We start from the raw sequence: 288,358 nt of genomic DNA on the forward strand, positions 1-288,358 counted from the left end.
CGGTGTCACCACAGACCAGGCCTGAAACCACCCCCTGGTGTCCCGACGGTCGCAGCAGACACGGGGACCGACAGTGCCACCCGTACTACCCCGAGTCGGCGCCACCACCGCCGAGTCACAACTTCCCCGCCAAAGAGGAAGGGGAGATCGTCTGTACCTACTGCGACGGCGGACACTGGCTGGCACAGTGCGCCGAATATAAGACACTGAACCCCGTCCAAGTTGACCAGTGGCGTGAGGCGGCCCAGGCGGGCGCCGCTTACCGCGCAGCACTGTGCGGGGCCCACCAGCGAAGATTAACCAAACAAGGCAACCGGCCAACAGGAGTGCTCCACATAGACCCCAAGCATAGCGGGACCCCCCCGAGTGCTCATCAAAGTGGTCAGAGTGCTCCTGAGCTACGAGGACAAGGTCCTGGACACTTACGCCGTCCTAGACGATGGGTCTGAAAAGACTCTCCTCCTCGCATCCGCCGCAGCCCGGCTGGGTCTGCGGGGTGCCAAAGGAACAATGACAATCCGTACCATAAGAAGAGACCAGAAGACCATAAAGGGTGAAAATGTCTCCTTCAAGATAGCAGCGGTGGACCAGCCCGAGAAGCAGTATAGCATCACCAATGTCTTCACCAGCCACGACATAGGCCTGTCACAGTACACCTACCCCATCCCACAGCTGATGGCGAAGTACGTGCATCTACGTCAACTACCTATACCGCTCATCGACGGCGCCTCACCGACCCTGCTCATAGGCTCCGACCACGCGGACCTCATTCTCCCAATTGAGGCGGCCCACATCGGACCCAAAGGATGCCCAGTCGCGGTTCAGACCCGACTGGGGTGGACGCTCAAGGGCCCCCTCTACGGACTTGACAGTCAACCCACGTCTACACGCTGCCTGCACACAAAGGTGAGCGACACAGGCCACTCTCTCGTACAGCCCGTTGAGAGGCTATTGACATTAGACGAGAGGCCTGTGAGAGAACCGTGGGCCCAAGAAGAGGGAGTTCCGAACTCCACCCCCCTCAGCTGCGCTCCAAGCGACGTAGCTGACCTCGAACCCAGCACCCCAGGCGACTCCTTGATGGGCCGGCCGGAACCGGCCCCTCCTCAGACGGGGTACAGACCAAACAAGAGGAACAGACGGAGGATGTGGAGACACAGCCAAGCACAGCCCAGTATACCCAGGAGGGCCGACCTGCCTCACCGCCACACCCGACCCGTGGCGAGGCTGATAGAGTTGCCAAGGCTCCCTGACTCCCTTGATGATGATCATGACCCACTGACTTTGTGAATTGCCCTACTCCCCACCACAGACATTGAGTAGTTGACAAGACGGTTAATCTGTCTTTGCTTTATCTAATTAGGTGCGGACTAATTAGGAGGCGGCTGTTACAAAGGGTCAGATTAAACCGAATATATATATTTACTGCTTGAGATCCCTTGTATAATATTTGTATATCGTTTGATATCCCTTGTATATTCTTTGTATATATACACGGAATATCCCTTTACCTGGGTACAAACCAGACCATAATATTCGTTCTCCTATTGGACAGCGACCCCTAGGCGCCAACGGCCATACCCCCAATGGCAAGTTCAAAGACACCGCCAAGGCATGTCTCAACATGTCCAGGTTTGCGCAGTAATACGAGACAGAACTGAGGTTGGCACTAGATTATTCACCTTACGTATAAATACGTCGCAGGTGGATACAGCAGTAGTCTTATCCCAAAGTTAAAGCCTTCACCACGAGTCAACGACCAAGTGAAGTGAGCAACTTTGCGTCTAAATAGAGCACTTATAACATGTGCGAATAAGATAGTAAAAGTGTCAGAGTTTAGTGAAATAACGTCAAGTTCGACCTAGTTAAATGTGAAGTATAGTGCACCGGAGAATCTACACCGGCGAATGCAGAGCCTTTTCCGGCTGGATTATATTGCTTTGGTACTGTGGCTGCTGGAGCAGAGAACCGTCTACCCCACTGCTGTGTGGGATCTACCCTGTGAGGAGCACCATCGAGCCCGCCTCTAGGACCACAGAGGCTGGCTAGCTTTCATCCATGCTGTCGTGCATACTGGAGTATAGCTGTTGCTTTGTCTACGGACCAAGGGAGTATTGCACTGGCTCCTGTATCTGGAGCCTCGTTATTCCGCGTTGATCCAGACTTTGCTCCCGAACATTCCTCTACCCTGCCGGCTTACAACCGGAGGGAACCCCCTAGTGTCTCCAGCTGACTACGAGTGTGCCTTATGTAATTCTTATGCTACAGGTGGCGTCAGTTATACCCATCTTACTATTCTCATGGACTTACGCTCTTGACCTACTTTAAGTGTTCTTCGCCTTACAAGCGCAATCATAATTCTTAATCTGTAACCTACCGTTGCTGCTCTAATAATAAATACCTCTAACTAGAACTTTCTTTGTCATTGCCGTGTTCTTGTGTGGGTGTTCACCAGATATACCATGTACTGTATGGCCAGTAATTAAAGTACATAACTAAGTAGTGGTTTAATGATACCATACTCTCAATACAGTCAGGGAATTGTACCCCTCAGTTACAGTACCCATATGCCTCTGCAACCAATCACAAAAGCACAACTACTTTTCCGGGTCATTCTCATTTGTTTTTGTGGCATTTGCCACCATCTTCATTGTAGGTATGAATAAAAGGTTCAAAACATGAAAACTATGGTCTTTAAAAACAAACAAGTCAGGTAATCATGAGTATAATTTCAAATGCTGAGGCATATGGGTACTGTAGTGGTTACCATGGAAACAAGTAAAGATTAAATTGCATTAGGTACACAGTCTTGTACCAATTACTTTTTTCTAATTTTTGTCAAATGTAAAAACTTAGATCTCATTTTGCTCAACTCTGCTTCTGTCAAATGTCAGACCAATTGAATAAGTGGAACGATATAAAGCCGCTACCGTGAGAAACTCCTACATTTACATTTAGTCATTTAGCTGACGCTTTTATCCAAAGCGACTTACATGTTCTGTACGACAAGCCATCAGGAAGGGCACAACTCTATCAGCTGAGCAACAATGTTCATCAAAGTGTTGAGTGCTACAGTGTAGGTTAGTTTATTAGGACAAGTGCATGACAGTACGGTTAGTTAGGGTTAGATTTTTTTTTTTTTCTTTTTTTTTTAGATAATGGTTGAAGAAGTGTGTCTTTAGTCGACGGCGAAAGATTGGACGTGTTTCGGCTGTCCTAACTGGGGTGGGTAGTTCATTCCACCATTGTGGGGCAAGGACTGAGAATAGGCGACTTCTCTTTGATGACCCTCCCGGAGCTTGGATAGGAGTAGGTCTGAGGCGGCCAGAAGATGCAGAGCGTAAGGGTCTTGAGGGTGTGTAGTTAGAGACCATTGACCGGAGGTAGGCGGGAGCGGTTCCCTTTGCCGCACGGTATGCTAGGTCGAGGGCCTTGAAGCGGATTCGTGCAGCAATGGGGAGCCAGTGCAGGTCCCTAAGAAGTGGGGTGACATGGGCCGACTTCGGTAGGTTTGAGATCAGGCAGGCCGCTGCGTTCTGAATGAGTTGAAGAGGCTTGGTGGCAGTGGCCGGGAGGCCAGCGAGCAGTGCGTTGCAGTAGTCGAGGCGGGAGATGACTGTTGATTGGACGAGGAGTTGGGTGGCTTCTTTTGTCAGGAAGGGGCGGATCCTTCTGACGTTGCTCAGGAGGAATCGGCAGGTTCTGGTTGTCGCTGCGATGTGAGCAGAGAAGTTCAACTGGTCGTCGAGGACAACACCAAGGTTCTTGGCGGTCGGGGACGCGGTCACAGCTGCATTCTCGACTGTGATGGAAAGGTCGGCCAGGGGGGAGGATTTGGCCGGCAGGTGGACCAATTCTGTTTTGCTTAGGTTCAGTTTGAGGTGGTTGGTCGTCATCCAGGCGGAGATGTCGGACAGACAGGCCGAGATCCGCTCAGAGACGTGGATATCTGAGGGAGGGAAGGAGAGGAAGAGTTGAGTATCATCGGCATAACAATGGTAGGAGAAGCCATGAGACGTGATAATGTTACCCAGTGATTTAGTCTAGAGGGAGAAGAGAAGGGGTCCTAAAACCGAGCCCTGGGGGACACCCGTCTGCAGGGGGCGGGTGGCCGACAGGGTCCCTCTCCATGACACTTGGTAGGAGCAGTCATTGAGGTATGATGACAGCCATGTCAGCGCAGAGCCAGCCACTCCCATTCCTGCGAGGGCCGCGAGGAGGATCTGGTGGTTGACTGTGTCGAAGGCTGCAGATAGATCTAGGAGAATCAGGACAGAGGAGAGGCCTTTCGCTTTTGCTAAGTGAAGTGTCTCTGTGACCGCAATGAGGGCTGTCTCTGTGGAGTGACCAGTCCTATGGTAAAAGACCATAAACATGTGTCTTAAAATGATCACATGACTCTCCAGGTCTATTGCATCTGATCAAATTCTTGTGAAAAATACATTAAATATTAACAATGAATGTTACGGATGTCAGGAATGTTTTTGTTACTTACTTCACTGTCATGAGACAGTTGATTTGTCCCTTGCACACTTATTTTCACTATTTGCAGTGTGTTTTGGCGATCTTGTTCCACTTTTGCACATTTTGGAAATCATTCTGGCGAAGTGTTTGCTTTGCTTAAAATATCCAAGTTTGTCACACAACGTCGCAACCAGACTCCTTGACCTTTGAGAAGTTGTGGCAAGCCTCTTATGCATGGCAATATACTGTATGGGGTTTCAGTTGTAGAATGCATTCTTCCAGAGACGGTTTGAATGGGGGAAATCCTTAACACTAAAGATGGCTCCAACCATGAAAATCTTATGTTCAGTAAAATTATAATTCACTACATCTTAAGGGGATGTCTTGAGCATGCAAAAAAGCTGGGAATCATGCAGTAAGTGGTTGCCATGGTAAATAAGGACTCTGGGGCAGGCATAGTCTAAGTGGAAATCTTTTTTTTTTCTATCACAAAATGTTCTTTTGATCAGATGAACCATTCTGTACTGTCAGTAATGTACCAATCACTCCAAATATTAAATAAAAACTATATGTATGACACGAGGAGCTTTCCTGAAGTCTCCTTTCAGTAAATTACATGATTGTGTAACATGTGTCCACAGTAAGCATGCTCAAATGCCATGCTTGTCAGATGTCAATCAATGAGAAAAGCACAACTTTTAGAATGTCTATGATATAAATGTAATGACATCTTATAACTCTATACATATTGACTATAAAAAGCTCCCTCTGGCAATTGATGATTATAGATTCATGCCAATAGACCAAAAAAAAATTAAGTAATTTAAGTTCAAAAAGTTTTTTTTAATAAATAAAAACATCAGATCAAGAAAAGGTAGCTTTGTGGGTAGTTTTCTGCACAACAGTGTACAGAAAATAATACATCGACCTTACATTGGCAATTCTGTATTTTTCTTTGTACAATGAAAACAAATTATCTAGTCGAAAATAACAAATACTGATATCTCCAAGACATAATTGGGCTTCTAGCATCAACGTACTTATGATCATGGAGATGTTTACGGTGCTAACGTGAGGATTAGGAGCTGAGGGACTCCTGGCACAGATCATTCACAAGATACACAGTAGGTACGTGTCTTAGCCACTCCACCAGGGAGCTTTCTCCAAACCAAGGTTCAGGCAGAGTTGACAAGCATCATAGAATAAAAACAAGTTGAACACATTTGATTTTTAGAAGATTGATTTTATTGAAATAAAGATCTGCAGACTGGAAATGCCAGTTGGTGAAACATTGACATGACATTTATCAATAAAATGGCGAAAAACGAAATTCCTAAATCAATTAGCAGTAATGTTCCTTCAATGTGTTTAAATAACAGCACGTTTCTAGATTCTGTCAATGATTAAATATTAATCATGCCTGGTCATTGAACTGCAGTCTTATTAGAACCATAAATACAAAAAGGAATGAATTTCAAGTGTATTTGGTCTTTGTGGTTGGAGCAACAGTTTCTTTTTTTCCCCTCAAAGTCAAATGGAATGAGATAATGGTTACTTATCTTTCTCAGTAACATCAGTAGAATAACTGTTTAGGACATTCTGTACACAAGAAATTCTTCCATCAAACATAATATGGAAACTGATAGCATTAACATAAATCTTTCAAGTGGTTAAGCAACTTTAATAATCCAACATGTTGACAACCAGAACCATATGATCCTATTGTATTAGATTACGTTGTGCGATTCCAGTCACAACTGACAAATATTGCAGTCCACCTGTTTGCCGTTCACACTCTGATCAATAGATGAAATAAAAATCTTGGAACAATGAATAGTTTAGCCATTAAAGTGTGCCAGTGCCATTCATCTTGAAGTATACAGGTTGCATAACAGAGAAACAATGAAAGTTGTGAAAATGCATCAGAATTAAACAAGGTTAAATAAATGGCATGGTGAACAAATGCTTCCATCCCATTAAATGTTTGTATTCAGAAATCATTCATTCTCAAAAACTACAGGGCAGCAGGTCAGTCATCTTTAATAGCAATATGTGCATATGATGAGCTGTTAGTCTACAATAAAGCAAAAAATAAACTGTCATTATTTATATATTACATACACCAATATTGATCTCTTTATTCAGGTATTTTTAACACATGCAAACACATGAACTACGGGTATTTTAATCTTGTGAACGCTAGTGTAGAAAATCAGGGAAGATTAGAACTAGAGCTGAACAATTAATCAAAATCGCAATATGGCCTACTGCAATACCCAAATGAATATGGTTTAGTCAGTCTAGTGCGATATCCAAATCAATATGGCCTACTGCAATACCCAAATCAATATGACATACTGCAATATCCAAATCAATATGGTCTAGTGTAATATCCAATTCAATATGACCTACTGCAATACCCAAATCAATATAGTCTAGTGCAATATCCAAATCAATATGACCTACTGCAATACCCAAATCAATATTGTCTAGTGCAATATCCAAATCAATATGGCCTACTGCAATATCCAAATCAATATGACCTACTGCAATATCCAATTCAATATGGCCTAGTGAAATATCCAAATCAATATGGCCTACTGCAATATCCAAATCAATATGGCTTAGTGAAATATCAAAATCAATATGGCCTAGTGCAATATCCAAATCAATATGCCTATAGTGCAATATGAAAATCAGCAGGTGCAATATTTTAAAAGGCAAAATGTGTCAAAATACCATTCTAAATTACATATTGTGGTGCTGCTGAGATGACCCAGTATACAAACCATAATCTACAGATCCCCGTAAAAATAACACCATGGTGAAAATGAGACTAATGAAGCAAAAATTATCATTCCCTCTTATTATATTATATAGCAATTGCAATACGAGGCAAAATAATTGCAATTAGATATTTTTTCCAAATTTCTCAGGCCTAGGTAGAACACACCTCACCTTTAATGACAAAATAATGTATCAATACATTCAAATGGAACATACACGACTTGATTGATAAAAAGATTGATGCATGAATCAATCAATCATTGCTGATCAACAGAGCTGGTAACCAATTTAATTAAAGTTGGGAAGCATTATTTTGAGGAGTGAAGATGAAAGACCTTTTGTAATCTCAATGTATTGAAAGTCATAATTCAGTAGCTTTTAAGGATAGAATGATGCCTTAAGATTGACCTATATCTACCCCTGCCCTCTTTTCTTGATTGTCCAATCACAACTGAGGAAAGTTGTGATTAGAGGATCGAGAAAAGAGGGCAGGTTTGAGGTGGGCCAATTATTACAAAATTCGGTTATCTTTCTCTACACAAACATCTCACTCTACGTTTACCTTCTGCCAGCTGGATACAATTGGGTGTGTGACATACTACACTGTCATTCAAAAATAAATCTTACTTTGATTGTGGAAATTGAAATTGAGCATAGAAGAAACTTCATCATATGCATGAAAATCTAGTTAAAGACACTATTCAACAATCATCAAGACAAAGGCATAGTGAGAAAACATGAATACCGGACGAGAAAACAATGCACTGAGGGCATAGTTTGCAGATATAGTTTTGTGAAAAGTCTCTGTCCCACTCCCCCAGGTGTGGCGAGCTATACAGAGAGGGAGAAGGGGCAGGAGAGCTTCATCCATCCCTTCCCTTCCCTTCTCGTCCTCCGAACAAAAAGTGTGTGTTTAGCGCGAGGAGGTTTTGGTCAATATGTCAAGGCCTCCAGACAGAAAGAACGAGATGATGATGATGAGAACGACGACACCGGGACTCAAGAGGACTTGTGCTCTAGCAGATAGTAGCGATACACGATACCTACAACCACGGCAACAATGGCAGGTATCAACCAAGTCGTCCATGAGCTGTGGGAAAGAAGAAGGGGGGGGGGGGCAGAGAACACTTCAAAACAACAATAGGACAACGAGATGGTTAAAAGGAACATGCCAACATTATAACATTATGGGAAATGCGCTTACCGTCTTCTCCGGAGTCAGACAAGAAGATAAGATACCAATTTCCTCTCTGGGCTGTTCAGTAGAAAGCTATCTGGCTGCAAGCTAGCCTAGCTTAGCGCCAATGAATGTGGATACAAACCTGTCGGCCAAAAACACCCCTTCCAATCTAGGCTAGTGGTCCGTATATTAGGGGTGGGAATCGCCAGAGACCTCACGATACGATCGCGATACTTGCGTCACGATACGATAGTATCGCAATACTAAATATATCTCGATACGCTGAGTATTGTGAAAATGTTTTTTTTTTGGATCAAATTTAATTTATTACCTTTTTTCAACTGCAAAGTAAAACTTTGTCAACATGTTTTATCTAATAAAATAAAGTTCAGTCTGTTCATCTCACTTCAATCATTTTTATTGTGGACTACTGTACTATTACAGGTATTGAGATGAACAATGCAACTTCCTTATACAAATTTTTTATGAATAATTAAATATCGATACTTGGCATCCCTGTATCGATACAGTATCGCCACGCAAAGTATCGCGATACTACTATGTATCGATTTCCCCCCCCATCCCTACCGTATATGCTTCCATGCATTTGTGCTATGCTAGGCTAGCTTGTAGCCAGATAACTTTCTACTGAACGCACAGAGAGGGAATTGGTATCCATCTTCTTGTGTGACTCTGGAGAAGACGGTAAGCGCATTTCCAATAATGTTGGCGTGTGGCTGTGTTAATTTAAAAGCAATAAATTTAGACCCAATCCCAATTCCGCCCTTGGCACGACCACTTGGCCCTACCCCTCCATTTTGTGCATGGCCACACAGGGTAGGGTTTCTTTTGGGGATCAAGGGGTAGTGGTCATCTAGCCCTCCAAATGAAGTGTTTTCAGATGCAGACTCCAAACAGAGTGGTAGAAGGGAGGACATACAAGACTTGTGTATTTATGTAGCGATACGTATATTTTGTACATATATAGTGATACGTATATTTTGTACATATAGTGATACGTATACCTTTCCCTTTGAGGACAAAACGCAGAATCACATGTTGTTTTTTTTACCATCTCACTTCCCTCCAGATGCACACCGTTCCAGAAAGTATTACAACTATTTCTATTGCTCCAAATCAAGAAAGAAATGAATGGCTATAGGTATCTTTTGACTGCGAAAATTATGGTTGTTGTGAGAGTTTAACAATTAAAATGAAAGAGGGTGAGAGTACAACTCAAACTTCTTCAATAGTTTCTTAATGTTTCCTTTCAAGTTCATTGTGGTTGTGTAGAGTCAAAATGATGAAGATTGTGTTTATGTCCAAATATTTATGGCCGACTGTAGTTACAGAAATAACCAGCACTCACGGAACGGTCCTTTTAGGTACGTTTATTTAGTACGGGCAGAGATAACATGAGGAAGACTTATAGCTGAAATGCGTACATTGTCTCTGGTCGTACTAAATAAACATACCTAAAATTAAAAGGACAGTTCTGCGAGTGCTGGTTCTTTCTGTAACCAGTTCAATCAGAGACGTGGAAAGCGCTCAACTGGACGAACCGGACGGCAGTACAGCTCGTGGCCTGGGGTCGTAGAACGCCAGTCCCGGTGTCAAAGTGTAGGAGAGGCTCGCCCGGTTACGGAGAACCGGTGGCGTTTCGTAACTCACAGGTGTTGCACAGATATTGAGGAATAACGCAGAATCGTGTAACTTTTTTTTCTATCTCCCTTTTTTCCAGATGCACACCATTCCAAAAATATCAGTTCCACATTTCAGTAAAATAAATATGTGTAGACACAATCAACGCTGATATACGCAAAATACGCTGTGAATAAAAGTGTATGTGTTTGATGCATACAATAAATTATTAAATGTTCATTATTAAATGTTAAACTGCACATAAGCTGATAACAGTATGTTCAAAATATACGTATCACTAAGAAATTATTATTATTTAGTAGATTTCAGTAGTAACGAGGGGCGTCCCATTTCCGGGGTAAAGATTTCAACCCCTTCCACTTGTAGCTCCGTTCTGAAGGGCCACTACACAGTCGAGGGTACTCCAAAACTAGGGGTAGGGCCAAGGGAGAGGGAATTAGGATTGGCCCATATTTGAATAACTAGATAACTGAATAATTCTGTTAAGATTACAGACCTGTACTCCCCTCCAGTTGCGTTATCGTCATCCTGTGTGGGTAAATGGAAAATATACAGATTAGAAAACGGTTTGTCTGGTTGTCAGTAAACACGTGTGATGAGAAATAACCAACTGCAACCTAATTGGTTTGCCAAAAATTAAAGCTCACTCATATGATGGACATAAGATCATTGAACAACTTCCTGGCCAGGAGATTGCGGTTCTGGTGGCTTTAATTCAAGAGGGGGTCATCAAATAATGGGGCTTACCTTTGGCTTCTCCTTTTTCCTGTCATCCTATGAAGAGAATGAAATGAGTTACAGTGTCTTTTAATTTTTTATATAAATAACACATTTTTACCTTTATTTAGCCAGATAAAACATTAAGAACAGGTTAATGCACAATTAATCAAATAATTTTGATGACAACATATACAACAGAGATCATGAGACTTAAGGGGAATCATGATAGTACTCCCCTAAGGAAAGTAAAAGACATTTAAATTGTGAAAATCGGCCACGTTCCCATTTAATGGAGACGTGTGCAGTGAATATTGTCCCTGCTGGCCTGATCTTACCATGTGAAGCTCCCCGATGTAGAACTGCAGGAGCAACTCTCGAGCGTCCGTTGAGTGGCCCACATCCTCAAAGCTCTCCGTAGCGTCAGCTCCTGCCTGCTCCAGTAAGACCTCCTCGCCTCCTGGATGCTGGAAGCAACACCGTGAGAGAACATAGACACCTTTACTATATTTGCTCCCATTAGGACACATTATTAACGCTTTTAAAGGCATCTCCTACCACCTTTATGCGGATGATATCCAGCTGTATTGCTCTTTTAACCCTGATTGCCCTGATGATTTTAATTCTAATTTTATTGTTTTAAATGAGTGTCTGTCGGCCATTAAGGCCTGGTTAGCTAGCAACTTCCTCCAGCTAAATGAGGCCAAAACCGAGGTGCTCATCGTGGCATCTGATGGCGTTGCATCTAGGGTGGCTGGTTGCCTTGGGCCCCTAGAAACTAATGTGAGACCCAACCTCAGGAACCTTGGGGTAAACTTTGATCAGGCCATGCACCTCGGAGCTGCCGCGGTATTGATATTTTCCTTACCGCACAAATTTGCGTAATATTTCATAACCGTTGGAATGCATTTTATTTATTTATTTTTTAGTAGTCTACTCTTTATAGCATATAGCCTCTAGTCTAAATGTCTATCTTTAGAGGATGACTTTGCAGCATGAATATTGTTTGGGATTCGGCAAGCACGCATTCGTTATTGAAAGTGAAACACGGATTCGAAGTCTCCCCTCTGGTCGTGCCCGGTTCACTCGGTGTCGCGGGCAGGGGTGGTAGGCTGGTAGCGCCCGGTGGTTACCCCCCCTCGACCCCTTCTTCTTCTTCTTATTATTATAAAGTTACTACTTGATTAACAAAGGCATTCGTTTTGTGGCATTAACGTTATATAGTTACATGATGCGGTATTCAGTTAAACGCTGCGGTGGGCGTGACGTAACAGCGATACCGCGGTATTGCGGTAACTGCGGCAGCTCCTCGACACTCATATCAAGTCGGTGACCCGCACCTGTTTTTTCCATCTCAGGAATATTGCTAAGCTCAGGTCGATTGTTTCCATTTTGACCTAGAGTTGATCATCCATGCCTTCGTTTCTTCTCGTCTAGACCAGTGTTTCTCAACTGGTGGCCGTTTTGAGTGGGTCGCGGATGTGTGTAAAAAAAATAAAAAATATATATTTTTTTATATAATTTCTTTTTTGCACTACCTGTCTTTGTGAAAGTGGCTTCTCAGCTCTGGTCCAGCTGAAGACAAAGCAGAGGGACAGATTGGACATTGAGCATGACCTCAGAGTTGCTTCGTCTACCATCACCCCAGACTTTGAGACTCTTGTCAGGAGCAAACAACATCCCCAGTTATCCCATTAGTTCCCTGGGATGTTAAGCTAAGAAGTCTGCTAAGAAGGATATATTATTTATTATTATTATTATTATTATTATTATTATTATTATTATTATTATTATTATTATTATTATTATTATTATTATTATTATTATTTTATTTCATTGTGTTTTTAGCCATAGTTGTCTGCTAAGAAGCATGATTATTTATTATTATTATTTTATTTCATTGTGTTTTTAGCCCTAGTTGCACTTTTGTTGCAACCCCAGTTATCCCATTAGTTCCCCCAAACTTAGGTCTGTTATGTTAAGCTAAGAAATCTGCTAAGAAGCATATTATTTATTATTATTTTATTTCATTGGGTTTTTAGCCCTAGTTGCACTTTTGTTGCACTTGTTGTGTTTATTCATGTTTTTAACAGTGCATGAAAGATTGTGTATTACTGCAAAAAAAATAAAAAATGAAATAAATCATAGTGGTTAAACAATTTGGGTCGCGACTTAATGACTAAGGAAAATGTTGGGTCCCGAGGCTAGACCAGTTGAGAACCACTGGTCTAGACTACTGCAATTCGGTTCTCACCTGCCTCAATAAATCATCCATAGACCGCCTCCAGTTCATCCAAAATACTGCTGCAAGACTGCTAACCAGATCAAGCAGAAGGTGTCACATCACTCCAATCCTAGCCTCCTTGCACTGGCTTCCTATACATCTCAGAATTAATTTCAAGGTCTTGGTGCTCACTTTTAGAGCCTTGCATGGCCAGGCACCAGAATATTTAACCGACCTGCTGGAACCATATGTGCCCAGCAGGACCCTCAGGACAGCTGACCAGGATCTGTTGGTCATTCCGCGCACCAGGTTGATCACCAAAGGTGACAGAGCCTTTCAGCTAAAAACATTACTGTTTATACAGGCCTTTGGGTAATGTTTGAGCTTCTCCTCCAGGTATAAAATGTAATTTGTTTTGTTTTGTTTCTCTGTGATGCATTGTGTTTTGTTCTGTCTCTTATCTCTTGAATGGTTCTTGCTTTTTATTTTATTTAATTTCTGCTGTATGTAAAGCACTTTGTGAGTTGTCTCTGTGAAAAGTGCTATATAAATAAACTTCGGAATGTAAACCAATCCCGGTCACCCTCTTTATCTGGGCACGCCCAAACCCAACTTCGGTCACGCCCCATCTTGCGTGGCATTCTGGATCTTTCCTCACAGCCCCACCAGATTTTGACGTCGAAAGGTAGGTGATATGAAATCACTTATTTTAGAGTATATATATCAAATTTCATGAGTATTCATCTATATTTAGTCATCTAAAGACTACTAGATGTGAACGTTTGTACCACTGCAACGTTATAATTGTTCGAATGTGTTCGGGGCGACGCTGTTTCCCAAGTAAAAGTAGCATCCTGTTCCTTAAACATGAACTCCCACTCGCCCCAAGATGAAGTCGGATCGTTTGTTTATGTTGCTAGCATATATAGCCAGTGTTTTGTCCGACGAAATGTGTTGTACATTTGTAATCTTCTTAATAAGAGATCTAAGTTTGTCTGAAGTAGCGTGACCAGGTAGTGATGAACTGAGGTTGCGCGAAAATAATCGAAGGGAGAACAATAATTGTTGCGGGGAAAATAATGAACTGGTTTTCTCTCTCTCTCTCTCAATCGCTGTATAAAAAAACATCTGAAGCATAGACAGACAGAGTGACAAAGTCCAGAGACGGCACAGCAGACACGGTAGGTTTGTGTGTGCTTGTTTGTTTCTCTACAGGTGAATGGAGGTGTGTGTGTGTGAGGCTGCCATGCTGAACTGGGTGAAGGTAAGGTTGTGTGTGTGTGTTTGCATGTCTGGTAATATTTCGGCATAATCATTTTGGTTTCATGCTCATTCATATTCAAGTTCATTAACAATAGGCAAGATCTTCTTGATACCTTCCATTGTTCTTCATCTTTTCATCAGAATTTCACTCATATCCAACAAACCATAGCAATAAACTAAATTCATCATTGAGGTCAACAACCTCCTTATCCATATTCAAAAAACAATTCAAATCTAATTTAATTTCATCATAAATCACTCGCATACAGTAAGTTCCCTCCTAGCACTGTTTTTTTTAAATAATGTGCTAAATAAATCAAATCAAATAAACTCGTCAGTCGTACAATAATAATAAAGTTCATATTATTTTACTTTCTTGTTTAAAATATTTGTGTGCGTTTGCAGAGCATGCCTAATATCCGGCAAATGCGGAAGAGGGAGAGGAAGGTGCGTCTGTGGGCCCCGGAGGCCATGGATCAGGCCGTTGCAGAGGTCAGAGCAGGCAGGTGGAGTGCGAGGCGGGCAGCCACGTTCGAGGTCCCTAAGTCCAGCCTGATCCCGGACACCATTGACCGTGGGAGGGCAGCCTGCGCCAAGAGGGGGGCCATAGAAGACTACTTCAAGCTCCTCACCACCACCTTGGAGGAACATGGGCTGAGGGAGAAACCCCGTCATATTTACAACTGTGACGAGACAGGGTTTCAGATGGACTCCAACCGGAGGAAGGTCGTTGTGCCCCGTGGGACGAAGCACGCCTACAGGCAGGCCCAGGGAACCAGGGAACACATCACGGTCCTGGCCTGCCTCAAGAGTTCACCCGAAGATCTGGAAAGGTCAGGAGGAACACCACCAAGGCCCGCCTGCTCACCGCCCAGGAGATGACAGATGCCATCGACGAGACAGAGGACCGCGCCGCCCGCACCGAGGCAGGAGCTCTGGCCAGGGCAGACCGACAGCGGCAGCGGGCTGAAACATCAAGGACTCCCACAACCTCCTCCCGTACCCCGCGTGGCGGCTCTCTCCACAGCCGCAGAAGAGGAGTGTATGAATGAAAAAATTTATAAATATGTATGGTGTGCTGTAAATAGTTGATATTGTTCTAAGTTATGTTTATTATATTTTTTATATATTGTTTATAAAATGTTAAAAAGTGCTGGCTGTTGTGTTAAATGTCATATTTTTGTTGAAAACACATGTACTCTCAAATGTTAATGTGACAAGTGATTGTGATTAATATTTTGTTTGTTAGACAAATAAAATGGGGATGTTGTTTGCTCCTGAGATGAGATGGTAGACAAACGCTTTATACACTACCTTCCAGTTAACAGTAGATGGCAGCATTGATTTTAAAGGATGAAAACAGGTTCAAACAAAAGAACTCTATTTTCCAAGATCTTTTTTCACAGTTCACAGGTCAGCAGGTCAGTAAAAGGTGATGAAAATGCGATCTGAACACAGGAGCGTTAAACTATGAATGCGCCCTCACGTCACCTCAGTACAGTGACCGTGAATGGCCACCTAATTATCATAATTAAAGTGCATCATTAGCATTATGTTTGTTGTCTAAAGGGAACTAAAATGGTACAATTTAAGTTTTTAAATGATATCCGCATATATAGGACAAATAAAACAGCGTTATTTTGTAAAAAACTCCAATGAAAACGGCGCAAGGTACGTAATATTCGCTATTGTTATGCAAATGTGATCGAATCCTATAAAAAGGTGGACGCACTTGGGCACCATGACGTTACTTACTTACTTATCCTTAACACATTGAGTGCCTACGACGAGATTAGTCGTGCTAACCCTCCATGCGTTGAGTGCCAATGACGAGTTCTCGTCTTTTAATCGCTATTTCTTTTAATTGCGATATCCATTCATTTTTCATCCATCCAGCCTGACGTTATCATTGTGAATGGGTCTGAGCTCGATAAGGGCAAATACCGCCGCCCATCGTCTCCCGGATGGTAATGCACATCATTGGATTGGATTGGGTGGGCATGTGGCTCAGAAAAAAAGTCCGGTCCGGGGTTTTCCCTTCTCTGGCAAGCAGTAACGTGTTATCACATTCACTGGCGAGGCTCGGAGCAGCGTCGATTATGTGTTTTGGTGCTATAACGTTGGATCAATTAAATAAACGCGATCAATATTTGGAATGGCGATCAGGAATTGGATTAATCTTTTTGCAGAACATCTGATGTGAGGTAAGGACTCTATTTGACCAGTATTGGGTTAATCAGATGTTTATTTCTCATCCATCACAGCATGTCTGTGTATGTGTGTATGACGTTAGCGCTGACCAGGTCATGGATAATAAATTTTTCAGCCCGCTTCTCTAGTAGAGCCATATGAAATCCGTTTTATTATTTTCCAAATTCCATTTTATTTTTTCCCAAATTCAGTTTTTTCCGTTTTAATGTTTCAGAATTCTGTATTTTGCTTTTTATGCTCATTTTACCATCAGAAATAGTGTCTAATAAGTGGGAATGAATAAATGTCCACAATTGAATGATATAACAGTCCATTTAATGTTTTTAAGTGCTGCAACTCAGAAATACAGTTCAATTTTACACAATACTTTTCAAATAATATTGTGACAAAATAAAAATACACATTTCAAGTGTAAACAATAGATACAGCTACTACTGACATTATCACAATGACAATGTCGGTAGCCTAGCTATATCTATTATATTGTGATGAAATATAGTAATGCATAATTTAGGCACCTTTAGTTTAGTTTATTTCGTTTATAAAGGGCAGTGTATAATGACAATCGTTTGCATTAAACAAATGGATGAGTGCACCAGATTTAGCAAGAAGCTATCATTTCCATCTATAGTCCTATGTACTGTAACATTTCATAGCTATTTAAGTTTATTTAGATTATAAAAGGCAGTGTATAATGACAATCGTTTGCATTAAACAAATGGATGAGTGCACCAGATTTAGCAAGAAGCTATCATTTCCATCTATAGTCCTATGTACTGTAACGTTTCATAGCTATTTAAGTTTATTTAATTATAAAGGGCAGTGTATAATGACAATCGTTTGCATTAAACAAATGGATGGGTGCACTAGATTTAGCAAGAAGCTATCATGTCCTAACGTTATAGCTATTTAATCACAATAGTGTCGCAAGTGTTTTTGTGGCTCCAGTCCACGGAACGTTGACATAATTTGCAAAACACCTTATCGCCGGAGGCATAAAAGTCATTAGGATACTGCTCTGCTCTGAATTGAGGGCTTATTGGGGAATTTCTTAGCTTCTTGACGATGTTAACACCGAAGCAGCGAGACGCTTGGAGACTGCTGTGTTGTGTGTAACCCGCTCTAGCGTCCGCCTCCCCGGTCGTGTGTGCACCAAACGTTCCACCCAAAAACTGAATTTCAGTCCAGATTAGGCCAAATTCTGCAATATTCCACGGTTTGCAGTTGATTCCATTTTTATTGGTTAATTCCGCGATTCCGTCCGCAATTCCGTGAACGCGGATTTCATATGGCTCTATTCTCTAGTGTGCATAAGTACACATATACTATCGATAATCTAGCGTTTATTTGAAAACGATTCATAAATCAGCCGAAAAATGACAACGTGTTTTGTGTATTCCACTAAAGAGCTATTATCGCGGAATTACTAGAACTCTCCAAAACTATACTCTTATTCAAAACAGTATAAAACGTAAATGTACCCATGAAAAACAATCCGTTTCGTACATGTTGACTGCAAGCAAGTCATTGATAAGCGAGGGGTGTTTTAGACCAATAGCCATCATTTTAAGATATAGTTTAAGCCTTTGCAAATTTCCCCGACCTCCCATTGACTTCAGTGCTGGCGCTCTAGCCCATATATGGTCAAAGGGGCGTGGTGGCACTCAATGTGTTAATAACCTTTCTTAACCTTTCTTCCTGTATTGGATTATGGCGACCTTCTTTATATACACGCCCCTGCAAAATGTTTGCAATCTCTGGACTCTGTATCACAGTGCCCTGAGGTTCGTCACATGTTGCAAAGCCCTCACTCACCACTGTACCTTATTATGGTAGAGTTGAGTGGCCCTCATTGGCTGGCACACCTTTATATATAAAGCCATTTTAGGCCTACTCCCCTATGTTTTAAGAACCCAGAGTACTTACTCCTTACGTTCCAACGACCGTTAACTGCTACATATCCCCAAAGTTCGCACTGAATTCGGCAAGCACTCCTTCGCACTTTGCACCCGCTGCCTGGAATTGACTACAGAGCACTCTGGACCTGAAGGAGCTCATTTCTCTTAGAACATTTAAAAACTTGAGTAACTTGGAATCAGGCTCATATCATTATTGCTCCTGCTTTATATGAAAGGCCCATTATTTAACTCTATTGCTCTGACCAGATTGTATCTCGTCTATCTGTTGTTGATTTGATATTGTTTGATTGTGTAATTGTGCATAGTCTGTTTTTAACTGTCGAAATTAAATGTTTTAACACATTCAGCGCCAGGGATTAGTCTGGTCCTTGTGGCTAACGTGCCACGTTTCCATAACATATTTCCACTGTGAGTCACTATGTTTGGAGAGCTATATCTATATTCTATATTATAGCTATGGAGACAATACTATAGTCATTTGACAGTGACTTTGTTCCGTCGAACATGCAAAAAAGAGATATTATCCCTATAAGTTATAAGTTATCCCTATATAAGTATAGTTTAGGAGTGATCCGGGATAATTCCTGAAACGCTGAGTTATAGGATGCTACGTGTATTCTACTATAAGAGTTGGCGTTTCTTGCCTGGACACGGTACTATTTCCAAATCAAATGTATATAATAGGTATTATGTTTAATCATGAATGCATGAAAGGGGGGGGGGGTAATTTTTTTATGCTTTGATGGCCAGTAACGGCATTCGTGTTGAACACTACAGATGCTGATCAGCTGGATCGCTATCAAAACATTGTTGGATCAAGCTGAAATTGATGTCAGATAGTCCTTAACTTTGGCCGGGGGTATTCCAAAAAGAATATTCCAATTGTCTGATCACGATTTCCAGTATTGGTGTCCATCTGGTCCCGGACATAATTTGGCACAACTTATGGATAGAGTGTGCCAGATGCGTTTTGAAGTGGTCGGATGAAGCGACTTACTCAGCTCCGTCTAAATATAGCGCCCGGAGACATTAGAGTTAGGGATGCCCAGATCGATCGGCCAGCGATCGGTATCGGCCAATATTCAGTATAAATATGAGATCTGTGAATTCCGATGCTTTATTTTCGCCGATCGTGAAAACCGATCGAAAAACATGATCCAATTCTTAGCAGAGTTCTTACTCGCTGACTTCTCTCTCAAGCACACAGAGCTGCAGCGCACTGCCCCTCCCCCTCCTCCTGCCCCTCCCAGACCTGCGTCAACAGAGGCTCCGGCAATTCTCCACTTGCACAACCTGAAAGTAGGCACTTCCGGCTGACTTCTGGTTGCCAATGGTACTTCCTGTCCCATCCAAATACATTGGTTTTAGCTACTTTTCTCCCCTTATTTAAACAACTTTGTCGTCACAGAGAGGCAATGAAACGTTTGTATTATTATAGTATAGAATGTATTTAATAAGCAAACGTTTGTCAGCAGGGTTTTTGGGCTGTATTTCATGTAAAAACGTTTACCGTTAGTTTCCTTGCTCAGCCAGCATTAGCCTTCATTAGCTAACAGAAGCTAGTCGTTAAACAGGCCGGATTAGCTTTGAGCTAACTATCTTTCCCGACCCATGTATTCATTCCATTCTAAACATAACGTTAGTTTACAAAACATGACCTGTCTATATAACGTTGAGGAACAAATTATAAGTGTGTGGGTGTGTGTTTTGGTGAACATTGGACTGCAAACAGAAAATGCATCACAGTTACAGACAGTAGCTACTGTTAGCTGCCCTTCCGGATTAGCTTTGAGCTAACTATCTTTCCCGACCCATGTATTCATTCCATTCTAAACATAACGTTAGTTTACAAAACATGACCCGTCTATATAACGTTGAGGAACAAATTATAACGTGTGTGGGTGTGTGTTTTGGTGAACATTGGACTGCAAACAGAAAATTAGCACCAGCCGGGGACCGGGAGCGATGGCTAGCTAGTTAGCACCAGTCGGGGACCGGCGTTAGCTGCCGGGAGCGATGGCTAGCTAGTTAGCACCAGCCGGGGACTGGCGTCAGCTCCCGGGAGCGATGGCTAGCTAGTTAGCACCAGCCGGGGACCGGGAGCGATGGCTAGCTAGTTAGCACCAGTCGGGGACCGGCGTCAGCTGCCGGGAGCGATGGCTAGCTAGTTAGCACCAGTCGGGGACCGGCGTTAGCTGCCGGGAGCGATGGCTAGCTAGTTAGCACCAGCCGGGGACCAACCTTGTGTATGCTTGCATCGCAGTCACGAAAGGGGATAGCTGAGGGTAGGGCTGGGCGATATGACCAAAAACGTTATCGCGATAAAATTATAAAATTATTTTCATATAATTCGATATCGATAATTATCGTCGATATAATGTCCGTCAAGTTTAATTAACTTCTTATGCTGCTGCGAATGTCTCAAGTCGAGTTGATGTCGTCATCAGTCTGCGCACGTTAGCCGACAAGCGGAGTATCTCATGACAATAAATATGACACTAAAATACTCTCTTCCGCCACAATATATTGAAACGACGTCCACTGTATATCCCACACTACCATAAACGTGACCTCAGAATTCAAAACACACACATACTCGGCACGTAAATATATAAAACAGTGCCGTGCAAGCTAGTTATCCTAGCCAGCCTGTTGGTTCTAAGCGATGTATTCCATGACAATGTGCTAAATATGACACTAAAATACTCTCTTCCGCCACAATATATTGAAACAGCGTCCACTGTATATCCCACACTACCATAAACGTGGCCTCAGAATTCAAAACACACATACTCGGCACGTAAATATATAAAACGCCGCCGTGCAAGCTAATTAGCCTAGCAAGCCTTGTTGTTGAGTGAGTCCTACCTCCTTCCGGGTCTCGGCCATCTCCTTCACTGATTGGTTGTTAGCTGTTGTGCGTAAGCACGTCATCACGTAACGCTGGTTGTTGTGAGTGAGTGTGCTGAGCGAGGCTGAACGGAGCCAAGCTTGGAAAATCGATATATCGAAACTTTGCGACCACGTTTCATGTTTATTTCGAGGAAATAATTTATCGCGATAGTTATCGTTATCGTTTTATCGCCCAGCCCTAGCTGAGGGCATGCTGAATGTGATTTGACCAAAACATACACACAGACAGTGGAGCTGTTTGCAGATAGCGAGCATTTTGACTTGTTGCGTGGTGGCGATGTCTCGCAGATAATACAACAAGTATACAACTACAAGTATAATTATAAAATATATATATTTAATTTAAAAAATATATATATTTTTTTTTATAAAACAAAAAACGATCGGTATCGGTATCGGCCGATATGGCTCATAGACGATCGGTGATCGGTATCGGTGGCAAAAAACGTGATCGGGGCATGCCTAATTTGAGTGTAACACAGGGTTAGATATAAGGTTTCAAAGGGTGGGCGACACTGCCATCTGACAGGATGTGGCCGGTATTGCACTTTGGCGATATCAAAATCCCTTCCTATGGCAACACCGAGGTCAATGGATGAATAATGAATAAGAATAGCGGGGGGGAGGAGAAAAAAAAAAAGAAAAAAAAAAGAGATATCTCGGGTTTGGCGCCGAATGTGTTAAGCTGCTGTCTTGGCCACGCTTGTCCCTTAGTCTCTCTCTCTCAAAATCGATAATGAAAATGTAACTGGCCAGAAAATGCGAGAGGACAGATCTATGTTGCATGCAAGCACTGTTCCCTTTACTCATGCAGTGCTACTGCTAAGTGCCTCAGGCTCACATCAGTTTCCCCACTGTTTATAATCTAGCCACATCAACTACTGATGCAAATAGCATCTATTCGTTTTTACAGCCTATAACGGTCAAATGGAAAGAAACAGGCGCAAACATTATACACACACTCACTCACACATACACACACTCACTCACTCACATAAACACAGTGCAGCCAGTCTCAGCACCACTTGCTCTCTTCAAAACGTAAAACACTTCCTGTGAGAGGACAGCTGTTGTCGTTAGATTTCATAGACCTCTCAGAATGTATGTATTTCATGAAATAGCCTGGTCAAATACTGACACAAAGCTCTCTTCATGATGCCAGACCAAGGGAGTGTCCTTTGAGAGTAGAGTACCCTGTGCTAAAGTGGATTTGCCCCACACCAACTCAAAGCAAGGTTGTCAAAATCCAAACAGAGTGCATCTTTTCATCCTGCTATAGCCCTGCTATATAACAGTTTACTTCACACTGTTTATTTTCCTCATATTTTTATATCCAGATCTAATAATTTCATTGTCTATATTTATGTCTTTCTAGTTTCTACTATTACCCTGCCCATACCTGTACCTCCCCTCCCCTGTCTCCCATGCTGCCCGAATTCCTGGGAATATCATAAATATTGAGTCACCCTTCCTATTTAAATCCTCCATTATCGTCATATATCCTGTTATTATTTAATAGTTTCAGAGCAATACTGGTCTGTACTAGTCAGTAAGGTGTGCGCTGTATTGCGTGGTCTGTTTCACAATTCTGTTCAGTATTAAATGAGAGCAACGTCTCTCTTTGCAATGACCAATACAGGCCAACAGAATATGTCGAAATATAGATTTAAATGTTTGACTAGAGGCAAGGATACAAAATAAAATAAAAGAATAAAAAAAGATTAAAAAAAATATAGTCACAAAGATCTGATTTATCTTTTTTTTCATACTTCTACGAGTAGGAGTACAAATCTAGGATCACTCTTCAGGTGACATGAACATATACACCTCATTGTGATCAGATCTGGTCTCAGATCAGTACTCCCAACTTTGAGACGCTTCTTAAAAGGGATAGATCTGATTTTTGGAACCATAGTAGGGATGGGCTTGTTGCGTTGGAATACAGCTAGCTTAGTGTTATTTAAAAAGGTAAAAACAGCAGTTATATAGTCGTACTGGCGAATCGCGTCTTGCTCTTCGCCATCGAGATGTACCTCATCTCCAGTACCTACTGTACTTCATTAACGAAAAAACAAATTCACCCAGCATCTGACCAGGCCCCGCCCCAGTGCCGTACTATAAGGCAGCAGGCGTGGTCACCACTCGCCCTTCCTCTATTTCGTTTCCATCATGGCGGATGCTTGCACCCTGTGAACTAGCGTTATGAAAAGTATCGAGAAATTGCGCAATGTTGAGTATTCGCCGGAGATTTGCCAACCCCTGGAATCTTCGGCATGTTCTGACGGCGCTCGTATGGGTTCTGCGACTCTGCAGCTGGATGAATTTCGATGCATCTCCGCGTCGAGTCTGTACTGCCAGTACAGACTCGACGCAGAGATGCATCGAAATTCATTGCGGGCCATTCACATGGCGGGCCATACTTTTTTTCTTTTTGGAAAATCAATCGAGTGGGGTGTCTAAAATATGTGTTTTTTTGTGGGGAATTCAAATATGGGATTATTTTTCTAATCGGATAACTCCTACCTACATTGTTTTGGATTTCAAAATGGCCGATTTTACCATTTTTCACCCCTTGGCCATACATGGATGCCAACATGAATCTGAAGGAAATCCTAACATGCAAGGTGTCTAAATGATGTGTTTCTTAATGGGGAATTCAAATATGAGTTCATTTTTGGGATAGGATAACTCTAACCTACATCATTTTGGATTTCAAAATGGCCGATTTTACCATTTTTCACCCCTTGGCCATACATGGATGCCAACATGTATCTGAAGGAAATCCTAACATGCAAGGTGTCTAAATGATGTGTTTCTTAATGGGGAATTCAAATATGAGGTCATTTTTGGGATAGGATAAATATAACCTGCATAATTTTGGATTTCAAAATGGCTGATTTTACCATTTGAACCCATTGGTATTGTATTACAAAATTGCAAAGATAAAAAATATATGGGAAATCATTTATAATGACAAAGCCATCAAATTTATTAACAAGTGAACTGTATATAACTGGATACAACTCCAAAGATCAATAATAATAATACTAACAATAATAAATTGTATTTGTAATGCACACAAACACCCAAGTGCTAAATCTCGATCTCCTGACTTCTTGAACTTTGCCAGGTTCCAATATCTTGATTGGACTCATTCTTGGATGGCAAGATCTCCTACTGTACTGCTTTAGCCACCAACCTACAAACACAAACTTAAAGTCAACGTCAGCCATAAATAGGTGAGCTCTTTCCAGAACTACTCAGCAGAAACCTCTGTAACCATTTTAACAAACGTCTCAATGTATTGAGAAAATCCATGGGGCTCCATCAATCCTCTATCTTCTTAAATTTGATCAGGTTGCACAAGTCCTGCTTGGATTCATTCTTGGACATCAGCCTCCTGCTGGTCTCCTGAGCCCTGATCCCCCCATCCCTTTTTTCTTGTGAAAAGTACTTAGCAGAGGCCTCAGTCACCATTTTAACAACCCTCTCGATGCTTTGTGTGTGGCAAGGCCAGTCGAGAACCTCCATGGGGGTGTTGATTAAGTTCTTCACCTCGGAGGTGCTTAGGGAGCAGGTGAGAGGTGGCTCTGACAAATCTTCTGACCAGCTGATTAAGCCACCAATGCTGGAAGCGTCACTATTGATGTGAGGTGTTCTTCTGATCCTGACACAGGAGTCTCCCAGCTGAGTGTCTGGATCCCCCTCTCCCCTGATGGCCAGGATTCTCTCCACCCCCTCAATTCTCTCTTTTTGATCCTCAGAGCACAGCAGTGTTTGGAGGATGGCTTCACTGTGGGCATACCAAGCAGATCTTCTCACAGTTGGCATCACAACATCCAGCACCTCCTTCCTCTGAGACTTGAGGCAGTCCAGCTGAAACAGGATGTGCCTAGGCCCTTCGATCCAGGAGTGCTTGACCTTCATGTTGAACCAACATGGATAATACACAATTTGTTGTCTGACAGAGTAGCCCCATCAACTTCAACAATGAGACGGCGCAGTGGAAGTTCACCAGTGTGCAGGTTGCACACCAACCAGACCAGCTTTCTCCCCAGGTGCAGCTCCAGCTTCCGCATTACACCTGCCTTCACTCCAGTGTTGACATTGGTCGAGTCTCCTCCAATGGCCCACAAGGTCTTATCAGAACCTCTCTCTTTCAGCCAGGCAAACAGGACCTTAGCAATCTTCTCTGCATGGGACTCCTCTTTAGTTGCTTTCTCTGGTGTAAAGTGGAACAGATAGTTGCTGCCAGGCTCACTAGCAACACTATAGTGTTCTTCCTTGATCTTTGCAGGAAAAGATTAGTCACTGCCCTCAGCTTCCATCATCACATTGGTCATGTCAATCCGCCCATCAAAGAGGATACAGGAGATCCCCCCCTCCTCCCTGCACTTCTCCTCAAACTCTTCCCCCAGCTCTTGCATCAACTTTTCTTGTGCTCTCTTAACCTTGTTCTTATCAATCACTTTACTTGTGTCATCTTCTAAGATGAGTCCTGCATCAATCAGAGCTGCAGTTGCTATAGCTGCAGTTGGCCTTAGACCTATGCCATACCTTACACTAGCAAGGGCGATGTTTGGAATCTCATCATAATTTTTCCGTAGCTTTGCTGAAGCTGCAGGGTCAGTTTCAGGAATGAGCTCAACTTCAGGGACTGTAAGGAAGCTCTCAACATCCTTCCTGGCAACCTTGTCTGCTGCTGCAAAGCTTTCTTCTTTGCCCCTTCTCCTTTTCTCTGCCTTCTTTTCCATCCCCTGCCTTTCCAATGTTTTAAGAAGATAGAGGATTGATGGAGCCCCATGGATTTTCTCAATACATTGAGACGTTTGTTAAAATGGTTACAGAGGTTTCTGCTGAGTAGTTCTGGAAAGAGCTCACCTATTTATGGCTGAGGTTGACTTTAAGTTTGTGTTTGTAGGTTGGTGGCTAAAGCAGTACAGTAGGAGATCTTGCCATCCAAGAATGAGTCCAATCAAGATATTGGAACCTGGCAAAGTTCAAGAAGTCAGGAGATCTAGATTTAGCACTTAGGTGTTTGTGTGCATTACAAATACAATTTATTATTGTTAGTATTATTATTATTGATCTTTGGAGTTGTATCCAGTTATATACAGTTCACTTGTTAATAAATTTGATGGCTTTGTCATTATAAATGATTTCCCATATATTTTTTATCTTTGCAATTTTGTAATACAATACCAATGGGTTCAAATGGTAAAATCAGCCATTTTGAAATCCAAAATTATGCAGGTTATATTTTTATCCTATCCCAAAAATGACCTCATATTTGAATTCCCCATTAAGAAACACATCATTTAGACACCTTGCATGTTAGGATTTCCTTCAGATACATGTTGGCATCCATGTATGGCCAAGGGGTGAAAAATGGTAAAATCTGCCATTTTGAAATCCAAAACACATATTTTAGACACCCCACTCGATTGATTTTCCACAAAAAAAAAAGTATGGCCCGCCCAGTGTACTGGGGTCTCCTCGTCTTGTTGACAGCAGACAGAGGGACGGCATGTGAGGTGTAGCTATCGAGCTACCTCACACAAGGTAGGATCTGCGCCACTAGGCATTAGCGCTGGTGTTAGTAATGCTGCTTGTTGTTTGTTAGACAACCAAGTTGTGTATCGGCGCCAGGGGCAGGATGTCTGGGTAAACGTCCCTCTGAGTTGGACGTTTTCCAGGCTATCCTGGAGCGCGCTGCTAATACTAAATGCTATAATGCTGGGTCACTGTTCCCCGCTGTGGGATGTCACTAGGCATGACAATGCTGGCGTTGGTGATGTTGCTCGAGTTGTCCCGGGAGACAACCGAGTTGTGTATTGGCGCCAGGGGCAGGATGTCTGGGTAAACACTGTTGTTTTCCCCGTTACCCTGGAGCGCGCGGCTAATGCTATGCTATGTTGGGCTACTGTTTCTGTTTTGTCTCCCTGCTGCGGGATGTCTGTCTACAGTCTTCCCTCCTCTTAACCCAGGGGTCAGCAACCTTTACTATCAAAAGAGCCACTTTTCCCCCGTCCCACAAAATAAAATGCTCAGGGAGCCGCACAACCTATTTACTCTTAAAATGAAGATAAACACAGTGTATAACGTTTTATATATCCCCAAGCATACCCCACATTTAGCATAAAACGCCTAACAATTGCATACCCAAAGTAATTTGCGATTTATTATACTTTATACTTATAGCACACAGTTTGTTGCATTAATGGGATTATAAAGCAACAAAAAGAAACATTTTGACTTTTTATTGCTGTTTTTACCTGTTATAACAAAGGAAAACCTCAAACTCTTATGAAGAGGGGAAAAAATACTGGCTGTGTAGACATATTTTTAAATAAAACACAGAAGAGGAGACAAAACACTGGTGTCTGTAGACCGACTTTGAAATAAAACCCTGAACTATTCAGGTATATTTGAGTCCTTCCCTTATTTGTGGAACATTTATAAAATAAAAAGTAGTCCACTTTGAAAAAAGACTACCATGTGTAGACCTACTTTGAAATAAAACACAGAAAAGGTGAAAAAACACTGGCATCTGTAGACCTACTTTGAAATAAAACCCTGAACTATGCAGCTCTATTAGAGTCCTTCCCTTATTTGTGGAAAATCTATCAAATAAATTTCGCACCACATATCAGGCATACAGGTAAGCCTTAGTTTTGTTGACTAAATATCTTAGTTGATGAAATATTTTTTCATTTCAGTGTCACAGTATGAAATCGATCTAAAAAAAAAAAAAAAAAAAGTAAAAAAAAAAAAATTTAATAATTTTTTTTATTTTATTTTTTGGGGCCAGGGAGCCACAGCTGATTGGCTAAAGAGCCGCATGCGGCCTCGGAGCCGCAGGTTGCCGACCCCTGTCTTAACCATTCATGCTGACGGTCAATCGGTGTCTACTGTGGGAGTATTGCAGGGGGGCTTTGTTTACCTTTTCATGGGTAAATGGGATGAGGTCTAGGGCTGGTGTGCTGTTTGTGAATATTATGAATGAATGCGGGACTGGTTCTCTGGTCCGCATCCCTTTAACGTTGTGTGTATGGGCTAGCCCATTCTACAGTATATTGGTGGTGTTTAGTTCATTTATTCATTAACCCCTTCATGGTGCACACCACAGTGGAGGTTGCTGGTTGCAACCACCACTGGTGCTCCGTGTTAGCATCAGTCCTTTGCTTTTGACATGTTGAAACAGTGCCCCGCCCGGCCGACGCCATGAGGTGGGTCGGCCCGGCGAGTGGCTGGTGGGCTGTTAAAGCCTGTACCGCCACGGTATGGAATTGCCAGCGATTAGTAACTGTGTTAGAATTGCTGTTTTTTCTGTCAAAAATGGTGTCTGGTGGCGGGGCCTTGAGGGCCAGCCGACGTCGAAACATCGCGCGAGGTTGTTGACGTTATTAGCTTTGACCTAGCCGCAAGCTATAACCGCAGGGAGTTCACTCCTCAGGGCTCCCCTCTCCGCAGAGGATCTTGGTCTTCCGCTGGAGCGCGGGCGGTATTTGTCCTAGGCCCCACACCGCCTCACGCCGCGCAGCCAGAGGTGAGAGCACGGCCTCGTCAGCGGCTATGGCGAGGCCCTCGACAAGCGGCCATGTTTTCCCCCGCCAGAGGTATCCTGGGCGTTGAGTCGACAGGTGTCCACAAGGCCGACAGCCTTGGCGGCCGAGGGATCGGCCATGTTGGATGAGCTCGGCTTGGAATATACAAGCCGTCGCCGTCCTGCCGCGAGCAGCCCGCTCTCCGATCACTCCCTCCCCCAACACCAGCGGAAAAGGGGCTCCGATTTGTTTCCTTTGGCTGCGGGCCGCGAGCCTTCGTTGAAGCGCATGCGGCCCCACGTTTCGCTTCTCATGGGGACAGGGGCTGACACCCAGTTGATGGCTGAGCCTGGGTCTGTCCGTGAGAATGTTGTGCCGTCAAGCGGCTCCCACACCATAAGCTGCGTTTGGCTCGTCTTTGTTCACAAGAATCAAGAAACTGTTTACCAACTTTATTTGGCAAAATAAACACCCCAGATTACGTCTATCTCTACTTTACCTACCATATGACCGAGGAGGCCTGAAATGCCCAAATATCCAATGGTATTACTGGGCAGCACAATTGCGGACGATCATGTTTTACTTCTCATCGGAGAATCCCCCTGCTTGGATCCATTCAGAATCCTGCTCTGTTAAACCGAGCTTACCCTTGCACCTGTATTTGTATTCTGGAGACCGTAAATATCTGAAGAAAAATACAGACAACCCCATTATTTTAAACATGATAGATGTGTGGTTTGACTAGAGCTGCCGCGGTATTGATGTTTTCCTTACCGCACACATTTGCAAAATATTTCCTACCGCCGCGGTTATTACCGCACGCACACAAAAAATTACAAAAATAAAGTTTGAATGCATTTTTTTTTTTAGTAGTAGTCTACTCTTTATAGCATATAGCCTGCCTCTAGTCTAAATGTCTATCTTTAGAGGATGACTTTGTAGCATGAATATTGTTTGGGATTCGGCAAGCACGCATTAGTTATTGAAAGTGAAACACGGATTCGAAGTTTCCCCTCTGGTCGTGCGCAGTTCACTCGGTGTCGCGGGCAGGGGTGGTTACCCCTAACCCCCCCGACCCTTTCTTATTATTATTACTATAAAGTTACTACTTTATAATAAAGGCATTCGTTTTGTGGCATTAACATTATATAGTTATACGTTCAATAACATCAGCGTATTTACCGGACCATATCAAGGCAAGCAATACTCTATTCATATCTCAGTTCCTTTCTTTGCTCAGAGCGTGCTGAGTTGTCCCATTCTGCGGTCTGTTAATAAAGTTTTCAATCAGACAAGTGTATAGAACGAAGGGCTTTTATTATAACATTCGTTGCAGACAGTAAAATCATTATGTCTCGTTTAGTACTCCTGAAGAGCGATGGTAGTCCACTCCGGCGGAGAGTTAAAGCTAACGTTATTAGCCGTGTTGTGATGAGCTGACATTCAGGACGTAAAAAACGTGTGACGCGTCTCTCTTCTGACCAATCAGTGGTCTGCAATGTTTCACGTGACTTTTCTGGTACCCAATAGGGTCGCTTGGAACCTCGATAGAGAAGTAGGGTATATCTGCAGAGCCGCAAGCCCAACGAGAGGAAGGTAATTTATTATTATTATTATAAAAAACAGCGGTGACGCGGTATTCAGCCTACTCTGCGGTGGCCGTGATGTAACAGCGATACCGCGGTAATGCGGTAATCGCGGCAGCTCTAGGTTTGACACACTCAAATATTTGAATATAAATACGCCCCGATCCAGGTTCAGTCCTATTTGGGGCAATGCCAATTTTAAATCAGGGCAAAACGATAGTGGATTTAAAGTATGGGCTGAAAAGGGGTTAAGGAAAGTGCAAGACGTATACAGGGAGGAGGATGAAGTATTCATGTCCTTTGCGGAAATATCTACAAAATATGATATTCCGAAACATCACTTTTTTAAATATCTTCAGCTAAGGAGTTTTATATCATCTCAGAACCATTCATTGGATATACCGAACATTTCCATCTTAGAGGTAGCAGTCACTAGACACTGTTATGGTAAAGGTCTAATTTCAATGCTATACGACTTATTTGTATCTGGTTCAGATGAATCATCTGAATCAAAACTGAATCAATGGAACGAAGTAGGGGTGGACGGTATAAACGGTATACGGTATAAACGGTATGAATTTGCTCTACGGTATGGATTTTGCCTATACCGTGTAACCGGTAGTGCAGCTCTAAAATAGCAATGACGTCATGTAACCACTGCGCGACTATTTCACTCGCATTTGCCCCTAAAAATAGATAGAATTAGTCATAGATAATAGATATGTGCGAACTGGAAAAAGTTATTTAGGAGGCTTCGCGCAGTGGGCGTGCCAGCCCCTCCCGCACGCATGTAAACACGGATCTACTAGTAGTCTAGTGGGACGGGACGTCTCCCTGAGCTAACGTTAGCTTAGCTACCGTTACAAAATGACCCAGTCAACTATTCACTTTTAGTTTAATACATGATGAGGCATTGTCTAACCGAACGGTATCTAGTCGGCCAGCTACCGATAGCTCCTGACATCAACAAACGCTCCATCAAGTCTAGTAGAGTAGACGTGTATGATAGCTCCGTTAGCCGTTAGCTCACGTTAACGCAAGTTGGTTCACCGTTCAAAACGAAATGTCCCATTGAACTAAATAATTCACTGAGGCGTTGTATTAACGTTATATATCCGGCTAGCAGTAGCTACAGATAGCTCCTGATATCAATGTCTTATAACACTGATTCGATGCGTATTCGAGCTGAGGGCTTGATGAGCACAGTTAAGTAACGTTATGCCAATAGGGTCCAGGTGCAGCGCCGGAGAATCCTGGCCGTAGCTCTGCTCGAGGCTACTCGAGTATAGGTCCAGGTGCAGCTCCGGATAATCCTGGCCGTAGCTGGAGGCTACTAGAGTACACACAGACAGTGGAGCTTGTTGCGTGGTGGCGATGTCTCGCAGATAATACAAGTACAAGTCTAATTATATAATATATATATTTTATAAAAAAAAAATAAAAAAAATATATAAAATAATTTTTTTTTTTATCAAAAACGATGATACCGTGATATATACCGTTACCGTCTATGCTTCAAATTATACCGTGATATAAATTTTAGACCATACCGTCCACCCCTACGAAGACATAGAGGAGGAAATATCTTTAGAAGAATGGAGCGTGGCATGTAAAGAGGCACAGAGTCAGACAGTCAGTAGCAACCTAAAACGTATACAATATAAATGGCTGATGCGTACATATATAACTCCTGTTAAATTGCATACGTTTAATGATAATATTCCAGATACTTGTATTAAGTGTAGTGAGGAAAGGGGGACACTGTTCCACTGCATATGGGAATGTGTGAAAGTGAAAACCTTCTGGCAAGATGTTATTGATCTGATCGATCAAATTTTATCAAAGAAGTTGCCATTGAATCCCAAGCTTTTTATTCTTGGTTTATATCCTACCACCCCACATCTACAACGCAAAGAGTTTAGATTTATAGATATGTGCATATTACAAGCAAAACGTGTAATAGCTCTTAATTGGAAAAATGTTGATGGACCAAGAATTGGTATGTGGATTAAAGAAATGGCTTCAAATATGTCAATGGAAAAGATGGTGTATATTGTTAGACGTAAACAAAACATTTTTGATAATGCTTGGGGACCATTTGTGTACTTCTTAAAGCATAATACGAATGTTGGGAACTTGCTTCAACAAGAACAGGATTAGGGGGAGTACTGTGGGACAACTCTTATTATTGTGTAAAAACGACAAGAAACACCCTTTACTTAATGTGTAAAACATTTTGGTTGTATTATTATTTATTTAGGTTTATTTTTTATTATTTAAATCTGTATCCTTCCTATGTGAACCTGTTTTTGAAGTTAATTATTATTTTGTGTGGGGTGGGGTTAGGGGAGGGAGAACGAGGTGAAAATGTTTGCTGAATACTGCTCTGCTGATATACATGTTGTAATTTGCAAACTAAAACCCAATAAATATATTGTAAAAAAAAAAAAAAAATGCGTTTGGTTGAGCCTGGTGTTACGTCGGTCAACTACAAGTGTTGTCAGCAGGGGGGCTCGAAACCTTTTTGAGGCACACAGTACGGGCTTCCCCGACCTCGCCTTCGCCAGGCCGGGTATCATGTTGGTGCTAGGCATGGGCGGTATGACGGTATTAAGGTATACCGGGGTATTTAGAGATACTGACGGTATTGAAAATCAATACAGTCAAAATCACAGATCCATTTCAGTTTATATTACAGTGAAACGTTGTTTTAACAGTGGTTGGTTGTAGTGCACTGCACACACGCGCCAGCAGAGGGCGAGACCAGTCCTCGAGTCACTAGTGGAGCGAGGCAGCTGGTTCTCTATACACAGGAGGAGTACACAGGAGGAGATGGGGAAACCCCGCTTCACTGGAAATTAAACGAGTCGAGACACGCTTACCGTTGCTGCGGGCTAACTGGCTGTTCTGAGAGCCAACTGTTGTGTATGTGTATCACAACGGTGGTCACGCTTTACGGTAATGTTGCGACAGTGCTGTGAAAATACCGTAAAACGTTGTGGTAACGAGTGTGTGTTGTTGTGGACTGGTGGAACAAGCAAATAAACGGTAAAACGTTACGTCGCAGTCCGGTGTGTTTTTGAATACACAATACTAACGTTACTAGTACTAGGGTGTTGCGGGGCTCCTGGCTACCATTCTGAGAGTTAACGTTAGTATTACTAGGATGCTGCGGGCTTCTGGCTAGTGGCTCCATTCTGAGAGCTAATGATGGTAGCACTCGGATGCTGCGGGCTAACTGGCCATCTCTGCGACTTGTTTACTTGGTAACACGGGTTGCCACGGGTTGCCCCCAACCCCCCCCCCCCCCCGCTGATGAAAATGAAAGTCATACCGTTCAATACCGTACACCGCGGTATTATATAATCAAGGTATAACGGTATGAAAAAAGTGATACCGCCCAAGCCTAGTTGGTGCCTCCCACTAGAGCTGCCGCGGTATTGATGTTTTCCTTACCGCACACATTTGCAATATATTTCCTACCGCCGCGGTATTACCGCACACACACACAAAAAAAAAAAAGTTTGAATGCATTTTTTTTGTAGTCTACTCTTTATATAGCATATAGCCTGCCTCTAGTCTAAATGTCTATCTTTAGAGGATGACTTTGCAGCATGAATATTGTTTGGGATTCGGCATGCAGCATTCGTTATTAAAAGTGAAACACGGATTCGAAGTCTCCCCTCGGTGTCGCGCCCGCCGGTTACCCCCCCGACCCTTTCTTCTTCTTATTATTATAACGCTACTACTTATGATTACAAAGGCATTCGATTTGTGGCATTAACGTTAGTATAGTTACACGTTCGTATTTACCGGACCACATAGCAAGGCAAGCGTTACTTAATTAATATCTAAGTTCCTTTCTTTGCTCAGAGCGTGCCGAGTTGTACCCATTCTGCGGTCTGTTAATAAAGTTTTCAATCAGACAAGTGTATAGAACGAAGGGCTTTTATTATAACATTTCGTTGCAGTAAAATCATTATGCCTCGTTCCCTGAGGAGCGACGGCGTCGGTAATCCACTCCGGTCTCCGGTGGGAGCTAACGTACTATTAGCCGTGTTGTGATGGCTGAGATTCAGGAAGTAAACGCACTGCAAGATGCTCCAAGCATGTGACGCGTATCTCTTCTGACCAATCAGTGGTCTGCAGTGTTTCATGTGACTTTTCTGGTACCCAATAGGGTCGCTTGGAATCTCGACAGAGAAGTAGGGTATATCTGCAGAGCCGCAAGCCCAACGAGAGCGTAATAATAATAATAATATAATAAAAAACAGCGGTGATGCCGGTATTCAGCCCAACGCTGCGGTGGGCATGATGTAACAGCGATACCGCGGTAATACCGATACCGCGGCAGCTCTACCTCCCACTCCTGAAAGATTGGCAGTGGTCTCGCAGGCGCGCGTGATTTGGGTGGTAGTAATATCACTGCAGGGCTACGGTGTGTAGGAACCCATGGGGGCCTCACACCTTGCATGTCCAGCTGCAGAACAACTCCTCAGCATGTTCTGGAGGGGTGTTCAGTGGGGGAGCTTTTGTCACCTAGTCCTAGACTGATGTCAGCTTCCCCCGTATCAAACCGGCCCTTTCTGTCGGGGTCCCCCCTTGGGTGCGATTGCCTCGTGGGTAGTGTCAGGGTCAGATGTCCCGACACGGAACGCTCTGCTCGCGCGGGTCCAGGGTTGGCTACGCACAGCGGGTGGGACCGGGCCGCCTATCTACAGTTCCTAGCGGACCTGCGCCAAATGGCGGCGGGTGCGTTGGGAGTGTCATCACATATGGCTACAGCAGTACCATATGTCGAGGTGGATGGGAGAGAACGCTGAGGCGGGGACTTGTATTTACTAGGGGTGGGAATCACCAGTTTAATCACGATACGATACGATATCGATTCTTTGGACAACGATACGATATTATCCGATATCACACAGTCTGCCACGATACGATATGATACGATTCGATTCAGGTGCCTGCGATCGATATGAGACGATATTATGTGCCCATTTAATACAATCAGTAACATTTAAATCAACAAAAAAAAAGGCAATGGAAATATCATGAAATTTTTATTTTTGAGCTCTTCCAGACATTTAAATGAAAAACAATCTATTGTTTTTAATACAAATAGACCTCCTGTTCACTGTTTTTGGTTCATTTTTCTTTTTTTTCTCTCGATATTAATATCCTATTCACTGTCACAGAGCTGTATTTTGGCTGGAAAAGCATATTGGGAGTCCCAAGGTGCAGTACCGGCCAGATCCTGTTAGTGGGGCTATCCCCGAGAATGCACCCTCCCAGTCCCCACTTCTCTCTGCCTATGGCGCTGGGTTAGCTTGTTAGCTCACGCTAAAGTAACGTTATCTTCGATCTTTAACGCGACGTGGGCATAATGGAGTGACGAGGATTGCAAAGCAGGTTAGATGCATTGGACCCGTTGTGGAATAAAACAGCAGGGACATGTTTTGGGTCACAGAATAGGCACACTAGTGACGCTCTAGACCAGGGATCGGCAATAGGCGGCCCGCGGGCCGACATTGGCCCGCCAGCAATAATTTCTGGCCCGTCAGATTATTTTGAGAATATGATATTTATTTTACGCGCAGGAAATATTCACTCGGGACGCCAGGGTGTCTTTTATTGTGAAGCTGTATCTATCTACCGGTAGTCATCAATAGCACTATAGCCAATTGAAATGCTAGAAATGGTCACGTGGACTGGGAGAACCAATGGAATAGTCCCTAACGAACTTTCACTTCCGCGTTCGAGATGGAGCGAGTAACAAATGTGTTAAAAAACAAAACAAACATCTTTGGATAGGGAAATGCAACAGGGAAATATAACGCTTCTTTTAATAAACAGGAGCCATACTTAAAATACGGGTTTATTGCAACAGGTCGGTGATTCTTGCGTGCCGAGCCGACGTCCTCTCTGCATAATATGTGGCGACAACAACAACGAGGAAATGGTTGTTATTACAACTGTGTTAAAGTTGGCAGATAAAGTAGCTGCATTCAACGCCAATCTGGAATTGGAGGGCGGCGAGTGGATATGTGACATGTTTCAAACATTAGCAGGGATTTTGGAGGACTGAACAACAAACAAGGTATGGTGAGTCGTGTTTTCATGCATTCTGTCTTCTGATCTGTTCATCACCCGCCGCGGTGATCTGCAACAGCTGATCTGCTGTTCATGAATGAATGAATGAAAACTTTATTTAACAGATTGCAGAATGGGTACAATACAGTACGGCGCAATACACACAATTGTTAAGGGGATCTGCAACAGCTGAGAGCTGTTCATGAATGAATGGATGAGTGAGAACTTTGTTTGGCGGATTGCAGAGTGGGTGCAGTGCAGTGCGGCGCAGTGCACACGGTTGTTGGGGGGATGCAGACCAGAGAAAAACGTTTGTCTTTTTTCAATATCAGTATATTAAATTAGCCATTGTTTTTGATCCTGGCCCGCGAAGCAACGGCTTGGGGAAAATCTGGCCCGTGGGCAAATCTAATTGGCGACCCCTGCTCTAGACGCTACTGCTGTTGATGTTAACGGAGTTTGAGTTTCACAACACTGGGCGCGGGGCGATGACGTCGCCGTCGCCGGATTTTCAAAATAAGAGTATCGCAATATGAATCGATCTTTTTACGTGGCATCGATCCTATTTGATTATTGATAATAGATCGATATATCGATCTGGAACGATGTATTGTCCCACCCCTAGTATTTACACAACCCAACCCGTTTTCGGGTTTGGTACAGACCCTATTGTCAGGGTCACCAGCCGTGACAGCTCTGGTCAACGAGATCCAATCTCTGTGGACGAAGCAAGCCATCGTCGTGGCGTTTTCCTCCCGATGTTCTCTGGTGCCTGAGAAATCGGGAGGGGGGGGTTGTCAGACCCATGCTGGACCTGTCCCATGGGAAGGTTCAGCATTTTTTGGATCGTCTCCTACCTGTTGAACACTGTCAGGTGGGGGCCTCAACGGGTGGAGTGCTATGGGCATCCCTCTCAGAGCATGTTGTCGATACGCTCGGGAGGTTCCGTCCTAGGACGGTTACGGCGCTGTCCGTGATACGCCTGCTCGGTATGATGGCATCTGCTCATTCCGTGGTCCCTCTTGGCCTCCTCTTCACCCCAGGAGGAGGTTACGGAGGTGTTTTTTTCCAGTATGGAAATAGACCCGGTGAGAGGCAAGTGGAAGCGGCTAAGGTTCCCGTGTCAGTACTGGGGGACCTCACCCCCTGGGGAGGGCCTGGGGTCCTCACCAGGGGGGTCCCCATGGGCAGTAGGCTGTCACACGTCACGTTTTTCACCGACGCCTCCCTCGCTAGAGACGCGTCGGGCCAACGCAGTAGGGGGCAGCTGGCAAGCCATGCTGCCCGGTCTGCGCTACGTTCAATGTGTTGGTATTGAAGGCGGTCCTTCTGGTCCTCAAACGGTGTTTGATCAGGAAGGACAATACGACGTCAGCGTCGTATATCGACAGACAGGGAGGAGTACGCTCCCGCCGTCTGCACCGGGCGGCGGGCGGCTGGCTATGGGCGTTCTCCATCTGCACAGCCTGAGGGCTCTCCACATCCCCGGCAGGGTGAATATGGGTACAGGTGTGATGTCGCGGGGCGGTCCTCACCCTGACTGGTGGGGATTACGTCCGGACATAGTCAGGCAGGTCTGGGACCGATGCCGTGCCACCTGGGGTTCTTTCCCCCCATACATCTGTTAGGTCAGTTGTTGGGGCGGGTACGTTGAGGAGCGCAGGTCCTTGATCCTGATTGCGCCGGACCGGGGCTCAGCTGTGTGGTTCCCGGTCCTGATCCAGCTCTTGGTAGCCCCGTCGTGGCCTGTTCCTTGGTCATCGCGGGCCCTCTCTCAAGCGCGCTGGTCTCTGTGTTAGTTCCCTGTGCTGGGCCAGCCGCTGATGGTTTGGCTGGTGAGAGGGTGAGTCTGGAGAGGATGGATCCTTCTGTGGTTGGTACCATCCGGAACGCGCATGCTCCCTCCACTATCGCGGGTTACGCGGGTAGGTGACGTATTTTCCAAGAGTGGTGTAAGAGTGAGTTAGAGGCGAGCCTTCACCGGTCATGTCCGGTCCGGGCTTGGGGATTTACCTCAGCCGTACTCAGGGCCTCAGGGCTACCGATCAACTTTTTGTCTGTTGCGGTGGCTCTCGCGCTGGTAAGGCACTGTCGACACAGCACCTGTCCCATTGGTTGTGCGAGGGCATTGCCCTTTGCTACACGTTGGCTGGGCTGGCCCCCCTGGGGGTGTCAGGGCGCACTCCACTCGTGGGGTGGCGGCCTCTGCCACCCTGTTAGGAGGGGCCTCGGTGGAGGACATCTGTGCTGCGGCCTCATGGTCCTCCCCAGGTCCCTTCGTAAGGTTTTACCTCATGGACATGACCAGGGGTTGTCTCCCAGGCGGTTCTGAGGTCTGGAACCTCCCCTGCTTCCCACCTTTCGGTGGGTTAGCAGGGATGTGTGGGTGTGGACCACAAGGTGTTGTGTCACACGTGGTCCCGCCTGTGCTGTGCGTTTGGCGGTTTCTAGTTCCCTCTTTTTCGCACTTGGGTGGAGTTGACTGCCGCCCCCTCTTCACTAGGAAGGAGGGGTGACGGGACTCCCCTCCCCCCTGATGTGGGCTTTCGAGTCCTCAGGGGGTGCATTTGTCGGTCCTCGCGTCTGCTCTGTCCCCATATCTCGATGGCGAAGAGCAAGACGCGATTCGCCAGTACGACTATATAACGATAGGTTATGTATATAACCTAGTTATATGAGTACTGGCTGAGCGTCTTGCTCTTAGCGCGCCCTGAGGTCCCTTGGGAAACTTTAACTTTTTCCGAGGAAGGGCGAGTGGTGACCACGCCTGCTGCCTTATAGTACGGCACTGGGGCGGGGCCTGGTCAGATGCTGGGTGCATTTGTTTTTTCGTTAATGAAGTACAGTAGGTACTGGAGATGAGGTACATCTCGATGGCGAAGAGCAAGACGCTCAGCCAGTACTCATATAACTAGGTTATATACATAACCTATCGTTTGTGTTTGTGCATTTTAAGATTGTGGCAACCAGGGATGCAGTCGTAATATCAGAACTGCCTGGACGCCACGTGCATGCGCGCGCACGCAGGGACCGAAACTAGAGAGCGCCACCCGCCATTTGCGCTCAGTTTTTACGTTTGGCGCCTCCCACTGAGAGGTCTGACCGCCGTGTGGCGGGCAATCAAATAGTATCAAATAGTCATGTGAAAACCGAAAATCATGATCCAATTCTTTAGCGGAGTTCTCACTCGCTGTCTCAGCACAGACATGCAGCGCACCGCGCACTGCTGCTGCTGCTGCTGCTGCTCCTATACTCCACACCTGTTTCTGTATGCCTGCATGTAAACAGAGGCTATTGCCTCAGACAGCCACCGTGACATTAGTCTAGTCAGAGGGACCTCCGTGAGATAACGTTAGCTACCGTTACAAAATGACCCAGTCAACTATTCACTTAGTTTAATACATGAGGCATTGTGTAACGTTATCCAGCCGGCTAGCTACGGATAGCTCCCGACATCAACAAATGCAATAGTCCAGTGCATAATACCTCCGTTGGCTAGGTAGCTCACTAGTCACTACGAAATGTCTCGGTAAACTAAATAGTTCACTGAGGCGTTGTCCCAACGCCATCCAGCAGTAGCTACAGAAAGCTCCTGACATCAATGTCCTACAACAACAACATGCGTATTCGAGTCCCTGGCTTACATCGCTGCTGAGGGTCCAGCTGTAGCTCAGGAGAATCCTTTTGCATGCTGAATGTAGCGTTTAGGGTCCAGCTGCAGCGCCGGAGAATCCTTGCTACAGCTGGAGGCCACTCGAGTATACACACAGACAGTGGAGCTGTTTGCAGACAGAGAGGTGGCGATGTCTCGCAGATAACACAATCACAAGTATGATTATATAATATATATATTTTATTAAAAAAAAATTATATAAAATAAATTTTTTTATCAAAAAAAAGTTGGCAGGTAAAAAATATGCTTGGCGGGTAGATTCTTCCCATCTACCCGCCACTGGCCGGTGAGTCAAAAGTTAATTTCGCTCCCTGCGCGCACGCATGCGCATACATGTTCCCTCGCAGTCGCACAGAACAGATGATTATTATGCATAAATAGGAAACATGTTTGGATAGGAAATTACTAGTTTTAGTTTAGTTTTTGTAAATATTGTCTTGAAATAGAGAAGCTGAAAAAGGTAGCAGGATGTAGCCTTCAATATATAAAGAAATTATATTGTCAACAGATATGGTTGAAAAACAAACCATGTTTTAAATGTAATTGTAGATACAATATTGTAGTTACAATTTCTTTAATTGAATTAACTTAAACTAGACAAATTAACAATGTAACTTACGGTTTATAGAAGGACAGTTTCCTTCTGAAGCACAACTTAATGCCTCATCCTTCCAGTCGGGACCATTTGTCACATAGTGAGAGTTCAACAGATCATCTCTTTCTTTGTTATGTTAGTATCGGTATCCTATTATTATGCAAAGTCTAGGTGATAGATAAGTGCCGGGTAGTGTAGTTGAAGACACGACCTGCGCTATTGTTATAAGACGGTGGGTACTTACTACTGAGTGGAGCGCATTTTTGTGTGCGCGTGCACGTCCGTGCGCGACTGCGCGTACACATCTGTGCACGATTGCGCGCACTTTTGCTCGGCGAACTGCTAGGACGGCGTGGTACCGAGTGGTACCACCATCACATCACTGGTGGCAACAACATGTCCCTCACTTTGCATAGCATTCATACTCAAGACCAGGGGGCGAAATTAAAGCCCGCCGCCCGCCAGGGGCGCTCAGTTTTTACCTTTGGCGCTTGCCACTGGGGGGTCTGCCCGCCGTGTGGCGTGTAGACGTGTAGTTCATAACGATACTCTTATTTTGAAAATCTGTGCGGGTCTCATTTCCGCTCCAAGCGCAGCTCCAGTCATAATATCGATGGCTCCGGCAGTTAGCAGCATTCGGTTCGTATGATACTCTTATTTTGAAAGAAACCGTGGCAACGAGTCATATCTGCCCAGCCCTGCAGCGGGATACTATTGGCTTCTGCTCGTATCAACACAGAGGCAGTCTGCTCTAGTCTAGACCGGACCTCCATGAGCTACCGTTACTGTTTAAACAATGACCCAGTCAACTATTCACTTTTAGTTTAATACATGACAAGGCATTGTCTAACGGTATCTAGCTGGCTAGCTACTGATATCAACAAATGCTCCAGCAATAGTCGACTCGAGTGCATAATACCTCCGTTCCCTCGTTAGCTAGCTCACGTTAGCTAGCTCACGTTAGCTAGCCCACGTTAGCTAGCTCACATTAGCTAGCTCACGTTAGATCTATATGTCCCAGTAAACTAAATTGTCTTAACGTTACCTAGCGGGCTAGCAGTAGCTACAGATAGCTCCTGATATCAATGTCTTATAACATTGATTCAATGCATATTGTAGCTGAGGGCTTTATTAATGTGATTTGACCAAAGAACCCTAACATTATACCAATAGGGTCCAGCTGCAGCACCGGAGAATCCTTGCATGCTGAATGTAGAGTTTTAGTATAGGGTCCCGCTGCAGCACAGGAGAATCCTTTTTGGAGCTGGAGGCTACTAGAGTACACACAGACAGTGGAGCTGTTTGCAGATAGCGAGCATTTTGACTTATTGTGTGGTGGCGATGTCTCGCAGATAATACAACTACAAGTATGATTATATAATATATATATATTTTTTTTTTAATTATAAAATATATATATATTTTTTTTAAGCAAAAAAAATTTGGCAGGTAAGAAATATGCTTGGCGGGTAGATTCTCCCCATCTACCCGCCACTGGCCGGTGAGTCAAAAAGTTAATTTCGCTCCCTGCTCAAGACTATTAAGGACATGTGGAGAGACCTGCTGCAGACAGAGTGGAGGTAATGTAATTATTACAAATGGTAACTCACAGCATTATTATTGCTGCTGCCATGATCCTTTATGATCAGTGGTGCAGTCGTAATATGGGAACTTCCCAAACGCCACGTGCATGCGCACGCGCATACATGTTCCCTCGGTTGCACACAGAACAGATGATTATTATGCATAAATGTAATTGTAGTTACAATTTCTTTAATTGAATTAACTTAAACTAGAAAAGTAAATACAAACTAAATTAACAATGTAACTTAAGAGTTAGTTTACAGAAGGACAGTTTCCTTCAGAGACTGAAGCACAACTTAATGTCTCATCCTTCCAGTCGGGACCACAGATCAAGCAACCCCCCACCAATTGGTACAGGGCTTGTATTTTGGTTTGGCTCTTCTCGTTGTTATGCTATCGGTATCCTATTATTATGCAAAGTCTAGGTGATAACTAAGTGCCGGCCGGGTACTTGCCGCACGGCGCGACGAGTCCAGTGACAATTGTGAACGCATTTGTGTGTGCGCGCGTGCACATCCGCGCGCACTTCTGCCTCAGTGATCTACTACAACGGCGTGTAACCGTGTGTGTGCACGACTGCATCGCTGTTTATGATGTGTTCTAAAAATAGATTTCCCTAAACAAGTAGACGTTGAGCAAGCTGCAAGCCGACTGTGGCTCACTGGAATTCTACATTGTGCAAACAGTGCACAGACAGTGGCTCAGGTGGTAGAGCAGCCGTCTGGTAATCCGGAGGTACCCGATTAAATTACCACTCCTCTCTCGGGCAATGTGTCGAAGTGTCCTTGAGCAAGACACTTAACTAGGGATGCCCCGATCGATCGGCCACCGATCGTTATCGGCCGATAATCAGTATAAATATGCGATCGGTGATAATGCTTTATTTTCACCGATCGTCAAACCCGATCTCACTCGCTGTCGCTGAGTTCTGTCTCAGACACCGGTGGTGCGGCGTCTGCTCATTCCTCCAGCCCCTCCCGTACGCATGTAAACACGGGTCTAGTCTAGTGAGACACGGGAGGACGCCAGGACGGCGTCTCCTTGAGCTAACGTTAGCTTAGCTACCGTTACAAAATGACCCAGTCAACTATTCACTTTTAGTTTAATACATGATGAGGCATTGTCTAACCGAACGGTATCTAGCCGGCCAGCTACCGATAGCTCCTGACATCAACAAACGCTCCAGCAAGTATAGTAGGTATGTATGATACCTGTTAGCTGTTAGCTCACGTTAGCGCAAGTTAGTTCACTGTTAAAAACGAAATGTCCCATTGAACTAAATAATTCACTGAGGCGTTGTATTAACGTTATATATCCGGCTAGCAGTAGCTACAGATAGCTCCTGATATCAATGTCTTATAAGGCCTAACAAAATTAATAGTTGGTTTCAGGTTGGTTCACTTGGTTGTCAGTTTGGCCATGGGTAGGTAGGGAATTTATTTTATTTTATTTTTTTATTTTATTCTTTCCCACGGCGACTATGGATAGGGAATTTCTTTATTTAATTAAAATGTTCACAACAACATGGATGCATGTACTCTGCCAGCATGTTTAATATCCATAATACTAAATGTTTGACTAAGATTTCTATGAAACTGTATTCTTAAAAAAATATATATATATAATTTTTTTTTAAAAACTCATAAAATATATTGGGTCGCACCTAAATCGGCAGGGTCGGTCGGCAACCTGAAACCAACTATTAATTTTGTTAGGCCTAACACTGATTCGATGCGTATTCGAGCTGAGGGCTTGCTGAGCACAGTTAAGTAACGTTATACCAATAGGGTCCAGGTGCAGCGCCGGAGAATCCTGGCCGTAGCTCGAGGCTACTCGAGTATAGGTCCAGCTGCAGCTCCGGAGAATCCTGGCCGTAGCTGGAGGCTACTAGTACACACAGACAGTGGAGCTTGTTGCGTGGTGGCGATGTCTCGCAGATAATACAAGTACAAGTCTAATTATATAATATATATATTTTATAAAAAAAAAAAAAAAGATTATATAAAATAAATTTTAATTTCTTTTAATCAAAAACTATCGGTATCGGATCGGTATCGGCCGATATGGCTCACGACGATCGGTGATCGGTATCGGTGGCAAAAAACGTGATCGGGGCATCCCTACACTTAACCCCTAAAAATGCTCCCGATGAGCAGGTTGGCACCTTGCATGGTTGCCTCTGCCATCTGTGTGAGTGAATGGGTAAAAATGTGAGGAACAAATTGTAAAGCGAGTTGGATAAAAGCGCTATATAAATGCACAATTTACCATTTACAATGTAGATTACAGTGAGCCTTAGTCAGCTTGTACAGATAGGAGCTTAGTTGACCCCATTGACTTTGCATTGGTTTGTGGCCAAGTAACTATCTGGAGCTAGTATGAGGAACAGCTTCATCATCATAGGGTTAAAAAAATCTGAACCATTCCTTTAAAGACTTGTGTTAAGGTTTGTGTTACTGTATATTTTTACACTAAAATCTTCACATTTAAAGCAATTGAATATCTGCCCCAAATATCTGTTATCAGCCTCTTGATTTAAACTAATAATAGCTATCAGAGTCAGACCTGGAAAAAACCCATAATGACCAAGACCCATGAACCAAGAAGTGTTAATGTTCAAATGTAACATTTTGTTGAACAGCTTATTTGAATGTACCAGGTCTTGTTTGGCAAGCTGGATCCCTCAGCAGTTAAACTTGACACTACAGACTTTACTGGCTGAAAAAAATAAGGATTTTAAATATTTCCAGGAGATTTCCAAAACCCTTTGGGCATGTATGATTTAATTTCCCTAATCTTTTCAGAACTGGAAATAACCATTTTCAAATTCCATGACTATTCCAGGTTTTCCATGACCATATGAACCCTGTCAGTTAGATGAACTAGCTCCTAGCTCCCAGATTCACCTGTGGTCATCATGGCAGCCATACCACCACAATGGCAGCTACTGTATACCAACACACTGTATCATGGCAACTACTGTATTCCAATACATTTCATCATAGCAGCTACTGTATACCAATAATCTTACTGCTTTATTACACCCCCCCCCCCCCCCCCCCCTTGGTAGATAGAGGTCTAAACCTCAGGCGTTACCACAATGCACAGAATTTCCACTCAATTTCAATTTTCATTTCACAAATGATGGTACATTACTTATGATACAATTTCATTCAGTAGGCTAGCTAACAATAACACACATGAATGGATTGTCAACCAGCCATACTGGGAAAAGGGCCAAGACCAACAAAGGCCCCAAGAACCTGTGCATGTGTTGATTTAAGACTCAGTATAGAGTATTGCATGCATATTGTACAAAGTATACTTAGGTTAGATTATACATTTACATTTAGTCATTTAGCTGACGCTTTTATCCAAAGCGACTTACAAGTTATATATATATATATATATATATATATATATATATATATATATATTGCACATGGGATCAAATCGGATAGAATCTGTATATTATACCTGGGGGGTTGTACATGTATACGTGCATTGTGTTATTATCAAGTTATACGAGTCTCATGTCTCATCTGTCCAGCAGACCAGATGTTTATTTTCATATTTAATGTTGTTCTTCATTATCTACTATACTTTTTATTCTTATATTTGTATATTCTATTACCCTGTCTGTACCTCCTACCCTCATTTATCCCCATGTCATGATTTATCCAAGGAGATTAATAAAGATCAATTTTACCATATCTATCTTATCTTGATAGATCGCATCATCTCACTAGTACTAGTCTCAAATACACGTGCAAGCATGCTTTTAATTCAAAGTCGACCCAGCATAGTGTTCAAATTAGGGGTGATGTCCCGATTTTGTAATGTAACGTTGGATCAATCAGATTGGGCTGGAAATCTTGGTCACAACGAGGTAGATCAACACTGTGTGCCATTCAAACTCCTGCCAGCTATGACCTATTTTAACCCGAGCATGCTGCTGTTGCAAGACAACGTACGTTAACTAGGGTCTCGCAATTCAATGATTAACGCGATAATGCTCCTAGACTGGACCAATCAAAACCACGTTCGAATTAAAACGGAGGACTTATTGTAATTCTATTATCAACGATAGAAAACAAGATTTCAGCATTAACGATATAGAAGATGTTTGACGTTACATCGATCGTAACAGCTAGTTATGAACGTTATCGATGTATTTATGAGGTTAGCACACAACACTCAGGCGTGATCTCTCTAGTAGTACTAGCAGGGAAACAGGGGGGTCACTTACCTCTTCGAGGAAACCTGTGATGTCATATACTTTATCGTGGATGATACACCACGTTTCCTTACACGTATTGTGAGATCTGATCTCTTCGAGAGTGTAATATTTCTCGCAGCCTTCCGTTGTTTCCCCGTTTTCTTGAACGTTAGCGGTAGAAACATCATCTGTATTGATGGTGTTGTTGTCGTTGATTTCCTCGCCCATTCTGACACACGTCTCTTTCGAGCACCTAGCGTTAGCTAACGTTAGCTTGTTAGCCAACTGTTAATTAGACGTTAGACTCAAATATGGGTGTTTATTTACCGTTATTATCCCGTTTAAAAATAACTACCGTTAACGTTATGTGGTAGTGGTGGTCACATTAGCTCGTAATCCCGTGTTAACGTTGCCCCCTAGTACTTCCAGCGCAGTCCTTCGCGTTAAACTACTGTAGCTGGCTGTGTTAGCTAAACGCTGGATGTTAGCAAACATAGCTGTCAAAGCTACCCGGCATGATATCAGCAGACTTGTGGAACAGACCAATGACAGCAGTCATATCTCCCTGGCCTATGAAAAAGCATCAGCTATTTCAGATGGCCAATAGAACAGAGCACATTTGAGTGTGAACCAATTACAGTAGACCACTTGATGATCACGAGACCATGCAACATTTTCGCATGTTCTCCCCCACCCCCCTGTTTTTTATTTATTTATTTATTATTATTTAAAGGGACTGATAAAGGAAAGGTTCTCGGTCATCTTCATATTTTTCTGTGGTGTAACGAAGGTTATCATATATAACCCTAGTTACATGAGTTTTTGCGAGCGTTCTGCTCTATGGGTTGTTTGATTGATTGATTGATTGATTGATTGATTGATTGAAAATTGTATTAAGATTGCAGAATGGGTACAATACAGTACAGCTCAATACACACAATTGTTAAGGGGATGCAGGCCAGAGAAATACTTTTGTCTTGTTTACATCAGGGTCCCCCATTTTCAATTCATCATAACATATGACATACATGACATACAGATAGACAGTACTGCTACATCTATACATTTTGACATACCAGATTTACAAATACAGTCCTGTTTGTGATACAAAAATAGTCTAAAAAAGAGAGTATATACATTTGACGAAGAAACTGTACATTGGAGGAGGTTGGTAGGTAGGAGGTTGGTGGGTGGAGGGGGGGTTGGGTAGGCGGGGTGGGGTAACTCTACATTGGATTTTTGACTAAACTTACTTGGTCCCAAGAAGGGGGTCTTGTGTATTAGTCTCAAGGCGAGCACAGAAAGACTCAGAAGAAGCTTCTATCCCCAGGCCATCAGGCTGCTAAACGAACAATGAACACTACACAACAACAACCACCAAACGCACATAGCACACACACCCACACGCACACACTCACTTTAAACAAACACACTGTAGCACCCACTCCACACACTTTATAGCACACACCCACTTTAAACAAACACACTGTAGCACCCACTCCCCACACTTTATATTTATTGATGAAGGATTGCACTACAACTCGTACACCTTACTGTAAATTGTACCTAAATTGTACCTCATCCCATTTCTGCTTTGCACTATATAGTACTGTACATTAGTACACTGCATAGTATTGTATATTATATGGTAACTCAGAACATTGTACATATGTCTATACCGAACACTGTGACCTCATTTTCTTCTTCTAAATTACATGCTATACTATGTTATTTGATACTATCTTGTCTAGCACAGTCTCTGGAGCGTAACAGTAAGAAGCATTTTGTATGAAAGTATTCTGTACTTCTGTATGACAACTATTAAAGAAACTTGAAACTTGAAACTTGAAACTATTATTGGGTTAGGAGTGGACATTTACTGTACATTGCAGGGGGGTTGGGTTAGGACATTTACAGGGGCCAGTTTCGAATTGCAGTCTCTCGTAGGTGCTCTTTGAGAGTGGTTTTGAAAGTGGGTAGTGATTCACATTCCTTTACAGCTGTGGGTAGGGTGTTCCACATTGATGTGGCATAATTGCGAAACGTGTTTAGTACCTTGTTTGAGCCGAATCTGGGTTTAACATGATTTGTGGAGCTCCCTCTGGTGTTGTGGTCGTGGTATTCACTGACCTTTGGGAAGTATTTTGACATGTACATGGGTACCTTAGTCGTGTAGTGTATCTTGTAGACCAGGCCCATTGCAAGTTGCTGTACTCTGTCGTCTACTCTAAGCCATCCTAGGTTGTCAAAGTGGGCAGGGGTGAGGTGGGTTCTAGGAGTAAGGTCAAGCAGTAGTCTGACCAGTTTGTTTTGTGATGTTTGTAATTTTGTTTTTAGCGCCTTTGAGGTGCTTTGATACCATGAGGTGCAAGCATAGTCGTAGTACCCTTGAATGAGTGCTCCTGCCAGAGTCTTCAGGATATTGTTTACCAGAGAGGAGATCCGGTACAAGAATCTAGTTCGTTGGGCACACAACATAAAATTAGTTTATATGCGGACGACGTAATACTGTTCATGCAAAACCCCAACACCACATTGCCTCATCTGCTCGAGTTGATTGAGGACTTTGGAGATTTATCGGGATTTAAGATAAATTGGCCGAAGTCGGCTTTCCTTCCACTTAACGCCCCTGCAAAAAAAAATATAACCCTCCCAGTAGAGATACCTATGGTAAAACACTTTAGATGCTTGGGAGTGGAAATATTCCCCACCATAAGACAAACGGTGAAGCACAATTACATAAAAATCCAAAACAAAATCAAAGACGACCTTGATAGGTGGTCAAAACTTAAAAACTCAGTACAGGCACGGATATCAATAGTTAAGATGGACGTACTACCTAGAATCAACTTCTTCAGCTCAATGCTACCGTTACCCCCTCCAGAGGGTTACTGGAAAAAATTACACTCCTCCACATACAAATTTATTTGGAATAACAAACCACCACATATAAAAAGATCCACCGCACAGAGAAACAAAGCAGACGGTGGTATGGCATTTCCAGATTTTTTCCACTATTTTAAGGCGTACACTTTAAGACCATTGACAACATGGTTTGATCCCCAAGCATTAGTATCCTGGAGAAAATTAGAAGAAAATATAGTAGCCCCACATAGACTGAAGGACATAGCATACACTAAATTATCAATTAAGCAATGCGAACGGAAATTTGGCCCCATAATTACTCATGCGATCCAGATATGGCGTGAAACACAAAAAAAACATTCTAATCCACATAAATGGCATAATCATACTCCCTTATTCAATAACAATGCACTCTTGATTGGAAAACGACCTATAAGATTCCCTATATGGGAAAAGCAAGGCATACACTCATTAGGTGATGTTTTTAACAAACAGGGTTTCTGTAGCTATGAAGAAATACGCAAAAAACTTAATCTCACCGAGTCCACACATTTTTTTTTACACACAGTTATTGTTATGTTTGAAGTCTCACAGTGTTCCATTAAAGATACCAATTGAACACCACAGATACCCCAAATTCTTCTATGAAAGAGAGACATCGAGAGGTTTTGTTTCAGATTTTTATCATCAATTACTAACGTCCTCGTATGAAACCCTCCACCTAGACTCCGTCTGGAGGAGGGATATACCAGACCTGGAAAGCGATTTTGATTGGCAAGAAGCCTGGGCAAATGTTCGATTTACATCAAGGAACCCGGACCATCAACAAATAAATCTTAACTATATTCACAGGACATACTTGACTCCTATAAGACTGAAAAAAATGGGTCTTAAACAAGACTCCAAATGCTCCTTATGTACAAATGGGGACGAGGGGACATTTATGCACATGTACTGGGACTGCCCACCAGTTAAGATATTCTGGAAAGAGGTGACCCAGCAATTATCAAATCTCTTAACTCTGAATATACCTGTACACCCCTCTGTATTACTGCTGAATGATGTTTTTGAGTATGCAGTACATCCACAGCTAAAGAGATTGGTTTTATCGGGTATCACAGTGGCTAAAAAGCTGATAGCATCACGATGGTTCCAACCGGAAAAAATTTGCCGAAAGGTCTGGATTATTACATATCTCGATGTGATTTATCAAGAAATATCTACAGCAAGAATTTTGGGTCTCAATGAATCCAAAATGACAATGTGGTTAGAAGTGGTGGAGAAAATAAAAGCTAGCATATAATGGTAGTGTCTGGTTAGGAGCGAGGGATAATGGATGGATTATCCAATGGGGGGTCCGGGAGGGGGGGGGTACGAGCTAGAGCATATGTGTGTAGGGTATTAGATAGCAGGTATTGGGGGTATATCCTGTATAAGACATTTAACTATATGGTGATTTCATTGGATGTGCACTGTTAATAATGCTTGTATATCTTATCGTGTGTTGTCATGTTTGTTTATATGTTTGTTTAAAAAATAATAAAGGGGGGGGCAGGTGGCGCACGGAGATTACGTTCGTCACCAACACCGGGAGACACTAGGATTCGCCTGTTCGAATCCAGCTCCCGGCGTTGCTATCAGCTTGGCTGGCCTCTCACACTGATACAATTGGCTGTATCAGGGGGTGGGAAAGCTGAAGGGTGGGTCCTGGGTGTTGTGGACAGCGACCCCTACAGTTCGGTCGGGGCGCCTGCTCAGCGAGGGTTGGAACTGAGGAGAGATAGTGTGGCCTCCCACATGCTACACTCTCCCCGGTGAGAACCTGCGCGGCCAGGTTGGCCTGCCCCAGGCTGCACATGCGTTGGAGGAAAGCATGTGACAGTCTCCGGTCTCCCGGACCAACAGTAGGGGAAAGTACGCAACAACCAGGAAGGGTGGGATGGGAGAAAAATCGGGAAAAAAGGAGGGGAAGAAAGATAACAAAAAAAAAAAAAAAAAAAAAAAAAAAAGAATCTAGTTCGTTGGTTGACTTTTTTTTATTACATTGGATGCCATTTTGTCACAGGAAAGATTTGCCTCTAGGATGGAACCTAGGTATGTAATTTCATCTTTCTTTGTGACAATATTGTCACCCACTGTAACTGAGAAGCCGTCGGTCTTGCTGAGTTTGTTATTTGAACCGAAGAGAATGGACTCTGTTTTACCCAGTGATATTGATATATCACTGTTTTACCCAGTGATATAAAATGATAGTTTGTTATTAGCGAGCCAGGTGCAGATTTTGCCTAGTTCAGAGCTGAGGTTTTTTTTCTTTTTTTAAACTTTATTTTTTAGCGTTTATCGCTTTTCTGGTCAAGCATGACCGACAGTTGTAGGGTGAAACGGGAGAGAGAGCAGGGGGAGACATTCGGCAAATGACGGCGAGTCCGGGAATCGAACTCGGAGTCAACCAGATCCGTGACGCAGCACGGAGTCCCGCGACGCAGCGCGGTAACATGGTGTGCTACTGGAGCACCCTCTAAGGGTTTTTTTCAACCTGTAACTTGTTCTTGTCAGAGACCAGCAGGGCTGAGTCGTCCGCGAACAGGAACAAGTTGCAGTCACAAGCTGACGACATGTAATTTGCATAAATTAGGAACAGTAGCGGTCCTAGTATGCTTCCTTGTGGAACACCACAGCTCACTGGGAGGGGGGGGGGATAGGGCACCGTTTACCTCGACCATCTGTTCTCTTCCCTCCAGGTAGGATTGCATCCAGCTCTTTGTCACCTATTGTGACCTTGAAAGCTGAGGTTCCCTACAACCATCAGGACACCGGGGAGGGTCCGGACCCCCCCACCCTTCCTAGTGAGAGGGGGGGGGGCAGGACACAGACTGTGCGAAAAAAGGGGACAGCACCCAAAAAACGCACAAGGCCCACTGCGCATCCCGCTCGCTACCAGGGAATGTACGCAAAGCATAAGCCTGTGTTACCGCTCCCACACCTCGTGGCGTCGAGGTTGTTGAACCCCGACCCCGCAGGCGAAGCCGTAGCAGCGGGGTGCGGAGGAGGTCCCAGCCCCATGGACCACTCAAGGCAGGCCTGCCGCCGAGTCCAGGAGCCAGGACCTGACAAAGGGGACCTGGTGAGGTCAACGAGGCTGTGGCATCGAGACCTCCCCAGGCGTTTACTCATGACACCACCCTTTACACCGCCAGCGCATTGGAAAGCGCACAACAGGTGATGGCCCTTCTCCGCCTGTCACGCCATGAGGACCCCCTGAGGAAGAGGCTCTGAAAAACTCCCGGAGGAGGAGGCTCTCTCTCTGAGGAGGAGGCTCTGAAAACTCTCTGAGGAGGAGGCTCCGAAGCTCTCTGAGGAGGCTCTCCCCCATAATCCTGTGGGGTCAGCTGGCATACCGGGGAGACAAGCACTCCAAGAGAGGTTGATCCCTTAACCCAGGCCGACAGGTAACAAGAGCAAAGCTCGACCTGCGCTCGGAGGACTGTGAACTATACAGGAGCGCCTAGAGGGGCAGACTGTAAAAACAGTACCCCGACGGCCCACTTGCCGAGCGGGGGGGAGGGGAGGGTGTTCTATATGCCGTGCACAATGTCACAATCTCGTGGGGTCACAATCTTGCGGGGCTGACCCCGCCAGTAACCTTGCAGGGTCGGGGTTCAGAGAAAGAGTTTGACACAATTGGCAGACGTCATAATACATGCAGGGGCATACTCTCGTGGGATCGGGGCCGAACCCGGACTCTACTAGTGAGTAGACTCCGCTACCGGCATACCGTGGAGACAACCACCCCGAAACAGAAAGGTTGCTCCCTTAACCCATTGAATCCGGGAAACACATCTGCGTTTATATATACAGGCTATATAACGCATTAAGGTGTTTCAGGCCTAGAATGGGTTAACCCAGGCCGGTAACAAGAGCAAAGCTCGACCTACGCCTGGAGGGCCGGGAACTACACAGGAGCGCTTAGAGGGGCAGACTGCTAATAAACCTTGTCGGTTTCTCAGACCATGTACTAAGCTGGTTTAAAACATACATCAGAGGGAGGAAATTCTATGTTAAACTAGGAGACCACATGTCTGAGATATATGACATAACAACTATGGAGTTGCACAAGGGAGTTGCTTAGGTCCTTTACTCTTCTCCCTTTACATGTTACCGCTGGGTGATATCATCAGAGAACATAATGTAGGTTTCCATAGCTATGCGGATGATACACAATTGTACATATCTGCTGAACCAAATGATACAGCGATTAACTCCATTACAGACTGCTTACTGGCAATAAATAAATGGATGAGTAAGAACTTCCTGAAACTAAACGAGAACAAAACTGAAATTCTAATTATCGGCCCCAAAACAAAAAAAGAAATGTTAATAAAGAACCTGGGAGGACTAACCCCTTGGATCAAATCTGAGGTCACTAGTCTCGGGGTTATCATCATACCTGTCAACCATCTTGTTTTTCCCGGGAGTGTCCCGTATTTCAACCTTCCTTCCCGCCGTCATCCCGTTCCCGTATTTTTCCTGTTTAAAAAAAAAATATTTTTACAAAATGGCTGCAACTCCCCTCCGTGATGACAGGTGGCAGCAGTGTAGATTAGAACGTTAGCACAGGAAGTCAGACCGGAAGACGGTTGCGATCCGAAGAAGAAGAACAACATCGACCGGATAAAGGAGGGGTTTAGCGTGAAATGTATTACATTCTACGATGGACTTGAGAGAGGAATGTGCGGTTCCACCAGCAGCTAAGAAAGCCAAGAAGAGCTGCAAATATCTCGCCAAGTGGGAGGAGACGTTCCCGTACCTCACGAAAAGCAAATGTAACAGTAAAGTGCAATAGTAATATACAATACTAATCAGATGTATGTAGGCTACAGTACAGATCACTTTAAACAAAGTGTCACTTTAAAGGAAGGAGGTATTGTATAGTTTAGATACATTAATAGTTACAATTGTTGTAGTGTACATAGGAAGCAGTTTTTCAGGAACTTGGCATGTCTTTTTTTATCATGCATATCTTGTTACCTATTCTTTTTTTCTATGCCTATTTTTATTGTATTTTGCACAAAATGTCACTTTAAAGGAAGGAGGTATTGTATAGTTTAGATACATCCATTCTCTGCCGGAGCTTAAATCCATCCTTGTAGCCTCTCTGCCAGCACTATTTGTCTATGGAGATGTTCACCTTCTTTGCGGGCTATAACTTTTTAAATTGTATTGCTAAATTGACATTACTATGGCCCATTCAACATCAATTATCTATCGTTCAGGATGTAGGAACGTTTTACTTTTTCATTCACACATTCATACTAAAATACCGTATAAATATGTTTTTATCGTTTTCTGCTGTATTTCATAGAACGTGAGATATAGCCATAAATGCATATATTAGATGATCAAATGCAGTTTGATACCGATAAACGTTATATTAAAAATGTCAACTGTACATGATCCTAAACGTCATGACTGGTCATATGCTGGTGACCGGAGGGGGGGGGGGGGGTCGTTTATAATGCAATGACCGACGTTAAATTATTCATGTAGTATGGGTGATATATAGATCAGAGCAGTTTGTATGGATAATAATAATCAAAAACGCTGAAACTCACAGCAGCTTCCTCTTACCATTGGGTGATCACACTGGCGCAAACAGATCCCAGTTATGTGATGTTGATCTAGGTGATCCAGTTCTGGTTTGTATAATACTAATATACGTCCAATCATGTTGTTTATTGAGTTATGGCAACGGATCGATATGCACAGTGTCTGGATAGAGTCCCGCGAGCGATAGCGAGTGGCCGGACGGAATAGGGGACGGACTAAGCACTTCCGGCCACTTCCGGTTTTGGCAACTCGCCGATCGGCCACCAGGTGGCGGTATTGAAGCGTTGCAAAGTTGAGCGGAGTCCTACAACACCAGCAAAGACTCCGTGGGTGAAATGTGAATACCATGACGAAAATATGAAATATTGATCTCAAAGACGCCGTAACCCGTCATTGGCAGATTACGCATGCCGAGGAATGACATGTAAACACGTCATCGGCGGAGAAAGGGTTAAGAGTTACAATTGTATATTGTAGTGTACATAGGAACCAGTTTTTCAGGAACTTGGCATGTCTTTTTTTATCATGCATATCTTGTGTTGCCTATTCTTTTTTCTATGCCTATTTTTATTGTATTTTGCACAATCAATGCGGGCATGACCACCCGCATTTCACTGTATGTATGTGACAAATGAACTGATTATTCTTGAGTTGTAGTATTAATATGTACAGTGATGAAGGTATAAAGACACTATGGTAATACATTGATTGATTGCTAACTTTAACAGATTGCAGAATGGGTACAATACAGCAGGGGTTCCCAAACTTTTCAGACTGCGACCCAAAAAAAAGAAAAAAGAGAGAGCCGCGACCCCCACTATTATAGGAGGTAAAGAATTCTTTTTTTTTTTTCTTTTTTTTTTATAAATGGAAATGTATGGTTGAAACATGCACACGTTCAAACGCACACACACTAATAAGCATTGGAGGCTTTTAACCAGGGCCGGACTGGGGAAATCATTCAGGCCAGGAAATATAGTGCAAAATATAGCCCCAGTCAGGCCACTTTTTAAGCAGGGGGTCTGGGGGTCCCCCACCAGGACATTTCTTGTTACAAAGACTTCATTTCCTGCATTCTGGTGCAGGCATTCTTTTATTTGTACCCTTTAAATGCCAGTGTTTGTGATGGTATCACAAATTATTGTTAAAAAACAGGCTAGCATATGTATGATTAGCAACAACACTGATTTTGATGGATTTTCAGTTTCTTTGTAATGTCAGATTGAAAATAATACAATATTTTATTCAACTTCAGCCCTGATCATAACACCACATATTAATTTAATAATTCTAACCCTTTAAATGCCAGTGTGTGTGATGGCATATATTTGCAATATATCAAATGCAAAGTAGATTTTTCTGGGGGGGATTATTACAGGCTAGCATGTGTCAATGATTAGCAACAACAGTTTTTTGTAAGGGTCCCGCCTCCACCAATCACATGCGGCTCCTTTTGTGTGTGTGTGTGTGTGTGTGTGTGTGTGTGTGTGTGTGAGAGCAAGAGAGAGAGAGAGAGAGAGAGAGAGATAGTTCTCCAACTTGTGTGAGTTGCAGTGATCTCCTGGTTGTTCCCCACCTAGGTTATCTAACTATTGCGCTGCTGCAACTAGAAACACTGTCCTGGCCTGCTTCTAAGTTCAGTGGCCTGACTGCCAATTTTTTTTTTTTTTTTTTTTTTTAATCATCCCCCCCCCCCCCCCCCCCCCCGCGGCGGCTTGCGACCCTCCTGTGGGTCGCGACCCCAACTTTGGGAACCCCTGCAATACAGTATGGCGCAATACACAATTGTTAAGGGGATGCAGACCAGAGAAGGACTTCTTCCCCCATTTTCAATTCATCATTATGTATGAATTGTAAGATTTCAATAAATATGAACATGTTAATGCTATACTACTACATAAAGTGAATTTATACTGCATTTGTCTTACACTTCCATTCATTTAATGCAGGGATGTTCACAGCATTTCACTTTCAACCAGGTATCTGATTAATTTAATGTAGCAACTAGTAGTTCACCCAATCCTTGTTGGACTGATAAGTGGTTGCCTAGTGGAGATTTAGGATTCACTGACTGTGTACCCTTGAAAACTTTTAACAGATTGTACATACGAAATTTCCAGTTTTTTCAAATGCCAATGTTGACAGCTATGGTTATCATAGATTCAGAACTGAACTTCAATTCTCATATTAACAAAGTGACAAAAACATCGTTCTTCCATCTCAGAAATATAGCAAAAGTACGACCATTTATTAATCAAAACGATGCTGAGAAGCTAATTCATGCATTCATATCTAGCCGTTTAGACTGTAATGCACTTTTCACGGGTCTCCCTAAGAAAACCACAGAGAGGCTTCAGCTCATCCAAAACTCTGCAGCCCGACTGCTAACTAGAACCAAAAGGAGAGAGCACATTAGCCCAGTCTTAGCTGCTTTACACTGGCTTCCTGTAACATTTAGAATTGACTTTAAGGTGCTTCTCCTTACATACAAAGCTCTAAATGGACAGGGACCTAGCTACATCACCAACACTCTAATAAATTACAGGCCAGCAAGAACACTGCGATCATCAACTGCTGGACTACTAGAGGCTCCCAGAAACAGCCAAAAAAGGATCGTAATGCAGCCTTTATCAACTATGCCCCAAAACTATGGAATAAACTACCCCAAAACATCAGAGAAGCCAACTCACAATTGAGCTCTAAGACCATGTTGGAACGGGGCGAAATCTATCATGTAGATGAACAATCGAGCTTGAAGACAATTCTTGAGAGACTTGTTACTAACCACGCAGAGGAACTGTCGCGGTCTCAGGCCATTCTGGACATCACAACGGAAATTAGAGACGTGAAAATAAAGATGCCACCATACCGTGCTAATAGGGGGTATGATGATGTTGAGAGCATGCTGTTTGCTAAAAACAGCCTCTAGATCATGATATATTTGGGGGATAGTCAATGGGTCAATGGGTTCATTGGGAACGTGGGAATCAGCGACCTCCAGTGGTGGCCGAGCAGACCGCAGGCAGGTGGCGTGGCTGTGGGCGCTCCAGCTAACGACCGAGCCAGTAGGCCAATTTATCACTGGGTTGTGTAATTTCAACCAGGGCATGCCGAGTACAATATGGTTATGGGGAGAACTGGTGACGTGGAAGCGAATAACCTCGTTGTGATTTCCCGAGAGCAGCAGGTGGAGTGGCTTGGTGTGATGAGTTATCCGTGAGAGCAACCTCCCATTTAGGCCATGAGCATCGCGGGGAATAGGCAGCGCGTCGGTAGCAATGCGGAAGTGGGATACGACGCCGGCGCCCGAATCGACCAGTGCAGACAGGGCAAGTGACTGGCCGTTCCAACACAGGGTGGCACTGAATTGCATATTGGGACCAGAGCTGGGGACATAATTGAGGGTCGAACATGCACCCAGCATTACTGTCGAGTCCTGCCTTTTGGGCAAAGCGGACACGAATCGAGGAAGTGACCAAGCTGGCCGCAATAAATTCATGCCCCAGTCCTAAGCCTGTGGAGGCGTTTGTCGGGGTGAAGGTGGGACCGGTCCAGTTCCATTGGCTCAGGGGAGTAGTGCTTGGCACGAGTAGCGCGCCTGAAGAGCGAGATGACTTGGACAACGAGGAGCGGGTGCCGCTCGTCCTTTCACGGCGGCGTTCACGAAGACGCATGTCTAGTTCTCTGGCTAACTCAATTAGCTCGTCCAGGGAGTTCGGTTTCTCTTTGGACACCATTTCGTCTTTAAGGACGTCGCTGAGGCCTTGACGGAATGCCTCTTTTAACGGGATGACATTCCACCTGGAGCCCGCTGCTAGGATACGGAATTCAATGGAGTATTCGTTAACGCTGTGGTGGGCCTGGCGGATGTTGAACAAGCCAGCAGAGCTATCCGAGTCACAGGGAGGGTGGTCGAAGACTTTTTGCATGTCGGCGACGTATGCGGAAAATGAATTGCAGAGGGGAGACTGACTGAAATGAAGAGCTGTTGCCCATGCTAACGTAGGACCCTTGAGTAGACCCGACAGGTAAGCAATTTTAGATTTATCACTTTGGTAGGTGTATGGCTGTTGTCCGAATATACATTGAAAAATAAAAGCGCGACACTTTGAGACGTCTCCGTCGTAGCGCTCTGGTGCGGGGACCTGGGGCTCTCTGTACGGGGGTGCGACGGTTTGGGTTGACTGGGCTGCAATGTATTCGTCAAACCGGTTACATCGTTTGTCACGCTCAGCGCCGCTAATAGTCAGAGCGTGAAGTTGGGCAGTAGTCTCACCAAGTGAGCGTGTGTGTTGGTTTACCAATCCGGCGTTTCCGTTGATGATGTTCTTGAGCTGTGGAACCTCTCACTATGTGACAATGGTCCCGACTGGAAGGATCAAGGATGAGGCATTAAGTTGTGCTTCAGAAGGAAACTGTCCTTCTGTAAACTAAGTTACATTGTTAATTTAGTTTGTATTTACTTTTCTAGTTTAAGTTCATTCAATTAAAGAAATTGTAACTACAATTACATTTAAAACATTGTTTGTTTTCAACCATATCTGGTGACAATATAATTTCTTGATATATAAGGCTACATCCTGCTACCTTTTTCAGCTTCTCTATTTCAAGGCAATATTTACAAAAACTAAACTAAAACTAGTAATTTCCTATACAAACATGTTTCCTACTGTAACTGAGGGGTACAATTCCCTGACTGTATTAATAAGTATGGTATCAAGTCAAGTCAAGTCAAGAGTTTTAATTGTCACGGCATACAGGTATACAATGAAATGCGGGTGGTCTTGCCCGCAACGATGTGCAATACAGTGGTACATATAATAGAATCAAAAGAAGAAACAACATTGTGCAGTAACAGATAGCAGGTAACATGGAGTGACATCTCGGTATCTGTACATAGTTATTTACAGCGCATGTGTGACATGCTAGTTAGCTTTGGTAGTGCAATACACTGTTCCTGTTATTCTAATTTAAAGTGTCCTTTCCTTTGGCCATAAGTGTGCGTGTGTGCGACATGAGTGTGTGCCCGCTCATGTTAAAGTGTTAAGTGGCTGCTCGTGTGTGAGCGTGCACAGTGTGCGTGTCGTGTGTGTGTTCATGTGTGCTTGTGTGTGGACAGTTCAATGTTCTGAGCACTCAATGTACATTGTTCATGGCTCTGATGGCCTGGGGGAAGAAGCTGAGCCTAAGCCGCTCTGTCCTAGTAGCTGGGATTTGCAGGCGTCTGCCTGACCTCAGCAGCTGAAACAGGCTGTTATTGGGGTGGTGAGGGTCTTTCATTATCCTGCAGGCTCTGGATTTGCACCTCTTGTTGTATAGAACCTGCAGGGGGGGTAGTGCAATACCCGTGGTACGCTCGGCTGAGCGCACCACTTTCTGTAGGGCCTTCTTGTCCTGTGCCGTGCTGTTTCCATACCAGGCAGTGATGTTTCCGGTCAGGATGCTCTCTACAGCTCCTGAGTAGAAGGACTGGAGTATCTTCCCCGATACTCTGAACTTCCTTAACTGTCTCAGGTGGTAGAGACGCTGTTTCGCCTTCTTTACTACTGTGCCTATGTGTGTTGACCATGTCAGGTCCTCTGAGATGTGGACCCCCAGGTACTTGAAGCTGCTCACCCTGTCCACGGTAGCCCCGTTTATCATCAGTGGTGTGTGTGTCTCCTGCTGTCCTCTCCTATAATCCACGATCAGTTCCTTGGTTTTGCCAATGTTCAGGAGCAGGCTGTTGTCCTGGCACCAGCGTTCCAGTACCTCCACCTCCTCCCGGTAGGCCTTCTCGTCGTTGTCCGAGATCAGCCCCACCACCACCGTGTCATCTGCGAACTTCACTATGGAGTTGGAGCTGAACTTGGCCACACAGTCGTGTGTGTAGAGTGAGTACAGCAGGGGGCTCAGAACACAGCCCTGGGGGGACCCGATGCTCAGGGTGATGGTGTTGGAGGTCTGACCCCCCACCCTGACCGCCTGGGGTCTTTCGCTCAGAAAGTCCAGTACCCAGGCGCTCAGGGCGGAGCTCAGACCTAGCTCGATCAGCTTGTCCACCAGTCTGGTGGGGACTATGGTGTTGAACGCTGAGCTGTAGTCAATGAACAACAGCCTCACATAGCCCCCCTTCTGACGGTCAAGGTGCGAGAGGGTGCTGTGCAGTACCTGGGAGACCGCGTCGTCGGTGGACCTGTTTGTCCTGTATGCAAATTGCATAGGGTCCATATCACTGGGGAGGGAGGCACAAATGTGGTCCTTGACCAGCCTCTCGAAACATTTCATGACCACAGAGGTGAGTGCCACCGGTCTGTAGTCATTTGGACATGCTGGGGAGGGTTTCTTCGGCACAGGGATGATGGTAGACCTCTTGAAGCAGGCAGGGACCACTGACTCCGCCAGTGATTGATTAAATATGGCGGTGAACACAGGGGCCAGCTGGTTGGCACAGGTCTTGAGTATACGTCCTGTTATGCCATCTGGGCCAGCAGCCTTCCTGGTGTTCACCTGCATAAATGCTCTTCTCACACTGTGTTCCGACAACGAGAGAGCGTCCCCCCCCCCTCGCGGTTGCCCCCCCCCCCTCCACAACAGCCGGCGCGCCAGTGACGTCACTAGCCGGAGGGCCAGCAGCGCCACTGTCTACACCAAACCGAGCGTAGAAGGTGTTGAGCTTGTCCGCGAGGGAGGCGTCGTCGCTCCCCATTGACGGGGCGCTGACTTTATAGTCAGTTATTGACTTCAGTCCCTGCCATAATCCTCTTGTGTCGTTTTGTGCCATTTGTGTCTCCAGTTTGTCAGCATATGTCCTCTTAGCAAGTTTGACTGCTTTGCGTAGAGTATAGACTGAAGCCTTATACTCCTCCATGTTTCCTGACTCTCTACCCAGGTTGTAGGCGGTGGTACGAGAGTTCAGAGCTGCTCTAATAGTGCTATCCACCCACGGTTTCTGGTTTGGGAAAATCCGCACCGTTTTCCTGAGGACAATACCATCAGCTATTGTTGTTATGTAGCACACCACTATGTCTGCTAGTTCACTGACGTCACTGGCGCTTCCTATGAACATATCCCAATCCGTGTCTGCAAGCACGTCCTTGAGCGTGGCCTCTGATTCGTCGGTCCACTTCTTAGTCTCACGTGACACGACGGCGTCACGTGATCTCTGTTGATATGCCGGTATCATTAAACCACTACTGTCTTATGTACATTACTACTGGCCATACAGTACACAGGTATATGATATGAACACCTCCACAATGACACGGTTCCACACAAATCTGGGTTATAATAATATTTATTAGCAGCAATGATAGTATATAACAATACTTTACGTAGAGTCGCGCTTATAAGGCGAAAGAATGTGCGTGAGTAAATCAATAACGTAAGCCCATTATCATATTACGCAGGAGATAATGAATACCACCTGTATCTTAGGAATTATATCTATGGTACACTAGTAGGGCAGCGGGAGATACTAGTAGGGTCCCTCCGGTTGTAGGCCAGCAGGGGGAGGAAATGTTCGAATGCAAACTCTGGATCAACGGGGAATCAATAAGCTCCAGCTACGGGAGTCGGTACATTACTCCCTTGATCGGCAGACGAAAGCAGCAGCTGTAATCCAAGTATGCGTGCAGCATAGGTGAAAGCCGGCCAGCCTCTCCGAGAGACGGGCTCGAGTGATGTTCCTCACGGGTAAATCCCACACAGTAGTGGGTGTAGACGATTCTCCTCCGCTCCAACAGCCACAGGACCAAAAGCAATATAATAATCCAGCCGGGGAGGGCTCTGCATTCACCGGTGTAGATTCTCCGGTGCGCGGTACTTCACATTAACTAGGTCGAACTTGACGTTATTCCACTAAGCTCTGACACTTTTACTGTCCTATCAGCACGCGGTTATAAGTGCTCTATTTAGACGCACGGTTGCTCACTTCACTTGGTCGTTGACTCGTGATGAAGGCTTTTACGTTTGAGGGTAACACGTTTCTAGGTTAACTTGACTTTAGGCTAAGTGCTGCTGTATCCACCTGCGACGTATTTATACGTACAGTGAATAATCTAGTACCAGCCCCATTCCTGTCTCGTACTCTTGCGCAGAACCGGGCATGTCCAGGCAAGCCCCGGCAGCGACCCTGAACCAGACCCCGGGGGTATGGCAGCGGCGCCCAGCGGATCGCTTCCAATAGGAGAACGAATATCATGGTCTGCACTAGGCAAAAGGGATATTCCGTGTATATGTACAAAGAATACACAAGGGATATCAGACGATATACAAATATTATGCAATATATATCAAGTAGTAAATATATATATTCGGTTTAATCTGATCCTTCGTAACAGCCGCATCCTAATTAGTCCCACCTAATTAGATAAGCAGAGACAGATTAACCGCACTGTCCACTACTCAATGTCCGTTGTGAGGGTAGGGCAGTTCACAAAGTCGGGGGGTCATGGTCGTCATCGAGAGAGTCGGGGAGCCTTGGCAACACTATCAGCCTCGCCACGGGTCGGGTGTATGTCCGCCCCTGGCCGAGCACTTCTGCCGCTCTGACCTTTCCGTCGGCACCAGTGATCACTTTGCTTACGCGGCCGGCCGGCCACGCAGCTCGGGGTAGTGACTGGTCTATGATCATGACGACTGGACGGGATGAAGGGGGGCTTAGGAGGAAGCGGGCCTTGGACTGCTTTGATCTGTGCTTGGCTGCGCCTCCACCTCCTCCGTCTGTTTCTCTTGTTTGCTCTGTACCCCATCTGAGGAGGGGCCGGTTCCGGCCGCCCCATCAAGGAGTCGCTTGGGGTGCTATGTTCGAGGTCAGCTACGTCTGAAGCGCAGCTGAGGGGGGTGGAGTTCCGAACTCCCTCTTGTGCCCACGGTTCTCTCACAGGCCTCTCGCTTAATGTCAATAGCCTCTCAACGGGCTGTACGAGGGAGTGGCCGGTGTCGCTCACCTTTGTGTGTAGGCAGCGTGTAGACGTGGGTTGACTGTCAAGTCCGTAGAGGGGGCCCTGGAGCGTCCACCCCAGTCGGGTCTGAACCGCGACTGGGCATCCTTTGGGTCCGATGTGGGCCGCCTCAATTGGGAGAATGAGGTCCGCGTGGTCGGAGCCGATGAGCAGGGTCGGTGTGGCGCCGTCGATAAGCGGTATAGGTAGTTGACGTAGGTGCACATACTTCGCCATCAGCTGTGGGATGGGGTAGGTGTACTGTGATAGGCCTATGTCGTGGCTGGTGAAGACGTTGGTTATACTATACTGCTTCTCGGGCTGGTCCACCGCTGCTATCTTGAAGGAGACCTTCTCACCTTTTATGGTCTTCTGGTCCCTTCTGATGGTGCGTATTGTCATGGTACCTTTGGCACCCCGCAGGCCCAACTGGGCTGCTGCGGAAGCGAGGAGGAGAGTCTTTTCAGACCCATCGTCCAGGACGGCGTAAGTGTCCAGGACCTTGTCCTCGTAGCTCAGGAGCACTCTGACCACTTCGATGAGCACTCGGGGGGTCCCGCTATGCTGGTCAATGTGGAGCACTCCTGTTGGTCGGTTGCTTTGGGTCTTCTGGAGGGCCCCGCTACGTGCTGCGCGGAAAGCGGCGCCCGCCTGGGCCGCCTCACGCCACTGTTCAACTTGGGCGGGGTTCAGTGTCTTATATTCGGCGCACTGTGCCATCCAGTGTCCGCCGTCGCAGTAGGTATAGTAGGGGGCGGTCTGGTGGCTCTTCGGTACTGGTGCCACCGCCTCGGCATGGTACATTACCGTGACGGGCCCACTCTGTTGTCCTGGCTGACGCCTGTTGATGTCATGCAGGACCTCCAAGTGGGCGCCACCGCACCTGCTGCACTTCTTCTTCAAGCGGCACTCAGCTGCCATATGGCTGCGCGCGCAGCGGAAGCAGCGGCGGTGGTCCTTGATCCACTGACTCACCTCGTCCGTGGTCAGCTTCCCGAAAGTGTCGCATTGATACAGCCGATGTTCCCCTTCACAGTACTGGCATTCAATCTTCCACTCCTCTTTCGTCGAGGGGGTGTTGTGGTTCTTGTGCGGCGGTACTGATTCGGCTTGGTGCATAACGGTCACCGACCGGCGGTTATCATTTAATCCCCGAGGTCCTGGTCTTGGGCTTGGTCCACTCCATACGAACGTGTCCAGTCGTAAGCTGCTGACCTCCCTGGCGAGGAACTCAGACAGGTCTAGGAGGGATGCCTCTGGGCCGTTGGGGTCACGGTGGTCTCTCTGCCGCCGAAAACGCTCTTGTCGGGCGGGAGGGAGCTTCTCTAATATCCTCTCTACATTAGAGTTAGCGTACAGTTCGTATATCCCTTTTTCCTTTTGGGACCCCAGCATCCCTACCAGGGACTGTACCTTGATAGAGAGGTCATCCAATGCTCTGTTGTCTCTGGCTGGGGGGAGACGGTCAATGTCTCTTATCTCCTGTATCACGTAGTCCCATATGCGACACCCCCCCCATAACGTTGGTCGAGGGCTACTAGAGCCGCGGTGTATGGGGTAGTAGAGTTGGAATATGCCAGCGCTATATTGTGCGCTCTGGGCGCCTTCAGGTGCTTGAGTAGGATAGCATACTTGTACGTTTCATCCGGTACATCGGACATCATTGTCTCTAAGCACATTCGTAGCTCTGTGTACTGTGCTCTGTTCTCGTGTGTGAAGTCCGGGAACGTCGGTGTGCCAAGGTACGATGCCATGGATGGCTGGCACATCGGTGAGCGTTGGGGGAGAGGCCTCCTGGGCGAGTCTCCCCTTGCGTGTCGTCGTGGGCTGGTACTTGGTGGGTACCGAAGGTCGGGTACCCAGGTGCTGTTCCTCGGTGCTGACGGTGCGTCAAACTCACCCGTGAGTTGAGTCGGGGGTTTGTAGCGCAGTGCCTCGGGGCTGACGTCTGGGCTGTACTGGACCTCCTGGTCCAGAGTACGTTGCTGCTGGTCGGGCTGTACTGGGCCTCCTGGTCCAGAGTACGTTGCTGCTGGTCGGGGCTGTACTGGGCCTCCTGTTGGCGGGGTCCCGGGTCGCTTGGTCGGGTAGGGGAATGTGTCCTAGACCCGTGTCGTGACGATCTCCGGGAGCTCCGTGCGGAGAGAGGGGGTGTCGCCATGGCAATCAATTTGTCCATCATCTGCGCCTGCAGGCGGTCGCGCTCTGCCTTGCGCTGGGCATGGGCGGCGTCGCGCGCTGCTTCGCGCTGGGCATTGGCGGCGTCGCGCTGCGCATTGGCGGCGGCGTGCTGCGCCTCGGCGCGGCTTCTTTCAATGTTCTCTTCTGTCTGAAGGCGTCTGGTCTCCAGTCTTATGCGGTCGTCTTCACTCCTTTGTTGCGCCTGGAAGCGCTCTCGCTCGGTTGCAGAATGCTCGCGTTCACTGAGGGCTTGCGCTTGGAGTTGCGCGTGAAGGCAGCTCGTTCGCGCTCGGTGGAGGCTGCCAGGGTGGCGATGAGTGCCTGCGCCAGCATCTTGTCCGCTTCGCTGGGGGAAGACACCGGCGGAGGTGATCGGCTTCTGGCAGTGCTCGTTGGAGTTCTGCTCTCTGGGCGCGCCTCGAGGTCCGTCTCCTGGGCGCGCTTCTCTTCTAGTAGTGGGTCGGGTTCTGTCGCTGGAGCGCTTTCTTTATCCTGGAGCTCTCCGGGGGCTGTCCCGTTGGCGTTGGCGGGGGGTAAAGTCATGTCAGGTCCCTCCTCGTCCCCCCCGTGAGCTTGGTCAGTTACGTTAGAACCCACTAGGGTCTCTACTGGCGGGGTCGCCTGGTCGGTAGGGTTTGACATACTTTGACTATCCGCTTTATTTATTTTATCCGTATTTAACTTCTTTATAAAGCTAGGTATTAGACTGACAGCGTATGCCTCTAGATAGGGAGGTGGCTGACGTCTGCGCTCCGGGCGATCTAGCTTAGGAGAACCGTTTGTGGAGTGTTCATCATCGGCCATGTTAATATTAATATTATATTAATATTACGCTAATTACCCTCCGGCTCGAAGGACCAATTGTAACTGAGGGGTACAATTCCCTGACTGTATTAATAAGTATGGTATCATTAAACCACTACTGTCTTATGTACATTACTACTGGCCATACAGTACACAGGTATATGATATGAACACCTCCACAATGACACGGTTCCACACAAATCTGGGTTATAATAATATTTATTAGCAGCAATGATAGTATATAACAATACTTTACGTAGAGTCGCGCTTATAAGGCGAAAGAATGTGCGTGAGTAAATCAATAACGTAAGTCCATTATCATATTACGCAGGAGATAATGAATACCACCTGTATCTTAGGAATTATATCTATGGTACACTAGTAGGGCAGCGGGAGATACTAGTAGGGTCCCTCCGGTTGTAGGCCAGCAGGGGGAGGAAATGTTCGAATGCAAACTCTGGATCAACGGGGAATCAATAAGCTCCAGCTACGGGAGTCGGTACATTACTCCCTTGATCGGCAGACGAAAGCAGCAGCTGTAATCCAAGTATGCGTGCAGCATAGGTGAAAGCCGGCCAGCCTCTCCGAGAGACGGCCGGCTCGAGTGATGTTCCTCATGGGTAAATCCCACACAGTAGTGGGTGTAGACGATTCTCCTCCGCTCCAACAGCCACAGGACCAAAAGCAATATAATAATCCAGCCGGGGAGGGCTCTGCATTCACCGGTGTAGATTCTCCGGTGCGCGGTACTTCACATTAACTAGGTCGAACTTGACGTTATTCCACTAAGCTCTGACACTTTTACTGTCCTATCAGCACGCGGTTATAAGTGCTCTATTTAGACGCACGGTTGCTCACTTCACTTGGTCGTTGACTCGTGATGAAGGCTTTTACGTTTGAGGGTAACACGTTTCTAGGTTAACTTGACTTTAGGCTAAGTGCTGCTGTATCCACCTGCGACGTATTTATACGTACGGTGAATAATCTAGTACCAGCCCCATTCCTGTCTCGTACTCTTGCGCAGAACCGGGCATGTCCAGGCAAGCCCCGGCGGCGACCCTGAACCAGACCCCGGGGGTATGGCAGCGGCGCCCAGCGGATCGCTTCCAATAGGAGAACGAATATCATGGTCTGCACTAGGCAAAAGGGATATTCGTGTATATGTACAAAGAATACACAAGGGATATCAGACGATATACAAATATTATGCAATATATATCAAGTAGTAAATATATATATTCGGTTTAATCTGATCCTTCGTAACACCTACTATTTATTCTGCATAATAATAATCTGTTCTGTGCGCATGCGCGCGTGCATGCGCGCGCGCACATGGCGTCCGGGCAGTTCCCATATTACGACTGCACCACTGCCTAGGGTAGATAGGATAACACTGAGACGATCAGGAGAAGGATCTGCTGGGTTAATATCCGGACAGCGTGTATATTTTACCCAACAGAGTTTCACTTCCGCGTTCGGTTTGCGCCACTGACTGATTGGCCACTGACGTTTTTTTCAGCGCCAATCGCGTTACTAACAATCGCGCCAGCAGGCTGTTACCCTAACCCTAATCTTAACCAACTAACCCTAACCCTAACCTTAACCCTAACCTTAACCAACTAACCCTAACCCTAACCTTAACCCTAACCTTAACCAACTAACCCTGGGGTTCCGGTTCCGGGTCGAGAATGGGGTGAACGTCTCTGAGCCATGCTGCCGCTCCCAAACTTTTATTTTACTTTAAAAAGCCAATTTTTTTGGGCGGCTACGTGGCGCAGTGGGCAAGGCACTCGCAACGAATGCTGGAGACTAGGCTCGAACAGGATGCCTCCTGTTCGAGCCCCGCTCTCCACATTGCTTTCAATTTAGCTGGTCGTCCACAGTAATACACATTGGCCGTATTACGGGGAGGGAAACTGAAGGGTGGGGATCGGGCGTTGTGGACAGCGACTCCTACAGGTCGGTTGGTGCGCCTGCGCAGTAGAATCAAGAAGCGACGGGGGCGGGGCCCCTCCAAAGCCCAGACCCCCGACGCTGAAAGATCGAGCCGTGCAGGTGAAAAGATGCGACGGCTGTTACCTCGAGTATCGACACCGCTAAACTCCAAAAGAGATGGGTGGGACAGGTCTTCGCCACAAACTATTCTACATTCAGTAGGGGAGTGGCCATATTGATCAATAAAAATCTCCCCTTTAGACTCATAACTTCCTCTTTAGATAGCCACGGTCGCTATGTGATCATCAAAGGGGTTCTTAAGGGTAAAGAAATTACATTTATGAATGTATACTGTCCCCCAGGCTACTCCCCTGACTTTCTATCCAAAATATTTACTGAATTTAATGGCCTGGCCTCTGAGAATGCTTTTGTGGGCGGAGACTTTAACTTAACCTTATACCGTCTCTTGACAAACTCCCACCCAGTTTGGCTCCCCCCTCTAGGCAAGCAAAGACGCTCTCCTCCCTATGCAAAGTCATCGGATTCTCAGATGTCTGGAGAACCCTTTGCCCATCCGAACTGAAGTTCACCTTTTTTAGCGGCCCACACAAGAGCAACAGTAGAATAGACTATTTCTTCATCCCTTCCTCTAAGCTCTTTCTAGTATCGTCCTGCACAATCGGAAGTATTGTTTTATCGGATCACGCCCCTATATATCTGGTCTACTCCATGTCAGAAGAGAGGGCGCTGTCGAGGCGTTGGCGCCTCAACCCATACCTTCTCAAGGATGATGTATTTGTCTCCTATTTCGAATCGGAATTTAAAATGTTCTACTGAATTAAGGAGCAAGTTCTGATCTTTCGATACCTTAGGGAGGTGCAAGTCAGCGAAAAAAGAGAGATGTCAGAGAGAGCACCGTCGGGTCGTTCGGTCCTATAGAGTTGGGCATAGAAAGAGGCAAACTCTTTATTAATAGTTTTGGTGTCAAAGGACCTGACCTCGTTGGAGTCCGAGATTGAGGCTATTACTTGGGTGTCAGCCCTTTTTTTTGCCAAGTTAGTTAGGCACCTACCAGGCTTGTCACCGTGTTCGTACATTCTCTGTCTGGCATATTTAAGAGAGTATTCGGCGTCCTGGATCAAAAGAGTGTTTAACGCGGTTCTGGTGGCCGTAAGCTCTATAAGCACAGCCGGGGCTGGGTTTGAAACATGTTGATTCTCAAGGTCGGCTAGTTTGGATTCAAGAAGTTTGCATTGTTCATTTTTCTTGCGTTTCTTGGATGATACATAAGATATAATCAGTCCGCGAGAAAAGACCTTGGATGTTTCCCAGAGCAGAGACGGGATATCCGTAGAATGCGAGTTAACGCCCCAATTACGAAGGAAGAAGCTCTGGGCGCCCTTAAGGCTATGCCATCTGGTAAGGCTCCGGGCCCGGATGGTTTCGGATGTGAGTTCTATAAGGAATTCGTCATATTCTTTTGGATCCCCTGCTGGCAATGCTTAATCACTCCTCTGAGGTGGGGATATTACCCCAGTCCCTACGGGTAAGCTAATATTTGCCTTCTCCTTAAGAAGGGTAAATGCCCTGAAAAGTGCACCTCCTGAAACTTCCGGTACGAGAGGAAACGGGTAGCACGCGTGTGCTGGAGCTCCTGGTCGAATAAGTAAAAAAACGGATGAATAAAGAAAAGAACCCGAAAAGAAATAAAAAATGGAGATGCAATCAAGGAACAAGGAGGAAACAAGGAATGAGAAGAAGAGTGAAAATGAGGGATCTCTGAGAAGGGAGAATTTGAAGATACAAAATCCCCGTCACGAGGGAGAGAGGGACCAGGTGGAAGGAGGAGGTGGGCCGGCCGCGCTCGACAGGGAAATGCCAGGATGGGCGGTCTGCATGCAGGCCGAGATATTGGCATATATGAAAACAATGACGGACGCAATATTGGCGGATATGCAGACAATTACGGACACGATAAGGACCGATGTCGGGAGGCTGGGGGAGGAATTGAAGACGGAGCAGGAGGATATCGGGGGAGAAATGGATGCGGGACTCGAAGCGGTCAATGAAAAGATGGTGGAACAGGGTGAGAGCGTGGCGGTGTTGGACGGGAGAACGGCAGAGGCGGAGGAATGGGAAACGAAGATACATGAAGTACTGACAATTGCAATTCTACAACAAGAAAAAATGAAGGAAAAGCTGTCGGACATGAAAGGGAGACCGCGGAGAAATAATACCCGGTTATGGGGATTGGAGGACAGAGTGGAAAGGATTCATGAAGTGCTTTGAGAAGCTAGTAAAGGGCTACATCTGCTCCTCCCTCCCCATCAACATGGACCCCCTGCAATTTGCATACCGCCCCAACAGGTCCACAGAGGACGCCATAGCCCATGTGCTGCACACAGCAGCATCACACCTGGACAAGAGGCAGGGGAACTATGTGAGAATGCTATTCATCGACTACAGCTCGGCATTCAATACCATAGTCCCCTCCATACTCATAGCCAAGCTCAGGGACCTGGGCTTGAACTATGACCTCTGCCAGTGGGTCTTGGACTTCCTGACTGGCAGACCCCAGGTGGTGAGAGCAGGCAACTGCACCTCCTCATCCATCACCCTCAACATAGGGGCCCCCCAGGGCTGTGTTCTGAGTCCCCTCCTCTACTCCCTGTACACACACGACTGTGTGGCTCAGCGGAGTAGCAATACAATCATCAAATTTGCTGACGACACAGTGGTGGTGGGCCTGATCTCTGCCAACGACGAGAGGGCCTACCTGGAAGAGGTCAAGGTCCTGGCGGGATGGTGCCAGGAAAACAGCCTCTCCCTGAACGTCAGCAAAACAAAGGAGATGATTGTGGACTTCAGGAGGTCGGGGGTCAAGGACTACAGCCCTCTCAGCATCGACGGGGCACCGGTTGAGAGAGTCAACAGCTTTAAGTACCTCGGAGCCTACATATCCGAGGACTTGACATGGACCACACACATTGACAGTGTTGTGAAGAAGGCACGGCAACGCCTCTACTTCCTCAGGCGCCTAAGGAAGTTCCAAGTCAGTCAGAAGATCCTTAACAACTTCTACTCATGTACAATAGAGAGCATCTTGACCGGCAACATCACCTCCTGGTTTGGGAATAGCACTGCACAAGACCGAAGCAGACTACAAAGAGTGACACGTTCAGCCGAACGCACAATTGGAGGGGGGCTCCCCACCCTCCAGAACATTTACAACAAGCGTTGCAAGGGCAAGGCTAAGAGAATCATTAAAGACTCCAGTCACCCGAACAACTGCCTCTTTGAACTGCTGCGGTCAGGCAAGCGATACCGGAGTCTCAAGGCGAGCACAGAAAGACTCAGAAGAAGCTTCTATCCCCAGGCCATCAGGCTGCTAAACGAACAATGAATGAACACTACACAACAACAACCACCAAACGCACATAGCACACACATCCACACGCACACACTCACTTTAAACAAACACACTGTAGCACCCACTCCACACACTTTATAGCACACACCCACTTTAAACAAACACACTGTAGCACCCACTCCCCACACTTTATATTTATTGATGAAGGATTGCACTACAACTCGTACACCTTACTGTAAATTGTACCTAAATTGTACCTCATCCCATTTCTGCTTTGCACTAGATAGTACTGTACATTAGTACACTGCATAGTATTGTATATTATATGGTAACTCAGAACATTGTACATATGTCTATACCGAACACTGTGACCTCATTTTCTTCTTCTAAATTACATGCTATACTATGTTATTTGATACTATCTTGTCTAGCACAGTCTCTGGAGCGTAACAGTAAGAAGCATTTTGTATGAAAGTATTCTGTACTTCTGTATGACAACTATTAAAGAAACTTGAAACTTGAAACTTGAGTCTATGGCCCTGTATGTGGTGATGGAGATTCAGAGAGCCCACGGGGCGCCTGCGTCGAAGCAGCCCGCTGGCAGGCCCCCCGAGAGCGATTAATATTAACTTTTTGAGATTCGAGGTGAAGGAAATGATAAGGAGACGTGAAGGAAGAGACAAGGTGAGACACGGGGAGGCGAACGAGAGGAGTACATAAAGAATGGATTAACCACCCCAGCTATAGACAATAATGCCCAATGAAACACATACACGAACGTGCACTATAATCACTGCAGATGGAAATAATTAGGAGGGTAAATATACAACACATAGAATAATGGAGAACTATAAACACACAGAGATTTACACACATTGGACTGGGATGAAGGAGAGACAATGGAACATGGGACTCGAATCACGGGAGGACTGGAAGGTGGGGGTCTCGGAACAGGAGGAAAAGCAGACAGAGAACTTTGACCAGGAGCTCTAGCACAATAGACAACACGAATGTTGGACAATTATAGTGAGATAAAGGGGGGCCAAGACATCAGGCACCCCTCGCCACTAGGCAGAGCCCTCTCAACAAGAGAGCCAATACTCTGCACCTACCAGCAGGGGAGAGGGGGTGACATATGGATCCCCCGTACACCTTGGGAGCGATTTATGTAAAGTATATATGTTTTAAATGTGCACATGGACAAATATGAAGGACAAAAATTCAAAATGTTGGACATGAAGAGAGGCTTGAATAGCGTCCTGCGGGGGGTATCTTCGTCTCTGGGGGGGGGGCTTCTCCAGTAGGAGGGCTGATCCCCCTCCAAACCGCCAACTGGGGAAAGAGTGCGCTTATTGTATTGTTAGTTTTATTTTCATAAACGTGTGCGGTGATGTCGGTGACATGGGAGGTACAGTGGGTTTCCTGGGGTCCTCGGCCGTCGTGCCTGGGCGGTCAGGTGTCGGGGCCGGGGGGGCACCGGGCTTGGCGTCGGGGGGGGTCGGGGGGCCATTGAAGCGTGGTGCTTAGACCTTCTGCGGACCTGGGCTTGGGGCTCTAGTGGGCCGGGGGCCTGGCGGTCGGGCGGGGGTGGGTGGGGGCTCTGGGGGCTCGGCTCTGTGCATGGTGGACCAGGATATGGGGGTGTTCTATCTCTCGGGGAGGAGGGCGGGAGGGAGGGGTCTCTCACAGGGGGATCAGAGAGGCTGGGCTTTGCCCGGCGGGGCCCTGTGTGTTGGGGGGCCGATGGGCGTGGGGTGGGGCTCTCGGGGGCATGGGGAATAGCGGGCTTGGCTCGGTGGGGGGGAGTCCCCTATCCTTTCCTCTACTGGGCCTGGCCCAATTGATTCAAGGGACCCGTGTCGATGGGGGCCCGGCTACGGGCGCAGCGGCCTAAGATATGGGGGGCGCCAATGGGCTCAACTCAGGGGGGGGGGGAGTCGGGGGTGGGGGGTCAGCGTTTATGCGGTTTGACCCGGGAGAGTGGGATCCCGTGGGTTGTGGGTTGGTTGTGCGTGGGGTGGGGGGCTTGGTGGCATGGGAGGTAGCGGGCTTGGCTCGGTGGGGGGGAGTATTGCCCCTCACCCCTCTACTGGGTCGGGCCCAATCAGATTCAAGATGCCCGTGTCGCTGAGTGCTGGAACCCGCGTGGGACGGACCTGGGATGCGGGGGAGCCCGGTTTCTAGGGGGGGAGGGTGGGAGGGGGGGGGTTCCTCTTGCGGGGGTCTGGGAGGATGAGCGCAGCCGAGTTCAAGGGGCCCACATCATTGTACTGTTGTGTTATTGATGTTATTGTATATGTTGTGTTGTATGTCTATAAATGTTCAATAAAAATGTAAGTTAAAAAAAAAAAAAAAAGGGAACCTCCTATTCTCCACTTGCACAATCTCAAAGTAGCCATTTCCGGCTGACTTCCGGTTGCCAATGGCACTTCCTGTCCCATCCAAATACATTGGTTTTAGCTACTTTTCTCCCCTTATTTAAACAACTTTGTCGTCACAGAGAGGCAATGAAACATTTGTATTATTATAGTATAGAATGTATTTAATAAGCAAACGTTTGTCAGCAGGGTTTTTGGGCTGTATTTCATGTAAAAACGTTTACTGTTAGTTTCCTTGCTCAGCCAGCATTAGCTAACAGAAGCTAGTGGTTAAACAGGCCGGATTAGCTTTGAGCTAACTATCTTTCCCGACCCATGTATTCATTCCATTCTAAACATAACGTTAGTTTACAAAACATGACCTGTCTATATAACGTTGAGGAACAAATTATAAGTGTGTGGGTGTGTGTTTTGGTGAACATTGGACTGCAACAGAAAATGCATCACAGTTACAGACAGTAGCTACTGTTAGCTGCACTCAGGCTGGCTGCACTCAGGCGGCGCGATCAGCCTGTTGGACAGGGAATGAAGATCTCCAGCGAACACTTCATTGCCTCGGATTATGTTGTTGGGGGTGGAAGGTTTGTCCAGAAGACCACTAATCAGCTGAAGCCTGATGCGGTTCCCTCGGGCTCCAGTTAGTTAGCACCAGCCAGGTATCAACGTTAGCTCTCAGAACGATAGCCAGTTAGCCAGCACCAGCCAGGTATCAACGTTAGCTCCCGGAACGATAGCCAGTTAGCCAGCACCAGCCAGGTATCAACGTTAGCTCCCGGAACGATAGCCAGTTAGTTAGCACCAGCCAGGTATCAACGTTAGCTCTGGCTATCGTTCTGAGAGCTAACGTTGATACCTGGCTGGTGCTGGCTAACTGGCTATCGTTCCGGGAGCTAACGTTGATACCTGGCTGGTGCTAACTAACTGGCTATCGTTCCGGGAGCTAACGTTGATACCTGGCTGGTGGTAACTAACTGGCTATCGTTCCGGGAGCTAACGTTGATACCTGGCTGGTGCTGGCTAACTGGCTATCGTTCCGGGAGCTAACGTTGATACCTGGCTGGTGCTAACTAACTGGCTATCGTTCCGGGAGCTAACGTTGATACCTGGCTGGTGCTGGCTAACTGGCTATCGTTCCGGGAGCTAACGTTGATACCTGGCTGGTGCTGGCTAACTGGCTATCGTTCCGGGAGCTAACGTTGATACCTGGCTGGTGCTGGCTAACTGGCTATCGTTCTGAGAGCTAACGTTGATACCTGGCTGGTGCTAACTAACTGGAGCCTGCGCCGGTCTGTCTGTCGAAGACCGAGGGAACCGCATCAGGCTTCAGCTGATTAGTGGTCTTCTGGACAAACCTTCCACCCCCAACAACATAATCCGAGGCAATGAAGTGTTCGCTGGAGATCTTCATTCCCTGTCCAACAGGCTGATCGCGCCGCCTGAGTGCAGCCAGCCTGAGTGCAGCTAACAGTAGCTACTGTCTGTAACTGTGATGCATTTTCTGTTGCAGTCCAATGTTCACCAAAACACACACCCACACACTTATAATTTGTTCCTCAACGTTATATAGACAGGTCATGTTTTGTAAACTAACGTTATGTTTAGAATGGAATGAATACATGGGTCGGGAAAGATAGTTAGCTCAAAGCTAATCCGGCCTGTTTAACCACTAGCTTCTGTTAGCTAATGCTGGCTGAGCAAGGAAACTAACAGTAAACGTTTTTACATGAAATACAGCCCAAAAACCCTGCTGACAAACGTTTGCTTATTAAATACATTCTATACTATAATAATACAAACGTTTCATTGCCTCTCTGTGACGACAAAGTTGTTTAAATAAGGGGAGAAAAGTAGCTAAAACCAATGTATTTGGATGGGACAGGAAGTGCCATTGGCAACCGGAAGTCAGCCGGAAATGGCTACTTTGAGATTGTGCAAGTGGAGAATAGGCCTATAGCCCTACTTAATTCGGACCAAAAATTGCTCTCCAAGATCCTGTCCATGCGCCTAGAAAAAGTACTCCCTTTTATTATTAACGAAGATCAGACTGGTTTTATTAAGGGTAGGAACTCTACCGACAACATGAGACGGCTCCTTAATATCATCCAAATGACTCGTGAGACAGACCACCCCGCGGTGGTTCTGTCTCTCGACACGGAGAAGGCATTCGACCGTGTAGAATGGCCGTATTTGTTTCTAACCCTCGCTGAATTTGGCCTAGGAGACACTTTTATTGACTGGGTCAAGGTTCTTTACAACTCACGGATGTCGGCGGTCCTGACTAACGGGCTTAGGTCTAACAACACTCCTCTACAACGGGGGAACCCCCAAGGGGATCTTCTTAGCCCTTTACTATTTGACATGGCCATAGAACCACTCGCTCAGGCCATAAGGCAGTCAGCCGAGATCTCATTTCGCTGGTCGCCCTCCGGCTTTGTTTACCTAGGAGTATTTGTGACACCAACCTATGATACATTGTTTAAGGCCAACTTTCCCCCCCTTTTAGACACCATAAGGGCAGACTTAGTTAGATGGGCCCCTTTACCAATCTCCTGGCTGGGTAGGATAGCCCTCGTCAAAATGAACGTACTCCCCAGACTATTATACCCTCTCCAAATGATCCCAGTGCTGCTGACAAACAAGGTTATCAAGGTGCTAGAAGGCTGGCTAAGCTCATTCATTTGGAATGGGAAGAAACCGCATCTGAAAATGGCCAAATTACAGATGGATAGTGAAGATGGGGGTCTAGACCTACCTAATATTAGACATTACCAACTAGCAGCACACCTTAGGGTACTTGTCGGCTGGTTCAGATCAGACCCACTGTCAATCTGGCTGGACATTGAATCCTCGCAGTCTAAGTCCCCCCTATGGAACCTACTATTTATCAAGGACTTTAAGTCTGTTAGGAAAATATACTCCAACCCCATCACACTATGCTCCGTCAAGGCCTGGAAGACTGTCCGTAAGGTGGAGGGCCGAGCCAAGCTGACCTCTCCTCTTACCCCGATCGTAGGCAATCCTGACTTTAAGCCAGACTGTCATGTACGCAGGTCTGATAATAACAACTGGAGGGCGGCACATGAGCAAAAGCAGCCCCTCTCAGTAAATATGTTCAAAATCAAGGTCCCAGGTGTAGGTGAAAAAAGACACAACACAAGACGTTTTCCAAATCGTAAATTATATATTGAATGGAGGTAGGGGTTTAAACCTCCTCCATGGTGCACAGGGGAAAAGGTAGGGGAGGACAAACAAGACATACATATAAGGCAACTCAACCCAGATAGACAAACCTTGAGGCTACCGTACTATGTGGCCGTGTGAACATCAGAGAGCACACGGTTCCATACACAAGGTGCAGAAACAGGCTGGCACCATCATCAGTCCATCAGGTCTATGGACTAGGGCTAACTGCATATCCATATTATATGAACATACACACATATATCTATATCCACGCAGTGGCAAACAAAGGCAACCTCATACACTGAGGTCACTGGAAAATGACACACAACAGGAATCCCGACGTGTGTGTGCTGTCAGCTACTTGTGCACCCGCCCCTCCTGATGTGATTGCCATCAGCTGTCCTTCATTAGGCAATCAGCACCCTTCAGTATAGGGACGGGCAGCACCTGACAGGAAGAGAAGAAGAGATATCATTAGCTCTCATGTTCACACACACACACACACATACAAACGATACTAATCTAATGTTCACATGGTCTTCCAAATACAGTAATAATGATAATGACCAACCCACGTACGTCACACAGACCAAATTGGCGGCGGCTTCAAGACCTGGCATAAGCAGGGCATAACTGATCTTGGCCACCTGTTTGATGGCCAGACCCTAATGTCCTTTACACAGCTGCAGCAGCGGTATGGCCTATTGAAAGCGGAATTTTTTAGATTAGGCAGTTTGTCACCAATGACACCTCACTTTTAACTAATAGCTCCACCTCGCAGGTGGAGAAAGCCCTCTCCTTGCAGATCCCCAAAAAACAAATATCTATCTTCTATAGTACTCTAAACCTTAATTCATCTTTATCTTCCCTTGTTACTAAACAGTCCTGGGAAAAAGACCTGGACATAGAGATCACAGATGTAGACTGGCAGGATGGACCTACACAAAAAAAATCTCTGTTTGCAACCGCACCAAGGCTATTCAAGTTAGAATCTTGCACCGCATTCATATTACCCCTGCCCTTAAGTGTAAAATGGATCCCAATACATCCCCACGTTGCTTTAAATGCAAGATAGAGACTGGAAACCACGTCCACTGCTTTTGGACCTGTGTAAAGCTATTGGTTCGACATCGTAGAGGTACTATCTGACATATTTCACACCCCCATCGAGCTGGATCCCCTCTGCCTTTTACTAGGCCCCCCAGATATTCATATTGCCAATTTCAAACATAAGAGACTGTTCAATCTGCTGACATTTGCTGCTAGAAAGAACATCCTGTTGTTTTGGATCAAGGATGAGGTCCCATCAAAGAGGTCATGGCACAATATCATAATGGAATGCATTCCCTGTGAGTATATCACGTGCATGCTGCATTCCAAGTTGGACACTTTTTATGAAATATGGGACCCCTATCTGTCACATATTGGACCTGCGCTATCCACCACTGTACTCGCCGGTTTTCCTCATTACCCATAACCTCCCAATAGACCAATGCTGCCTTGTTTTGTCTGATTGTGCTGGCATTGTTGCCAAGGGAACCGTAACTGATGCGAAGGTGCTTACATATACACGTACACATGCACACGCTCACACCACACATATACGCATGCACACACATAGAACACACGTCACTCACACACATGCAACATGCAAGCGTAAATTACACAGGCATATCAAACATTCACACATAAAACACGCACATAGGTAAGGCACACGCACACATGGGTAGGTAGAACACACATATATATAGCACACAGATAATGCACACACATAAGAGCCACATTTATTTTTAATTTAATTTTTATTATTTTACTTTCTTGTTTGCCTGTCTTGTGCTGTTATTATTGTTGTCATCGTTGTTGTTATTGTTACTATTATTATTATTGTTAATGTTATTGTATTGTGATGTCTTGTTCTATGTTGGAAAATTGAAAATAAAAACATTTATAAAAAAAATAAATAAAAAAAAATAACCCTAACCCTAACCCTAACCTTAACCCTAACCTTAAAGGGGAACTATCTTATAAATGGCCTTTTTGAGTGTTTAGCATTGTTTCCTAGCTATGTGAACTTATATTAATATGATCTATGTCTCAAAATTCTCATATTGGCGCATTCTTCCAATTCTCCTCTCACAATATTCACCCTCACTGAACTGAGTCGTTTGAAAATGTGCCTATATGTGATGTCATATAGTCACTGCTGCATGTTAATGTGGCTCCTCAGGCACCTGCACCTGCACCCCAGTCCACATCAGCTCAAAACAGCTCGAGATCTTGAGGTAGAAAAATGCTGTTTTTGAGGACTTGATTAGAAATACAAAACAATGAATAAAAAAAATATATATATTACAGAGGTGTTCCATAGACTCACAGGAATTGTGTAAAAGTGCCCAAATAGTGAAATAAATAGTAAAATAGTTCCCCTTTAACCAACTTCGAAAGAGAGCGACATCGAAAGAGTCACCAAGCTTAACCAGTTTGTTAGGAGTAACGCGATTGGCGCTGAAAAAAACATCAGTGGCCAATCAGATTGCGCAAACCGAACGCGGAAGTGAAACTCCGTTGGGTAAAATATACAGGCATCCGGACCGTTGATGAGCTGACGACTCTCAGCTGGGCTGATAATTGCTAGGTCACAGCATGGGGAAGATGGTGTTGGAAGCTGACCATATAAGGACGTGGAAGCAGGTAGAGAGATGGAGGTTCTCGCCGTGATTGTGACACGCCTGCGCCGAGCAGGGAGGGAGGGGAGGAGCCCCTGTGGCGTCCGGTCCGCGTCTATTCGAATCCTAACGCATGTATGCTTCCGCGTTCGCGTTTTGCGCTCTGATTGGCCACTAACGTTTCTGGTCGCGCCAATCGTGTGACGGCAAGTTCTTTCGCCGGTTAAGCTTAGGCACTCTTTCGAAGTTGGTTAAGGTTAGAGTTTGTCTTAGAGCAGGGCGATAGAACGCCAGCGCTGATTCCAAACTCTAACCTTAACCAACTTCGAAAGAGTCGCCTAAGCTTAACCAGTGATAAACTAGGCGTTAGGTAGTTTGCTGCTGGTCGAGGCGGAAATGGGCGTGTCACGCGATTGGGAGCACATGTCACATGACCAATCAGTGGCCAATCAGATCGCACCAGAAACGGCAGTGGCCAATCAGATTCGCAAAACGCGAACGCGGAAGCATACATGCGTTAGGATTCGAATAGACGCGTCCGGTCCGCCCTGGCATTTCCCCCCCGGAAAAGCACAGGGCCCTTCGGGTTAACAGAATATATTGTACGGGCAATGCCCGCCTGGGCACCAGGTTGAACTGATCCGGCCCGGCGCAACCAGGATGAGTCCTGTGCCCTCCAACGCTGCTGCACCTTTTCAAATGAGAGGGGGAAAGGTACACGTTTAGATCAAAAACAACACAGGAGGCGCCACCGAGGCGGTCTGTATATGTAATCGCACAGCTCACGGTGGCCCACCCAACGGGCGTGAAGCCCACCTGCTGATGCTAGACCTGCCCCGCCATTTCCCCCCGGAAATGCACGTGAGCCCTCGAGCTGACAGATACATTTTCACGAGCAGCGCTCGCCTGGGGCTCGGCAGAGGTAAACTCCTTCCCGGCCGACCGCATAAACGCCGTTATGCCGTTCGGACAGACCAGGGCGCGCTAGTCCCTAAAAAGGCTGTTTCAAATAAACACTCAGGAACATGCCCGGGGCCAGGGCTGACATCGGTCCTATAGGACCAAGCGCTGATATCGAACAGCGTTTAGGCTGGTAAAACCTGAGAACGGTGTTTGGGCGAATTCTAATAAGAAAGAGCCCCCAACTCAACGTCTCCCCCCCTATTTGGGTAAACCGGGGGAAGTCCGGTCCTCGCAAGGACACTGACACAGGGTTTATATACAGAGCCTGGGAAAATAAAACATCCATCACAAATTCCGCTCTCACGAGAGGGGAAGACGCCAGGTTTATCCCGGAGAGACCTCTCATTTGACCACGCAGACCCCAACTCACTGACATATCTCTTGGGCCAATAAGAAAACGCGAAAGCATGTGATGTTTACAATGGCTGGTGGGTATGGGGAACCCCTCCCGCCTTCCCCCGCGACGAGCAGGATATGCAAATATTTGCCCTGACGTCAAGGGAGCTGATGGGGGGGCGGAATCCCACGTACGTGCGTCATGACGCTAATGTGTACCCGAGTGATGGGAGCTCTCGTTTTTGAGCCACGTCCTCATCACCCGCCGTCAGCATTTTACAAAGGACATAACATACCCAAAGGGGAGGGTTTATCCCCACCCCCCCCCCCCCCCCCCCAACCAAGCTCACGTAAAGTGAAAAAATGCATGAGGCGAAACAAGGAGTGGTGCTACTAGCCGTGCATAGATTTACAAAATGAAAGACATACAGTATGCAAGCACGTGCTTGCTTCATTGCTTTGAACAACCAAACACAACAGCTAACCACAAACCGTGGGATCTGGGACCACGTCTGTTTAAAAGACGCGTCCACCCGAGACCCCACGGCTCCGTTTCAAAAGCAAAAACTTGCCGCCCGCCATGTTTACTTTACCACGTAAAGCAAGAAAACATATACAAGGTGAAGAGGAGCAGAGCCCTCATGTGCTGATGTACATTGCTTTGAAAAAGCCAAACACAATAGCAAATCACCTATCGCGAATTCAGGGTCTACGTTTGTTCAAAAAACGCGTTCACATGAATCCGTGGCTCTTGTAGTATATTTTTGATTGGTTATTAGACATTATAGCATAATCATACTGGCTAGTCTGAAACCAGACAATAATGTGGATTTAGCCATCTGCCCCAAACGGCTGGAACCAAAGCGTACTCATCAAACAGGTTCCCCAGAGAGAGAGAGCCCCCACTTGGAGGCGAAAACCAGTTGATTAGGGTGTGACTGAATGACCTTTTGTTACTAGACACACACACACACACACACACACACACACACACACACACACACACACACACACTAGCAATCTGATCAAACACACCCCATGACCGATTGATGAATGACACACACACCCAGACACCCCCACTCAGCCAGAGACCAAACCAGTTTACCCAGGTAGTGATAAACGAATCACATCACAGCATTTAGATTCGGTTGAAACACATATAAGCCACACATATTGAACTGAGAGGAACACTCGACAGAACCAAGCTGTCGGTGTCATGGATGGACGTTTTGTTACTATGCTGTGGAAACTTATGTTTGTATGCTGAATTAAATCACTTTCTGCACCAACTGAGCCATTGCCTCTGAAAACCATCTCTAGTCTGAATTATTCTTGAAACCAGCGCCCACTCTCATCAAATGATACTTCACTCTCTTCACAAACAAGAAATACCGCCCGTCAAACCTTAACTGTACCAGAGAAGATAGAGGGCTCCCCATTGTTATTTCCTACGAGGCATACACCCGAAAATAGTACATAGTGAAAAGATCACACGTTTGTTCCAACAAAACTTGCCACTCACAGAGGGACTTTTTATTTTAAAACATAATATTTTGAGGGGGGGAATAGGGGGTTAGATGAAAGGCAGGAGAGAGAGGTAGAGGGGGAATACAGCCAAGGGTTAGCCCCTCGCCCGTCACCTCCCACCGCGCGTGGCCCGTCCTCGTTTGCCCCCTCGGGCAGGTGGCCCGGGGGGACACGTCGGGGGTGCAGCATGAGCTCGCAGGTCCCTACCTGTCCACCCGAGCGCAGGGTAGGAGGTACCAGGCCGAGGTACGGTGTCGGGTTCTCCCCCTCGGTTGCGGCGAGCCTTCTTGTTGGCGCTGGCGCCCTGGGAGGCACTGTAGGCCGCGCTGGCTGCAGCTCTGCGGCGCCGTGCGTTGGCGGTCCCCAACGTCGGGGGGACGGGTCGAGGAAAGTGGTGGCAGAGGACCGATCGCTGCTCCTCCATCTTCCTGCAGGCCGCCTTCACCTCCTCGATGGCAGAGCCGAAGAGGCCATCCTCGGAGAGGGGCCAGGAGGAGGGGCAGTCTCCTCCACTTGTCCAGCGACGACTGCTCCAGCCACAGGTGCCGCTGGGTCAGGGTGGCCAGAGCTCGCAGCTTCCCTGCAGCTATGGCCTGGAGCTGGGTCAGGTGCAGGATTGCACCCAACGCCTGAGCGTGTATATAGCACTGCTCTGGGCCCAGGTCTTCCCCGCTTGCCATCAGCCCCGACTGGAAGCGCGCCAGCTGCGCAATGTTGGATGTCGCTGCTAGGATCTGGGTCGAGGGGATGTAGGCCTGGTCCGACCAGTAAGCCAGCTGCCGGGCCGACCTCGCCTTCGGCAGAGGCTTCTTCCTGGGCTCCCACACCATTTCAGGGCAAAGGACGGATGCCAGCGGTTTATCAAGCCGCGGCACGCCGTCCTTCAAACCCTGGACCAGACCCTCCACCTGCGTAAACGGCAGGTAGGATGGGGTCAGGCCTATGATGCGGGGCACCACCTGTCCCCAAGCCACGTAGGCGCTCATGGCTGACTACTCATGGCTGAGCAGGGAACACCCGCGGCGCACAGAGGAGGTTGCGACGGAGAATCGCTGGTGGAGCCCAGAAAAATGCTTCCCGGGTCCCAGTGGTGATGCCATCCTTGGATTAAAAAATAGCAACACAAAAACGAATCTAAAGCTACTACCACTTGCTTGCTGTGTGCGTATAGCTAAACACTTCCTGAAGTGAAAGAAGAGGGAAGGCGGAAGTACGGTCACACCCCTCGCTTATATGCATAGGCGGAAAGGGGTGTGGTCGGACAGGTGTAACCGTGTAAGGTGCATGTAGCGGAAGCTTTCAAGGTCACAATAGGTGACAAAGAGGTCAACCCATAGAGCAGAACGTGAGCAAGGAATGAAATGTAACAGTGTTTTCCAACTGCTGTGTTGTCCCGCCCACCGTGCGTCATGTGTTTCTATCTACACTGACACAGGGCCAGTGAAGCATTATGTGAAACACTGATATGTGTCACCAACAAGATGATAGAGATGCTAACCCCTGTACCCCTCCCCTTTCCAATTACCTTAGGCAATATTTCCACACTACATTACTCTGGATAAGATGGGGTTGGCACACTGGGATGACTGGGCAAGGAGGGCTTGTAGGCATTTAGAGGTGAGAGAGGACAGCGTGTGGGGGTGGTTTTATTAGGCCACTTCTAGTGTGGTATCAGCACACATAATATGCAATATGCAATTATTTGCAATGACGTATAAGGGCTGGGTTGTGAACCCTGACACTATAGTCCAGTATGTTTGAATTCTGAAGATACACGTAGTGGGATTATCTATAGTGTAAAGGTTCATGAGGTTGTGACACAATGGGTCATTACTCATTTTATACAGTGAGGTATCAAAATTAAAATCCCACCACATTGAAAGGGCTACTATGACTACTCACATCATCATTGGACCCACAACAAAAGTCTCAGATAAACCCACTTTATTTAACTCCAAGACTGTGACTGACCATAGTATGATGGTATGCAGAAATAGGCAACAGTATAATAAAAAATAAAAAGTCATCATATAGTTGTACAAAAATTTTGACTCTAAACTGCATGTGACTAGCATACTGGATCTGACATTATTGTAAAGGTGAAACTCTTGTGGTTCCAATGACCTCAAGATTTCATTCAGATCTCTTGAGGTGAGAGGTCAAGGGGATCCATTGTAAAGGGCTGTACCGAGTTTCTCATCAAGATTCTATTACATTTGGAACAAAATATCATCCACTTCCTGGTAAGGGGTTACATTTCCCAGCAAGCTAGCAAGGAAGATATCTGTAGCATTAACTGTGAGATTGCTAGAGCTTCCAAAAGACGATAATGTCAGTGTTTTTTTTTTGTTTTTTTTTTTATTTCTTTCAGCTGGCTATAATATTATGGTTAAGATTTGGAGCAAAAATCATGGCAAGCTAGTAAGGTATCTACACAAGGTATCTGCATTCTTAACATGAAATCTGGTTCTTTTTTCTTTCCCCTCAAATGTGTTTTGGTCTATGCCTAGATAAGGCTACAAAAAAGCTGGGGAGTCCTGTGATATTACAATATCTGCCTGGTTTGGGAACAGATTTGCTCTCCAACAGGATTTTCTTTAGTTTTTCAATTGGTCTGAAATTTGACAGGAGCAGAGTTGAGTAAAGTTAAATGAGATTTGCGTTTTAAAAGGTGGTATAAGTTAACATGCAGCCACTAGATGTAGCACTAGAGCACCAGCATGTAATTTATCTCCAATCAGGTGCATTCCATGTAGGGAAATGGGAAGTAGGGAACATGCAACATGTAAACAACAATATTCCTTTTGGACCCGCAAAATGTTTTTAAATTATAAATTCATTAATCGATCTTTTTTGGGGGGGGAAAGCAATACTTTTATTCTGCACCTTTCTAAAGAATCTGTGGATGTAGTATAACAAAAAGAAAAGAAAACATTACCCTACATGAAAATGTTATCTATAGCACCTTTAAAACAAGAAAAAAGGTCATGGGTACAAAACGATGTGGCACCTAACACACAAAAACGTTAGGTTATAGCTATAACCAAGTTCTGTTAGTTAGGGGTGACGCTTGGCATCACACTGCACTCCCTCGCGTACGTGCACGCGCACTGAATAAATTCCACAAATGTACCTTTAATACCAGTATTAGTCTGACCACACCCCTCATCAGCTTACCTTCATAAGCAGGTGTGTGGTCACCTGCTCTCCTCCTTCCCAAGCTTTCACCACAAGGTGAGGTCAAGGGCTGCAGCGGCCGTCTGATGCCAAGCGTCACCCCTAACTAACAGAACTTGGTTATAGCTATAACCTAACGTTCTGTTCCGTTAGGGGCTCTGCTTGGCATCACACTGCACAAAGGGAGGCCAAGCGGAGCCGCTGGCTGACAAATACACCCCGCTGAAGGCCCCCCACAACCAACAGAACAGGGAGGGCCGAGCCCCCCCGACCCCCCCTAATGGAGGGCACCCTCCCTATTAGAGGTCTACCGAGAGGGCGACGGACCCGACCGCGCGAAGAGGCACTCAAGCAACTCAACGCACAGGGTGAGCAGACCGTGGCTTGACCCCACGACTACACCCACGCACAACCCGCATGCCACCCGGGAATGAACGTAGGAAACAACCTCGTTACTGCCCCCAGAATCACGGGATCAAGGGCAAACCCAACCCCGTGGCAAGGCCGTAGCAGCGGAGCGCGAAGGAAGACCCAGACCCACCAAAAGGACTGGACTCCCTGGAATGGGGGCCCGGAGAAGTCCATGATGCCAGCATCAAGACCCCACCAGGTGGGCACCTAGTGACCCCGCCCCCCACATCGCCAGCGTATTCGGACAAAGGCCCCTCAGCCGAGCGGGCCCTGTCCTCCCCAACAGTACACCGCCTGGAACACAGGCCCTGCAACAGGCAGACAGCATGGTCGTAACACACAAGAGTTAACCAACGGAAGCAGGCAGTGCACCGGGAAAAAAGACCAGGCAACAGGCTGTCAACCCAAGCCTGGAGACTGCGGACGAGGCAGGCGCCAGAAGGACAGCTGAACACAGCCGCCCCGGTGGAAGTGGCGTATGCTGGCGTTGTCGCATAACCAAGCCTTTAAACAGCATGTCAGAAGTGGGATTCAAACCCATGCCTCTATTCAGAGACCAGAAGCCCCATTGCTATGGAAGTTTCACCTTGAGTCTGGCTCCTTAGACCACTCGGCCATCCTGACAGCTGCCCACAGAAAAGGCCCATACGATCGGCAGACGTCATGAACGTGCAGGGGCACCCTCAACCGGAGAACCGGGAGTTGACACTGCAGCAACACACCAGAGAACCAACCACCTAGGCATTACCCCATGCAATGGTTGGTCCCATAACCCCTCAGGAAAGAAACCCCAAAAACACACCTGCGGCACCGCCGCAGCCCGCATTCTGGTTTCCAACAGGGCTATCCCGGGCCTACGGGTCAACGAACATTACCCCGGACCGGGCCCGGTGATACGGGGGGCACAGGGTCCCCCGAGGAGGTTAAAACCACCCCAACAGGCCCCTCTGCGCCAAGCGCAAGAGAAGAGCGTAAAAATGAAAGACCAGCCCCAGCACCCCGCACTCGGTATTCCCAGGAGGTCACCCAACCAAGTACCAACCAAGACCAACCCGCACAGCGGCCGAGATCCGACGAGATCGGGCGCGTACAGGTCGGCACGGCCGTAAGCCATTACGACAGTGCAGAATACAACGCACCTAACAAGGGTTCCATAACGCTCAACCCTGTGACACCCGGACCGACCTAGCATTTTTCCCCCTGAAAAAACCCCAAGTCCCTCAGGGTACCAGAACAGCAGATCTGCATCCCCAGCGGACAACGGGTGCAACTGATCTGGACCAGCGCGACCAGAACCAGTCCCGTGCCCTAATCACGCCGACCTGCCAACCCCAGGAGAAGGGGCAGATATGCGTGTTGATCCCAACATAAAAAGAAGGCGCCACCCAGACGTGTCGGTATGAACCGCGCCCGGTGGCTCACCCCTAGGGCGTGAGACCCTTCCCCATATGTCCAGACCCATTCCGTCATCATCCCCTGACATGAACGGGAACCCATCGACAACCACACAGGGTGTCGGAAGAGGAAAAAACCCCCATCCCAATTGCTTCATAAAAACGCTGTTTCAACCCCAAGCAATCAAGGCGCGCCAGTCAGCCAATGCCCCAAAAGCACATCCCGAGCTAGCACTATGTGTGCGTTTTGACATACCCACATCAACAATAGGCCGTTTAGACCACCATATAGAATCCCCAAGACGCCCAGGGGAACGACAAGAGGGGCGAGATGCAATCAACTCCATGAATGAATGAATGAAAAACTTTACCCAACAGACTGCAGAAAGGGTACAACCCAGTACGGCAATACACACAATAGGTTAAGGGGAGGCAGACCTGAGAAAGACGTTAGTCTTGTTTCCATCAGGGACCCTCATTTCCAATCCATCATAGACACATTCAACTCTTTATAAAAATAAAGAAAAAGCATCACCCGTATGACCCAACTGCACAGCTGGGAGTAAAAAACCTGTTTTTCACATGATTTCAATCCAGTCACTCTTTTTAATCAGAGTGTAAGACCAGACCCTCCCAGAAACACCTTCCCACATGAGACCATAGCCAAGAAAAAGATATGTAAACTGTGAGTCACGTGACCAATTGACTCAAGTTGACACATAAACCGGGCGCAGCAGAACTGTGAGCCCTACGCCCTAACCTCGACATCTTTAAGACACCAGCTCATGGAAGGCGTCGCCATAGCAACACCGCTACAACGGGCGGGGAAACTAGAATACCCCTTCCCCCCCCCCCCCCCCCCCCCCCCGCCAAGCACTGGCTTGGCCCTGACTGGCTCAGCAGAAGAGATCAAAAATCCCCTAAACCAATCAAGTGGGAAAGGAGGGGTTTATTCGACACCCCCTCCCGAAAACACACCCTTTATCCCTACACACAGAAAAACAACCGTAGCCATCTTGAAAAACCTCCGGTAGAAAGCAAAGCATAGCGAAGCTAATACAATGTCCGCTACCCACAAAATGTGTAAAGGTTTTACAACAAAAACACAAGTCGCCTGTGCGTGAATCCTATACCCGTTGCCTATGTCGTACATAGGAAAAAACGCTGATCGAGAGTAAACGGCTAGGCCGTGAAATGTGTGTGTACGAGTATTACTGCAACTAAACAACACAGCATTGTGAAACACATATACTTAGTTCAAGCAATGGAATAACACCAGTTCTAACTGCATGTGGAGCATCAAGCTAAATAGAACCTATTACCGAGTGTACGTTGCAGACCTTGCTTAACCTCGTAACACAACACAACTCATCCCACAACGTAAAAGGGCAGATTCATATATACACAACCCCACCATATGAATTGTTTGAAGAAACACACAGTTTGTTCGGCCAAAACACAGTCCCCCTCCATCGGGGAACTTTTTTTATTTAACTAACTAAAGCGTGTCAAGGCACAAAATCATAGAGGGGCCGGGGAGGGTGTAGAGGAGATGGGACACAGAGGGGAAAAAGTCACTTTTAACGGCGTCTGCCACCTCGCGCCGCTCGAGTCTTGCCACCCCGAGGAGCCCCGGAGGGACGGTAGGTTACAGTCTGCTGGACACGACGTTCCCTACCGTCTCCTCCGGTCTGGGATGGGCCGGCGGTGGCCGAAGCGCCATGTCGTCCCCTGGCCCTCTTGGCAGGGCCAGCAGCGGCGGCGGAGGCAGTGGTAGCGGCGACGGAGACAGCTCGACGTCGCGGAAGCCTTCTGACTCCATCGGCAAGGACGGGAGGCGGAAAATGGGGTTGGAGAATGGACCTCTCCTCTGCCATCTCTCTGCATGTTGAGGACATCAACCGCAGGGCCTTCCCGAATAGGCCAGCGTCGGAGAGGGCGGCCGTCAGAAGAGGAGCTCTCTTCTTCTCTGGCACACGGGCCTGCTCCAGCCAAAGGTGACGCTGGCCCAGGGTGGCCAGGGCGTGCACTTTCCCCATGGCTATGGCCAGCACCTGGGAAAGGTGCAGGACAGCTCCCGCAGCCTGGGTGATCTGATCGCATTTCACCTCGTTCAGATCCGTGCCGCCCGTCATTATCCCCGATACAAATCTAGCCAGGTGGGCGATGTTAGACGCCGCAGCTAGCGATTGTGTACCAGCGATAAATGACTGGTCACCCCAATAAGCCAATCGCCTAGCCGATTTCCCCTGGAGGACCGGCTTGCATAGTGGTTCCCACACCATATCCGGACAGAGGAGCGCGGCCATCGGACTGTCAAGCCGAGGCACGCCCTCCCCCATACCTTTGACCAACCCCGCCACCCGCGTAACTGGTACGTAGGTAGGAGTTAGTCCCATGATGTTGGACACCGCCTGACCCCGACGAACATAGGCCCCCATCGATGGGAAAAATGGGTAGACAACGTCCACCCCTCTCACTGGGGGACGCTGCCAGGGATGGCCTATGAGGTCATCAGGGACAGGTGCAGGCAATGGCAGCGGCAGCGGCACGCCGTTTGCGGCGGCGGCTACCGCCATGAGCTCGGGAAACAAGGCCCGCAGTTCCCCCTGCGAACCTTCCTCCACCGACCCCGCATCCCTCACATACAGCAGGCTGCGACTGGTCAAGGAGCCACAGTCTGATGTGGCCGACAGTAGGGCATCCTGCTGATGAGGCCAAGGTGGTTCCTCGACATCCTCGAACAGGGCGCCCCATGGAGCCATTTCCCCCCCCTCCGGGGTCTCCTGAGGAGGGATACTCTCCTCCACGGGGCCCTCATACAAAAACCCGTCCGCCTCGTCCATGAAGTCCTCAGTCTCCATTGGAAATCCCGAGCCGGACGCATCTTCCCTGGTCTCCAGCAGTTCCCCAAACCCAGGCCGTTCGCGCCTGCACGCCACCATCTTGCGACGTGAGCGAGCAGACGCGAAAAGTTTGCGTCGCAAATCCTCTGGCTCCAAGACAACCCCCCGTTCACCAACGGGCGATTCCCCAGAACCAGAGGAACCAGAGTCGAGATCAGGCCATCGCCGGAGCGACAGCACCGAACCCTCGGCTCTTCGGTGAGGCAAACTATCCACCGGCAGTCTCCCGGGCTGGGTCGGCAACCACGAGAGTGGCAACAGCCCAGCACCGAAGCGCACGACGGAGGCGGGAATGGAGAACCGCTGGTGAAGAGTAGGTCTAGCGGGTCTACTCTCCGCGGAATACATTATGACCCAACTTTTTCTTGTACAACAGATGTGAGAGAAGAAAAAATTAAGCACAATGTAAACCCGTCACAACTCTTTTCAACTAACAACACGTCAAGTGGGGTACTACCGAGGCACTTCCTTGTGGTGAAAGCGAGAAGGAGGAGAGCAGGTGACCACACACCTGCTTATGAAGGTAAGCTGATGAGGGGTGTGGTCAGACTAATACTGGTATTAAAGGTACATTTGTGGAATTTATTCAGTGCGCGTGCACGTACGCGAGGGAGTGCAGTGTGATGCCAAGCAGAGCCCCTAACGGAACAGAACTGTATTATAATAGTAAATAGAAAAATATGTTGTGCTCTTGCTTTATTCTTTTTGAAGGTGGAGAGAGTAGCATTGCTAGTGCCACAACAGTTTTATTTGAGGTTCATAACAGTACATTGTACTAAGCAATTGTTGGCTCATTAGTTTGTGATTCACATGCACTCAAATTCACCAGAATGCAGGAAATTAAGTCTTTGTAACAAAAAAAATCCAGACCCCCGCTCAAAAAGTGGCCTGATTGGGGCTATATTTCGCGCTATATCTCCCGGTATGAATTATTTCCCCAGTCCGGCCCTGGCAGTCGGCCTTGAGGCAAGTGCGCAGCCAGGGACCGTCTAAAAAGTGCAACACCGAAAAGAGACACTACAAAAAGATTCAATAACTTCACTGTCATACAGTGTATAGTGTCACCAAAATCAATGCACACATCATCAGTGGTATCCTGATGATGACAAGAACAAGTTACAGGTTGAAAAAACCCTCAGCTCGGAACTAGGCAAAATCTGCATATGGCTCGCTGATAACAAACTATCATTACACATGGGCAAAACAGAGTCCATTCTCTTCGGTTCAAATAACAAACTCAGCAAGACCGACGGCTTCTCAGTTACAGTGGGTGACAATATTGTCACAAGGAAAGATGGAATTACCTACCTGGGTTCCATCCTAGAGGCTAATCATTCCTGTGACAAAATGGCATCCAATGTAATAAAAAAAGTCAACCAACGAACTCGATTCTTGTACCGGATCTCCTCTCTGGTAAACAAGAATACCCTGAAGACTCTGGCAGGAGCACTCATTCAAGGGTACTACGACTATGCTTGCACCTCATGGTACCAAAGCACCTCAATGGCGCTAAAAACTAAATTACAAACATCTCAAAACAAACTGGTCAGACTACTGCTTGACCTTGAACCCACCTCACCCCTGCCCACTTTGACAACCTAGGATGGCTTAGAGTAGACGACAGAGTACAGCAACTTGCAATGGGCCTGGTCTACAAGATACACTACACGACCAAGGTACCCATGTGCATGTCAAAATACTTCCCAAAGGTCAGTGAATACCACGATCACAACACCAGAGGGAGCTCCACAAATCATGTTAAACCCAGATTCGGCTAAAACAAGGGACTAAACATGTTTCGCAATTATGCCACATCAATGTGGAACGCCCTACCCAAAGCTGTAAAGGAATGTGAATCACTACCCACTTTCAAAACCACTCTCAAAGAACACCTACGGGAGACTGCAATTCGAAACTGGCCTCTGTAAATGTCCTAACCCAACCCCATCCAATGCACAGTAAATTACCAAGTATGGTTTTGTCAATATTCCAATGTACAGTTTTGCTTGTACAGTTGTACAGTGTTCCCCACCCACCCCTCCTACCCAACCCCCTCCAATGTACAGCCCCCCCCCCCCCTGTTATGGTTTGACACCGACCCCAAACGCAACGACACAAGAGAGTAGGATTCAGAGTTGCCAAAAACAAGGGCCTGTTTATTAAGACTAAATAAACAGCACAGACTGGGAAGAGTTCAAACAAAGACTGGAATACAAGCAAGGATGAATGTTGCTGCTCTGCAGCTTCTCCCGGGATGGTAGTCAGGGGAAGCAGACGCTGACGTCAGAGCCGCTCTGCAGACTTCTCTCGGCAGAATCTCCGAGGTGGTTGCGGGACCGAGAGAGAGAGAGGGAGCGAGTTAACTCAGAGTGCAGGTGGAACAGCGCAGGTGAACAGGAGAGGTGACTTGTACCCGAAAACAGAGTTATCCAAGTGACTGAATCTTCGGTGTAAATACACACTGTGAGTAACGTTCCAAACACAATCCCAAGTGATAGATATCTTCGGTGCAAAATAAACACTGTGAGCGAAGTCCCAAAATACAAATCCAATGTGATAATATCTTCGGTGTGTAAACACACAGTGGGAGATGTTAGGCCAAAATATTATCCCAATGAAACAATCCAAAAAAGGCTAAACGCTGGGTGAGTGACTGTCTGATAAAAAGCTGGAAATCTTCAGTGTTATATAAACACACGAAAAACGGAATTGGATCAAAGACAGTCATAAAAAACTCACCCAGGCGTTGTGCGTAAAGAGCGTTGGAACAGAATGGAGCGAGCGCGTCGCCTCGGGGAAAGGGTGTCCAAGAGGAATGCTTCTTGAATATCCTGGAGGCAAAGCACAGGGAAACAACAGCAGGCAGCAGGAACGGCGAATGCAACAGAAATATCAAAACGATCCAACAAAACTTGAATGGGGAAACGGGGTATAAATAATCAGGGAATGCTTAATTGACAAGCAGTGACAGCTGAGGGATGTGATTGACAAGCGTGTGGTTGGGGGAGCACCAATCAACGACGTCTATGGGAAGAAGCGTGTGAATAGGGGAATGCAATTGCTTAACAGAAAACTTAAAGGAACAGAGCGAGTGGGAGAGCAGCGGACCAATCATCACAGTACTTCAAGAAGCCCGTGGTGGGGAAAGAACCAAACCTTACACCCCCCCCCCCCCCCCCCCCCACCCAACCCTACCCAACCTCCTCCAATGTACAGTTTTTACGTCAAATGTATACTCTCTTTTCTGGACTCTTTTTGTATCACAAACAGTACTGTATTTGCAAATCTGGTATGTCATAAATGTATAGATGTAGCAGTACTGTCTATCTGTATGTCATGTATGTCACATATGTCCTGATGAATTGAAAATGGGGGACCCTGATGTAAACAAGATGAAAGTCTTTCTCTGGTCTGCATCCCCTTAACAATTGTGTGTATTGAGCTCAAGTTCAAGTTCAAGTTCAAGTTCTTTAATAGTTGTCATACAGAAGTACAGAATACTTTCATACAAAATGCTTCTTACTGTTACGCTCCAGAGACTGTGCTAGACAAGATAGTATCAAATAACATAATAACATAATATAGCATGAATTTAGAAGAAGAAAATGAGGTCACAGTGTTCGGTATAGACATATGTACAATGTTCTGAGTTACCATATAATATACAATACACAATACTATGCAGTGTACTAATGTACAGTACTATCTAGTGCAAAGCAGAAATGGGATGAGGTACAATTTTAGGTACAATTTACAGTAAGGTGTACGAGTTGTAGTGCAATCCTTCATCCATAAATATAAAGTGTGGGGAGTGGGTGCTACAGTGTGTTTGTTAAAAGTGGGTGTGTGCTATAAGTGTGTGGAGTGGGTGCTACAGTGTGTTTGTTTAAAGTGAGTGTGTGCGTGTGGATGTGTGTGCTATGTGCGTTTGGTGGTTGTTGTTGTGTAGTGTTCATTCATTGTTCGTTTAGCAGCCTGATGGCCTGGGGATAGAAGCTTCTTCTGAGTCTTTCTGTGCTCGCCTTGAGACTCCTGTATCGCTTGCCTGACCGCAGCAGTTCAAAGAGGCAGTTGTTCGGGTGACTGGAGTCTTTAATGATTCTCTTAGCCTTGCCCTTGCAACGCTTGTAGTAAATGTTCTGGAGGGTGGGGAGCCCCCCTCCAATTGTGCGTTCGGCTGAACGTGTCACTCTTTGTAGTCTGCTTTGGTCTTGTGCAGTGCTATTCCCAAACCAGGAGGTGATGTTGCCGGTCAGGATGCTCTCTATTGTACATGAGTAGAAGTTCTTAAGGATCTTCTGGCTGACTTGGAACTTCCTTAGGCGCCTGAGGAAGTAGAGGCGTTGTCGTGCCTTCTTCACAACACTGTTAATGTGTGTGGTCCATGTCAAGTCCTCGGATATGTAGGCTCCGAGGTACTTAAAGCTGTTGACTCTCTCAACCGGTGCCCCGTCGATGCTGAGGGGGCTGTAGTCCTTGACCCCCGACCTCCTGAAGTCCACAATCATCTCCTTTGTTTTGCTGACGTTCAGGGAGAGGCTGTTTTCCTGGCACCATCCCGCCAGGACCTTGACCTCTTCCAGGTAGGCCCTCTCGTCGTTGGCAGAGATCAGGCCCACCACCACTGTGTCGTCAGCAAATTTGACGATTGTATTGCTACTCCGCTGAGCCACACAGTCGTGTGTGTACAGGGAGTAGAGGAGGGGACTCAGAACACAGCCCTGGGGGGCCCCTATGTTGAGGGTGATGGATGAGGAGGTGCAGTTGCCTGCTCTCACCACCTGGGGTCTGCCAGTCAGGAAGTCCAAGACCCACTGGCAGAGGTCATAGCCCAAGCCCCTGAGCTTGGCTATGAGTATGGAGGGGACTATGGTATTGAATGCCGAGCTGTAGTCGATGAATAGCATTCTCACATAGTTCCCCTGCCTCTTGTCCAGGTGTGATGCTGCTGTGTGCAGCACATGGGATATGGCGTCCTCCGTGGACCTGTTGGGGCGGTATGCAAATTGCAGGGGGTCCATGTTGATGGGGAGGGAGGAGCAGATGTAGCCCTTTACTAGCTTCTCGAAGCACTTCATGGCTATGGAGGTGAGAGCTACAGGGCGGTAGTCATTGAGGCAAGCAGGCTTGGATTTTTTGGGTACAGGGATAATAGTGGACTTCTTCAGGCAGGTGGGGATGACAGCCTGTTCTAAGGACAGGTTAAATATGTCAGTGAATACTGGGGCCAGTTGGTCAGCACAGACTTTTAGGACGCGGCCGGGGATGCCGTCTGGACCTGCTGCCTTCCTGATATTCACTTTTTTAAAGGTCCGCCTCACCTCATGCTCTGTTACCCTGAACACTGCGCCTCCATCAGCAGCCGACCCCCCCCCCCCATTGCCGAGGCTTGTGAGCTGGTGTTGTTATTACCAGCATCAAACCTCGCATAGAAGGTATTGAGGTCATTTGCTAAGGAGATGTCACTGTTCAGTTTGAGGGAGGCGCCTTTGTAGTCTGTCATCGTTTTGAGCCCCTGCCACATAGCTCTAGAGTCAGCTTGTTCAAACTGGAGTTCAATTTTATCCCTGTAGCGTCGTTTGGCCTCTGACACAGTCCTCCTTACGTTGTATCGCGCCACCTTGTGGTCATTCATGTTGCCTGCCTCTAGGCCGTCGTTGTATGCTTTGGTGCGCTCTCTCAGAGCTTCACGGACGGATTTGTCTACCCAGGGTTTTTGATTTGGGTAAACTTTCATTTTGGTAGTGGGGATTGTTTCTTTCACCCTAGTACAAACATAGTCCAGCACTGTCTCCGTGTAGGCATTAATGTTATCTGTGTCGCGGAACACATTCCAGTCTGTGTTGTGAAACACTGACCGGATCGTATCCTCTGACGTCACATCCCATTTCTGCACCTCTCGCGAGACTACGGGAGTACTTTTAATTTTCTGTCTGTACTTTGGTGAAAGAAAAATTGATGCGTGATCTGACTTACCAAAGCCACTATCAGAATGAGCCTTGTAGCCACCTTTAAATTGCGTGTAACAGTGATCTAGGATGTTACCGCCTCTGGTGTTGCAAGTCACATGCTGATAGAAGTCGGGCAATACCTTTCTCAGATTGGCGCTATTGAAATCTCCCAGAACTAAAATGGCGGCGTTAACATTCGCCTCTTGGATTCTATTTACCTCGTCGTGTAGTCTGGAGAGCGCAACCTTGTTGCTGGCTTGCGGTGGAATATACACTCCGACCAGGACGATCGCCGTTAACTCCCTCGGGAGGAAGAAAGGACGACACTTGATGGTTATATATTCCAGTTCTGGGGAGCAGTGGTTGGATAATTCCTTCACGTTAGTTGGGTCACTCCAATTTTTGTTCAACATGAAGGCAATACCTCCTCCACGTTGTTTACCGGATTCTGCTGTTCTATCCTTGCGGTGAATGAAGAAATGATCGGCCGGTTGGATGGCGTGGTCTGGGACTTCTGGCGCCAGCCACGTCTCGATGAAGCAGAGAACGTTACAGTCCCTAACGTCTCTCTGGAATTGAATCCTTGCTCGGATGTCGTCTAGTTTATTGTCTATTGATTGTACATTGGCTAGCAATATACTGGGTAGTGGTGTCCTGTGCCGCCTGGTTCTCAGCCTGTTACGGACTCCAGCTCTCTTTCCTCGCCGTCTGGGTCCTTTGTCCCTGGGGGCGAGATCCGGTCCTGATGTCCTCAAGATCTCAACGGGCCATTGTTGCGGTTCAGAGAGCTGATCCAGAGAGTAATCCAGTCGGTAAGTTTCCCGTAATCCAATGTCTATAAGTGACTGACGGTCATACACATTAAATGCACCTACTGTTGGTACAGACAAAACTCTTAAAACTATAAATATTAACAAAAGTATGCACAGTCTCGACGGAGCGCACAGACAGGCAGCCGGTCGTAGCGGCGCCATCTTGAGCTGTACTGTATTGTACCCATTCTGCAATCTGTTAATACAGTTTTCAATCAATCAATCAATCCTATTATATTATAGTGTTATACTACAATATAACACTAATTCTGGGGATTTTGTATAGGAAAAAACATTAAATATCTTCACTCTTATAGAGTGTAGTGTCACCAAACTCACTGCACACATCAATGTTATCCTACTGGTTATCCTCTTGACTAGCTCGTAGAGGGGGTGGGGGAGGGATTCTCCAGGATAACAGTCAGCTTCCTTCTCATCCCCCTCTCTGCCATCACCTATAGTCGGACCAGCTCGACTCCCACCACAGAGCTCAGCTTGTTCAGTTTGTTGGTGTCCCTTGAGTTGATGTAGCCCCCCCAGCATAGAAGAGGACTCTGGCCACTACAGACTAGAATGACTGCAGCAGTGACACATTGAAGGACCGGTCCACAGCAAAAAGACCAGTGTTGAATTAACTCCCAGAGTTGATTTCAACTCTTTTTTAGGGTTTATATAGCTCCAATTAACACTTGTAAAATAGTTAAACATTTAACACTATGCCAGTTCCTTATTTAACTCCAAAACAGAGTTAAAGTAACACTAAGGGGATTAGACAAATAACACTGCTCCGAGTTACATTTTTACTATTTGGGAGTGTTAATTGCACTCCCTACAGTGTCAAGTTATCAACGGTGACATTTTTTTTAAATGAATTTTATATACGTATATATTAATTATAAGAATGAATTCCATAAACAAAATAATTTAAAAAAATAAAATGTATTGTTCTCCCTTGGTCAATACAGCTGAATTAAAACATCATGAATGAAGGTATAATGTACAACAGGGTTAGAAATTAAAAAAAATTCCCCAGGGCTTTTTTTATTTATTTCGGGGGCACCGCATTTTTTTGATGAAAATGTACAAAGATTATAAAACATTGTCGACACTTTTTTTTTACAGTCTTCGTCCCTATGTTTGATAACGTAATGTTAATGTCTCCATATATAGGGCTCTACGCTAACCTTTTTCCCAAGGAGCACACAAAAATTTAAATAAATAAAATCTAAATAAATATTTAGGAGCACACAAAGAAATTTAGGAGCACAGTGAAAATTGTTCAAGTAACACAGAGTTTATTAACAAACTATTTATTACATGCATATTATACTGTGCGTGTGCATAATTTATTTTATTTATTTATTTAATTCATTATAATTGAAACGCTATTGAATAATAGTTAATAGTTAATACAATTATTCTGTTACAGCTACAACCAGGGGCGGACTGGGACACAAATTCAGCCCGGGACATTCAGACGCACCAGCCCACGCACCGGCCCACGCACCGCCCCCGAAACCGGCCCACACAACGGCCGTTATGAAACACTCGTCCAGTATTAAACAACCCAAGGCTGTGGCTAAGGAGTCAACATCAAGGAGACCAAATCTACACCCCGCCCCTAGATGTGCACTTGTGCACAGTGCACGCACACACACACACACTAGAGATGGGTACCGAATTCGGTACTTTTGAGGTACCGAACCAAAACACGTCGGTACTACCGAGTATCGATTCAAGTAAGATACAGTTTTAAGATACAGTTTTTTTCAACAACAAAGCAGTCGGAGCAATGGCAAGCCAAAAACTGTCGAAATTGTAGTTATTTGAAGTTTGGATAATTTTTTTCACAACTGAGGTAGGTAAATTAAATTTCTTGAGACTAAAGTACCGAAAAAAGGTACCGTTGGGTACCGGTATCGATTCACAGGTACCGGTTCAAATGTGAAAGGTACCCATCCCTAACACGCACACACACACACACACACACACACACACACACACACACACACACACACACACACACACACAACTTGCCAAAGACCAGAGTTGCACACACACACACACACACACACACACACACACCACACCATTACTTCCCGTCATTGGCATACGTTCTCTTTTTTTTTTACTAACATCTTAGTGCCTCATTAGCCTATAGGGATTAAGGATACATGAAGTATTAAATACACCATAATAATATTGAGGTTTTGATCCATAGAAACTTAGAAAGGTCTGTGCTACACAATTTCAGTTAGATTAGATTTATTGTCCTTTAATTTTTTAATTTTGCACTCATGACATTAGTTGCTTGCCGTTTAATCAACATCGAAAGACCCCCCCCCACTTCCTCCCAGACACCCATTCCAAGAGCCTGTTCGCTTTCCAGGTCTCTCTCTCTCTCTCTCTCTCTCTCTCTCTCTCTCTCTCTCTCTCTCTCTCTCTCTCTCTCTCTCTCTCTCTCTCTCTCTCTCTCTCTCTCTCTCTCTCTCTCTCTCTCTCTCTCTCTCTCTCTCTCTCTCTCTCTCTCTCTCTCTCTCTCTCTCTCTCTCTCTGTCTGTGTGTGTGTGTATCTCTCTCTCTCTCAAACCTAAATAGACTCAGCTTTACCATATGCACAGCTGCACTGCATCAGGTGTAATCAAGCCCATTGTGATATTTCCTCCAACGCCAGAGGAGCACCAGAACAACCGTGTCTGCATTTGATCTCGTCTTGTCGATGGTGTAAAATGAATTACGTATATTGTTAGTAAGTTAGCCCTGTAATAAGCGGGATAATGTATAGCTATACTCGGTCATTGTCGCAAAATAATTGACCTTCACTGCGGTCAATTATTTTGCGACAATGACCTCGTAGCTATACATTATCCCTTACATATTGTTCACACTATAGTGAGGCATAAGACATGGTGTTTACACATTCAAGTGGGCTGGGCGATATAATGATAACGATAATTATCTCAATATATTTTAATAATCGATATCGGGGAAAAAGAAATATCGATTTTTTTTCTTTTGTTAAACCCAGAGACAGTGGACTGTGGACATGGACAGACTCGTCTTTCTTGCCTGCAACTTAAAGTAATGGCTTTGCTTGTCCAAATGACAATACTGACCAAATTGAGATTTATTTTTCTCTTGTCCATTTATTTTGTTTGCTTTCTAATGTAAAATACAGTTTGAAACCGTCTGTACAGTATGTGTGCTAGCAGAGCTAGTCTGTGTCACTGTGCACATGTGCGGTGGTTTGCCCACCAAAAAAGCGCCAAAAGATAGAAAAGAAACTAGCAGAGCCAGAACTGTTCAACTCCCCTGGTGCCACAGCCAGCAGAGAAGCCTGTTTACTTTGGCTTTCAAACCAGCTGCAGCCTGAGAACTGGAATGTGAGGGCCTGTAACACTAAAGATGGCGGCAACGACAAAGAATTGCTGCAAAATAAACATACATCTGTTGTTTAAAATATATATATATATTTTATACAATATCGATAATTATGGATATCGCGTGATATGATTAGGGATGCACCGAAAGTTTTCGGCCGAAAATGGCAAAAAATTGCCTTTTGGCTTTCGGCCGAAAGAGTTTTTTCACCGAAAATATATCACCGAAACAGAAACAACCTAACAACCTCGCGTGTTGTTGTGATGATGTCGCGCTGTCGGGAGTCGCGCTGTTTCTATGTAAACTCTGCGCGCAACGCGTCCAATAAATGCATCTTTAACATGCTTTTATATCCTTATTTACTATATGCCCGTCGCTGTAGGAGTGATCTAATATGCATATTATTTGCGTGTTGTTGTGATGATGTCGCGCTGTCGGGAGTCGCGCTGTTTCTATGTAAACTCTGCACGCAACGTGTCCAATAAATGCATCTTTAACATGCTTTTATATCCTTATTTACTATATGCCCGTTGCGGTTAATCACTGAGTGATCTAATATGCATATTATTCAGAGCGAGGGGGGGGGGGGATTGTGTTTCTCACATTGACGCTGTCTGTCTGTCGCGCGTCTACTGTGCCGAGTCAAGTGAGCACATGCTGGGGACTAGAAAGGTGCGCTCAGTAGAGCACAGATGTCCGCTGCGGCAGCCAGAGAAAAGATGGAATTAATGTACTGTATGCATTCAGAAGTGCTGAATAAATGTTTTATGGACCCATAATAGTGATTATTTATTATTTAAGTTAAGTTTTGCCATAATCATATATTTTTCCATAATCATAATGTTCCACAACATTGGTAAAAAAAATAATCATTTTCGGCCTTTCGGCTTTCAGTTTTCGGCCAACTGTTTTCTATTTTCGGTATCGGTTTCGGCCAAGAATTTCCCATTCGGTGCATCCCTAGATATGATATTGTTATCGATATCATTATCGCAATATCATTTTTGGCCATATCGCCCAGCCCTACAAGTGGTTATAGTGTAACAGAGTATTTTCTGTTTCCCAAATAATAGATTCTTATCAAACTGGTGAACTACACGCCTGTAGCCCCTAAAGCTGCTAAAATACACATTTTGTTCACTGTTTTGTTTCTAGAAGTAGAGCAGGTTGGAAACCCTAAGTATTACTCTCCCCAAAACCAAGACTTCTCCCCAAGCAGAAACAATTTATGAGTAACGCATACCTACTCCCATTATGGGCGGTAAGTGTGTACACAAAGTTAAAACACAGATATACACATTCTCTCCTCAAGTAGATGTTTTTTTTTGGGTTATCAATGAATACATTTGTTTACATGTATTAACTCTAGAATTGCCACAGTTATCTACAATAGCAATGATAAAAAAGTGCCAACCACATATTATTATAATAATTCATCCAGTTTTCTTTAAGTGTTTTTTTTTTCTCTTTTGGTTAATTAAGTGTTTACCAATCGTATATTATAGTTTTTTTTGTTCCAAGTGTTATTTTTTATTACATCACTAACAAAATAATAAAAGAAAAAAGACTAATTTAATCAGATTAATCACTTTATTCAAATTGAGGATTTAGTTTGAGGATAAAAAAAAATGAATTTATAAAAAGAAATGAGAAGAATACATTTTTTTTAAATTAAAAAAGAAGGTTGGAACGTCCGTTCGAAAAACCCTGACAAAGTTTGAATCACTTTATTCAAATTGAGGATTTAGTTTGAGGATATATAATAATAATGTGTCTATATATGTCTCTCTTCTCTCCTTCCATTCTAAAACACTTGAATGTGCTGTATCCAACCAACGTACTGCTTATCTCTTACAGAATGACCTCCTAGACCCTAATCAGTCTGGCTTCCGGGCTGGCCACTCCACAGAAACGGCCCTCATCGCGGTCACAGAGGCACTTCACTTAGCAAAAGCGAAAGGCCTCTCCTCTGTCCTGATTCTCCTAGATCTATCTGCAGCCTTTGACACAGTCAACCATCAGATCCTCCTTGCGGCCCTCGCAGGAATGGGAGTCGCTGGCTCTGCGCTGACATGGCTGACATCATACCTCAATGACCGCTCCTACCAAATGTCATGGAGAGGGACCCTGTCGGCCACCCGCCCCCTGCGGACGGGTGTCCCCCAGGGCTCGGTCCTAGGACCCCTTCTCTTCTCCCTCTACACTAAATCACTGGGTAACATTATCACGTCTCATGGCTTCTCGTATCATTGTTATGCCGACGATACTCAACTCTTCCTCTCCTTCCCTCCCTCAGATATCCACGTCTCTGAGCGGATCTCGGCCTGTCTGTCTGACATCTCCGCCTGGATGACGACCAACCACCTCAAACTGAACCTAAGTTAAACAGAATTGCTCCACCTGCCGGCCAAATCCTCCCCCCTGACCGACCTTTCCATCACAGTCAAGAATGCAGCTGTGACCGCGTCCCCGACCGCCAAGAACCTTGGTGTTGTCCTCGACGACCAGTTGAACTTCTCTGCTCACATCGCAGCGACAACCAGAACCTGCAGATTCCTCCTGAGCAACGTCAGAAGGATCCGCCCCTTCCTGACAAAAGAAGCTACCCAACTCCTCGTCCAATCAACAGTCATCTCCCGCCTCGACTACTGCAACGCACTGCTCGCTGGCCTCCCGGCCACTGCCACCAAGCCTCTTCAACTCATTCAGAACGCAGCGGCCTGCCTGATCTCAAACCTACCGAAGTCGGCCCATGTCACCCCACTTCTTAGGGACCTGCACTGGCTCCCCATTGCTGCACGAATCCGCTTCAAGGCCCTCGATCTAGCATACCATGCGGCAAAGGGAACCGCTCCCGCCTATCTCCATCAGAGGGGGGAGCTTCGGTGGCCAGTGTCCTTTCAGCCGAACAGGATAATGAAAAAATTATCCCACTAAATGGCCAGACGCGTCTTATGGCGACATCTACAATTACCTCATTGAGTCTCCAGGTAGACTAATGTTTATATTTAAGTGCAGCGGTCTGTAGCCACTCACATTACCACCGAAGCTCCCCCCTCTGATGGAACAGTCCACATTAATTTGTGCGTCATCTCGCGTCGTCCAGACTCCATGGGCAATCTGCGCATGTGCATGCGGAATATGTGCTCTTTTTTTTTTTAGATAAATTTTTTTGCGTTTATCGCTTTTTGCTACTGGGCAGTCCAGTAGAGAGAGAGAGAGGAGGAATGGGAGACAGAGTGGGGGGAAGACATTCGGCAAATAACGACGGGTCCGGGAATCGAACCCGGGTCGGCCGTGCCGCGACTCAGCGCGTTATGTGGTTCGCCACTGGGGTACACAAAGGGGATGTGGCCTAAGGGGTGTGGTCTAAGGATCGGGGGAGTGGTCAACATAGACCAATGAAAGAGGATATCCCTACTGAGTACAATGACACATTATTTATAAATCATATCTATAACTCAGTCTGTACACCAAAGTACCACTTAGTTTTGTATAAATATAGCTCGCCATTCTACTGTGATCTAGGGATCTAGGGCCCATTGCTGTAACCTAGGTCTCTCCATGTTGCAACATGTCATTCTGTCAGTAAACTTGTAAGTCGCTTTGGATAAAAGCAGTGGTGCAGTGCTGGTATAACTCGGTATAACGGCGTTATACCTCGGTCACTGAGGCTGAAGTACGCGCAATCGCTTTTTACATGGCATTATCCAACCGGACTCCCGGAGAAGCATGCAGCTGCAGAGCCGCAGAGCCAGCGGCGCTCTCTGGGCCGCGCGCTGACGGCCGCGCTGTGAGGCAATAGTATCCAGCTGCAGGACGAGAGCAGCCAAAAAAAACTGTGCATGCGCGCGCACGCGCGTGGAGCGTTTGACCTGTCAATTTGCCACTGCACCACTGGATAAAAGTGTCAGCTAAATGATTAAATGTAAACTCATGTAATGTAAAATACTCTGTTGTTTGCCTCTGTGAATAATCTGGTCAATACACCTCACTTGATACGAGATCCCTTTGGCTATTTTTGATAACATTGATATGTGGTCCTTAAATTGTCTCTGAGCTCACTGTTAATGTAGCAGAGGCCCCTAGCACATCCAACTTGAACTAAAGATTATATCAATATGAGATCCAGCTATAGTAGCTACCTTTCAATGAATGAAAAATGCATTATTGCATAATAATCAATTTGTTCCAATAACCTACTTTCGCACCTCCCTAATGAATATGATACATTATTATATTTCTATGACCTCACTGTAAACAATTTATATGCATTTATTTAAAGGTATAATCTGTAATGTCATCAATCAGCGACCTCTATGCAAAATAGCCCCTCTTGGTATTGCAGTGCTGCAACACGTTCTCGTCAGAAAAATTGCACTTTGTTTAAAATTTGTTTGGTCCGAGGACCACGTGAACGTGACATGAATGAATTTGCCCGAGTTTACCACTGGTATTTACCGGACGTGACGTGTTTTTACCTCGTTGTAACCCGTGGGATTATGGGAAGGCAATGGTAGCCTTCTTGTCTATAAACAAAATACTGCAAAATAGGCATCATATAGCTAACGTTTGTTTGAGTAATCTCGAGTGACAGGTGACAGTTATGTTTTCATTAATTTAGCTAACTTGTGTTTCGCTATTAAGATAACTATTGCGCCTAAAATTACATGCAGTGGATAACAGCAGACTGAGCAGCTTAGCTAACGTCAGCTAACGGTAGGTATTATCTTATCATATCAACTCATTATATGCTTATAACTGAAGTGAACCCTGTGCACGTATCAATTTAACCACTGGCAAAACCACGGCTCCGTTAGTAACTGGATAAGTTACCCATAACCAAGACGAGATAGCCACAAGTAATCGATTTAGCTAACGCTGTTTTTAAAGTAATTTCTCAGTAGCGTTATATGGAGTTACCGAGATATTTTATAGGCTTACATAATCTCTCTCCAGACGATGGACGATGACGAGTCAATGCATAGGCTGGAAGGCAGCGACCCCACCACTGAGGTCGGCGGACTGATTGTAAAGCAGAAGAGCGCCGCTTCGGAGCCCCACGTTTTCCGCGCGCCCTCTCCGCGCACCTCCCTGTTGGGCTTGGATCTGCTGGCGGCCCAGAAGAGGAAGGAGCGTGAGAGCAGAGAGCAGGAGGAGACGGGCAGCGACGACAGGCAGACGAAGAAATCCAAGGTGTCTTCTTACAGAGACTGGGAGGAAAGCAAGAGCGATTCTGGGTCCGATGAGGAAGAGAACGACGAGGATGAGGATGATGATGAGGATGAAGACAGAGGCGCTAGAAAGGAGAGGTACGCTTTTGTACACAGATCTACTGTCGGTGGGATTTTATTGCCACCAAGCAAGAGTGTCAAACATGTTACTTAACACCTGCCATCTTTGTTACTGTGCGATGTTCAACGTTTCACCAATTTTACTGTGTGAACTTCTTCTAAATGAAACATCATTAATATACCTAAGAAAATGTAATTCGACTGACTTTCTCTCAACAGTAGGAAGTACCGGATGCCCGGCTCTGAGACACCCTCCAGCCCAGGGGGGGTCAGCGAGGAGTTCCGTCACAAACACCAGCAGAGAGAGAGAGACAGACGGGAGCACGGGGTCTACGCCTGCTCCAAAGAGGACAGGAATAGGGAGAGAGAAAAGGACAGGGAGAGGAACAGAGAGAAAGGCAGAGACCGGCGGAGTGAAAGAGGTGATTGAAATGATTAGCCTATCCTAGATCAGGGATGAGATTGGTATGAATTACTGTGATGAGGTTGGTTTGAATAACTGGGATGAGGTTGGTTTGAATAACTGATGAGGTTTGTGTGAATAACTGTTTTTATTTCTGTCAGATGATGGAGAACGCAGCCATAGCCGCGGCGGCGGCAGCAGCAGCGGCAGCTCGTCCGAGCGTTCAGATCGCAGCGAGAGGAGCGAGCGCTCCCAGAGAGAAGGCTGGTCTACTGATCGTATCAGCCGGGGGAGCAAGAGGGAGGAGCCTCCTACGCCCCCGCAGCGCCCCAGAGGTACTCCTCTTTGTTTGTCTTTCAGCAGAACAGAAAACAACAGTATAGAGGCCGTATAGTAGCAAAAGACCCAAACCCATGCAATCGCTTAAGATGTTATACAGCGGATACGTAACTCCCATTGACACTGTCTTTTATAACGGTGTGTCTGTCTCGCCTGCCTCTTCTTTACACAGACTCCTCTACACCCTCGCGTTCCAACTGGGAAGAGGACGACAGTGGTATTGGCAGCTCAAGGCATTCCCAGTGGGAGTCTCCATCCCCCGCTCTCTCACGGGGAGAGTCTGATCGCTCAGAGCGCAGCCCGCGCACCGGCCGCGAGAGTGAGAGGAGGGACAGGTAAGCATCTGTCATGAAGTCATCTGGCTCTCCTTGCCTTTCTCAACCTTAGTTTTATATGAACATTTGTTGGGGTTATATAGTGTTAAGGCAGCAGTATGAACATCTGCTGGGGTTATATAGTGTTAAGGCAACAATATGAACATCTGCTGGGGTTATGTAAGGGATAATGTATAGCTACGAGGTCATTGTCGCAAAATAATTGACCGACACGGAGTTTAAAATACCGAGGCGCCTCGCCGAGGTGTTTTAAACGTCAGTGAAGGTCAATTATTTTGCTACAATGACCGAGTATAGGCTATACATTATCCCGCTTATTACATGGCTAACTTACTAACAATATACCTAATTCATTTTACGAGATCAAATGCAGACGCAGTTCTGTTCTGTCGCTCCCGCTGTCATCGCCGGCAGCTTGCACTGATGACTGAATGCAGGTGTGCATATGCTGAGCAGCTGAAACAGTGTGTCAGTGGGCTTGATTACTCCAGCTGCGAAAAACAATAATCACTGGTGGTTATCGAAAAATAATTCACCGCTGTCGGCGGCTATTGACCAATCACAATCAAGCATTTCGGCGAATGTTAAAACGCCATGTAATAAATAGTGTTAAGGCAGCCATATGCCGCTTTCCCATTGCCATCCCATATGATTTAGGTAGAGTGTGGGTCAGTTTAGTAATGTTGTATGCATTCAATTAAGACAAGTTGCATACTTTGAGCTGCTTGTCATTCAGAATCATTATAGACTAAAGCTGACTCAAAACATTTCCTGTGGAAATAATTAAAATAAAGCCTTAGAATTGGTGTAATAACCGTGTAATAAATTGGTGAAAAACGAGCATTTCTCTTGACTTAACACTAGGAACATTTCCTATCCTCAGGTCAGTTAGAGGCCGTTATCCTGATGACACGCCCCTGCCCACCCCTTCTTACAAGTATAATGAGTGGGCCAATGACAGGAAGCATCTGGGCTCCACCCCTCGTCTGTCACGAGGAAAAGGTAACTCTTCTATAAGCTGCATTATTCAAGTCAAGTCATGAAAGCTTTGAACATTTCTGATCATTTCTGTCTCCGTGCCTCAGGCAAGAAGGAAGACGGTCAGGAGGGGATTATGTTCGACAACGAGGATGAGAAGCAGCAGTGGGAGGACGACCAGAAGGTTGGTGGAGTTTAAACTCTAGACCGTTACCTCTATCATCATTGGTATCTTTAAACCATTTCGCCTGTGCGTCTCTTAGAGCCTTGTGTCATGTTTTGGCAGCAAGCCGACAGGGACTGGTACATGATGGACGAAGGCTACGACGAGTTCCACAATCCACTGACCACTACCTCTGAAGAGTACGTGAAGAAGAGGGAGCAGATCCTCCAGAAACAGACACAGAAACGTATATCTGCCCAGAAGCGACAGATCAACGAGGTACGGCGACTGAATGGCATGTCTGCCAAACGATAGCACTTGTTCATGTATGTGTGAGCGCACGTGAGTGTTCGTTTGTGCCTACAGCTGTGTTGTTGGTGTGTGTGTAACCGGCTGTGCTCCTTGTTGTCAGGACAACGAGCGGTGGGAGACAAACCGCATGCTGACCAGCGGGGTGGTGCAGAGGCTGGAGGTGGACGAGGACTTTGAGGAGGACAACGCTGCCAAGGTCCACCTGCTGGTTCACAACCTGGTCCCTCCCTTCCTGGACGGAAGAATAGTCTTCACTAAGCAGGTGACGACACAACGGGTCACCGTCGGGTGTTTAGCAATAATGCTGTGGCCTCATCATGTGGGTTCTTGTGGCAGTATGTCAAACCGATACCAGTGTAGTTTCTTGTTGCCAAATGTGTGTGTGTGTGTGTGTGTGTGTGTGTGTGTGTGTTTGTCTTCTGCAGCCAGAGCCTGTCATCCCTGTCAAAGACCCCACCTCAGACATGGCCATCATCTCTCGTAAGGGCAGCCAGCTGGTCCGTAAGCACCGTGAGCAGAAAGAACGCAAGAAGGTAGGCTGTCTGAGTAACTGTGTAAAGCTATATAAGTAGCAGGGCTCTACAGTGCGACCATATTGCTCGCATATGCCCCTAGAAATATGTGTATGCGAACCGGAAAAATCAATTACTCGCACGGTGTGCGAGTGAAGATTACAGCCTCAGTCGTGCTTTTTTTTTTCTCCGCTGATAAATCGTTAAACTACAAGTCCCACATTGCACTCAAGCCAACGGTCCAATCACAGTAGAGTGACGTGACTGGTTTCAAGGGAAATAAAGGAAATGACCAATCGGACGCTCTTATTTGCTTTTTTACTTCCTGAAAGTCCGCCATTGCGATATGCGAGACTTTCCAGAGACTGTAACTATTCTAGTCTTACCAATAGCAATAGATTTTAGAACACCTAGATTTATCGATAGCAATAGTAATATAACGTTAATGCAACAAAACGAATGCCTTGCTTTGTTAATCATAACGTTGATGCAGTAGCGTATGCCGTTGTGTTGGCTGTACACATGATAACAACATAACACTGTGTACACATTAAAATTGCGATAATCGATTCTAACATTTTCAAATCGATGCAGTTGAATTTTCCCCTTAGGATCGATACATTGCGATGCATTGTTACACCCCTACACCAAAGTCACTGGCCCACTGTGCGTGTGTGTATCTGTGTGTGTGCTAACTTGCTAGCGTTATCAACAGCAGAGGTGGGCAATAGGGTCCAGCTGCAGCGCCGGAGTGCAAGCGGTGTGACGTAATTGGCAGAATCGACTGTCAATCAATGGTCTACCTGACACGCAAACTCATAAACAATGTTTCTGTACTGGAGGTGTTAGGGCTGGGCGATATGACCAAAAACGTTATCGCGATAAAATTATAAAATTATTTTCATATAATTCGATATCGATAATTATCGTCGATATAATGTCCGTCAAGTTTAATTAACTTCTTATGCTGCTGCGAATGTCTCAAGTCGAGTTGATGTCGTCATCAGTCTGCGCACGTTAGCCGACAAGCGGAGTATCTCATGACAATAAATATGACACTAAAATACTCTCTTCCGCCACAATATATTGAAACGACGTCCACTGTATATCCCACACTACCATAAACGTGGCCTCAGAATTCAAAACACACACATACTCGGCACGTAAATAATAAAACAGTGCCGTGCAAGCTAGTTATCCTAGCCAGCCTGTTGGTTCTAAGCGATGTATTCCATGACAATGTGCTAAATATGACACTAAAATACTCTCTTCCGCCACAATATATTGAAACGGCGTCCACTGTATATCCCACACTACCATAAACGTGGCCTCAGAATTCAAAACACACACATACTCGGCACGTAAATATATAAAACAACGCTGTGCAAGCTAATTAGCCTAGCAAGCCTTGTTGTTGAGTGAGTCCTACCTCCTTCCGGGTCTCGGCCATCTCCTTCACTGATTGGTTGTTAGCTGTTGTGCGTAAGTACGTCATCACGTAACGCTGGTTGTTGTTAGTGAGTGTGCTGAGCCGAGGCTGAACAGAGCCAAGCTTGGAAAATCGATATATCGAAACTTTGCGACCACGTTTCATGTTTATTTCGAGGAAATAATTTATCGCGATAGTTATCGTTATCGTTTTATCGCCCAGCCCTAGGAGGTGTACAGTATTTCAATAGGCAACCCTGAAAGGATTATTTTTCTAGAAGAGCAACACTAGCCAAAACATAGGCATTGTATGCATAAAAGGGGCAAAAGCTAAAGTTAAGTGACTTTTACTTTTGTAGCAGTAGTTTGATTTGATAGGGACAGCACATGTTAATGAACATCAAGTACAAAATACAAAATGTAAACATGCAGGGTTGTAGCACGAGCTAATTTACACCAGGAGACAGCAAAACTCTTTCAATAAATAAATAGCCTGCTTAGGGTAAAAGCATTGTGACAATCAACGATAAAAACAACAAGAAACAAGTTACATAAACTAAATCAGATTAAAAATGATCACAGTTCTGGTTTGCCTTAAGATGGGTCTTGAACATGGAGTATGTGGGGCACTCTCTAATCACAACTGGTAGGCTATTCCAGTAGTTACCACCTTTAACAGAGAACAGTTTTAGCAAAGGTATACCGAAAATGCACCTTACAGTCCCCTCTACTGATGGCCATGGTGGTAATGCCAGTGTCTCCTTTTTGTTTAATGTCACTGCCTTTTGTATTAGGCTTAGTTGTTGGCTACAACTTTGCCACAGTAGGCATTAATCACTTAATAGTTCAAATGTCTGTGTCCCATTCCCGTTTGCACACGCAGATACACACACACGCACACAGTGGGCCAGTGACTTTGGTGGTATGTGCTATTGCACAGATGTGTGTCCCGTTCCCGTTTGCACATGCACGCATAGTACAAATATACATTTATTAAAAAAAAAATTCAAATAAACTCTGTTACTTGAAATATTTTCACTGTGCTCCTAAATATTTTTGTGTGCTCCTAATTTTTTTCATTTAGGAGCACATGTGCTCCTTGGGAAAAAAGTTAGCGTAGAGACCTGAGTAGGCTGTCTGAGTACCTGTGTAAAGCTATATAAGTAGGCTGTCTGAGTAACTGTGTAAAGCTATATAAGTAGGCTGTCTGAGTACCTGTGTAAAGCTATATAAGTAGGCTGTCTGAGTAACTGTGTAAAGCTATATAAGTAGGCTGTCTGAGTAACTGTGTAAAGCTATATAAGTAGGCTGTCTGAGTAACTGTGTAAAGCTATATAAGTAGGCTCTCTGAGTAACTGTAGAACTATATAAGTAGGCTGTCTGAGTAACTAGAACTATAGTAGGCTGTCTGAGTGACTCTGCATGGCAATGTATAAGTAGGCTGTCTGAGTGATTGTAGAACTATGTATAAGTAGGCTGTCTAAGTGACTGTAGAACTATGTATAAGTAGGCTGTCTAAGTGACTGTAGAAATATGTATACGTAGGCTGTCTGAGTGACTCTAGACTATATAAGTAGGCTGTCTAAGTGACTGTAGAACTATATAAGTAAGTAGGCTGTCTGAGTGACTGTAGAACTATGTATAAGTAGGCTGTCTGAGTGACTGTAGAACTATGTATAACTAGGCTGTCTGAGTGACTGCATGGCAATGTATAACTAGGCTGTCTGAGTGATTGTAGAACTATGTATAAGTACGTAGTCTGTCTAAGTGACTCTAGAACTATGTATAAGTAGGCTGTCTAAGAGAGTGACTGTGTATATAACTATGTATAAGTAGGTTTTTGACAGTAGTGATTTTAACATCAGAGAGAGTCGTGCCTCTGTCTTCCTATCTATTATTATTATTGTATTCATAATGATTGCATGGTTTAGGATTGCTCTGAATGATTGCTCTGATTCCAGGCACAGCAAAAACACTGGGAGCTGGCGGGTACAAAGCTGGGAGACATCATGGGCATCAAGAAGACAGAGGAAGCAGACAGCTCTGGGGGAAAACCTGTAGGAGAGGACGGCAAGGTGGACTACAGGTGACCAAACCTCCTCTTAACATGGTTTTTGGATTATTGTTCAGGATGCCTCCTGAATCCGCAGTGAAGTCAAGTGTTGTTGCTAAGTCATTTTGCAATTAGTGGACAAGCATTTACATTATGGGCTTCCCAGCCTCTCTTTGTCAGGTGACCCCATAAGAAGGTCTAGAAAGTGAAACCCAACATTGGTCTTTATAATCGTACATTTAGTTCATGACAATGTACAAAACAATTGTAATTTCCCCATTTTTATATTGGAAAATATCCCCACTCAAAAGGTTGTGAAAGACTGATATTTAATTTGTTAAGTGTTTTGACTATATTGCCAACAATTATTTTTGTCTTTCTCTTCCTTACAGAACAGAACAGAAATTTGCAGACCATATGAAAGATAAGACTGAGGCCGCAAGTGAATTTGCTAAGAAGAAAACCCTTTTGGAGCAGAGACAGTACCTGCCTATCTTCGCCGTCAGACAGCAGCTGCTAAACATCATCAGGTACTGATAGCAGGCTGTCCTGGCCCTGTCCTGTCCTGTCCTGGCCCTGTCCTGCGCTGTCCTGTCCCTGTGCTGTCCCTGTGCTGTCCTGCGCCTGTCCTGTCCTGTCCTGTCCTGTGCCTGTTCTGTTCTGTTCTGGCCTGTCAAGTATTTTACATGAGACCAGCAGGACGGCTGGATGCAGGAGATGCAGTCATTCATCGTGAAAATGTCTGGCTCATTTTGAGTTTTCAACACTGTTGGAAAGAGGATGACTGCTTTTTATCTCTAACATGTAGGGATGCCCCGATCGATCGGCCACCGATCGGTATCGGCCGATAATCAGTATAAATATGCGATCGTGATAATGCTTTATTTTTGCCGATCGTCAAGACCGATCAATGACACGGAAAACATGATCCAATTCTCTGCAGAGTTCTCACTCGCTCTTCTCTCCACAGTGCTGCTTGCAGCGTACGGCTCCTCCTTCTCCTCCAGCCCCTCCCGCACCCATTGTTTACATGGGTGCGGGAGGGGCTGGAGGAGAAGGAGGAGCCTTCGGCAACGGTCTGCTCTGCGACGTGAGCTAACGTTGGCTACCTACCGAGCCGTTGGCTACCTAACGTTACTGTTTAAACTAAATGACCGAGTGACTACATGAGGCATTGTTAACGGTATCTAGCCGGCTAGCTACTGATAGCTCCTGATATCAACAAATGCTCCAGCAAGTCTAGTAGTGCATGATAGCTCACGTTAGCTCACGTTAGCTCACTGTTCAAAACGAAACGTCCCATTAAACTAAATGGTTCACTGAGGCGTTGTCTTAACGTTATCTAGCAGTAGCTACAGATAGCTCCTGATATCAATGTCTTATAACACTGATTCGATGCGTATTCGAGCTGAGGGCATGTTGAATGTGATCAATAGGGTCCAGCTGCATCTCCGGAGAATCCTGGCCGTAGCTTGAGGCTACTCGAGTACACACAGACAGTGGAGCTGTTTGCAGATGGCGAGCATTTTGACTTGTGGCGATGTCTCGCAGATAATACAACTACAAGTATGATTATATAATATATATATTTTATTAAAAATATATATATATATTTATATAAAATAATTTAATTATATATATTTTTTTTAATAAAAAACGATCGATATCGGATCGGTATCGGCCGATATGGGTCAAGACGATCGGTGATCGGTATCGGTGGCAAAAAACGTGATCGGGGCATCCCTACTAACATGTATTATAATAATAATAATAATAATATTATTTCTCTGCTCCTAATGTAAAGTGAGCAACGTTCCATTGGATAAGTGACTAAAGTGGAATAATTTCACCAGTTATTATTCATGGAGGTGGACAACAGAGTCTTTGATTAAGGATAGAGTTCACTGACAGAATGACATGTTGCAACATGGATAGATACAGTACAGCAATGGAGCCCTAACCTAGGGATGGGAATCGAAAACCGGTTGGCCGATGCCTGGAACCGTGTGGCTCCCGTGACTTTCGATTCCCTTATCGCTGCCAGGTTTTTCCTACAGTTGCGCAATAACGTTAGCGTGTAGCCATGGCAGACTCTATTTGATTCATTAAGGGCTCGAAATTGCCTGGGTTTTGGTAATATGCTCCCGAAATGCTCCCGCTGTTTGGCTACTTCTATGTGCAGTGAAAACTACTTGAATGCTTTAGAACCTAGTCATTGATTTAGTTCAGGGTGAGCTAAAATTAGCCGCGGAGCTAACGCTAGCTAACGTGAGATAACTCTAGTTAATCAAGCTCTCAGAGAGAGATAAACAGCTGACAGCGCATAGTACAGGTACAAATACAATAAAACAGCGGGGTGGGGGCTGTTGTGTAAACCTTGTACTCTTTAGTTCACATATAATAAGAGACGGAGTGTTTGTTTACTAGTCTGTACTCTGTAAGACAGGAAGTACCGTGGTGCAACATACAAATGTGTCCGTGTAGCAACACAAGCCAATACCTTACAGGACAGGGGCCCGGGGAGGGGGGTGGGTGGGTGGGTGTGTGTGTGTGTGTGTGATAACGACCTGTTATTCAATAGATTAAATTAGTTTAAGAATAAAAAAATAAATACATTTTAAGAGAATCTCAAATACATTGTTTTATTTAAGTGTAGGCTATAGTTAACACTTTGGGTGCCATGGGTTAAATTCATGATATACCATAGATTGCCAGCTCTATTTGTCTATGGAGAAGTACCCCTTCTTTGCATGGCTATAACTTTTTAAATTCTATTGCTACATTGCCATTATTAGGGCCCATTCAAAGTCCTATATGTATTGTTCATTGTGTAGCAACGTTAAACTTTTTCATTCACATATTCATAGTAAAGTATGGTCTAATGTATAAGTATGTTTTCATCTCTTTCTGCAGCTTTCTCCAGAACGTGATCTATAGCCCCAAATGCATTATATTGATGATGAAATACAGTTTGATGGCAATCGGGGCGATGTAAAACATTTCAATTGGACGTACTTCTAGAATGATCTACGTATGATCTGATGATGACCGGATGGGCGGGGGATCGTTTATAATTCCGTGGGCAGCGTTATATCATTCATCTAGTGTGGGTCATATGTTCATCATAACAGTTTATATGGAACACGTTCAAAAATAACGCTGAATCTTACCGGATCTTCCTCGCGCCGTTGGACGATCAGCGTGGTGTAGACCGTTTTCGATTATGGGATGTTTATCCTGATGAACCATTTCCAGCTTGTATAATACTATATACGTCCAAATCATGTTGTTTATCGAGTTATTGGCAATGGATCGCTATATATTGTGACGAGCCAGAGTGCCGGCAGCCAAACCGAGTGCCCGGAAGTAATATGGCCGACCAGCACAACCTCCACAGCACTTCCTGTTTGGCGATTGCGCCGATCGGCCACCAGATGGCGCTCCTGAACCGCCAGAGAGCTCAGTGGGTCCTCCTGGTGGATCTCAGGCCAGCGGAGGGGAAATATGAATCCGATCACAGATTTTTTAAATATTGATATTAAAGACGCTGTAAAGCGTCCTTCGGCAACTTGAGCATGGCCGGGAATGACGCTGTAAAGTTAATGTTTTATTTTTTACAGTTTTTGTATTTTTCTGACATGGTAAATGGCTGCTTTTTTATATAGCGCTTTTATCCAACGCGCTTTACAATTTGTTCCTTACATTTTACCCAATCACTCACACATTCACACAACGACGGCGGAGGCAACCATGCAAGGTGCCAACCTGCTCATTGGGAGCAGTTAGGGGTTAAGTGTCTTGCTCAAGGACACATCGACACGCTGCCCGGGAGGAGCGGGAATCGAACCGGGAACCTCCGGATTGCCAGACGACTGCGCTACCTCCCGAGCCACTTGTCGCCCCTGACATGGGGGCTCAACAATAAAAGACAATCAGAAATGTCAAGTTGCATGTTGTTATTCTAACCAGCTTAGGGCCCGCGTCCACTTGGCGCATATTTCTGACCGCACGCATCTGTTTTCAATGTATTCCAATGGGGAGGGAGCGCATGCGGCCGCATGCGGCCGCCTCTAGGAAGTGCGCTGCCGTCGGCTTCTTTTCTCAGCTTTTTTGTGCGGCCGAAAGTTGAAACTTTCTCAACTTTCAGAGCGATGCGCTGGGCTCATTTTCAGATAACCAATCACAGCCATTCATCTACCACTCTGTTTGTAACCTGACACCGGAGCTGCCTGCCTGTCTGGCTGTCTCCCACAGACTATTGAGATTCGCGACAAAACTAATAATAATAACTACACGAATACACTACTAAAAAGCTAATAAAAAGCAAAGGGCGAACTGTGGTGTCAGGCAATAACTATATATATAATTAATATACAATAAAGTTATTCAAATATGCTATAATATGTGCAAAACCGCGGCATGGCTGTAGATTTCTTTTTGTCATCTACAAGATGCGCTGCAAGCCAGCGCTGCTGGCGCACTCCCAGCATGTTTCACGGAGAAATATGCGCTAGGTGGACGCGGCCCCTTAGTTCTGTTGCATTTCCAATTTATTTATTTAAATTATAAAGTGATCAGGTATCGATAAGGGAATCGATAAAGAATCGAATCGATAAGCAGAATCGATAATGGAATCGTATCGATAAAATCCTATCAATTCCCATCCCTACTAGAGTTGTTCCGATACCGATACCAGTATCGGAAATGCCGCCGATACTGCCTAAAATGCTGGTATCGGCGAGTACACGTAAATTCTAGCCTCCGATCCCATGATGTAATTTATCTCCTGCCGAGTCCTGCGGAGAGTGAGGATTATAAAATGAACATGTTTTAAAGTGTGATGCTGTGTCATTTTAACAGCAGATACACTTTCTTAAATTCCATTGTCCCCGACAGTGCAGTGTGACGGGGAGCTCGGACGGGAATTGGGATGTGTTTGGCTGGTGTTATGATAGCATTAGCTGGAAAGATAGCTAGTTGGAACAACATCCGCTTTAACGTTACATCAAATCAGATGATCGCCTGTCCTTTCTCCAGGACCTAACACTGTCCGTGACCGTCTATCAACAATAATGCACCCACGGTGAATTGTATTTAAGTTAAGTAGCTACAGACTAGCGTTAGCTGACTATTACTAACGTTATCAAATGTCAATGCGGGAAGACGAGCTAGGTCAGTTAGCTTAGCTTGATAACGTTACCGTGTCTAAAGTTGGTACTATTTCATAATCCAGCAATAATGGCTGCAGACCTGCAAGCAAAGTACAGCAAGTGCCAAAGGATAAGAGTCTGAGGCGGAGTTTCAAAAGAGAATGTTGAATATTTATTTTGCATCAAAAATCACAACATGAACGTTCTATCTGCCACTAGCTTACAGACTGAATAGGGTATATCTGCAGAGCCACTGAGTAGCGAGTGCAACACCGTTTAATGTCCGTGTGGATCATTGGAGTAGGGTATATCTGCAGTGCTGCAGCCCATCTATCTATCTAGGTCGTCCTCGGACGGGCCCTCCATCGGTGCTTCCAGTCATCCCGATCCTCCATGCATCTGGCTAGCTCGCCGGTGCTTTCTGTTCCCACATCTCTCCTGAGTACGTCCACATAGGTTAACGTGGGACGTCCTCGTGATCGATGCCCGTGTGTTGGTTCCCACAGTACAAGTTTGCTGGTTGGCATCTCATGGTGTCTCTGGCAGTGACCTGCCAGCCTCATTCTCCTGACTGCCACTTTATCGCTCACCTTTAGCACCCCCCCATACAAGTTTGCATTAGTGACATGCTCATCCCTGTTGATGTTGAGCACCACACGCATCATTCTGGTGTAGCACCCATCCAAGGACTTCTGCAGGGTGGGCTTCAAGGTCCAGCATTCACTGCCATACAAAAGGACAGACTCAACTGTTGCATGAAAGAAGTTGAGCTTGATTTGACGGGGGAGGTTGGATTTCCACACACTGGTCATGCCGTTCAGAGCCCTCCACGCAAGTGCCTTCCTCACTTTAAGGTCTTGCTCGGACGAGTTGACCCACGAGCCCAGGTACTTGAAATCACTGACTTCCTTTAGAGCAGAGCCTCCTGTTGTCCTTAGAGGTGGATGATCCGGGAGGATGTTATACATTATGACCTCGGTTTTCTTGGCATTTAGCCTAAGGCCAACCTTGGCGCACTCCGTCTCCACTCTGCACAGGAGTTCCTGTGCCTGCTCCACCTGGTCAGAGAGCAGGCTGATGTCGTCCGCGTAGTCAAGGTCTGTTAGGACTATGGCGGGGTGTCGTCTCGATCTCCTTGGGGTTATTGTGAGACCAAGTTCCTGCTCCCGTCCATTGATGGCCTTCCTGAGCGCATAGTCGAGGACTATGACGAAAAGGAAGGGGGCAAGGGTGTCCCCTTGCATCACTCCAGCCAGGATGTCAAATTCTTCACTGTTGCCGTCTATCATACTCATTGATTAATGATACTAATACAAATCTATACAATCACCTGTTGTTGAATAAATACCATACGTTCTAGTTATTACTAAAAAAACAGTATAACAGTATCTGTAAAAAGAAAAAAAAAATATTATAATTTATATAATTTATATAATTTTTTTTTTTTTTTTTTTATGCACTGGTATCGGATACATATCGGTATCGGCCGATACCCAAAGCTTAGGTATCGGAATCGGATCGGAAAGGGAAAAATGGTATCGGAACATCTCTAATCCCTACCCTAGCCTGGATCTCTATAGAATAGCTAACAAAGTATTTATACATGATAGTAGATAAAATAAGTGGAGCACTGGCATACACAATATGAGTTATAGATATGATGCTCAGAATTCAAGGGAGATATGGATCATGACGTAGATGATGCATGACATAGACATATGAGTGAAGGTTGTGTGTATAATAGAAAGAGAGAGAGAGGGGGGGGAAATAGTGTGTGTAGGGGCGACAGTGGCTCGGGAGGTAGAGCAGTCGTCTGGCAATCTGGAGGTTCCCGGTTCGATTCCCGCTCCTCTCGGGCAGCGTCCTTGAGCAAGACACTGAACCCCTAATTGCTCCAGATGAGCAGGTTGGCACCTTGCATGGTTGCCTCTGCCGTCTGTGTGTGAATGTGAGTGAATGGGTAAAATGTGAGTAACAAATTGTAAAGCGCTTTGGATAAAAGCACTATATAAAAAAAGCACCCATTTACCATTTAGATGGATACGAATGAAGGCTATGTGAGTGTAACAGAAAGAGAGAGAGGGGGGAGATAGTGTTTTTAAAGTGTCCATTGGATGGTGGGGGGTTGATTTCTAGTGAGTTGAAGATCATTCTGAACTTGTGAGACTTTAAGTGTATGTCGATGTGTATGTTTGAGCAGGTCAGATAAGGTCCATAATTCCAATCTAGCATCATTGTGAATGGAAACTAACTTTTTGGCTTACCAGCCAACTGGCGAGTATCTGATTTTTTTTACCAGCCAAACAGATTTTTTACCAGACAAAGAAAATCGCTAATTGTGATAATTACTTCTTTGTATGTCAAGCCGCGTCAATGTTGTGTATGCATCTGGGTAGGCACACTGTGCCTTTAAGACAGCACGGTGGTCTTACGACAGTGCTGTGAAGTACCGTCAAGTGTTGTGGTAACGTCAGTTGGGTTGGTGTGCTGTTGTGCACAGTGCACTGGTTGAGCTAGCCCCTTTCGTGACTGCGATGTGCAAGCCAGGGGCTTTTGAGCATGAAATAAAATGTCTAACCTTACGTCGTAGTCCGGTGCTTTTTTGGAAACATTATAGTCATAACAGATACACCTAGCTGGCTGCTTTGAGCACACGGGGCTAACGTTAGCTAGCAAGCAGCTATAGCTAAAACGCTAACTAGAAGCTAACCACTGTATACAGTTCCAGTAGACTAACATTACACCTCTGTGATTTAAATGTGTCCTTAGTAACTTATACTCGAGGGTTGTACTAGGGTTGGATGCAGTTCCCCGTTGGTCAGTCTGTCTGTTTTCCATCTTCTGCTGTGTTTAACGTTATCTGTTTGCGAGTGCTCCTGATGGCTAGCCTAGTACCGCAGGACTTTTATTATTATATGTCCGCGGGTTGGCCAGTACTGCGCAAACGTTTATTAAACATTATATGTCCGCGGGTGGTCTTGTGCAGTGCTCTCGTGGCACTGTCAACTAAAGCGAACACTCAGAAGACGCGCACCGGTTGCCAGTGCAGTGATTGCAGAATGTTTTATTTTTTTGTATACTCGCCAGCAGGGGAGGAAACTAACTGTTTGGCTTACCAGCCAACTGGCGAGTATCTGATTTTTTTTACCAGCCAAACGTAAAAAATACCCGCATTTGGCGGGTAAAGTGGCCTAATTTCCTCCCCTGATTGTGATATATGGTGGCAATTTCTTAAAGGTCCCATGTTTTGCTATTCCTTTCACTATTTGGGCAATTTTACACAATTCCTGTGAGTCTATGGAATACATCTGTAAGTTATTATTATTATTTTTTCACTTCAAGATTTCAAGCTGTTTTGGGCTGGGCTCCGCTCATACTCACAAGGCGCTTTGAGTGACAGTCACCCACAGTCTGCACTGGCAGACAGAGAGAGACATAGAGATAGAGAGGGAGACTAATTAATTTAGCAGCGGGGGGGCATAATCCCACGGGACAATGCATTGGTAACTTGTTTTAAATGACATTATATACCCCGTGAATCAGGGTTCGAAATTAAGGGGGGCTTGGGGCAAAATGCCCTCGAAAATTGACCAAATGCCCTCGAAAATCGGTTAAGGGTGGCAAGAAAAGCCCCCGACACTTTGCACAGATGTTTAGCCCTTAGTATGCACTTTAAAAGAGAAGGCATTTTAAGGCATTTTAAAGAGAAATCCAGATCGATTGATCGCATGCTATAATACTCGAGTGATCGTGTATTACTCGAAAAGGGGAAAAAAACTTTAAAAAATACAAAATAAATTCGATTTAATTTTTTTTATTTTAATTTTAAAAAGATTTTACTTATTTTTGTTCATTCACGTATATATGTTTAAGCAAACCAACAAACAGTTATAATCTTACACATACATGTGAAAGAATAAATTATGTAATAAAACTCACGCCCATCCCTAGTATGCACACGCACAGTATAATATGCATGTAATAAATAGTTTGTTAATAAACTCTGTTACTTGACCAATTTTCACTGTGCTCCTAAATTTATTTGTGTGCTCCTAAATTTTTATTTAGATTTTATTTATTTTAATGTTATTTAGGAGCACATGTGCTCCTTGGGAAAAAGGTTAGCGTAGAGCCCTATATATGGAGACATTAACATTACGTTATCAAACATCGGGACGAAGACTGTAAAAAAAAGTGTCGCCAATGTTTTATAAGCTTTGTTAATTTTCATCCGAAAAATTCGGTGCCCCCGAAATACAAAAAAAGCCCCCGAAAATCAATTAAGGGGGGCAAAAAAAGCCCTGGAATTTTTTTTTTTATTTCTAACCCTGCCGTGAATATTATTGCACGGATCGGAATACGCGTGAGAGTGTGCGTGTGCGCTATGATATTTTGCAACAGGTTAGAGAGCAGAGAACGAGCGAGAGAGAGGGATACGGAGCATTTACACACCCTCCCGACTGTGTCCCGACTGCGTGTGTGTGTGTTTCCCCACACACACGCAGTCGGGAGTGTGTGTAAATGCTCCGTATCCCTCTCTCTCTCTCTCCCTCTTTCTCGCTCGCTCGTTCTCTGCTCTCTCTCTGTCTGCACCCACGCCACGTCAACCCGTTTGAGGAAGTGTCAGTTTTTCCACTTGCTCTGTTGTTGAGCGAATTGTTGAGTGTGCGCTACATAGATGAGAATTCGTATAAGTCACAGGTACTCGGAATTCAGAATGGCTTAGTTCAGTGGGGGAGGAGCTCGTGACATGATCTGGACTGATAAGCCTAAATGAGAATTAGAGACCGAGACTAGGCTTGGGAGGTATCATTTCTTTTCATACCGTCATACCTTGCTGACATAATACCCCGGTATGGGTATTATGACGGTATGACTTTCATTTTCATCAGCGGGGGGGGGGGGGGGGGGGGGAGCTAGCAATAAATTATACTCCTTATCACCATACATAAAGCTTATATTGAAACAAGTTGACATTAGGGCCGTTCTTTCAACCTAAAAGTGCACTTTCTTCAACCTCTAAACTAAATTCCTTAGCAACCCGTGTTACCAAGTAAACAAATCACGGAACGATAGCCAGTTAGCCCGCACCAGCCTAGTACTACTAACGTTATCTCCCACAACGATAGCCAGTTAGCCCGCACCAGCCTAGTACTACTAACGTTAGCTCCCACAACGATAGCCAGTTAGCCCGCACCAGCCTAGTACTAGTTTCAAGTTCAAGTTTCTTTATTAGTTGTCATACAGAAGTACAGAATACTTTTATACAAAATGCTTCTTTCTGTTACGCTCCAGAGACTGTGCTAGACAAAAGGATAAGTATAGCAAGTATAAAATAGAAGTCACGTACGTAGACACAAGTGTTCAGTATGTACATATGTACAATGTTCAATGCAGAGTAGAAGTAACTGAGTTACCATACAATACAATATACTAATTACAATATACTATATAGTGCAAAGCAGAAATTGGATGAGGTACAATTTACAGTAAGGTGTACTGAGGTATGGGTTGTAGTGCAAATTCTTTGCCAATAAATATAAAGTGTGTTTAGGTGTTCTAAAGTGTGTAGAGTGGGTGCTGCAGTGAGTTGTTTGTTTAATGTGAGTGTGTGCGTGTGGATGTGTGTGCTGTGAGTGCTTTTGATGGTTGTTGCATAGTGTTATTGTTCGTTGAGCAACCTGATGGCCTGGGGATAGAAGCTTCTTCTGAGTCTTTCTGTGCTTGCCATGAGACTCCGGTACCGCTTGCCTGACCGCAGCAGTTCAAAGAGGCAGTTGTTTGGGTGGCTGGAGTCTTTGATAATTCTCTTGGCCTTACCCATGCACCGCTTGTTGTAAATGTTCTGGAGAGGGGCGCCCTCGTGGTGCATACCATAGTGCCTCGCGCACCTACGCGGCCGACCCGGGTTCGATCCCAGCTCCCGTCGTTATTTGTCGCATGTCTTCCCCACCTCTCCTCCCGTTCGCCCTCTCCTCTGTCGGTCCTGCGTGACCAATAAAGCTGTAAAAATGCTAAAAAAGAAAAAAAAAGAGAAAACATTTCTGGAGAGTGGGAAGCCTCCCTCCACTACTAACGTTAGCTCCCACAATGATAGCCAGTTAGCCCGCACCAGCCTAGTACTACTAACGTTAGCTCCCACAACGATAGCCAGTTAGCCCGCACCAGCCTAGTACTACTAACGTTAGCTCCCAGAACGATAGCCACGTAACCTACAATCAACTCCGTGTCAGTGTAATAGCAGTCTGTGACATCACGGTATTGAGAATCATACCGGCGGGATTTCGAAATATCCTGGTATACTGTAATACCGTCATACCGCCCAAGCCTAACCCAGACCCCATTGATACAACACCACATTGCTAGAAAACAATGCTAAACACTGGAAATTTATAAGACATGGGACCTTTAACTCATTCAGCGCCATCGCTTAATGCGCTAGAACGCCATCGCTTTAATCAATGGGGAGACTGCGAGATTTGCGAGTGCTTAAAATATATCTTATATTATAGCTATGGGTCTAATACACGGTACACCCGTCGATTGTCAGTGAGTTGCTTCCAGTCAACATGCACGAAACAGATTGTTTTTTCATCCGTACATTTCTGTTTTATACCGTTTTGAATGAGTATAGTTTTGGTGATTCTTAGTAATCCCAGGAAACTATATTATATGCCCATTTAACACAATCGGTAACATTAAAAAAAAAAAAAAAAAAAGGCAATGGAAATATCATTTGACATTTTTATTTTTGAGCTCTTCCAGACATTTAAATGAAAAACAATCTATTGTTTTTAATACAAATAGACCTCCTGTTCACTGTTTTTGGTTCGTTTTTTTTTCGATATTAATATCCTATTCACTGCTGTATTTTGGCTGGAAAAGGCATATTGGGAGTCCGAAGGTGCAGTACCGGCCAGATCCTGTTAGTGGGTCTATCCCGAGAATGCACCCTCCTTCCCAGTCCCCACTTCTCTCTGCCTATGGCTCTGGGTTAGCTTGTTAGCTTACGCTAATGTAACGTTATCTTCGATCTTTAACGCGACGTGGGCATAATGGAGTGGCGAGGATTGCAAAGCAGGTTAGATGCATTGGACCCGTTGCGGAATAAAACAGCAGGGACATGTTTTGGGTCACAGAATAGGCACACTAGTCTTGCTCTAGTGACGCTCTAGACGCTACTGCTGTGTGCTGTTGATCCGAGCTGAGCGGATACAACACATGGGATTTTAAAAATAAGAGTATCGCAATATGAATCGATCTTTTTACGTTGCATCGATCCTATTTGATTATTGATAATAGATCGATATATCGATCTGGATCGATGCATCGTCCCACCCCTACAATCGAAGCTTCGGGGGCCGAGCTTCGATTTTAATTCGAAGCTTCGAGAAAAAAAAAATTCATATTTTTAATTTTAATTTTTTTATCTTATGTTGTGGGACTTGTACAGCACTCTGGTACATGTTGTTGTTTTTAAATGTGCTCTATAAATAAAGTGGATTGGATTAATTAAGTAAGTACGTTTTTATTTTTATTTTTTGAAAACCGATACCGATATTTTCCGATATCGCATTTTAATGCCGATATCGTCCGATAATATCAGTAGGCCGATAATATTGGACATCCCTAATTGCGACTCGAAGTGCGCACACGCACGCTCTCCTCTCTCTCTCTCTCTCTCTCCCTCTCTATCTCTCTCCCTCTCTATCTCGCTCTCTCCCTCTCTCTCGCTCGCTCGTTCTTTCTCGCTCTCTCTGTATCAGCACTCGCCAACCTGTTGCAAAATATATTCGTATTCCGATCCATGCAATAATATTCACAGGGGTATATATTGTCATTTGAAACAAGTTACCAATGCATTGTCCCGTGGGATTATGCCCCCCTGCGGTGAAATTAATTAGTCTCCCTCTCTATCTCTCCATCTCTCTCTCTCTCTGTCTGCCAGTGCAGACTGTGGGTGACTGTCATACAGCGCATTGCGAGTATGGGCGGAGCCCAGCCAAAAACAGCTTGGAATCTTGAAGGGTAGAAAATGCTGCTCTACAGAACTTGATTAGAAATACAAAACAATAATTATTTTGGAAAAAAAACTTACAGATGTGTTCCATATACTCACAGGGATTGTGTAAAATTGCCCAAATAGTGAAAGAAATAGTAGGATAGTTCCCCTTTAAAGATAAACAGATACCAATGCCTATTTCACCTCTCTGACAGACTAACCCATCATACATGATGTAATGATGAGTGCAGTAACTATCACCAGTAATGAATCTGAGAGCAGAATGAAAGACCTTGTCTAGAGTGGAAGCTGCAGTGCTTCTATAAATTACATCACCAGAATCCAAAACTGACATAAACACTGCTTCAAAAGATAGATACTATAGAGAAGTGTGTAAATGCAGTGACTAAATCATGTTTATGAGAAAATTACCTTAAAAGTTGTCTCTAATTTTGAAATGGATCATGCACATTCAGTGTTGATCAGCATGAAAATTATTTATATTCTAAATGTAATAAAACATACAAAGCAATGCCATGAAAGACAAGAAGACATTGTTTTAGTAAAACGTGATTAATATTAAAATATGTCAACTGCAATCAACATGTTGGCGAAGACATTAAAATGAGAAATCCTTTCACCTAGATAGATGACCTTCCTGACAGGTCATTTAGATAATCATTTACCTTTCACCTAGAACCTGGCTGGGTGGTCATTAAAGAAATTGAATTGATTGATTGAAATTAAACAGCGGTTCCCAAACTTTTTTGGCCGTGCACCCCCTGTCACCTCCCGACCTAGCTGATGCACCCCCCAATGGGTTTCTGTTAGAAAAAATTGTTGCTGGTCTCCGTGCACAGATTTTATTTTATCTCTTCCCACCGCGACTATGGATAAGGAATTTCTTTATTTAATTAAAATGTTCACGACAACATGGATGCATGTACTCTGCCAGCATGTTTAATATCCATAATACTAAAGGTTTGACACATTTTTTTATGAAATTTTATTGTAATTTTTTTATTTATTTTTTTAACCACCATTAGCCTTTTCATGTTGCGCACCACAAGGGGTGCGCGCACCACAGTTTGGGAACCACTGACCTAGAAGATGGCCTTCCTGACAGGTCATTTAGATCAGTGGTTCTCAACTGGTCTAGCCTCGGGACCCAACATTTCCCTTAGTCATTAAGTCGCGACCCACATTTTTGAACCACTATGATTTATAAAAAAAATTGCAGTAATACACAATCTTTCATGCACTGTTAAAAACATGAAATAAACAAAAGTGCAACTAGGGCTAAAAACCCAATGAAATAAAATAATAATAAATAATATATGCTTCTTAGCATATGTCTTAGCTTAACATAACAGACCTAAGTTTGGGGGAACTAATGGTATAACTGGGGTTGCAACAAAAGTGCAACTAGGGCTAAAAACACAATGAAATAAAAGAATAATAATAAATAATATATCCTTCTTAGTAGACTTCTTAGCTTAACATCCAAGGGAACAAATGGGATAACTGGGGAAGTTGTTTGCTCCTGACAAGAGTCTGGGGTGATGGTAGACAAAGCAACTCTGAGGTCATGCTCAATGTCCAATCTGTTCCTCTGCTTTGTCTTCAGCTGGACCAGAGCTGAGAATCTACTTTCACAAAGATAGGTAGTGCAAAAAAAAAAAGTACAAATTTTTATATTTAATTTTTTACTTTTAAATTTTTTTAATCCGCGACCCACTCAAAATGGTGACCCACCAGTTGAGAAACACTGATTTAGATAATCATTTACCTTTCACCTCGACAATGACCTTCCTGACAGGTCACTTGGATAATAGAAATACAATGAGATATTGTCACAGAATGTCATTATGCTCTGGCTTTCTGCCATCAGTCTTTATCTTCCCCATTTCTTCACCTGAACCTCTTTATGTCCCTGTGTCCTCTCTGCGCAGGGACAACAGCATCGTGATCGTGGTGGGCGAGACGGGCAGCGGGAAGACCACCCAGCTCACCCAGTACCTGCACGAGGACGGCTACACCGGCTACGGTATGGTGGGCTGCACCCAGCCCCGCAGGGTGGCCGCCATGAGCGTCGCCAAGAGAGTCAGCGAGGAGATGGCCATCAGCCTGGGGGAGGAGGTGAGACGCCCGGCTTGTCTTCTGTACAAACACCAGCGTCTGTTCAATCCCCATACTCTCTAAAAATCTAAAATACCTAAAAAAAAAAAAACGCTCTCTAAAAAAACAAAAATAAAAACACTTTGAGTTTATGATGCTCAACCTGAATAGTCAGTCAGATTGACACGCACACATACACACACACACACACACACACACACGCACACACACACACACACACACACCATAAAGGTGAAGTCGTGTCTATCATCTGATGTCAATGTCCACTGTGTACATGGGTTATTGTGTAATTACTATGACTTAACCTTGGGTTTCTCTTCAAGCAACTAATAAACCAGCAAGCCATATAGTCTAGATGGAAACATAGGTCCACCTGCATAGAGTGGATTTCTTTTCACCACCTGTTTTTTCTTAATCCTTGAAGTGTCTATTTTAAGATTCTGCCAGGTAACAGGTTGAAATAATGTCCCATGGGGTTTATCTTTAACCCTTTATTACACATATCCTGAACCAAAACCTGAAAAATAAGAAAAAGAAAACGGCATCACTTTTTTTTTTATTAACCGTTTTTTATTCAAAGATTACATTTACATTCATATCTTGCATACAGATGTCATGTGTCCTTTGTTTTTTCCTTACTGAATATCCCTCCCTCCCGCCCCACCCAGAAAAATAAAAAAGACAGTACAAAAGTAAATAAATGCATACAAAATAAAACAAGACAAATACAAAATGTGAAATTAGGATCCACTTTAACAGCATATGGTACTCTTAAAGGATAAGTCTATTTGATATGGATATAATGAAACATAAGTGCAACTCCAGGTCCGATACACAAGCCAGGTCGTATGACCCTAAATACGTGAGGTGGGAGATTAAATAAATACACGCCCACTGTCCCCAACAACCCCAATCAACAGGTAAGCCTACTCAGTGAAAATTGTCCCCCCCCTACATGGCACTCGACATAACTTCAGTCAGGAGGTAACTGATCTATTCTATCTACATATGAGATTAGCGGTTGCCAATGTGTGTAGAATTTATCAGCTGATCCTCGAATTGTAAATTAAATTTTTTCCAGTTTTAGGAATGACATCACATCATTCAGCCATAATCTGGATGATGGGGGAGGTTCTGCTTGCCAATGCAAGAGTATCCTCCTGCGGGCAATCAGTGAGGCAAAGGACACTACATTGTATTGTTTTTTGGTCAAGATCACTCCTCGGGGATCCCAAAGATAGCAATTTGGGGGCAGGGCAATATTGTAATCTCCAGTACCTCCGAGATGGTATCAAAAAAGAACTTCCAGAATGTTATCAGTTTCGAGCAGGACCAGAACATGTGGGTTAGATCCCCTGGTGACTGTGCACATCTGTTACAGTTGTCTGTCACATTGGGATATATTTTAGCCAATCTGGCTTTACTATAATGGACTCTGTGAAGGACCTTAAACTGAATAAGGCCAAGTCTGGCACAGGAGGAAGAGGTATTAACTCCCTCTAGTGCGTCCCCCCACCATTCATCCGAGAAGGCTACCCCCAGTTCAGTCTCCCACCCCGTCCTAATCCTGTTTATGGCCGTGTCTTTTCTAGGTATGGTATCATAGAGATATGAAACATGGCCCCTATCCATACTAGCCGAGTGTCGAAAACGCTCCACACCTGATGGAGGGGGCAACTGTGGAAACGTAGGGGAATGGGTCCTCACAAAATGCAGAATCTGGAAATATCTAAACCGGTCAGAGTGAGGTAAGTTATGTGTCACATAGGTCCCCAAATTCTGCAAATACACCATCTATGTATAAGTCACTCAAAGTGATTAGTCCCTCTTTCCATCTAGCGAACCCAGAATCCAGTGTAGCAGGTAAGAAAAGGTGGTTATTACAGATGGGTGCTGACATAGAGAGCTTAGTCCACCCGCATATCTTTCTCATCTGGGCCCATATCTTTAATGTGGAAACAACAATTGGGTTCTTACTATATTTTGTTGGTGACAGTGGCATTTCACCGCAAGCTAAAGCTTGAAGGGAAGATGTTGGGCAAGAACTGGCCTCAAGTTGACCCCAGCTGCTGTCCGGTTCACTCGTCCACAGGACAATTTTGTGAAGATTGGCGGCCCAGTAATAAAACATGAAATTTGGTAGGCCCATTCCTCCCTGACTCCTATCCCTTTGCAGCAAGGATAATTTTATTCTTGGTGTTTTGCCCTCCCAGATAAATGAAGAGATCATCTTATCCAGATCAAGAAAAAATGATTTGGGGAGAAATAAGGGGAGACTTTGGAATAAGTATAAATATCTGGGTAATACATTCATTTGAATGGAATGTACTCTGCCAGCTAAGGACAGGGGTAAGCCATTCCACCTCTGTAAGTCAGCCTTTACCTTTGTTGTTAATGTGGTAAAGTTTTGTTTCCGAAGAGAGCAAAGAGATTGGGAGATGTTAATGCCCAGGTACTTAAAACCAGTATCCGCTACCTGGAAACAGGGGAGGAAACTAACTTTTTGGCTTACCAGCCAACTGGCGGGTATCTGATTTTTTTTACCAGCCAAATAGATTTTTTACCAGACAAAAAAAATCGCTAATTGTGATAATTACTTCTTTGTACGTCTTCGTCTAAATTGATTTTCAATCATAGTAAATTAATCACACTGTCTCTACTCTTCAAAATATTACATCATTAAATCACATATTAACATGAAAGAGGGAACTATTCTGGACTGGGTTGGGCTGAACTGGGCAGTGAAAGATGCTGGGTTGGGCTGGTCTAGGTTATACTGAATGATGAATTGAAAATGAATTGAAAATGGGGGACCCTGATGTAAACAAGACGAAAGTCTTTCTCTGGTCTGCATCCCCTTAACAATTGCATGTATTGAGCCGTACTGTACTGTACCCATTCTGCAATCTGTTAAATAAAGTTTTCATTCATCACAGCTCAACTACTAGGAATGTGTGTCTGACTCTTAAGTGCAGGAAATATTCATCAGAAAGGGGGGACATGATGGAGGGAATGGAAAGAGCAGGTTTGACAGGAGCAGGGTTGAAGGGATTGATTGATTGAAAAGTTTATTAACAGATTGCAGAATGGGTACAATACAGTACAGTTCAATACATACAATTGTTAAGGGGATGCAGACCAGAGAAAGACTTTCGTCTTGTTTACATCAGGGTCCCCCATTTTCAATTCATCATAACATATTGGAGTGTGGAGGAAGTGGACAAGGCATTAAGCAAACAGGACTGAAATGGGGGACCCTGATGTAAACAAGACTAAAGTCCTTCTCTGATCTGCATCCCCTTAACAATTGTGTGTATTGAGCTGTACTGTATTGTACCCATTTTGCAATCTGTTAATAAAGTTTTCAATCAATCAATCAATACTGGGTTGGGCAGTGAAAGAACCAAGCATTTCACTGTAATGTAATAGCTAAATAAAACAACTTGAACTTGACTTGTTACATTTGCACTCTGGTTGTATGCCAAATGTATTCTGGTTGTACTGTACTTGTGCTGTAAGATGACAATACATTGGAACCGAATCGACAACGCTAGGGGTTCAGCAGGTGTGTTCTGAATGCCAAATATGACAACATCACCGTTGTGAACGGCATATGGGCGAGTGGTGATATGCTGGGAAACCCGGTAATAATAAAATGTCACTCGGCTGCATTTAAGCAAAGCCGCTCAGTATAGTCGTCCACTATGTTGAATGCGCGTTATGGTAGCTTGTTACATGCTAGGTAGCTAGCCGGCTAATGCTGTCATTCTCATCCGACTCGAAGGAGACACGTCGCGTGCTGTTGTTCGCCCCCATGTCAGACCGCACCGATATCCGAAAGCGACGACTCTACATGCAATTATTTTCATCCACTCATGTGTTTTTGTAAGTTTGTCTACGTTGTCAAGCCGGTGACAGGAGTCTGTAGGGCCGCACGCAGTGGTCTGTCCACTTCCCCTAGATGGGCGGCATCTTCTAGAAAACGAGTGTTCATTGGAGGAGCTTAGAGCGCATCTGTACAACGATGATGTTCATTGGTTATGGTCTGATTATTATGTGGCGCAAATGGGAGGAATCAAGGGGGGAGTCAGAGTTCGGTTTGTGCCAGTGAGCGAATCAGCAGATTGCAGAATGATTTTTTTGTTTTGTTTTGTAATTACTAGTACTCGCCAGACTGGCGAGTGCTCTTCATGAATTACTCGCCAAACGTAAAAAATACTCGCAATTGGCGAGTAAAGTGGCCTAATTTCCTCCCCTGCCTGGAAAGATGGAAGGCGATAATATTCCGGGCAAGATCATTAATTGGGAAGCATTCACTTTTCTGTATGTTTAATTTGTAGCCAGAAAAGCTTCCAAAAACCTTTAGAAGAGACAAAATATTTGGGATACCGGCCATTGGGTCTGATATGTAGAGCAATAGATCGTCTGCATAAAGAGATACTTTATGCTCGCTACCTCCCCTCCTAATGCCAGAGAACAAGGATTCAGCTCTAAGAGCTATGGACAGGGGTTCAATGGCCGCCGCAAAAATCAATGGCGACAGTGGGCACCCTTGGCGTGTCCCACGTGTGCCAGCTCCGAGAGGTGGAGGGGCTCCGTTTTGGAATTCGCCATCCAGCCCGCCTCATCGTTACCTATCACGGCAAAGAGAGTCAGTTCGACACACCTGAAGAGGCTGCAACTTTTGTAAAATCGTTGAACAGAAACGGGGACTAGACTGAATTAAAGATGGAAATATGAAATATGATGAATTGAAAATGGGGGACCCTGATGTAATCAAGACAAAAGTCTTTCTCTGGTCTGCATCCTTCAGTCCACTGTTGTTGTATTGAGCTGTACTGTATTGTACCCATTCTGCAATCTGTTAATAACGTTTTCATTCATTCAGATGGCAAACAGAATCATTTTGATTGACAGTCGAGTCTGCCAATTACGTCACACCGCTTGCACCCGCCCTGCTGTTCTTAGCACCAATCGGCAAGCGCGTATTCATTTTTTACATCGCTATATCCGCCATTGATTTTACGAGAGCTCACGACAACAACAACGGTAGCGGTAGCTCCCCGCGGCCGACGTTTAGCTTTTAGCTCCGCAGGATGACTAAACAACGAGGCATAATGATTTTACTGCAACGGATGTTATAATAAAAGCCTTTCCATACATCTGTCTGATTGAAAACTTTATTAACAGACCGCAGAATGGGCACAACTGAGTCAGCACGGGCTGAGATATGAACGACTAATGCTTGCTATCTATCTAGGTCGACCTCGGACGTTGCTATGTAAATACGCTGATGTTATTGAATGTGTAACTATATAACGTTGATGCCACAAAACGAATGCCTTTGTTATCATAAGTAGTAACTTTGATGCAGTAGTGTGTGTGGGGCGGCGCTGTTAAAAAGTGTCAACGTGTGGACCAGATTGACGCGACACAATCCTTTTGGGCAAAACATCACGATATCCACGATACGTTTAAAAAGTGTATCGTTAATGAACTGTACCCGATATTTATATAATATCGTCATATCGCCCAGCCCTAGATGAGGCGGAGGAAGAGATGGAGATCGAAGAGATAGACTTTGACAATTGTTTTAGTGATGATGATGATTAGTAGTTTAGGGCACAAAATACAAATAGAAAAAAAGACTTGAATGTTGTGTGAACAAAGAATATATCCAGTCCATGATATCCAGTGCATATGAAAACATATAGTTTGAACCTTAACACTTTGATTACCGGCCATTAACATGGTAAAACGTGGTTGAATGCCAACACCCACTTCAATGATAGCGTTGTGAACGCATAATCTCTGTCTTAAATTATGCCTGTGTCTTAATCTGCCCGTTGTTTATCAATGACTTGTTTGCAGTCAACAGTCGAAACGGATTGTTTTTTTAATCGGTTCATTTCCGTTTTATAGCATTTTGAAAAGCCCTCGTTTTCAAGGAAAATATAAAGATTCCGTGGTAAAAAGGCATTTACTGGAATATTCTGGAATACACAAAAACGTTGTAATTTTTCGGCCTATTTATGAATCGTTTTCAAATAAATGCTAGATTATCGATAGTATATGTGTACTTATGCACGCTATAGAAGCGGGCTGAAATATCGATTATCTCATTTCCTGATCGCTCGCACAGCCACACACACACATGGGGCAAACGCTTATATATCTCTGTGAATATAGCTCTGATTATCCTAAGACTGGTAAAATAGATTCCTTACCTTAGATCAGATGTTATCCAAAAAGATTATTCCAATTCCTGATCGCCATTCCAAATATCGATCACGCTTATTGATTACAGTGTTGGGTACTGTAAATACATAATCCACACGTTTTCCGGGCCGGCGAGCACAATGGATTCTTCAGTTGGCATTGACGGAAAAGTAAAATGAGGAAACTGGCCACCCCCCCTTCGTCAGTGTAAAGTAATGGGGTGCAGTTACACAGGGAGAGACGATAGGGGGCGGTATCTTCCCAATTGAGCTCAGAGAGACTCTGCAGCACTAACCCGAGGCTCGATTGATGAAATATGAATTCAAATCGCCAATAAAAAAGAATACGACAATAAAACGCTATATAACGTCGGGGGCACTCAAAGGTCGGCATGAACTAACGACAAAACACGTCCGTGGTACTAAGTGTTGACAATAAATAAATCACTGATCAAAATCGCATGAGAAAATGTGTTCATTTGTCTCTCTCTCAACTAGAATTGTTTATGCAAAATATAATATTTAGGGCATAACAGCATGGAGACAATCTTTATTACAATATTATTTCCAATATTAACCTAAATCGATCTCGTCCAATGCACTACATTTTAGTAAAAAGGGAAAATAGAGATGTGATATATGTTTTTCAGCGTTTTTATTTTTTTCTGTCCTGAAATTTAATCAAGATGTGTTTGAATCTTAAAAATAACAATTGTACTGAATTCCTTGGGTCAAACTTGTTTGGGATATTTTTTTTTGTCTTTATATGTTGTTAACTTCAAAAGTTATGCTGTTTTCTTTTTCTTATTGTTCAGGTTTTGTTTCAGGATAGGTGTAATAAAGGGTTAAAAATAAACCCCATGGGACATTATTCCAACCTGTTACCTGTCAGAATCTTAAAATGGACACTTCAATGATTAAGAAAAAACAGGTGGTGAAAAAAAAATCCACCCTATGCAGGTGGACCTATGTTTCCATCTAGACTAATATTTCTCATTTCTTTATTTCGCACCATTTCAGCAAAACAGTAAAAACATTGACCATGACAGAAAGTGTATAAAGGTGCTGAGTAGAGGCAAGAAATCCAGATGGGCCTATACCGGGCCTCAACTCATGTAGAGGCAAGAAACCCAGATGGGCCTATACGGGCCTCAACTCATTAAATCATTGGATAAAAAAAAATATGCCCACACAAACTATATGCTGTACAACACTGCCATCTAGCGGACAAACCTGAGATTGGAAGCAAGCCCTACTCTAGGTCCTCCTGTTACGCATTATTTTAAATAAAACCCAGATGAATTCATGATGTGAGCAACAGTGTTGTTTAACATAGTGTGCTGAGTGGATCCTGTCTGTTCAGATGATGAACATATTGAATGTGTGAATGTTAGTTAGGAAACAGTGTTTCCCCTGAAAAAACACCCTGCCGGGATCCATATTAGCACACGCTGCCGGAGATATAACTTAAAACTACCTTAGAATTGTTCGAGATTCATGTTCATGTTCATGGAGTCATGTGTGTGTGCATTTGCTAGGATGTTTTTGGTGTGGACACTAGAAGTGCTCTGGAGGCCCAGGTAGCTGCATATTTGTACACTGCAAAAAATGAAATCGTATCAAGTGAAAATATCTTGTATTTGGTACAATAAGTCCAATATTGAGTAGAATTATCTTGAATTATCTTATTCCACTGGCAGATAATTTAGCTTATTTCTTTCTTGATTTTGGTCAATTTAATCTTGTTTTAAGAAAATGATTGCATGAAACTGTCTTAAAACAAGATTAAATTGACCAAAACCCTAACCCAAGTTTCAAGTTTCTTTATTAGTTGTCATAGAGAAATACAGGATACTTTTGTATGAAATGCTTCTTTCTGTTTTGCTCCTGAGAGTGTGCTAGGTACAAAATAGATAATTATAATAAGTATAAAATAGAAAGTCAAGTACTTAAACAAGTGTAAACCAGACAAAATTTTTCGATGTACAATATACAATGCAGAGTAGTTGCAGTACAATATAAATGGGATGAGGTAAATGGGATGAGGTAGCTTGTGGTGCAATATACAATGCAGAGGTTACAATACAGTATAAATGGGATGAGGTAGCTTGTGGTGCCACCTTGTGGCAGGTAAGGTGCAAGGCAGGTAAGGTGTAAGGTGCAAGGCATGGCTATGTGCAATGAGTTGCCAATAATATATAAATATAAAGTGTTAGTGTCTAAAGTGTGTAAAGTGGGTGCTACAGTGAGCTGACCATTTAAAGTGAGTGTGTGTGCTGTGAGTGTGTTTGATGGTTTGTTACATACAGGGAACAAAATAACTAGACGCCATTTGCCAAATGCGTGTAGATTTACCGTCTGGCGTCTAAAAATAATAGTCTGCCGGCCAGCTGGCGTGTAGTTCATATCGATACTCTTATTTTGAAAATCCTGTGCGGGTCTCATTGCCGCCCCAAGCACAGCTCCAGTCATAATATCTGGGCTCCGGCAGCTAGCAACGTTCAGGTTCATATGATACTCTTATTTTGAAAAACCCTTAGCAACTCCGCGAGTCATATGATATCCGCCCACTCCGTCTTGTTTCTTGAAAACACAGCAGCAGCGTCAACACAGCAGCATTAACACAGCAGTGCGCCTACAGACGCGAAATAAGTCTGTGATGTTTTTTCTTCTTCTCACGAGTCCAATGCAGCTACATGCTTTGGCACCGTCGCCATTCCTTTATGCCCACATCGCCCGAAATGAACGTTTATGTACCAATCACTACAACGTTAACGTAAGCTAACAAGCTAATCCTGATGATCAGACGAGGCAGAGAGAGTAATGGGGGGGGGGGGGGGGGCACTCTCCCCTTCCCTGTGTGTGTGTGTGTGTGTGTGTGTGTGTGTGCGTTTGGAAAGACGACGGAGTCACTAGTCAGGACTCAGGACAGGAGTATATTATAGTAAACTGAGGATTACTGAGGATGGACAGATAATGTTGATATTCAAATATAAAAAAGTTTCGAGAGGAGTGGAAGTTTGAAGACGGACCACTTCTTTGTTTCAATAAATTATTTGCATTTAAAACTATTAACGCTGACTCATTCCTTCAGTCCACTCAAAATTATGCTAATATTCCTTATGTTGTTTATGATATTAATTGAAAATAGCATATGAGAGTATTATATGTACCGGTAATAATAACACATGGCGATATACTAAAAAGCTATTTATAATTTTTGGCTAGTAAAAAATCTGCCCAGCTGGTACTTTTAAAAATCTACCAGCCAAATGGCTGGTAAGTCAAAAAGTTAAGTTTGTTCCCTGGTTACATAGTGTTAATTGTCATTGAGCATCTTGATGGCCTGGGGATAGAAGCTCTTTCTGAGTCTCTCTGTGTTTGCCATGAGACTCCGGTATCGTTTGCCTGACCGCAGCAGTTCAAAGAGGCAGTTGTTTGGGTGGCTGGAGTCTCTTATTATTCTCTTGGCCATATTCTTACAATGCTTGTTGTAAATGTCTTGGAGAGTGGGAAGCCCACCTCCAATTGTGCGTTCGGCTGAACGGGCCACTCTTTGCAGTCTGCTACGGTCTTGTGCGGTGCTATTCCCAAACCAGGAGGTGATATTGCCAGACAGGATGCTCTCTATTGTGCATGAGTAGAAGTTCTTAAGGATCTTCTGACTCACATTGAACTTCCTTAGGCGCCTAAGGAAGTAGAGGCGTTGTCGTGCTTTCTTGACTACACTGTCAAAAATGTGTGTGGTCCATGTCAAGTCCTCGGATATGTGGACTCCAAGGTACTTAAAGCTGTTAACTCTCTCGACCGGTGCCCCATCGATGCTGAGGGGGCTGTAGTCCGACCTCCTAAAGTCCACAATCATCTCTTTTGTTTTGCTGACGTTCAGGGAGAGGCTGTTCTCCTGACACCATCCCGCCAGAACCTCTACCTCTTCCAGGTAGGCCCTCTCATCGTTTGCAGAGATCAGGCCCACCACTACTGTGTCGTCAGCAAATTTGATGATTGTGTTGTTGTTCCGCTGTGCCACACAGTCGTAGAGTAGAGGAGGGGACTCAGAACACAGCCCTGGGGGGCCCCTATGTTGAGAGTGATGGATGAGGAGGTGCAGTTGCCTGCTCTCACCACCTGGGGTCTGCCCGTCAGGAAGTCCAAGACCCACTGGCAGAGGTCATAGTTCAAGCCCAGGTCACTGAGCTTGGCTATGAGTTTGGAGGGGACTATGGTATTGAATGCTGAGCTGTAGTCGATGAATAGCATTCTTACATAGTTCCAGGTGTGATGCTGCTGTGTGCAGCACATGGGCTACGGCATCCTCCGTGGACCTGTTGGGGCGATATGCAAATTGCAGGGGTCCAGGTTGATGGGGAGGGAGGAACGGATGTAGCCCTTCACTAGCTTCTCAAAGCACTTCATGGCTATGGAGGTGAGAGCTACAGGGCGGTAGTCGTTGAGGCAAGCAGGCTTGGACTTTTTGGGTACAGGGATAATGGTGGACTTCTTCAGACTTCTTCGTTGCCGCCTTTGTGGGTCCTTTGGCTTCCACAGGTTTCTTGTCCTCCTCCTATCCTGAACACTTGAGTCTCCATCTGATTGGTCCTTGTGCAAGACTAGAAAGCGGGGATCTTTGATTAAACACCTGCTATCAGAAGAATAGACAGTCAGTGACAAGCTACAGAAGATTGCTACAAAGGATAGTAAGAGTGATTAAGAAGACGAAACGGAACATTTCATTGCCCCGGAATAAAAAAAAGTTTTTACTTTTACTTTTTAGTACTCGAGTAAAAGTAAAAAAGTTTATACTTTTAAATGTACTTAAGTGTGTTTTTAGCCAGATACTCTGAATTTTACTTGAGTACGATTTTGAGACTGTACCCATACTTTCACTTAAGTATAATTTCTGGGTACTTTTTACACTCCTGCCTGTAAATACGGAATCAATCACTAGACAATAAGTGGGGTGAGATTTGTGGCAAGTCAAATAACAAATCTGATTACAAATTACTAGGGCTGACCACGAATAGTCGACTAATCAATCGAAAGGAGCCGTAGTATAATATATATATTTTTTCACTCTTCACAAAAGCAGAGGCCTAAGCGTGGCTACCGCTAATGGTGCGCATACCAGCGAGGCTAACTGCCTAAGAAAACGGGCACAGAGGCACTGAAATAAGATTTCACCTGTCTAATGAACACACTAGACCAGGGGTGGGCAATTATTTTTCCCAGGGGGCCGAATGAGCAACTGAAAATATGTTGGAGGGCCGGGCCAAAATTCCAAACTCAATTATGCATAATATACATTTTATTTCTATATAAAAAACAGTAAATGGCATTGTTTTTACCCCTGGTAAGAGTGTATGTTATTATTTGGCAATTAAAAGGTGAGGTTAGCTTTAAAAAATATCATTTATTCAAATAGAATTTATTTCCAAAATGATAAACAAAATGTGAAACATTAACACTATGATCGCCGGGAACGAGTTTTCACGTCATTCCGAGCCATGCTCATTCTGCCGAAGACGCCGTAACTCGTCTTTGATGTCAATATTTCAAAAATCTGTCATCGAAATCATATTTCCTTTCCGGAGCCCTGAGACACAGTGCTGATCTCCTCTCAACTCTCTAGTGGTTCAAGAGCGCCATCTGGTGGCCGATCGGCAGATCGCCAACCGGATATTAACCTTTGAACCGGTAGTACTCATCCAAATGTGGTCCGGCCACTCGCTATAGCTCCCGCGACTCCATCTTGAAACACTGGATAATAGATCGCTCGCCCTAACTCAATAAACAACGTTATTTGGACGTATATACTATTATACAACCTGGAAATGGATCGGGCATTTCTACATCCCATAATAGAAAAAAATCTGTTCCACGCTCATCTGCCAGCGGCGCGAGGAAGCCACGGTAAGATTCAGCGTTATTTTCTAACGTATTCTATACTAACTGATCTGATGAACATATGACCCACTCTGGATGAATCATCTAACGCTGCCCACGGAATTATAAACGATCCCCCGCCCATCCGGTCATCATCAGATGATGCGTAGAAACGTCTAGAACCACGTCCAGTTGAAACTTTTTATCTCGCACAGATTCCTACCAAACTGTATTTGATCATCAATATAATGCATTTAGGGCTATAAATCACGTTCTGAAGAAAGCTGCAGAAAACGATAAAAACATACTTATACTTTAGACCATATTTTAGTGTGAATGAAAAAGTTTAACGTTGCTACACCCTGAACAATACATATAGGACATTGAATGGGCCATAATAATGGCAATGTAGCAATAGAATTTAAAAAGTTATAGCCCTGCAAAGAAGGGGAACTTCTCCATAGACAAATAGAGCTGGCGAGGGATGGTAAATTATGAATTTAACCCATGGCGATCAAAGTGTTAATAACAAAGGGCATTTTGAGTTTCATATACTATTGAAACAAGGATTTTCTTAGCTTTCTAAAGACATCACATCATCTTATAGCAAAAATAAACAAGACATGTCACTGAACTGTGTAAAGAAATGTGTCCCAGTTTGTAGCCTTTTTTACTTTACATGCCTATATTAAACATTTAATGTTTTCAGAACTGTGCAACAAAAAGAAAAATAAAGATCAAGTGTCCCATTTCACTTGTTATATTTCCACATTTTAGTGTTCTTCAGTTCTTTTTTTTTCATTCAGTGTGAGAAATCCAGTCTCTGTTGAGCTTTAACAAGTCCATCAAAGTCAGGTTGCATGTCTGAGGTGGAGATGCGAAGCACAGCTGCCAGATGTTCATCAGTGAGAGAGGATCTGTACCTGGACTTGGTAAACGTCATGACTGAGAATGTCTGTTCACATATCTAGGTCCAAAGAGAACCAACATCTTCTGAGCATGTCTCCTCATGTTTGCAAAGTTCTCATCCTTGAGAGCAGAGTAGAACTCTAGCAGTGATGCTGACTTAAAGTGCTCTTTCAGTAGTGAATCAGACTGCAGGTCAATGAGTTCAAGCTGAACAACTATCAACACTGCAGGTAAAGGGAGAGGAAACCAGCTGCATTTCATCCTCAACCTTTTTGAAATCTTAAAAACGCCTTGAAAATTCATCATGCAGTGCTCCCAACATGGATGAGTACCTGTGCCGGTGATCAGCTGATGGTTTGACTTCTTTCAGGGTTTTCATGTGTTTGAGACTGTTGCTGCCTAGTTGCCTTGAAATTAATTGCAACTTTGTCATGAAGGCTTTCACATGGCTATGCATTTCATGAGCAAAAATGCCCTTGCCCTGCAGTTGTGTGTTCAGTAGGGATGGGTACCGTTCACATTTGAACCGATACGGTAACGGTACCCAACGGTACCTTTTTTCTGTACTTTAGTCTCTAAAAATGTAATCTACCTACCTCAGTTGTGAAAAAAAAATCCAAACTTCAAATAACCACACTTTTGACCGTTTTCGGCTTGCCCCGACTGCTTTGTTGTTGAATCAAGTCAAATCCTAGGTAAGCGTATATTGTGCGTGTGAACGTTGACATGAAAAAAAAAAAGTAAAAAAAAATATATATATAATGGTAGTGTCTGGTTAGGTGCGAGGGATAGTGGAGGTACTTCTCAAGGTGGGGTCCGGGAGGGGGGGTTTCGAGCTGAGCATACGTATGTAGGGTTTTTTTTTAGATAACAGGTATTATGGGTATATCTTATATAAAACAACTAACCAAAATGTGATCTCATTGGATGTGCCCTGACAATTAATGCTTGTATATCTTATCGTGTGTTGTCATGTTTGTTTATATGTTTGTTTTAAAAAAGAATAAAAAAAAATAAAATATAAAAAAAAATATATATATATAATAAAAAAAAAAATCTTTAAATTTTCTTTTATTATCATGTACGGTAATCTTTCGCGGGCCGGTCAGAATCCGCGGGCCGTACAATGCCCAGGTCTGCACTAGACAAATATCAAGATGTATCCATCTGGTGGACCAATTGCATGCTTTCGCAGAGGACAAGAAGCCTTCAGTCGACTCCTTCAGACATTAGGCACCCCCCACAGCCCAAATGAAATGATTAAAAAAAAAATGCATTATTATTATTAAATTTTTTTATATTCGGGGGGTAGTCTAGTTCATAGCAGCGGCGGTCCTGATTCGCACCGCTGCTGAATGCATATAAGGGAAACACTGCAATATTCTGAGCCTAGACTTTGCTAAGTGTATTTAGAATGTCAGAAAGGGCTATAATCATTCTTTGGGTTGATTAGATTAAATTGTATTGTCTTCATTATACAGCACAAGTACAGTACAACGAAAATAAGTTTGGCATCCAACTGGAGTGCAAATGTAACTGTAAAGCGCAATAGTAATATACACTGTACAGGTGATTTAAACTGGGTCAAAAATATATATATTAGTACTACTGTACTGAGTAATAGTGCTAATCAGATCTATTAATATGTACAGTGATACTGGTATAAATACACTATGGTAGTAGTCATACTGGCCAGCAGAGAGTAGGTAAGAGTAGGTAAGGGATATGTACAGATATAGATATAGTATCTACAGATATGTAAAAATTATTTTAGATATGTACAGACATCTAGATGTGGGTAGATATATACGGTAAGAATAAATATATATATATACAGCATTATTTTACATGCTATCAAAGGGATGCCCCGATCACGTTTTTTGCCACCGATCACCGATTGTCTATGAGCCATATCGGCCGATACCGATCGTTTTTGGTTTTATAAAAAAAAAAAAAAAAAATATATATATATACTTAAAAAATAATTTTTTTAATAAAATATATATATTATATCATTATACTTGTAGTTGTATTATCTGCGAGACATCGCCACCACGCAACAAGTCAAAATGCTCGCTATCTGCAAACCTCCACTGTCTGTGTGTATACTCTGCTTTGGTCAAATCACATTCAGCATGCCCTCAGCAGGGTATATCTGCGGCTCTGCAGATATACCCTACTCCCTCAGCTAGCCCCTTTCGTGACTGCGATGCAAGCCAGGGGCTCGAATATGCATCGAATCAATGTTATAAGTAGGGATGTCCGATATTATCGGCCGACCGATATTATCGGCCGATATCGGCAGTAAAATGTGATATCGGAAAATATCGGTATCGAAGATTTTTTTTTTTTTTTTTTTTTTTACATTTATTTAACCTTTATTTACCCAGGCAAGCAAGTAAGAACCAATTCTTATTTTATTTATTGTCAAAAGTATGCATGTTGGTTTAATTCAACAACAAGAGATATGTAATGTTAATTTTTACTTTTTTAATTATCATATTTTGCACAGATAATGCTTACATTTAGAAAGCCTTTTGAATGCATCCAGTGAAATTATTAATTACCTGAAATTATTCCGTTTTTTTGGGGGGAAACCCTGCATATATCGGTATCGGTTGATATCGGTATCGGTATCGGTATCGAAATTAAGAGTTGGACAATATCGGAATATCGGTATCGGTAAAAAAGCCAATATCGAGCATCCCTAGTTATAAGACATTGATATTAGGAGCTATCTGTAGCTACTGCTAGCCGGCTAGATGGCGCCCGGTCGCCTGTCTGTTCGCTCCGTCGAGATTGTGCTTACTTTTGTTAATATTTATAGTTTTAAGAGTTTTGTCTGTACCAACAGTAGGTGCATTTAATGTGTATGACCGTTAGTCACTTATAGACATCGGATTACGGGAAACTTACCGATTGGATTACTCCCTGAATCAGCTTTCCGAACCGCAGCAATGGCCTATGGAGATTCTCAGAACAATGGGACCAGATCCTGACCCCAGGAACAAAGGAATCACCAGGCGGCGAGGGAAGAGAGCTGGGATCCGTAACAGGCTGAGATCCAGACGACACCGAACGCCACTACCCAGTATATTGCTAGCCAATGTACAATCAATTGACAATAAACTGGATGACATCCGAGCAAGGATTCAATACCAAAGAGACGTTAGAGACTGTAACGTTCTCTGCTTCACCGAGACGTGGTTGACGGCGGACGTCCCAGACCACGCCATACAACCGGCCGACCACTTCTTCATCCACCGCAAGGACAGATCAGCATTGTCCGGCAAACAACGTGGAGGAGGTATTGCCTTCATGTTTAACAACAATTGGAGCGATCCAGCTAACGTGAAGGAATTATCGAACCACTGCTGCCCAGACCTGGAATATATAACCATCAAGTGTCGTCCTTTCTTCCTCCCGAGGGAGTTAACGGCGATCATCCTTGTAGGAGTGTATATTCCACCGCAAGCCAGCGATAGTGTCGCGCTCTCCAGACTCCACGACGAGGTAAATAAAATCCAAGCGGCGAACGTTAGCGCCGCCATTATAGTGGTGGGTGATTTCAATAGCGCCAATCTGAGAAAGGTATTACCTGACTTCTATCAGCATGTGACTTGTAACACCAGAGGCGGTAACATCCTAGATCACTGTTACACGCAATTCAAGGGTGGATACAAGGCTCATTCTGCTAGTGGCTTTGGTAAGTCAGATCACGCGTCCATTTTCCTTTCACCAAAGTACAAACAGAGAATCAAAAGCACTCCCGTAGTCTCGCGAGAGGTGCAGAAATGGGATTTGACGTCAGAGGAGACGCTCCAGGCTGCGTTTGACTGCACAGACTGGAGTGTGTTCCGCGACACAGATAACATTCATGTCTACACAGAGACAGTGCTGGACTATGTTCGTACTTTGGTGGAAGAAACAATCCCCACTACCACAATGAGAGTTTACCCAAATCAAAAACCCTGGGTAGACAAATCCGTCCGTGAAGCTCTGAGAGCGCGCACCAAAGCATACAACGACGGCCTAGTGGCAGGCAACATGAATGACCACAAGGTGGCGCGATACAACGTAAGGAGGACAGTGACAGAGGCCAAACGGCGCTACAAGGATAAAATTGAACTCCAGTTTGAACAGGCTGACTCTAGAGCTATGTGGCAGGGGCTCAAAACGATGACAGACTACAAAGGCGCCTCCCTCAAACTGAACAATGACATCTCCTTAGCAAATGACCTCAATACCTTCTATGCGAGGTTTGATGCTGGTAATAACAACACCAGCCCACAAGCCACGGCAATGGGGGGGGGGGGGGGGGTCTGCTGCTGATGGAGACTCAGTGTTCAGGGTAACAGAGCATGAGGTGAGGCGGACCTTTAAAGTGAATATCAGGAAGGCAGCAGGTCCGGACGGCATCCCCGGCCGCGTCCTAAAAGTCTGTGCCGACCAACTGGCCCCGGTATTCACTGACATATTTAACCTGTCCTTAGAAGAGGCTGTCATCCCCACCTGCCTGAAGAAGTCCACTATTATCCCTGTACCCAAAAAATCCAAGCCTGCTTGCCTCAACGACTACCGCCCTGTAGCTCTCACCTCCATAGCCATGAAGTGCTTTGAGAAGCTAGTAAAGGGCTACATCTGCTCCTCCCTCCCCATCAACATGGACCCCCTGCAATTTGCATACCGCCCCAACAGGTCCACGGAGGACGCCATAGCCCATGTGCTGCACACAGCAGCATCACACCTGGACAAGAGGCAGGGGAACTATGTGAGAATGCTATTCATCGACTACAGCTCGGCATTCAATACCATAGTCCCCTCCATACTCATAGCCAAGCTCAGGGACCTGGGCTTGAACTATGACCTCTGCCAGTGGGTCTTGGACTTCCTGACGGGCAGACCCCAGGTGGTGAGAGCAGGCAACTGCACCTCCTCATCCATCACCCTCAACATAGGGGCCCCCCAGGGCTGTGTTCTGAGTCCCCTCCTCTACTCCCTGTACACACACGACTGTGTGGCTCAGCGGAGTAGCAATACAATCATCAAATTTGCTGATCTCTGCCAACGACGAGAGGGCCTACCTGGAAGAGGTCAAGGTCCTGGCGGGATGGTGCCAGGAAAACAGCCTCTCCCTGAACGTCAGCAAAACAAAGGAGATGATTGTGGACTTCAGGAGGTCGGGGGTCAAGGACTACAGCCCCCTCAGCATCGACGGGGCACCGGTTGAGAGAGTCAACAGCTTTAAGTACCTCGGAGCCTACATATCCGAGGACTTGACATGGACCACACACATTGACAGTGTTGTGAAGAAGGCACGACAACGCCTCTACTTCCTCAGGCGCCTAAGGAAGTTCCAAGTCAGTCAGAAGATCCTTAAGAACTTCTACTCATGTACAATAGAGAGCATCTTGACTGGCAACATCACCTCCTGGTTTGGGAATAGCACTGCACAAGACCGAAGCAGACTACAAAGAGTGACACGTTCAGCCGAACGCACAATTGGAGGGGGGCTCCCCACCCTCCAGAACATTTACAACAAGCGTTGCAAGGGCAAGGCTAAGAGAATCATTAAAGACTCCAGTCACCCGAACAACTGCCTCTTTGAACTGCTGCGGTCAGACAAGCGATACCGGAGTCTCAAGGCGAGCACAGAAAGACTCAGAAGAAGCTTCTATCCCCAGGCCATAAGGCTGCTAAACGAACAATGAACACTACACAACAACAACCATCAAACGCACATAGCACACACATCCACACGCACACACTCACTTTAAACAAACACACTGTAGCACCCACTCCACACACTTTATAGCACACACCCACTTTAAACAAACACACTGTAGCACCCACTCCCCACACTTTATATTTATTGATGAAGGATTGCACTACAACACGTACACCTTACTGTAAATTGTACCTAAATTGTACCTCATCCCATTTCTGCTTTGCACTATATAGTACTGTACATTAGTACACTGCATAGTATTGTATATTATATGGTAACTCAGTTACGTCTATTCTGCATCGAACATTGTACATATGTCTATACTGAACACTGTGACCTCATTTTCTACTTCTAAATTACATGCTATACTATGTTATTTGATACTATCTTGTCTAGCACAGTATCTGGAGCGTAACAGTAAGAAGCATTTTGTATGAAAGTATTCTGTACTTCTGTATGACAACTATTAAAGAAACTTGAGATAACGTTAAGACAACGCCTCAGTGAACTATTTAGTTTACTGGGTCATTTCGTTTTGAATAGTGAGCTAACGTGAGCTACCTAACTAACGGAGGTATCATGTACTACTAGACTATTGCTGGAGCATTTGTTGATATCAGGAGCTATCAGTAGCTAGCCAGCTAGATACCGTTAGACAATGCCTCATGTATTAAACTAAAAGTGAATAGTTGACTGGGTCATTTAGTTTAAACAGTAACGTTAGCTCGGTAGCTAACGTTAGCTCATGGAGGTCCATGCACTAGACTAGAGCAGACTGCCGGAGGCAATAGGAGCCTCTGTTGTTGACACGGTCTTGGAGGGGCAGGAGGGGGAGGAGGAGGGGCACTGCGCTGCAGCTCTGTGTGTCTGAGAGAGAAGTCGGCGAGTGAGATCTCCGCTAAGAATTGGATCATGTTTTTCGATCGGTTTTCACGATCGGCGAAAATAAAGCATTATCGGAATTCACAGATCTCATATTTATACTGAATATCGGCCGATACCGATCGCTGGCCGATCGATCGGGGCATCCCTATATCAAACGGTTATATGTGTTATATGGATAAAAACCAGGTACAACAGTTTGAGAGCAGAATGCTTACTTGTAATTGTGAAATCTGCAAAACTTGTCAATGTTTTGGGGAACAGTTCATACAATGACTTCACTGTTTCCTGTTTGTTAGCAGTTTTTACCAATGTCTATGTCTCAAAAAAGTATATGCTTTGACCTGGTCTGTTTGGTCTCCGGTCGTCCTGTAGGTGGGCTACGCCATCCGTTTCGAGGACTGCACGTCAGAGAAGACGGTAATCAAGTACATGACGGACGGTATCCTGCTGAGAGAGTCGCTGAGGGAGTCGGACTTGGATCACTACAGTGCTGTTATCATGGACGAGGCCCACGAGCGCTCCCTCAATACTGACGTGCTGTTTGGCCTGCTGCGCGAGGTCAGGGCTACACACACACACACACACACACGCACACACACACACACACACACACACACCACACACACACACACACACACGCACACACACGCGCACACACACACACACACACGCGCACACGTACACACACACCATGATCCATGATGTCTCTTCATGATGCTGCCACCTCTGGTAAAATTGCCTACATCCTTAATTGAAAAGATCATGCTGTTCCTACCAGTTGTGAAATGATTAATACATATTATCATATATTCTATATTTGGTTCAGTTTTCTCAAATATGAAAGAAAAAGCCATTATTTTAAGGTGACGATATTGTCTTTTCAAAGACCTTGTTCGTGGTACCGTGTTCTAACAGGTGTGAATACATTGCTGTCGTAGCAACGTGTTGAATGTCCTCCCCGTGTCTCTCCTCTCTGTCCTCGTCCTCCAGGTGGTCTCCAGGCGCGCCGACCTGAAGCTCATAGTCACCTCGGCTACGATGGACTCAGACAAATTTGCAGCGTTTTTCGGCAACGTACCGATTTTCAACATCCCAGGAAGAACGTTCCCAGTGGACATCTTGTTCAGCAAGGTATGCTGCTCCTGCCCGCTGTATCCATGACAACAAGTGTTTGGTCGAAATCTGTTTAGTTCTGCAGCAGTGACGGGCAGCTACCGGTAGTAACCTGTAGATGTAATGTATAAAGCTCCAATACCCTGTAGATGTAATCCGTTTGTGGCTCATACAGTGGTCTAAAGCTCCAGTACCCTGTAGATGTAATCTCATCAGTTTGTGGCTCATACAGTGGTCTAAAGCTCCAGTACACTGTAGATGTAATCAGTCTGTGGCTCATACAGTGGTCTAAAGCTCCTGTACACTGTAGATGTAATCTAATCAGTTTGTGGCTCATACAGTGGTCTAAAGCTCCAGTACCCTGTAGATGTAATCAGTTTGTGGCTCATACAGTGGTCTAAAGCTCCAGTACACTGTAGATGTAATCTCATCAGTTTGTGGCTCATACAGTGGTCTAAAGCTCCAGTACCCTGTAGATGTAATCAGTTTGTGGCTCATACAGTGGTCTAAAGCTCCAGTACACTGTAGATGTAATCAGTTTGTGGCTCATACAGTGGTCTAAAGCTCCAGTACCCTGTAGATGTAATCTCATCAGTTTGTGGCTCATACAGTGGTCTAAAGCTCCAGTACCCTGTAGATGTAATCTCATCAGTTTGTGGCTCATACAGTGGTCTAAAGCTCCAGTACCCTGTAGATGTAATCTCATCAGTTTGTGGCTCATACAGTGGTCTAAAGCTCCAGTACCCTGTAGATGTAATCTCATCAGTTTGTGGCTCATACAGTGGTCTAAAGCTCCAGTACCCTGTAGATGTAATCAGTTTGTGGCTCATACAGTGGTCTAAAGCTCCAGTACCCTGTAGATGTAATCTCATCAGTTTGTGGCTCATACAGTGGTCTAAAGCTCCAAACGCACCTGTTGGCACAGAAGGATGAATAGTCAAAACAAGCTTAGCATTGCAGATCGGGTCACCCGCCTTCACCAGTGACAAGTCACACAAGATACTTGTGCCCTAATGATGGGGATAAGCGCTCAATGAAGAAACCCAATCCCCTTGTCAAACATCTATGCCACTCCAGTGTTTCCCACAGGATTTTCAGAGGCTATGGGGGGTCAACTTCTGACCCTATAGGGGGGTCCGGGGGCATGCCCCCCCCGAAAATCATTGTTTGTGTACATTTTAAAGTTAAATGCATCAATCTGGTGCACTTTGAGAGCAAAATAAAGAGGCTAGATCTATGATGAACTTTGTGCTCAAAACACAAAATCGACTAGACTAGTGCTTCCCAATCCTCTCCTCGAAGCACGCCAGCCGTTCAATGTATTTGTTAAATTCCACCACCAGCACACCTGATTCAACTTAACTAGCCCTTTATTATTTGAATCAAGGTGTGCTGATGGTGGAATTGAACAAATACATGGAACGGCTGGGGTGCCTCGAGGAGAGGTTTGGGAACCACTGGACTAGAGCATACATTTGAGCCATCAAAGAAATGAAGCAAAAGTGGTTACCTGTGTTGAACTGGTTTCAACACAGGTGGCGGGCCGCCACAGTCTAGGTAATTAATGGGAAACACTGCACTCATAGTGGTCAAATAAAAAAAAAACGTCATATGTGTATATTAGGGGTGTAACGATACGACCTCACACCGATTCAATTAGATTACGATTCTTCAGGCAACGATTCAATGCATCATGAAATCTCTTCATTTGACCACGATTCGATTTGATTAATTTTCTATCAGTTAATTCCCCCAAACATTTTTAATACACAAATGTGACTGGGGGAACTGATTAACTCGGCATGAACGGACTATAGGTCAATAAAAACAACAACAAAAAAAACATTTATTTTAAAAAATTTAAAAATAATTTAAAAAATTTAGATTCTAATCGATTCTAACATTTTCAAATCGATGCAGTTGAATCGTCACATTAGGATCGATGCATCGTTACACCCCTAGTGTATATACATGTATACAGTGTACGTGTGTGTGGGGGGCCCCCACATGGCCCTCAATGGCCACCACAACCCAACGTGTAGATGGATAGATGCTACATACCCTACCACATGGCCTCCAATGGCCAACACAAGCCAACTTGTAGATGGATAGATGCTACATACCCTACCAATTTTTTTTTCTTTTTTTTACGGTATCTCACGTGAATCGATACTCGGTAGTACCGACGTGTTTCGGTAAGTACCTTTTAAAAGTACCGAATTCGGTACCCATCCCTACCCAGCGTGTAGATAGATAGATGCTACATACCGTACCACATGGCCACCACAACCCAGCGTGTAGATAGATAGATGCTACATACCCTACCACATGGCCACCACAACCCAACGTGTAGATGTATAGATGCTACATACCGTACCACATGGCCACCACAACCCAACATGTAGATAGATAGATGCTACATACCCTACCACATGGCCACCACAACCCAACGTGTAGATGTATAGATGCTACATACCGTACCACATGGCCACCACAACCCAGCGTGTAGATAGATAGATGCTACATACCCTACCACATGGCCACCACAACCCAACATGTAGATAGATAGATGCTACATACCCTACCACATGGCCCCCACAACCCAACGTGTAGATAGATAGATGCTACATACCCTACCACATGGCCACCACAACCCAGCGTGTAGATAGATAGATGCTACATACCCTACCACATGGCCACCACAACCCAACGTGTAGATGTATAGATGCTACATACCCTACCACATGGCCACCACAACCCAACGTGTAGATAGATAGATGCTACATACCCTACCACATGGCCCCCACAACCCAACGTGTAGATAGATAGATGCTACATACCCTACCACATGGCCACCACAACCCAGCGTGTAGATAGATAGATGCTACATACCCTACCACATGGCCACCACAACCCAACGTGTAGATGTATAGATGCTACATACCCTACCACATGGCCACCACAACCCAACGTGTAGATGTATAGATGCTACATACCCTACCACATGGCCACCACAACCCAACGTGTAGATAGATAGGCAGCGAGAGCAGCATATCACCAGGGTTATCAAGTGGGTTACTGTGTTGACTGCTGTTGCTGTTCAGACTCAGGAGGACTGTGTGGAGGCAGCAGTGAAGCAGCTGTCGTGTTAATGTGTTGCTGTTCAGACTCCTCAGGAGGACTATGTGGAGGCAGCAGTGAAGCAGGCCCTGCAGATCCACCTCAGCGGCATGTCAGGAGACATCCTGATCTTCATGCCTGGCCAGGAGGACATCGAGGTGAGGGACCACCATCCCACTCACATGTTCATATATGTGCATAAATATACTCCACAATGGAAGTGTTTCCAGTAGGGCTGACCTTCGATTTTTTTCCCGAAGCTTCGGGGGCCGAGATTCGATTTTAATTCGAAGCTTCAAAAAAAAAAATATATATATATAATATAAATATATATATTAAAAAAATGCTGTAAAGTTTAAACCTTTTTAAATCTTAGACAAACAAAACACTTTGCTTTCATGAAATATTGTAAGCCGTCATTTGAGGCTTTATAAAAGCAGCACAATGAACACAAATCTGTCAGTCCCGAGTCCGACCTCATCTTAAATAACAAACTGCATTGCTTGTTGTAATTAACAAAGAGAGGCAGAGTTGATTTTGCAAAAAAATAAAAAAATCTTTTTTTTATAATCGAATTTTATTTTCATATTCGAATCCCATGCCCATCGAACGAAGCTTTGAAGCTTCGAAGTATTTAAGACGGCCCTAGTTTCCAGTGGGAGCCTCAGCCACAGAGCCTTTTGTGCTCAATTAAACACAAGCAACACTGACGTGCATGACTGATGATGGAAACCTTGTGAATGGTTTCAGCGGGTGACTTTCTTTAGTCCTGTAGGTAGCCTCATGTAGGCACATTGGGCCTCATTCAGGAAGTCATATAAGAAAATGTTTCCTCATATTTTTCTGCTTAACTACAGTGGCGTCATTTCAGTAAAAGCCAAGGTATGGCAATTAGGGAGGGGGGGGGGGTGAAGGGGGGGTTTCCCCCCTTGGTGGATTTTTTTTGTCAAATCAGTTGCGCAATAGTCACTTTTGGTGAGTTGTTTCTATACAATTCACTTATATGACATTTAGGTATGACACAGGACTACACAAGCATTTTTAGTATAGAAATGTGTCAACAGACTAAAGCAGGGAACCACAATATTTTGCATACAATTTATGCAGAATGTAATATCATAACTGTCTATTATTCTTCTTGCAATTGAGCCAATTTTCCTTAGGTACGGTTTTGAGGTGTGTGTTCAACAGAATGTAGTATCAAAAACACGTTCACAAAAAGTATGGGTTACTGAATGCTGAACTGCACTGTTATAATCACTAAGCCATTGTAAGACCTTACCTGTGTCCCTGTCTCTGCTGCCCTTTGGTTAAAAAAACGTCTGTATGTCCATTTTCCTTTTTTTTGTGGCATATTTGAGTTAGTAGTAAAAGTCACCTAGTAAAAATGAGATAATTGACCATATCAAAACATGCTAGGGCTGTACCGAATAGTTCGAAGCTTCGTTCATAATGTTGACATTCGAATTCTAAATCAACATAAAAAAAATTGTAATTATAAAAAAAAAAATTTATTATTATTTTTAATTTGCCAAGGTATGGCGAGTGCCATACCTTGCCATACCAAAATGACGCCCCTGCTTTACTAGCATTTTTTCTTATTTTGTTCTCACCTGGGATTCAGCAATGTTTTCTTATTTTTGCTTTTCTCTTAGGCAAGACTAAATTCTAAGAGTGGTTGAGAGCACTCTTACCCAGATAAGAAACTCTTACCCAGATGAGAAAAAAATTCAATAAAAGCCTACCATTGGTCAATTGCACCAAAATACGACTTTAAAAACCCAGAACTTTTCAAGAATTATTATTATTATTGCGTGCGTTCTGCTTCTGAAATGGATTATATATTGCCGTTAGAACAGTTAGATGCTCTGGTCGCCCAGGTTGTACGCATAGAACGCATATTTAGAGATCGTCTAGATCAGTGGTTCCCAAACTTTGTTTATGCGGACCACTAGATTGTTATCAAGAACTTTTGCGGACCACCTCGTATGCAAACAGTAAAAAAAAAATTATAATTAATTGTGGACACTCAAAAGTCAATTGTACTCACCACATACACTCAAACTCCTCTGACCTCATCTGGTCTTTCCAAAGACCAGATATGGGACTGGCGCACGCACACACACACACACACACACATATTTAAGCTTATAGCAGACTTAATGATTTTAGAATATTTCAGCTAATGAAGTTACGGTAAATCAACTATCCAGTTTGTTTTGATAGTGTAATGTTTGGCTACTTGAGAGAGAGAGAGAGATACTCTTGTTACGCACTGCGCACTGCGTTCCGTTGTCTCAGAATGGATTTCAGATGGAATCGCTTCCTGTTGAATGGATCCGAAGTACCTCTCAAACCAGGGTTAGAAAAAAAAATAAAAATCCAGGGCTTTTTTTGCCCCCCTTAATTGATTTTCGTGGGCTTTTTTATTTATTTAGGGGGCACCGAATTTTTATGATGAAAATTAACATAAACTTTTTTTTACAGTCTTCGTCCCCATGTTTGATAACGTAATGTTAACACTATGGGTGCCGGCCAGAAATCCGGAAAATGACTGTGGATTGCCAGCGCTATTTGTCTATGGAGAAATTCCCCTTCTTTGCAGGGCTATAACTTTTTAAATTCTATTGCTACATTGCCATTATTAGGGCCCATTCAAAGTCCTATATGTATTGTTCATTGTGTAGCAACGTTAAACTTTTTCATTCACATATTCATAGTAAAGTATGGTCTAATGTATAAGTATGTTTTCATCTCTTTCTGCAGCTTTCTCCAGAACGTGATATATAGCCCCAAATGCATTATATTGATGATGAAATACAGTTTGATGGCAATCAGGGCGATATAAAAAATTTCAATTGGACGTACTTCTAGAATGATCTACGTATGATCTGATGATGACCGGATGGGCGGGGGATCGTTTATAATTCCGTGGGCAGCGTTATATCATTCATCTAGTGTGGGTGATATGTTCATCATAACAGTTTATATGGAATACGATCAAAAATAACGCTGAATCTTACCGTATCCTCCTCGCGCCGTTGGGCGATGAGCGTGGAACAGTCATTTACCTATTATGGTATGTAGAAATATCGGGTCCATTTCCAGCTTGTATAATAGTATATATGTCCAAATCATGTTGTTTATCGAGTTATTGGCAATTGATCGCTATGTATTGTGTCGAGATCGAGTCCCGGTAGCCAAACAGAGTGCCCGGAAGTAATACGGCCGACCAGCACAACCTCCATAGCACTTCCTGTTTGGCGATTGCGCCGATCGGCCACCAGATGAACCGCCAGAGAGCTCAGTGGGTCCTCCTGGTGGATCTCAGGCCAGCGGAGGGGAAATATGAATCCGATCGCAGATTTTTTAAATATTGATATAAGGACGCTGTAAAGCGTCCTCCGGCAACTTGAGCATGGCCGGGAATGACGCTTTTAAGCGTTTTCCGGCAGTCAAAGTGTTAATGTCTCCATATATAGGGCTCTACGATAACCTTTTTCCCAAGGAGCACATGTGCTCCTAAATACAATTTTAATAAATAAAATCTAAATAAAATTTTTGGAGCACAGTGAAAATTGTTCAAGTAACAAGAGTTTATTAACAAACTATTTATTACATGCATATTATACTGTGCCTGTGCATACTAAGGGCTAAATATCTGTGCAAATAGCACATACCACCAAAATCACAAATTGGCCCATGCCTAGACGCAAAGGATATCGGTTGTCAAGCTGCATTTGTATGTTGTAGTCTTGTCACGATACCAACATTTTGACTTTGATACAGATAGGAAAGGCAATGGAATATATTATTAGATGACAGAACATGGAAAATTCTTTATACAATTATTTAATTCATTATAATTGAAACGCTATTGAATAATAGTTAATACAATTATTCTGTTACAGCTACAACTGAGCTATAATTTATACATATAGCTACTGTCCATCAATGTCTTCCTTTTGAATGAAATAGGTTCAGGAGAGAGAGATGTAGAGAGGGAGAGGGAGAGAGAGCGAGACACACACACACACAGATAGACACAGATATTCTCAGCCCCCCTTTCCTCTCTGAGCGTTCCCAGTGATGGCTTACTATGTGCGTGTGTGTGTATGTGCGTGTGCAAACGGGAACGGGACACACATCTGTGCAATAGCACACACCCGTCACACCACCAAAGTCACTGGCTGAGGCCGTCAGGTGGCGTAGCGGAGATTGTGCTCGTCACCAATGCAAGAGGCTGCGGTCTCGACTCCCGGAGAGTCAGCATTGCCTTGGCTCGGACTGATCGCTATACTAACTCGTTTGGCTGAGTTAGGGGGAGGGGAGCCGTGGGTGGGTCCTGGGCGTTGTGTACAGCGACCCTTACAGTTCGGTTGGGGCGCCTGCTCAGCGAAGGTAGGATCTGGTGAGAGGTAGTGCGGCCTCCCACACGTTACACTCTCCCAGTGAGAATCTGCGCGGCCAGGCTGGCTGCCGGCTGGCTGCACATGCGTCGGAGGAAAGCATGTGACAGTCTCCGGCCTCTCGGACCAACAGTAGGGGAAAGTGCGCAACAACCAGGAAGGGGGTTGGGAATTGGCATAACGACTAACAGTGGGATGGGAGAAAAATCGGAAAAAGAAGGAGGGGGAAAAAGATAATAAAAAAATAAAATAAAAAAATCACTGGCTGGCCCACAGACAGTGTGCGTGTATGTGCGTGTGCTAACGTTATCCGCCTCAGTAACATTAGCTGCCTTGCCGGATTCCTCTTTCTCCTCGTCTCTCTTTTGCTCAAAATAAATGAATGGGCTTCATGGCCGGCTGAATCTTTAGCATTGTCTGATTCTGAATGTATAACTTGGTGACTTTCTGTTCCAGCGCGTACTGTGTTTATAGTTTCATTTCTCTCGTGAAACCAGCCGCGTCACTGCAGGAAACTCTACTGTGATTGGACGTTTATGCGCCTTATGCGGAATGTGGGACTTGTAGTTTCTGAACTATTAACAGCGGAGCTTGTAATCTTCACTTGCACACTGCAAGTACTGTAAATGATTTTTCCGGTTCGCACACACACATATTGTTAGGGGCAAATACGAGTGAAATGCTTGCACTGTAGAGCATATATATAATTATATATATAATTAGTAAACTGTCTGGGTCTTTTCTTGCTCCCCTTAACTGATTTTCGAGGGCATTTGGTAAATTTTCGAGTGCATTTTGCCCCAAGCCCCCGTTAATTTCGAACCCTGTCTCAAACTGTTTTGTACACGCCTCATTCACCTTATAAGGAGCTGGCGGGGCGTGTCTGTATGCAAATGTATTGAACGGGAACACGCATTTCAGTTTAAGAATTAGTGGGAATCATAATGCAACACACCTGGGTAAGAACAGATTTGGACGTTAAGAACGGGTTGATTTTTCTCTATTGTGTACGTCCAACCAGGATGTGACAATCAACAGTCACAAATAAAACTGTACAGTAAAGTGCAATGGTTAGCACAATGTGCGATGGTGAGAATTTTTCTTTTATTAAAATAAAGTCTACATAAGCTATGGGCTATATACACAGGTATACAGTGAGGTGCAGTGGGCTATGTAGAGTTTTGATTCAGAAGTCTGACAGCTGAGGGGAAGAAACTATTTGTGGTCCTGTTGGTTCTGCCTGGGAGGCTGCAGTAGCGTGCCCCAGAGCGAGTACCCACGCAGGCGGGTGAACAGTCCATGGTTGGGGTGAGAAGCGTCTCTGATGATGTTCCATGCTCTCCGTGAGCACCGCTTCTCATAGATTGATGTGATGGGGGGCAGTAAGGTCTTGGTGACGCATTGGGCTATTTTCACTACCCTCTGCAGTGATTTCCGGTCCTTAACAGTGCCAGTCTTCTAGTAGTTTCCGTGGTCGTTGCACTATGTTTGCGAAGCTGTGTGTGTGTGTTTTGTATTATAGCTGTAGAGACACTGTGTGGCTCATTTTGACAAACATTACTTGTAGTCCAGCATGGGAATAATAGTTTGTTTCCACACACTGTAGTTTGTAGTTTATTACACCCTAAACATCGCGCATTTCCAAGATAATAGTATTTTTTATAGATTGCGAGATAAAACGCGTTATGTGCAATAATAGTCAGGTTCACGTTCACTATATACTTTCGTTGGATTTTCTTGGGGATTTGCAATACTATACATTTTTGGAAAGGATATTGTATAAGGAAACTTAACCTCTTAAGCCTGAGCGGTCCGGTACTGGACCGACAATGACATCACGCCATAAATCCATCTCAACAGAATGTATGAATTAATATTGCGTTTTTTTCTTTCTTCAAATGTAGCCAAGAGTAAAGACCCTAACCTAGGGGTGGACGGTATAACCGGTATACGGTATAAACGGTATGAATTTGTGCTACAGTATGGATTTTGACTATACCTTGTGACCGGTAGAGCAACTCCAAAGTAGCAATGATGTAACCACAGTGTGGAGGGAGGGGGCTGCTAAGTGGAGCTAACGTTAGCTTGCTGAGGCAGGGCTCTACAGTGTGACTATTTCACTCGCAAAATAGATATGTGCGAACTGGAAAAATTATTTAGGAGCACAGAGGCTTTGCGTAGTGGGCGTGTCAATGTGCAATTGTCATTTCTAGGGCTGTCCCCGACTAAGGATTTGGATGGTCGACTATGATTGGCCAAAATTTGCCGTTAGTCGACTATTGGTCGACTAAAAAAAATTTAAATAAAGTATAATATATATCTATTTTTTTTAAACTACACTTCCCAGCTCACGCCAACCCCTGTCAATCATATGACTTTTCTTGGGGGGAGGGGGGGGGGGGGGGGGGGCGATCATAACTGACGTCAGGATCAAACCTGAATGTTATTGCCATAAAACAGAATGCAGTTACCTTTCTGTGAAAGTCTAGCAAAAAATGGCGTTGCAATCTTCTGAAAAATTACAGAGAAGTATAAAAAAGTAACTGTACTTACAGTAGATTTCATTCACGGTTTGTGAATCACGCCTGGTGATACTAAATCCAGATTGAAGTCTGCCATTGGAAAGGGGAGATTTGGCCCGATCCATAGATGTGCGACTTGGCCATAATAAGGTAATTTATAGGCCTGATAGTACGGTCTCTGCAAAATCTCCTGTTTAATCATCTTACCTTTATTAATTTGCTTAGATTTTCTGTACACGTGATCTCAAGAGGGTGCTGAATGAGCTCAGTGGCAATTTATCATGTCTGGTAATTTTTAGCATGGTGTTATTCACCGTCAAAGATGAAAAAAGAAAGAAAATGTATATTCTCCTTTTGTTCATCACAATTTACTCAAGCCTAGTAACAGACAACAATATTTCTGACACTGGGAATACATTCACTGAGATCCATAGATGTCCCTAGATACCAAGAACATGCAAATGAACCTTGTAGAAGTGGAGCAATCTTCCATTTACTTGTATTTTAGATGGATTTTCAGAAAGTAGAGCTAGGGCTTATGAGGTTAATTAAAAGGTATTAAAAAGTCTTGAATTTCATTTGCACAGGTATTACATTATTGGGGGCGCAGCCTGGCTGTCGGTAGAATAAAATAAAAAGGTAAAATTAAATGGATCATAAACTAAATTAAAATAGAAGCACAGTAGAATATAATTATAAAATAAAATAGGCTAGAGCTGTACAATTGTGCATGATGTGGTCAAGTATATACACTAATCAGAATACAAATAAGTGTCGCTGTCTGTTTTTTTGTTTGTTTTTCTTTGCTAGTATGGTCTTGAAATTGGTATCAGATTTAGCTTTAAGTGCTATTAAAAAGGTCTTAAAGAGTCTTATGTATAATTAGTCTAACCTGGTTTGACTGGACACATAATACAAAGCTTGTCTTTCAGATTTTTACTCATGTTCTCTGTCCAATGCTACTTCAGTGTAAAAGGTAGAACTGCCAGATGAATGCTAGACCTTCTGCCTCGTACGTAACGCCATCGTGGTGAAATCTAAGACGAGACGGCATGTTCCTCCAGGTGACGTCGGATCAGATCCTGGAGAGGTTGGAGGACTTGGAGAGCGCTCCTGCTCTGACAGTGCTGCCCATCTACTCCCAGCTCCCCTCTGATCTTCAGGCCAAGATCTTCCAGAAGGTTCCCTTACCTCCATTTTTCACTCCACACTTCTGTGACCACCTCTAATATTTTTAGCGTGTACACGTGTACTTCTGCATTCAGTTTCAGTGAATATTCTAGCATAATGAACAAAACAAAACGGGAAGTTACCCTCTGAGCTTATGACAGCTAACAGCTGCAGAACTCGAGAACTATTAGGAGTGTCTGACCACTAAATGTGTCTTGACTCTTAACCACCACAACGCAATGACCTATATCAAGCCAGTTAGGGTGTGTATACTGCGCCTTGTGTATACTTGTGTTTACTTTTACTTTTACTATTTTCTATTGCCTATATTTATTGTAATGTATAGTATAACTGGCATACAGACCCTCATCTGCACCTTTGTTTACACTGTTTATTTTATTAGTATTTTTATATTCAGAGTTAATTATATTGCCTATATTTATGTATTTCTACGGTTACCCTGCCCATACCTTTACCTCCCCTCCCCCATACTGCTATGATGCCAACATTTCCCCAAGGGGATCAATAAAGGAATATCTTATCTTACCTGATAACCGCTGTTCTGCCCCATCGTTAGGCTCCAGGCGGGGTGAGGAAGTGCATCGTTGCCACAAACATCGCTGAGACGTCTCTGACTGTAGATGGGATCATGTTTGTTGTGGATGCAGGATACTGTAAACTCAAGGTACCCGCAGCCCCTCACAGGCTCTTCTCTCCCACCTAGTCTGTTCTAGTCTGTGAACCAAGCTGACATGTTCTCTCCATATATCTCGCTCCCTCTTCTGCCCGCGGCCAGGTGTTCAACCCTCGCATCGGCATCGATGGCCTTCAGGTGTACCCCATCAGCCAGGCCAATGCCAACCAGCGCGCCGGCAGAGCGGGACGCACAGGGCCAGGCCAGTGCTACAGGTAACTGCTGTCTGCACCAACTTAAGTCTTTGTTAACCCTCTAAATAGAGCCATATGAATTTTTTTCCAAATTCCATCAAATGTTTTCTCAAATTCCGTTTTTTCCGTTTTATTATTTCAGAATTCTTTAGCTTTTTACGCTAATTTTACCATCAGAAATACCATCAGTGTCTAATAAGTGGGAATGAATAAATGTCCACAATTTAATCAGATATACGGTAACAGTCCATTTAATGTTTTTAATAGCGAAAACAGGAAGTAAAAAATGCAGAATGCATTGGAGTCTATGAGAAAATGGAAACCTGCAGACCTTTTTTTTCCACATTTGACCAAAATCACTATCACTCATTTCATTTCTGAATGGATTTTTATGAAATTTGGACATGTACTACACAAGACTTCAGGCTATGTGTTTTTTCAGCCATACAATTTCTTTTGGAAATATACTTTTGGATATATCAACTACTACAGAAACAAGTTTTTCTACAACTCAAGTGCAGACCTATGTTACTTTCATTAGCACTAAAAGTGAATTTTCTTTATTGTATCAGAAACTTCTAATGTTATCTTTCAAACGAGACCAGGCTCATGCACGTGCTATAATTATAAAGTATAGTATTTTGGTTTGCAAAAAAAGTATGCAGTCCTCAAAAACGAAAACTAAAATGGCCACTTTTGGGGGCGCCTGTTAACACTTTCAGCGCCAGCCATTATCCACATCCCGTTCTCACGGCGCCACACTAAAAGACAGTCACTTTCACTGTGCGTCACAATGTTTGCCAAGCTATATCTATATTCTATATTATAGCTATGGAGACAATACTATGGTCATTTGACAGTCACTATCTCCCGTCCAACATACAATAATTTTTTTCATGCATACGTCTGCACCAGGGCTTCCGTTAGAAAAAATTGTTGCCGGCCTCAGTGTCCGGTAGATTTCAATCTACCGGTCAAATGAGAGAAATTCCGGTCCGAGTTTATTGAGCTTAAAAACAATTGATAGGCAAAAGAATGACAACAAAACAAAAGAATGACATCATCAAGGCATGTAGATTTATAATATTTTTACTTAAAACTAGGCTACTTTTGCGTATAAAGTCATTATATTCCAAATAAAATAAGTCCTGAGACTCGTGCTGCTGCCGACTTTAAATCAAATAGGTGTCTGTGGGCAGTCGCCCGACATTAATAAACAACAGTCTGTTATAATCACATTTTTATGAGCTAACGAATTCCGTTATATTGGACATTTGTATTACCGTAATTCCTCTAATAGTAACCCAGGCTTGTATTTGTTTCAACTGTAGCGGGTACCAGGCTTGTATTAGGAGGAGGCCTGTATAAGAGGGAGGCCTATATTTCAAATTTTCAAACGGATCATAATGAATAAATCAACATTTTGTGTCAGTTTGAACCCAGTAAAATGTACTGGGTTCATTTATTGAAACCAAGTACTGTATGAAATAGTAAACAGTGCAATTACAGGTGGTCACTGGTCATTTCAACGTTTTCAAAGTGAAATCAAGTAACTAGCTCAGTATGCAGCTCAGTATATTAGTAACCCGGCTTGTATTAGGAGGCCGGCTTATAATTGCTTAGCTCAAGAGCGCACCCGGCCATTAATAGAGACCCGGCTTGTATTCGAGACCCGGTTACTATTAGAGGAATTACGGTAATTATATCAAGCGAAGAACTGAGAAATTTGGCCGAGAGAGACGGCAACATTATCGTGGGTTTGCGTGACGACTCTCTCTCTCCACCTCCCAATGACTTATTTGCGAGAGTATGTCGATGCAGAGCAGCAGATTCAGCTGTTATTGGCTCTTTTCTGGGGACCGCACAGCAGCGCCCCCCACCCAACATTGAATTGAAAATGGCTGAATTGGAGTACTGCTGGAGTACTGCATTGTGCTGCTGCTGCTCCGGCTCTGCAGCTTCACAAAAGTTCGCACACCCAGCACTAAGCTCTCGCTGACAACGTCGTTGTCATTATTAGAAGCAACGATGAAACAAATGTAATGATTGTTTCGTTCATCGCATAGGCTATTTAATTTTAGCCTATTTTAATACAATTCAAATAATCAAATTGTGCTTAGACTCAGGGAATTATTTTCACCGGACATTAAAACCGGAGAGATTAAATATGTCGGACTTCAACAGATTTTGCCGGTCAAATACCGGTAATTACCGGCTAACGGAAACGCTGGTCTGCACGTTATCCCCTGGTGAATATTGTATAGTTTCAGAGTGATCCGGGCAAATTCCTGAAAAGCTGAGTTATAGGGCGCTATGTGAATTTTGCTCAGTCATTGGCATTTCTCTCCTGGACACGCTACTACTGCACCCTCTGGGTCTCAGTATGGCTTTCAGCGGTAACATATAGGTCCGTGAGACGTGTAATATTGATATTCAAATCGAATAAAAAAAAAAACTATCTAAAACGTAATATTACATTTTTGGCGCCCAACGGTTGGTGAGAAAACACGTAATATTACGTGATTGGCCGTGAATGCGTTAACTCATTCAGCGCCAGGCGCCAGCTATTAGACTGAGCCCGTCATAGCAAGGCCACTCTTTAAAAGATAGGAGTGCGTCACCTTGTTTGTAGCTATATTCTATATTATAGCTATGGATACAATACTATGGCCCATTTGACATCACCTATCTATTGTTCAATATGTGAAAAAGAATACATTTTCCATCCATACGTTCCCGTGTTATACCGTGGTGAATATAAGTATGGTTTTAGAGCGGTCTGGGGTAATTCCCGAAATGCTGAGTTATAGCCTTATACGTCAATTCTACTATAAACGGTGCCGTTTCTTGCCTGTACACGCTACTATTCCCAAATCACATCCGTCATAGGTATTATGTTCCATCATGAATGCATCAAGGGGGGGGGGGGGGACTCGTTTCTGATTATTTGATTGTCAGTAACGGCATTAGTATTGAACACTAAAATCGCTTATCAGCCCGATCGGTATAAAAGCATTGCATGATCAAGCTAAAATTGACGTCGGATAGTCCTTACCTGTGATCGGGAGTATTCCAAAAATAATATTCCAATTGTTTGATCGCCATCTGGTACATCCGATGTCCATTTGGTCCACGGCATAACCCACCACAACATATGGATTGGGGATATTTGACGCGCTTCAATGGAACCGCGAGAACCGCTCCACCCGCCCAACAAGGAGAAGTGAGACCGGAGACATTTGGCCGTTACACAGGCCAAGATACAAGGTTTGAAAGGATGCTCAATACCGCCGTCTAGCTGGATGCGGCCGGTATTGCACTTTGGCAATCTCAGACTCATTCCCTATGGTAACACCACGGTCCCTGGATGAATAATGAATAAAAATATAGAATAAAGGAATAAACTACCAAAACCCGAGAAATCTCGGGTCTGGCGCCCCACCGCTGGTGAGTTAATCCGACTTATCTCGGGTTTGGCCTCCATTGAGTTAAAGACCCTCCACAGCTGTTATCACACATGCTAGTATACACACACACAGACGCACACTTCTTTTTTGTCTATTTGCTTTATCTAATTGCAGTGTTTGTTTTGGTGTGTTATTTGTTGTTTTGTAATGTAATGTTTTGTCAATATATTATGGTGAGTGTGGTATATTTTTGTGTCGTCACCATGTAAGTTATTGGACCCCAGGATGAATAGCTGCTGCTATGCTGAAGATAATGGGGATGTAAACAAAACAAACACACACACACACACACACACACACACACACACACACACACACACACACACACAAACACACACGCATGCCTACAAACACACACAGACCTATACACACACACACACATGCCTACAAACACACACACACACACACACACACCTACAAACACACACACACACACACACAGACCTATACACACATGCATGCCTACAAACACACACACACACACACACACACACACACACACACACACACACACTCCTCCATAACCTGGGCCTCACACTCTCAATCCTTCCTCGCTGGTCTCTTTCAGGCTGTACACTCAGAGTGCCTATAAGAACGAGATGCTGACCACCACCATCCCAGAGATCCAGAGGACCAACCTGTCCAACGTGGTCCTGCTGCTGAAGTCTCTGGGGGTCCAGGACCTGTTGCTCTTCCACTTCATGGACCCGCCGCCCGAGGACAACATGCTGAACTCCATGTACCAGCTGTGGATCCTGGGAGCTCTCGACAACACAGGTTGGGATCTCATGAGCTGGCGTTGGCCCGGTCATGCGTGTTGAGGTTTGCATGAACCCACCTCTAGGGCCGGGCGATTAATCAAGTTTCAATTTCAATTACAATTTTGGCTTCACACAATCATTCAAACTAGATAATGGAGATAAAGAGATTGTTGTGCTGCATGCCGCGTTGCTCTCGCTTTGTCTTGTGTTGTAAATGCAGCGCACGCCTCCCTTCACAGCGGTGCGCTCCACCCCTCCTCTCAGGCCTGAAGAGTAGTTTCAGATTGTATTGAGAGGGAAGAGCCACGGCGCGTTTCTCCAGTTATTTTGAAACATCTCTGGTAACTTGTAGAAGATGACAGAAAGGCAGCCTTTGATACCTTGTAGAAGATGACAGAAAGGCAGCCTTTGGTAACTTGTAGAAGGTGACAGAAAGGCAGCCTTTGGTAACTTGTAGAAGACGACAGAAAGGCAGCCTTTGGTAACTTGTAGAAGATGACAGAAAGGCAGCCTTTGGTAACTTGTAGAAGACGACAGAAAGGCAGCTTTTGGTAACTTGTAGAAGACGACAGAAAGGCAGCCTTTGGTAACTTGTAGAAGACGACAGAAAGGCAGCCTTTGGTAACTTGTAGAAGACGACAGAAAGGCAGCCTTTGGTAACTTGTAGAAGGTGACAGAAAGGCAGCCTTTGGTAACTTGTAGAAGACGACAGAAAGGCAGCCTTTGGTAACTTGTAGAAGACGACAGAAAGGCAGCCTTTGGTAACTTGTAGAAGACGACAGAAAGGCAGCCTTTGGTAACTTGTAGAAGACGACAGAAAGGCAGCCTTTGGTAACTTGTAGAAGGTGACAGAAAGGCAGCCTTTGGTAACTTGTAGAAGACGACAGAAAGGCAGCCTTTGGTAACTTGTAGAAGACGACAGAAAGGCAGCTTTTGGTAACAGTCTTCGTCATATGATGTTCTCAAATCAGTGAGTAATCGTGTTTAATAATCTTGATTATGATTTTTTGCCAGTCATCACTTCATTCCCTCAGCGCTGCAGACTAGCCTCTAGGGCTGACTTGAGTGCGGAGAAGCCTCAAAGCCTCCAGTGCTGCCATGGTAATCCATGTCAAAATCACTATTCCACTGCTTGATTTATTTATTTCTAACCACTCATCACCATGAGAGATCGCTTATAGACAGGGATGCACATAACATTTTTGGTCTTGTTCTCAGGGGAGAACCTGGAGTTGTTGCTTGGTCCTCACCTTTTTTCTTTAATATATTTCTTTCATGACCCACCTCACAGGATGAACAAAATAGAGGGATACGTGGCTAACGTGATAATATACTTTATGTACAAATGACTGCTTTTCATCATCACTCCCCTACTGACTGTCTTACTCTATTTCAAAAACAGTAGAAGATGCAGATGTAAGGATCGGGCAGAGGCTCTCGTCAAAACAATGGACTTCTTCGTCTTCTTCAGATTCAGATTCAGATGACTTTATTCACCATATTGTATATTTGCATGATTTTTTCACAATAAGAATAACATAATAATAAATAAGTGCAAAACAGGACAGAACAGTGAGACAACAATAAGACTGTAAAAGTGCAGTGGTTGGGGACATGGATACAGTGCAGCACAGTTCAAGTCCAGAGGTCCAGCCCTAGCAGCTCGCCATAGAGGGGGGGAGCAGGGGGACACATGACTTGTTTACCAGGCGAGCTGCTGAGGGGAAGAAGCTGAGTCTGTGGCGGGACTTTAATGTCTTGGGCAGCCGTAGCCGCCTACCGTGGGGGAGCATGATGAAGAGGTTGTGACCCGGGTGGGCGGGTCTCAGGGTTTCCGGTAGAAAAAATTGTTGCCGGCCTCAGTGTCCGGTAGATTTCAATCTACCGGTCAAATGAGAGAAATTCCGGTCAGAGTTTATTGAGCTTAAAAACAATTGATAGGCAAAAGAATGACAACAAAACAAAAGAATGACATCATCAAGGCATGTAGATTTATAATATTTTTACTTAAAACTAGGCTACTTTTACTCGTGCTGCTGCCGACTTTAAATCAAATAGGTGTCTGTGGGCAGTCGCCCGACATTAATAAACAACAGTCTGTTATAATCACATTTTTATGAGCTAACGAATTCCGTTATATTGGACATTTGTATTAATTATATCAAGCGAAGAACTGAGAAATTTGACAGAGAGAGACGGCAACATTATCGTGGGTTTGCGTGACGACTCTCTCTCTCCACCTCCCAATGACTTATTTGCGAGAGTATGTCGATGCAGAGCAGCAGATTCAGCTGTTATTGGCTCTTTTCTGGGGACCGCACAGCAGCGCCCCCCACCCAACATTGAATTGAAAATGGCTGAATTGGAGTACTGCTGGCGTACTGCATTGTGCTGCTGTTGCTCCGGCTCTGCAGCTTCACAAAAGTTTGCACACCCAGCACTAAGCTCTCGCTGACGTCGTTGTCATTATTAGAAGCAACGATGAAACAAATGTAATGATTGTTTCGTTCATCGCATAGGCTATTTAATTTTAGCCTATTTTAATACAATTCAAATAATCAAATTGTGCTTAGACTCAGGGAATTATTTTCACCGGACATTAAGACCGGAGAGATTAAATATGTCGGACTTCAACAGATTTTGCCGGTCAAATACCGGTAATTACCGCTAACGGAAACGCTGGCGGGTCTGCCATGATCTTCCTCACCCTCAAGGCCCTGGTGGAGTGTAGGGACCCAAACTTTTTTGGCCGCGCACCCCCTGTCACCTGCCGACCTAGCTTGCGCACCCCCCAATGCAAACATAAAAAATACTAAATAAATAAGTCCCGAGACTCCGTGCTGCTGCTGACTTTAAATCAAATAGGTGTCTGTGGGCAGTCAGCCGACATTAATAAACAACAGTGTGTTATAATCACATTTTTATGAGCTAACGAATTCCTTTATATTGGACATTTGTATTAATTATATCAAGCGAATAACTGAGAAATTTGGCAGAGAGAGACGGCAACATTATCGTGAAATATAAACGTTGCGTGATGACTATTATATCTCCGCCTCCCAGTCCCAACGAAGCACATACCAATAGTATGCAACTGCAGAGCCGCAGAGCCAGCTGGGGAAGCTCAGCAGCACGCCCCACCCAACAGCTGAATTGCCAATGGCTGAATTGGAGTATTGCACTGTGCGCGCACAACTGTCTGCTCTGCGGCTGCATGCTTCTCGCAAATCTAGCTCTCGCTGCCAAACCAAATGAATCTCGACATCACTTCACCAATAGTCGTTATCAGAACACTACACGCATATCATAATCGTTGTCATTATTACCCTGTTTTCTTGGTGGAGGGCCGGGCTGTTGTGTCTGTGCTCCAGCTGTCATCACCACTCTCTGTCTCCACTCTAACGCTGCTCTCGCCTCCAATTCCTCCTGTCCTCTTTCATTACTTTTATTGACTTTAGATTCACCTGACAGTTTCCCTGTTTTTAGCCAGCTCTGCATGTTGTAAGTGCCACAATCCCGCGCTGGTCCCGCGCTTTTGGCAGGAAGTTATTAATGCACTGGCTCGCGCACTGGCTCGCGCTCGCTACTGTCATCGGCCCGCTGTTAAGCCCGCATATAGGAGACCTGAGGAGACAGACTCCAGGCAGAGCGGAGCGCATCAGCACAGACGAAGCGCACCTCGCCCGAGACATTGTTTATTATTATTATTATTAAAACGTACGTTTTTTATTAAAACGTTTCTTGAATTTCATGATTTACACAGTGAAAATCCCCATTTGAAATAATGTATATTAGTTATATATTTATTAGTAAAATAACGCCATTAGCCTTTTCATGTCACGCACCACCTAGAGGTAGCTCGCGCACCACAAGGGGTGCGCGCACCACAGTTTGGGAACCACTGCACTAGAGTAATGCCTAGTGCCTGGTCCTGTGTTTGATTTGACTGACTGGGTCTCATCTCTGTCTCATCTTAGCCAGATTCCTAGGGATTTAGGGCTTTGTGGATAAGGGGGACTTTTGGCGAATTCCCTGTACGGTGTTAACAGCAGATTATCTTATTAAGGTTTACCTGCCTGCTCTGCCTCTGCCTCTCTGCTCTTCTCCCCATAAGCTTCTTACGCTGTCCTGGCTGTAATCATTTAAATCAGAATGGGCAAAGTTTTCCATCGAAGTCCTTTCTCAACAAGTATCCTCGACTGTCAACAGTCGATCCCCTCTCATGGACACAGACAAACAAGTGTTTACACCAGGCAGAGTGGCCGTCTGAAGGTTCCCTCCATTCGTACAATAGTCACTTGAGCAATACACACTTAACCCCTAACTGCTCCTGACGAGCTGCTTGTCTCCTTGCATGGCTGCCTTTGCCATGGATGTGTGTGTGAGAGTGAATGTGAGGCATACGCTGTAAAGAGCTTTGAGTGGTCGGACGACTAGAAAGGCACTATACAAATGCAGTCCCTTTACCTTTTCCATTATGTTGTTCCACCATTAACACTTTGAATGCCGACGACGAATATTCTCGTTTTATCAGACCCCCCGTTGAGTGCCGACGACGAGAAATGCAGTTTTTATTTTTTAATAGCGATCTGAATTCATATTTCATCAACCGAGTCTCCCGTTGGTACAGCAGCCCCTGTAGGAGCTCAGATGGGAAAAAACCGCCCCCTATCGTCTATCCCTGTGTAACTGCAGGTCAGTCGATTATACTGCTGGATCCCTGTGGGATCTGTAGAGGTGGAGCCAACTGGCTCCATTATGCTGGCGATGGATCTGATGATGAGGGATCTGATCGCGAGACGGAAAGCAGCCTGGAATATATATTTACAGCAGCCAATAATCAATCAATAAACGCAATCGATATTTGGAATGGCGATCAGGAATTGGAATAATCTTTTTGGAGAACATCTGATCTAAGGTAAGGAGTCTATGTTACCAGTCTTGGGGTAATCTGAGCTGTATTCACTGAGATAACAGTGTGTCCCTATGTGTGTGTGATCTTGAGGAAACGAGTGAATATATTTTTCAGCCCGCCTCTATGGCGTGCATAAGTACACATATACTATCGATAATCTAGCGTTTATTTGAAAACGATTCATAAATAGGCCGACAAATGATAACGTGTCTAGTGTATTCGAGAATATTCCAATAAATGCCGTTTATGGGGGGAATCTGTCAATTTTCAGAATTTGAGAGAACGATAGCTTTTCGAAATGCTATAAAAAGGATATGAACCGATTAAAAAAAACAATCCGTTTCGACAATGTTGACTGCAAACAAGTCATTGATGAGCGACGGGCAGATTAGATACATAGCCACAATTTAAAACATAGATTATGCGTTTTTAACGCTAACATTGAAGTGGATGATGGCATTCAACGGGGTAAAAAGGTAAACAAGGTCGGCACTCATAGTGTTAACACTTTGCCGCCCAAGCACGAGTTTACTCGTGATTCGATTCCACCCGTTGAGGACCAGAGCCACGAGTTAACTTGTGGCGAGTTGTTATTGTTTTATTCCATATTTATAACGCTATTAACGTCCGCAATCGACTTGCAGGACCTACCCACATATTTGATTTTCGAAACATGCAATACCGGCCAGATCCGCTTAGGGGCGCCATCGCTCCACTGCAGTATCATTGAGGGTGATTGAAAAAACTGTCTGTGGGCGTTTCATATGAGCCTCGGTTCCAAACGAAGACCCTCCATCTTTGATCCCGTTACCGAACGCATATTTAAGCCTGGAATAATGGGATTTATGATTAGCCAATGGACATATCGATCTACCAGATTCCGATGACTAATGACGAAATGCTGCCGGCGATCACATGGCCTGACGGTAGGATACTATTCCCCCAAATTACAGCTGGATTGGACATTGTTTTAAAACGTAACGTGATCGATCAGTGAAAATGGCTACTTGAACACACACTGTATTGCTAATCAATAATACTGATCGGCGTCCCCCGCCGCCCCCATATCATCCATAGATGCTCTGTAATAGTCCGGATGCTACGCAGTTTGTTTTATTTCATTCGTATATATACAGCAGAAATGGCGTTTGATATAACGTGACTAGCCTTTAGCCTATTATCTAGCTCTCCAGAAAAAAACCGAGGCGACAACTGCGATAAACCTTATATTCACGGCGCTATAAAATGACAACCAACCGATGGATTTTTATTTTCTTTAAGCCATTATGAAGGCACGGTTTATGCACTCAAGTGACAATGAGAATGGACAGATAGCAATACTATAAATTATATATATAGCTGTTAGAAAGTACATCGGTTTGTAAACAAACCTCTGAGGCGAAAACTGGCCTATAAATCTATAGAAAAAAAACAAAATGGTGTTTGTTGCGAGCTCACTGATGCCCAACAATATGCCAGCGTGCACTAAGCGAGAGGCAGCACGTCCTTCCTTGTCAGCAGCAGTGTTTGCAACCCTTGCCCCATAGACTAGACTACTACATATTTTTGTGGAAGGATTTTTCTCTCCATGTACATCCTGTCCTTGCAATTCAACTCACAACAATTCATGTACTTGAGGCTACGACTGACGGTGATACAACGAACTTGTATATTTTGAAGTGAAAAAAAGTTATTGACATGGGGACAATGAGATGTCTGGCTAGCAAGCCAAGCCAGTCATATTATCATATTCATTGTTTCTTAAGCTAAGAAGTCTACCTTCAGGGCTTTCTGCCAGGGAGACAAACGCACACATCCATTTTGAGCTGTGATGATGAGGCTCTAGCTGTGCAGTTTATTGAAAAATAATCAACACACCTCCAGCCAATCAGAATATTCACATTGTATTTTCACATTGACTTTATTCAGGTTGCTGCCATCTTTAATGGAGACATGGCTGAGAGGAAAACCAGGAGAATCACATCACTCCAATCATAATGTTATATAACTGCTATGAATGCATTAAAAAAAATTGCAATTCTAGCATCAAAATGTTAAGTGGAAAATCTTTTCATAGCTGTTCCTACGTTACTCATGCAGCTGCATTTCTTATAGGCAACATCTTTTACTTATATTGTTATGAACACACTTCAATGAGCAGATGACTCATCCACTCCCATACGTTTGAAAACAGGAAAACAACAGCAGTTGAAGGGAGTCTGAGTCCAGTGATCATGACTCTGTAATTACATTAGTGTCTTCAGCCCGTTGTTTTGACCGTTTTGCTTCTTGAAGTGGTGTTTTCATAGTGAAGTGAACAGACACTCCTGCATCTTCCCACCCCATCAGCCAGTATGGTGGCCATGTGAATAAGGTCAATCCTCCAGCTCTCTCAAGACGTGACAGGCTCATCCGCAGACAGGAAGTGTGCAACATGTAATCCTGTACCCGCTGGGTTTCCAGGTGCTCTGACACCGACGGGTCGCTTGATGGTGGAGTTCCCTCTGGACCCGGCTCTCTCCAAGATGCTCATCGTGGCATGTGATATGGGCTGCAGCGCCGACATCCTCATCATCGTCTCCATGCTGTCTGTTCCCGCCATCTTCTACAGACCCAAGGTGCGTCTTTCAGACACACGTGCAGTTTCAGCTTTCAGAAGCTTAATGTGCAGTAAATTAACTCATTCACATAAGGTGTTTGCCAGGGGAAATGTGCGTTATTAAAGCGTGTGTGTGTGTGTGTGTGTGTGCTCAGGGTCGCGAGGAGGAGAGTGACCAGGTGAGGGAGAAGTTTGCTGTACCAGAGAGCGACCACCTCACCTACCACCACGTCTACATGCAGTGGAAGAACAACAACTACTCCAGCATCTGGTGCAACGAGCACTTCATCCACACCAAGGCCATGCGCAAGGTCCGTCTACACCCCCCCTCACTCCCCCTCACCCCCCACTCCCCCTTTGTCCAACACTGTTCTCTCATTGAAGCATGTTTACAGGGAGGGCATTGTGTACTAAAGAAGTGCATGAACAATAGAATAACATCATCAAGAACTTTTAGTTAAAGGAACACGTCAACATTATTGGAAATTCACTTACAGTCTTCTCCCGAGTCAGACAAGAAGATGGATACCAATTTCCTCTCTGTGCGTTCAGTAGAATGATGAGCAGGTTGGCACCTTGCATAGTTGCCTCCGCTGTCGGTGTGAGTGATTTGATTTGATTTGATTTTATTAGGGATCCCCATTAGCTGGTGCGATAGCAACCAGCTAGTCTTCCTGGGGTCCACACACAAAAAAACATACAAAAACAATCACTATTGCAAAAACAAAATTATTAAAATCAGTACACACAATGCATAATGAAACTACTGTAACAATTAAGATAGCTAAAATTACATTAGTGTAAAACAAAAACAAAAAATTACTTTACAGTGTTAAAAACAATTTAAGATTATTTTAAAAAGTGAATCTACTGTAAATGCAGCAGAGGTTCCGAGGCAGGCCATTCCAAAGAGTTAATGCTCTAAAAATAAAAGATCTCTCCAAAGCGCTGGTTCTAGGACCTGGCAATTCAAGCTTCCCACTACTGGAACCTCTAGTGTAATGCTTGTGCACAGTATTACTAAAAACAATCTGATTATGTATAAAAACAGGAGTTTTACTGCTCATGACCAACTTGAACAGCACAAGTATATTAAAAGACAATCTATTTTCAACGTTAAGCCAAGAGAGGCGGGCATGCATACGACTCACATTAGACCTTAGTGAGCAGCCCAGTACCAACCGTGCTGCCCTGTTCTGGACCACCTGGAGCTTCCTGAGGTCACCACTGCAGGGCTGTACGCTAAGCTTTTTCACTAGGGGCACACTTGCCCCTAAATGAGAAATTTAGGGGCAAAGAATATTTTTTAGGGGCAAATTTTTAAATAACTATTTTACCATTATAGTAGGGCTGGGCGATATGGCCTCTAAATGATATCGCGATATTTTGACATGCATCAAAAATGCTTGATTTAACCCTTTGATGCATACAGTCACGCCAATATGATGATTATAATAAGTCCCTGCAACATATGTTTGCATTATTAAACCATGAAGATGCTTTAAAAAATAATTTAATGAAAATGTACTAAGAGTAGTCTACTGACACACTAATAAAAAAAATTATTTACATCTAAGACAATTTATATAAAAACTCTTGGGTGCCTTTTACACAGTACTGTGTTTTCTATCCACTTTAGCCAAAACACACACACACACACACATATATATATATACACACACACTACTGTGAGAAAATAATAATCACACAGACTTAATGATTTTAGAATATTTCAGATAATGAAATTAAATGTTTATCATCAACTATCCAGTTAGTATTTATACTGTGTGTAACATTTGGCTACTTTAAATCATTGAATGTAGAGAGAGAGAGAGAGAGAGAGAGAGAGAGAGAGGGGGCGAGAACGAACAAGAGAGCCAGCCCCCCCCTTCGCGTTTTGATAGTCTAAGCTGCCGTAGGTGATGACGTCACACTTGAATGTAAACAGGAAGAGATGGAGACACACGGAGATGGAAATTCAATGATATACAGAAATGAATAACCAATAAATATGAAGTTATGTTTAAACTTCTGTTGTCAAGCGTTGTCAATATAACCCACCCCCTTTCCTCACGAATGCAACTAGTGTTGTGGAGTCCGCTTTGACCGTTTTCCAGGGTTAGCAGAGATCGCTAGTTAGCTTAGCATAATCCTAATGGTAACCTTGGTTAGCAGCTACCGTTAGCTCATTGCTCGTGTCAATTAAATTGCATGTTATTAAAGGTCCGCGCTGGTCTGTCTAATGAAATTACAACCGCAACATTATATTGCACTGTACAGCCCTGGTTGTAGGCTAATGTTTTACTACAATTTGTATGGATTAATTTAGGAGTGAAATGCGAATGAAGGGTTGAAATCACCACTCGCAAGCTTGCCCCCAGATATTATTTTAAACTTGCACGGACCAAATTACGGGGCAATTTGCGATCATATCATCGCAGTGTACAGGCCTGCACTGGCAGCAGATGACCACATCGCAGAGCAATAGTCAAGATGACATAAAAGGGGACGGGCAACAAAAGAAGCACATTTCCTGGAAATACCAATTGCTCTTCCCATTTTCAAAACAATATAATTAATATGCTGAGACCAAGACAGAGTGCAATCCAGCATCACTCCAAGGAGTTTAGTACTTTCAACTTGTTGAACTGCCGAATTACACAAGTTTAAATGAAGCTTTGTATTTGTAGATAACCTGTGCCTTGTTCCCAGCACAATACATTTAGTCTTGGAGATATTAAGGACAAGTCTTTGGATTAAATATAAATATAAATGCACCATTTGGATTAAATATAAATATAAATGCACCATTTTCCATTTAGAAAGCTATCCGGCTGCAAGCTAGCCTAACTTAAAACAAATTAATGGAAGCGGATACGGACCAGCTGGCCTACAGTAGCTGTTGGCCAAAAACACCTTGTGGTGTTTCCTCTTCCATTAATTTGTGCTAAGCTGGGCTATCTTGCAGCCGGATAGCTTTCTACTGAACACACAGAGAGGAATTTGGTGTCTTATCTTCTTGCTTGACTCTGGAGAAGATGATAATAATAATAATAATAATAATAATAATAATAATAATAATAATAATAATAATAATAATAATAATAATAATAATAATAATAATAATAATAATAACTTCGTTTTATATAGCGCCTTTCATAAGACCCAAGGTCGCTTTACATAGGGGGAAAAACTAATAAAAATAACAAACATGGTGGACAGACACATCATTCAAAGTGGGAAATTATGGGTTAAAGGCCAAGTTGAAGAGGTGGGTTTTGAGGAGTTTTTTTAATGAGTCCAGAGTTCGGGTGTTGCGGAGTTCTGCGGGGAGGGAGTTCCAGGGGGTGGGAGCCATAGATATCTATAGAACTATATATATCTATGGTGGGAGCTGCCACGCTGAAAGCTCTGTCCCCAAAGGTCCACAGTCTGGTTCGGGGAATGGAGAGCTGACCAGTATCTGAGGATCGCAGGGACCGTGACTGAGTGAGGGGGTGGAGGAGGTCAGTGAGGTACTGAGGTGCCAGAGCATGGAGGGATTTGTAAGTGAGCAGGATGGTTTTGTAGGTGATGCAGGATTTGATGGGGAGCCAGTGGAGGTGGATGAGGGTGGGGGTGATGTGCTGCCAGGGTTTGGTGCGGGTGAGAACCCTGATATAAAGAAGATGATAAAGAACACATAAGTTACTTGGCTGTGATCTTGTTAAGTGATGTAACCTCCTACACTCATCACACCACCTGATACCACGACTGGCTTCCCTTCCTGTCAAGCCATCTGTGCTTCCTGTTAAGACCACGAATGCCAGCATGAGTGACGCTGAAGGCGTATTTGTACCGTGTGTTTTCCGCGCAGGTGCGTGAGGTCCGCTCCCAGCTGAAGGACATCATGGTTCAGCAGAGGATGAACCTGATCTCCTGCGGCTCTGACTCGGACATTATCAGGAAATGTATCTGCGCTGCTTATTTCCACCAGGCTGCCAAGCTCAAGGTAAACACACACAGCAAAGCTGGTACACATTCACCATGTTGGTCCAGCAGATCCAGGTTCTGTGACGTTGATCTCATTACTTTGTTTACGTTGTTCCCAGGGTATCGGTGAGTATGTGAACGTGAGGACGGGGATGCCCTGCCACCTCCACCCTACCAGCTCCCTGTTTGGGATGGGCTACACCCCTGATTACATCACCTACCATGAGCTGATCTTGACCACCAAGGTAAAGACATAGCTAACACCAGCACTTGGAGAAGCAACCCCCCCCCCCCTGCTTCAAGTTCAAGTTTTGTTTTATTTGTCACATATAAGGTACATGTACATTATAGTGACATGCTTGGTTCTGTATGAGCCTCCTGAAATTGTGCTTCATACTGCAAAAAGTTAAATAATAAAGACCAAACACTATACAACTATGCAATATCCAAAACTAAAATGCAAAAATGAGAGAGTGCAAATCCTTTAGGAAAGTATGTAGTGTGTAGTGAGTGATGTATATGGCGTTGCTGTTTAACTGCTGTTCTCTGTCTTGCAGGAGTACATGCAGTGTGTGACTGCAGTGGAGGGAGAGTGGCTCGCAGAGCTGGGCCCCATGTTCTATAGTATCAAACACGCAGGCAAGAGCAGACAGGTAAGACACTATGTAGGATCTATATACACAACCTGTATATACAGTATGTAGGATCTATATACACAAAATGTAGTATGTAGGATCTATATACACAACATGTTTACAGTATGTAGGATCTATATACACAACATGTATATACAGTATGTAGGATCTATATACACAACATGTATACTACAGTATGTAGGATCTATATACACAACATGTTTACACTATGTAAATGGAATGCAATGCAGACAAACAGCTGCATACAGTGCGACCATTTCACTCACATTTGCCCATTCATTTTTGGACACATCACACACCATCGGTGTGTGTACTGTACGTGTGCTGTCATAGCTCCACCTACAGGCCTAATGGAGAACTCCAGGAGAACACCAGGATGTGAATGGAGGGTGAATGGGAGGTATATCGTGTAAATAAGTTTTGATTGATCGCAAGACTACACTGTAAAAAAATAAATAATAATAAGTTACCAGAACTTAAAAATATTGAGTTCAGTTACTGTGCATTAACCCTTTCTCTGCCAGGCTTATCCATCCTTGTAGCCAGTCTGCCAGCTCTATTTGTCTATGGAGATGTTCACTTACTTTGCAGGGCTATAACTTTTTAAATTGTATTGCTAAATTGACATTACTATGGCCCATTCAACATCGATTAGCTATCGTTCAGGATGTAGGAACGTTTTACTTTTTCATTCATACAAAAATACGGTCTAGAGCAGGGGTGGCCAACCCGCGGCTCGCGAGCCGCATGCGGCTCTTTGCCCGTCAATGTGCGGCTCTTCCATCCATAAAAAAAATTAAAAAAAATTTAGATTTTTTTTTTTTTTTTTTTACTTTTTTTTTTTTTATGTCACTCATTCCATAAGGACGTAGAATAAACATTTACAAAAAAAATTTAATGGTCCATTTGCATGTTCTTGGTATCTGAATCTAGGGACATATATGGATCAGTGTCAGAAATAGTGTGTCTGTTACTAGGCTTGAGTAAATTGTAATGAACCAAAGGAGAATATCAATTCTATTTAAAAATCTTTGACTGTAAATAACACCATGCTAAAATTGACCAGACCTGAAAAATCTAAGCAAATGAATAAAGGGAAGATGATTAAACAGAAGGTTTTGTAGATACAGTACTGAATTCTGCCATCTTTTTTATAATGTAAATTTCTCCACCATTTTTCATCATATTGCAACACCGTTTTTTGCAAGACGTTCACAAAAAGGTAGAGAAACTAACTGCGTTCTGTTTTATGGCAATAACGTTCAGGTTTGTGGGAGATAATCCCAAAAAATAAGAGAAATTAAAAAGTAAATCCAGAAGTCAGATGATTGACAGGGGCTGGTGTGAGCTGGGTAGGGTAGTTTTTCGAAATTTGAAAGCCCTGAGTCTCTTCCTTCAAAAGACTACACTCACTTTTGGCTGTGCCACTTCCTCCTGTCAATATGCGCCGGTTTCCGACTCAATGCCCTGAGATTTCTATAATCTTATATTTCACTAATAACAGTTAAAATAATTGGTAAACAAACGTAATGCTGAAAATATACACTTTTACTGTATATCTCGGGCTTAAGAGGTTAACCCTGTGAGGCCCAAATTAAAAAGAAATTAGCAACTTCAGAGGCCAGAGGGTGGGACGTATAAACACATTTACTATCAAATAGCATTGTGAGGCTGAACAACAGGAACAATTGACTATACATGTGCTTAAAGGGGAACTATCTTATAAATGGCTTTTTTTCAGTGTTTACCATTGTTTCTTAGCTATGTGGACTTATATTAATAGGATATATGTCTCTAATTCTCATATTGGCGAATTCTTCCAATTCTCCTCTCACAATATTCACCCTCACTGAACTGAGTCATCTGAAAATGTGCATATCTGTGATGTCAGAGATTTCTCAGCTGCATAATAATGTGGCAGTTGATGTGGCAGTTGGCACCAGGCCACACAGTGGTTGGAGCCCAGCCTCAAAACGGCTTAAGATCTTGAGGTAGAAAAATGCGGTTTTTAGTACTTGATTAGAAATACAAAACAATGAATTTTTTTTGAAAAAAACCTAGGTGTTCCATAGACTCACAGGAATTGTGTAAAAGTGCCCAAATAGTGAAAGAAATAGTAAAATAGTTCCCCTTTAAAAAAATTTAAATAAACATTATTTTTTTAAATGGCTAAAAGTGATTTTGTAATTTTGCAACTGTGGGTCTCACATGGTACTTTTAACCCTGTGAGGCCCAAATAAAAAAGACATTAGCAACTTCAGAGGCCAGAGGGTGAGACCTATAAACACATGAAGGGTGCCGTGACTGAAAAAAAAGGTTGAGAAACGCTGGTATATGGTGTGGCTCTTTGTGGTACCACAAAGAGGTTTTGTGGCTCTTAGTCTCTGACTGGTTGGCCACCCCTGGTCTAGAGTATAAATATGTTTTTATCGTTTTCTGCAGTATTTCATAGAATGTGAGTTATAGCCATAAATGCATATATTACATCATCAAATGCAATTTTATACCGATTGACGCCAGATTAAAAATGTCAACTGTACAAGGTCCCAGACGTTATGACTCATCAGGAGGGGGGGGGGGGGGGGGGTCGTTTATAAGTCCGTGGCCGACGTTAAATCATTCATGTAGTATGGGTGATATATAGATCAGAGCAGTTTGTATCGAAAATGGTAAGCAAACAGGCTGAAACTCACCCCAGTCTCCTCGTAGCGTTGGGTGATGAGCGTGGAGCAAAAAGATTGCTATTATGGGATGTTAATCTATGCGATCCATTTCCAGGTTGTATAATACTATATACGTCCAAATAATGTTGTTTATTGAGTTATGGCAACGGATCGCTATCCAGTGTGTCAAGATGGAGTCCCGCGAGCGATAGCGAGTGGCGGACGGAATAGGGGGGACACCGAGCACTTCCAGCCCTACTTCCGGTTTGGCAACTCGCCGATCGGCCACCAGGTGGCGGTATTGAAGCGTTGGAGAGTTGAGCGGAGTCCTACAGCACCAGTCAAGGATCCGTGGGTGAAATATGAATACCATGACAGAAATTTGAAATATTGATCTCAAAGACGCTGTAAAACGTCATTGGCAGATTACGCATGGCGAGGAATGACGTCTTAAAACGTCATCGGTGGAGAAAGGGTTAAGGTTTTCAGTTTTCAATCCATAATAAGTTAACAGAAAAATAAGTACACAACCACATTATTTCAACCTAATAAAACTATGTTTATTGTCATTGTTTTAAGAACACAAGTTGACTTGGTAATACTCACATTCTGAGTACAAAAAATGGCTTTTAACACTTTGATCGCCGGGGTTAAATTCATAATTTACCATCCCTCGCCAGCCCTATTTAACATGGAGAAGTTCCCCTTCTTTGCAGGGCTATAACCTTTTAAATTGTATTGCTAAATTGACATTACTATGGCCCATTCAACGTCCTATATCTATTGTTCAGGGTGTAGCAACGTTATACTTTTTCGTTCACATATTCATACTAAAATACGGTCTAAAGTATAAGTATGTTTTTATCGTTTTCTGCAGCTTTCTCCAGAACTTGATTTATAGCCCCAAATGCATTATATTGATGATGAAATACAGTTTGATAGGAATCTGTGCGAGATAAAAAATGTCAACTGGATGTGCTTCTAGGAGTTACTAAGTATGATCTGATGTTGACCGGATGGGCGGGGGGTCGTTTATAATTCCGTGGCCAACGTTATATCATTCATCTAGTGTGGGTGATATGATCATTAGAGCAGTTAGTAAAGAACACGTTGAAAAATAACGCTGGATCTTACCGTATCTTCCTCGCGCCGTTGGACGATGAGCGTGGAACTGAAATATTCCTATTATGGGATGTAGAAATATCCGATCCATTTCCAAATCATGTTGTTTATCGAGTTATTTGCAATTGATCGATATCCAGTGTGTCAAGATGGAGTCTCGCTAACGATAGCGAGTGCCCGGACGAAATATGGGTGAGCACCACTTCATCCGCATCACTTCCTGTTTGGGCGATCGGCCGATCGGCCACCAGATGGCACTCTTGAACCGTTGGAGAGTTGAGAGGGGCTCACCAGTACATATACTGTCTCCGGGGGAGAAATATGATTTCGATCACAGATTTTTGAAATATTGATATCAAAGACGCTGTCCAGCGTCTTCGGCAGAATAAGCATGGCGGGGAAAGACGCTGCCCAGCGATTAAAGTGTTAACATGTGCAATGTTCAATGAAATAGAAAAATAAATAATAAAATGTGTTGATTAATCCCACTGGTCACAATGGTGACCGAAATAATGTTTTGGTTATAAGGCTCTGCAAATGTTACTGAATGATGTAGCAATGTATTTCCAGCTAAATTGAAATAATAAACAAATAAAGGGTCTCAATTAAATATGTGGTAGTAAAAAGAACCTGTGGGAGGATTTCAACAAGATAAATGCCACAACAGTGCAAAATATTTCACTATAATATTTCAAAGCAAAAAAAAAAGATATATATATATATATATATATATATATAATATTTTAATTAAAAATTTTTTAGTGCTGCCCCCTGTGCCTATGAAAACGCTATGTGGTTCGCCACTGGGGCGCCCAGTACAGAGGTATTTTAAGAACATTTATTGTGCAAAACTGCAATAGAAATACAAAACCTTTTCTCAAGTGTCTGCGAGCAGGTAACGTGTATCTTGGATCCAGTGCTTTGACCATGTCTTTAAAGGGGAACTATCTTATAAATGGCCTTTTTCAGTGTTTAGCATTGTTTCTTAGCTATGTGGACTTATATTAATATGATCTATGTCTCTAATTCTCATATTGGCGCATTCTTCCAATTCTCCTCTCACAATATTCACCCTCACTGAACTCAGTCATCTGAAAATGTGCTGATTTGTGATGTCAGAGAGACTCAGCTGCATGAGACTCTGCTGAGACTCACACACACTCCACACAGTTCCGAACACAGTGGTTGGAGCCCAGGCTCAAAACGGCTTAAGATCTTGAGGTAGAAAAATGCTGTTTTTGAGGACTTGATTAGAAATACAAAACAATGAATTAAAAAAAATAAAAAATTACAGAGGTGTTACATAAACTCACAGGAATTGTGTAAAAGTGCCCAAATAGTGAAAGAAATAGTAAAATAGTTCCCCTTTAAAGCCCTTTCGATCGACAGTTTGAAAAGGAACCATGTCCTTACACAAGTAAACAGTATTTACAGTGTTACTGTAATGCTTTCATGCTTGCTTGAATTTTGGGCAGATAAAAACATACAGCAAGAACTGGACAATACCCACAAAAACGATATTTATGGGCAATTTGGCGAGTTCAGACCTCAATCAAACAAGCATGTTGAGCCTCACGGCTCAGTGGATGATGAAAACTTCGAGATGAAGCCTTGTTACAAGCCCCTGGCTCGCATTAGGCCTGGCAATTTTTTTGCCATTGCTATATACATTGGTTTCTTGTTCTAATGCATTTATTTATATAGACTGATGTATTTTTCTGCCACGAAAAATGGAGCCTCTAATACCGTACTTTTCGCACTATAAGCCGCACCTGACTATAAGCCGCAGCAGCTAAATTGAATGATGTGTACATATATAAGCCGCACTGGACTATAAGCCGCAGGTGTTTTAATGTTTAATTACCATATGTAATTAGCATTGGGACACAATACTGTCGGACAAATAACAAGAATTAACTAATTTACAAGTTGTATTAAGTTTAGCAAATAAGGGAACATATAAATAACATTTCAATGCAGTCAAAAAAGCAATATTTAGATTTTAACATTTTCGGGTTTGGTCACGTCGAGTCACATATAAGCCGCACCGTTATATAAGCCGCAGGGTCAAAAAATGGGGGGAAAAGCCGCGGCTTATAGTCCGAAAAGTACGGTAATTGCCCAAAACGTAAGCTGTAAAAGATAAGCTAAAACGCATACAAAGCCACTTATTCTGAGATGATAATTCATGTATCTGGATAACCAATGCACGGATTTTGTTGAGGCCGGTAGCGTTATTTCGGGGAAATTGATATCTATAGTCTGGTGTCATTTTCATCCACGAAAAATCGAGGCTGTAATAATTATTATTGCTTGAGAGTCTCTATGAATAATAATAATTACAGCCTTCATTTTTCGTGGATGAAAACTACACCAGACTATAGATACCAATTTCCCCGAAATAACGCTACCGGCCTTGACAAAATCAGTTCATTGGTTATCCAGATACAGATGAATTAGCATATTAGAATAACAAATAACGCATAAAAGACACGCAACATCCAATTTGGTTTTTCTCCAGCGCGACCAGCACGTCTTTCGTTTTTGGCATGTCTAATAATGCTGTTATTAGAAAATGTGTGTGCACAGGTACAACAGATCAGTCAACAATGTCGAGCTAAAAAGTGAAGAAGATGAGGCTTCAATATCTTTTCCGTGGTTTGATGCAGTCAGTGGACAGCATAATCGGCCAAAACCAACCAGTGATCCCTCCGTTGTCCACAGTAATGTGGCCGGTTAGCCCATCCAAAGTGCCCGACGTTGTGACTAGTTGTGTTCAGCGGGACTATAGCGATCAAGTATATATGCATTATGCATATTATCTTTTACGTTGTTCGTTATATATCATGTTTTGTCTAGAGAGAGAGGGAGGGAGGGGGCTGCTAGAGTGGAGCTAACGTTAACTTGCTGAGGCTACATCAACATTTAACAAAGCCAAAGCATGTTAGATCCGTCGCAGAGTTTACATTACACATAGAAACTGCGCGACTCGCGAGAGAAGTTGTCACACGGCCTTCAAACGCAGGGCGGAAGAGCTAGTTTGCTTCTAGAATTGAAGGTCCGCTCTGTTCCGTGTGTCTATTATGAAATGACAATTGCGCGTTGACACGCCCACTGCGCGAAGCCTCTGTGCTCCTAGATAACTTTTTCCAGTTCGCACATATCTATTATCTATATCTAATTCTATTTTTTTTAGGGGCAAATGCGACTGAAATAGTTGCACTGTCGAGCCCTGGCTGTGGTTACGTGACGTCATTGCTATTTTAGAGCTGCTCTACCGGTTACAAGGTATAGTTAAAATCCACCCCTAGTTTACAGAATGTAATATCTATATACACATGTTTACAGTAGGATCTATATACACAACATGTTTACACTATGTTTGTTTGTTTATTTATGGATCCCCATTAGTCTACACCCATGGGTGAAAGACTATTCTTCCTGGGGTCCTAACATACAACATTACAGTACATTACATTACAGTAGGATGTAGGATCTATATACACAATCCAGTGTTTCCCCTGAAATAAATGTCAGCGGTGCTGCGCGTGCGCTGTGCGTGCGCTGTGCGTGCGCTGCCGGAATCCATATTTGTGCGTGCGCAAAGCACACGTGCCGCCGGAATCCATATTAGTGCACGCTGCAGGAGAAATACCTTAAAACTACCTTAGAATGGTTCGAGATAGGTTATTCATGTTCATGGAGGCATGTGAATTTGCTAGGATGTTTTTGGTGTGTCCGCTGACACTAGAAGTGCTCTGGAGGCCCAGGTAGCTGCTTATTTGTACACTGCAAAAAATGAAATCTTATCAAGTGAAAATATCTTGTATTTGGTACAATAAGTCCAATATTGAGTAGAATTATCTTGAATTATCTTATTCCACCGGCAGATAATTTAGCTTATTTAAAGTATTTTTTCTTGATTTTGGTCAATTTAATCTTGTTTTAAGACAATGTTCCTTTGGAACGAGAACTCGGGGAGTAGCCATAGTCGTTAGACGGAAGTTGAATATTGAATTGAAGGGAGTATGGTCTGATGCAGATGGTCGGATAACTATAGCTAAGATTTTACACAAGAACAGAAAAATAGCGTTGGTAGCGGTATACGCCCCAAATTTATACGAAGTTAGTTTCTTCACTACACTTACCAGAGCAATGTTAGACCTTCCCGAATACTCATTTATAATTGGTGCGGATTTTAATGCCATTTGGAATCCAAGGATGGACAAATCAAACCCCTCCTTTTCCAACGAACAAAAAAATTCATCTAATGCATTAAAGGATTGGTAGAAGATTACAGGTGTAAATGACTTATGGCGATCACTCAACCCCATGACCCGGAAGTACTCTTGTCGATCTGCGAGACATAACACATTATCCAGAATAGATTACGTTTTTACAACCCCGAGACTATTTGATAACTACGATGTGGAAATGATACCCAATGCATTGTCAGATCACTGTTATTTACTCCTAAAAGGAACATTTGGTATACTATCATCCCGAGCCCCAAGATGGCGATTTAACACGATGCTGCTTAATAACAAGGAATTCATTACACAAATCAAAGAAGCTCTTACGGTATTCCTACGGATGAATGCGAATTCGGTGCAGGACCCCAGAATATTATGGATGTCGGCAAAGGGAATGATCAAGGATTTCACTGATAGCTTTTCCTCCCAAATACGCAAGAATCGATGCTCAAAACTGGCTGAACTGGAAACTCTTTACTCAACGTTATTTAATTCTTTACAATACAACAACTCGGTTCAACTGGAAAATCAAGTCAATATACTAAAAAAAGAGATTAACGCCATATACAGACAACAATCTGAAATGCAAATACGTAGCACAAGACAACAGCAGTACTCCCAAGGTTCCAAACCAAGTCACCTATTAGCTATGCGATTAAGAGTCAACGCAAAATTTGCAGATATAACTACCATTAGAGCACAACAAGGACTTGTTACAGAACCCAAAGAAATAAACATGACATTCAAAGAATTCTACTCAAACTTATACAAATCAGAAACGACCTTCGATCAAAACAAAATGGACACATATCTTAATCAAATTAACCTCCCTAAACTTTCAGAGGATGACGCTAAACAGTTAGAAACACCGATCACACTAGATGAACTTAGGGAGGCCATATCTGAAATGCAAAGTGGTAGGGCTCCTGGAAGAGACGGTATCCCACCAGAAATGTACCTCTCTTGTTGGGACATAATTGGACCCTTATTACTAAATATGATTTTATACTCAGTCAAGGAGGGGAACTTCCATAAGAATGACAATATTGCACTCATAACAGTCCTCCTTAAAAAAGACAAAGACCCCACCGAGTGCGGTAGTTATAGACCTTTAAGCCTCCTCGGAACCGATATCAAACTGTACTCTAAGGTATTAGCCATCAGACTACAAAAGCATATGACGTCTTTAATTCATCCGGACCAAACTGGCTTCATAAGAGGCCGCTTGATCACTGATAACATAAGACGATTACTACACGTACTAGATGCTAACAAGGAAGACAACACACCTAAGGCGATGCTGTCCCTGGATGCAATGAAAGCTTTTGACGGGTTGGAATGGTCGTATCTATGGGCAGTATTAGAAAGGATGGGGTTAGGAAAAGGATTAATTGATATGATTAAAGTATTATACAAAGACCCATCGGCCATGATTACAACAGGTACAATCACCTCCGAAATCTTTCCAGTATCACGTTCTTCCAGACAGGGTTGCCCTCTTAGTCCCGGACTATTCGATCTATCATTAGAGCCTTTAGCACAATATATAAGACAATCCCAATCCATAGAACCAATCGTAATCAAGGGCACACAACACAAAATTAGTTTATATGCGGACGACGTAATACTGTTCATGCAAAACCCCAACACCGCATTGCCTCATCTTCTCAAGTTGATTGAGGACTTTGGAGATTTATCGGGATTTAGGATAAATTGGCCGAAGTCGGCCTTCCTCCCACTTAACGCCCCTGCAAAAAGAAATATAACCCTCCCAGAAGAGATACCGATGGTAAAACACTTTAGATGTTTGGGAGTTGAAATATTCCCTACCATAAACCAAACGGTGAAGCACAATTACATAAAAATCCAAAACAAAATCAAATACGATCTTGTCAGGTGGTCAAAACTTAAAAACTCAGTACAAGCACGGATATCAATAGTTAAGATGGACGTCCTACCTAGAATCAACTTCTTCAGCTCAATGCTACCGTTACCCCCTCCAAAAGGTTACTGGAAAGAATTACACTCCTCCACATACAAATTTATTTGGAATAACAAACCACCACGCATAAAAAGATCCACCGCACAGAGAAACGGAAATTTGGCCCCATAATCACTTGTGCGATCCGGATATGGCGTGAAACACACAAAAAATACTCTATCCCACATAAATGGCATAATCATACTCCCTTATTCAATAACAATGCACTCTTGATTGGAAAACAACCTATAAGATTCCCTAGATGGGAAAAGCAAGGCATTCACACATTAGGAGACGTTTTCAACAAACAAGGTTTTTGTAGTTTCGATGAAATACGCAAAAAAATGTATCTCACCAAGTCCACATGTTATTTTTACGCACAGTTATTGGCATGTTTGAAGGCTCACGGTGTTCCATTAAGGATACCAATTGTACACCACAGATACCACAAATTCTTCTATGAAAGAGAGACATCGAGAGGTTTTGTTTCAGATTTTTATCATCAATTACTAACGGCCTCGTATGAAACCCTCCATCTAGACTCAGTCTGGAGGAGGGATATACCAGACCTGGAGATAGACTTTGACTGGCAAGAAGCCTGGGCAAATGTACGACTTGCATCAAGGAACCCGGACCATCAACAAATCAATCTTAACTATATTCACAGGACATACTTAACTCCTATAAGACTGAACAAAATGGGTCTTAAACAAGACTCCAAATGCTCCTTATGTACAAATGGGGACGAAGGGACATTTATGCACATGTACTGGGACTGCCCACCAGTTAAGATATTTTGGAAAGAAGTGACCCAGCAATGATCAAATCTCTTAACTCTGGATATACCTGTACACCCCTCTGTATTACTGCTGAATGATGTCTTTGAGTATGCAGTACCTCCACAGCTAAAGAGATTGGTTTTATCCGGTATCACAGTGGCTAAAAAGCTGATAGCATCACGATGGTTTCAACCGGAAAAAATGTGCCGGAAGGTCTGGATTCTTACATATCTCGATGTGATTTATCAAGAAATATCTACAGCAAGAATTTTGGGTCTCAATGAATCCAAAATGGCAATGTGGTTAGAAGTGGTGGAGAGAATAAAAGCTAGCATATAATGGTAGTGTCTGGTTAGGAACAAGTTATAATGGTTGGATTATCCAATGGGGGGTCCGGGAGGGGGGGGTACGAGCTGGAGCATATGTGTGTTTGTATATCCTATCGTGTGTTGTCATGTTTGTTTATGTGTTTGTTAAAAAAATAATAAAAAAATAAAATACACAAAAAAAAAAAGGTTTTCTTAACACTTTGAGTGCCAGCCACGAGAAACTCGTTATTTCATGCCATGCATTGAGTGCTAATGACGAGAAGTCTCGTTTTTTTATCCGTATTGCTTTTATTAGCGATATCCATTAAATGTTCATCAATCTAGCCTCACGTTACCATTGGGACTGTCTGAGCTTGAACAGGGAAAATACCGCCCCCTACGTCTCCCGGATGGTAATGCATCCATTGGATTGGACTCAATGGAAATGATGAGAAAAAACCCCGGAATCCACATTTTACTTCTCAGGCATGTAACCCGAGCTGATCCCATTCATTGTAGACACTCAGAACAGCGTGGAATATGTGTTTCGAGTACCTAACGTTGGATCAATAAACGCAATCGATATTTGGAATAATCCCATCCCAATTCCACTGTGCCAATTCTCCCCTCCCCTGTCTTGAACGTTGCTTGCATATGCCCCCCACTGGCCGGTTGTAGGGAGGATAGAAGCCTTGCATCACGTGTCCCCGATACACGAGGAGGCAGCCTGTCACATCTTTTCACCTGCCAACGCGGACTCTCATTGGCGAGGTGTAACGTGTGGGAGGCTCACACTACCCTTGCCATTTCCTGTCTCTGCTGTGCAGGCGTCCCCAACCGACCTGTAGGAGTCGCTGTCCACAACGTCCAGATTACCACCCATCGACTTCCACCCCCTAACTCTGCCAATTGAGTTAGTATGACGGCCCAAGCCGGAGGCAACGCCGACAGCCGGAGTCGAACCCGGTGTCTCTTGCATTGGTGACAAGCGCAATGTCCGCTGCGCCACCCAGCCACTCCGCATCAGGTTATTTTTTTTTATCAACTTTGAGTTGAGTCGGGGGTTTGTAGCGCAGGGCCTCGGGGCTGACTTCTGGGCTGTACTGGACCTCCTGGTCCAGAGTACGTTGCTGCTGGTCGGGGCTGTACTGGGCCTCCTGGGCCAGAGTACGTTGCTGCTGGTCGGCTGGACATTCCTCCTCTTCCTCCTCCTCTCCCTCTGCTACGACCTGGAGTCTTCTGTTCAGTCTCTCGGCGTGGTCCGGTTCTTCCCGGTTGCTGGGTCTCGTATGGACCGGCCGGGAAGGGGGTTCGGAGACGTGGACAGGATCCTCCTGTTGGCGGAGTCCCGGGTCGCTTCGTCGGGTAGGGGAATGTGTCCTAGACCCATGTCTTGACGATCTCTGAGAGCTCCGTGCGGAGTGAGGGGGTGTCGCCATGGCAACCAGTTTGTCCATTAGCTCCGCCTGCAGCCGGTCGCGCTCTGCCTCGCGCTGGGCATGGGCTGCGTCGCGCGCTGCTTCGCGCTGGGCATTGGCGGCGTCGCGCTGCGCATTGGCGCTGGCCTGGGCGGCGTCGCGCTGTGCGTTGGCGGCGTCGCGCTGGGCATTGGCGCTGGCATGGGCGGCGTGGAGCTGTGCATTTGCGACGTCGCGCTGTGCATTGGCGGCGGCGTGCTGTGCATTGGCGGCGGCGTGCTGTGCATCGGCGCGGCTTCTCTCAATGTTCTCTTCTGTCTGGAGGCGTCTGGTCTCCAGTCTTATGCGGTCGTCTTCACTCCTTTGTTGCGCCTGGAAGCGCTCTCGCTCGCCTGCAAAATGTTCGCGCTCGCGTGTCTGTTGCGCTTGAAGTCGATCGCGTTCGGTGGAGGCTGCCAGGGTGGCGATGAGTGCTCGCGCCAGCATCTTGTCCGCCTCGCTGGGGGAAGACGCCGTTCGGGGCGATCGGCTCCCGGCAGTACTTGTTGGAGATCCGTTCTCCTGTTGCGTACCGAGGAGATCCATCTCCTGGGTGCGCGTCTCTTCTTGTGGTGGGTCGGGTTCCATCCCGGGAGGGCTTTCTTTATCCTGGAGCTCTCCGGGGACTACCTTGTCGACGTTGTCTGGGGATAAAGTCGTGTCAGTTCCCTCCTGGTCCCCACCGTGAGCTTGGTCAGTTACATTAGAACCCACTAGGGCCTCTGTGGTCGGGGTATCCTGGTTGATAGGGTCGGACATAATTTTACTATCCGCTTTAGTTATTTTATCCGTATTTAATTTCCCTTTAAAGCTAGGTATTGGACTGACAGCGTATGCCTCTAGATAGGGAGGTGGCTGCCGTCTGCGCTGCGGGCGATCTAGCTTAGGAGAACCGTTTGTGGAGTGTTCGTCATCGGCCATGTCAATATTAATATTATATTAATATTACGCTAATTATTATCCGGCTCGAAGGACCAATTGTAACTGAGGGGTACAATTCCCTGACTGTATTAATCAAGTATGGTATCATTAAACCACTACCGTCTTATGTACATTACTGGCCATACCGTACACAAGTATATCAGATAAGAACACCTCCACAATGAAACGGTTTCCACACAAATACTCGTTTAGAATATTTATTACATCAAAAGAATATTAGATTACATTACTTAGATCAATTTGGATGCGCTTATAAGGCAAAGAATGTGCGTAGGCAAGTCAATACTGAATATTAGGAATTATCTAGGGAATAATGGTAGGGGAGTTACTACCGGTTGTAAGCCAGCAGGGGGAGGCAATGCTCTATACAAAGTCAATGGTTCCACAGGGAGCTTCAATAGGCACCTGGAGACGGTATATTGCTCCCTGGCTCAGCGGGGAAAGGCAGCGGTACTCCCAGTGTGTGCGCCGCACAGGTGAAGCCGTGGAGTCTCTCCTTGAGACGGGCTCGAGTGATGTCCTCACGGTAGATCCCACACAGCAGCGGGGTAGACGGTTCTCTGCTCCAGCAGCTTGGGCGAAGCAATGAAGAATAATAATCCTGCCGGAAAGTGGCTCTGCAATCACCGGTGTAAATCCTCCGTGGTCGCGGTAGTTCACAGTTGAACTTGACGTTACTATCCTATTAGCACGCGGCAATAAGTGCTCTATGTAGACCCACAATTACTCACTTCACGTGGTCTTTGACTCGTAATGAAGGCTTACTAGTAAATAGCGAACGATACGTTGAACAAACGTAGTAGGATAACACGACTCTATTTGAGGCAATACGAGCCCTACTCTACCGCACGTTGCATGGTGGGTGAGACGTCACTTGGGTAACTGAACAAGACTGAACTTCAACTCGAACTGAAAAGGGGAACTGAAAAGGAAGTTCTGTATTCGCCGCGCCATATTTATATGTACGGGGGATAATCAAGTGCCAGCCTGCTCACTGTCTCGTAGCCCTGGGCAGAAGCGGGCATGTTGAGACAAGTCCTGTCGGTAGCTTTCAAGGCGGCTCTAGGGGCACGGCACTGGCGCTGGTGGCACGCCATCCAATAGGAGAATGAAATATTATGGTCTGTGTAACTACTAGGTTAAAGGGACATTCCGTGTATATGTACAAGTAATATACAAGGGATATCAAACGATATACAAATATTATGCAATATATATCAATCAATAAATACATATATTCGGTTTAATCTGACCCTTTGTAACAACAACCATATCCATATTCAGTAGTATATCCACAACCATATTCATATTCAGTAGTATGTCCACAACCATATCAGTATTGAGTAGTATATCCACAACCATATCCATATTCAGTAGTATATCCACAACCATATCCATATTCAGTAGTATATCCACAACCATATCCATATTCAGTAGTATATCCACAACCAGTGTTGGGAAAGTTCACTTTCTACATGAACTAGTTCAGTTCAAAAAATTTAAAATGAACTACCGGTAGTTCAGTTCATAGTTAAAAAATTTGAACTAAAGTTCATGGTTTCAAAAACGAACTAATTTATAGTTTATAGTTCTTTTTTTATTTTTTATTTGTATTTTTCATGTACAGTTACTTTCATTACAAAAACACACATTGGGACAAGGGGGGGGGGTCCTTCAGTTCATCTATGCCATCATCCACACCATAAGCAAGCTAAAACAAAAAGAAAAACAAGCAAAAGGGAATTTCCCCAAGGGGATCAATAAAGGAATATCTTATCTTATCTTACTTGCCTCGAGCCCATTCACATGTAGACATACATATATTTATTTTTTTCTATCCTAGGTCTGTCCATACAATGGGGCATTGGGCCTTTAGAAGGATCCGAGAAATTTCAGCAGGAAAATAGTCTAATAGTGGGGCCCACACACACCTCCTGAAAGGAAGCGTTGTTGCCTCTATGCATTGCAGAGTCTCAAAACAAACTGGTCAGACTACTGCTTGACCTTACTCCTAGAACCCACCTCACCCCTGCCCACTTTGACAACCTAGGATGGCTTAGAGTAGACGACAGAGTACAGCAACTTGCAATGGACCTGGTCTACAAGATACACTACACGACCAAGGTACCCATGTACATGTCAAAATACTTCCCAAAGGTCAGTGAATACCACAATCACAACACCAGAGGGAGCTCCACAAATCATGTTAAACCCAGATTCGGCTCAATCAAGGGACTAAACACGTTTCGCAATTATGCCACATCAATGTGGAACGCCCTACCCAAAGCTGTAAAGTAATGTGAATCACTACCCACTTTCAAAACCACTCTCAAGAACACCTACGGGAGACTGCAATTCGAAACTGGCCCCTGTAAATGTCCTAACCCAACCCCCTCCAATGTACAGTAAATGACCAAGTATGGTTTTGTCAATATTCCAATATATAGTTTTGCTTGTACATTTGTACAGTGTTCCCCACCCACCCACCCCTCCTACCCAACCCCCCCCACCCCACCCACCCAACCACCTTCAATGCACAGCCCGCCCCCCCCCCAACCCCACCTACCCAACCTCCCCCAATGTACAGTTTTTACGTCAAATGTATATACTCTCTTTTCTGGACTCTTTTTGTATCACAAACAGTACTGTATTTGCAAATCTGGTATGTCATAAATGTATAGATGTAGCAGTACTGTCTATATGTATGTCATGTATGTCATATATGTCCTGATGAATTGAAAATGGGGGACCCTGATGTAAACAAGACGAAAGTCTTTCTCTAGTCTGCATCCCCTTAACAATTGTGTGTATTGAGCTGTACTGTATTGTACCCATTCTGCAATCTGTTAATAAAGTTTTCAATCAATCAATCAATTTCATGGGGTAGCACACCGAAGATCTCTCTATACCACATTTGTATAGATGGAGGCTTATCCTTAATCCAGTTGATCAGAATGCATTTCCGGGCTGAAAGTAGAAGTTTATCAAATAGTTTGAATTGTAAGGGTGTCAAATTTATTTCCTTTGATGGGAGTCCCAGTAAGACCTTGGAAATGTTGCTTAACTCACGTGCCACTTGGCCCCAGAACCTGGATAAACACTTACATTCCCAAAAGTAGTGATAGTAGGTACCCAGATCTGTTTGACATTTCGAACATAAAGGAGATATTGAACGGCCCATTTTGTTAGTTCTTTTTTCAATACGTTGCTGCAAGCTATTATTTGTAAAAATTATTGAACCACAGACAGCAATCGGAATACTGGCATTTCCATAACGTTTTGCTGCCACACTAGTAGCAGCTGCAGCTTTCATCTCTACAGTATATTTTCAAAAACATGAGAAAAAACTTCGCTTGAATTGTCTTTATTATGAAAACTAAAACGGGACGTTTGCATATTCTCAATGTGCCGTTTAAGGTTTGCTGTCGATGTACGGACTTGCTTCTTCAAACCGGGTGGACAAAGTTTACAGACAAACGTTAGATTTATTCCGTCTGAGTCAGTACTGACTTTAACGTTAAACTCTTTTAAATGCTCATACGCCGACGTCGTAGAGGTAGGGTCTGACTCTGAGCGAGTGCTGCTGCAGCTCTCGGCTTCTGCTCGCCGATTCCGCTGTGCCACTGTTGTTGTGAGGAGGAGTCTGATGACGTAGCCAGGGGGTGACAGACGCGTTGCCAGATCGGGTGGTTTTCCGCATAATTTTGAAGCCTGTTTACGGTGTGTTTTAACTGGGTTTTTGGCTGAAATGCATATGAAATCTGGCACATCTTTGAACGCTGTTATAATAGAGTGCTGAGAATGAACGCACTTTTGAACGCCGTTATACAGCGCTGAGAATGAATGCGTTCTCAATTACGTTCATTTAGCGGATATACAGTACGTTCAGTTCACGTTCGCCCAAAATACGAACGCGTTCATGAACGATCGTTCATTGAACGCGTTCAGGTACATCACTGTCCACAACCATATCCATATTCAGTAGTATGTCCACAACCATATCAGTATTGAGTAGTATATCCACAACCATATCAATATTGAGTAGTATATCCACATACCTTCTTGAAGACTGTGTTTTGTAGATGTCTACATTACCAACACAAACAAACCTTTCACAGCCACAACATACAGCAAATACAATGGAGAATCTCACATTGACCTATAGTCTAGTGTTAGTCCTTGAATCAAGAGATCAGTCAAAGAAAATGTAAACCGGTCTTTATTTTGGGCGGTGGGGTCTATTTACATAGAGACACCGGAGTGGGCCTTTTAATGTGTCCCCCTCTCTCTCCCGGTGTCTTCCAGGAGAACCGCCGGAGGGCCAAGGAGGAGATCACTAACATGGAGGAGGAGATGTCCCTGGCTGAGCGGCAGCGGAGATCACGCAGAGATGAGCAGGACAGGAAGAGTAACGTCAACAGTGTCCGGTGAGCAGGCCTCCCTCTCCTCTCCTCCTCTTTCATCCCTCTCCTCTTTCATCCCTCTCCTCCTCTCCTCTTTCATCCCTCTCTTCTCCTCTTTCATTCATCCCTCTCCTCTTTCATCCCTCTCTTCTCCTCTTTCATCCCTCTCCTCTTTCATCCCTCTCTTCTCCTCTTTCGTCCCTCTTCTCCTCTTTCATCCCTCTCTTCTCCTCTTTCATCCCTCTCCTATTTCATCCCTCTCCTCTCCTCCCCTTTCATCCCTCTCCTCTTTCATCCCTCTTCTCTTTCATCCATCTCTCTTTCATCCCTCTCCTCTCCTCCTCTTTCATCCCTCTCTTCTCCTCTTTCATCCCTCCTCATCTTTCATCCCTCTCTTCTCCTCCTCTTTCATCCCTCTCTTCTCCTCTTTCATCCCTCTTATCCTCCTCTTTCATCCCCCTCTTCTCATATTTCATCCCTCTCTTCTCCTCTTTCATCCATCTCCTCTATTTCATCCCTCTCTTCTCCTCTTTCATCCCTCTCCTCTTTCATCCCTCTCTTCTCCTCTTTCATCCCTCTCTTCTCCTCTTTCATCCCTCTCTTCTCCTCTTTCATCCCTCTTATCCTCCTCTTTCATCCCTCTTCTCCTCTTTCATCCCTCTCTTCTCCTCTTCTTTTATACCTCTCTTATCCTCCTTTCATCCCTCTATTCTCCTCTTTCATCCCTCTCTTCTCCTCTTTCATCCCTCTCCTATCTCATCCCTCTTTTCTCTTTCATCCCTCTCTTCTCTTTCATCCCTCTTCTCCTCTTTCATACTCTCATCCTCCTCTTTCGCCCTCTCTCCTCTTTCATACTCTCTTCCTTTCTCTCCTCTTTATCCTCTTATCTCCTCTGTCCCTCCTCTTCCTCTCCTCTCTCTCCTCCCTCTCTCTCTCTCCTCCTCTCTCCTCCCCTCCTCTCTCTCTCCTCCCATCACACAGTCCTCATCTAACAATGGCTCTCTCTCTCTCTCTCTCTCTCCCTCTCCCCTCCTCCTCCCCTCTCACTCTTCATGATGAGCTTTTCTCACCTCTGGTCCCTGCAGACGAGACAAAAAGAACTAATATTGACTCCTGGCTGACCTCCATTACTGCAGCAATTTACATTGTGCCACAGCAGAGCAGAGAAAGGCGGGAATGTTCATTTTCAAATTAGACCCCCCAAAAATGTAATTTCACAGTTTCATCTCTCAGGCTTCACAGAGAAATAAGGTTTTATAAAGAAAAAGATAGAGAGAGGGGGGGGGGCAAGTTAATTCCTAATTAATCAGCCATTTTTATCATCTGTAGTTTGTGTGACTGTGCGTGAGACAGATCTGTTGAACGTAATCACATTAGAGGTGCAGGATTAAGAGTGAGATTAAGCGGAAGGAAGCCTGCTCTCCTGGGCCTCTCTGCTGCCTTGTCTTTGCCTTCGCTCTGAGCTTTAACATGAGGTTCTTCTGAGCAGAAGCGTGTCCTGCTATGAGCCAGTGTGTGTTGAGAACAGCTAACATGAGGTTCTTCTGAGCAGAAGTGTGTCCTGCTATGAGCCAGTGTGTGTTGAGAACAGCTAACATGAGGTTCTTCTGAGCATAAGCATATCCTGCTATGAGCCAGTGGGATTTTGGTAAATTACATTTATTTTGCAGCTGTTCTATCTATATAAAGGGCCTTTATATTAATTATACCACTTATTTTCCATATATCTAAAGAGTCATCTATAGTGGAAGAGGAGAGGTGGCTGGGATAAACCGGGGCAAGCAGAGAGGCTATTTTCCCATCCATAATTCTTCATGATATTAGACCATATTTTCTGTTACAATGGGATTATTCATAACTGAGATGTCAGTTGACATGATCTGTGTTCCATTTGTACTCAACTGGATACTTTGGTCTAAATAGGCTAAAGAAGCATCTTTTAACACTTTCAGTGCCAGCCATTAGACGCAGCCCTCTGTAGCAACGCCACCGCTAGATAGATAGGGATCCGTCACCTTGTTTGTAGAGCTATAACTATATTCTATATTATAGCTATGGATACAATACTATGGCCCATTTGACATCACCTATCTATCGTTCAATATGTGAAAAAGAATACATTTTTCCATCCATCCGTGTTATACCGTGGTGAATATAAGTATGGTTTTAGAGTGGTCTAGGGTAATTCATGAAATGCTGAGTTATAGCCCTACACTTCAATTCCACTATAGACGTTGCCATTTCTTGCCTGTATACGCTATTATCCCTAAATCAAATCTATATCATAGGTATTATGTTCCATCATGAATGCATGAAAGGGGGGGGGGGGGGTCGTTTCTGATTATTTGATTGCCAGTAACGGCATTGGTATTGAACACTAAAAACGCTTATCAGCCCGATCGGTATAAAAGCATTGCAGGTAGTCAGATAGTCCGGGAGTATTCCAAAAATAATATTCCAATTGTTTGATCGCCATCTGGTACATCCAATGTCGATTTGGTCCACGGCATAATCCACCACAACATATGGATCGGGGATATTTTTGACGCGCTTCAATGGAACCGAGAGAACCGTTCGCCTCGGCCGACAAGGAAAAATGAAACCGAGACATTTGGCCGTCCCACAGACCAAGATACAAGGTTACAAAGGGTGCTCGATACTGCCGTCTAGCGGGATGCGGCCGGTATTGCACCTTGGCGACCTCAGACTCATTCCCTATGGCATGGTTTCCGTTAGAAAATATTGGTGCCGGTCTCCGTGTCCTGAAAGATTTTAATCTCCCGGACAAATGGGAGAAATTCCGGTCAGAGTTTATTGAGCTTAAAAACAATTGATAGGCAGGCTATATAAAGAATGACATCCTCAAGGCATGTAGATTTATAATATTAAAACTAGGCTACTTTTGCGTATACATTATATTTCAAATAAAATAAGTCCCGTCGATAGACTCACGTGCTGCTGCTGACTTGAAATCAAATAGGCGAATTTCCGGCCCGACATTAAACAGCAGTCTGTTATAATCACATTTTTATGAGCTAACGAATTCCGTTATATTGGACATTTGTATTAATTATATCAAGCGAAGAACTGAGAAATTTGGCACTACTGAGACGGCAACATTATCATGTGGGGTTCACTGAAATCTAAACGTTGCATGATTTGCCGAATCCAATGACTATCTCCGCCTCCCAACGAAGCGATACGCTAATCCAGCATCAAGCTCCCGCCCCGCCATTCTCATCAGCAAACCACAGGTCGCGCTGTAGCAGCTGTCACACCCCAATCTTGACATCGCTTCACAATAATCGTTGTATCAGAACACTACACACATATCATAATGTTCACAGCAAACTGTAGTTGATCACCAGGTATGTTTTATTAACGTAGGTTGAATAATTCATATAAGAAAAACGATAGGGAAATCTCTCTTACCTTTCTCCACTGGTTAAAATGAACTGGTGAAACTTGCTGTGCGTGTGAACATATCCCTTGGACATGAACTGACAGTACGTTTTTATTGATATATCATTGGGATCCCCCTCCGAAATTGGTCAACACGTCACCACGCATTTTGGTCGGAGCTTAAAAAAAGTGTTGATAGAATTTGACGTTCTGAGCGCGGTGGACACCTTACGTCTGTGTTTAGAATAGATCTTTATTTGTCATTGTTGGTACAACGAAATTTGTTAGGAACATCACCACTGGCATACAATATAAGATATAACATGTGCAAAATAATAATGTCAATAATTATAGTAATAAAGTAATAAAGTATCAGTGTCCCAATGTCCCAATATATAACATACCATCATTGTCCCAAGTGCATTTAGTGCTTGTGCAAATAAATTAATAAATATAAATATTTCAGTCCAGTGAGTTGATGGAAGGAGGGGGGGGGGGGGGGGTGTTGACTTGCAAAGGATGAAGTATTGTATAGTGCAGCAATGCAAGTCCGGTTCACAGTTATTGTTGTAATGTGGGAGTGGGAGTTATGTCACCGGGGGTGGGATGCGGGGGGGGGCAAGTTGATGTTCGTCGTTGAGCAGCCTGACAGCCCGTGGGTAGAGGCTGTTGGTCAGTCTGCTGGTTCCGGACTGGATGGATCTGTACCTTCGACCAGAGGGCAGCAGTTGAAAGAGATGGTTTGCTGGGTGGTACTGGTCTAGTAAGATGTTATTTATACGCCGTAGGCAGCGGGAGGTAAAGACTGTGGAGATATCTGGGAGGCTAGCTCCAGTGATCCTCCTCGCAGCCTTGACCACTCTGTGGAGGGCCTCCTTCTCTGCCCTGGTGCAGCCAGTAAACCACACCAGTAGTCCGTACGTGAGCACACTCTCTACTGCGCAGTGGTAGAAGTTGGCCATCAGTCCCTGTGGGAGTTTAGCCCATTTAAGCTTCCTAAGATAGAAAAGGCGCTGCTGTGCTTTGCCCACAGCAGAGGCAATGCTGACCCCCCAGGACAGGTCATCAGACATTGTCACGCCCAGAAACTTAAATTTTGAAACCCTCTCCACCTCCTCATTCCCGATGAGGAGTGGAGAGTGGCTGAGGTCACCAGTCCTGCGGAAATCGATGATCATCTCCTTGGTCTTCGTGGGGTTGAGAGCAAGGTTATGACCATCGCACCACTCCACTAGTTGCTCAACCTCCCTCCTGTATGAGGTCTCATCATTCCCTCTGATGAGGCCAAGCACTGTTGTGTCGTCTGCAAATTTTACTATGAGGTTAGATGGAGAGGAGGAACAACAGAATGAATGGTAAAAACGGATTATATTGAAACATAGTGCGAGTACTCACAACAACTATTCACACAATTTAAAACAGCCCATATTTATTTTGTCATACACAATGTTTGTATCTATTGGTTTATCTAATGAAGACCGTTGTGTAGAATAGAATTATCATCCAGCAGACAGCTTTTAGAGCGTTGCCTAACCCCCTACATATAGGAACACACATCGTTGTCATTATTAGACCTGCTTGGTTTCAGGCTCAATACAAAAGAAAGAAAAAAAACACACTTGTTTCTAGTCTGTGTACTTGTTTCTGTGTCTGATCTGATCTGTCGTGTTTCTCAGAGCAAGTCTGTGTGTGTACACTTGCGCCCAAGGAGGTTGTCTCAACTAGCGGTGCCCTTGTCTGCAGAGAACTATTTGAAACTGAAGGTGTCCTTGTGGCAAATGTTGGTTTTACCTGCAGAGGGGGTTCAGAGGAGAGGAGAGCAGGACAGGACAGAGGGGACACAATGACAGGGGGGTTATAATGGCTTGTGTGTGTGTGTGTGTGTGTGTGTGTGTGTGTGTGTGTGTGTGTGTGTGTGTGTGTGTGTGTGTGTGTGTGTGTGTGTGTGTGTGTGTGTGTGTGTGTGTGTGTGTGTGTGTGTGTGTGTGTGTGTGTGTGTGTGTGTGTGTGTGTGTGTGTGTGTGTGTGTGTGTGTGTGTGTGTGTGTGTGTGTGTGTGTGTGTGTGTGTGTGTGTGGAGAAAGAGAGAGATGAGGTAGTGTCAGGGTGTCACGCTGCTGTAATTAAAGATGATAGATTGTGCTGTCAGAGGCATCAGCCTGGGTGTAGCACCAGTCCCCACAGAGAGACTAACCTGCCTTTTCATTCTCCTACCAGCTTCACTCCCAGCTGCACCAGCTAACCTTTATATCCGTAGCCTTTCTCTCACTAGCTCTTGTTAGGCCCCTACCAGGGGAATGTGCAGGCTTGGCTGCTGTTAGGCCCCTACCAGGGGAACGTGCAGGCTTGGCTGCTGTTAGGCCTCTACCAGGGGAACGTGCAGGCTTGGCTGCTGTTAGGCCCCTACCAGGGGAACGTGCAGGCTTGGCTCCTGTTAGGCCCCTACCAGGGGAACGTGCAGGCTTGGCTGCTGTTAGGCCCCTACCAGGGGAACGTGCAGGCTTGGCTGCTGTTAGGCCTCTACCAGGGGAACGTGCAGGCTTGGCTGCTGTTAGGCCCCTACCAGGGGAACGTGCAGGCTTGGCTCCTGTTAGGCCCCTACCAGGGGAACGTGCAGGCTTGGCTGCTGTTAGGCCCCTACCAGGGGAACGTGCAGGCTTGGCTCCTGTTAGGCCCCTACCATGGGAACGTGCAGGCTTGGCTCCTGTTAGGCCCCTACTATGGATATATCGATCTATTATCAATGATCAAATAGGATCGATGCAACGTAAAAGATCGATTCATATGTATAGATTATGGCTAGTTTGAATATAATGATCTGGAACACTGGGGGAATAAATAATCAACAAACTCAAGCGTGCTCACACTGATGAAAAAAGAACAGGTTGACGTGGCTCTGCTAAGCGAAACGCACATTTTAGAGAAAGACAGATACGTTAGCGGACAACACATATCATAACATTAGTCACTCTTCCTTTGGAACGAGAACTCGTGGAGTTGCCATAGTCGTTAGACGGAAGTTGAATATTGAATTGAAGGGAGTATGGTCCGATGCAGATAGTCGGATAACTATAGCTAAGATTGTACACAAGAACAGAAAAATAGCGTTGGTAGCGGTATACGCCCCAAATTTGTACGAAGTTAGTTTCTTCACTACATTTACCAGAGCAATGTTAGACCTTCCCGAATACTCATTTATAATTGGTGCGGATTTTAATGCCATTTGGAATCCAAGGATGGACAAATCTTACCCCTCCTTTTCCAACGAACAAAGAAATTCATCTAATGCTTTAAAGGATTGGTCGAAGATTACAGGTGTAAATGACTTATGGCGATCACGACCCGGAAGTACTCTTGTCGATCTGCGAGACATAACACATTATCCAGAATAGATTATGTTTTTGCATCCCCGAGACTATTTGATAACTATGATGTGGAAATGATACCCAATGCATTATCAGATCACTGTTATTTACTCCTAAAAGGAACATTTGGTATACTATCATCCCGAGCCCCAAGATGGCGATTCAACTCGATGCTGCTTAATAACAAGGAATTCATTACACAAATCAAAGAAGCTCTTACAGTATTCCTACGGAGGAACGCGAACTCGGTGCAGGACCCTAGAATATTATGGATGTCGGTAAAGGGAATGATCAAGGATTTCATTGATAGCGTTTCCTCCAAAATACGCAAGAATCGATGCTCAAAACTGGCCGAACTGGAAACGTTTTATTCAACGTTATTTAATTCTTTACAATGCAACAACTCTGTTCGACTGGAAAATCAAGTTAATGTACTAAAAAAAGAGATTAACGCCATATACAGACAACAATCTGAAATACAAATACGCAGCGCAAGACAACAGCAGTACTCTCAAGGTTCCAAACCAAGTCACCTATTAGCTATGCGATTAAGAGTTAACGCAAAATTTGCAGATATAACTACCATTAAAGCACAACAAGGACTTGTTACAGACCCTAAAAAAAATAAATGCGACATTCAAAGAATTCTACTCCAACTTGTATAAATCAGAAACGACCTTCGATCAAAACAAAATGGACACATATCTCAATCAAATTAACCTCCCTAAACTTTCAGAGGATGACGCTAAACAGTTAGAAACACTGATCACACTAGAGGAACTCAAGAAGGCCATATCCGAAATGCAAAGTGGTAAGGCTCCTGGAAGAGTCGGTATCCCACCAGAAATGTACCTCTCTTGTTGGGACATAATTGGACCCTTATTACTAAATATGATTTTATACTCAGTCAAGGAGGGGAACTTCCATAAGAACGACAATATTGCACTCATAACAGTCCTAAAAAAGACAAAGACCCCACCGAGTGCGGTAGTTATAGACCCTTAAGCCTCCTCGGAACCGATATCAAACTGTACTCTAAGGTATTAGCCATCAGACTACAAAAGCATATGACGTCTTTAGTTCATCCGGACCAAACTGGCTTCATAAGAGGCTGCTTGATCACTGATAACATAAGACGATTACTACACGTACTAGATGCTAACAAGGACGACACCACACCTAAGGCGATGCTGTCCCTGGATGCAATGAAAGCTTTTGACAGGTTGGAATGGTCGTATCTATGGGCAGTATTAGAAAGGATGGGGTTAGGAAAAGGTTTCATTGATATGATTAAAGTATTATACAAAGACCCATCGGCCATGATTACAACAGGTATAATCACCTCTGGAATCTTTCCGGTATCACGCTCAGCTAGACAGGGTTGCCCTCTTAGTCCCGGACTATTCGATCTATCATTAGAGCCTTTAGCACAATATATAAGACAATCCCAATCCATAGAACCAATCGTAATCAAGGGCACACAACATAAAATTTGTTTATATGCGGACGACGTAATACTGTTCATGCAAAACCCCAACACCACATTGCCTCATCTGCTCAAGTTGATTGAGGACTTTGGAGATTTATCGGGATTTAAGATAAACTGGCCGAAGTCGGCTTTCCTTCCACTTAACGCCCCTGCAAAAAAATATATAACCCTCCCAGAAGAGATACCTATGGTAAAACACTTTAGATGTTTGGGAGTTGAAATATTCCCTACCATAAACGGTGAAGCACAATTACATAAAAATCCAAAACAAAATCAAAGACGACCTTGACAGGTGGTCAAAACTTAAAAACTCAGTACAGGCACGGGTATCAATAATTAAGATGGACGTCCTACCTAGAATCAACTTCTTCAGCTCAATGCTACCGTTACCCCCTCCAGAGGGTTACTGGAAAAAATTACACTCCTCCACATACAAATTTATTTGGAATAACAAACCACCACGTATAAAAAGATCCACCGCACAGAGAAACAAAGTAGACGGTGGTATGGCATTTCCAGATTTTTTTCCACTATTTTAAGGCGTACACTCTTGATTGGAAAACGACCTATAAGATTCCCTATATGGGAAAAGCAAGGCATACACTCATTAGGAGATGTTTTTGTAGCTATGAAGAAATACGCAAAAAAATGTATCTCACCGATTCCACATATTATTTTTACGCACAGTTATTGTTATGTTTGAAGGCTCACGGTGTTCCATTAAAGATACCAATTGTACACCACAGATACCACAAATTCTTCTATGAAAGAGAGACATCGAGAGGTTTTGTTTCAGATTTTTATCATCAATTACTAACGTCCTCGTATGAAACCCTCCACCTAGACTCAGTCTGGAGGAGGGATATACCAGAACTGGAAAAAGATTTTGATTGGCAAGAAGCCTGGGCAAATGTTCGATTTACATCAAGGAACCCGGACCATCAACAAATCAATCTTAACTATATTCACAGGACATACTTGATTCCTATAAGACTGAACAGAATGGGTCTTAAACAAGACTCCAAATGCTCCTTATGTACAAATGGGGACGAGGGGACATTTATGCACATGTACTGGGACTGCCCACCAGTTAAGATATTCTGGAAAGAAGTGACCCAGCAATTATCAAATCTCTTAACTCTGAATATACCTGTACACCAGGGCTGTACGACGTTAACTTTTTTTGCACATAGCACTGGTGCTACAGAGGTTGATAGTTTTGTAGCACAGGCCAAAATCTTGTAGCACAAGTATAAAACGTGTTATATTTGTAACAGTCACAAATGTGCCTATTGTATTTGTGTTATTTAGTTGCAGTGCCATGTTTGGCTGTCATTTTCATGCTGACAAGTTGACGTCACACAGCCAGACACGTTACGTGTAAGGAATTATGGGATTTGGTGTTGGGTGTATGGACTCTACTAGGGGTGGGAATCACCAGTTTCATCACGATACGATACGATATAGATTTTTTGGACAACAATACGATATTTGCTGATATATGCCACGATATGATACGATGCAGGTGCCTGCAATCGGTATGAGACGATATCATAACATAAGCCCATTTAACACAATCAGTAACATTTAGATCAACTCAAAAAAGGCAACGGAAATATCATTTGACATTTTTATTTTTGACCTCTTCCAGACTTTTAAAGGAAAAACAATCTATTGTTTTTAATACACATAGACCTCCTGTTCACTGTAAAGTGCCACGTTTTGATATATTGAGCTTTAAACTTTAAGTTAAATGTTTTTGATCTCACAACACGCAACTGTTTTATGTTGCATGATCATGAATACATTTATTATGTATTGTATTTTTTATGTTTAAATATCAACATTATCTGTCCACCCTCAGTACATTTACTATCAATATAATATACTCGTCTGACTTCATCTGATCTTTCCACACACACACACACACACCCACACACACACACACAGAAGGGAGAATGTCTGCCCCCTCTCCCCACTCTGCCCATCTGCTGTTCTCTATATGGCTCTGAACAGCTTGTTGTTAGCTTACGCTAACGTAACGTTACTTTCGGACTTTAACACGACGTGGTCATAAAGGAATGGCGAGGATTGCAAAGCATGTTATATGCATTTGACCCGTTGCGGAATTAAAACAGCAGGGATTTGTTTTGCATCGCGAAAACACTATCCATGGTCTGTTTCAATTTCCGCGTTCCAGACGCTACTGCTGGAGACGAGTCCTGCCGTGTTGTGAGCTGAGCCGAGTGGATATGAGTCACGACACACATTATTCTTATTTTCAAAATAAGAGTATCGAAACGAACTGAGCGTTGCTAGCTGTCGGAGCCAGAGTTATTATAGCTGGAGCTGCGCTTGGGCAGAAATGAGACCTGCGACAGGATTTTCAAAATAAGAGTATCTATATGAACCGAATGCCTATCGCACCAGTGCTACTGAAGTAAATCCATTCATCGCACAGACGGATGTTGCTGTAGCACGTGCAATATATGTCGCACTGTACAGCCCTGCTGTACACCCCTCTGTATTACTGCTGAATGATGTTTTTGAGTGTGCAGTACACCCACAGCTAAAGAGATTGGTTTTATCGGGTATCACAGTGGCTAAAAAGCTGATAGCATCACGATGGTTTCAACCGGAAAAAAATTGCCGGAAGGTCTGGATTATTACATATCTCGATGTGATTTATCAAGAAATATCTACAGCAAGAATTTTGGGTCTCAATGAATCCAAAATGACAATGTGGTTAGAAGTGGTGGAGAGAATAAAAGCTAGCATATAATGGTAGTGTCTGGTTAGTAGCGAGGGATAATGGATGGATTATCCAATGGGGGGTCCGGGAGGGGGGGTATTAGATAGCAGGTATTAGGGGTATATCCTGTATAAGACATTTAACTAATTGGTGATTTCATTGGATGTGCACTGTTAATTAATGCTTGTATATCTTATCGTGTGTTGTCATGTTTGTTTGTTTGTTTAAAAAAAAATACAAAAGAATCAAATCGAAAAGTAAAAAAAAAAAAAAATCGATTCATATTGCGATACTCTTATTTTGAAAATCCCCTGGTGAGCATATCCGCCGGCCCCAACAACAACACGTTAGACAGCATTGCTTCAGAGTCCGCCTATTTTGCGACCAGAAATAAGTGTTGTTTGTTTTTTTCCCCACAACGGGTCAAATGCATCTAACATGCTTTCCATCCTCGCCATTCCTTTATGCCCACGTCGTGTTAAATACCTAAATTAATGTTGCGTTAGCGTAAGCTAACTAAGATAAGCCGATAGAGCCATAGAGAGAACAGCAGAGGTCCACTAGGGACTGGGAAGGACTGCATTCTCGAGACAGCGCCACTACCAGGATCTGGCCGGTACTGCACCTTCTGACTCCCAATATGCCTTTTCCAGCCAAAATACAGCTCTGTGACCGTGAATAGGATATTAATATCGAGAAGAAAAAAGAAAAACGAACCAAAAACAGTGAACAGGTCTATTTGTATTAAAAACAATAGATTGTTTTTCATTTAAATGTCTGGAAGAGCTCAAAAATAAAGATGTCAAATGATATTTCCATTGCCTTTTTTTGTTGATTTAAATGTTACTGATTGTGTTAAATGGGCATATAATATCATCTCATATCGATCGCAGGCACCTGAATCTAATCGTATCGTATCGTGGCAGACTTTGTGATATCGGAAAATATCGTATCGTTGTCCAAAGAATAGATATCATATCTTGATGAAACTGGTGATTCCCACCCCTAGCCCCTACCAGGGGAACGTGCAGGCTTGGCTCTTGACGGTACAGAGCAGGGGAACGACAGAACCAAACGACAGAGTCTCGACTGATGCATAAGACAATCTTTATTTGATTGTCTCTCCGTGACGTCTTCTTAGCGCCGTGAAAACTATTGGAAACGTACATAAACAGACAAACAAACATTTCACATAACGGTTTCCACAGCACAGTACAAACACTCAACTAAATAACATTGGTATCAAAACTACAAGGATTACATTCTTACACAAGACATAAAATCATTCATTCACAAATTACATTATACAAAGTTACAACCATAATCAAATAAACAACAAAGCATACCTTGTTGCGCTCTCCAAGGAATGTAAACGAAAAGGTCCTTTCTTCCGTTTAAAACACACAATCAATACATGATACAAAAGGATAAAAGTTGCGACGCACAGGAATACAAAGGCGAAACAAAGACTCACCAAACATTCCTGCTGCCGACCGACTACATCACTTCACAGGTGCTTCCAGCTGTACTGATTAACGGTGCGCCAATAGGGACAGATTTATATAGGCATACGGGTATCGAACTCGGGTAAAATCCCACACGTCATTTCAAGGCGTACATACATTTACTGAATATTATTTAGTAAACAGCAAAGGATATTGTCTAGACATATTTAATCTCAAGTGGTCCGTTACACTCCCCCAATCACTTCATGATACAACACAAAAATAATCATGAATGATTTAAGACCAAAATACCATTTATCTTGACTTTAGAAAATTATGCAAATAAGCATGTATGCATGTATGCATGTCTACGCCCTATTATTCACTTTCGAGGAGAACCACTAGCTTTTGAACTGGTCTTTCTATGGTTGAGAGTTTAGACTGAGCGCCAAGCCCTTTTGAGTTCCTATCTCCGACTTGTAATCTCACTCTTCGGACTAGGCCATCCCCGTCTACAGTTCTTTCCACTATTCGCCCCAACTGCCACTGGTTTCTTGGGAGGAGGTCCTCCTTTATGATGACTACATCACCAACTTTGAGATTACGCCGGACCACATGCCCCTTCTGACGCGTTGAGATGTTCAGGAGGTACTCCCTCTTCCAACGACTCCAGAACTGCTCAATAAGATACTGAACCCGGCGCCAGCGCTTTGTACTGTACAAATCCTCTCTCACAAACTCCTGGAGGCGGAAGGGCAACCTTTGACTTCATTTGAACTAGGTGATTGGGGGTCAGAGGCTCTAGAGAAGTGGGGTCATTTATTCCATCTACTGTTAAGGGACGGCTATTAACAATAGCCATGGCCTCATAAAACTGAGTGAGGCATCATCAAGTCTGCCTTGGCTTTGAGCCAGGGTGGCATTCAGAACATTCCGGATGATGTGTATCTGACGCTCCCAAACGCCACCGGCGTGGCTTGCTGATGAAGCATTAAAGACAAACTTGTACTGTTTGTCGGCCAAGAACATGATAAAGGAATCAGTGGATAGATCTTCTACCATCTCCAAATGGACAGCTCGGGAATAGAGACAAGTAAATATCGGGCCATACCTTTTATGCTCTTTCCGATTTCTTTTTAATGATAAACGGCCCAAAGCAATCCATTCCACAGTAAGTGAATGGTGCGGAAGCTTCAACGCGCTCTTTAGGAAGTTCAGCCATACGTTGTTCTTCAACAGGGCGCCTCAACTTTCTGCATTTAACACACTTGTGTATCACTTTAGCAACTAACTTGCTGCAGCTGATTATCCAAAATCCATTTGCTCTAAGCTCCATCTGAGTTTGACTCCTACCCTGGTGGCAAACTTGAGAGTGATAGTGAGACAAGATGAGCTGAGTGATATGACCATCTTTTGGCAGAATGCATGGGTGCCTGAATTCTTCACTCAGATGAATGTTTCAGTCTCCCGCTTACACAAAGCATGCCCTCTCTCAGAACTGGGTCGAGGGAAAAAAGAGGACTGGTGCAAGGAAGATTTGTACAAGCCTGATCACTGCATTGGCAGCACTCTCACGCTCTATGACAGTCAAAACATCAGTGGGATACTTTTGCTTGGATGCCAGTCTCCTTATTCTTGCCACTACTTTGAGGAGTGTTGTCCATGATGAAACCTTAGCCAGACGGTTAATGATATCAGTGCGATTACTGTTTATTGTAGCAAATGCCTTCACCGCTCTGACCTCTGGGTCACCAATCAGCAAGTCAGTTGATGGCCTTGATTCCTCTTGGACTTCATCCTCCCAGAGGAATTCAGGGCCTGATAGCCAATTTGATGACAGGATGTCAGAGGCACGGAGCCCCCTAGAGGCGTGGTCAGCCGGGTTTTGGTTTGTGCCAACATAGTGCCACTGGCTGAGACTGGTGTTCTCTCTGATCATCTCGACACGATTTGCTACAAAGACATGAAATCTTCGCACTTCGTTGTTAATATATGCAAGAGTGACTTGAGAGTCTGTCCAGAAAAATTCCTCATCGACTTTCATGTTAAGCTCTGATTTCAAGAGAACACTTAACCTGGCTGCCGTCACAGCAGCAGAAAGTTCAAGACTGGGAATGCTCATGACCTTAGTTTGACTAGACTGCAGTGGACTGCATCTTCGTCATTCTTATACCTCAGGTAAGAACATTCACCATAATCCTACATTACTAGCATCTGCAAAATGGTGCAATTCTACCCTCACAATTCTGCCAAATTCTTTTGGATGGTAACATCTGGGAATTGTGACCCCTCTCAGACTGCGGAGACCGTTCTCCCATTCCTCCCACCGTGGATACAAGTCTTCAGGGAGCAGATCATCCCAACCAATGCTTCTACGGCATAGCTCCTGAAGAATGCACTTTCCACTCAAAACGAATGGGGCAACAAACCCCAGAGGGTCGTACAAAGAAGCTATGACCGACAGAATGCCACGGCGGGTGTTAGGCTTGTTGTTCAAATGTATGTTGAAGCTGAAACTGTCACTATCAATCAATCACTGGATGCCCAGTGCATGTTCCACAGAGGCTGAATCTGGCTTCAGATCAAGACGTTCTGCATTTATTGCACTTTCAGACGGTTCGATGCAACCAAGAACCTTGCTCTCATTCGAGTTGAATTTGTGGAGTCGTAACCCTCCTCCTTTACACAACTCTTGGGCTTCAACGATCAGCTCTGAAGCCATTTCAATTGTTGGAACACTAACTAGGCCATCATCAACATAAAAACTGCTCTCTATGAATTATGATGCAGTGGGATAGCGTGCCTTGTATTGCTGTGCCAAGTATTTAAGGCCAAAGTTAGCGCACCCTGGAGAGGAAGCTGCACCAAACAGGTGGACTGCCATCTGATATTCTTTTGGCTCGTGATCAAGGTCTCCATGCTCCCACCATAGAAACCTCAGGTAAGTACGATGCTCAGGTGTAACAAAGAACTGATGAAACATCCTTTCAATATCACAGATGATAGCCACTGCTTCCTTCCTAAAGTGGAAGAGAACTCTCACCAAAGAATTTATCAGATCAGGGCCTGTCAGCAAGGTGTCATTTAAGGAAATGCCACAGAATTTAGCCGAACAATCGAAAACGACTCTTAACCTGGTAGGCTTCTTGGGATGGTACACACCATGGTGTGGTATGTACCAAACGATCTCTCCCGAAAGTGCCTCTGGAGCTAGCTCTGCATCACCATTGTCGATTACTTCCTTCATAAAGGCTGTGTAATGATCATAGAGTTGTTGATTGGCCTTAAGCTTTCTCTTTAGATGTTGCAAGCAGGGAGCGAAATTAACTTTTTGACTCACCGGCCAGTGGCGGGTAGATGGGAAGAGTCTACCCGCCAAGCATATTTCTTACCTGCCAAAACATTTTTGATTAAAAAAATATATATATATATTTTATATAAAAAAAAAAATTTTAAATAAAATATATATTATATAATCATACTTGTAGTTGTATTATCTGCGAGACATCGCCACCACGCAATAAGTCAAATGCTTGCTATCTGCAAACAGCTCCACTGTCTGTGTGTATACTTGAGTAGCCTCCAGCTCCAGCAAGGATTCTCCGGCCCTGCAGCTAGACCCTATATTCAGCTAGACCCTACATTCAGCATGCAAGGATTCTCCGGCGATGCAGCTGGACCCTATTTTTAACGTTACGGTTATTTTGTCAAATCACATTCAACATGCCCTCAGCTAGAATACGCATTCAATCAATGTTATAAGACATTGATATCAGGAGCTATCTGTAGCTACTGCTAGCCCGGTAGATAACGTTAAGACAATTTAGTTTACTGGGACAGGTCGATCTAACGTGAGCTAGCTAACGCGAGCTAGCTAACGAGGGAACGGAGGTATTATGCAGCTCATGGAGGTCCGATCTAGACTAGAGCAGACTGCTACCATTCTGAGAGCTTAACGTTAGCACTAGAGCTGTGGGCGAGCTGCTACCATTCTGAGAGCTTAACGTTAGCAGTGGCACTAGAGCTGCGGGCCGCTCTGTGTTGATACGAGCAGAAGCCAATAGTATCCCGCTGCAGGGCTGGCCCGGCTGGGCGGATATGACTCGTTGCCACGTTTTTTTTCAAAATAAGAATATCATACGAACCGAATGCTGCTAACTGCCGGAGCCATCGATATTATAACTCTAGCTGCGCTTGGGCCGGAAATGAGACCCGCACAGATTTTCAAAATAAGAGTATCGTTATGAACTACACGTCCACATGCCACACGGCGGGCAGGGCTCTCAGTGGCAAGCGCCAAAGGTAAAAACTGAGCGCCCCTGGCGGGTGGCAGGCTTTAATTTCGCCCCCTGGTTGCAAGCGAATAGTGGCCAACTTCTTATTGTTTGGCAACAAGGGAGGACTACCACCTCTGAACGGGAGAGGCATCTCCAGGTGGCCATCCTCTTTCTGCTGAATATTCTCACTAAGGAGCTGTATGAAACGCACGTCATCCTGTGAGACGTATTTGCCCTCAGAATTCTTCTCACTGAAGTCGGACTCCAGCACCTTCAAAATGTCTGAGGCTAATGGGACTGGCAGTTCTCTTACAGCAACTCTGTGTACATAGCTTTGACTTCCCTGCCTATCAAGGTGGGGATTGGCTGCTCCTATGATACTCCATCCCAGCTCTGTTTTCTGGGCAAACGGCTCATTCGCACCACCCATGATGACTTCAAGGGGGGCCAGAGCTGAAGGACAATTGTAACCAATCAACAGTCTCACATCACACTCCTGGAGTGCTGGCAACTTATTGTCCAGATGTTTGAGATGTGGCCACTGCAATGCTGTAGTCTTGGTTGGTATACAGGATTTATCAACCGGAATGAAGTCACATGTATATGATTGCTGTAGCTGTATCCGATTATCCGAATAGAAACTTCGAACTTGCAAATCACACACACTGTGGCTGGCTATGATTGTGTCAATGGCAGTCATTGTACTAAGCTTCAGCTGCAATGGTCGAGATGCCACGTTCAATTCTCTGACTAGACTATCCAAGACAAAGGTCGAATCGCTCTGTGTGTCAAGAAGAGCATATGTGAGAATCTCCTTCAGAGGATCTCTTGCAGATGACAAGAAAACTGGGACAATGCTAGAGGTGGCAGAAGCATTCTGAACTAGCGCGTGGCTCAAGACCCTATGGACTTCCTGGTTTCTTTCTCTTTCTGTGAAAGTCTGAACCGCATTTGCTGCTTCCCCAAACCTTGTCTCTCTTTCCTCGTGTAAATATGTTGGGTGACGTCGGCTACACACTCCACAGATATGTCGAGTCCTACAGTCTTTGCGCAGACACCCGAAGCACAAATAATTCTGATGAATAAACAACCTTTTATCTGTCATGGACTTGGAAGCGAAAGCTGGGCACCTAGCAATACCATGAGACTCTTCTTTACAGATAATGCATGGTAGCCATGGCCTAAAACCAGGGAGGCTTTCTGGTATATGGTCTTTCACTTGAGCACTAGTGCTGAATGCATTTGCCTTCCTGGGCAACTTATCCTCTGCTGATTTGGAGCTAAACAAGAACGGAGAGGCAATAGGATTACAGGCTATGCGGGCTTCCTTCTGCACAAAAAAACGTTCAAATGTAGGATATTCTTTGGATCTATCGAGTTCTTCTACTACAAGTCTGCTCCATCTGCGTACAACCCAATCTGGTAGTTTTCTCAACAGCTTATGATTTTCCTCACTATCATTTAAAATAGACGAGCCCTTAACGTGGGGCATAGCCTCAGCGCAGCCCCTTAAGAAGTCTGCAAAATCTCTGTGCTAAAGGATCATTTGAGGCAACTTTAGGCCATTTCATAAGCTTGTCCCGAAATGCTTTCTGCATGATAAATGGGTTTCCATACCGGTCCTTTAACACTTTGGGTGCCGGGAAACGCTTAAACACGTCATTCCCGGCCATGCTCAAGTTGCCGAAGACGCTTTACAGCGTCTTTGATATCAATATTTCAAAAATCTGGGATCGGATTCATATGTCCCCTCCGCTGGCCTGAGATCCACCAGGAGGACCCACTGAGCTCTCTGGCGGTTCAGGAGCGCCATCTGGTGGCCGATCGGCGCAATCGCTTAACAGGAAGTGCCGTAGAGGTTGTGCTGGACGGCCGTATTACTTCCGGGCACTCGGTACATGTCCCGGGACTCTGGCTCGTCACACTACCTAGCGATCGATTGCCAATAACTCGATAAACAACATGATTTGGATGTATATACCATTATACAAGCTGGAGATGGACCGGGTAAATCTACATCCCATAATGATAAAATTTCTACTCTACGATGATCGCCCAACGGCGCGTGGAGACTGGGGTGAGTTTTAGCGTGTAAAGTTACCGTCTTCGATACTAACTGCTATTATCAACATTTGACCCACATTAGATGATTGGTATAACGCTGCCCACGGAATTATAAACGCCCCCTAGCCCATCCGGTCAACATCAGATGACGTGTAGTAACTTCTAGAAGTACGTCTAGTTGGAATTTTTTATATCGCGCTGATTGCCATAAAACTGTATTGCATCATCAATATAATGTATTTGGGGCTATAGATCACGTTCTGGAGAAAGCTGCAGAAAGAGATGAAAACATACTTATACATTAGACCATACTTTACTATGAATATGTGAATGAAAAAGTTTAACGTTGCTACACAATGAACAATACATATAGGACTTTGAATGGGCCCTAATAATGGCAATGTAGCAATAGAATTTAAAAAGTTATAGCCCTGCAAAGAAGGGGACTTTCTCTATAGACAAATAGAGCCGGCAACCTACGGTTGATAATGAATTTAACCCATGGCAGCCAAAGTGTTAACACGGCCCAGGCGCCTTTGTATGCATCCTCAGAACTCCTGTAAAAGAATCCCTCCACTACCTTGCGTGCCTCGCCTGTGAGGTAACCTTTCAAATACAGCATTTTTTCACCAGCAGGGATAGGTTTTCTGTCAATCAGAGTTGTAAATGTCATCTTAACACTTTGATTGCCTAAGGCTAAATTCATGATATACCATCCGTTGCCATCTCTATTTGTCTATGGAGAAGTTCCCCTTCTTTGCAGGGCTATAACTTTTTAAATTCTATTGCTAGATTGCCATTATTAGGGCCCATTCAAGGTCCTATATGTATTGTTCATTGTGTAGCAACGTTAAACTTTTTCATTCACATATTCATAGTAAAATATGGTCTAATGTATAAGTATGTTTTCATCTCTTTCTGCAGCTTTCTCCAGAACGTGATTTATAGCCCCAAATGCATTATATTGATGATGAAATACAGTTTGGTAGGAATCTGTGCGAGATCAAAAATTTCAATTGGACGTACTTCTAGAAGTTTCTACGTATCATCTGATGATGACCGGATGGGCGGGGGATCGTTTATAATTCCGTGGGCAGCGTTATATCATTCATCTAGTGTGGGTGATATGATCATCAGAGCAGTTTATATCGAACACGTTCAAAAATAACACTGAATCTTACCGTATCTTCCTCGCGCCGTTGGACGATGAGCGTGGAACTGAAATATTCCTATTATGGGATGTAGAAATACGCGATCTATATCCAGGTTGTATAATAGTATATACGTCCAAATCATGTTGTTTATCGAGTTATTGGCAACGGATCGCTATGTATTGTGTCGAGATCGAGTCCCGGGACCTATAGAGAGTGCCCGGAAGTAATATGGACGATCAGCACTTCATCCACATGACTTCCTGTTTGGCGCTTCTGCCGATCGGCCACCAGATGGCGCTCTTGAACCGCTAGAGGGTTGAGAGGAGGCCAGCACTGTCTCAGGGCTGCGGAGGAAAAATATGATTTCGATCACAGATTTTTGAAATATTGATATTAAAGACGAGTTACGCCGTCCTCGGCAACTTGAGCATGGCGGGGAAGGACGCCTAAACACGTTTTCGGCACTTAAAGTGTTAAAGGATAACTCCACTTTTTTTTTAAATTAGCTTATTTAACATCTTCCCTGGAGTTAGACAATAAGATGCATACCTTTTTTGTCTCTGTGCGTGCATTTTAGCTTTGGGAATAGACGCTCCGTTAGCATAGCTTAGCTTCATCACTGGAAGTGGGGGAGGACAGTAGCCTTACAGTGCCTTACAGTGTATTGCAAGGTCTGACATTGACCAAACTTGATATGCATGACCTTGGTGGGCTCTAGGTCAACTCCTGAAAAGGGGGTCAATGTCAGACCTTGCAATCAAAAGTTAGGGGTGCACTGAAATTATGGCAAGGGTTATTAGCCCCCTAACTTTTGATTGCAAAGTCTGACATTGACCCCCTTTTCAGGAGTTGACCTAGAGCCCACCAAGGTCATGCATATCAAGTTTGGTCAATGTCAGACCTTGCAATACACTGTAAGGCACTGTAAGGCTACTGTCCTCCCCCACTTCCAGTGATGAAGCTAAGCTATGCTAACGGAGCGTCTATTCCCAAAGCTAAAATGCACGCACAGAGACAAAAAAGGTATGCATCTTCTTGTCTAACTCCAGGGAAGATGTTAAATAAGCTAATTTAAAAAAAAAGTGGAGTTATCCTTTAAAGTCAACAAACTTCAAAGGATCACCTGCAAACATGGTTGGCTCAGGAACAGGCAGACGGTTTAAGCTAAGTGAGCTAGCAACTGCTTCTGCTAGATTGACTGCAAAACTCTGAGAGAGTTCTTGTGATTGGGGCAGTGCAACAGTGGTGCCTAGTTGGTGGTTCAAATTAACAGCTGGAGTTTTTACGATGACTGGGGCGGTGGTGTTGGGCTCTCCCACTACATCACCTTCAAACTGATTGTATGTCCGCACTCGAGCTGCAGCCACTTTAACATCCATGTTTGCATGCATCATTTTCAACTTTGCTTTTTCCTCCTCGAGATGCAGTTCGACCTCAGTCTGCCTCTGTTGCATTTGCACCATCATTTGTGACTCATGTAATTTCCATTCACATTCCAGCTTACTAAGTTTAGCATGTTGAACCTGTATCTCCTGCATAGCCTTTGCTTGTTCTAATTTAGCCGCAAGTTCTGCCTCTGCCTCAACTCGCTTACTAGAGGCTCTGCTAATAACAGACAGGTTGTCTAAATTGTGAGAAATTACACTTTCTGTGTTAGTGCTACCAAAAATAGATTGATTTCCATCACGATTTAGTCATTCGCACTCTTTCCTTTTCGACTTCCTCTTTAAAAGTCTCTTGGTCTAGACCTACTTCCAGTCGTTTACTCACAATATCACCTATCTCTGCAGTCAGTGTGCTACAAGCATCTATTTTTTGCACAACATCTGTAGTATTAAGACAATTGCGTTGGAGTGCCTCATAATTTTGCATTACATGGTCATATACAAATTGAATGTCTTTGTTTATTTTCTCCAGATCTTCCTTCAGACAAAATGTCTTAAGTCTTGTCCTAGACGCTCTTGCTACTTTCTTCCAGGATTCATACCTTTTCAAAAATGCCTTTAAATGTTTTTTTACCTTGTTCTTCACGCATTTGTTTGCCCTTAACTGTTAGCTCCCGCTGGCGAGAACCAGTGGCAATTTCTTGTGAGTCAGTAGGCCTTTTATCCTCCTCAACTGGTGAAGGATCTTCTTTAGGACCTAAGTCCTTGTCATCAGGGACTTTTCCCCTTTCTCCATTCACTGACATTTTGCTATCTATTGCAAATTAATGTGTGAATTCAGATCACTGAAACTAGATAGCTGGAGCTTGAGGACTTCTGTGAAATAGCCTTCTGCTCACCTCATTAAAACATTAAATATTGAGCTCCCAAAACATCAATATTTTTAAATAGTCCAATCAAAGGGAGCTTGGGCAAAGCTAATGGAATTTAAGCATAAGCGAATTGTAACTTCAAGTTCCAGGTGAAGGTTCTTTTTTCTTTTTTTTCTTTTTTTACAAGTTCAAATCAAACCATTCAAGCATGAAACATGAGAAATCATCTAGCACAGCAGTTCAATAAGCCAACATGAACATTTCATAACCATCATCTGCCGGTTGGGATGATCTGCTTAGGCTACTATAGTTCGTATCAATCCAACAAGTAGCAGTTCAGTTTGTTTGTTTGTTGATCAGAGTCTCTCACCGGCGTCACCGCACCTGCAGTCTCTTCAAATTGCTGCTGCACGTCCTTGCCCGAATGCGCGCCGTGGACCAGATGAACGCGGGGTTGTTTGACAATGAAGACAGCAACACAGCATGGCAGGACTCAGGAGAGTAGACCCAGATGTTGCGGTCAAGTTTTCACTGTTACAGCCCTTGGATCCAAACGACAGAGTCTCGACTGATGCATAAGACGATCTTTATTTGATTGTCTCTCCGTGACGTCATCTTAGCGCTGTGAAAACTGTATTGGAAACGTACATAAACAGACAAACAAACATTTCACATAACGGTTTCCACAGTACAAACACTAAACTAAATAACATTGGTATCAAAACTACAAGGATTACATTCTTACACAAGACATAAAATCATTCATTCACAAATTACATTATACAAAGTTATACAACGGCATGCAAATTTCTCGATTCTGATTGGCTGAAACAGTCATTTTACACGTCTTTATTGGCAACAATCCACGCTGCTGGCCCAGGACCCGCCCACAACCGACCCACATCACATCACTCCGCCGGATCACAAGAAGGTGGCCAATAATATTTACAAATGGATATGTTAATGGCGACTAAACGACTAAATATGAAGCGATTCTGTCAAGGGGAATGTGTTAGCCCTTTAAACAATGTTGGATGATGTAATTGATGGGTCTTGAGGCAATCTAGAACAAAAGAAAAATCGCGGTTTGATTGATAGATTAATTGATTGATTTAAATTTCTACTTCCTTCTTGCTACTGACTGCAGCGTTCTCTCTCACTGTCCGACGCTGGCGTACCCACAAACACACACACACACATACACACACACACACACACACACACACACACACACACACACATACACACACACACGCACACACACACTGTGACACACACACACACACACACACGCGCACACACACACACACACACTCCTGTCTGCAACAGCGGGGGAGTCAGACTGAGAGAGAAGCAGCGCTGTTTTAAGTGAGCATGGTCTATTGAATTGATTGATTGGTTGATTGCTAATTTTATTACTGTACCCCTGGTTTCCAACTGGTTAAGTTTAGGCTAAAAGAAATAAATAAAAAAATAGGGCGAAGAAAACGTTTTTTTCCTATGCATTCCCTTAACAATTGTGTGTATTGAGCCGTACTGTATTGTACCCATTCTGCATCTGGTAATAAAATTTTCAATCAATCATTCCAATAATACACAGTTGGATGTGTTAGTTGGTTGGATGCACTTCAAGCTGCTTCCACATGAGGCAACTTCTCTCAATCATTCCAATAATACACAGTTGGATGTGTTAGTTTGGTTGGATGCACTTCAAGCTGCTTCCACATGGAGTTGTGGGAACTACTTTTTCTGGCGGATGGTTTTTTCAATAAATCTTCGATTAATGTGTGTTTATTGTATAGAAATAAGGTTGGATGAATCTGGCAGTTGTATAAAAGCTTTACACCACGTGCAGTCGTGATTTGTGACCAATAAACCATGCCTAGGGGGGTCTAACGACCCTCGGCTGCGCCTCGGGCCTAACAACCACCCCTAGGCATGGTTTATTGGTCACAAACCACTCCTGCGTGTGATGTAATGCTTAATTACAACCATAAACAACAAGGCATACCTTGTTGCGCTCTCCAAGGAATGTAAACGAAAAGGTCTTTTCTTCCGTTTAAAACACATGATCAATACATGATACAAAAGGATAAAAGTCGCGACGCACAGGAATACAAAGGCGAAACAAAGATGCACCAAACGTTCCTGCTGCCGACCGACTACATCACTTCACAGGTGCTTCCAGCTGTACTGATTAACGGTGCGCCAATAGGGACAGATTTATTTAGGCATACGGGTATCGAACTCGGGTAAAATCCCACACGTCATTTCAAGGCGTACATACATTTACTGAATATTATTTAGTAAACAGCAAAGGATATTGTCTAGACATATTTAATCTCAAGTGGTCCGTTACAACTGTTTTATTTTATTATCACCACTTATTCAATTCATTACTGACATTTTGTTCCCCTTTTTTTTAGGGTGGCTGTGAAAATCTGCACCCCAGGAAGGAGAGAGGAAGCCCCCATGACACCCAAGAGAACCCCCGCCCGCTTTGGACTGTAGCCCTTCTCTCTGAAGGATGTAGGGTTGGTCTTCCTACTGCTTGGACTCCTTCTGATGCAGGATCACCAGTATCTGAACCATGCCAGCTCTGGCACACACACACACACATCTGTAAACCGAACTGGTCCCACAGTCGGGACTCCGTGTACATAATGTCAACATCGTGTCCAGTGTAACGTGCAGTTAATCTATATTCCACTAGAGGGAGAACTTGTATAAGGCACAAGACCACCAGCACAACCTTCCCTACCTTCAGCTTCTTCACAATGCATCTCTCTGCCATCGCTAGCTGACGGGTGTATCCATGACGGAATGGAGTGTTTGTGTAATATAATAAACTATAACTGCTGTTTTGTGGACATTCAATATCCAGTACCTAACTTGGTCAACATCATCATGGGCAGAGTGTTGATTTTTAGAGGGCAGGACAATCTAGTGTCATTCATTTCCTACTGTAGTCTTTGACTTTACTATCAGTGGGCAGCTTGTCCTCCTCAGTGTTGTAATCTTGTGTTACTGAGATTGCAAATTCTATTGTGTACCATTTCTGGTTCATTTCTTTCTTTCTTTCTTTTCTTTTTTTTAATAAACTGTAAATTCCATGCTTGTTCATCATCTGACCACCAGGAGATGTGTTTCTCTTTCTGCGTCTGCCATATTCACAATGGCGGGCCATTTCGCTCTTGTGGGATCCCGACCTGAGCAATGACATAAGAGCAAAATGGCCATGGTGTGAATATGGTAAATTGTGCTAAGCCCCCGCAGCTGTGTCGATGGGTTGAACAGCATGAGTGTTGAAGTACCCCTCCCTCCACAGACTGGAGCACTTCTCCAACGGTGCCTGTGGCACAAGTGTCTGGTATGGTACAACCCCCTCCTCCACACCAGACACTGTGGTGGTGTTTGGGTGATGTGCTTCTCTCCACCCTGACCCCCAATTAACCTTAGGTTCCAACAACACTGTAACGCATGTACCTCCGCTTCTCTCCGTACTTCTGAATATAACTATACTGGTTGATTAAACTCGTGTCAAGATGGTGTCTCCTCACAGTCCTTGCGTTGAAAATAGACACCCTGCTTCCTTCCGAGGTTCTCCTCTGTTAATTGTGTGTTGTGTGTGTGGATGATCCCAGAGACGTCTTGCAGCAGGATAAGTCTGTTTGTGTGATGGTGCGTCTTCTTCAGCGTCTAATCTGCATGGAACTGACTGTTTAGGAAAGACTTTTTTTTTTTTTTTAGAGAGAAATTCTGTTTTATGCTCGACGTGATGTAGGATGAACATTGATCAATGGCAAATGGGATTTTTATCTCTACTTTTTTTTTTAACTGAAAATAAATGGCATTGTTATTTTGTTTGTTTTTTACTCCGCTGTATTCTCACTTGATTTTCAATAGTGATTCTTATGAGCACTACATTTAAAAATGTATAAATGATTGGTTGATATGTTATAGAACATTCTGAGTCCAGTGTAGTGGTGGTATGAATCATCACAGCTGCCTATGATACTAGCATGATGTCTGCGGGGAGCCATGCAGCTCATCTGAGGCGGTATGAATAAACAAGGAGCAGTCCTGGCCGCATCTATGCCTTCTACAACGCTGTTCGGTTTCCGGGTTCCTCTGATTGGCCACTAAGCCCACGTGACCCTACGCTAGCATGCCCCCCTTATCGCCGGCAGTTATCGCTTACGCCCGCGCATGAGCCGCGGCAAGCCCCTTCAATGACAGAGCTCTCATATTTGCGAATGCATAAACTATATCTTAAATTATGGCTATGTGTCTAATATGGCCGTCGCTTATCAATGACTTGTTTTGTTTACATCAGGGTGAACGCTGTTGCATTCGCAAATATGAGAGCTCTGTCAATTGATAAGCGACGGCCATATTAGACACATAGCCATAATTTAAGATATAGTTTATGCATTCGCAAATATGAGAGCTCTGTCATTGAAGTGGGTGGTGGCAGCGTAACAGCGTTCACCTTGATGTAAAGTAGCGATTTTTATTGGTTTGTCATGACAAACCAATTACATAATCCAACATATGTGTAAAGAAACAACATATTCCAGTTAACGGTATATTTTTTTAATGATTCATTACGGTATAAATTAGGTTAACTGGAGCTGCGTATTGCTGGCTCTCATATTTGCGAATACAACAGCGTTCACCCTGATGTAAACAAAACAAGTCATTGATAAGCGATGGCCATATTAGACACATAGCCATAATTTAAGATATAGTTTATGCATTCGCAAATATGTGAGCTCTTGTCATTGAAGCGGCTTGTCGCGGCTCATGCGCGGGCGTAAGCGATAACTGGCGGCGATAAGGGGGGCGTGCTAGCGTAGGGTCACGTGGGCTTAGTGGCCAATCAGAGGAAACCGAACAGCGTTGTAGAAGGCATAGACGCGACCAGGGCAGAAAGCCATGGTGTCCTCTTCCTGTGAGGTTGAGATTAATCCTAGACGCCTGCCAGTGAGTCAACAGCCTGTCTTCCATCCCAGCCACCTAGGTTTCCCTGGGAGCTCCCAGACCCTCCTCACCGCCCCCTGCTGACAAGGGCAGCGAAGTGAGGGATGGGCACAGCCAGAATGATGAAAGAGGAAAGACGATAGCTGTAATTGCATACAAGTTGGGAGGCGGTCAATTACTGCAATTGTGGTATGAGAGAAAGAATGCTTTGGATATCTTTCGTATGAATCAATAGTCACCATGGGGTTTTTGTTCCAACTGTATTCCAGTAAACACTCATTTACCTTATGAACTTGTTTGTTTTGAATCGATTCCTATTTGACTCCAAAACACAAAATAGATATAATTTACGTCTACTAGTAAATCTGAACATTATCGCGCTATTCAGGAATGTTCAGTGCTCCATTGTCTCTTTGCCAACCAGTGCTTTCTATGTACAGCATATAGCCATGCTTCTCCCTATGGACCGCCTGCTTACTAACAGCTCAAACCCTATTGCTTAGGGGTCTTATTTTGTTCCAGAAAAAAATACTTTATACTGTCAAACTCAGACATCCCAAGTGATTGAAGGCCGGTGGGCATGGAACTGCCCTCAAAGCTACAACAATGCCTGCCTTCACACAGACAACTTTGGTTGGGGGGGCAAAGGAGGACTTGTTAGGGTTTAGATGCCTTTATTATTCTTTTATTTGGCTGCAATGTCTTGTCTGTCTGTCCATATTCATTAAGACTTAGGCTCCATGGACTTGTAGGCTTCGTGCTCCAGGACCCGCTGTGTGATTCATCGTTCAAACTCTACACATCAACGAAATTAGATTGTGTTTTCTCTTTTAGAGATCAACATTAACATAGTACTCATCATAAAGACTCGTGAAATAAATATATATATATATATTTTTTTTAAATAAAGCTAAAATCCTGAAATTATACTATTTATTTTAAAGGAAAACAATGAACATAGCATCAACATGTGACACCATGCCCACATACACTAATCACATCTAACTAGTAACCCTGAATTATTCCTAACTAAGACACCATGCCCACATACACTCATCACAACATCAGTCGACTCCTTTCTAAAAATATGAATCATCTGTAGCAAAGTGTAAAGTAATAAACGTTTACTGAAAGGCGAAGGATTACAAGGTAATGTCATAGGCACAGTTATACCACCATTATTATTATCATTAGTATAATAATCACAGACAGAGCAGCTTGGTGCTCAACAGAGATACAGTTTACATACAGTAACTTCATATAATTCAACATGGCTTGTAATATGAAGTTACTGGGATAATTCATGTCTTGAGTATAGGAATCCTCTCACCAGTGGTTAGAATTAGGAGACCAGAGTGGTCAGAGAGGCATGGTCCACCCCATCTGAGAGAGTCTGCAGGGGGGGGGGGGTCTTCTCTCCAGGGCCCTCAGGCTACTCTCCTGGTCTTCTCTCCGGGGCCCTCAGGCTACTCTCCTGGTCTTCTCTCCAGGGCCCTCAGGCTACTCTCCTGGTCTTCTCTCCTGGTCTTCTCTCCAGGGCCCTCAGGCTACTCTCCTGGTCTTCTCTCCAGGGCCCTCAGGCTACTCTCCTGGTCTTCTCTCCTGGTCTTCTCTCCTGGTCTTCTCTCCAGGGCCCTCAGGCTACTCTCCTGGTCTTCTCTCCAGGGCCCACAGGCTACTCTCCTGGTCTTCTCTCCAGGGCCCACAGGCTACTCTCCTGGTCTTCTCTCCTGGTCTTCTCTCCTGGTCTTCTCTCCTGGTCTTCTCTCCAGGGCCCTCAGGCTACTCTCCTGGTCTTCTCTCCAGGGCCCACAGGCTACTCTCCTGGTCTTCTCTCCAGGGCCCTCAGGCTACTCTCCTGGTCTTCTCTCCTGGTCTTCTCTCCTGGTCTTCTCTCCAGGACCCTCAGGCTACTCTCCTGGTCTTCTCTCCAGGGCCCTCAGGCTACTCTCCTGGTCTTCTCTCCTGGTCTTCTCTCCTGGTCTTCTCTCCGGGGCCCTCAGGCTACTCTCCTGGTCTTCTCTCCTGGTCTTCTCTCCGGGGCCCTCAGGCTACTCTCCTGGTCTTCTCTCCAGGGCCCTCAGGCTACTCTCCTGGTCTTCTCTCCTGGTCTTCTCTCCTGGTCTTCTCTCCTGGTCTTCTCTCCGGGGCCCTCAGGCTACTCTCCTGGTCTTCTCTCCTGGTCTTCTCTCCTGGTCTTCTCTCCTGGTCTTCTCTCCAGGGCCCTCAGGCTTCTCTCCTGGTCTTCTCTCCAGGTCTTCTCTCCTGGTCTTCTCTCCAGGACTGATTGATTGATTGAAAACTTTATTAACAGATTGCAGAATGGGTACAATACAGTACAGCTCAATACATACAATTGTTAAGGGGATGCAGACCAGAGAAAGACTTTCGTCTTGTTTACATCAGGGTCCCCCATTTTCAATTCATCATAACATGACACACACGACATACAGATAGACAGTACTGCTACATCTATACATTTATGACATACCAGATTTGCAAATACAGTACTGTTTGTGATACAAAAAGTGTCCAGAAAAGAGTGTATATACATTTGACGTAGAAACTGTACATTGGAGGAGGTGGGGTGGGGGGGGACACTGTACATTGGAATACTGACTAAGCCATACTTGGTCATTTACTGTACTGTCCTGGTCTTCTCTCCTGGTCTTCTCTTCTGGTCTTGTCTCCTGGTCTTCTCTCCAGGACTCTCCTGGCCACCTCAGCTGTAAAGGTGGCAGCCAGGCTCACAGGCTACTGCAGGTGCTGCTGGATGTTGGCAGTCAGGGCTTCCCTCCTCTGCAGGCTGTTCTCTTGACCAATCAAAGATGATCTAAGACACAGCAGAGACAGGTTAGTGTTCAGACAACGTACAGAGCAGAACATCTAAACTGAAATTGAGTAGAGTATCTGTATTCTATTCATCATTGATTGTTGCTTCAATTATGAAAACAACTAAACCATATATCATGTCTGTCCCTCATCCATTGTCATACCTACGGTCCCACCTACCATCTCACTACCATACCAACACCACCACCACCGCCAACACCACCACCATTACCACCACCACCAACAACACCATCACCACAACCACCAACAACATCACCAACAACACCACCACCATCACCACCACCACCAACAACACCACTATCACCAACACCACCAACAACAACACCACCACCAACTTGTTATTGAAGAGTTTATCGCCGGCCACTAGAGGGCAGCGTCTTACCAGCATCCAACCGGACATGCCTTGCTCTGCGCTGTTATTGCTGAGCGGCCATCTTAGTTTTGACGGACATTCCTTCACTTCGCCTCCTGCAGAGACGTTCGTTCACTCATTCACGTGAGATGCTTAATGCACCATTACTGTTCATACATATTATATATTATATTATATATGCATTATATAGATATATATATTTATGTGTTACCATAGTGTTATTATGTATTCATGTTATACGTTGTCAGCTGAGTTTTCTGTCTTGGTCTGTTTCAGGGTGTCTTCATCTTTGTCTGATATTAAATACTGAAACTGACATTGAGGAGTGTGTTTCTTCATGAAGACACCATGGTCGTCGTTGGATGCTCTGTCCCCGGCTGTGAGTTCACATCCGGCAACGTGTCTGAAGCACTCGCCATTGCTATGTTGAACAAGCATGGACTTGCCCACCAGCACGCAACGCCTGTCATGGCCGCGCCGGCCCAGGCCCCAGCCCCTCGCGGCCCGAGACTCGATCGGCCCAGTGTTGACGTGGGCGTGTCAATATATACGTTGGGACGTATTCTGCACCGGCTCAGACATAGAGGATGCCCAGGCCCCCGTCCAATTGTTTCAGTGCACCGGGCCTGTGCTTGGAGACAGCCTGTTGAAAGCCGCCCCCCGGCGCCGCTACCGGACCTTTGCAGGACCTGATCGCCGTCATGCGCTCTCTGGCTGTCATCCCGGTCGCTACATGTGTCCTGCACACCGAGCTACTTCAGCTACGCCAGGAACACGATGAGACATTCCGCACACTCGCTGCCAGGGTGCGGGGCAAAGCAGAGACATGCGCATATAGTGCAGCATGCGTGTGTGGTGCGAACGTCGACTACACCGACCACATTATCCGCGATGTCCTGCTCAATGGCATTTATGACTCGGACATACGCCGCGAGACGCTGGGGACAACTGACATCTTGGTCAAGCCAGTTAACGAGGTAATCGCGCTCGTCGAGAACAAGGATATGGCCCGTAACGCTCTCCCGTCGTCCTCCCTGTCAGCCATGTCGTCATTCCAGAGCCTTAAGATGACTCCACAAACTAGCCCCGCCCGAGCCCTGCGGACGGGGCTAAACGAGCGTCATGTCCGGAATGTAAGAGTGTCTTTAACATTTTCACGGAGGGGCCTCGCGGGTGGAATCCTAAGCCTCACCAGGTGTGCATCGGCTGCTACAGGGCCCGCCGACGACAGAGGCGTCAACAGCCGCCATCCGACGGTCAACAGGCCGCCGTGGGGTCGGAGCTGATCTCTCAGGTCTCATCGGTGCAAGCTGGAGCCTGCCCTGGCCGACGTTGCGGGGGCCATCGCCGACGCCACGCCCCTACGTCGCATGGCTGTGTCAACAGGCCTGCACCTATCAGACTCGAGCACCACATCTTCTCCAAGGGCGAATGGAAACGAGCCAGGCTGAGAGACCACCCCCGAGCACTGATCACCATCTCGGTAGACATGCCAGTCGGACTGAGGGATGGCACCAGCGACCGGGGCTCAGCCAACGGGGCTCGGATATCTGCCGTCGCAGACACTGGCGCGCAGTCGGACCTTTGGTCTCTGGAGGAGTTCCTGGCATGCGGTTTCATGCAGGACGACCTGCGACCCATCAGCCTCAGCCTGTCAGCCGCCAATCGATCCCCCATAGCCATCGAGGGAGCGTTCTTCACTAGGCTCTCGACGACCTGCAGCGGGGGGCATGTTACGTCCTGCCGTTCCATGGTATACATGAGCAGCTCAGTCCGGGCCATGTACCTCTCCTACGAGTCGTTGCTCAACCTCGGCCTCTTGCCTATGAGCTTCCCGTCGGACGACGTTACAGGGGGGCCCAGGGACAGGCGTAGCCCTGACACGGCTGACACGCCAGACCAGCCGTTGTCCGTCAATGCTACGAGGTCAACCAACGGCGGCTGCGTAGGGCCAGGTGACCCCCAGGACGCACAGTGCTCATGCCCCCAGCGGTCCCCCCGGCGCACCCCGCGGCACTGCCGTTCCCCTGTACGCCAGAGAACAGCCGGATGAAAGGTTGGCTACTCGGGAGATATGCCTCGTCGACGTTCAACACCTGCCCTCATCGGGCATTGCCATGCATGGAAGGACCGCCTATCGAGATGCACGTGGACCCCGCAGCTACACCCAAGGCATGCCACACCGCGGCCAACGTGCCTCTACACTGGCAGCGGACGGTCCACGATGACCTCCTGCGGGACGAGGCACTTGGGGTCATTGAACGTGTGCCATACGGCGAGCCTGTCATGTGGTGCCATCGTATGGTAGTCACTCGGAAGTACGACGGTTCCCCCCGCAGAACCGTGGACCTCTCCCCCCACAACAAGTTCTGCCAACGTGAAACCTTCGCCACCGAGTCTCCGTTCCACCTCGCACGCTGCGTCCCGAAGGGCACATGGAAGACTGTGACGGATGCCTGGAACGGCTACCACAGTGTCCCCCTGCGTGAGTCGGATCGCCACCTCACTACCTTCATCACGCCCTTCGGCTGTTGGCACTACACCAGGGCACCACAAGGCTTCCTGTCGTCAGGGGATGGCTACAACCGCCGGTTCGACGCCGTCCTCTCGGACTATGAGCGCAAAGAACGCTGTGTGGATGACACCATCCACTATGACACTGACCTGGAGCAACACTGGTGGAGGACCATCGACTTCCTCGCGCTTGTCGGCCGATCGGGCATCGTGTTGAACCCGGATGAGCTTCAATTCGTGCGTCGATTTCGCTGGCTTCAGGGTGTCGGAGTCTACCATCGAACCACTCCCGAAATACCTGGACGCCATCCGGGACTTCCCTACACCGGGCTCCATGACGGATATCAGGAGCTGGTTCGGCCTTATTAACCAGGTGGCTAACAATGCCCAGCAGCGTGACATGATGGCTCCATTCAAGCCATTCCTCAGCCCACGTTGTGTGTTCCGATGGTCCCCCGCTCTGGAGGAGGCCTTCCAGACGTCCAAGCAGGCCATAATTGGGGCCATCCGTGAGGGCGTGGAGATCTACAACATGCAGAAGCGTACCTACCTCCGCCCTGACTGGTCCAAGCTCGGCGTTGGCTACTTCCTGCTCCAGCAGCACTGTCACTGTGCCTCGGGCATACCGGACTGCTGTTCAGGAGGATGGAGGATCACCCTTGCGGGATCGCGTTTCCTGTCCCCTTGCGGAGCAGCGTTATGCGGCTGTCGAAGGAGAGGCCCTGGCCGTGGCCTGGGGTCTGGAACAGACGCGGTACTTCACGCAGGGGTCCGACAACCTCGTTGTGGTCACCGACCACAAGCCGCTGGTGAAGATCTTTGGCGACCGCATGCTGGATGAGATTACGAACTCGCGTCTATTTAGACTCAAGCAGCGCACCCTCCCGTGGCACTTCGACATTGTGCATCTGCCTGGCAAGAGCAACTATGCCGCTGACGCCACTTCAAGGCACCCTTCCCCCTCGGGCTCGACGAACGGCATCTCACTGTGGCTGCCGAGCGAGCCTGACGTCGTGGAATCAGCACTCATGGCCTCCATCCATGACGATGCACGAGAGCTCGGTGCCGTCTCTTGGCCCCTCCTCGCACGGGAGACAGCGGCTGATGAGGGCCTTGGTCACCTCCTCCGCCTCATCGAGCAGGAGGGTGGGATTGACGTCAACGACCCCGCCCTGGCGAGCCTGTCATCGGTCTGTGAGTCCGTCTACGCACAGGACGGCGTCCTGCTCTATCAGGACCGCGTCGTGGTTCCCCCATCCCTCCGTGAGAGAGTCCTTCAGCATCTCCACGCCGCCCACCAGGGGACTTCAGCGATGGGGCAGCATGCCCAAGCAATAGTCTACTGGCCCGGGATGTCAGGGGACATTCAAGCCACCAGGGATGGGTGTGCAGACTGCAACCGCAATGCTCCGTCACAGGCAGCTACACCCCCCCTGCCATCATCACCCCCATCCACTCCGTTCGAGGCGGTGTTTGCGGACTTCTTCGACTATGGGGGCCGCCACTACCTAGTTGTCGGGGACCGGCTCTCGGGCTGGGTAGAGGTCCTGAGCTCTACGGCTGGCACTGCCCTGGCAGGCTCAGCGGGCCTGGTCCAACACCGTTCGTTCTTCGCCACCTTTGGCGTACCGGAGGAGCTCTCAAGCGATGCCGGTCCGGAATTCAAGGCGAGCCACACCGAGGACTTCCTCCGCCTATGGCACGTCAAGCACCGTGTATCCTCCGTCAGCTTTCCGCAGTCGAACGGGAGGGCAGAAGTGGCGGTGAAGACTGCTAAGCGCCTCCTGATGTCCAACACCGACCCGTCGGGCAGCCTTGATCAGGACCGCTTCCTGCACGCGATGCTGCAGTTGAGAAATACACCTGACCTATGTATTGTATTTATTATTTGTATGTCTTTTAGTCTATTTTCATTCTGATTTAATTACCGGACTGTCATTATTGTTATTATTATTTCTGTTATTGTCCCGTGAGTTATTGTTGATTATTACTGTTACTGTATTGTTTGTCTTGTTTCATGTAAAAAAAGAGAAAATAAAACATTTGATAAAAAAAAAAAAAAACACACCTGACCCCGACTGCAACCTCTCGCCAGCATAGATCATATTCTGCCGCCCCCTTCGTGGCTTGCTCTCCTTCGTGAACCGCCTCGAGAAGTTCTCGAACCCGCATATCCGCCTGCTGTGGCGTGAGGCATGGGCGGCAAAGGAGGACGCCCTTCGGACCCGTATGTCCCGTACCACCGAGTCTCTGGGGACTCACTCAAGACCACTCCACCCGTTGGCACTCGGCGAGAGAGTATTCCTCCAGAACTAGCAGGGCCCGAGCCCTCACAAATGGGACAGGTGAGGGGTGGTGGTGGAGTCACTTGGCCACGACCAGTATCAGGTCAGGGTCGACAGTTCGGGACGTCTGACATTGCGCAACCGGCGTTTCCTCCGCGCCTACACCGGCCACACCCTGTGCCCATCAGCAGTCGGCTGCGCCGTCGCCGCCACCTACTGCCCTGGGACATCTGCCCCCACCCGTTGTCCCCACCCCGGCCCCCACCCGTCAGCCCCCGCCCGCGATGCCCCAGGGGTTTACTCAGCAACCGGCTGATGGGCCCCGCGACTCGGCTATGGGCGCCTTCCCTACGGCGCCTGCTGATGAGGCGGCCTCTGACCTCACCGCTCCTGCCGGTGCCTTCCTGGGCACGCCGCTCCCGGTGCCACGGTCGCCACCGACGCTGCCACTGCCTACTCGGCCGGGCCGCTAGGAAGAGGCTGCCTGCACGTTACGAGCCCGAGTCCGGCAGCTGGATACAGGATTTAGACCGTTAATCTATTCCGACCTTTAGCTTTCCGGTCTGAAAGAGATTTTGATGGATTAATAATCCGGGCCTACTGTTCTACCACCATCCAACCTACCTGACTGTCTTCTATCCATTGTCAAAATCCACATACCAACTTACAGAGGGTAAGCATGTCCCCTCGCAAGATCAAAACAAGACAAAACATCTCTATTCAAGATGAGGACTATGTCTCTATGGAAAATGTGAAAGAAATGATGGATCAACAGAAATTATTCTATGTGGAAATGCTTAACAGGCAAGAGTCAAACTTCATGTTCCTCACCAAGCTGATCATGGAATCTACAACCACTAGAATTGATGGCATTATGAAAGAGGTACATGAGGTCAGGTCCAGCCTTCATTTCTCTCAAGCCCAAATTGATGACTTGAGAGTGATGGAGAAGAAACTTGGCTCATTTGAAATACAGCTCCAGTCATTCCAGTCCCTGCCCAGACATCATATCCAAAATGGACTATCTGGAAAATCAGAGTCGAAGAAACAATGTAATTATTGATGGTCTGACTCAGGAAAATGTGTATGAGTCCTGGTCAGATACTGAGCAGATGGTCAGAGAATTCCTAAAAAACAAACTGAAAATTGATCCAAAGTCCATCGAAATCGAAAGAGCCCACCGCACTGGGAGTGTGAAACAGAACACTGATAAAGCAAGACCAATTGTTGTGAAACTCCTGAGGTTCAAGGATAAAGACCTCATACTTGCCAAGGCGAGAGCTCACCTCAAGAACACCTTCATTTATGTAAATGAGGATTTCTCTGACTTGTTAAGGAAGAAGAGAGCTGACCTCATTCCAGCAATGAAACAGGCAAGGGATGAAGGAAAGTATGCTGTCATTAACTATGACAGACTGGTGATCAAACCACGAAAGCCTCAGGGGGTGATTCCAATCACACAACACGAGTGAAAGTCAGTGGGAACCTACCATGCTATGATGACCCCTTTTAATGATCTTTTCTCCACCTATCTATCATGTCATCTTCCTCACACAGCCAACTTGGCGCTCATCTCCAAACCTTCCCTACATCTGTCTCTGGTTCATTACATGTAAACTCCAACTCCAACCCATATGATCAAGTAAATTAACTTTTGAAGGACCCGCCCACTACGTTGCTTCAGTCAGAAAGTGAATCTCGGGACTCATCAACATCAAACCTTTTATTCAATAATGACCCTGACACACATTGTTTTGCTCAAATGAAACAAGTCTCTGGAATATCTGATTACTTCAGTGTGAACGAATTCAATTCCACTCAAAATACTAGGAGTGACTTTTCCCTCATTCATATCAATGTCCGCAGCCTGCCAAAAAACTTTCTGTTTTCTGAACGTATCTCCCAGGCCTATGACCTATGTTTTCCCCTTGTACAGGCATCTCCCAAGCCTCATCATAAATTGATCAAACCATGGATAACCCCAGCTATTATCAAATCCCTAAATACTAAACGTAGATTGTATAAATAATATCTTCTCAATCCCACTCCATTTTATCTTGCTCAATTTAGGAACTTTAGAAATAAATTAAACCATATTATCAGAGGAGCTAAAAAGCATTACTACAATATGGAATTATCTAAAAACAAAAATAACATGACTCTCTTATGGAGAACAATTAACTATCCTCAAAAAAAACAAAACGTAATCAGTTGCCTAATGAATTTAAGGTTGATGGGGGTATTATCACTGACCCGCAATTAATTGCCAATAACTTTAATAACTTTTTCTCAGAAGTTGGTCCAACACTGGCTGCAAAGATTCCATTTAGTAACCATAGTCCCCTTCAGTTTATGAATCCTCCAATTAATGACAGTTTTAATTTCTTGCCGGTTACAGAGGATGAGGTTCGGGAGATCTTGATCAACCTGGGGGACTCTTCTCCGGGTTATGATGGTATTGGAGGCAGATTACTGATATCCATTCAAGAATCCATTGTGAAGCCATTATGTCATATTTTTAATACATCACTGGAGAAGGGAATCGTCCCACAGGAACTTAAAATAGCTAAGATCATCCCTATTTATAAAGATGATGACCCAGCCGTCTTCAACCATTACAGACCTATATCCATCCTTCCTACCTTGTCAAAAATACTTGAAAAGCTTGTCTATAAAATATTAATTGAACATCTTAATAAGCACAATATTATTTACACTCACCAGTACGGGTTCAGAAAGAAACATGCAACATATATGGCAATAACACATCTAATTAATGAAATATACAAAGCTAAAGACAAAGGAAAACACTATAGGTATTTTTTTAGACTTATCAAAGGCATTTGATACAGTCAATCACAATATCCTCCTGCAGAAGCTCTCACATCTTGGAATAAAAAACAATGCACTGCTATGGTTCACCAGTTACCTTAAAGATAGACATCAGTCTGTATCCTATAATGGGATAAATTCTCCTTTTCTTCCTTTACTTTGCGGTCTGCCCCAAGGTTCAATTATTGGGCCTTTGTTATTTTTGTTATATATCAATGACCTCCCTAACGTCTCAGACAGGCTGTCGAAAATTTTATTTGCAGATGACACGAGTGTATTCTATTCACATAAAGATCCTGATACCATCATTAGGGTCATAAATGAAGAACTTAACAAACTATCAATTTGGTTTAAATGCAACAAATTATCACTAAACATTAAAAAAACGAATTTCATTTTTTTTGGTCTCAAATCTGTGATTTTTAACTCCTCATCTAAAGTAGTGATCAATGACATCCCCATAGCTAGGGTGTGTTCTACACGATTCCTTGGTGTTCTGCTTGATGAATCCCTATCATGGAAACCTCATATCACAGCCATAACGTTAGGTTATAACCAGTGATGCCGGTAACGCGTTACTAAGTAACGCGTTATTGTAATCTGATTACTTTCCCCCGAAAATAGTAATCTAACGCGTTAATCTTTAAAAGCCAGTAATCTGATTGCAGTTACTTGTCCAAGTGGCTGTGCATTACTATTTCGTTACTATCTCATCATAAATTCATAATGCAGGCGGAATGCAGTATTTTATTTCGTTTTCGACAGTCAAAAATACATTTTGAGCTGTTTTTCTTTTGGGAGTGACGTAGTGTGGCAGTGAAAGGGTTACACAAGAATGTGTCCCCGCGGCGTGACTGGACACTCTGTCTGTGAGTGACATCTGCTTTGGTACAATCACATTCCCAATCCACAGTCTGCGAATCAGAGGCAGAGTAGGGCGGGTCTTCACAGCACGTCATGTGACATATGCGCCAATCGTGTGACAGCAGGGCTCCGTCGTCGGAGAATTCCACCCCAAAACGCTTGGCAAAATTAATAGTGAGTTTCTGTTCAGACTTCCATCCCAAAACGCTCGTATAGCCTCAGTCACTACTTCACGTTCATATGCGGAGGAAACAAAATACTGTCTACCGCTAAAAACAGCACATCCAATTGCATTGAAAGCATCTGGAATCACAACACTGGGGGACCCTGATGTAAACAAGACAAAAGTCTTTCTCTGGTCTGCATCCCCTTAACAATTGTATGTATTGAGCTGTACTGTACTGTACCCATTCTGCAATCTGTTAATAAAGTTTTCATTCATTCATTCATTCATTCATTCACTAGCCGACGCTTCGACTAGGTACAGGAGGACTCGGAGGCCAGCCAAACAGCAAAAGAGAGAGATTTTTCCTTTCCCTTTTGATTAATGTATATTTGATGGTGGCAGATCAAAAGCTCTTATTTGCCAGATTTACAGTTAATTTACATGTTAAAGAGAGACTGATTGTATGTTTATAGAGAGACATTTATAAAAACAATTTAATAGTTACAGTTGATATAATTGAATAGTTCAGCCTGCATTTGTTAGATGTGAATGGATATACACTGGTTTTGTAAAACCACTGGCTGGCTGCTCTAATGCTGTGAGCATCATAGACTGTTGCTTTACCATACTTGATGGTACAGAAGCTGAAGCACTAGTTTAACAATTTACGTTATGTGCAGAGAAACAAGTTAAAAACAATTTATGCACTTTCAATAAAGCGTTTAAAAAAAACGGTTGGGGGAACGACGACGACTTCGTAACCTAGTTACTTTCAAAGTAACTAAGTTACTCTGATAATCAAGTAATCAGTAAAGTAACTTGGATTACTTTTTAAAGGAGTAATCAATAATCAGTAATCGGATTACTTTTACAAGTAATCTGTGGCATCACTGGTTATAACTATAACCAAGTTCTGTTAATTAGGGGTGACGCTTGGCATCACTCTGCACTATCTCGCGTACGTGCACGCGCACTGAATAAATTCCACAAATGTACCTTTAATACCAGTATTAGTCTGACCACACCCCTCATCAGCTTACCTTCATAAGCAGGTGTGTGGTCACCTGCTCTCCTCCTTCCCAAGCTTTCACCACAAGGTGAGGTCAAGGGCTGCAGCGGCCGTCGGATGCCAAGCGTCACCCCTAATTAACAGAACTTGGTTATAGTTATAACCTAACGTTCTGTCTCATTAGGGGCTCTGCTTGGCATCACTCTGCACAAAGGGAGGCCAAGCGGAGCCACTGGCCGACAAATACACCCCGCTGAAGGCCCCCCACAACCAACAGAACAGGGAGGGCCGAGCCCCCTCGACCCCGCACCCTCCCTATTAGAGGTTTACCGAGAGGGCGACGGACCCGACCGCGCGAAGAGGCACTCAAGCAACTCAACGCACAGGGTGAGCAGACCGTGGCTTGACCCCACGACTACACCCACGCACAACCCGCATGCCACCCGGGAACAACCGTAGGGAACAACCTTGTTACTGCCCCCAGAATCACGGGATCAAGGGCAAACCCAACCCCGTGGCAAGGCCGTAGCAGCGGAGCGTGAAGGAAGACCCAGACCCACCAAAAGGACTGGACTCCCTGGAATGGGGGCCCGGAGAGGTCCATGATGCCAGCATCAAGACCCCACCAGGTGGGCACCTAGTGACCCCGCCCCCCACATCGCCAGCGTATTCGGACAAAGGCCCCTCAGCCGAGCGGGCCCTGTCCTCCCCAACAGTACACCGCCTGGCACACTGGCCCTGCAACAGGCAGACAGCATGGTCGTAACACACAAGAGTTAACCAACGGAAGCAGGCAGTGCACCGGGAAAAAAGACCAGGCAACAGGCTGTCAACCCAAGCCTGGAGACTGCGGACGAGACAGGCGCCAGAAAGGACAGCTGAACACAGCCGCCCCGGCGGAAGGGGCGTATGCTGGCGTTGTCGCATAACCAAGCCTCCACAGAGAAGGCTGATACGATCGGCAGACGTCATGAACGTGCAGGGGCACCCTCAACCGGAGAAACCGGGAGTTGACACTGCAGCAACACACCAGAGAACCAACCACCCAGGCATTACCCTATGCAATGGTTGGTCCCATAACCCCTCAGGAAAGAAACCCCAAAACACACCTGCGGCACTGCCGCAGCCCGCGTTCCGGTTTCCAACAGGGCTATCCCGGGCCTATGGGTCAACGAGACATTACCCCGGACCGGGCCCGGTGATACGGGGAGCACAGGGTCCCCCGAGGAGGCAAAAACCACCCCAACAGGCCCCTCTTGGTATTCCCAGGAGGTCACCCAACCAAGTACCAACCAAGACCAACCTGCACAGCGGCCGAGATCCGACGAGATCGGGCGCGTACAGGTTGGCACGGCCGTAAGCCATTACGACAGTGCAGAATACAACGTACCCAACAAGGGTTCCATAACGCTCAACCCTGTGACACCCGGACCGACCTAGCATTTTTTCCCCCTGAAAAAAGCCCAAGTCCCTCAGGGTACCAGAACAGCAGATCTGCATCCCCAGCGGACAACGGGTGCAACTGATCTGGACCAGCACGACCAGAACCAGTCCCATGCCCTAACCACGCCGACCTGCCAACCCCAGGAGAAGGGGCAGATATGCGCGTTGATCCTAAAACATAAAAAGAAGGCGCCACCCAGACGTTTCGGTACGAACCGCGCCCGGCGGCCCACCCCCAGGGCGTGAGACCCTTCCCCATATGTCCAGACCCATTCCGTTATCATCCCCTGACATGAACGGGAACCCATCGACAACCACACAGGGTGTCGGAAGAGGAAAAACCCCCATCCCAATTGCTTCATAAAAACGCTGTTTTAACCCCAAGCAATCAAGGCGCGCCAGTCAGCTAATGTCCAACAGAACATCCTGAGCTAGCACTATGTGTGCGTTTTGACATACCCACATCAACAATAGGTTGTTTAGACCACCTTATTGAATCCCCAAGACGCCCAGGGGAACGACAAGAGGGGCGAGATGCAATCAACTCCATGAATGAATGAATGAAAAACTTTACCCAACAGATTGCAGAAAGGGTACAACCCAGTACGGCAATACACACAATTGGTTAAGGAGGGGCAGACCTGAGAAAGACGTTAGTCTTGTTTCCATCAGGGACCCTCATTTCCAATCCATATAGACACATCCAACTCTTTATAATAATAAAGAAAACGCATCACCCGTATGACCCAACTGCACAGCTGGGAGTAAAAAACCTGTTTTCACATGATTTTAATCCAGTCACCCTTTTTAATCAGAGTGTAAGACCAGACCCTCCCAGAAACACCTTCCCACATGAGTTCATAGTCATGAAAAAGATATGCCAACTGTGAGTCACGTGACCAACTGACTCAAGTTTACACATAAATCGGGCGCAGCAGAACTGTGAGCCCTACGCCCTAACTCGACACCTTTAAGACACCTCAACTCATGGAAGGCGTCGCCATAGCAACACCGCTACAACGGGCGGGGAAACCTGCCGGCTCCTGTCATGTAATAGGAGTCGGTAGAATAACCCCCCCCCCGCCAAGACGTCCCACCGGCTTGGCCCTGACTGGCTCAGCAGAAGAGATCAAAAATCCCCTAAACCAATCAAGTGGGAAAAGGAGGGGTTTATTCATCACCCCCTCCCGAAAAACACCCTTCATCCCTACACACAGAAAAACAACCGTAGCCATCTTGAAAACCTCCGGTAGAAAGCAATGCATAGCATAAGCTAATACAATGCCCGCTACCCACAAATGTGTACAGGATTTTACAACAAAACACAAGTCGCCTGTGTGTGAATCCTACCCCCGTTGACTATGTCGTACATAGGAAAAAAACGCTGATCGAGAGTAAATGGCTAGGCCGTGAAATGTGTGTGTACGAGTATTACTGCAACTAAACAACACAGCATTGTGAGACACATATACTTAGTTCAAGCAATGGAATAACACCAGTTTCTACCTGCATGTGGAGCATCAAGCTAATAGAACCTATTACTGAGTGTACGTTGCAGACCTTGCTTAACCTCGTAACACAACACGACTCATCACACAACGTAAAAGGGCAGATTCATATATACACAACCCCACCATATGAATTGTTTGAAGAAACACACAGTTTGTTCGGCCAAAAAACAGTCCCCCTTATATCGGGGAACTTCTTTTTATTAACTAAAAAGTGTTCTAAGGCACAAAATCATAGAGGGGCCGGGGAGGGTGTAGAGGAGAGGGGACACAGAGGGGAAAAGTCACTCAACGGCGTCTGCCACCTCGCGCCGCTCGAGTCTTGCCACCCCGAGGAGCCCCGGAGGGACGGTAGGTTACAGTCTGCTGGACATGACGTTCCCTACCGTCTCCTCCGGTCGTGGATGGGCCGGCGGTGGCAGAAGCGGCGTTTCGTCCCCTGGCCCTCTTGGCAGGGCCAGCAGCGGCGGTGGAGGCAGTGGTAGCGGCGACGGAGACAGCTCGACGTCGCGGAAGCCTTCTGACTCCACCGGCAAGGACGGGAGGCGGAAAATGGGGTTGGAGAATGGACCTCTCCTCTGCCATCTCTCTGCATGTTGAGGTCATCAACCGCAGGGCCTTCCCGAATAGGCCAGCGTCGGAGAGGGCGGCCGTCAGAAGAGGAGCTCTCTTCTTCTCTGGCACACGGGCCTGCTCCAGCCAAAGGTGACGCTGGCCCAGGGTGGCCAGGGCGCGCACTTTCCCCATGGCTATGGCCAGCACCTGGGAAAGGTGCAGGACAGCTCCCGCAGCCTGGGTGATCTGATCGCATTTCACCTCGTTTAGATCCGTGCCGCCCGTCATTATCCCCGATACAAATCTAGCCAGGTGGGCGATGTTAGACGCCGCAGCTAGCGATTGTGTACCAGCGATGAATGACTGGTCACCCCAATAAGCCAATCGCCTAGCCGATTTTCCCTGGAGGACCGGCTTGCATAGGGGTTCCCACACCATATCCGGACAGAGGAGCACGGCCATCGGACTGTCAAGCCGAGGCACGCCCTCCCCTATACCTTTGACTAACCCCGACACCCGCGTAACTGGTACGTAGGCGGGAGTTAGTCCCATGATGTTGGACACCGCCTGACCCCGACGAACATAGGCCCCCATCGATGGGAAAAATGGGTAGACAACGTCCACCCCTCTCACTGGGGGACGCTGCCAGGGATGGCCTATGAGGTCATCAGGGACAGGTGCAGGCAATGGCAGCGGCAGCGGCACGCCGTTTGCGGCGGCGGCTACCACCATGAGCTCGGGAAACAAGGCCCGCAGTTCCCCCTGCGAACCTTCCTCCACCGACCCCGCATCCCTCACATGCAGCAGGCTGCGACTGGTCAAGGAGCCACAGTCTGATGTGGCTGACAGTAGGGCATCCTGCTGATGAGGCCAAGGTGGTTCCTCGACATCCTCGAACAGGGCGCCCCATGGAGCCATTTCCCCCCCCTCCGGGGTCTCCTGAGGAGGGATACTCTCCTCCACGGGGCCATCATACAAAAACCCGTCCGCCTCGTCCATGAAGTCCTCAGTCTCCATTGGAAATCCAGAGCCGGACGCATCTTCGCTGGTCTCCAGCAGTTCCCCAAACCCAGGCCGTTCGCGCCTGCACGCTACCATCTTGCGACGTGAACGGGCAGACGCGAAAAGTTTGCGTCGCAAATCCCCTGGCTCCAAGACAACCCCCCATTCACCAACGGGCGATTCCCCGGAACCAGAGTCAAGATCAGGCCATCGCCGGAGCGACGGCACCGACTCCTCGGCTCTTCGGTGAGGCAAACTATCCACCGGCAGCCTCCCGGGCTGGGTCGGCAACCACGAAAGTGGCAACAGCCCAGCACCAAGGCGCACGACGGAGGCGGGAATGGAGAACCGCTGGTGAAGAGTAGGTCTAGCGGGTCTACTCTCCGCGGAATACATTATGACCCAACTTTTTCTTGTACAACAGATGTGAGAGAAGAAAAAATTAAGCACAATGTAAACTCGTCAACTCTTTTCAACTAACAACACGTCAAGTGGGGTACTACCAGGCACTTCCTTGTGGTGAAAGCGAGAAGGAGGAGAGCAGGTGACCACACACCTGCTTATGAAGGTAAGCTGATGAGGGGTGTGGTCAGACTAATACTGGTATTAAAGGTACATTTGTGGAATTTATTCAGTGCGCGTGCACGTACGCGAGATAGTGCAGAGTGATGCCAAGCAGAGCCCCTAATGAGACAGAACTACAAAAATGGCCAAGAGTATTGGTATTCTTGGAAAAACACGTCACTTGCTGAGCACCGAGGTTGCCACAATGTTATATTACTCTATGGTTTACCCATATATCAATTACTGTAATTTAGTTTGGGGTAGTACTCATCAGACCAAACTTGAGCCCATATACCGTCTGCAGAAACGAGCTCTAAAAATAATCAGCTGTGTTCAACGAAGTCATTCTTCTCAGCCTCTATTCCATAAGTTAGGTATACTCAGTGTTTATCAAGTGAATCATCTTCAGACTGGTTTATTTGTGCATAGTTCTTTAAACAGAGCCCTTCCCCCTTTCTTTCATGACATGTTTTCCCACAATCACCAAATTCATAATTACCCCACACGTAGTTCCTGTTTGCTTAGACCAGGGGTTCCCAAACTTTTCAGGCCGGGACCCAGAAAATAAGGCGTCAGAGAGCCGCGGCCCAATGCACATCGTCAGGCTTTCTTTTTTCTTTTTTTTTTGCCAGGCGACCGATTTTTTAAACCAAATATCACTTCAATCCTATTAAGTTAGTTCAAGTTAGTTATTCATTTATATGTGCTATTTATGAGAGGGCTAACTTGTTGCAAAATAATAATGATAATAATAATAGCCTCATTAAAATACTATTGTTGCTTCGGTTGTTTTCAGCATTTTATGTGCATAATCTGTTATTTAGTTTGAAATGTTCGTTGAAATAAGTAGATTTTTCGTTTTTGTTTATTTATTAAGTTAATATAAAACCATATAGTCACATTTTAGAATACAATAGAATATAATTTTAGAATACAACTAGAAACACTGTCCTGGCCTGCTTCTAAGTTCAGTGGCCTGACAAAAAATCATCTTGCGGCCCTCCCGTGGCTGCTCGCGGCCCACCTTTGGGTCGCGACCCCGACTTTGGGAACCACTGGCTTAGACCACCCGTTTCCCGCACTTCCCAATCTCAGTTTTGTTTGCTCTACCGAGGGTCAAAGTTGTGGAACTCTTTGCCTCCACATATTTTGGAATTTTCTTTTCTGAAATTCAAAAGAGCACTGAAATCTCATCTCCTAGAGCAGCGGTTCTCAACAGGGGTGCCTAGGCACACTAGGGTGCCTCAGAGAGCTGCCAGGGGTGCCTTGAGATTTATAAAAAAAAATAAAAAATTATATGATTAAAGAAAATGACCACTAAAGTGCTATATGTTGCAGCTGCACTGTTTTCCATGAAAATACCACATTGACCATTTCTCAAAAACTGAAAATCATAATTTATTTTTATATGTTTTGGTAGCTTTTTCATTTGTTTATTGGACAAGTCCGGCAGAGAGGAAGGATGGGAGAGAGATATGGTGGAAGACATTCGGCAAAGGTCGCCGGGTCCGGGAGTCGAACCCGGGACGGCCGTGCACCACCCTGAAAATCATTATTTAATAAAACACAGAAAAGGATCACCAAGTTACTCTGGATAAAGAACCCCTTTACAGACAACATTGAGACAAAGCTTCCTGACACATCTCAATCCAAACTCTTGGAAGAACTCATTGAAATCTCATCTGATACCACCCAGAGAGCTGGTTTCAGTGAAGTGCCCCTGGAAACATGTTGGTCCGAGTGTGGTGCTGAGTACCAAGTATCTCATGATGCAGCAGTTAAGGTGTTGATACCATTCAGCACCACATATCTGTGTGAAGCTGGCTTTTCATCCATGACAGCTCTGAAAACAAAATATAGGGCCAAGTTGAGCCTTGAGGATGACATGCGTGTTGCTTTGTCAAAGATCTCCCCACGTATTGACAGTATTATTAGCCAGCAGCAGCAGACCTCGCATTGAGCTAGAAATGTCCACTGAGTGAACGAGTGCTTATCTTCTGTATTTATTTATATTTTTTGAGAAATGGTAACTTGGTGATCCTTCTGTATTTAAAAGAAATACATGATTTTCTGTTTTTGAGAAATGGTCACAGTTATCCAAATATGCAATTTTAATGGAAAACAGTGCAGCTGTAACAGATACCAAAATCAAATGCTATTTGATTTACTACAAGCAGTGTAATGTCAACAGTACTAAGCCATTTAGACCTGAAACGCCATTTAGACCTAATTTTGAAAGCAAGCACGTTTGTCATCATTGTAGCAAAAAAGACAGGACCGGAAAAGTCTTTATCGTATATAGGGGTGCACTGGAATATTTTATTGGACACAGGGGTGCCTTGGCAGCAGAAAGGTTGAGAACCCCTGCCATAGATCCTTTCAGGAAGTGTAGTTTTGAAAAATGTCAACGCAGATCCAGAGCTAGCGATGTCCTTCACAAAATGGTCGCCTCTCGCGAAATAAACAGACATTTCGAAAAGGAAAATCTATCTAATAACACTCTAACCCATTCCTAAACCAACGTATTGATGACAATATACATTATAAACGCTGTTGCGACATGGTTATGATGTCTATACTTGGGTATGTTTGAAAATAAAACCGATACTTTTGTAGAACATTCTGGGGATATTGATTTATGACACAATCTCATTTCGGGACCGGTTCCGTCGGGTGGAAGAGGTTACACTCTCACGTTTAACATGGCATGGCAAATTAACTCTGCAGCATTAATTGTATCAAAACCTAAGGGTTCAAATATATTCCACCTATATCAGCCTGATTGAATTAAGTTTTTCAGCTCTCCCACAGGTCAGCCTGTTCTGTAGTTGTTTGTTTTGGTATTCTTGTTCCCGTTTTTCACTGTTGACATGTTCCACATGATGGGCTATGTGTTCCACAAACAGTGGCCACTCCATCTTCATCAGCCCCACAACGTTATCCAACCGTTTTCGTACTTTTGCTGGCATGCTTTTTATTGCCATCATTTTGAACAGGCTTTCTGTTGTGATGTTTGAGTTCCATGTGCTGCCTGTTTCTTCTTTCCATCGTCGCTGGAATGCATGTAGAAATTTGATGGGGCATTCATTTTCTTTCAAAGTCTCACCCTGTAGTTTGGTTGGATCCATTCTTTCCGGAAAATGAGTCCGAACTTGTTCCCAGATTGTGGTTCTGTGTCCTCCAAATCCTATGTCGTCAGCTGTGTGTCCTGAGACTACTCGTAGGATGCCAGCGTCTGTAAATATGTCTTCTGTAATGTGTTTCCCAGCTACATGCATAAGCAATGCTTTGATGTCCCCCAATGCCAATCTTATCCCAGCTGTGTTTTCTTCCAGGGCTGTGATCCAGCCGAGAGTTTATCTTTCTCTGTATCTTTTGCCTATCCTTTTTTCACTCATGTTAGCAGATTTGTGGTATTTGATGACAGATTCCACCTCGTCACAGCAGGCAATATCAAAAGTCCCCTCGACTGGCCATTGTTGCACCGTTGTCGTTTTTTTGTGCCATTTTTTCATGCATTTTAGAATGTACTTTTTACAGTCTGGGTGTTTTTTGAGGATCAGTTCTGCTGGAGTAGTTACTTCCTGACCCGTGTTGGACCCTTTTCCCCTCTTCCCATTATTTTTCCTACCCATGTTGAACTGTATTCTATGATGGTTTCCCACCTGCCCAGAGTGTGTTAATTATACAAGTCTTTATTAATCACACAAAATCCACTCACCCACTTTCTCAGATTTGTTATTATTATCTGTGTTAGTGGTTGTTCCGTCCAGGTGAATTTGTTGCACAGATATTTTAATATTGTGGCTAACGTGGGAACTAACGTGGGAACTGTCCACAGATTTTGTAGTAGCTTTGGCCAGGATACACCAGGAAAGTGTTCCTGAATGTTATCAATGTTTGTCCATCTAGTAAGTTGCCACAATTTTTATTATATTAACTGTTGATCTTGATAGTGTTCCTCGCCAAATTTGCTCAGATATGTGCTTTCTTCCCAAAAATGTGTCTGTATCCCTTGAGTTTCAATGCTTCCCATTGGTAATTGTTTTACAATAAAGAAAATTCAATTCCACAGAGCAACCAACGCGCTGGCTACACTCGATGACTTTTATGAGATGATGGTAGACCTGAGCCGTCCAGTAACCCGCAACCAACTCATCTTTGCATTGCAAGGCCCTCCTGCCCTTCCAGGTCCCGTAAATGGGACCATGATCACCTACATGGAGGTGAGAGGAAGACATGTTTATCCAGAGCACTTTTAGTGCCATGAGTCAATATATTCTTATTAGTACAGTGGTGGACGGTGCTAGTGTGTATTTATAGTCTGCAAGAAAATGGAGAAAAAAAAATCAGGTAATAACCCTAACCCCCCCCCTCTCCTCCAGTTCACGCTGATGTACGAAAGAGTCATGCAAATGATCTACCCAGGTCAAAACATACTTCCTGGGTAGAAGAGGCAGTGTCTGGAGGATGGGACCCCTGCCGTTCCTGCAATTCCTGGACCCCCCTCCCAATATTGAAAGAGTTTTTATGTCTCCTGTTTAGGGACTACGGGTGTAAATGAGCTCTTCTTCTTTATCAAATCAAATCAAATACATTTCAAATACTTTTTTTTGTCATTTTAATTTATTATATTATCAATTCCACAGAGCGGATGTGAACGGGCAGGTTTCAGTCAGTGGAGACGTGTGGCAGATGTTCGACACACTTACAATGCCAGTCTCATCCGAGAGGGCCCGTACCCTACTGGCTCAATTTCCATATCTCATGTATCCCAACAACAGGATCGACTTCCGGGAGGTGAGAGGAAAACATGTTTATCCACAGCACTTTTAGTACCATGAGTGTCAATATATTCTTATTAGTACAGTGGTGGACGGTGCTAGTGTGTAAATCAGGTAATAACCCTAACCCCCCCCCCCCTCTCCTCCAGTTCATGATGCTTTACGAAGAAGTGAAGAGACTGTGGCATCCAGTTGTACGTAGACCTGACCACCCGCGCCGCCCCCCTCGAAGATGATGACATGTAAATGATCTACGGCAGGGGTTCCCAACCTTGAGTTTCAATGCTTCCCATTGGTAATTGTTTTACAATAAAAAAAATCAATTCCACAGAGCAACCAACGCGCTGGCTACACTCGATGACTTTTATGAGATGATGGTAGACCTGAGCCGTCCAGTAACCCGCAACCAACTCATCTTTGCATTGCAAGGCCCTCCTGCCCTTCCAGGTCCCATAAATGGGACCATGATCACCTACATGGAGGTGAGAGGAAGACATGTTTATCCAGAGCACTTTTAGTGCCATGAGTCAATATATTCTTATTAGTACAGTGGTGGACGGTGCTAGTGTGTATTTATAGTCTGCAAGAAAATGGAGAAAAAAAAATCAGGTAATAACCCTAACCCCCCCCCTCTCCTCCAGTTCACGCTGATGTACGAAAGAGTCATGCAAATGATCTACCCAGGTCAAAACATACTTCCTGGGTAGAAGAGGCAGTGTCTGGAGGATGGGACCCCTGCCGTTCCTGCAATTCCTGGACCCCCCTCCCAATATTGAAAGAGTTTTTATGTCTCCTGTTTAGGGACTACGGGTGTAAATGAGCTCTTCTTCTTTATCAAATCAAATAAAATACATTTCAAATACTTTTTTTTGTCATTTTAATTTATTATATTATCAATTCCACAGAGCGGATGTGAACGGGCAGGTTTCAGTCAGTGGAGACGTGTGGCAGATGTTCGACACACTTACAATGCCAGTCTCATCCGAGAGGGCCCGTACCCTACTGGCTCAATTTCCATATCTCATGTATCCCAACAACAGGATCGACTTCCGGGAGGTGAGAGGAAAACATGTTTATCCACAGCACTTTTAGTACCATGAGTGTCAATATATTCTTATTAGTACAGTGGTGGACGGTGCTAGTGTGTAAATCAGGTAATAACCCTAACCCCCCCCCCTCTCCTCCAGTTCATGATGCTTTACGAAGAAGTGAAGAGACTGTGGCATCCAGTTGTACGTAGACCTGACCACCCGCGCCGCCCCCCTCGAAGATGATGACATGTAAATGATCTACGGCAGGGGTTCCCAACCTTGAGTTTCAATGCTTCCCATTGGTAATTGTTTTACAATAAAAATAATTCAATTCCACAGAGCAACCAACGCGCTGGCTACACTCGATGACTTTTATGAGATGATGGTAGACCTGAGCCGTCCAGTAACCCGCAACCAACTCATCTTTGCATTGCAAGGCCCTCCTGCCCTTCCAGGTCCCGTAAATGGGACCATGATCACCTACATGGAGGTGAGAGGAAGACATGTTTATCCAGAGCACTTTTAGTGCCATGAGTCAATATATTCTTATTAGTACAGTGGTGGACGGTGCTAGTGTGTATTTATAGTCTGCAAGAAAATGGAGAAAAAAAATCAGGTAATAACCCTAACCCCCCCCCCCCCCCCCTCTCCTCCAGTTCACGCTGATGTACGAAAGAGTCATGCAAATGATCTACCCAGGTCAAAACATACTTCCTGGGTAGAAGAGGCAGTGTCTGGAGGATGGGACCCCTGCCGTTCCTGCAATTCCTGGACCCCCCTCCCAATATTGAAAGAGTTTTTATGTCTCCTGTTTAGGGACTACGGGTGTAAATGAGCTCTTCTTCTTTATCAAATCAAATAAAATACATTTCAAATACTTTTTTTTGTCATTTTAATTTATTATATTATCAATTCCACAGAGCGGATGTGAACGGGCAGGTTTCAGTCAGTGGAGACGTGTGGCAGATGTTCGACACACTTACAATGCCAGTCTCATCCGAGAGGGCCCGTACCCTTCTGGCTCAATTTCCATATCTCATGTATCCCAACAACAGGATCGACTTCCGGGAGGTGAGAGGAAAACATGTTTATCCACAGCACTTTTAGTACCATGAGTGTCAATATATTCTTATTAGTACAGTGGTGGACGGTGCTAGTGTGTAAATCAGGTAATAACCCTAACCCCCCCCCCCTCTCCTCCAGTTCATGATGCTTTACGAAGAAGTGAAGAGACTGTGGCATCCAGTTGTACGTAGACCTGACCACCCGCACCGCCCCCCTCGAAGATGATGACATGTAAATGATCTACGGCAGGGGTTCCCAACCTTGAGTTTCAATGCTTCCCATTGGTAATTGTTTTACAATAAAAATAATTCAATTCCACAGAGCAACCAACGCGCTGGCTACACTCGATGACTTTTATGAGATGATGGTAGACCTGAGCCGTCCAGTAACCCGCAACCAACTCATCTTTGCATTGCAAGGCCCTCCTGCCCTTCCAGGTCCCGTAAATGGGACCATGATCACCTACATGGAGGTGAGAGGAAGACATGTTTATCCAGAGCACTTTTAGTGCCATGAGTCAATATATTCTTATTAGTACAGTGGTGGACGGTGCTAGTGTGTATTTATAGTCTGCAAGAAAATGGAGAAAAAAAATCAGGTAATAACCCTAACCCCCCCCCCCCCCCCCCCCCTCTCCTCCAGTTCACGCTGATGTACGAAAGAGTCATGCAAATGATCTACCCAGGTCAAAACATACTTCCTGGGTAGAAGAGGCAGTGTCTGGAGGATGGGACCCCTGCCGTTCCTGCAATTCCTGGACCCCCCTCCCAATATTGAAAGAGTTTTTATGTCTCCTGTTTAGGGACTACGGGTGTAAATGAGCTCTTCTTCTTTATCAAATCAAATAAAATACATTTCAAATACTTTTTTTTGTCATTTTAATTTATTATATTATCAATTCCACAGAGCGGATGTGAACGGGCAGGTTTCAGTCAGTGGAGACGTGTGGCAGATGTTCGACACACTTACAATGCCAGTCTCATCCGAGAGGGCCCGTACCCTACTGGCTCAATTTCCATATCTCATGTATCCCAACAACAGGATCGACTTCCGGGAGGTGAGAGGAAAACATGTTTATCCACAGCACTTTTAGTACCATGAGTGTCAATATATTCTTATTAGTACAGTGGTGGACGGTGCTAGTGTGTAAATCAGGTAATAACCCTAAACCCCCCCCCCTCTCCTCCAGTTCATGATGCTTTACGAAGAAGTGAAGAGACTGTGGCATCCAGTTGTACGTAGACCTGACCACCCGCGCCGCCCCCCTCGAAGATGATGACATGTAAATGATCTACGGCAGGGGTTCCCAACCTTGAGTTTCAATGCTTCCCATTGGTAATTGTTTTACAATAAAAAAAATTCAATTCCACAGAGTAACCAACGCGCTGGCTACACTCGATGACTTTTATGAGATGATGGTAGACCTGAGCCGTCCAGTAACCCGCAACCAACTCATCTTTGCATTGCAAGGCCCTCCTGCCCTTCCAGGTCCCGTAAATGGGACCATGATCACCTACATGGAGGTGAGAGGAAGACATGTTTATCCAGAGCACTTTTAGTGCCATGAGTCAATATATTCTTATTAGTACAGTGGTGGACGGTGCTAGTGTGTATTTATAGTCTGCAAGAAAATGGAGAAAAAAAATCAGGTAATAACCCTAACCCCCCCCCCTCTCCTCCAGTTCACGCTGATGTATGAAAGAGTCATGCAAATGATCTACCCAGGTCAAAACATACTTCCTGGGTAGAAGAGGCAGTGTCTGGAGGATGGGACCCCTGCCGTTCCTGCAATTCCTGGACCCCCCTCCCAATATTGAAAGAGTTTTTATGTCTCCTGTTTAGGGACTACGGGTGTAAATGAGCTCTTCTTCTTTATCAAATCAAATAAAATACATTACAAATACTTTTTTTTGTCATTTTAATTTATTATATTATCAATTCCACAGAGCGGATGTGAACGGGCAGGTTTCAGTCAGTGGAGACGTGTGGCAGATGTTCGACACACTTACAATGCCAGTCTCATCCGAGAGGGCCCGTACCCTACTGGCTCAATTTCCATATCTCATGTATCCCAACAACAGGATCGACTTCCGGGAGGTGAGAGGAAAACATGTTTATCCACAGCACTTTTAGTACCATGAGTGTCAATATATTCTTATTAGTACAGTGGTGGACGGTGCTAGTGTGTAAATCAGGTAATAACCCTAACCCCCCCCCCCCTCTCCTCCAGTTCATGATGCTTTACGAAGAAGTGAAGAGACTGTGGCATCCAGTTGTACGTAGACCTGACCACCCGCGCCGCCCCCCTCGAAGATGATGACATGTAAATGATCTACGGCAGGGGTTCCCAACCTTGAGTTTCAATGCTTCCCATTGGTAATTGTTTTACAATAAAAATAATTCAATTCCACAGAGCAACCAACGCGCTGGCTACACTCGATGACTTTTATGAGATGATGGTAGACCTGAGCCGTCCAGTAACCCGCAACCAACTCATCTTTGCATTGCAAGGCCCTCCTGCCCTTCCAGGTCCCGTAAATGGGACCATGATCACCTACATGGAGGTGAGAGGAAGACATGTTTATCCAGAGCACTTTTAGTGCCATGAGTCAATATATTCTTATTAGTACAGTGGTGGACGGTGCTAGTGTGTATTTATAGTCTGCAAGAAAATGGAGAAAAAAAATCAGGTAATAACCCTAACCCCCCCCCCTCTCCTCCAGTTCACGCTGATGTATGAAAGAGTCATGCAAATGATCTACCCAGGTCAAAACATACTTCCTGGGTAGAAGAGGCAGTGTCTGGAGGATGGGACCCCTGCCGTTCCTGCAATTCCTGGACCCCCCTCCCAATATTGAAAGAGTTTTTATGTCTCCTGTTTAGGGACTACGGGTGTAAATGAGCTCTTCTTCTTTATCAAATCAAATCAAATACATTTCAAATACTTTTTTTTGTCATTTTAATTTATTATATTATCAATTCCACAGAGCGGATGTGAACGGGCAGGTTTCAGTCAGTGGAGACGTGTGGCAGATGTTCGACACACTTACAATGCCAGTCTCATCCGAGAGGGCCCGTACCCTACTGGCTCAATTTCCATATCTCATGTATCCCAACAACAGGATCGACTTCCGGGAGGTGAGAGGAAAACATGTTTATCCACAGCACTTTTAGTACCATGAGTGTCAATATATTCTTATTAGTACAGTGGTGGACGGTGCTAGTGTGTAAATCAGGTAATAACCCTAACCCCCCCCCCCTCTCCTCCAGTTCATGATGCTTTACGAAGAAGTGAAGAGACTGTGGCATCCAGTTGTACGTAGACCTGACCACCCGCACCGCCCCCCTCGAAGATGATGACATGTAAATGATCTACGGCAGGGGTTCCCAACCTTGAGTTTCAATGCTTCCCATTGGTAATTGTTTTACAATAAAAATAATTCAATTCCACAGAGCAACCAACGCGCTGGCTACACTCGATGACTTTTATGAGATGATGGTAGACCTGAGCCGTCCAGTAACCCGCAACCAACTCATCTTTGCATTGCAAGGCCCTCCTGCCCTTCCAGGTCCCGTAAATGGGACCATGATCACCTACATGGAGGTGAGAGGAAGACATGTTTATCCAGAGCACTTTTAGTGCCATGAGTCAATATATTCTTATTAGTACAGTGGTGGACGGTGCTAGTGTGTATTTATAGTCTGCAAGAAAATGGAGAAAAAAAATCAGGTAATAACCCTAACCCCCCCCCCCCCCCCCCCCCTCTCCTCCAGTTCACGCTGATGTACGAAAGAGTCATGCAAATGATCTACCCAGGTCAAAACATACTTCCTGGGTAGAAGAGGCAGTGTCTGGAGGATGGGACCCCTGCCGTTCCTGCAATTCCTGGACCCCCCTCCCAATATTGAAAGAGTTTTTATGTCTCCTGTTTAGGGACTACGGGTGTAAATGAGCTCTTCTTCTTTATCAAATCAAATAAAATACATTTCAAATACTTTTTTTTGTCATTTTAATTTATTATATTATCAATTCCACAGAGCGGATGTGAACGGGCAGGTTTCAGTCAGTGGAGACGTGTGGCAGATGTTCGACACACTTACAATGCCAGTCTCATCCGAGAGGGCCCGTACCCTACTGGCTCAATTTCCATATCTCATGTATCCCAACAACAGGATCGACTTCCGGGAGGTGAGAGGAAAACATGTTTATCCACAGCACTTTTAGTACCATGAGTGTCAATATATTCTTATTAGTACAGTGGTGGACGGTGCTAGTGTGTAAATCAGGTAATAACCCTAAACCCCCCCCCCTCTCCTCCAGTTCATGATGCTTTACGAAGAAGTGAAGAGACTGTGGCATCCAGTTGTACGTAGACCTGACCACCCGCGCCGCCCCCCTCGAAGATGATGACATGTAAATGATCTACGGCAGGGGTTCCCAACCTTGAGTTTCAATGCTTCCCATTGGTAATTGTTTTACAATAAAAAAAATTCAATTCCACAGAGTAACCAACGCGCTGGCTACACTCGATGACTTTTATGAGATGATGGTAGACCTGAGCCGTCCAGTAACCCGCAACCAACTCATCTTTGCATTGCAAGGCCCTCCTGCCCTTCCAGGTCCCGTAAATGGGACCATGATCACCTACATGGAGGTGAGAGGAAGACATGTTTATCCAGAGCACTTTTAGTGCCATGAGTCAATATATTCTTATTAGTACAGTGGTGGACGGTGCTAGTGTGTATTTATAGTCTGCAAGAAAATGGAGAAAAAAAATCAGGTAATAACCCTAACCCCCCCCCCTCTCCTCCAGTTCACGCTGATGTATGAAAGAGTCATGCAAATGATCTACCCAGGTCAAAACATACTTCCTGGGTAGAAGAGGCAGTGTCTGGAGGATGGGACCCCTGCCGTTCCTGCAATTCCTGGACCCCCCTCCCAATATTGAAAGAGTTTTTATGTCTCCTGTTTAGGGACTACGGGTGTAAATGAGCTCTTCTTCTTTATCAAATCAAATAAAATACATTACAAATACTTTTTTTTGTCATTTTAATTTATTATATTATCAATTCCACAGAGCGGATGTGAACGGGCAGGTTTCAGTCAGTGGAGACGTGTGGCAGATGTTCGACACACTTACAATGCCAGTCTCATCCGAGAGGGCCCGTACCCTACTGGCTCAATTTCCATATCTCATGTATCCCAACAACAGGATCGACTTCCGGGAGGTGAGAGGAAAACATGTTTATCCACAGCACTTTTAGTACCATGAGTGTCAATATATTCTTATTAGTACAGTGGTGGACGGTGCTAGTGTGTAAATCAGGTAATAACCCTAACCCCCCCCCCCCTCTCCTCCAGTTCATGATGCTTTACGAAGAAGTGAAGAGACTGTGGCATCCAGTTGTACGTAGACCTGACCACCCGCGCCGCCCCCCTCGAAGATGATGACATGTAAATGATCTACGGCAGGGGTTCCCAACCTTGAGTTTCAATGCTTCCCATTGGTAATTGTTTTACAATAAAAATAATTCAATTCCACAGAGCAACCAACGCGCTGGCTACACTCGATGACTTTTATGAGATGATGGTAGACCTGAGCCGTCCAGTAACCCGCAACCAACTCATCTTTGCATTGCAAGGCCCTCCTGCCCTTCCAGGTCCCGTAAATGGGACCATGATCACCTACATGGAGGTGAGAGGAAGACATGTTTATCCAGAGCACTTTTAGTGCCATGAGTCAATATATTCTTATTAGTACAGTGGTGGACGGTGCTAGTGTGTATTTATAGTCTGCAAGAAAATGGAGAAAAAAAATCAGGTAATAACCCTAACCCCCCCCCCTCTCCTCCAGTTCACGCTGATGTATGAAAGAGTCATGCAAATGATCTACCCAGGTCAAAACATACTTCCTGGGTAGAAGAGGCAGTGTCTGGAGGATGGGACCCCTGCCGTTCCTGCAATTCCTGGACCCCCCTCCCAATATTGAAAGAGTTTTTATGTCTCCTGTTTAGGGACTACGGGTGTAAATGAGCTCTTCTTCTTTATCAAATCAAATCAAATACATTTCAAATACTTTTTTTTGTCATTTTAATTTATTATATTATCAATTCCACAGAGCGGATGTGAACGGGCAGGTTTCAGTCAGTGGAGACGTGTGGCAGATGTTCGACACACTTACAATGCCAGTCTCATCCGAGAGGGCCCGTACCCTACTGGCTCAATTTCCATATCTCATGTATCCCAACAAAAGGATCGACTTCCGGGAGGTGAGAGGAAAACATGTTTATCCACAGCACTTTTAGTACCATGAGTGTCAATATATTCTTATTAGTACAGTGGTGGACGGTGCTAGTGTGTAAATCAGGTAATAACCCTAACCCCTCTCCTCCAGTTCATGATGCTTTACGAAGAAGTGAAGAGACTGTGGCATCCAGTTGTACGTAGACCTGACCACCCGCGCCGCCCCCCTCGAAGATGATGACATGTAAATGATCTACGGCAGGGGTTCCCAACCTTGAGTTTCAATGCTTCCCATTGGTAATTGTTTTACAATTAAAAAAAAATCAATTCCACAGAGCAACCAACGCGCTGGCTACACTCGATGACTTTTATGAGATGATGGTAGACCTGAGCCGTCCAGTAACCCGCAACCAACTCATCTTTGCATTGCAAGGCCCTCCTGCCCTTCCAGGTCCCGTAAATGGGACCATGATCACCTACATGGAGGTGAGAGGAAGACATGTTTATCCAGAGCACTTTTAGTGCCATGAGTCAATATATTCTTATTAGTACAGTGGTGGACGGTGCTAGTGTGTATTTATAGTCTGCAAGAAAATGGAGAAAAAAAATCAGGTAATAACCCTAACCCCCCCCCCCCCCCCCCCTCTCCTCCAGTTCACGCTGATGTACGAAAGAGTCATGCAAATGATCTACCCAGGTCAAAACATACTTCCTGGGTAGAAGAGGCAGTGTCTGGAGGATGGGACCCCTGCCGTTCCTGCAATTCCTGGACCCCCCTCCCAATATTGAAAGAGTTTTTATGTCTCCTGTTTAGGGACTACGGGTGTAAATGAGCTCTTCTTCTTTATCAAATCAAATAAAATACATTTCAAATACTTTTTTTTGTCATTTTAATTTATTATATTATCAATTCCACAGAGCGGATGTGAACGGGCAGGTTTCAGTCAGTGGAGACGTGTGGCAGATGTTCGACACACTTACAATGCCAGTCTCATCCGAGAGGGCCCGTACCCTACTGGCTCAATTTCCATATCTCATGTATCCCAACAACAGGATCGACTTCCGGGAGGTGAGAGGAAAACATGTTTATCCACAGCACTTTTAGTACCATGAGTGTCAATATATTCTTATTAGTACAGTGGTGGACGGTGCTAGTGTGTAAATCAGGTAATAACCCTAACCCCCCCCCCTCTCCTCCAGTTCATGATGCTTTACGAAGAAGTGAAGAGACTGTGGCATCCAGTTGTACGTAGACCTGACCACCCGCGCCGCCCCCCTCGAAGATGATGACATGTAAATGATCTACGGCAGGGGTTCCCAACCTTGAGTTTCAATGCTTCCCATTGGTAATTGTTTTACAATAAAAAAAAAATCAATTCCACAGAGCAACCAACGCGCTGGCTACACTCGATGACTTTTATGAGATGATGGTAGACCTGAGCCGTCCAGTAACCCGCAACCAACTCATCTTTGCATTGCAAGGCCCTCCTGCCCTTCCAGGTCCCGTAAATGGGACCATGATCACCTACATGGAGGTGAGAGGAAGACATGTTTATCCAGAGCACTTTTAGTGCCATGAGTCAATATATTCTTATTAGTACAGTGGTGGACGGTGCTAGTGTGTATTTATAGTCTGCAAGAAAATGGAGAAAAAAAAATCAGGTAATAACCCTAACCCCCCCCCCCCCTCTCCTCCAGTTCACGCTGATGTACGAAAGAGTCATGCAAATGATCTACCCAGGTCAAAACATACTTCCTGGGTAGAAGAGGCAGTGTCTGGAGGATGGGACCCCTGCCGTTCCTGTAATTCCTGGACCCCCCTCCCAATATTGAAAGAGTTTTTATGTCTCCTGTTTAGGGACTACGGGTGTAAATGAGCTCTTCTTCTTTATCAAATAAAATAAAATACATTTCAAATACTTTTTTTTGTCATTTTAATTTATTATATTATCAATTCCACAGAGCGGATGTGAACGGGCAGGTTTCAGTCAGTGGAGACGTGTGGCAGATGTTCGACACACTTACAATGCCAGTCTCATCCGAGAGGGCCCGTACCCTACTGGCTCAATTTCCATATCTCATGTATCCCAACAACAGGATCGACTTCCGGGAGGTGAGAGGAAAACATGTTTATCCACAGCACTTTTAGTACCATGAGTGTCAATATATTCTTATTAGTACAGTGGTGGACGGTGCTAGTGTGTAAATCAGGTAATAACCCTAACCCCCCCCCTCTCCTCCAGTTCATGATGCTTTACGAAGAAGTGAAGAGACTGTGGCATCCAGTTGTACGTAGACCTGACCACCCGCGCCGCCCCCCTCGAAGATGATGACATGTAAATGATCTACGGCAGGGGTTCCCAACCTTGAGTTTCAATGCTTCCCATTGGTAATTGTTTTACAATAAAAAAAATTCAATTCCACAGAGCAACCAACGCGCTGGCTACACTCAATGACTTTTATGAGATGATGGTAGACCTGAGCCGTCCAGTAACCCGCAACCAACTCATCTTTGCATTGCAAGGCCCTCCTGCCCTTCCAGGTCCCGTAAATGGGACCATGATCACCTACATGGAGGTGAGAGGAAGACATGTTTATCCAGAGCACTTTTAGTGCCATGAGTCAATATATTCTTATTAGTACAGTGGTGGACGGTGCTAGTGTGTATTTATAGTCTGCAAGAAAATGGAGAAAAAAAATCAGGTAATAACCCTAACCCCCCCCCTCTCCTCCAGTTCACGCTGATGTACGAAAGAGTCATGCAAATGATCTACCCAGGTCAAAACATACTTCCTGGGTAGAAGAGGCAGTGTCTGGAGGATGGGACCCCTGCCGTTCCTGCAATTCCTGGACCCCCCTCCCAATATTGAAAGAGTTTTTATGTCTCCTGTTTAGGGACTACGGGTGTAAATGAGCTCTTCTTCTTTATCAAATCAAATAAAATACATTTCAAATACTTTTTTTTGTCATTTTAATTTATTATATTATCAATTCCACAGAGCGGATGTGAACGGGCAGGTTTCAGTCAGTGGAGACGTGTGGCAGATGTTCGACACACTTACAATGCCAGTCTCATCCGAGAGGGCCCGTACCCTACTGGCTCAATTTCCATATCTCATGTATCCCAACAACAGGATCGACTTCCGGGAGGTGAGAGGAAAACATGTTTATCCACAGCACTTTTAGTACCATGAGTGTCGATATATTCTTATTAGTACAGTGGTGGACGGTGCTAGTGTGTAAATCAGGTAATAACCCTAACCCCTCTCCTCCAGTTCATGATGCTTTACGAAGAAGTGAAGAGACTGTGGCATCCAGTTGTACGTAGACCTGACCACCCGCGCCGCCCCCCTCGAAGATGATGACATGTAAATGATCTACGGCAGGGGTTCCCAACCTTGAGTTTCAATGCTTCCCATTGGTAATTGTTTTACAATAAAAAAAAATCAATTCCACAGAGCAACCAACGCGCTGGCTACACTCGATGACTTTTATGAGATGATGGTAGACCTGAGCCGTCCAGTAACCCGCAACCAACTCATCTTTGCATTGCAAGGCCCTCCTGCCCTTCCAGGTCCCGTAAATGGGACCATGATCACCTACATGGAGGTGAGAGGAAGACATGTTTATCCAGAGCACTTTTAGAGCCATGCGTCAATATATTCTTATTAGTACATTGGTGGACGGTGCTAGTGTGTATTTATAGTCTGCAAGAAAATGGAGAAAAAAAAATCAGGTAATAACCCTAACCCCCCCCCTCTCCTCCAGTTCACGCTGATGTACGAAAGAGTCATGCAAATGATCTACCCAGGTCAAAACATACTTCCTGGGTAGAAGAGGCAGTGTCTGGAGGATGGGACCCCTGCCGTTCCTGCAATTCCTGGACCCCCCTCCCAATATTGAAAGAGTTTTTATGTCTCCTGTTTAGGGACTACGGGTGTAAATGAGCTCTTCTTCTTTATCAAATCAAATAAAATACATTTCAAATACTTTTTTTTGTCATTTTAATTTATTATATTATCAATTCCACAGAGCGGATGTGAACGGGCAGGTTTCAGTCAGTGGAGACGTGTGGCAGATGTTCGACACACTTACAATGCCAGTCTCATCCGAGAGGGCCCGTACCCTACTGGCTCAATTTCCATATCTCATGTATCCCAACAACAGGATCGACTTCCGGGAGGTGAGAGGAAAACATGTTTATCCACAGCACTTTTAGTACCATGAGTGTCAATATATTCTTATTAGTACAGTGGTGGACGGTGCTAGTGTGTAAATCAGGTAATAACCCTAACCCCCCCCCTCTCCTCCAGTTCATGATGCTTTACGAAGAAGTGAAGAGACTGTGGCATCCAGTTGTACGTAGACCTGACCACCCGCGCCGCCCCCCTCGAAGATGATGACATGTAAATGATCTACGGCAGGGGTTCCCAACCTTGAGTTTCAATGCTTCCCATTGGTAATTGTTTTACAATAAAAAAAAATCAATTCCACAGAGCAACCAACGCGCTGGCTACACTCAATGACTTTTATGAGATGATGGTAGACCTGAGCCGTCCAGTAACCCGCAACCAACTCATCTTTGCATTGCAAGGCCCTCCTGCCCTTCCAGGTCCCGTAAATGGGACCATGATCACCTACATGGAGGTGAGAGGAAGACATGTTTATCCAGAGCACTTTTAGTGCCATGAGTCAATATATTCTTATTAGTACAGTGGTGGACGGTGCTAGTGTGTATTTATAGTCTGCAAGAAAATGGAGAAAAAAAAATCAGGTAATAACCCTAACCCCCCCCCTCTCCTCCAGTTCACGCTGATGTACGAAAGAGTCATGCAAATGATCTACCCAGGTCAAAACATACTTCCTGGGTAGAAGAGGCAGTGTCTGGAGGATGGGACCCCTGCCGTTCCTGCAATTCCTGGACCCCCCTCCCAATATTGAAAGAGTTTTTATGTCTCCTGTTTAGGGACTACGGGTGTAAATGAGCTCTTCTTCTTTATCAAATCAAATCAAATACATTTCAAATACTTTTTTTTGTCATTTTAATTTATTATATTATCAATTCCACAGAGCGGATGTGAACGGGCAGGTTTCAGTCAGTGGAGACGTGTGGCAGATGTTCGACACACTTACAATGCCAGTCTCATCCGAGAGGGCCCGTACCCTACTGGCTCAATTTCCATATCTCATGTATCCCAACAACAGGATCGACTTCCGGGAGGTGAGAGGAAAACATGTTTATCCACAGCACTTTTAGTACCATGAGTGTCAATATATTCTTATTAGTACAGTGGTGGACGGTGCTAGTGTGTAAATCAGGTAATAACCCTAACCCCCCCCCCTCTCCTCCAGTTCATGATGCTTTACGAAGAAGTGAAGAGACTGTGGCATCCAGTTGTACGTAGACCTGACCACCCGCGCCGCCCCCCTCGAAGATGATGAGATGTAAATGATCTACGGCAGGGGTTCCCAACCTTGAGTTTCAATGCTTCCCATTGGTAATTGTTTTACAATAAAAAAAAATCAATTCCACAGAGCAACCAACGCGCTGGCTACACTCGATGACTTTTATGAGATGATGGTAGACCTGAGCCGTCCAGTAACCCGCAACCAACTCATCTTTGCATTGCAAGGCCCTCCTGCCCTTCCAGGTCCCGTAAATGGGACCATGATCACCTACATGGAGGTGAGAGGAAGACATGTTTATCCAGAGCACTTTTAGTGCCATGCGTCAATATATTCTTATTAGTACAGTGGTGGACGGTGCTAGTGTGTATTTATAGTCTGCAAGAAAATGGAGAAAAAAAAATCAGGTAATAACCCTAACCCCCCCCCCTCTCCTCCAGTTCACGCTGATGTACGAAAGAGTCATGCAAATGATCTACCCAGGTCAAAACATACTTCCTGGGTAGAAGAGGCAGTGTCTGGAGGATGGGACCCCTGCCGTTCCTGCAATTCCTGGACCCCCCTCCCAATATTGAAAGAGTTTTTATGTCTCCTGTTTAGGGACTACGGGTGTAAATGAGCTCTTCTTCTTTATCAAATCAAATCAAATACATTTCAAATACTTTTTTTTGTCATTTTAATTTATTATATTATCAATTCCACAGAGCGGATGTGAACGGGCAGGTTTCAGTCAGTGGAGACGTGTGGCAGATGTTCGACACACTTACAATGCCAGTCTCATCCGAGAGGGCCCGTACCCTACTGGCTCAATTTCCATATCTCATGTATCCCAACAACAGGATCGACTTCCGGGAGGTGAGAGGAAAACATGTTTATCCACAGCACTTTTAGTACCATGAGTGTCAATATATTCTTATTAGTACAGTGGTGGACGGTGCTAGTGTGTAAATCAGGTAATAACCCTAACCCCCCCCCTCTCCTCCAGTTCATGATGCTTTACGAAGAAGTGAAGAGACTGTGGCATCCAGTTGTACGTAGACCTGACCACCCGCGCCGCCCCCCTCGAAGATGATGACATGTAAATGATCTACGGCAGGGGTTCCCAACCTTGAGTTTCAATGCTTCCCATTGGTAATTGTTTTACAATAAAAAAAAAATCAATTCCACAGAGCAACCAACGCGCTGGCTACACTCGATGACTTTTATGAGATGATGGTAGACCTGAGCCATCCAGTAACCCGCAACCAACTCATCTTTGCATTGCAAGGCCCTCCTGCCCTTCCAGGTCCCGTAAATGGGACCATGATCACCTACATGGAGGTGAGAGGAAGACATGTTTATCCAGAGCACTTTTAGTGCCATGAGTCAATATATTCTTATTAGTACAGTGGTGGACGGTGCTAGTGTGTATTTATAGTCTGCAAGAAAATGGAGAAAAAAAATCAGGTAATAACCCTAACCCCCCCCCCCCCTCTCCTCCAGTTCACGCTGATGTACGAAAGAGTCATGCAAATGATCTACCCAGGTCAAAACATACTTCCTGGGTAGAAGAGGCAGTGTCTGGAGGATGGGACCCCTGCCGTTCCTGCAATTCCTGGACCCCCCTCCCAATATTGAAAGAGTTTTTATGTCTCCTGTTTAGGGACTACGGGTGTAAATGAGCTCTTCTTCTTTATCAAATCAAATCAAATACATTTCAAATACTTTTTTTTGTCATTTTAATTTATTATATTATCAATTCCACAGAGCGGATGTGAACGGGCAGGTTTCAGTCAGTGGAGACGTGTGGCAGATGTTCGACACACTTACAATGCCAGTCTCATCCGAGAGGGCCCGTACCCTACTGGCTCAATTTCCATATCTCATGTATCCCAACAACAGGATCGACTTCCGGGAGGTGAGAGGAAAACATGTTTATCCACAGCACTTTTAGTACCATGAGTGTCAATATATTCTTATTAGTACAGTGGTGGACGGTGCTAGTGTGTAAATCAGGTAATAACCCTAACCCCCCCCCCCTCTCCTCCAGTTCATGATGCTTTACGAAGAAGTGAAGAGACTGTGGCATCCAGTTGTACGTAGACCTGACCACCCGCGCCGCCCCCCTCGAAGATGATGACATGTAAATGATCTACGGCAGGGGTTCCCAACCTTGAGTTTCAATGCTTCCCATTGGTAATTGTTTTACAATAAAAAAAAATCAATTCCACAGAGCAAACAACGCGCTGGCTACACTCGATGACTTTTATGAGATGATGGTAGACCTGAGCCGTCCAGTAACCCGCAACCAACTCATCTTTGCATTGCAAGGCCCTCCTGCCCTTCCAGGTCCCGTAAATGGGACCATGATCACCTACATGGAGGTGAGAGGAAGACATGTTTATCCAGAGCACTTTTAGTGCCATGAGTCAATATATTCTTATTAGTACAGTGGTGGACGGTGCTAGTGTGTATTTATAGTCTGCAAGAAAATGGAGAAAAAAAATCAGGTAATAACCCTAACCCCCCCCCTCTCCTCCAGTTCACGCTGATGTACGAAAGAGTCATGCAAATGATCTACCCAGGTCAAAACATACTTCCTGGGTAGAAGAGGCAGTGTCTGGAGGATGGGACCCCTGCCGTTCCTGCAATTCCTGGACCCCCCTCCCAATATTGAAAGAGTTTTTATGTCTCCTGTTTAGGGACTACGGGTGTAAATGAGCTCTTCTTTATCAAATCAAATAAAATACATTTCAAATACTTTTTTTTGTCATTTTAATTTATTATATTATCAATTCCACAGAGCGGATGTGAACGGGCAGGTTTCAGTCAGTGGAGACGTGTGGCAGATGTTCGACACACTTACAATGCCAGTCTCATCCGAGAGGGCCCGTACCCTACTGGCTCAATTTCCATATCTCATGTATCCCAACAACACGATCGACTTCCGGGAGGTGAGAGGAAAACATGTTTATCCACAGCACTTTTAGTACCATGAGTGTCAATATATTCTTATTAGTACAGTGGTGGACGGTGCTAGTGTGTAAATCAGGTAATAACCCTAACCCCCCCCCCCCCCCCCTCTCCTCCAGTTCATGATGCTTTACGAAGAAGTGAAGAGACTGTGGCATCCAGTTGTACGTAGACCTGACCACCCGCGCCGCCCCCCTCGAAGATGATGACATGTAAATGATCTACGGCAGGGGTTCCCAACCTTGAGTTTCAATGCTTCCCATTGGTAATTGTTTTACAATAAAAAAAAATCAATTCCACAGAGCAAACAACGCGCTGGCTACACTCGATGACTTTTATGAGATGATGGTAGACCTGAGCCGTCCAGTAACCCGCAACCAACTCATCTTTGCATTGCAAGGCCCTCCTGCCCTTCCAGGTCCCGTAAATGGGACCATGATCACCTACATGGAGGTGAGAGGAAGACATGTTTATCCAGAGCACTTTTAGTGCCATGAGTCAATATATTCTTATTAGTACAGTGGTGGACGGTGCTAGTGTGTATTTATAGTCTGCAAGAAAATGGAGAAAAAAAAATCAGGTAATAACCCTAACCCCCCCCCCTCTCCTCCAGTTCACGCTGATGTACGAAAGAGTCATGCAAATGATCTACCCAGGTCAAAACATACTTCCTGGGTAGAAGAGGCAGTGTCTGGAGGATGGGACCCCTGCAGTTCCTGCAATTCCTGGACCCCCCTCCCAATATTGAAAGAGTTTTTATGTCTCCTGTTTAGGGACTACGGGTGTAAATGAGCTCTTCTTCTTTATCAAATCAAATAAAATACATTTCAAATACTTTTTTTTGTCATTTTAATTTATTATATTATCAATTCCACAGAGCGGATGTGAACGGGCAGGTTTCAGTCAGACGTGTGGCAGATGTTCGACACACTTACAATGCCAGTCTCATCCGAGAGGGCCCGTACCCTACTGGCTCAATTTCCATATCTCATGTATCACAACAACAGGATCGACTTCCGGGAGGTGAGAGGAAAACATGTTTATCCACAGCACTTTTAGTACCATGAGTGTCAATATATTCTTATTAGTACAGTGGTGGACGGTGCTAGTGTGTAAATCAGGTAATAACCCTAACCCCTCTCCTCCAGTTCATGATGCTTTACGAAGAAGTGAAGAGACTGTGGCATCCAGTTGTACGTAGACCTGACCACCCGCGCCGCCCCCCTCGAAGATGATGACATGTAAATGATCTACGGCAGGGGTTCCCAACCTTGAGTTTCAATGCTTCCCATTGGTAATTGTTTTACAATTAAAAAAAAATCAATTCCACAGAGCAACCAACGCGCTGGCTACACTCGATGACTTTTATGAGATGATGGTAGACCTGAGCCGTCCAGTAACCCGCAACCAACTCATCTTTGCATTGCAAGGCCCTCCTGCCCTTCCAGGTCCCGTAAATGGGACCATGATCACCTACATGGAGGTGAGAGGAAGACATGTTTATCCAGAGCACTTTTAGTGCCATGAGTCAATATATTCTTATTAGTACAGTGGTGGACGGTGCTAGTGTGTATTTATAGTCTGCAAGAAAATGGAGAAAAAAAATCAGGTAATAACCCTAACCCCCCCCCCCCCCCCCCCCTCTCCTCCAGTTCACGCTGATGTACGAAAGAGTCATGCAAATGATCTACCCAGGTCAAAACATACTTCCTGGGTAGAAGAGGCAGTGTCTGGAGGATGGGACCCCTGCCGTTCCTGCAATTCCTGGACCCCCCTCCCAATATTGAAAGAGTTTTTATGTCTCCTGTTTAGGGACTACGGGTGTAAATGAGCTCTTCTTCTTTATCAAATCAAATAAAATACATTTCAAATACTTTTTTTTGTCATTTTAATTTATTATATTATCAATTCCACAGAGCGGATGTGAACGGGCAGGTTTCAGTCAGTGGAGACGTGTGGCAGATGTTCGACACACTTACAATGCCAGTCTCATCCGAGAGGGCCCGTACCCTACTGGCTCAATTTCCATATCTCATGTATCCCAACAACAGGATCGACTTCCGGGAGGTGAGAGGAAAACATGTTTATCCACAGCACTTTTAGTACCATGAGTGTCAATATATTCTTATTAGTACAGTGGTGGACGGTGCTAGTGTGTAAATCAGGTAATAACCCTAACCCCCCCCCCTCTCCTCCAGTTCATGATGCTTTACGAAGAAGTGAAGAGACTGTGGCATCCAGTTGTACGTAGACCTGACCACCCGCGCCGCCCCCCTCGAAGATGATGACATGTAAATGATCTACGGCAGGGGTTCCCAACCTTGAGTTTCAATGCTTCCCATTGGTAATTGTTTTACAATAAAAAAAAAATCAATTCCACAGAGCAACCAACGCGCTGGCTACACTCGATGACTTTTATGAGATGATGGTAGACCTGAGCCGTCCAGTAACCCGCAACCAACTCATCTTTGCATTGCAAGGCCCTCCTGCCCTTCCAGGTCCCGTAAATGGGACCATGATCACCTACATGGAGGTGAGAGGAAGACATGTTTATCCAGAGCACTTTTAGTGCCATGAGTCAATATATTCTTATTAGTACAGTGGTGGACGGTGCTAGTGTGTATTTATAGTCTGCAAGAAAATGGAGAAAAAAAAATCAGGTAATAACCCTAACCCCCCCCCCCCCTCTCCTCCAGTTCACGCTGATGTACGAAAGAGTCATGCAAATGATCTACCCAGGTCAAAACATACTTCCTGGGTAGAAGAGGCAGTGTCTGGAGGATGGGACCCCTGCCGTTCCTGTAATTCCTGGACCCCCCTCCCAATATTGAAAGAGTTTTTATGTCTCCTGTTTAGGGACTACGGGTGTAAATGAGCTCTTCTTCTTTATCAAATAAAATAAAATACATTTCAAATACTTTTTTTTGTCATTTTAATTTATTATATTATCAATTCCACAGAGCGGATGTGAACGGGCAGGTTTCAGTCAGTGGAGACGTGTGGCAGATGTTCGACACACTTACAATGCCAGTCTCATCCGAGAGGGCCCGTACCCTACTGGCTCAATTTCCATATCTCATGTATCCCAACAACAGGATCGACTTCCGGGAGGTGAGAGGAAAACATGTTTATCCACAGCACTTTTAGTACCATGAGTGTCAATATATTCTTATTAGTACAGTGGTGGACGGTGCTAGTGTGTAAATCAGGTAATAACCCTAACCCCCCCCCTCTCCTCCAGTTCATGATGCTTTACGAAGAAGTGAAGAGACTGTGGCATCCAGTTGTACGTAGACCTGACCACCCGCGCCGCCCCCCTCGAAGATGATGACATGTAAATGATCTACGGCAGGGGTTCCCAACCTTGAGTTTCAATGCTTCCCATTGGTAATTGTTTTACAATAAAAAAAATTCAATTCCACAGAGCAACCAACGCGCTGGCTACACTCAATGACTTTTATGAGATGATGGTAGACCTGAGCCGTCCAGTAACCCGCAACCAACTCATCTTTGCATTGCAAGGCCCTCCTGCCCTTCCAGGTCCCGTAAATGGGACCATGATCACCTACATGGAGGTGAGAGGAAGACATGTTTATCCAGAGCACTTTTAGTGCCATGAGTCAATATATTCTTATTAGTACAGTGGTGGACGGTGCTAGTGTGTATTTATAGTCTGCAAGAAAATGGAGAAAAAAAATCAGGTAATAACCCTAACCCCCCCCCTCTCCTCCAGTTCACGCTGATGTACGAAAGAGTCATGCAAATGATCTACCCAGGTCAAAACATACTTCCTGGGTAGAAGAGGCAGTGTCTGGAGGATGGGACCCCTGCCGTTCCTGCAATTCCTGGACCCCCCTCCCAATATTGAAAGAGTTTTTATGTCTCCTGTTTAGGGACTACGGGTGTAAATGAGCTCTTCTTCTTTATCAAATCAAATAAAATACATTTCAAATACTTTTTTTTGTCATTTTAATTTATTATATTATCAATTCCACAGAGCGGATGTGAACGGGCAGGTTTCAGTCAGTGGAGACGTGTGGCAGATGTTCGACACACTTACAATGCCAGTCTCATCCGAGAGGGCCCGTACCCTACTGGCTCAATTTCCATATCTCATGTATCCCAACAACAGGATCGACTTCCGGGAGGTGAGAGGAAAACATGTTTATCCACAGCACTTTTAGTACCATGAGTGTCGATATATTCTTATTAGTACAGTGGTGGACGGTGCTAGTGTGTAAATCAGGTAATAACCCTAACCCCTCTCCTCCAGTTCATGATGCTTTACGAAGAAGTGAAGAGACTGTGGCATCCAGTTGTACGTAGACCTGACCACCCGCGCCGCCCCCCTCGAAGATGATGACATGTAAATGATCTACGGCAGGGGTTCCCAACCTTGAGTTTCAATGCTTCCCATTGGTAATTGTTTTACAATAAAAAAAAATCAATTCCACAGAGCAACCAACGCGCTGGCTACACTCGATGACTTTTATGAGATGATGGTAGACCTGAGCCGTCCAGTAACCCGCAACCAACTCATCTTTGCATTGCAAGGCCCTCCTGCCCTTCCAGGTCCCGTAAATGGGACCATGATCACCTACATGGAGGTGAGAGGAAGACATGTTTATCCAGAGCACTTTTAGAGCCATGCGTCAATATATTCTTATTAGTACATTGGTGGACGGTGCTAGTGTGTATTTATAGTCTGCAAGAAAATGGAGAAAAAAAAATCAGGTAATAACCCTAACCCCCCCCCTCTCCTCCAGTTCACGCTGATGTACGAAAGAGTCATGCAAATGATCTACCCAGGTCAAAACATACTTCCTGGGTAGAAGAGGCAGTGTCTGGAGGATGGGACCCCTGCCGTTCCTGCAATTCCTGGACCCCCCTCCCAATATTGAAAGAGTTTTTATGTCTCCTGTTTAGGGACTACGGGTGTAAATGAGCTCTTCTTCTTTATCAAATCAAATAAAATACATTTCAAATACTTTTTTTTGTCATTTTAATTTATTATATTATCAATTCCACAGAGCGGATGTGAACGGGCAGGTTTCAGTCAGTGGAGACGTGTGGCAGATGTTCGACACACTTACAATGCCAGTCTCATCCGAGAGGGCCCGTACCCTACTGGCTCAATTTCCATATCTCATGTATCCCAACAACAGGATCGACTTCCGGGAGGTGAGAGGAAAACATGTTTATCCACAGCACTTTTAGTACCATGAGTGTCAATATATTCTTATTAGTACAGTGGTGGACGGTGCTAGTGTGTAAATCAGGTAATAACCCTAACCCCCCCCCTCTCCTCCAGTTCATGATGCTTTACGAAGAAGTGAAGAGACTGTGGCATCCAGTTGTACGTAGACCTGACCACCCGCGCCGCCCCCCTCGAAGATGATGACATGTAAATGATCTACGGCAGGGGTTCCCAACCTTGAGTTTCAATGCTTCCCATTGGTAATTGTTTTACAATAAAAAAAAATCAATTCCACAGAGCAACCAACGCGCTGGCTACACTCAATGACTTTTATGAGATGATGGTAGACCTGAGCCGTCCAGTAACCCGCAACCAACTCATCTTTGCATTGCAAGGCCCTCCTGCCCTTCCAGGTCCCGTAAATGGGACCATGATCACCTACATGGAGGTGAGAGGAAGACATGTTTATCCAGAGCACTTTTAGTGCCATGAGTCAATATATTCTTATTAGTACAGTGGTGGACGGTGCTAGTGTGTATTTATAGTCTGCAAGAAAATGGAGAAAAAAAAATCAGGTAATAACCCTAACCCCCCCCCTCTCCTCCAGTTCACGCTGATGTACGAAAGAGTCATGCAAATGATCTACCCAGGTCAAAACATACTTCCTGGGTAGAAGAGGCAGTGTCTGGAGGATGGGACCCCTGCCGTTCCTGCAATTCCTGGACCCCCCTCCCAATATTGAAAGAGTTTTTATGTCTCCTGTTTAGGGACTACGGGTGTAAATGAGCTCTTCTTCTTTATCAAATCAAATCAAATACATTTCAAATACTTTTTTTTGTCATTTTAATTTATTATATTATCAATTCCACAGAGCGGATGTGAACGGGCAGGTTTCAGTCAGTGGAGACGTGTGGCAGATGTTCGACACACTTACAATGCCAGTCTCATCCGAGAGGGCCCGTACCCTACTGGCTCAATTTCCATATCTCATGTATCCCAACAACAGGATCGACTTCCGGGAGGTGAGAGGAAAACATGTTTATCCACAGCACTTTTAGTACCATGAGTGTCAATATATTCTTATTAGTACAGTGGTGGACGGTGCTAGTGTGTAAATCAGGTAATAACCCTAACCCCCCCCCCTCTCCTCCAGTTCATGATGCTTTACGAAGAAGTGAAGAGACTGTGGCATCCAGTTGTACGTAGACCTGACCACCCGCGCCGCCCCCCTCGAAGATGATGAGATGTAAATGATCTACGGCAGGGGTTCCCAACCTTGAGTTTCAATGCTTCCCATTGGTAATTGTTTTACAATAAAAAAAAATCAATTCCACAGAGCAACCAACGCGCTGGCTACACTCGATGACTTTTATGAGATGATGGTAGACCTGAGCCGTCCAGTAACCCGCAACCAACTCATCTTTGCATTGCAAGGCCCTCCTGCCCTTCCAGGTCCCGTAAATGGGACCATGATCACCTACATGGAGGTGAGAGGAAGACATGTTTATCCAGAGCACTTTTAGTGCCATGCGTCAATATATTCTTATTAGTACAGTGGTGGACGGTGCTAGTGTGTATTTATAGTCTGCAAGAAAATGGAGAAAAAAAAATCAGGTAATAACCCTAACCCCCCCCCCTCTCCTCCAGTTCACGCTGATGTACGAAAGAGTCATGCAAATGATCTACCCAGGTCAAAACATACTTCCTGGGTAGAAGAGGCAGTGTCTGGAGGATGGGACCCCTGCCGTTCCTGCAATTCCTGGACCCCCCTCCCAATATTGAAAGAGTTTTTATGTCTCCTGTTTAGGGACTACGGGTGTAAATGAGCTCTTCTTCTTTATCAAATCAAATCAAATACATTTCAAATACTTTTTTTTGTCATTTTAATTTATTATATTATCAATTCCACAGAGCGGATGTGAACGGGCAGGTTTCAGTCAGTGGAGACGTGTGGCAGATGTTCGACACACTTACAATGCCAGTCTCATCCGAGAGGGCCCGTACCCTACTGGCTCAATTTCCATATCTCATGTATCCCAACAACAGGATCGACTTCCGGGAGGTGAGAGGAAAACATGTTTATCCACAGCACTTTTAGTACCATGAGTGTCAATATATTCTTATTAGTACAGTGGTGGACGGTGCTAGTGTGTAAATCAGGTAATAACCCTAACCCCCCCCCTCTCCTCCAGTTCATGATGCTTTACGAAGAAGTGAAGAGACTGTGGCATCCAGTTGTACGTAGACCTGACCACCCGCGCCGCCCCCCTCGAAGATGATGACATGTAAATGATCTACGGCAGGGGTTCCCAACCTTGAGTTTCAATGCTTCCCATTGGTAATTGTTTTACAATAAAAAAAAAATCAATTCCACAGAGCAACCAACGCGCTGGCTACACTCGATGACTTTTATGAGATGATGGTAGACCTGAGCCATCCAGTAACCCGCAACCAACTCATCTTTGCATTGCAAGGCCCTCCTGCCCTTCCAGGTCCCGTAAATGGGACCATGATCACCTACATGGAGGTGAGAGGAAGACATGTTTATCCAGAGCACTTTTAGTGCCATGAGTCAATATATTCTTATTAGTACAGTGGTGGACGGTGCTAGTGTGTATTTATAGTCTGCAAGAAAATGGAGAAAAAAAATCAGGTAATAACCCTAACCCCCCCCCCCCCTCTCCTCCAGTTCACGCTGATGTACGAAAGAGTCATGCAAATGATCTACCCAGGTCAAAACATACTTCCTGGGTAGAAGAGGCAGTGTCTGGAGGATGGGACCCCTGCCGTTCCTGCAATTCCTGGACCCCCCTCCCAATATTGAAAGAGTTTTTATGTCTCCTGTTTAGGGACTACGGGTGTAAATGAGCTCTTCTTCTTTATCAAATCAAATCAAATACATTTCAAATACTTTTTTTTGTCATTTTAATTTATTATATTATCAATTCCACAGAGCGGATGTGAACGGGCAGGTTTCAGTCAGTGGAGACGTGTGGCAGATGTTCGACACACTTACAATGCCAGTCTCATCCGAGAGGGCCCGTACCCTACTGGCTCAATTTCCATATCTCATGTATCCCAACAACAGGATCGACTTCCGGGAGGTGAGAGGAAAACATGTTTATCCACAGCACTTTTAGTACCATGAGTGTCAATATATTCTTATTAGTACAGTGGTGGACGGTGCTAGTGTGTAAATCAGGTAATAACCCTAACCCCCCCCCCCTCTCCTCCAGTTCATGATGCTTTACGAAGAAGTGAAGAGACTGTGGCATCCAGTTGTACGTAGACCTGACCACCCGCGCCGCCCCCCTCGAAGATGATGACATGTAAATGATCTACGGCAGGGGTTCCCAACCTTGAGTTTCAATGCTTCCCATTGGTAATTGTTTTACAATAAAAAAAAATCAATTCCACAGAGCAAACAACGCGCTGGCTACACTCGATGACTTTTATGAGATGATGGTAGACCTGAGCCGTCCAGTAACCCGCAACCAACTCATCTTTGCATTGCAAGGCCCTCCTGCCCTTCCAGGTCCCGTAAATGGGACCATGATCACCTACATGGAGGTGAGAGGAAGACATGTTTATCCAGAGCACTTTTAGTGCCATGAGTCAATATATTCTTATTAGTACAGTGGTGGACGGTGCTAGTGTGTATTTATAGTCTGCAAGAAAATGGAGAAAAAAAATCAGGTAATAACCCTAACCCCCCCCCTCTCCTCCAGTTCACGCTGATGTACGAAAGAGTCATGCAAATGATCTACCCAGGTCAAAACATACTTCCTGGGTAGAAGAGGCAGTGTCTGGAGGATGGGACCCCTGCCGTTCCTGCAATTCCTGGACCCCCCTCCCAATATTGAAAGAGTTTTTATGTCTCCTGTTTAGGGACTACGGGTGTAAATGAGCTCTTCTTTATCAAATCAAATAAAATACATTTCAAATACTTTTTTTTGTCATTTTAATTTATTATATTATCAATTCCACAGAGCGGATGTGAACGGGCAGGTTTCAGTCAGTGGAGACGTGTGGCAGATGTTCGACACACTTACAATGCCAGTCTCATCCGAGAGGGCCCGTACCCTACTGGCTCAATTTCCATATCTCATGTATCCCAACAACACGATCGACTTCCGGGAGGTGAGAGGAAAACATGTTTATCCACAGCACTTTTAGTACCATGAGTGTCAATATATTCTTATTAGTACAGTGGTGGACGGTGCTAGTGTGTAAATCAGGTAATAACCCTAACCCCCCCCCCCCCCCCCTCTCCTCCAGTTCATGATGCTTTACGAAGAAGTGAAGAGACTGTGGCATCCAGTTGTACGTAGACCTGACCACCCGCGCCGCCCCCCTCGAAGATGATGACATGTAAATGATCTACGGCAGGGGTTCCCAACCTTGAGTTTCAATGCTTCCCATTGGTAATTGTTTTACAATAAAAAAAAATCAATTCCACAGAGCAAACAACGCGCTGGCTACACTCGATGACTTTTATGAGATGATGGTAGACCTGAGCCGTCCAGTAACCCGCAACCAACTCATCTTTGCATTGCAAGGCCCTCCTGCCCTTCCAGGTCCCGTAAATGGGACCATGATCACCTACATGGAGGTGAGAGGAAGACATGTTTATCCAGAGCACTTTTAGTGCCATGAGTCAATATATTCTTATTAGTACAGTGGTGGACGGTGCTAGTGTGTATTTATAGTCTGCAAGAAAATGGAGAAAAAAAAATCAGGTAATAACCCTAACCCCCCCCCCTCTCCTCCAGTTCACGCTGATGTACGAAAGAGTCATGCAAATGATCTACCCAGGTCAAAACATACTTCCTGGGTAGAAGAGGCAGTGTCTGGAGGATGGGACCCCTGCAGTTCCTGCAATTCCTGGACCCCCCTCCCAATATTGAAAGAGTTTTTATGTCTCCTGTTTAGGGACTACGGGTGTAAATGAGCTCTTCTTCTTTATCAAATCAAATAAAATACATTTCAAATACTTTTTTTTGTCATTTTAATTTATTATATTATCAATTCCACAGAGCGGATGTGAACGGGCAGGTTTCAGTCAGACGTGTGGCAGATGTTCGACACACTTACAATGCCAGTCTCATCCGAGAGGGCCCGTACCCTACTGGCTCAATTTCCATATCTCATGTATCACAACAACAGGATCGACTTCCGGGAGGTGAGAGGAAAACATGTTTATCCACAGCACTTTTAGTACCATGAGTGTCAATATATTCTTATTAGTACAGTGGTGGACGGTGCTAGTGTGTAAATCAGGTAATAACCCTAACCCCCCCCCCCCACTCCTCCAGTTCATGATGCTTTACGAAGAAGTGAAGAGACTGTGGCATCCAGTTGTACGTAGACCTGACCACCCGCGCCGCCCCCCTCGAAGATGATGACATGTAAATGATCTACGGCAGGGGTTCCCAACCTTGAGTTTCAATGCTTCCCATTGGTAATTGTTTTACAATAAAAAAAATTCAATTCCACAGAGCAAACAACGCGCTGGCTACACTCGATGACTTTTATGAGATGATGGTAGACCTGAGCCGTCCAGTAACCCGCAACCAACTCATCTTTGCATTGCAAGGCCCTCCTGCCCTTCCAGGTCCCGTAAATGGGACCATGATCACCTACATGGAGGTGAGAGGAAGACATGTTTATCCAGAGCACTTTTAGTGCCATGAGTCAATATATTCTTATTAGTACAGTGGTGGACGGTGCTAGTGTGTATTTATAGTCTGCAAGAAAATGGAGAAAAAAAAATCAGGTAATAACCCTAACCCCCCCCCTCTCCTCCAGTTCACGCTGATGTACGAAAGAGTCATGCAAATGATCTACCCAGGTCAAAACATACTTCCTGGGTAGAAGAGGCAGTGTCTGGAGGATGGGACCCCTGCCGTTCCTGCAATTCCTGGACCCCCCTCCCAATATTGAAAGAGTTTTTATGTCTCCTGTTTAGGGACTACGGGTGTAAATGAGCTCTTCTTCTTTATCAAATCAAATCAAATACATTTCAAATACTTTTTTTTGTCATTTTAATTTATTATATTATCAATTCCACAGAGCGGATGTGAACGGGCAGGTTTCAGTCAGTGGAGACGTGTGGCAGATGTTCGACACACTTACAATGCCAGTCTCATCCGAGAGGGCCCGTACCCTACTGGCTCAATTTCCATATCTCATGTATCCCAACAACAGGATCGACTTCCGGGAGGTGAGAGGAAAACATGTTTATCCACAACACTTTTAGTACCATGAGTGTCAATATATTCTTATTAGTACAGTGGTGGACGGTGCTAGTGTGTAAATCAGGTAATAACCCTAACCCCCCCCCCCCTCTCCTCCAGTTCATGATGCTTTACGAAGAAGTGAAGAGACTGTGGCATCCAGTTGTACGTAGACCTGACCACCCGCGCCGCCCCCCTCGAAGATGATGACATGTAAATGATCTACGGCAGGGGTTCCCAACCTTGAGTTTCAATGCTTCCCATTGGTAATTGTTTTACAATAAAAAAAAATCAATTCCACAGAGCAAACAACGCGCTGGCTACACTCGATGACTTTTATGAGATGATGGTAGACCTGAGCCGTCCAGTAACCCGCAACCAACTTGTAACTGAGGGGTACAATTCCCTGACTGTATTGATAAGTATGGTATCATTAAACCACTACCGCTTTATGTACTTTAATTACTGGCCATACAGTACATGATATATAAATATGATGAACACTTCCCACAATGAATCGGTTCCACACAAAGGTGTAATCAAGTATTTATTGCAGCAAAAGGTACATAATATACTTCTCTATTTTACCTTGGATGCGCTTATAAGGCAAAGGAATGTGCGTAGGCAAATCAATAATGAATGTCCATTCTCTGGTTACGCAGGAGGTAATTATACAACCTGAATCTTAGGGAATTATATCTATGGTACACTAGTAATATATAGCGGGAGATACTGGAAGGGTCCCCCCGGTTGTAAGCCAGCAGGGGTAGAGGATCTGTCGGTAGTAGAGAGTCTGGTCAACGATGACTAAGGAGACTCCAAGTACAGGAGACGGTGCAATAGTCTCTTGATCCACAGACGAATACAGCTGTTCTCCGTAGACTGTAGCTCCACAGTGAAGAAAGCTAGCCGGCCTCAGGCTCTCTGAGGCGCAGACTCGACTTGGCTCCTCACAGGGTAAATCCCACACGTGTAGGCGTCGGCGATTCTCCGCTCCATAAATCACAGGACCAAAACAAATATAATCCAGCCGCAAAGGGCTATGTAGTCGTCGGGTAGATTAATCCAGTGTACATGTCCACACGGTTCTCGTCTAGGTCTCCTCGGGTGAAAGCGCCATGAAAGCAGCCCAGCCTGGATAAGCACTCTAGCTGATACGAGGAAGCGTTGGTGATGCTGGTCACTGTAGAACTTTAGCCGCACGATACACTATACACAAATAGACTATTACTGACTTAATAGAAATATGTCGCACTCGACGGTATAGCGCCAAACTCTGACAATTCAGTTATTAATTCGCACGCGGTCTCACTGCTCTATTTGGGGCCAAACAGGCCATACTTCACCGCACGGAGTATCGTGGGTGAGGCTTCAACTTATTGGGTAACTCTACTTCTGTATTCACCTGCGCCATATTTATATGCACGGCGAACAAACTAGTGCCAACCTCATTTCTGTCTCGTATTCCTGGGCAAGGCCGGGCATGTACAGACATGTCTTGACGGTGACTTTGAACCTGACTCCGGAGGCATGGCTCTGGCGCCTGTGGACCGCTGTCCAATAGGAGAATGAAATATTATGGTCTGTACTAGGCTAAAGGGACATTCCGTGTATATGTACAAGGAATATACAAGGGATATCAAACGATATACAAATACTATGCAATATATATCAATCAATAAATATATATAAACTAAAAGGAGAAAACCTTCAAAGGAAAGAAGGGACCGCACACTCCACAGGACTCGTTTTTGCTTATTTATTGTTTGCACAACGCGTTTCGCTGTCGCTTCCTCAGGTGCTATGCAGCAGGTGTCATCAATGATCATCATTATGTATAGCATGCTCCACCCCACATCGTAATACATCAAGCCCATTGGCTACTCAATTATCACATTTAATTTGATGATTTTGCAGGATGTAATGCATACAACTCTTAGTATAAAAATGATGCATAGAGACCACATATATACATACTCATTTTTGAAAATTATATAATACAAAATGAGAGAAGTGACAAATCTTAACATATCAAGCCCATTGGCTACTCAATTATCACATTAAATTTTATCATTTTGTAGGATACATATCACTTTTATGTATAGAAATGCCTAGATAGGGCGGCTAGGTGGTGTAGTGGTCTAAGGCACTCGCCACCAGTGTGGAGACGCTAGGATTCGCGTGTTCGAATCCAGCTCTCCACATTGTTTTTCAGTTTGGCTGGTCGTCCGCAGTAATACACATTGGCCGTATTACGGGGAGGGAAAAACTGAAGGGTGGGGATCGAACGTTGTGAACAAGCGACTCCTACAAGTCGGTTGGTGCGCCTGCGCAGTAGAATCAGGAAGTGTCGGGGGCAGCGTGAGCCTCCCACGCGTTACTCCTCGACACTGAGAGGTCGAGCTGCGCAGGTGAAAAGATGCGACTGCTGTTACCTCAAGTACCGGAGGGGACTTGTGCTATGTATGACTTAGTCCACATTGCAGCCGGCTTGTGGGAGGCAAGAAACAGCGTTCGTGACAGGGGAGGGTTGAATTGGATGATACGAAATTGGGATGGGAGAAAATATAGAAAAAATGGGAGAAAAAGTGGATCAAAAAAAAAAAAAAATGCCTAGATACCACATACATACACAGACTCATTTTTGAAAATTATATATAATAAAGCAATATGAGAGAAGTGACAAATACCTAGGTCATTAGACCTGATAAATAGTTTAAAACAGACTTAAAACCACACCCATATAGGTTACACAGAACGGATAGTGGTTACAAAAATGGATTCAGCTCGAGGGATTCATTTAGACCATGGGGTTCCACAGAATTCAAAGTAAAAATCCAGTACGCTTCCCTTTGTAAGAGAAGCTTTACTATATTACCGCCCCTCGGTGGTAGGGTGACTCTTTCGATTCCAATGAACCTTAGAGAGGCTGTGGAACCATGATCTCTCTCCTTATAGTGTCTCGCAATGGCATAATCCATATTGTTGTTCCTAATGGCTGCCTTGTGTTCTGCTATTCGCACCTTCAAATTTCGTTTTGTTTGTCCAACATAGACCTTACCACAAGGGCATTTCAGCATGTATATCACATGAGTGGTGTTGCAATTAATAAGGTCCCTTATTTTATATTCCTGCCCAGACTGTGGGTGGTAGAAAACTTTTGTTTTCATAGTGTTTGAACAATGGGTACATCGACCACATGGATGGTTACCACACAGCTCTGTTAGCCAGTTAGAGTGACTTACTACAGGGGATTTATACATAGAATTGACTACAGCGTCCCTTATGTTTTTTCCCCTTTTAAAACAAAATCTTGGTGGTAATGAAGAAATGTTTTTTAAAAGAGGGTCACATTTGAGTATGTTCCAGTGTTTGTCAATAATGTTTTTAACAACTTGAGATGAAGTACTATATTCTGAAACGAATGTGACTCTGTTACCAGGGGTGTCGCTTTTGTCAGATTCCAAAATAGTTTCCCTCTGTACATGTTTTGTCTTATTTCTGGCTGTGTGCACCACTGATGCCTTGTATCCCCTCTCTTCAAATCTGTTACTCATTTCATCTGCCTTCCTTTCTAGGTCTGTGGGATCACTACAGATACGTTTAAGGCGCAGGAATTGTCCGTATGGGATATTCTCTACCATACGTCTCGGGTGATGACTCTGTGCATGTAAAATAGTATTACGGTCTGTTGGTTTACGGAAGATAGTAGTGTTCAGGTTTCCCTCATCGTCAGCTGATATCCGTAAGTCTAGGAAATCAATATGTTCTCTGCTGTGTACCATCGTAAATTTTAAAGTGTGATGTGTACCATTGATATACTCCCTGAACTGGAATAACTCATCTTCCGAGCCAACAAACACCATGAGAATGTCATCTATGTACCTTTTCCAAAAAATTACATTTTTCAAGAGGGGCGAGGCATCTTGGTTGTGGATAAACTGGGATTCCCAGTGGCCCATAAATAGGTTGGCGTAATTAGGTGCAAATGCAGAACCCATGGCAGTACCCTGGATTTGAATGTACCATTTATCATCAAGCATGAAGTAATTAGATTTCAAAATAAAATTCGTCAAGCTGAGTAAAAAATCAGAGGAGACTTCATCATTTGTACCCAGAAAAAATGACATAGCCGCCAGGCCGTCCTCATGTGGAATATTAGTATAAAGACTTTCTACATCAAAGGATACTAGATATGCATTCTGTGGGATGGAAGTCTTTAACGACTTCAACACATCCCTAGTATCTGCAAGGTATGAAGGTAATGTCTTTACATTTACATTTACATTTACATTTAGTCATTTAGCTGACGCTTTTATCCAAAGCGACTTACAAGTTCTGTACGACAAGCCATCAGGAAGGGCACAACTCTATCAGCTGAGCAACAATGTTCATCAAAGTGTTGAGTGCTACAGTGTAGGTTAGTTTATTAGGACAAGTGCATGACAGTACGGTTAGTTAGGGTTAGATTTTTTTTTTTTTTTTTTTTTTTTTTTTTTTTTTTTTTTTTTTTTTTTTTTTTTTAATTCAGATAATGGTTGAAGAAGTGCGTCTTTAGTCGACGGCGAAAGATTGGACGTGATTCGGCTGTCCTAACTGGGGTGGGTAGTTCATTCCACCATTGTGGGGCAAGGACTGAGAATAGGCGACTTCTCTTTGATGACCCTCCCGGAGCTTGGATAGGAGTAGGTCTGAGGCGGCCAGAAGATGCAGAGCGTAGGGGTCTTGAGGGTGTGTAGTTAGAGACCATTGACCGGAGGTAGGCGGGAGCGGTTCCCTTTGCCGCACGGTATGCTAGGTCGAGGGCCTTGAAGCGGATTCGTGCAGCAATGGGGAGCCAGTGCAGGTCCCTAAGAAGTGGGGTGACATGGGCCGACTTCGGTAGGTTTGAGATCAGGCGGGCCGCTGCGTTCTGAATGAGTTGAAGAGGCTTAGTGGCAGTGGCCGGGAGGCCAGCGAGCAGTGCATTGCAGTAGTCGAGGCGGGAGATGACTGTTGATTGGACGAGGAGTTGGGTGGCTTCTTTTGTCAGGAAGGGGCGTATCCTTCTGACGTTGCTCAGGAGGAATCGGCAGGTTCTGGTCGTCGCTGCGATGTGAGCAATACAATTACAATATCTTTGATAAAATAGTCTACAAATTGACTTAGAGGTTCTGATAAAGAATTGTTTCCTGAGACTATGGGGCGTCCTGGCGGGTTTGTCAGTTTTTTATGAATTTTAGGTAATAGATAAAAAACAGGTGTGACAGGGAATTCTACTTTTAGGAACTCGTATTGTTTTTTTGTGATGTTCTTACTTTTAAGTGCATCATCTAGTATTTTATCTCTGTCTGTCATTAACTGTTCAACAGGGTTGTGAAGAAGAGACTTATAAAATATAAATTGAAGAAATCATCAACTTATTGTCCCACTAGTACTCTGAATCCTACCTTGGTCACTTTCAGTAAACTAGTTGAGCGAGACATCCAGACATTTGTGAAATCATCAGACAAGACAATCAAGCATCAAAATGTAACTGAGGTTGAAAGAAGAGCTCTAAACGAATTGAGAAAAAATGACAAAATTATTATCAAGCCGGCAGATAAGGGTGGCTCTATTGTAATACAGAATGTCAATGATTACATGTATGAAGCCACACGGCAACTTAGCAATACTGCATTTTATAAGTCTCTTCTTCACAACCCTGTTGAACAGTTAATGACAGACAGAGATAAAATACTAGATGATGCACTTAAAAGTAAGAACATCACAAAAAAACAATACGAGTTCCTAAAAGTAGAATTCCCTGTCACACCTGTTTTTTATCTATTACCTAAAATTCATAAAAAACTGACAAACCCGCCAGGACGCCCCATAGTCTCAGGAAACAATTCTTTATCAGAACCTCTAAGTCAATTTGTAGACTATTTTATCAAAGATATTGTAAAGACATTACCTTCATACCTTGCAGATACTAGGGATGTGTTGAAGTCGTTAAAGACTTCCATCCCACAGAATGCATATCTAGTATCCTTTGATGTAGAAAGTCTTTATACTAATATTCCACATGAGGACGGCCTGGCGGCTATGTCATTTTTTCTGGGTACAAATGATGAAGTCTCCTCTGATTTTTTACTCAGCTTGACGAATTTTATTTTGAAATCTAATTACTTCATGCTTGATGATAAATGGTACATTCAAATCCAGGGTACTGCCATGGGTTCTGCATTTGCACCTAATTACGCCAACCTATTTATGGGCCACTGGGAATCCCAGTTTATCCACAACCAAGATGCCTCGCCCCTCTTGAAAAATGTAATTTTTTGGAAAAGGTACATAGATGACATTCTCATGGTGTTTGTTGGCTCGGAAGATGAGTTATTCCAGTTCAGGGAGTATATCAATGGTACACATCACACTTTAAAATTTACGATGGTACACAGCAGAGAACATATTGATTTCCTAGACTTACGGATATCAGCTGACGATGAGGGAAACCTGAACACTACTATCTTCCGTAAACCAACAGACCGTAATACTATTTTACATGCACAGAGTCATCACCCGAGACGTATGGTAGAGAATATCCCATACGGACAATTCCTGCGCCTTAAACGTATCTGTAGTGATCCCACAGACCTAGAAAGGAAGGCAGATGAAATGAGTAACAGATTTGAAGAGAGGGGATACAAGGCATCAGTGGTGCACACAGCCAGAAATAAGACAAAACATGTACAGAGGGAAACTATTTTGGAATCTGACAAAAGCGACACCCCTGGTAACAGAGTCACATTCGTTTCAGAATATAGTACTTCATCTCAAGTTGTTAAAAACATTATTGACAAACACTGGAACATACTCAAATGTGACCCTCTTTTAAAAAACATTTCTTCATTACCACCAAGATTTTGTTTTAAAAGGGGAAAAAACATAAGGGACGCTGTAGTCAATTCTATGTATAAATCCCCTGTAGTAAGTCACTCTAACTGGCTAACAGAGCTGTGTGGTAACCATCCATGTGGTCGATGTACCCATTGTTCAAACACTATGAAAACAAACGTTTTCTACCACCCACAGTCTGGGCAGGAATATAAAATAAGGGACCTTATTAATTGCAACACCACTCATGTGATATACATGCTGAAATGCCCTTGTGGTAAGGTCTATGTTGGACAAACAAAACGAAATTTGAAGGTGCGAATAGCAGAACACAAGGCAGCCATTAGGAACAACAATATGGATTATGCCATTGCGAGACACTATAAGGAGAGAGATCATGGTTCCACAGCCTCTCTAAGGTTCATTGGAATCGAAAGAGTCACCCTACCACCGAGGGGCGGTAATATAGTAAAGCTTCTCTTACAAAGGGAAGCGTACTGGATTTTTACTTTGAATTCTGTGGAACCCCATGGTCTAAATGAATCCCTCGAGCTGAATCCATTTTTGTAACCACTATCCGTTCTGTGTAACCTATATGGGTGTGGTTTTAAGTCTGTTTTAAACTATTTATCAGGTCTAATGACCTAGGTATTTGTCACTTCTCTCATATTGCTTTATTATATATAATTTTCAAAAATGAGTCTGTGTATGTATGTGGTATCTAGGCATTTCTATACATAAAAGTGATATGTATCCTACAAAATGATAAAATTTAATGTGATAATTGAGTAGCCAATGGGCTTGATATGTTAAGATTTGTCACTTCTCTCATTTTGTATTATATAATTTTCAAAAATGAGTATGTATATATGTGGTCTCTATGCATCATTTTTATACTAAGAGTTGTATGCATTACATCCTGCAAAATCATCAAATTAAATGTGATAATTGAGTAGCCAATGGGCTTGATGTATTACGATGTGGGGTGGAGCATGCTATACATAATGATGATCATTGATGACACCTGCTGCATAGCACCTGAGGAAGCGACAGCGAAACGCGTTGTGCAAACAATAAATAAGCAAAAACGAGTCCTGTGGAGTGTGCGGTCCCTTCTTTCCTTTGAAGGTTTTCTCCTTTTAGTTTATTTATCTCTCTTGCGCTGACCTGCACCTCCAGTCGGGGTCCAACCAGATGTGCACGAGTCCTATCTAGTTCAATAAATATATATATTCGGTTTAATCTGATCCTTTGTAATAGCCGCCTCCTAATTAGTCCCACCTAATTAGCTAAGCAGAGACAGATTAACCGCACTGTCCACTACTCAATGTCTGTTGTGAGGGGTCGGGCAGTTCACAAAGTCATGGGGTCATGGTCGTCATCGATAGTATCGGGGAGCCTTGGCAGTTCTATTAGCCTCGCCACGGGTCGGGTGTAGATCCGTCCTTGGACGAGCACTTCGGCTGCTCGGACCTTTCCGTCGGCACCGGTGATCACTTTGCTTACGCGGCCAGCCGGCCACATAGCTCGGGGTAGTGACTGGTCGATAATCATGACGACTGTCCCTTCTGTCAAATTGTCTCTCTCTTTCACCCATTTCTGGCGGGTCTGTAGAGACGGTAGATAGTGGAGTAGGAAGCTGTTCCAAAACTTGTCAGCCAATACTTGACTGTACCTCCACATTCTTCGGCCGTTCGCTTCTTCAGGCCTGTACATTGTCTGTGGTAGCGCGGGGTCCAGCCGCCCCATCAAGAGTGTGTTGGGGGTGACTGGGTCGACATCTGCTACATCACTTGAGACGTAACCGAGGGGCTTTGAGTTCAATACTCCCTCGATCTCCGTGAGGACTGTCATTAGGACTTCTTCCGCCACGGTCTGGGCCCCAAGCACGGCGTACAGGGCTGTCTTTATTGAACGTACTTCTCGTTCCCACGTTCGGGGGATTAAACTGGATGTCAATCTGGGATGGAGCGAGGTGGGTCTTAAGTTCTGGGCCCATAGCTTGGAAGCTCTCTCTCAGCTCTCTTTCTCCGCCTTTGAAGTTTGTCCCGTGATCAGACAATAATATAGACGGTTTGCCTTTCCGCGATGTGAATCTTCGGAAGGCCATAAGGAATGAGTCTGTGCTCATGGTTGGAAGGAGTTCTATATGCATCGCTCGGGTGGTCATGCATTTGAATACAATACCCCACCGCTTCTCGGTTCCTCTTCCTTTCTTTATATACAGCGGGCCGAAACAGTCCATACCGGTGGAGTGAAAAGGCTTGTCGCCGAGTCGGAGGCGACAGGGAGGTAGGTCAGCCATCCGGGGTATACTGGGCTGCGCTCGCCACTTACGACAGTCTAGACAGGTTCGCTGGAAGCGCCGCACTGCTTCTCTCCCTTGCAGTATCCAATAACGACGTCTGATCTCCGCGAAGACTCTCTCTGCCCCGGCGTGATGCACATCCTCGTCGTATTTCTTTATGATCAGCTCTGTGACCTTGTGTCGGCTGTTTAAGACTATCGGGTACTTGACGTCATCCGGTAAGTCTGGAGCTCTCCGCAGACGACCACCCACTCTGATGAGACCATGGGCGTCGCTCTCGGGGGCTAGGTGGAGCAGTCTGCTGTCTGATGGGACGGGCTTTGCTCCCTGTAGACAGTCTAGCTCATCGGGGAACGAGTCTCTCTGGGCTCGTTGTAGTAGAAGAAGTTCTGCTTCTTCGTAGTCAGCTGCTGTAATGTCAGTAGTGAGCTGAACCTCTGGGTGGTGCCACAGGAATGTCTTTAGCTGCGCACTCTCTAGGGTGAGGCAATCGTCTATGTCGGGGTCTGTGGAGACGAGTGTGTTCAATCCACAGAACATAGATTTCTTGTTTTCGGCCTCCTCTTTACTCGCTTCCCGTGGGGTGGGTGTAGGCCACTCTTCTTCCGGGAGCTTGAGGAACTCTGGCCCGTCACTGTATAGGTTGTGACGGGTGAGGTCATCCAGGGACATTCCCCGGGTGATGACGTCAGCTGGGTTGTGTTTTGTGTCCACATACCTCCAGCTTGCTACTTCTGTTAAATCTTGAATCTCTGTGACTCTGACTCCCACGAAGACCTTGTATCTGCACGAATCAGACCGGATCCATGTGAGTACTGTCGTGGAGTCTGACCACAAGATTGTTCTTTGCACCGGAATGGTGAGTTCACGTTGGATTAACGTGGCGAGTTGCGCTCCTGCTAGGGCTGCGCAGAGCTCTAGACGCGGGATAGATTGTTGCTTTCGTGGGGCTATTCTTGAGCGAGCCAGGATGAAAGCAGTATGTATTTCTCCTCCCTCCTCTCGGGCACGCAAGTAGGCCACCGAACCGTAGGCTACTTCGGAGGCGTCGCTGAAGACGTGCAGGTCCATCTGGCACGTCTCCGGCCTCACTGTGGGTGGGAAGTAGCTGCGGCGTATGTTGACACCTGGGAGTGAGCTGAGTTCCGTCTCCCACTCTCTCCATGTGGATGCAAGGTGTTCGGGTATGGGGTCGTCCCAGCCCTGGTCCTTGTCCCATAACGCTCTTACAATCATCTTTGCCCTGGTGGTGTAAGGTAGAATACATCCCAACGGGTCATATTGTCTGGCGAGTGTTCTGTATACACTCCGTCTGGTGGTCGGTAGTGCAGTCGACCTTCCCTGCTCCTTGGTCAGGGGTGTGTGTTTATAATGGAGCGAGTCTGTTTTGAAGCGCCAGACTAGTCCTAATGTCATTTCTTGGGCTTCTCCTGGGATGGTCGCCATCCAGGTCTCGCTGCTTGCTGCCTTGTCCTCGGGGGAGAGGCTGCGCAATACTTGCGGGTCGCTGCTGGCCCACTGCCTGAGATCAAAGCCGCCTTTGATCAGGGAGGCGCGGAGCTTGAGTAGAAGGGCCTCTGCTTCTTCTGGCGTCGAGACGCTTTGCAGACAGTTGTCCACGTAGAAACTATTTCCTACACTTTGTCGGACCTCTTCATCAGCTGCTGGGTCCTCTGCGACGTGTTTTTGCAGTGCAAACGTAGCACAGCATGGGCTGCATGTGGTTCCGAAAGGGAGGACTTCCCATTGATAGATGGCTGGTTGCTCATCCCCGATCCTCTCTCTCCATAGGAACCGCAGCAGGGGCTTGTCCTCCTCCACTAGTCTCACCTGCAGGAACATCCCTTTGATGTCGCCGCTGATGGCCACCTTGTCTTGGCGGAAACGTAGTAACACGCCTAGTAGAGAGGGGCCGAGTGTTGGGCCGGGCAAGAGCTCTTTATTCAGATTTTGTGATCCGATCTGGTAGCTGCAGTTGAACACAATACGATCCTTGCCGTTGTGGTGGACTTTGTGGTGCGGCACGTACCATGATTCGGTCGTCTGATCGGCCTCTTTAATGTCAATTTTCTTTATGTGTCCCGCTGTGATTAGCTTGTTAATCTCAGCGCGGTACACCGTCTCTTGAGCGGGGTCTCTGGCTAGGCGCCGCTCTGTGTTCAATAGATACCGCTCCGTCGCTTCTTTTGGGGCGTGGAAGGTAGGCATACCCTCTCGCCTCAGGAGTGGAGTTGCGTATCTCATCACTCCGTTGACTTTGACTCTCTTTGTCCCCTGCTCGAGGAGGGCTATAGCGTAAATGTCTTCCTTGGAACGAATGTCTTTCTTTTCGTTCTTAAAGGGCATTGTCTCTAGTGTCCATAGCCTCTCGACATGCTGTAGGAGGGTGGTGTCTTCTTCTGTCACTCTGGAGTGGAGGCAGTTAGTGGCTGCTGTTCGATTAAGAGACTTAGCGAGGGGGCCTTGTAATGTCCATCCTAGGCGGGTCTCGACTGCTGCAGGACAGCCTCTGGGCCCTGTGTGGACCCGGTCAATCGGGACGATGAGGTCTGCATGGTCGGAGCCTATCAGCAGGGTCGGGGTGGCACCGTCTATGAGCGGTATAGGTAGTTGACGCAGGTGCACATATTTATCCATCAGCTTGGCGATGGGGTAGGTGTACTGCGACAGGCCTATTTCTTGGCTGGTGAAAGCGTTAGTAATCCTATACCGTCTCTCTGGCTGCCCGCTTGCTGCGATAGTGAAGGAGACATTCTCGCCCTTTATCGTCTTTAGATCTCTTCTTATTGTCCGAATCGTCATCTGGTTTTCGCTCCCCCGCAGCCCCAGCTGGGCCGCAGCGGACGCGAGGAGAAGGGTCTTCTCTGACCCGTCGTCAAGGACGGCGTAAGTGTCCATGACCTTATCTTGGTAACTCAGTGTTACGCGGACCACCTTTAAGAGCACCCGGGCACCCCCGCTGCTGGCGGGGTCAATGTACATAACACTTGCCTTTGTGCTGCTTGAGGGTGCAGGCTTTCTTCTGTTACTGTCGTGTAGGACATCTAGGTGGGCTCCGTCACACCGACTACACCTCTTCTTTAAGCGGCAATCGGCTGCCATGTGACTGCGCGCACATCGGTAACAGCGTCGGTTGGACTTTATCCATTGACTCACCTCGTCGGTGGTCATCTTCTTGAACGTGTCACATTGTGACAACCAGTGTTCCTTTTCGCAGTACGGGCACACCATCTTCCACTTCTCTTTCATCGAGGGGGTACTGTGGTTCTTGCTGCTCGGTACTGATTCTGATTGGTGCATGACGGTCACCAATCTTCGGCCATCGTTTGCTCTCCTAGGTCCCTCTCTGGAGCTTGGGGTGCTCCGCATGAACGTATCCAACAGTAGGCTGTTGACTTCTCTCGCCAGGAAGTCGGCTAGGTCTAGGAGGGATGGCTCGGGACCGTTAGGATCACGGTGGTCTCTTTGCCGCCTGAAGCGCTCTTGTCGGGCGGGCGGAAGCTTCTCTAAAATCCTCTCGACATTAGAGTTCGCGTACAGTTCGTGCATACCCTTTTCTCTTTGCGCCCCCAGCATCCCTACCAGGGATTGTACCTTGATAGACAGGTCATCTAGTGAGCGATTGTCTGTGGCTGGGGGTAGGCGGTCAATATGCCTTATCTCTTGTATTACGTAGTCCCATATGCGTCCATATCTTTGGTCGAGTGCTGCTAGAGCCGCTGTGTATGGGGTAGTAGAGGTGGCATAGGCCAGCGCTATATTGTGCGCTCGGGGCACCTTGAGGTGCTTCAGTAGGATAGCATACTTGTACGGTTCATCAGCTACATCGGACATCATTGTCTCTAAGCACATTCGTAGCTCCGTGTACTGTGCTCTGTTCTCGTGGGTGAAGTCCGGAAACGTCGGTGTGCCAATGTATGATGCCATGGATGGCTGGCACATCAGTGAGCGTTGGAAGAGAGGCCTCCTAGGCGAGTCTCCTCTTACGCCTCTTGGTGGGCTGGTACCTGCTGGGTACCATGGCCCGCGTATCCAGGTGCTGTTCCTCGGGGCTGGTCGTGCGTCAAGCTCACCCGTGAATTGAGTCGGGGGTCTGTAGCGCAGAGCCGCGGGGGTAGAGCCTGGGCTGTACTGGACCTCCTGGTCCTGTGGAGTACTGTGCTGCTGTCGGGCTTGACTCTCCTCCTCTCCCTCTTCTTCTTCCTCTGGCAGGTCCTCTAGATCCTGTAGTCGTCTATTTAGCCTCTCCGCGGTGTAGACCGTTTCTTCCTTGTAGCTGGGTCTCACTTGGACCGGTCGGGGAAGGGGTTCGGAGGGGGGTATAGGCTCTCTCTGGTGGTCGGGCTCAGGGTCGCTTGATCGGGTAGGGGAGGGTGCCCTTGACCCTTGTCTTGACGAGGCCCTGGAACCCCGTGCGGAGGGAGGGGGTGTTGCCCTGGTGATCAGCTGCTCCATTATCTGCGCTTGTAATCGGTCGCGCTCGGCTTCGCGCTTGGTGAGAGCGAGGTCGCGCTCTGCTTCTCTTTGGGCACCGGCAGCGGCGCGCTGGGCTTCGGCGGCGGCGCGCTGGGCTTCGGCCCGGTCCCTTACCATATTCTCTTCCGTCTGAAGGCGTCTAATCTCTAGACGTATACGATCTTCGTCGCTCCGTTGCTGCGCCTGAAGGCGTTCTCTTTCCATGGAAGAATGTTCGCGCTCACTAAGCGTCTGTGCTTGGAGTCGATCGCGCTCTGTTGAGGCTGCTAGGCTGGCGAGGAATGCCTGTGCCAGCATCTTGTCCGCCTCGCTGGGGGAAGACGCTGGTTGAGGTGATCCGCTCCTGGCAGTACTCGTTGGAGATCTGTTCTCCTGTGGCGAGTCCTGGAGATCCATCTCCGGGGTGCTCTCCTCTTCTTGTAGCGGGTAGAGTTCCATCCCTGGAGAGCTGTCTTTATCCTGGAGCTCTCCGGGGACTACTTCTTCGGTCTTGGCGGGGGGTAAAGTCATGTCGGGTCCCTCCTGGTCCCTACCGTGAGCTTGGTCAGTTACGTTAGAACCCACTAGGGCCTCTATTGGCGGGGTAGCCTGGTCGATAGGGTCGGACATAATTTTACTATCTACTTTTTCCGCGTTTACCATCTGTAGAAAGCTAGGTAGTATATTGGCAACGTAATCCTCTAAGTACTGAGGTGTCTGCCGTCTACGCTGCGGGCGATCTACTTTAGGAGAACCGTTTTGTGGAGTGTTCATCATAGGCCATGTCAATATTAATACCACTATATTAATATTACACTAGTTACCCTCCGGCTCGAAGGACCAATTGTAACTGAGGGGTACAATTCCCTGACTGTATTGATAAGTATGGTATCATTAAACCACTACCGCTTTATGTACTTTAATTACTGGCCATACAGTACATGATATATAAATATGATGAACACTTCCCACAATGAATCGGTTCCACACAAAGGTGTAATCAAGTATTTATTGCAGCAAAAGGTACA

At 44.9% G+C, this 288,358-nt stretch overlaps 2 protein-coding genes across 3 annotated transcripts; one reads left to right on the plus strand and one right to left on the minus strand.

Moving 5' to 3' along the window:
• Positions 1 to 5,698: 5,698 nt before the first annotated feature.
• On the minus strand, positions 5,699 to 47,144 carry cyb5b (cytochrome b5 type B). Its single transcript, XM_084337580.1, has 5 exons — positions 46,668 to 47,144; positions 11,149 to 11,277; positions 10,841 to 10,867; positions 10,590 to 10,621; positions 5,699 to 8,341 (listed from the first exon to the last, which is right to left on the minus strand). The coding sequence occupies exons 1-5, from the start codon at positions 46,863 to 46,865 to the stop codon at positions 8,251 to 8,253; spliced, it is 477 nt and encodes a 158-aa protein (XP_084193706.1). The 5' UTR covers positions 46,866 to 47,144; the 3' UTR covers positions 5,699 to 8,250.
• Positions 47,145 to 105,909: 58,765 nt separating this feature from the next.
• On the plus strand, positions 105,910 to 220,956 carry LOC311247237 (pre-mRNA-splicing factor ATP-dependent RNA helicase PRP16-like). Of its 2 annotated transcripts, none has more exons than XM_084337577.1 (27): positions 105,910 to 106,127; positions 106,368 to 106,720; positions 106,922 to 107,124; positions 107,267 to 107,440; positions 107,617 to 107,779; positions 108,663 to 108,781; positions 108,865 to 108,941; positions 109,044 to 109,199; positions 109,333 to 109,494; positions 109,658 to 109,765; positions 113,134 to 113,258; positions 113,618 to 113,755; positions 128,330 to 128,516; positions 148,512 to 148,697; positions 149,130 to 149,270; positions 152,420 to 152,530; positions 160,368 to 160,484; positions 161,051 to 161,158; positions 161,270 to 161,382; positions 165,397 to 165,605; positions 172,968 to 173,122; positions 173,259 to 173,414; positions 176,960 to 177,094; positions 177,195 to 177,320; positions 177,633 to 177,728; positions 195,542 to 195,663; positions 220,270 to 220,956. In XM_084337577.1, exons 2-27 carry the CDS (start codon positions 106,371 to 106,373, stop codon positions 220,352 to 220,354), a joined length of 3,822 nt encoding a protein of 1,273 aa, XP_084193703.1. In that variant the 5' UTR covers positions 105,910 to 106,127; positions 106,368 to 106,370; the 3' UTR covers positions 220,355 to 220,956. The 2 variants fall into 2 exon arrangements, with proteins under 2 accessions (XP_084193703.1, XP_084193704.1); XM_084337578.1 differs by having other exon boundaries at positions 106,925 to 107,124.
• Positions 220,957 to 288,358: the final 67,402 nt, after the last annotated feature.

The sequence above is a fragment of the Notolepis coatsorum genome (genome assembly GCF_963971535.1).
Source record: "Notolepis coatsorum genome assembly, chromosome: 20".
Classification (NCBI taxonomy): domain Eukaryota; kingdom Metazoa; phylum Chordata; class Actinopteri; order Aulopiformes; family Paralepididae; genus Notolepis; species Notolepis coatsorum.

Bases quoted from the DNA above. Each gene is read 5' to 3' on its own strand.
- cyb5b (XM_084337580.1), bottom strand. From the start codon at position 46,865: ATGGGCGAGGAAATCAACGACAACAACACCATCAATACAGATGATGTT. The intron at 11,278-46,667 runs GTAAGTGACCCC...TGTTGCTTCCAG, and splicing joins TCACAGGTTTCCTCGAAGAG to CATCCAGGAGGCGAGGAGGT. The intron at 10,622-10,840 runs GTAAGCCCCATT...TTACCCACACAG, and splicing joins GGAAAAAGGAGAAGCCAAAG to GATGACGATAACGCAACTGG.
- LOC311247237 (XM_084337577.1), top strand. From the start codon at position 106,371: ATGGACGATGACGAGTCAATGCATAGGCTGGAAGGCAGCGACCCCACC. The intron at 113,756-128,329 runs GTACTGATAGCA...CTCTCTGCGCAG, and splicing joins CAGCTGCTAAACATCATCAG to GGACAACAGCATCGTGATCG. The intron at 195,664-220,269 runs GTGAGCAGGCCT...CCTTTTTTTTAG, and splicing joins AGTAACGTCAACAGTGTCCG to GGTGGCTGTGAAAATCTGCA.